The sequence below is a fragment of the Scyliorhinus torazame genome, chromosome 7 (genome assembly GCF_047496885.1).
Source record: "Scyliorhinus torazame isolate Kashiwa2021f chromosome 7, sScyTor2.1, whole genome shotgun sequence".
Taxonomy (NCBI): Eukaryota; Metazoa; Chordata; class Chondrichthyes; order Carcharhiniformes; family Scyliorhinidae; genus Scyliorhinus; species Scyliorhinus torazame.
Window position 1 is genome coordinate 114,484,324 of NC_092713.1, and position 288,358 is coordinate 114,772,681.

At 48.6% G+C, this 288,358-nt stretch overlaps 2 protein-coding genes and 1 pseudogene across 9 annotated transcripts in view; 1 reads left to right on the plus strand and 2 right to left on the minus strand.

Annotated features, from left to right (window-relative positions):
* The window catches only part of LOC140426478 (uncharacterized), an 86,748-nt gene extending 43,002 nt beyond the window's left edge, over window positions 1–43,746 (plus strand). For 3 of the 4 annotated variants that reach the window (XM_072511295.1, XM_072511297.1, XM_072511296.1), the window contains 9 exons: window positions 7,293–7,382; window positions 11,714–11,878; window positions 13,861–14,017; window positions 17,720–17,814; window positions 20,383–20,553; window positions 27,228–27,353; window positions 33,591–33,669; window positions 38,159–38,270; window positions 43,420–43,746. In XM_072511295.1, coding sequence (XP_072367396.1) covers window positions 7,293–7,382; window positions 11,714–11,878; window positions 13,861–14,017; window positions 17,720–17,814; window positions 20,383–20,553; window positions 27,228–27,353; window positions 33,591–33,669; window positions 38,159–38,270; window positions 43,420–43,549 — 1,125 coding nt within the window. In that variant the 3' untranslated portion in view covers window positions 43,550–43,746. Of the gene's footprint in view, window positions 1–7,292; window positions 7,383–11,713; window positions 11,879–13,860; window positions 14,018–17,719; window positions 17,815–20,382; window positions 20,554–27,227; window positions 27,354–33,590; window positions 33,670–36,057; window positions 36,544–38,158; window positions 38,271–43,419 lie in introns of all 4 variants that reach the window. The other variant, XR_011948213.1, reaches the window with a different exon arrangement.
* A 1,432-nt stretch (window positions 43,747–45,178) lies between these two features.
* On the minus strand, window positions 45,179–235,797 carry lrp8 (low density lipoprotein receptor-related protein 8, apolipoprotein e receptor). 5 transcript variants are annotated; one of them, XM_072511291.1, is made up of 19 exons: window positions 235,568–235,797; window positions 235,015–235,134; window positions 140,562–140,684; window positions 125,035–125,157; window positions 122,873–123,244; window positions 118,929–119,051; window positions 118,707–118,829; window positions 116,039–116,158; window positions 115,763–115,888; window positions 112,434–112,605; window positions 101,037–101,264; window positions 100,827–100,945; window positions 98,850–98,989; window positions 95,940–96,081; window positions 95,294–95,446; window positions 89,247–89,459; window positions 88,177–88,245; window positions 49,246–49,418; window positions 45,179–48,341 (listed from the first exon to the last, which is right to left on the minus strand). In XM_072511291.1, the coding sequence occupies exons 1-19, from the start codon at window positions 235,617–235,619 to the stop codon at window positions 48,303–48,305; spliced, it is 2,730 nt and encodes a 909-aa protein (XP_072367392.1). In that variant the 5' UTR covers window positions 235,620–235,797; the 3' UTR covers window positions 45,179–48,302. The 5 variants fall into 5 exon arrangements, with proteins under 5 accessions (XP_072367392.1, XP_072367391.1, XP_072367393.1 ...); XM_072511290.1 differs by having other exon boundaries at window positions 140,562–140,687; XM_072511292.1 differs by lacking the exon at window positions 125,035–125,157.
* Window positions 192,647–194,107, minus strand: LOC140426479 (V-type proton ATPase subunit C 1-A pseudogene; annotated as a pseudogene).
* Window positions 235,798–288,358: the final 52,561 nt, after the last annotated feature.

Genomic DNA, 288,358 nt, shown 5'->3' on the forward strand with positions numbered 1-288,358 from the left:
GGACGAACCGATGGTTCTCCCGGATCGGGGACCACACCGAGGCTCCCATCTCACCCCTATGTCGTCTCCACTGCCCCCAGATCTTTAGCGTTGCCGCCACCACCGGACTCGTGGTGTACCTTGTCGGCGAGAGCGGCAGCGGTGCCGTCGCCAGCGCCCTCAGGCTTGTTCCTTTGCAGGACGCCATCTCCAACCTCTTCCACGCCACCCCCTCTCTCTCTCTCTCTATTACCCACTTACGGATCATCGCCACGTTGGCTGCCCAATAATAGCCACCCAGATTCGGCAATGCCAACCCTCCTCTGTCCCTACTACGCTCCAGAAACCCCCTCCTTACCCTCGGGGTCTTGTTTGCCCACACAAAACCCATGATGCTCCTACCTACCCGCTTAAAAAAGGCCTTGGTATTCATAATAGGAAGGCACTGGAACACAAAACGAAACCTCGGGAGGACCATCATTTTAATCGACTGTACCCTGCCCGCTAGCGAGAGTGGCAACACATCCCATCTTTTGAAGTCCTTCTCCATCTGCTCCACCAGCCGCGTCAAATTAAGTTTGTGCAGGCCCCCCCAGCTCCTAGCTATCTGGATCCCCAAGTATCGAAAGCTCCTTTCCGCCCTCCTCAATGGTAGGTCGTCTATCCCTCTTCCCTGGTCCCCTGGATGCACCACGAAGAGCTCACTTTTCCCTACATTGAGCTTATAGCCCGAGAATTCCCCAAACTCCCTTAGGATCCACATGACCTCCACCATCCCCTCCATTGGATCTGCCACATACAGCAACAGGTCGTCCGCATACAGCGACACCCGATGCTCCTTTCCCCCTCGAACCACCCCCCTCCATTTCCTGGACTCCCTTAATGCCATAGCCAAAGGCTCAATTGCTAATGCAAACAACAGGGGGGACAGGGGGCACCCCTGCCTCGTCCCTCGATACAGCCGAAAATACTCCGACCTCCGCCGATTCGTAGCCACACTCGCCACCGGGGCTCTATAAAGGAGCTTAACCCAACTGATAAACCCCTCCCCAAACCCAAACCTCCGCAACACTTCCCAGAGATACTCCCACTCCACCCGGTCAAAAGCCTTCTCCGCGTCCATAGCTGCCACTATCTCCGCCTCTCCCTCCACCGATGGCATCATAATCACGTTTAGGAGCCTCCGTACATTGGTGTTTAGCTGCCTGCCCTTTACAAATCCCGTCTGGTCCTCGTGAATCACCCCCGGGACACAGTCCTCAATTCTCATAGCCAGCATTTTTGCCAGCAACTTAGCATCCACATTGAGGAGCGAAATCGGCCTATACGACCCACATTGCAGTGGGTCCTTGTCCCGCTTCAGGATCAGAGAAATCAGCGCCCCAGACATTGTCGTGGCAGGGTCCCCCCTCCCTTGCCTCATTGAAAGTCCTCACTAGCAACGGGGCTAACAGGTCCGCATACTTCCTGTAAAACGCAACCGGGAACCCATCTGGCCCCGGGGCCTTCCCCGCCTGCATGTTCCCCAATCCTTTAACCAGCTCCTCCAACCCAATTGGCGCCCCCAAACCAGCCACCTCCTGCTCCTCCACCCTCGGGAACCTCAGTTGATCTAGAAATTGTCGCATCCCCTCTTCCCCCGCTGGGGGCTGAGATCTGTACGGCTCCTCATAAAAGTCCTTAAATGCCTCATTTACTTTTACCGCATTCCGCACCGTAGTTCCCCTGCTATCCTTGACTCCGCCTATTACCCTCACTGCCATCCTCTTACGGAGCTGATGTGCCAGCATCCGGCTCGCCGTCTCCCCATACTCGTACGTCACCCCCTGTGCTTTCCTCCACTGTGCCTCCGCTTTCCCTGTGGTCAACAGGTCGAATTCCGTCTGGAGGTTCCGTCAATCCCTAAGTAGTCCCTCCTCGGGGGCCTCTGCATATCTCCTGTCCACCCTTAGGATCTCCCCCACTAACCTCTCCCTTTCCCTGCCCTCTCTCTTCTCCCTGTGAGCCCTGATGGAGATTAACTCTCCCCTGACCACCGCCTTTAGCGCCTCCCATACTACCCCCACCTGCACCTCCCCGTTGTCGTTGGCCTCCAAATACCTTTCAATGCACCCCCGCACCCTCCCGCACACCTCCTCATCCGCCAGTAATCCCACATCCAGACGCCACAGCGGGCATTGGTCCCTCTCCTCCCCTAACTCCAGCTCCACCCAATGCGGGGCGTGGTCTGAGATGGCTATGGCCGAGTACTCCATTCCCTCCACTTTCGGGATCAGCGTCCTGCTCAAAACAAAAAAATCTATCCGGGAGTAGGCTCTGTGTATGTGAGAAAAAAAAGAAAATTCCCTGGCCAAGGGCCCAGCAAATCTCCACGGATCTACTCCCCCCATCTGGTCCATAAACCCCCTAAGCACCTTGGCCGCAGCCGGCCTCTTCCCCGTCTTGGATCTGGAGCGATCCCCCCCCCCCATTATCAAGCTTCCTGCCTCCAGATCCGGAATCCGCCCCAACATGCGCTTCATAAATCCAGCATCATCCCAGTTTGGGGCGTATACATTTACCAATACCACCCACGCCCCTTGCAACCTACCGCTCACCATCACGTATCGACCTCCATTGTCCACTACAATATTCTTGGCCTCAAACGACACCCGCTTCCCCACCAGTATTGCCACCCCTCTGTTCTTTGCATCCACCCCGAATGGAACACCTGTCCTACCCATCCCTTTCTTAACCTGACCTGGTCTGCCACCTTCAAATGTGTCTCCTGGAGCATGACCACGTCTGCCTTCAGTCCCTTTAAGTGCGCGAACACTCGGGCCCTCTTGACCGGCCCATTCAGGCCCCTCACATTCCAAGTTATCAGCCGGATTGGGGGGCTTCCCACCCACCCACCCCTGCCGACTAGCCATCTCCTTTTCCAGGCCAGTCCCGTGCCCGCACCTCCCACACTCTCCAGTCCCCCAGGCGGGGTCCCCCTCCCCCCCCCCCCCGCCCCCACCCTGACCACCTCTTCTGTTTCCAGTTCCCCATCGGCCAATGCAGCAGCAACCCTATTTCCCCCCCCCCCCCGCTAGATCCATATCTAGCTCTTTTGATCCCCCCATAACACTCACGTAAGTCAGCTGACTCCTGCTGACACCGGCCTCCCCCGCCGTCCCATTGACCCCCCCCCCGTGTGGGAATCCTCCCATCCCCTCCTCCCCAGCAATCAGTGTGCGCTCCTCCCCCCTCCCCCCCTCCGTCCTTCTCTAGCGCGGGAAAAAGCCCGCGCTTTCCTGAGCCGGCCCCGTCCCCTCTGGCACCGCTCCTATTGCGGCCTTATCCCAATTCCCCCTTCCCCGGGCCTCCCCACCCTCCAGCACCGGCGCCTACTCTCTCTCAGTCTCCCCATCAGATCTCTTCCCCCATCTCCATCCATCACCCAACCCGTGGAACATTCCCTACGCATAGTTAAAACCCTGTATACAACCGACATCCCCACCCCCCCCCACAACCACAAACCCTCAGTTTGAGTCCAACTTTTCAGTTTGTATTAAGGTCCAAGCCTCCTCAGGCGTTTCGATGTAGTGGTGTCGATCCTTAAATGTGACCCACAATCGCGCTGGCTGCAGCATTCCGAACCTCACCCCCTTTCGATGGAGCACTGCCTTGGCCCGATTAAAACCAGCTCTCTTCTTTGCCACCTCCGCGCTCCAGTCCTGGTAGATTCGGATCTCCGTATTCTCCCACCTGCTGCTCCGCTCTTTCTTGTCCCATCTCAAGACGCACTCTCTATCCACGAAACGGTGAAACCTCACCACCACCGCCCTTGGCGGCTCGTTGGCCTTGGGCCTCCTCACCCGGACCCGATGAGCCCCATCTAGCTCCAGAGGCCTCGGGAAAGCCCCCGCCCCCATCAGCGAGTTGAACATCGTGCTCACATACGCCCCGGCATCGGCCCCCTCCACACCTTCAGGGAGACCCAGAATCCGAAGATTCTTCCTCCTCGACCTGTTCTCCAGGTCCTCGAATCTTTCCGCCCACCTCTTGTGCAACGCCTCGTGCACCTCCACCTTCCCCGCCAGGCCCAAGATCGCATCCTCGTTCTCCGAGGCTTTTTCCCGCACCTCCTGGATCGCCGCCCCCTGGGCCTTCTGGGTCTCCACTAACCCCTCGATCGCCGTCAGCATTGGCGCCAGCACCTCTTTCTTCAGCTCCTCAAAGCAGCGCCTGAGAAACTCCTGTTGCTCCTGCACCCATGCCGCTTGATCTACGCCCACCGCCATCTTGTTTTTTCTCCCTCGCACTTTTCTCTGCTCCAAAAACGCTTTTTTGACCGCTCCACTCCTGGTCCAATCCATATACTATGGAGGGGGGACCTTGCTCACCTTCCCACACTGGAAGTCGGCGAAAAAAGTGCCATTGGGGCTCCTCTGGAGAGGCCAAAAGTCAATTTTAGCGGGAGCCGCCGAATGTGCGGCTTAGCTCCGCATCGCCGCAACCGGAAGTCCAAGTTGGAGAATTCCTGACGGCAAGATTCACTTGTGTTTTTTAAAATTGTGAAACCGGCATGGTGGCTGCAGAGGGAGAGAGAGGGGTAACGGAAAGTGTCCAACATCGCCATAGTTTGCTGACTGTTGTGCCGGGAAGCTTCTGTCCGGGGGGGAGTAGCGGGGTGTGGTCAGGAGGTGGGCTGTGGGATCGGGATGGATGAGCACCGAACACCATTCCCGCGGCCTGCAAGGCAGCCATGCAGCTGTGCATGCCGTTGACTGCCCAGTGTGAACTTAGGACCACAGGTCGTATGGATGCTGCCCCAGGTCACCCCCGAGGTACCCTCTGCCCCCAGCTGACCCATCAGTGGGATGGATGCGCTCCAGCACAACCAGTGCCATCGTGTTGGCTGGGATGGTGTGTGTGGGGAGTGAAGTGTGTATATGCGGCTGCAGCTGGTCAGGCTCATGAGTGTCAATCACGGACCAGGCGAATCCCGCAACGTTTTCCATTGGAATCGATTGTGTTCCACATGGCGCCAGTGCGAGACCCTCCACATTCACTGAATCGGTCCAGGTGCAGCACCGCTTTTGCTGTTGTGGAAGTCGGTGATTCCTGCCCGGCGTCAACGCTTAGTCTCAGGAACAGAGAATCCAGCCAGTGATGTTTTCTATAATCAAGCAGGCTATCAAAATTCATTCTATAACCTTACACCGGACGGATCCACTTAGCTGAGGTGTGTAAGGACAGCTTGTAGTCTCAATGCATCTTCAGGAGAAAACCTGGGCTGGGAGGAAGAGGAATTCAATATTGAAAACTCTAATAGTTTATGCTACTGACTGTGCCATTCCTATTCCTAGTTGAAGCAGTAGCTCATCTATTACATATATTAATATAAGGTGGGGATATGGATCAGTCAGCCAGAATGAGAATCTTCTGCTGTATCTACCCATTATTGATGAATGTATGGTAGCCTGGAACTCGAAAATCTTATCAAATTGTTTGTAGCGAACTTTAGGTTGAATGTGGCTGAACAGTTTGTTTCTATTGGGAGATGTAAAGAAAACCTAGTAAAATATGTGGAGCTGATACCCAACCCTGATCGTTGATTTAAATATCTTTAGATGTTGACATGTTCTCCAAAATATCTCCCAAACAACTAGAACAGCAGGGATCTCACATCCCCTTCTCTCCCTGCTTCAACCCAGCAAGGATAACATTTAAATTTCATCTATGACTTTATTCATGGCTGCAGTCATGAACAGTAATCATAGAAAGGCCTCGTGGACAAACCCAAACATACTTTCACTCAAAGACCCAATAAATCTTTTCCAACAACAGTCACTCGATTCTTCAGGAGTGGAAACTAATCCCCACCTCTCTTTGCCAAGGGCACTGAGGCCACTTGTGACCCTATTTGTGACCTGGTTAAGATCAGCTACCAATCCAGGGATTGAGCTTTCCCAGTGAATATGCTCATTGTCATGTTGGACAGTGCCTTAGTAATTAAGAGCGAGATTTTCCAGCCCTTCCTGTGGGCAGGATCTTCCGGTCCTGTTGAAGGTGACTCCAGTGGTGGGTTCCCCAGCTGTGGAGCGGGCAAGTCATGCAAAACGGTGAGAACTTCGGCAGGACCAAAAGATCCTACCGGCGGCCAATGGCGACGGGGTGGGGGGGCAGAAAATCCCGCCCCCCCCTATATATGTCTGTGAATATCAGGCCTTGTCTTTACATATTAACTAGCCTCACATTAAGAGGGGGAGGAGTCGGTGGGCGAACTAAAAGGAAAGTGGGAAGAAGAACTAGGGGAGGAGATAGAGGAGGGTATGTGGGCTGATGCCCTAAGCAGGGTAAATTCCTCTTCCTCATGCGCCAGGCTTAGCCTGATTCAATTTAAGGTGCTACATAGAGCACACATAACGGGAGCAAGATTGAGCAGGTTCTTTGGAGTGGAGGACAAATGTGGGAGGTGTGGCGGGAGCCCGGCAAACCACGCACATATGTTTTGGGCATGCCCGGCACTGGAAGGGTATTGGAAGGGAGTGACGGGAGTGATTTCGCGGGTGGTGAGGGCCCGGGTCAAACCAGGCTGGGGGTTAGCTCTATTTGGAGTTGCGGAAGAGTCGGGAGTGCAGGAGGCGAAAGAGGCCGACGTTGTGGCCTTTGCGTCCCTAGTAGCCCGGCGCAGGATCCTACTCATGTGGAAGGAGGCGAAACCCCCCGGACTGGAGGCCTGGGTAAATGATATGGCGGGGTTCATTAAACTGGAGCAGATAAAGTTTGCCCTGAGAGGATCGGCTCAAGGGTTCACCAGGCGGTGGCAGCCATTTCTCGACTACCTAGGGGAACGTTAGAGGGAAGACAGATGACCAGCAGCAGCAACCCAGGGGGAGGGGGGGGGGGGGGGAGGGGGGGTTTAGTTTAGGTCAAAGATAAAGGGGTTTTGTTACTTGTGTATTGTTTAAAATTTCTGTATTGTTATTGTTGCGTTTGCTTTGTAAGAGGGGAAAAATTGTTGTTTGGGAAAAAATTTTCAATAAAACATTTATAAAAAAAAAAAAAAAAAAAAAAAACTAGCCTCACATTTTGGGCAGTGCCCATGATTGTCTGAATTACATTGAATTGGGCTCACAGGGTGATCGTGATTTTGCGTGATGGTGGAAAGTAATCCATAACAGGAGGCTGACCTGCTGTCAGCCATTTTATATTGTCACCCAAAGTCAAAATCGTTCCAGTGATCCTTTCTTCTGTGCATTCTATTTGCGCCATAGCCTGAATAGTGATTCAATAAAGATTGTCGCCATCCTGACCTCATTCCAATATATTCTTCATCGCAGCCTTTAGGAGATGACATTACTTCTGACCCAATCTTTTGTGACAATTTGAAGAAGAAAAGTAATACCAACTTGGCTTTCGGATCACCAACGGTAAGTGACATTTTTTTCCATCCACACTTGTGCTATATTTCTACGGGCGGAGTCTTACCGCCCTGTCGCACTGCGGGCAGAGCTGGAAAATGCGGCTAGCCAATCAAAACTCCATTGACTTTGATGGGAACAGAAGATCCCGCTGATTGATGGGCCACAAAATTCCGCCCTTAGGAACGTTGGGTTGTAGGTTATTTCTGTTCATATTTTTCTAACTAAATACTAACTGGCCACAGGATAAGGTTTAGGGAACATTTGAGACTTGTCCAAGATGGACCGATGCTGGAGGCTCTCAGTTAAGCTGTTGGATGTGCTTCACTCTCTGCCGAGGTAAAATGGAGCTCACTGCCATGCTGGTAAATGTTGAGTTCATGAGATATTTGGTTTTCCTGCAAATTGGCAGGGGTCGCTAATAGCATTAAAATTAATTCAAATTTATTTAAATGAGCGTCACATCCTTTCTGGGCATGAATCCCATGATGTCGCCGGCGAGGGCGGGGAAAATCAGGAAACACGACTTCTCCGGCGAGAGTCGCATTTCCCGATTCTTGCCATATTCCCTGCCCGCACCACCGATCCTGTGGACAGTGAGTGCCGGCTGAAGATTGTGGGGCGGAATTCCCTGGTATTCGGCAGGTGGGCCGTGCCGGCACCAAAGAGTGGCGTGAACCACTCCGGCGTTGGGCTGCCAGGAAGGTGCAAAATCCTCCACACCTTCGGGGGCTAGGCCGGCGCTGGAGTGGTTGGCGCCGTGCCAACTGCTGCCGACGGGCCTCCGCCAGCCGGCGCGAGTTGGCACATGCGCAGGAGCGCCAGCGTGTTGCAGAACCGCTGGAGGGGGTTTCTTCTCCGCACTGGCCACGGCGGAGCTTTGTAGCGGCCGGCGCGGAGGGAAAGAGTGCCCCCGCGGCACAGGCCCACCCACAGATCGGTGGGCACCGATTGCGGGCCAGGCCACCGTGCCCCCCCCCCCCGGGGCCAGATCCCCCCGCACCCCCCCAAGGACTCCGCAGGCCGCCTGCAGACCCAGGTCCCGCCGGTACAAACCTTGTGTAATTTACGCCGGCGGGACAGGCCAAAAACGGGCGGCCGCTCGGCCCATCACGGAGTGGAGAATCGCCGGGGGGGGGGGGGCTGCTGCCGACGGTCACCGACCGGTGCGACGAGATTCCCGCCCCCGCCAAAAAACAGGTGTCGGAGAATTTGTCAGCCGGCAGCGGGGAGGGGTTTACGCCCCCCCCCACCCCTGGCGATTCTCCGTCCCGGCGGGGGGTCGGAGAATCCCACCCGTGGCCTCTGTTTCTCTCTCCACAGATGTTGCCACACACTGCTCAGTTTATCCAGCATTTTCCGTTTTTATTTCCGATTTCGAGCATCCGCAGTATTTTTCTTCTATAAACTCTCAACCCGCAGCAGAGTGTCCACGCCGTTGTAAATGTCGTCGCTTTTACGACTGCGTGAACGGGCCGCTCCCAGGACTAGTTTTGGCCCCTTCAGGGGGCCAGCACGGCGCTGGAGCGGTTCAAGCTGCTCCAGCTGCCGATCCCGGCGCGAACTGGGCGCCGCGGGATCCGCGCAGTGGCGCCAGTGCCAATGCACACATGCGCAGTGACTTCCATCAACGCACCGGCCCCGACGCAACATGGCGCAGGACTACAGTCCCCCAGCCAGACAGGCCGGCCCGTCGATTGGTGGGCACCGATCGCAGGCCAGGCCGCACTGGAGCCCCCCCCCCACAGGCCGCCACCCAATCCTTCCACGCTGAGTTCCCGCCGGCTCAGAGAAGGTGTGGACGGCGCCGGCAGGACTCAGCGTTTCCGCGACGGCCACTCGGCCCATCTGGGCCCGAGAATCGAAGAGTGGCCCACGACCGGCGCCGCGCCAACCACGCCGGCGCTGATTCCCCGCTCTGCCGAGAATGACGTGCCGGCGTTGGGGCGGCGTGGCCCGGTCGCGGGGATTCTCCGGCCCGGCCCAGGGCTAAGAGAATCCTGCCCCTTATTTCTTGATGTTTTACACATAATTTATATTCCTGTTAGCACATTGGCTGTCCTGTGCTTTCTTGAGAATAATAATATTTTTATTACTAGGTGACTCTATGGTGGATAGATGGAATTAAGATAATCAAAAAGGGAAGAGTTTGTTGGATCAAGTGACCTTTCCTGGTTCCATTTTTGTTTTGTTTTTTCTTTCATAAAGAAGTAACAAAACAATATCGCTAGAATGATGTTCTTAAGCGCACGTTACTTACGGTTGATGTCTAACTTCCCGCTGAAGTGTTGTAATAAGACCTCCAATTGTATCAAAGTACTTGGGGCTGCCGGCGGGATTCTCCATTACGCCGGCCGGTCAATGGAGTTTCCCATTGTGGGGCAGCCCCACGCCGTCGGGAACCCCCCGGGCGCCGGTATGACAGGGAATCAAGCCGGCGGAGAATCCCGGCCTAGGTCTCACTACTGCCTTCTCATTGGAACCAGGGATGGGTAATAACGGCTGACATTGCCATATCCTGAGGATCGCACTCTGGTGCCCATAATACGGCAAAATGATAGCAAGCTTATTCAAATATTATATTTGGAGCATATGATCATGGAAAGTACAGAACTGGAAAAACTTGCAAATCCCACTGGCCAAACCAAAAATCCCGCTGACCCTTAATAAGGTCTGTGGTAGTCGGTATTAGGGGTATTACAGTACCCAGGTTGATGCTGTAAGACCATTGGTGTGGTAGGTACCTGAGACAGCAATATCATTGGTGAAGCCTGCCTGCTGGTTCCGCCCAGTAAGGCGGAGTATAAGAGCCTGTGTCTCCCTAGCAGCGGCATTCTGTACCTGCGCTGCTGGGGAAACATCTAGTCCAATAAAGCCTTCAATTGTCTTCCAATCTCGCTTCTGGAGTTATTGATCGAGCATCAAATATCTGGCCACATTCCCCTAAAATTGTCCAAAACTGTGGCCAGGATTCTCCGACCCCACGTTGGGTCGGACAATCCCCGGGGGGGGGACGCGAGAATCGTGCCCCGCCGACCCAACGCCGGCTTACCGATTCTCAGGCGCCCGCGGGATCGCTGACGCGCCAGTCGGGGGCCGTTGAAAGTGGCCCCCCCGGTGATTCTCCGGGCCACGACGGGCCGAGTTCGGCTGAGTCCCGCTGGCGTGAGTTACTCGGGTCCCACACGGTGGGACCTGGAAGGTGTGGTCTGAGGGGGCCGTCCTGGAGGGAGGGCGGGGGGATCCGACCCCGGGAGGGGCCTCCACGGTGGCCTGGCCCGCGATCAGGGTCTACCGATCGGTGGGCAGGCTGGTTCCGTGGGGGCCTATGTTTCTCCGCGCCGGGCCCCTGTCGGGCTCCGCCATATTGCCCGGGGGCCGGCGCGGAGACGGGAACCCACGTTCATGCACGGAATCATGCCGGCCGTACCGCGCATGCGCGATCTCGCGCCAGCTGTTCCGCACCAGCTGGAGCTGCGGGGACCACTCCGGCGCCGACCTAGCCCCCTAGGAAGAGGAGCATTCCCCATTATCGGGGACCGTTGACGCAGGTTGGCGGCGCTTTTCACGCCGGCGTCAGAACTTGGCTGCGGGACTGGAGAATCTCGGCCCCTATGTCTCCTTGGGCGGGCATGTAGCTCATGTTTAATACCCTCTATGCAAAGTAGTAAAATTTAATCTCTCAGTGTACCTTCCCTCTTGAGCCAAAGCTATGAGCCCCGTTTGTGGAAATTAGGAGCACATTATCTCATCCTTTTACAAGCTTGGCTATTTGAATAATATTTCCACTGAAACTTCTCTCTTTTTTTTAAAGAGTGCCCAATTCTTTTTTTCCAATTAAGGGGCAATTTAGCGTGGCCAATCCACCTAGCCTGCACATCTTTGGTTTGTGGGGGGTGAAACCTATGCAGACAAGGAGAATGTGCAAACTCCACACGGAATGTGAGCCGGAATTGAACCTGGGTCCTCCGTGCTATGAGGCAGCGGTACTAACCACTGCACCACCGTACTCACTCAACTGTCTCTTGCCCAGAGTAAACAATCCTCAACAGTGCGATTGTATTTTTCTATACCACTTCCAAAGCCACGATAGCCTTTCTCTAGTAGTGATCAGGCTGGGACCGGTTTAGCTCACTTGACTAGCCAGCTGGTTTGTGATGCAAGGCAGCAGTGCAGGTTCAATTCCCACACCAGCTAAGGTTATTCATGAAGGCATGAGGTGTGGTGATTCTCATGTTAAACCACCACCAGCCAGCTCTCCTATGGTAATCAGGGACTGTGGTGACTTTACCTTGTTCAGCTTTCATGTACATTGTTCTCCTTGTTTATATCCTCTGCAGCCTGTGACTATGTATCCACCCACTGAAGCAGGTTTTCATGATGTGTCCGGCAATGTCTGGGTATGGACAGAAGATCATTTTAATGGGCTTCCAGGGTTTGATACCACATACCTGTACGATGACTTCTCCAGCCCCTGTTTTGATGGCAGGCATACAACAATTCTGGTACGTTTTATGCAGTACTTTTCCTGTAACCATGGGGTTTATTTTAATTCAACTCGTTCTGCAGAAACTGTGCAAGTGAGCAGTGAAAAACAGTCGGGTCGCTTAACTGCAAAATTAGATTTGCACCTGCTTTGCAGATAGATGCTTTTTCGTAAATGTGAAAACTGTGTGTGGTGAGGGTCTAGACTCCACATGGAAAACTTAGCCACCTCACCCCAGATTCTTCCCCAACAATCCCCACCCCATTCTGAAGTAATTAAATGTTGGGGAACCTCCGCAAGTCAATGGAACAGGCCCTGGCTCCCATACAGTTGGCGTTGGAGAAGACCAACGAAACGGTAAAAGTGCATGGCGCTGTGATATGAGGCATGGAGATGGTCCTTTCAAAGCATAGCAATCAGATTGCCTCTCTGGATGTGGAGATGTCTGATGGCTGAGGCGAATAAAGTGCTGAAGGCCAAAATGAATTATTTGGAGAATCGCTCAAGGAGGCAAAATATCCATGTTGTGGGGTTGCCAGAGGGGATGGGAGACCCAACTCCCACAGCATATTTCGCAAAGGTGGGTGGTGTAGGGTGGACTCACGTCCCCTCTCGAGTTGGGCCAAGCCCACCGGACACTCCGACAGAAGCCCTGTCCCAGTGAACTGCAATTGTGAAGTTTCACAGCTTCCAAGAAAAATAGTGGGTCCTGAGATGGACAAAGAAGCATTGCGACTCTCAGTAGGAAGGCCACGCCATCAAGCGTTATCAAGACGTCGGTCCGGTGCTGACAAAGAAGTTCCACGAGCCAAGTTCACAGCACAGTAATACTCATCATACCACATAGTACTGATCCTGAGAAATACGATGTTCTGTGACAGACATGTGCATTGGACGGAGTCTCTGCAAAAGCATAACTGTTGTGTTAAACAGCCAGCCAAAGACTGCTTTTTTTTTTGTTGTCAATATAAAGAAAGGACAGTATTGCAACATCGTCAGGGGGAGTAGTAGATGTATCGTTTTCAACAAGGCCAAAGCTGCCATATATAAAAATGGAGTCCGTTTTGGGGTGGTGTACCTGACGTAGCTAAGAGTGACATTTGAGGGGAAAGAATATTTTTTTTACGCCAGAGGAAGCAGATTCTTTTGTAAAAAAGCATGGACTGGTCACGGGTTGAAGAGTTCAGCCATTATGGAATTTTTGGATGGGTTACCCATCCCAGTGGTGGAGGGGGAAAGGTGGGAAGAGTTGGAATCCCCGTTGGACCCAGAGGAAATTTGGAAATGTATTGGGTTGAAGCAGACGGGTAAAACTCCTTTCTTTTTAAAATTTAGAATACCCAATTATTTTTCCAATTAAGGGGCAATTTAGCGTGGCAAATCCACCTGCCCTGCACATCTTTGGATTGTGGGGGTGAAACCCACACAGACACTGGGTGAATGTGCAAACTCCACACGGACAGTGACCCAGGGCCGGGATTTGAACCCTCAGCGCCGCAGTCCCAGTGCTAACCACTGCGCCACCATGCTGCTCGACGGGTAAAACTCCTGGCCCTGACAGTTTCATTGGCTGTGTTATCATTGGCTCAGATGTGAAACTCTTGCTTCTTAGCCAGAATGTTCAAACCCCACTTCAGAGACTTGAGCACATAATTCCAATTAACACTTGCAGTACTGAGGGAGAGCTGCACTGCTGACGTGCTGTCTTTTGGATGACTTTATGTGGATGTAAAATATTCCGCGCATCAATCAAACAACAGCAAGAGGGTTCCCCTGATGATCTGGCCAGTATTTATCCCTCAACGAACATCTCTAATTATCTGGCTTATATTTCATTGCTTTTTGTGGGATTTGCACAATTTGGCTGCCATATTTGGTGACACTCCAATAGTGGTTACACTTCATTGGCTGTGAAGTGTTTTGAGATGTATTGAGGTGGCTTTAAGAAAAGCAGCCTTCATGGTGGGATTGTTGACTTTGATTTTATTTCTGTCTGTACAGGGTGGTTCCTGGATCTCAACGGGAGATGAAGCATCGAGGTTTGCAAGGTTTTCCTTCAGGAGGCATTTTTTCCAACACTTGGGCTTCCGCCTGGCCAGAACATGTAACCTGGGGAAAACTCCAGTCAAAGAGCTGAATATTGAAACACTTGTTCCAGGTATGGGAGAAAGTGGTACAACTGGAACAGTTGGAATGAAAATGCCATCCAAACTGGAAAAGATCCCAAATCCAATTATTGTCTTCTACTGGGTATCAAAGAGCAGCAATAAAAATGGATTTGGAAATCCAAAAATATATATTTGGAGTAAAGATGATGGGAGCTGATTTGATTTTCTTTGGAAAAGAGGAAACATTAAGTTTAATGGCAGTTTTAAGGATTATGAAGATGATTTGTTAATTTGAAACAAAGGCAAAAAATGTTCAAAATACTCAGCACGTCAATCTGAATCAGTGCAGTGAACAAATGAGTTACGTTTCAGACATAAACTCTCTTTTTCAGATTGGGCATAAACTCCCCGGCGCAACTGAGGTGAGGGTGACGAGTACAAATTATCGATATATTATTTGTACGGTTTAACAAGGGATTTAGTATTGGTGCAGCCTTTAAATTTAGAAGTTCATAGCACAGGAGAAGCCAGCTTGTTCCATCACATCAATATTAGCTCTTTCATGGTGCAACTTCATTCTCATTCACTTCCCACAGCCTGGTTTATTCTTCTTTCAGAAGGTGTGTTGATCTCTGCAATAATCATTCCCTTTTAATACAATTCATGCTTCCACTGCTCTCCTCACTCTCTTAATGGCAATCCCTCATCACTGGTTCCACCATTGGTGAAATCTCTCCCAATTCACGGATCAAAACCCATCATCAATTCACAAGACTATATTGATCTTCATCTAGTCCCAAGATGTGCAAGTTAGGTGGATTGGATATGCTAAATCGCCCCTAGGTGGGGTTATGGGGATAGGGTGAGGGATTGGGCCTAGGTAGGGTGCTCTTTCAGGGAGTCAGTGCGGACTTGATGGGCCAAAAGGCCTCCTGCATTGGGGGGAGTCTATGATGATTCTAGGATTTATTCAAGTGATAACTGTTACAATTTCTCAAGCCTCTCATCATAACCTATAGCTTCCTGATGTTCTCCTAATGCCTACTGTTGTGAGAGCATTAAATTATATGTCCTGCTTGTAAACCCAAAATGCTGTTTTCCTTTTCCCCACACTATCTATCTACACTTGCAAGTTCAGGGATAATGGCCGGGATTCTCCGACCCTGCGCCGGGCCGGAGAATCCGCGGGGGGAGGCGCGAATCCCGGGGGGAGGCGCAAATCCCCCCCCCCCGACGCCGGCTGCCCTATTCTCCGGGGGCCACAGCGGCCCCCCCTCGGCGATCCTTCGGGCCCCAACATGCCAAGTGGCCGTCCAGTTTTGCCCAGTCCCGCTAGCTTGAATTACTCACCTTGCGCACGGCGTGATCTGGCAGATAAGTGTGCGGAGGCGGTCCTGGGGGGGGCGGGGGATCCGACCCCGGGGGAGCCCCCACGGTGGCCAGGCCCGCAATCGGGGCCTACTGACCCTGCGGGTGGGCTGGTTTCGTGGGGGCCTTCTTTCCTCCGCGCCGGACCCCTGCAGGGCTCCACTGGGGAGTTTATTGCCGGGGGGCCAGCGCAGAGAAGAGAACCCCTGTGCATGCGCGGAAATACACCGGCCAGTCCGTGCATGCACGAGATCACACCGGCTGTTCCGCACATGCACAAACTCGTGCCAGCCCTTTGGCGCCGGCTCCAGCGGCGTCAACCACTCCGCGTCAACCTAGCCCCCGAGAAATTGGAGAATTCCTCACTTTCGAGGGCTGTTGATGCTGGAAAACCGGTTGGCGCCAGTTTTTCCGCTGGCGTGGGGACATAGCCCCATTTTCAGAGAATCCCGCCCCAATGTATTTGAACCTCTAGGACACTGTCTGCTCAACCTTTAATGTCTGCCCATGGTGTGCATACTCCGATCACTTGTTCACCCTTCGAAACACATTACTCCTTCACCTGTGTCTTTCCTGAAGTCTTTTGAAGTTCATCGCGTTATTTTCTGTCATCAGCAGCTTTAGATTTTTTTGTTCCCTACGGTTCAAAATTGAGTCATCTTTATATTTCGAGAACAGAACTGGCTCCGGCATTAACCCCTTGGATGCATCACTTACAGTTAGTGATCAACTCCGCCACATCCATATATCCTAACCCTTTGTTTCTTATATTCTGAGCAATTCTTGATGCTTTAGAGTAACCATACTATTGCCTATTAATTAGGTATCAGTATAAATACTTGAAAATATTGCAGTCAGCTTCAACACTAGCTATTATTTCCTTGATGTTAAAAGGGGTCCAATCTCACCTCATGCATTTCTTTGATCTCACCCGGTTAGTTGCTAGGGAAAGGACACACCTTCTTCTTCAGTCTCTGAAAAGACACAGGGCAGGCGCCGATTTGACGTCAAATCGCAATTCTTCACCACCTCGACAGCGGCTTTCAGCGTCAATGTGTTCCAGAACGCACGTACAGTAAACACCCTTTGCATATCATTAGCGGGTCTGACCCAATATTTTCCGGGGCCTCCGTGATTCTCTGCCTCCAATGGGCTGATTTCCCGATGGCGCGGTTCACTTGTGCTTTTAAAAATCGTGAAACCAGCGTAGCGGCTGCTGAGGCAGAGAGAGGGGGTCTGGAAAGTGTCCAACATCGCCATAGTTTGCTGACAGTTGTGCAACTGGCTGGGGGGCTTCTGCCAGGGCCGGGGGGAGCGGGGGTGGCCAGGAGGTGGGCTGTGAGGTCGGGGTGGCCGGAAAGGCAGCGTGCGCCGCTGCAGCCCACTGTGAACTTAATGCCATGGATCGCATGGGTGTCCCCCCAGGTGCCCTCTGGCCCCAGCCGACCCATCAGCTGTATGGGTGTGCTCCAGCACAACCAATGCCATCTTGTTGGCTGGGATGGTGTGTTTGGGGAGTGAAGTGAAGTATATGCGGCTGCAGCTTGTCAGCCTCCCAAGTGACAACCATGTCCCAGCGAATCCCGCATCATTTTTCCACTCGGCACCGGTGCTAGCCCCTTAACAGTAGTTGAATCGGTCCAGGTCCGGCGCCAGTTTTGCTGTCATGAAGATCTGCGCCGGCGTCAATAATTAGTCTCAGAAACAGAATCCGCCAACAATCTCTCTGATGTAACGTTTCAATATCACCATTATAAACCCAGTGCATCGCATCACGTTCCCCTCCAGATTGTGAAATTGGTGATATGCTGGTGGAAATGAATGAATGCTTCTTTAACACTATCAACAACCCTGAAGAGGGCATAGGTTTCTGATTATTTTTGATTTAAACCCAAACTTTTTTTGTTGCAATGGATAGGCCACCTCAAGTAAATCATCATCTGGTGCATTACTATAGCATAACATGCCTGCAATGGTGAAGTAAATTTCGTGGTTTAAGCATTTAAAGCAGCATCACTGTTGTCTTAAAAGTATTTTACAGGAGGTTTAAGAAGTTGTATTTGACAATTTGAAATGTACGCACACTTGCAAAATGGTCGCTATCATCTGAGATCCCATAGCACCTAAGGCAATACAAGGAGGTTGTTGCATCATCCATTTCACCCTCTTGTCTGTGGAAACTAATAGTGTGTTGTTAGTACGGCTGAAATGTCCCTTTTAATTGCTTCAGAACTGGGCAGTTTGAGTAGCATTCAATACTGGATGACATTCAATGACAAGCGGAGGGACAGAATAAAAAGCAACTTTTAAGCTTTGCTTTGCAATTCTTTTGCCATTTTCTGCAGTAAAGAAATTTCCACTAAAGAGACATATGTTTTCACCAGATAACCCAATCACTGTCCCCAAGGAGTCTGTGCAACTGATCTCCGTTCCCAGTGCCAACACTCAGATGTACTATGAGACGGATGTTGCTGTGCAGGTAGGTGCTACACACCTCTCAGACCAGTACAGTGCCAGCCACTTAACAGATCGACAGGGCTTGATTCTCTGAAAGATACATTTTTCATGAGCTTTCTGTGAGATGAATGAAGTCTCTTGGTTCAAATATATTCTGAACTGTATTGGTTGAATGGAGAAACATCAAAAATGAAAGTCTGAGTGTAGCATTGCAGTACTCCACATGAATAATTGTAACGTTAAATCCCAAGTATAAAACATGAGGATATTCATATTTGGTCCGCATGCCTGGAATTGCTACTTTTGTTTTGTTTAATGAGCACTCCAGGCAAGACTCAAAATAATCATGTTATAAAACCGTAAATAATGTCATGCAAATATTCTACCTTTCTCTATTTCAGCATTTTTCTCTGATATTTCACTCCCCACTATAGTGACTGTTTTTCATAGCTGAGTTCAGTGACAGTTCATAGGCTATTGAACCATGGGGGAAAGAATATGGAGGATCGTACCAGAGACGAGCTGGATCCTCACTCAATAAATATACTTCAGGTTTAACAGGGTAGAGACCAGGGGCGAAATTCTCCCCCAACGGCGTGATGTCCGCCGACTGGCGCCAAAAACGGCGCCAATCAGACGGGCATCGTGCCGGCCCAAAGGTGTGGAATGCTCCGCATCTTTGGGGGCCGAGCCCCAACATTGAGGGGCTAGGCCGGCGCCGGAGGAATTTCCGCCCCTCCAGCTGGCGGAAATGGCGTTTGTTGCCCCGCCAGCTGGCGCGGAAATGCGGCGCATGCGCGGGAGTGTCAGCGGCCGCCGACAGTATCCCGTGCATGCGCAGTGGGGAGAGTCTCTTCCGCCTCCGCCATGGTAGAGGCCGTGGGGGAGGCGGAAGGGAAAGAGTGCCCCCACGGCACAGGCCTGCCTGCGGATCGGTGGGCCCCGATCACGGGCCAGGCCACCGTGGGGGCAGCCCCCGGGGTCGCCCCGCGCCCCCCCAAGACCCTGGAGCCCGCCCACGCCGCCTGGTCCCACCGGTAAATACCAGCTTTGATTTACGCCGGCGGGACAGGCAATTTCTGGGCGGGACTTCGGCCCATCCGGGCCGGAGAATTGAGCGGTGGGGTCCCGCCAACCGGCGTGGCCCAATTCCCGCCCCCACCCAATCTCCGGTACCGGAGACTTCGGCGGGGGCGGGATTCACGGCGGCCAACGGCCATTCTCCGACCCGGCGGGGGGTCGGAGAATGACGCCCCAGGAGTAGGAACCGTTGCAGACTTTTTGTCTCTCCAGCCCAAGGGCCTGGAATCTGTATCTCTATTACTGATCCAGCCATGATCAGCTAATCAACGCACACCAGAGAACAAAGTGCAGCCTTCCTGGTCAGTGTGGCTCAGGAACTGTTTATGTTCCCATCGAGCTCTCGAGTTTTTGTTTTAAATAGACGGCTGGAAGCGAAAGACAGCGGCCGGGATTCTCCGGTCCGCCAGCCGCGTTTTCCTGCGCGGCTGCCCTCGTTGGCAGCGGGATCCTCCATTCCAGCAGCCATCCAAAGGGATTTCCCATTGTGGCCACCCCACGTTAATGAGAAACTCGTGGGCATGGGCGCGCTGCCAGCGGAGTGGAAGATCCCGCCGACAGAGAATTCCGCTGAGCATTTGTTGCTCCAAGCTCTGGGGATCAAGTAATTAATACTTCAATGCTTTTGATTATGGTTCAGAGTCGCATTACATAATTAATGTCAAGGCAAAGCTACTTGAATGAAGGTTCTGTGGTAACCGATCCATCGGTGGATTAACATCAGACATGGACAAGCTTGGGCTTCCCTATGTGGCTCAATTCAATTAACATACCTTGTTCTGACGAACACGAAGCAGAAATGTTTTGCAGACTTTTTTTTTTCTGACTCCCAACTTGCTCATTTGCCCCTAGTATTTGAACGCTTTCCCAAAGAAAATGTTTTCCTCAGATCAATATTGTCAATTCCCATCAAAATCTTATAATCCAATTGGGTCATCTAAAAGTTCCTTAGTTTTAAAAATAAACAAACTTGACTTTTTGAACCTGTTTTTTATAACTTCAACTTCTCATACCAGAATCATCCAGTCAAAGCTTGATCTGATGAAGACTCGCCCAACAATAACCGAGAATGACATGTATTCCGATCACGTTAACTAATCTGTACCTCAACGATTGGGAAAAAGCAAAACAAATCCATACATCCTGTAACAATTCATCAAAATGACAGCAAAGACCAGTTTACTATCTGGCTCCACTATCAACTCCACTATATTTCTATTGGATAATGGATTTCATAACACAAAACCCACTTGCCTAATTTGATGCAAATTACAGTAAATTTGCAGTCTCAGTTATGACACCTAAGAAATTACAATTAAGAATTGCGATCAAGCAGAAAGATATAACCCTAGTTGTGAAATTCGCATGGACAGGGATCATTAGATGTACTCCAGTTAGAGGAAGGAGATTGAAACTTGAGTTTACTGCCTTCATCTGTTTCCAAAAATCCTTGTGTTCTTTTTCTCGCGTGTCATGGTAATATTCTTGCTATACTGTATGATTTACTCAGGATCAGCTGGAGTTGGAGTACGGGGACCTGAGCAAAACTGGTTACTGCAGCCAATTGTTTGGAGTGTGCAAGCAGGCGATCGAGAAGGAGCAGCTCACTGGGAGCACAGGGCTTGTTCTGGGCAGTGGAACTGGCCTCACGTCCTTCATGTTAACCCAGTTGTTGTGCAAGGTGATATTTTAAATGATCATGCATATTAACAATCCAAATTATTTTATTCCTGTTATATTGCTAGAGGTGCAAGCTGTGACCGTTCTCCAGACAGTCGCAGCATCGCAGCCGAATCAGGTCCTGAACTTTCAGTTTACTGCAGGAGTGGGAGCCTTTACTGGCTTTGCTCATCCTTTCTCAGCATTGGCTCTTTACCAGCAGCATTTGTTTTAGTCCCATCCCACTCTCCCGCAGACATTCTGGCGCAGTGTCTATGTTGGCAGCTAATCTTGCTCACCTTCTTCGATTCCAACCCAAACCTCCCAGTCCTGTCCCAGTGGTGTCGACCAGTGGAGCAGCTCTCACTTTCCCTCTCTGCATCTCCCGCCGTGGTGTCTGCTCACTTGCGAATAAGGCCCTTGCTATCCATGAACATTTTGAGGCTGATTGGGTCCACATCGTAGTCTTGATGGAAACCTGGCTGGGGGGTGATGGCAGCTTCCCCCGAAATGAAGCCTTCCCAGCTGCCTTTACCTTCCACCACTTGCCCTAACAGGCCTGCGCAGTGCTGGAAGGACTTTGTCACTAGGTCACATCTTGGCCTGACACCCTACTCCTCTGGCACTTCCTCCTACTTTGAGCACCATCTTTACATGTCGCCACCTCCATCTGCTCCCATGCCGACCCCTCCCCCACTACCCACTTCCTAATCATGGCTATATTAGCCGCCCAGTAGTAATTGCAGAGGTTCGGCAGCGCCAACCCACCCTCCCCCCGCTCCAGCAACACTTTCTTCACTCGCGGAGTTTTACTCGTCCACACAAAGCCCAAAATAATCTTGTTCACCCGCTTGAAAAAGGCCTTAGGGATGAAGATGGTGATGCACTGAAAGACAAACAGAAATCTGGAGAGGACTGTCATTTGCACAGTCTGTACCCTCCCCGCCAGTGATAGCGGGAGCATGTCCCATCTCTTAAAGTCCCCTTCCATTTGTTCTACAAGCCGGGATAGGTTTAATTTGTGCAGTGCCTCCCATTTCCGGGCCACCTGGATTACCAGATACCGAAAGCTCTTCCCTACCATTCTAAGCGGCGGCTCTCCCAGCCTCTTCTCCTGTCCTCTTGCCTGGAACGCAAACATCTCGCTTTTCCCCATGTTCAATTTATACCCCCAAAATTTGACAAATTCCCCCAAGATTCGCATTACTTCCCCCATCCCCTCCAGCGGGTCTGAAATATACAAGAGCAGGTCATCTGCGTAGAGCGAGACCCGGTGCTCCATCCCCCCCCCCCGGAACCAGCCCTTTCCAGTTCCTAGAGGCTCTTAACGCCATGGCCAATGGCTCTATGGCCAGCCCAAACAGTAACGTGGAGAGGGGGCACCCTTGCCTCGTCCCTCGATGCAGTTTAAAATACCCCGACCTCAGCCAGTTCGTACGCACACTCGCTACTGGTGCCTGCTAGAGCAACCGCACCCAGTTAATGAAGCCCTCACCAAACCCAAACCTTCCAGTGCGTCCCACAGGTAATTCCACTCCACACGATCAAAAGCCTTCTCCGCATCCATCGCTACCACTACCTCCGCCTCCTCTCCTGAGGGCATCATAATAACATTTAGAAGCCTTCGAACATTGGCCTTGAGTTGCCTGCCCTTAACAAATCCCGTCTGGTCTTCCCCTATCACCCCCGGGACACAATCCTCTATCCTTGTGGCCAGTATCTTAGCCAGCAGTTTGGCATCCACATTCAGTAGAGAAATCGGCCTGTATGACCCGCATTGCTCCGGATCCTTCTCCCATTTCAGGATCAATGAAATCGAGGCCTGTGACATTGTTGGGGGGAGGACTCCCTTCTCTCTTGCTTTGTTAAATACCCTGACCAGCAGTGGGCTCAATATCTCTGAAAACGTCTAGGAGAATTCCACCGGGTAGCCGTCAGGCCCCGGGGCCTTGCCCGACTGCATGCCCTTCAACCCCTTGATTATTTCCTCTATCTCAATTGGGGCTCCCAGTCCCTCCACCAGGTCCTCCTCCACCCTCGGGAACCTCAACTGATCCAGAAACTGCCTCATCCCCTCCACCCCAGCCGGGGGTTCCGACTCATATGATTTACTATAAAAGTCCTTAAACACCTCGTTCACCCCCGTTGGGTCCAGGACAGTATTACCGTCTCTACTCTTTACTTTACCTATCTCCCTGGCCGCCTCTCTTTTCCTGAGCTGGTGCGCCAACATTCTGCTTGCCGTTCCCCGTACTCCTAGATCGCCCCCCTTGCCTTCCTCAACTGTTCCATTGAATTCCCTGTGGTCAACAGCCCAAACTCCACCTGTAACCTCCACCGCTCCCTCAGTAGCACCGCGTCCAGGGCCTCAGAGTATTTCCTGTCCACCTGGAGTATCTCCTCGACTAACCTGTCCCTCTCAGCCCGTTCCACCTTTTCTCTGTGGGCCCCTATCGAGATTAATTCCCCTCTGACTACTGCCTTCAAAGCTTCCCAGACCGTCGCAGCGGAGACCTCCCCCGTATCATTTGTTTCCAGGTAGTTCTGGATGGACTTGTTAACCCGCCCACAAACCGCCTCGTCCCCACATCCAGTCTTCACAGCGGGCGTTGCCCTCTCTCCACACTAACCCGTAGATCCACCCAGTGCGGGCCATGATCCGACACCGCAATAGCCGAATACTCAGTATCCACCACCTTCGGTATTAGCACCCTGCTCAGAACAAAAAAGTCGATGCGAGAGTATACCTTGTGGACATGTGTGAAAAAGGAAAACTCCTTCGTCCTCAGGCGTGCAAACCTCCATGGGTCTACTGCCCCCATCTGTCCATAAAACCCTTCAATTCCTTTGCCACAGCCGGCCTCCTTCCCGTCCTGGATTTTGACCGGTTCAATTCCGGATCATATGACTGTGTTGAAATCCCCTCCCATGATCAGGTTATGTGACTTTAAGTCTGGGATCTTACCTAAAACCCGCCTCATAAATTCCACGTTGTCCCAATTCGGAGCATTTATGTTCACAAGTACCACCCGCACCCCCTCCAGCTTCCCACTCACCATTATGTACCTACCCCCCTTGTCTGACACGATTCTCCCTGCCTCGAATGCCACTCGTTTGCTGATCAAAATCGCTACCCCCCTGGTCTTTGAGTCCAGTCCTGAGTGGAATATTTGGCTGACCTACCCCTTCCTCAATCTCGTCTGGTCTGTAACCTTTAGTTGTGTCTCTTGTAGCATTGCCACGTCCACCTTCAGCTCCCTCAAATGTGCGAACACGTGAGCCCTCTTGACTGACCCATTCAGTCCTCTCACATTCCATGTGATCAGCCTGGATGGGGGGCTTTCAACCCCCCCCCGCCAACTAGCCATCACTCTTTTTAGGCCAGCCTCGAGCTCGCGCCTTCCGCTTCTTCGAGTCCCCACTCGGGCAGTCGCCGTTCCCGACCTCCCATTTGTCCCCTAGTAACAGTTCCTCCCGTCAGCAAAGCAGCTTACACCCGCCCTAGCAACAACACTAGAAACCCAATCCCCCAAGTCAAGCTCCAGTTTAACACCCCCCCCCCCCCCACCCCCCACTGTGCTTCCAAGAGTAGCTGATCCATGCTGACTTGGTAGCCACTGGCACCAGGCAGTCTGTCTCCCTATTGTTCTCTCCTCTCTCTCCCCCCCCAACATGAATAAACATTTTAAAAGCATCACATCCCCCAGTAAACAAACATCAGAAAAAGAGTGAAGAAACAGTCACTTTAGAAAAATAGTAACCAAAAGGCAGAACCAAATTCAAAGCCCCCCCCTAACAAGGTCCCTGCAAGACAAAGCAACCTTTAACCATCCACACAGCCCATTATTTCATATAGAGCTACTTAAACCAATTTATATGCATGAGCAACCCTTAACCGTTCCATCAGACGTGGCCTCACTGCTCCCATCGTGTCAATCACAGATAGGGCCAACTCTAATCACTTCCGTGTATCACTCTCCATCTATATCCCTTTCCAATCTCAATTTCCTTTCCCTAGAAAAAACTATCCCCAATTCACTTTCAACTGCACTTTCAAACTCCAGACTGTCTCGCCTTTGATCCTCAGTTTGCTCTGTAATTTGTGCAACTACTGATTTCTCAACTGCATCCTCGTCTCTAGTTTTGAAGTCCTAGTCCTGAAAATCCTATTCCTCTCTCTCAGCCAGGCCTGGCCCACTGGTACAGCCCTCTTCTCTGCTCCCTTAAGTCAACGGGACTCCGATTTGAAACTATATGACAGCCGACTAGTTGAACCATTCATCACCAGATCTGATTGGACCACAGAAAGTACGGTCAGGCCTGGCTCGCACCAGCTAAAACTGCTCACTATTCTGGACCTTCCTGGAATGCAAAGATAACTCCCGGTTTATTTTCTCCACGGTAAACCACCTTCTTGAACCCCTATATTCCTCAAGCCTCACCAACGATAAGTGCAGGGGGGGGGGGGGGGGGGGAATCATGGCCTTCTTTGTCACTAAGATTGAGACTAACCAATCAGCTGCTTCTACGCATTTCCTTCCTTCCCCTAGCCCACTTGGGCCAAACTTCCTCGAACGTTTGCCAGTGTCCCAGCCCAGAATGTATATCTAGTTTCTCCACTACATCCCCTCATGCCTGCTTTGCACTCATCCTTTCCATGAGACCCACTTTTGGATTCCTCAATCCTAGTTTCTGAACTGCTGACCGTCTAACTTCCTTTCCTAGTCCCCACACTAGCTGACACTTGTTCATGGTCCTCTCTCATCAAGTTCTCTCCTTTGAATTTGATGTCACACCCACTTCTCAAAAAACCAACCCTTGACCCTTGTAAACTACCCATCTCCAACCCTCCCCCTGCATCTCAAAAATCTTTGTGTTGCCACCTTCCAAATTTGGAGGAGTCCCCTGCTTCAATCCCTCCAATCAGATTTCTGCCCACAAGGCTACTAAAACATCTCTTATCAAAGTCATAAGTGACTGCTACATAAGTTCATCCTTGTCCTTCTTGACCTGTCTGCAGCCTTTGATGCAGTTGACCACACCATTCTGCTCCATCGCCTCTCCACACTATCATCCAGTTGGGTGGGACTGTACTTTTTCTTATCTGTTTAATCATAGCAGAGTATCACTTATAATGACTCCTCTTCCCAGTCACACTGTTACCTCTGGTGTCCCCGAGGATCTATCTTTGCCCCTAATATTTCCTATCTACATGCTGTTTTTTGGTGACATCATCTGAAAGTACAGGGACAGTTTTCATATGTTTGCTGACAACACTCTGCCCTCACCACCATCTCTCTCTAGTTCTCAATTATTGCTAAACTTATCAGATTGCTTAGTCAATACCCAGCGCTATATCAGCAGAAGTTTTCACCAATCAATTACTTTTAAATGTTTCGGGTCTCACCCCAATGCTATTCCCTAGCTCATGATTCTATCCCTCAGTCTTATTGTCATTTAAAAAATTTATTTTAGAAGACCCAATTTTGTTATCAAATTAAGGGGCCAATTCACCTGCACATCTTTGGGTTGTGCGGGTGAGATCCACACAGGGGGGAATGTGCAAAAGCCACACAGACAGTGACCCGGGGCAGGGATCGAACCCGGATCCTCAGCGCCATGAGACAGCAGTGCTAACCACTAGGCCACCCTGCCGCCCTTTTATTGTCATATTTGACCTCAAGATGAGCATCCAACCACAAATCTGCCCAATCACCAAGATCGCCTGTTTCTATCTCCATAACATCGTGCAACTGCACCCTCACCTCAGTTCATCTGCTGCTGATGGGCTCATCCACTCTAAAGGTGACAATTATGGTGATTCCTGGCAAAACGTCCCATATTCTACCCTCTACGATTTTGAGGTCATTGAAAACTCTGCTGACCATACTGCTGACCATACTCATTCCCTTATCACCCTGTGCTTGCTGATCTGCATTCACTCCTGGTCAAGCATCGCCTCACATTTAAAATTCTTCTGCTTGTTTTCAAATCACCTCCATGGTCTTGCTTCTCCATACGTTGGTAATCTCATTCACCCCACAGCTTTCTGAAGTATCAGAAATCATCTAATTTTGGCTTCTTCAGCATCACAGATTTTAATCATTACACAATTGGTGGCTCTGTTTTCAGACACCTAGGCCCTAAACTCTGGAATTCTCTCCCTAAACCTCTTCACCTCTTTTTCCTCCATTTGGAAGCCCCATAACATCTACCTCCTTGACCAAGCGTTAAATGTGCTGTGTAAATACAAGTTGTTGTTGTCAATTCAAGATGCCAAGGCCAATTCTACTGACCCTACGCATAACCCTGTTAGGAACAGCTAACTATCGCAGGCCAGAGACTGAACCAAGGACTCCCCGCCCAGTATGTAAGGCTGAATATTGCATAAAGATGGGCAATTCCCTTTGAGACTTCTTGTGAGCTTTACTACTGTGATTATTAAATTGCAACGGCAAAAGCTTCCTCTCTTTAGTAGAATTAAAAATGTGCTTATAAAGAACATGCTTACAATTTTATTGAACACAAAGAAAGTCTTTCATACCCACTCCCCAATATGAGTGAAGGCCCACATAACTGACCATGACTCTACAGTAATTCAGAGCCTCCTCAACAGGATACATTGTTCAGAGCTGAATATCAGATAGCCAGCCATGTCATGCATTAACTAGATTGCTTTTTATTTTCTTTCACTAGGTGTTTGGGATAGACTACAGTGGAAGGTTCATTGAGACTGCACAGCAGCTAAAGTCTTCAGGACACCAAGGTTCTGAGATTAAGATTCCAGATTATTTGGACCGAGACAGGGTAGTGTTCAAACAGGTAAATGTTTTGAATCCTGCAAACACATGGGGCGGGATTCTCTAGGGCCGGGCCGGAGAAATGCCGCGACCGGCGTGAATCACGCCACGCCGCCCGACGCCGGGACGCGATTCTCCGCAGAGCGCCGAATCGGCGCCACTGGTGCCGCCATGGCCGACGCGGCGCTGGTCGAGCCCCCCCCCCCCCCGATTCTTGGCCCCTTGGCCCGCGACGGACAGAGTGGCCGTAACAGAAAACCGGAATCCCGTCGGCACCGTTTTAATCTGCTCTCAGCAGGAGGGACCTCAGCGTGGAAGGGTCCGGGGGCGGCCTGTGGGGGGAGAGGGAGGATTGACCCTGGGGGGAGGGGGGCTGTTGTGGCCTGGCCCGCGATTGGAGCCCACCGATCAGTGGGCCGGCCTCTCGGGCTGGGGGCCTCCTTTCTTCCACGCCAATCCCTTTAGCCCAACGCCACGTTGCGTCGGGGCCAGCGCGGAGATGGGAGCCACTGCGCATGAGCAGACCCCGCGGCGCTCAGTTGATGCTGGGATTATCAGCTGGAGCAGTGTGGGCCGCTCCAGTGCCATGCTGGCCCCCTGCAGGGCCAGAATTACTGATCCTGGGGCCATGTTAACGGTGTAGAGAAACGCGACAGCGTTTCCGACGGCGTCAACACTTAGCCTCAGGATCAGAGAATCCCGTCCATTTTTTTGTGTTTTTCTTCTTGATATAAATGTAGCATTCACTGAGCTTTTATGTTCGACATTTCAGAACATGTAAACACTCATCCCTTTCTTACCCCCACCTTCTACCTTCCCACTATGCTCTGAATCCACTCCCCCTCAGAAATGCATCTAATTGTTTTGTGATGACATTTCACAATGACCATTTCTTTGGTCTTCCCTTATAGCTTATTCCGCAACTCCATTCTATATTATTGTATATTATATAGATTTGTATAGAGTATTATGTATTACAGAGCATTACATATATTTTGTAGAGTATTGTAATGTTCCATTGATTCCGTACTCCAAGACATTTGTATTTAACATGACGGAGTAGCTATGAGAGTACATAGCAAGGAATTGAATGTGCGAATGTTCAATCTATGGGACAGACTCCCTCGGGAGATAATAGAAGCAGTTTGTATTGATTCAATCAAATGCAAATTAAATTGATTCCTTTCAGAAAAAAATATTTTGTGATATTGTACATGAATAATTTGAAACATGACATGGGAAACATAACATGCTGGGGTCGAAACTGTGACCCTATGGGTCCCAAAGTTTTCTACTACTGGAGGTTTTCCTCACATCAGGTCTATATCTGTGGTAGACTGATTGATAAAGATTGGTTGCCGTGATTAGTCAACAATTCCATTATAGACTTCCGGGTGCGGCTATGCTGAGCTAAGTCGCACGTTCGGCAGCTCCCGCCAGAAACTGACTTTTGGGCTCTTTTGAGGAGCCCCAACGGCAATTGTTCGACAGTTCCCAGCGTGGGAAGGCGACCGTACAGTTCCCCCGGCACTGTATGGATTGGACCAGGAGTGGAGCGGTCAAGAAAGTGATTTTAGTGCAGCGAAAAATGCGAGGGAGGAGAAGCAAGGTGGCGGCGGGTGGAGACCAGGCAGCGTGGGCGCTATGGTCGCAGGAGCAGCAGGAGTTCCTCAAACGCTGCTTTGCGGAGCTGAAGGCAGAACTGCTAAAGCCGATGAAGGCGTCGATCGACAAGCTGGTGGAGACCCAGAAGGCCCAAGGGGCGGCAATCCGGGAGGTGCGGCAAAAAGCCTCTGAGAACGAGGATGAGATCCTGGGCCTGGCGGTGAAGGTGGAGGCGCACGAGGCGCTGCACAAGAAGTGGCAAGAAAAATTTGAGGACATGGAGAAGCGGTCGAGGAGGAAGAATCTCCGGATTCTGGGTCTCCCGGAGGGAGTGGAGGGGTCTGACGCCGGGGCATATGTGGTCACGATGCTCGACGCGCTGATGGGCGCGGGAGCTTTCCCGACGCCCCTGGAGCTGGACGGGGCTCATCGAGTCCTGGCGAGGAGGCCCAAGGCTAACGAGCCGCCAAGGGCGGTAATGGAGCGTTCCACCGCTTTGTGGTCAGGGAGTGTGTCCTGAGATGGGCCAAAAAAGAACGGAGCAGAAGGTGGGAGAAAACAGAGATCCGAATATACCAGGACTGGAGTGCAGAGGTGGCCAAGAAGAGAGCCGGCTTCAACCGGGCTAAGGCGGTTCTACATCTGAAGGGGGTGAAGTTTCGGGATGCTGCAGCCAGCGTGATTATGGGTCACATTTCAGGATCGGTACCACTACTTTGAGACGCCGGAGGAGGCGTGGACCTTTATCCAAACTGAAAACTGCCCAGGGATGGGGAGGTAAGACAAGGCCACAAAAAGGGAGCTGCACCAGAAGGGGCGGGGCCGGCTTGGATGGAAAGCGCAGGCTTTTTCCCGCGCTACGGGAGGAAAGGGGCGGGGCCGGGTTGGGGGGGGGGCATTGCTGGAGAGGAGCACACACTAATTGCCAGGGGGAGGTGGAAGGACTCTCACACTGGGGGGTCGATGGAGTGGCGGGAGAGGCTGGGGTCAGTAGGAGTCAGCTGACTTACGGGAGTGCCATGGGGGGAGCAAAACAGCTAGAGGAGGATCTAGCTGGGAAGGGGGGGGGGGGGGGAACTGGGTTGCTGCTGCATTGGCCAAAGGGGAGCTGGAGCTAGGAGAGGGAGTCGGGGCGGGGGTCCGCCGCCTGGGGGAATGGAGGGTGCGGGAGGCGTGGGCACGTGGCTGGCCAATAAAGGGAGATGGCTAGTCGGCAGGGAGGGGGGGTGGGAAGCCCCCTGATCCGGCTGATAACTTGGAATGTGAGGGGCCTGAACGGGCCGGTCAAGAGGGCCCGGGTGTTCGCGCACCTAAAGGGACTGAAGGCAGGTGTGGCTATGCTCCAGGAGACACATTTGAAGGTGGCAGATCAGGTTAGGCTCAGAAAGGGGTGGGGAGGGCAGGTCTTTCACTTGGGGTTGGATGCGAAGAATAGAGGGGTGGCGATTCTGGTGGGGAAGCGGGTGTCGTTTGAGACGCTGAACGTTGTGGCAGATAATGGAGGTCGGTACGTGATGGTGAGTGCTAGGTTGCAGGGGGTGCGGGTGGTATTGGTGAACGTATGTGCCCCGAATTGGGATGATGCCGGATTTATGAAGCGCATGTTGAGTCGGATTCCGGATTTGGAGGCAGGGAGCCTGATAATAGGGGGGGACTTCAACACGGTGCTGGATCCAGCACTGGACCGGTCTAGGTCCAGGACGGGGAAGAGGCCGGCAGCGGCCAAGGTGCTTAGGGGGTTTATGGACCAGACGGGGGGGAGTGGATCCATGGAGGTTTGCCAGGCGGGTGGTCAGGGAATTTTCCTTTTTTTCCCACGTCCATAAAGCCTACTCCCGGATAGATTTTTTCATCGTGAGTAGGGAGCTAATCCCGAAAGTGGAGGGCACGGAATATTCGGCCATAGCCATCTCGGACCACACCCCGCATCGGGTGGAGCTGGAGTTGGGGGAGGAGAGGGACCAGCGGCCGCTGTGGCGCCTCGATGTGGGACTGCTGGCGGATGAGGAGGTGTGCGGGCGGGTGCGGGGGTGTATTGAAAGATACTTAGAGGCCAATGACAATGGGGAGGTGCCGGTGGGGGTAGTCTGGGAGGCGTTGAAGGCGGTGGTCAGGGGAGAGCTAATCTCCATTAGGGCCCATAGGGAGAAGAGAGAGGGAGAGACTTGTGGGGGATATATTAAGGATGGACAGGAGCTATGTAGAGGCCCCCGAGGAGGGACTACTTAGGGAGAGACGGAACCCCCAGACGGAATTCGGCTTGCTGACTACTGGAAAAGCAGAGGTGCAGTGGAGGAAAGCGCAGAGGGCGGCGTATGAGTATGGGGAGAAGGCGAGTCGGCTGCTGGCACATCAGCTTCGGAAGAGGGAGGCAGCGAGGGAGATTGGTGGAGTTAGGGATAAAGGGGGGAACACGGTGCGGAGTGCGGTGGGAATAAACGAGGCATTCAGGGACTTCTATGAGGAGCAGTGTAGGTCTGAGCCCCCGATGGGGGAGGGGGGGGGGGGGATGTGCCAATTTCTAGATCGGCTGAGGGTGGAGGAGGAGCAGGTGGTTGGGCTGGGGGGCACCAATTGGGCTGGAGGAGCTGGTTCAGGGACTAGGGAGCATGCAGGCAAGGAAGGCCCTGGGGCCGGATGGGTTCCCGGTGTAATTTTATCGGAAGTACGTGGACCTGCTGGGCCCGTTGCTAGTGAGGATTTTCAATGAGGCGAGGGAGGGGGGGACCTTGCCCCCGACAATGTCCAGGGCGCTGATCTCTTTGATCCTGAAGCGGGACAAGGACCCATTACAATGTGGATCGTACAGGCCGATCTCACTCCTCAATGTCGATGCGAAGTTGCTGGCGAATGTTCTGGCCACGAGAATTGAGGACTGTGTCGCGCGGTGATTCATGAGGACCAGACGGGCTTTGTGAAGGGTAGGTAGCTGAACACCAATATGCGGAGGCTCCTTAATGTAATTATGATGCCTTCGGTGGAGGGGGAAGCGGAGGTAGTGTCGCTGTATGCCAATGACCTATTATTGTATGTTGCGGACCCAGTGGAGGGGATGGCGGAGGTCATGCGGATCCTTAGGGAGTTTGGGGACTTTTCGGGGTATAAATTTAACGTGTGAGCTCTTTGTGGTGCACCCAGGAGATCAGCGAAGGGGGATAGACGAGCTTCCGCTGAAGAGGGCGGAAAGAAGCTTTCGGTACCTGGGGATCCTGGTAGCTAGGAGTTGGGGGGCCCTGCACAAGCTCAATTTGACGCGGTTGGTGGAGCAGATGGAGGAGGATTTTAAAAGATGGGATATGCTGCCACTCTCACTGGCGGGTAGGGTGCAGTCGGTTAAAATGACGGTCCTTCCGAGGTTTCTCTTTGTATTTCAGTGCCTTCCCATTCTGATCCCAAAGGCTTTTTTAAACGGGTAAGCAGGAGCATCATGGGATTTGTGTGGGCGAATAAGACCCCGAGGGTAAAAGGGTTTTCCTGGAGCGTAGCAGGGACAGAGGAGGGCTGGCGTTGCCGAATCTATGTGGCTACTACTGGGCAGCCAATGTGGCGATGATCCGTAAGTGGGTAATGGAAGGGGAGGGGGCGGCGTGGAAGAGGCTAGAGATGGCATCCTGTGTGGGTGCGAGTCTGAGGGCGCTGGTGACGGCGACTCTGAAGATTTGGGGGCAGTGGAGGCGTCATAGGGGTGAGGTGAGGGCCTCGGTTTGGTCCCCGATTCAAGAGAACCATCGGTTCGTCCCGGGAAGGATGGATGGGGGGTTTCTGAGCTGGCATCGGGCAGGGATTAAAAGAATGGGGGACCTGTTCATTGATGGGACGTTTGCGAGCCTAGGGGCGCTGGAGAAATTTGGGCTACCCCTGGGAAACGCTTTTAGGCATATGCAGGTGAGGGCATTTGTGAAGCGGCAGGTGAAGGAATTCCCGCTGCTTCCAGCACGCAGGATTCAGGACAGGGTGATCTCGGGGGTATGTGTTGGAGAAGGCTAGGTCTCGGCGATTTACCAGGAGCTGCGAGAAGAGGAAGAGACCTCGGTGGAGGAGTTAAAGGGCAAATGAGAGGAGGAGCTCGGGGAGGATCTGTGGGCTGATGCCCTGAGTAGGGTTAATTCTTCTTCTGAGGTGGCGTTTGGGTTAAGGTGGGGTGTTTCCCTATTTGTGTTTTTATTATATGGGGGGGTTATTGTAGTTTGGGGAAATTCTATGTATAATTCTTGCGGGTGGTGTTCTTATGTTCTTGTTTCTTTTTTTTGTAGGGGGGGGTTTGTTGAAAATTTGAATAAAGATATTTTTTTAAAACAAAACAATTCCATTATAGTTGTATCTTGCAACAACTCAGGCTGCAGCAAGCGAGATTTTGGTCTTTTTTGTCTGGCAATTCCCATGTTCAGCATTAGGCCTTCCTGGTTTGTGTGCTGCATTCACCCACTGAGCCAAATGGATGTTATTGGAAGCATGTCTCAAATTAGTAACTTATGTATAGGCACAAAAAGAAAATGAAGACATGCTGCTATCTTATTAAATTATCTCCAGAAAACAATGGAACAACTAGGAATGTCAATGAGCAGGATTCCCACTTCGGCTCCTTCATGAATTTTGAGAAAGTATTTTCCAAACCATTTGAACTAATTGCTTGTTTGTATGTTCAATTTTTTAGCTAACATGGATTCCTAATGAAGTTGGACATCACAGTTTTATACTTCTAGATTTCTTGGATCGCACCTTTAATCCCTCAGGTAAAAGTGCTGTATTTTAATTAATAAATGCCTTAAAGAAAGTAAAGGATTGACTATGCCATTGAACCATGCTAGTCTACTGAAGTTTGCCATTTGTTTTAATTGTTTGGGGGATTTTGTTTCTTTGGTAGAAAATAGTTGCCAAATTAAAAGTTATCCTCTGGAAAAAATGTTTTAATACACTAATCACTCCGATAGGTCCTGAAAGATCTTTTGCACAATTGAAGTGCTGTTACTGTCGTTAAATGGGGAATGTATTATGACTTTGTAGAGATGCTGTGTAGAGTTCAGCTGCAGTTGAGATACGGTGGAACGAGTTTCAATTACCTACAATTTATATCTCAGAAATCCGTTCTATAAATACACACGTGACATGTAATGTCAGGGTTCCTAATCTTTAAAGTAAATACCTTCAGGCTCTCTCTCCTCCTGCCCTGAAAATGCTGACAGGTATCTGCTAGAAAATAATTCCCACAAGATGAGGAAAAATATGTACTGCACTATTAGGTCTCTTCAATAGTTCTATATTAGTAAATCTATGAAACCCCAAAAAATATTTTGTACATATGTTGCTTAATAATTTGGAACAAAATCGATGCTATGCACAGCATTGTTTTCAGCTCGTAACAGTGCAGTGTAACTGCATCATTTTTCACATTTAATAAACACGGTGCAATGAATAACAAATCTATTTTGGAAGGACATTCAATGTCAATGCTGAATCCCCCACCATCAGCATCCTGGGGGTTACCATTGGCCAGAAACTGAAGTGGACTAGCCATATAAATACTGTGGCTACCAGAGAAGGTCAGAGGCTCAGATTCCAGCAGGCGGCCCCAGCCCTGTCCACTATCTGCAAGGCACCATCAGAAGTGTGGGTAGCATGACAGCATTGTGGTTATCACAGTTGCTTCACAGCTCCAGGGTCCCAAGTTCGATTCCCGGCTTGAGTCACTGTCTGCGCAGAGTCTGCACGTTCTCCCTGTGTCTGCGTGGGTTTCCTCAGGGTGCTCCGGTTTCCTCCCACAGTCCATAGTTGTGCAGGTTAGGTGGATTGGCCATGCTAAATTGCCCTTAGTGTCGAAAAAGATTGGGTTGGGTGGGGTTATGGGGATAGGTTGGAAGTGTGGGCTTAAGTGGGATGCTCTTTCCAAGGGCCGGTGCAGACCCGATGGGCCCAATGGCCTCCGTCTGCACTATGCGATGGAATACACTCCCCTTACCTGGAGGAGCGCAGCTCCAATACTGAAGAAACTCAACACCACCTAGGACAAAGTAGCCCCCTTGACTGGTATCCCTTCCACAAACAGGCTCCACTACCGACCAACAGTGGCAGCCTTGTGTACCATCTCCAAGGTGCATTGCAGGAATTCACCAAAGTTCTTTAGACAGCACCCTCCAAACTCACGACCATTACCATGTAGAAGGACAAGAGCAGCAGATACATGGGAACCCCATCACCTGGAAGTTCCACTCCAAGTCATTCACCATCCTGGTTTGGAAATATGTCACTATTGCTGGGTCAAAATCATGGACTTCCCTCCCTAAAAGCAGTTCAAGGAGGCAGCTCACCACCACCTTCTGAAGGGCCACCAGGGATGGGCAATAAATACTGGCCTAGCCAGCGAAGCCCACGTCCCGTCAATGAATGAAAAAGAGGTTTCTGATAAATACATTGTTTTCACAACCACAGCGAGGTTGCTTAAGGTTGTGGCGTCTAATGGTAGTGTAACCAACTGTCTTCAGGATAAGAGGGATAAGGAAGAAAACAGCAGATTTGGAGAAAGAAATTCATCTATGACACGTGTCTGTAGCTATAAAGACTACATCGCAATAATTTAAATTTGGATATTGAAGATGTAATAAATCTTGCTACAGACACATTAAGTCCATAGTTTTATCATTCTTTCCATTGTCAAGAAAAATAGGATTCAACAGCCAGTGCCAACCCTAACATCCACAATGTGGCCTCATGCTGGATTTTCCTGGTGTCAGGCAAAGTGTAGCTCCTGTGTCATCGTGCATCATTCAAGAAGTGTGCATGTGTGAACATTAGTGTGACTATAGGGCAATGCTCAGCTGCATTGGTTAAACATTGTGCCAGTACTCACAGTCTGGGATCACATGGGAAGAAGACAAAATATAGAATTTACTGAAGAGTCCACAAATGATAAAAGAAAATTGATCAGAAATGTAAATGAAAATTTATGAATAATGATGGAGATCACCTTCGGACTTTACCCAATATGTGTGAATTGAATTTATAAACATTTTGATTCAGTGATGGTTTCTTGTTGGAAAGCATGAGTTAGAATTGACGTTTTGTTCCTGTGGCATTCCAGCATTTGTCTTCACGTTTTTATTTCACATGTTCTTTACTTTTTACAGAACTAATCAATCATCCCCTCAACTCTCTCATAAACCAGTAATGCCATTTTGAGTTAGGCGTTTCTTCCCTGCAAGTCCCAACAGATTATTCTTCCCTGCAAGTCCCAAGAGGTTATTCTTCCCTGCAAGTCCCAACAGAGATTATTCTTCCCTGCAAATCCCAAGAGTATTCTTCCCTGCAAGTCCCAACAGAGATTATTCTTCCCTGCAAGTCCCAACAGAGATTATTCTTCCCTGCAAGTCCCAACAGAGGTTATTCTTCCCTGCAAGTCCCAACAGAGGTTATTCTTCCCTGCAAGTCCCAACAGAGGTTATTCTTCCCTGCAAGTCCCAACAGAGGTTATTCTTCCCTGCAAGTCCCAACAGAGGTTATTCTTCCCTGCAAGTCCCAACAGAGATCTTATCTTCCCTGCAAGTCCGTATTATTTAAAGCTTTGCTGTATTGTTTAATTGAGTCTTCAGAATGTAACCTACTTTACTGGGAAAGTAAGTGTTTTGACCTATGGTTTATTTATTGACCTATTTATTTATTCATTAATATATAATATTCAATATAAATATAAGTAATACATTTATTAAAGGGCTGGCTAATATAGGAAATATGAATTTACCATTCAAATGTCTCCAAGGATTAAGTCCAGTTGAGTAAATACTTACATTATAAAGATTAATTACTGTTTGGTATCTGACTCTACATTTAATTTAGTGATGTCTTGGTAATTGCAGGGTAAACAAGTATTAAACTTCTGCAGATTGCTTTACAACTGATGGTTAAAAGGCTTTTAAAAAAGCAAACAATTCAATTGTCTGTTGATGCAATATCTGTTTGGGAGGAAAACATCACACTTGCTTCCTCAAAATAGAAACCATCACTATGATACCATGAATTGGCAATATCCAAGAATCAAAGCCAGACATCAGCAAATATTAGAGGCATCTTAAGTAATAACAAGGGCACATTTGCTTGGACAATTGCTCATTTCCTATACTTGCCTTCCCCTTTAAGCTATTATGGTCAAGGAGTATTTGTGCTGGGTTGCAGAGTCTGTGGTGTAGAGTGCTTTCAATTAAAATGTTGTAAGTGTCATGGGCTACTGTCGTCACGAAAAGATGTTTGGCAAAGAAGGAAAAGGAAGGACAACAATTGACTAAAAGTGGGCACCATTTGTGCTGTCACTCTTTTTCAAAAAATGCTATGTTCCACTCTACTACGTTTTATGTCATCACATCATTTGGTTTTAAACAAATGAGAATATATTTGTCAAATGTTTTTTGTGAAGGTGGTGTCCCTTTAATCAGAAAAAGTAAATGTTTTTGTGTTGAACTTCTCCATCTGTGAAATGTGAATGGAGAATTATACTCACCGTCTACCATCTCCAATTGTGATAGTACAGAACCACACAATGTTCCTGAGGGAACTCCATGATATCAGAGGGGTCTCCATTATATCATAGAGGGAACTCCATGATGTCACAGTGAAATTCCATGATGTCACAGCAGAACACCATGATGTTGCAGGAGAACTCCATTATGTCACAGGCGAACTCTATTATGTCACTGGGGAATTCCGTGATGTCATGAGGGACCTCCATGATGTCACAGAGGAATTTCATGATGTCACAGGAGAATTCACAATGGGTGAATTTTAATTTAACTGAACCACCGGTGATAGCCTCGTGTTCCCTCCTTTGGGGAAGGCCTGCTGTACTCGTGGCAATAAGCGATTTTCATTTTCATTTCATTTAAGCGCCAACCAAGCCTTTCAATGGGCAGTGGCGCACCTTCCCCAGGATCAGGCAAGGAAGGCTTTAACAGAGTTTGGCAGGTAGAGATGGGAAATGTAATACCCATGTATTTTGAGATAATTGTGTGAGCTTTGAAATTTCCTGTTACTGTAGTCTTTAAAAACTTTTTATACAATATTTTTAAATCGGATCTGATCCTTTTGTTTTTCTTAATAATTAAATATAAATTTCCATTTTTTTCACCGAATAGTAACCTAACCGCTGTTACACAGATTAACAGAAGGCCTTGCGGCAGTGCACGGTGATGTTGAGTGCTGTTTATATTTTATTTAAAAGCCACTTTCTTTATCTGCCAGCTTGGCTAGTGCGCCTGTCACAAGTTGTACAAGCAAAAGGTTTGGTTGTCATCGCCTCAGAAAAGTGGAGCAGGAACAATCTAGATCAAAGATTTCAAGAACTCAGAAAGCAGTAAGTGAACTGGTCATTTCATGAAGACGTGTAATGGCCTTGATGAAAATGTGCAGAAGTGAACATTCACACTGAGAAGTGGGCAGTCTGCAAGGGGCAAGTGGAATTTTCTTTGTAACCTTCTCCCTTCCAGTATGACTCATGGTATGTGGTCTCAAAAGGTTAGGTGGACAGTGAAAAGGAATGGAAATGTTGCCTTGCCCTCCTCAATCTAGAGCCGTGTAGCTAATTATTGCTGCCCAACTGTAATCAGCTGACTCCGAGCATTATGAAATCTGGGTGTGTCCTGGGACGAAATTCTCCCCCAACGGCGGGATGTCCGCCGACTGGCGCCAAAGCCGGCGCCAATCAGCCGGGCATCGCGCCAGCCCAAAGGTGCGGAATGCTCCGCATCTTTGGGGCCTAGCCCCAACATTGAGGGGCTAGGCCGACGCCGGAGGGATTTCCGCCCCGCCAGCTGGTGCGGAAATGCGCCGCATGCGCGGGAGCGTCAGCGGCTGCTGTCAGTTTCCCGCGCATGCGCAGTGGGGAGAGTCTCTTCCGCCTCCGCCATGGTGGAGGCCGTGGCGGAGGCGGAAGGGAAAGAGTGCCCCCACGGCACAGGCCCGCCCGCGGATCGGTGGGCCCCGATCGCGGGCTAGGCCACCGTGGGGGCACCCCCCGGGGTCAGATCGCCCCGCGCCTCCCCCAGGACCCCGGAGCCCGCCCACGCCGCCTGGTCCCGCCGGTAAATACCAGGTTTGATTTACGTCGGCGGGACAGGCAATTTCTGGGCGGGACTTCGGCCCATCCGGGCCAGAGAATCCAGCGGGGGGTCCCGCCAACCGGCGGGGCCGGATTCCCGCCCCCGCCCAATCTCCGGGAGCGGAGACTTCGGCGGGGGCAGGATTCACGGCGGCCAACGGCCATTCTCCGACCCGGCGGGGGGGTCGGAGAATGATGCCCCTGGTCTGTGAGTACACTAGAGATTGGGATGGAGTGGGAACACTGGTTAATTCTCCCCTCTGCAGGCCAACTATAGTATTCCTACTACATTCCTGGCTGAAATAAACTGAGATCAAGTCTGAGAGCCCAGTGGTTTTATTTGGTTTGGTTCATGACTACATAATTTATATTAATAGAATCCCCACAGTGCAGAAGCAGTCCATTCAGCCCATCGAGTCTGCACCGACCCACTGAAAGAGCACTCCACCCAGGCCCACACTCCCACCCTAATCCTGAAAACCCTGTAACCCCACCTAACCTTTTGGACATTGCGAGGCAATTTAGTGTGGCCAATCCACCAACCTGCACATCTTTGGCTGCGGGAGGAAACCGGAGCACCCGGAAGAAACCCACAGAGACGGGGAGAACATACAAACTCCATACAGTCACCCAAGGCTGTAATTGAACCCGGGTCCCTGGCGCTGTGAGGCAGCAATGCTAGCAGTGCTATGGGCACCTTTATTTAAAAATATCGCAGACCAGTTTATCCAAAGTTATTTAACTGGAGCTCATGACTGCAGCTAGCCCATTAATGGGAAGTTCTAACCAATAATCCTGAAGGATGGAAGAAAATTCAAAGGGGCAATTTGCTATGAGAACAACAGGTGTAAGCCATTGAATGAATCTAGCTGAAAATTGTCTGACGTATTTGCTTCAATCAATCCACAGCAGAAAATAAGCTTTGAGATTTAACTTGCATGATTATAGTTTATTAGATTGCTGAAGTTGAGCTAAAATAGCCAAATCAAATTTGTAACTAAACACTGCACATTGACAAAATGAATTAACTGGCAGAATCATAAGATTGCACAGATAAATGAACTAACCATTTTATTAACAGCTCTACCATAACACAATTAGTACCACCATAAAATGAATCATTGAGTACATGAATCTGTTCAAATATAATCTTAAATATAGCATCATAACTGCATCATTGCATCAGTTGGGTGTTGATACCAAACAATTAAATGTTTTAAAGATGTGAGTCAGCAGGATCATTTTATGGTTATTTTTTCCTTGTATAGCTGACAAGCTTAACAGCTTTGAACAAATCCATGCAGATATGTTTGAAGTCTGTTTAAGTGTATGGCTGATGAGCTATCTACACTGATAATGTTACTCTTGGAATAACCATGTTGGTCATACTAGAATTGGATAGATCTGCCTCCTCTGCTCTTCTGGTACTTTTTCCTTCTGCTGTCATCATCTCTTCCTGGCAAATTTAAGCTGGCACTTTACAACACAAGTGTACTCACACTACCTTCTGTTCTTGGGAGTGTTAAATGCAAATAATGCGTTTTAATTGTTTCCAGTTCTGAATAAAGCTTGTTGGACTCATTATTAGCTTGGCAGAATGTTCAGCCTTATCTCGGTTTCTCAGCTCGAACTACTCTCCACTCTCTCCAGATCTTCCTCCTCAACCTTCTCATTTCGGTGACAGGCTGACAATCCTTTTCCAACATAATTTAATAAAGTAAAATCCCATTTCCCAGCCATTTTTGTGTCAAACCAACTATAATTACTCATTTTATTGCAAAGTATCACTGCAGATGTTAATCACCCTGAAAAGACAAATATCAAGAACTTAGAAGGAGCATTTTGGTTTATTGTTCAACAAAAAACATTTCTTGTGAACCACAAACTCCTTTTACTTTCCCACCACAAATAAGAAAAGTGAATGAGTCCCTCCTGGTCTCACATCTGGCCAAACTCACTCATTCTTGGTTTGGTGATAACAGTCCCATCTCGGGATCAAAGGGTTGTTGATTCAAGGCTGATTCCCAAGGTTTGACATAAACTAGGATGACTCTTTAGCACTGCATTGAAGTAGTAGTGCTGGACAGTCAGAAGTACCAACATCTGTATGAGATTTTACCTGTCCCCTCAAGTGCAACTAATAGATCTCAGGGCACTGTTTGAGACGGGCAGGGGAGTTCTCCCAGGGCTCTAGAAAATCTTCGTCCTTCATCGGACATCACTGAAACAGATTGTGGTCATTTTTCTCACTGGTATCTGTAGGAGCTTGTGCACCGATTAGCTATGAGCCATCACAGAATGTAAACGGTGCTATTTAATGTATTTTTTATATTTATATAAATACGGGGAGAATGAGGCTCTGTGGATAACCAGATCCTCAATATTGGCATGAGGGTGCAAAAATAAGACAAGGCTGTATCATTGGCAACCAATTTCAACCAGAAGTGCGAAAAAGGATGATCCATCTCGGACTCTTCCTGAGGTCCCACTGTCACAGAAGCCAGTCTCTATGTAATATCAAGAAATGGCTGAACACACTGGAGGTAGCAAAGGCTATGGTCCCTGACAATATCCCAGCAGTAATACTGAAGGCTTGTGTTTCAGGACTAGCCATGCTGCAAACCAAACTGTTCCGGTACAGCTACAATACTGGGAATTCCTCAGCAGAATGGAAAAGTGTCCACTTTTGCCCTGCCCACAAGCATCAGGACAAATCCATTCTGGCCAATTACCTCCCCATCAGTCTTTTCAATCATCAATAAAGTGATGGAAGGTGTCATTGCCACTGCTTATTCACTTATACTTGGTCACCGATGTTCAGTTTAGGTTTTGCTGGTTTCACTTAACTCCAGACTTCAATGCAGTCCAAGCATGAACAAAGCTGAATTTCAAAGGGGAGGTAAGAGTGACTGCCCTAAATGTCAAGGTAGCATTTGACTAGTGTGATATCAAGGAGCCCCCAAAAAGTCAGAGGGGAAATGTCCACTGGTTGGAATCATCTCGAGCACAAAATAAAATGTTGCCTTGTTGGAGTTCAACCATCGTAGTCCCGCAACTGTTGAATTCCTCATTGGAGTGTCCTCGGCCCAGCCCCCTCCAGCTGCTTCATTAATGGCCTTCCTTCTCATAGTGGGATGTGTCACCAATGAGGTGCACCATGTTCAATTCTAGTCAAAGTTCCTCAGGTACTGACACAGCCATGCCCACATGCAGCAATAACCTGGCTTGAGCTGGTTAGTGGTAAGTAACATTCATACTACAGAAGTGCCAAGCAATGGCTGTCTCCAAATAAGAGGCTAACAATTTACTCTGGATGTTTAATGGCATTACCTTCATTGAATTTCCCACCATCAACATCCTGAAGGTCATCATTCACTAGAAACTGTACCAGCTATATAAATACAATGGCTACAAGAACAGGTCAGAGGTTGGAACTTCTGCAGGGAGTAACTCAACCCTTTGCTCCCGAAAGCCATTCCACCACCTACAAAGCACAAGTCAGGAGTGCGATGGAATACTGTACACTTGCCTGGTTGTGCAGCTCCTGTACCGCTCGAGAAACTCAATACCTTCCAGGTTAAAGAAGCCCGTTTGATTGGCACCTCATCCACCACCTTAAGCATTCACTCCCTCCACCACAGTGGCAGCATTGAGTACCATGTACAAGATCTACTGCGGGAAATCACCAAGGGCTCCTTCAGCATCTGATACAAAACCTTTTAACCTATATAGTCTAGAAAAGGGTGGCAGGTGCATAGGAACACCACCACCTGCAAGATTCCATGCAAGTCACACCAGCCCGATGCAACTATATCACTTTTCCTACACTGTCACGAGGTCAAAATCCTGGAACTTCCTTCCTCACAGCATGTGGACGTTCCTACATCATATGAACATACGAATTAGAAGTAGGCCACTCGGCCCCTCGAGTCTGCTCTGCCAATCAATAAGATCATGGCTGGTCTGATTGTAACCTCAATACGGCACACCACCACCTTTTTCAGGCCAATTAGGGATGGGAAATAAATGCTGGACAAGCTTGAGACACCCACATCCCATGAATAAATCTAAAAAGCCCTACATTACTCCTCGCCTGGAAACCCAACAACCTAGATTTGCTGATCAGTCATTAACTGGGGGTTAGTTTAAAAATATTCTGTCTAAAGAGTGCTGCTTGAACTTCCCAAAATGCGTAACATCAACACTGTTAACACGGTTTAGCAGGATATTTAAAAACACAATTTTAAGGTGTTTTGCCCCACACTAGGGCGAACTGCCCGACAGTTGTAACTTGGCAATGTTCCCTGCTGCACAAATAATCAAAGGTCATGTGAAAGCAAAAGAAAATTAGAAAAAAGATTGAAATTGGAGCAGATCGGGTCTAAAATGTGTATTTCTCATATAGGTTGTCTTTTGTGGAACAAAAGGAAATCGAAAGCAGAGAAAAACAATGCAAGAGAGTTACTTTTGTGACCATTTGGAAACGATGGAATCCCATTGGCTCAGAATGCAAGGATGGCGATGGCAAAGATTAGGCGGTGTGTCTTCCCAGCAACTAGAGAAAAAAAGCTGTGTTCACTTCTAAACATTTAATATTACAAACAAAGTCGACAAGGAGTGATTATTGTAATCCCACTCGATTGCTGCAAGTGTATTGGCAGCTTGCATTGGCTGAGCTTCATTTATTAATCTTGCACAAAGATTTTGTGATTAAATAGACTCTCTGACCTTGCTGAACGTTTTCTTATTTTACTGACAGACGTTAGATCTCTCGGTGGGGATATAAAATCTTTCTATTGTCTCCAATTTTCATAAGCTACCCAACAACTCCAGCCCAATGATATTTCCAAGGTCGCTACCAGAAGATGTCTAAATGGAGATGATTCTGTCCCCTATTTTCAGTAACCAACTGAAAATAATAAATTCCTGACAGTCGATAGCTATTGGGTGAGTTTTCTCTGGACATAAAATAAATCCGTTGAGTTCAATCAATATATTTGCATCACTGACAGTCCCTGTATGAATTTTGCACACCAGTTATTTTCAACATTTCATTGATGAATATAGATTAATGGACATGCACAGCGAAAATGCATGTGTTTTTATCTATGAACTCAAACCTATTAAACCTAAGCAATACCAAAGTAATTTCTCTTGTCATCAATGCATTTTAGCAGGACAAGTGACATTGGTTTCTCATACAATAGATTTACTTTGAAATGTTTCACACTAGTTCCGAATCCTGGTTTAAGTCGTTCATGTGCGTTGCAAATCTGAAAGAGAATCACATCAAATGATCAAATAAAAATGTGCAGAAGGACCAATTTTAATGAAGTTTGGAAGGAACCGTTAAAGAAAAGAAACATATGCATTTATGATTACCAGGCATCTCAAACGCTTTACAACCAATGAAGTGTGATCGTTGTTGCAATGTAGAAAATTGACTAAACGACCAATCACATTAGCTGAAGATAAATCAGTAAATGCTGGAGACTTGTCAGAAAGAGAATCGTCAGCATCCCAAGTGGTGACTCTTCAGGACCACCAGAAAAGGAAGAAAAATACATGCATTTATATACCACCATTCACAACTTCAGCATGTCCCACGAAGTGTTACAGCCAATAAAGCAATGAAGAGAAGAGAAGAGCTTTCGGCAGGTAGGGTAAATCTTCGGGGTTGGACATTAAGGTAATTATGTACATTGGGCAGTAACATTAACCAGCGGGCACTGCCATCCAGATTGGAGGATAAACTCAATGGGTCTAAAAGTGTGAAACGAACCCACAGCTCAATATAACATTTTCAGTTCATGCTGCTGGAGTTAAAGCCAGCTGAAAACACGTGGATGTGTATTAGTCTGGTGTAAACAGCCTTGAACATGTCTCCGGTTATGAATCTTAAACAGTAAATGTGCCTCAACACAAGACTGGTCAGGTTCAAACAATGCTACTGCTACAAATGCGCATTCAAATTCAGCAAAGGGTGACTAAAATGTGTTACGATCAGGTGGGAGAGGGTGAACTGACTCCCTCTATTCCACCTTCTTGGTTAGTCACAACAAAGGTTTATGTTTCTTTTTTCTGGAGGATATGCCTTTTCCAAATTAGAATGGATTTAACTACTTAAGCTAACTATCTGGCAATAAGGAGCTAATCAAACAAGGTTTTCTGAGTCAAGGAAAGAGCAAATTTATTAACCACAAAATGCAAGGAAAATAATAAAAATGCGATGTCAAGCTTTCGGATCTCATACAGTCATTCAGCACCCACCCTCCCACGTCAGAAGGGGAGGGGAGTTAATGTGTGAAAGAATATCCAGTTAAGTGTCCTTTGATGGCCGATTTGGGTTAGCTGGTTTCTTGAATGTGGTCAGATGTAGAAGATGTAGGAGATCTTGGTATGCTGGTAGGTTTCTGGTAGAGTTGCCTTCTCGTACTGAGTTACACTTCTCCCAAAAGAAACCAGCCTTCAGTTTGCTTCCTCTGCTGAAGACTTTCTTGACACTGACAGGCTAGACATACTTGAAATACTTCACCCCTGGTGTATTTCAGGGAGGATTTGAGTGCGCCTGACTTTCAGCCGTTGTTTCAATATCCAATACTTTGCCTTTTATGTCCCTTCCTAGACCGTTACTAGCTTTGATGGGTGTCTGGATTATAAGAAACGCCTCGCTCTTCACACTCCCCTGAGGGTGATTTGTTTGTTTCTCATCTTCACCTTAGAATACGCCCTTGCACTTCTAAGCAGCTTGCTCGGTCTCAGTTCAGATTGCTGAATTTCCAGTCCGTCGAAAGTTGATATTTTTAAAAATGCAGGGGCATAGACATGTAACAAATTGGACTTGTCCTGGATAATAGCAAAGACATGTTGCACCCAGTAATCAGACATAATTGGGGTGGGGATAGGGGGACATGCCTCCTGTGCCCATTCGAGGACCCCCGCCAAAGGTGTCCTCTCCCACCCAGCCTGTCTATCTCAGAAGCACCCCCTCTTCCCCCACCCACTTAACCTTAACTCCAGCTCTTCATGGTTGATGGTTGGAGACTGGATATAGTCCCAGCAGTGGCCACAGTTCATGGATGGGGCAGGAAGTCCCCCCCCACCCCCTTACACCAATTAACAGCCTGATGTTAGGTGCATGCAGGCAACCCAATGGGGTAGGGGGGACTTTTTTGTTGAGGTTGGGTATTGGGGGAAGCGCAGAGACCCTACACACAAGAAATCCAGCCCACTATTGAAAACAAAACTATTATATTGTGAAGTGCAGACTGCAGAATAGTTAAAGCGATTGCCAATCAGAACATTGTTACCTAATCACAATTTGTTCATCTTACTGTCTCCCTAGTTTCCAATTGTAATGGTGTCTCTTGGTGCATTTTCGACACTCATTTCTCAGGAATAAATTTGCTTTTGAACTGAAGTTTCCAACCCACATCATCAATACCCCATGATGACAACCTTCCAGAGACTATATAGTAAAGTGAGAAATAACAGACAAATTCTTGCAAGGGTCACATGCTGGAAAGCTCAAATAAGCTACCTTTTCTAACCATACTCGCCAGCACAAATCCGGATTTGGGCCTCACGAGATTTAGCAGCCATTAGGCATTCTGCGTCCGTGGCTAACGCAGCCACTAAATTGCGGCCGTTAACTCGGGTTAACTCTCCAAAGATACTGCCAGATTGGTCGAAACAAATTATTTCACTACTCCCCAATTTAATATTGCCACAAAAAGGTTAAACACCTTCTTTCCAGGTTACTTCTTTAATTTTTTGAAACATTATTTACTAATTGCAAATTTTATACAAACACAAACCATAGAAATATGGTTTACAGTAAACCCACAGAAAAATGAAACAAACACAACCAGCTTCCCCAATCATTTACCCACACATCAAATTAATTACAAATAGGCAAATATGCAGGACAACTAAGTACCAAGTTTGAGAAACTTCCAGCTCATCTCTCATAAAAATATTCGATCAGGTTTAAAAATGAAAAAAAGAATTAAACATTTTTTTTAACATAATCTTATTCCATTATAAAACCTTTGGCTAATTTTAAGGAAATCAGTCTTTCAGTTGCACAAAAGGCAGAGTTTTTTTTCATTTGATTAGTGCTGCAGATCCAAAATGTATATTTTACACCACACTGACTCTCAACAGTTTCTTTTTTAAGTTTTCCCCTTCCCCGCAAGGTGCCCCCATCTCCTGAAGGTACTGAGGAATGGTACCACGAGCTTAAATGCAGACCTTATTACAGCTGGCACAGATTCTGCCCTCACATGACATCCTCAATTGCAATTTCCATTAGTTGTGAATTTAATAGTGATCAGGCGGATGAATTCTAGTCGATCTGCCGCCTCCCACAGAGTGGTCAATTTTATTGCTCCCAAGTCACTCGTGGGGCCTTCCAATCTCGGCAAGCTATAACATCAGGTCATTCCATTCCTCAATCAGCCTTCAGTACCACTACGTTCTTTCAAAAAAATTACATTTGTAAAATGAAGAATTCAGACAATAGCACATATCTACAAGAAGAAGAAAAAACAATGAAAAACTTTGAAAAGGAACAAGTAGAGGTCAGGCACTGTACAGCAAATACAGGGAGGAAGTCAAAACCTACTTAAGAATTGCTGGAGTCGTCACTGTATGGAAAATGCAAGAGGGGGTGAGCATCTGCTTAAACATATTCCCCAATTTTATAAATACATTCTCCTCTCATATAAACATATCTGCAAATAGGATTTCACTGTACAGAAAATGCAAAATGCATGAAAATATTTCCTACTTCCATTTCATATATACATAACCCAAGTTTATCCAGGAAATAAATCCATAAATAAATACCTATCTTTTCAACCCCCTGTAGTTTGTCATTTGGAGAGTTTCACCTAATTAAGCTTTCTGTTAAATATTAAACCGTGGCACACTCAGGTAAGTTTATTTACAAACTGTATAAATATAGCTTAGAAGAGGCTATGCTGACAAGTGTGACATCGCAATTATATACAAATGTAAAGAATTGAAGTTTAGCTCTTTCAATCAGTCATTTTCTTTTCTAAGAATAAGTACTGAGTACCATCTGTGCAAAAAAATCCTTTTTTTTAGTTTTGTATAAACTGTAAAACGTTTGGCTAATATAAAAATACACATCTTTTGGATGTTAGAAATTCTCCATCGGTTGACTGCATTTGTAGCAGTATATCCAGTCCTGGCCGTCAGAACAGCTGCACGATCGCAGTGGGGAGCCTACTCATCAAGTGGTTGTGAGGAACACAGCCCGCCTCAGGGTAATCCGTCGTCCTCCATACTGAGAGCAACACGCTGCAGATGAAAGAAAAAAAGTGTCATTTCTTTTTACAGGCAACTGAGGAAATTTAAAACCATGCTTAAAAGGGGGCCCAGCCTGATCCGAGATAGGAGCAGCATCATGAGTGGACATATGAACAGGGAGCCCCTTTGATCTTTGGTAAGATCATGGCTGATCTGATAGTAATCTCGAATCTGCATCCCACCTCCCCCGATAACCTATCCACCCCAGCCTTAGATATTCAAAAACTCTTCAACCACCAACTTCTCAGAGTTCCCAAAGACTCACGACACTCAGACAGATTTTCGCCTCATTTGTGTTTTAAATGGGCGACCCCTTATCTTTAAACAGAACATACTTAACTTAGTGTCGGCGCAAACAATTTGATGAGCAACGTTTTATTTATATATTTTATACAATGTAAATATTGCAAAAAAGCACATGAAGATAATGTAAGAGCTCCTTCACAAAGACCTTTTACGATCCACTGCCAATGGTGTCCAGGCATAAAAGAGAAAACCTGACCAACACCAAAATGTATTTGGTCATTTGTTAAATACCTTAACAGCGGATCTGGGACCTTGAGGCTCGCACAAAGTCAATCCAGGTACTTTTCACACTTCCTCCACCAACGATGAACAGTGGCAGCCATGTATACCATCTACAAGATGCGCTACAGGAACTCACCAAGATTCCTTAGACAACCCCTTCCAAACCCACCACCACTACCATCTAGAAGGACAAGAGCAGCAGATACCCACCACCTGCAGGTTCTCCTCCAAGTCATTTACCACCATACTGACTTGGAAATCCAACGCTGCTAAACACTGCTGGTTTGCACAAGGCAGGAATCAGTGATGTGACAAATCTGTTTCGGGCAATTCCTGACAGATGTTCAGCGGGAGAGAAAATACTTACAGCAGGGTACACATGGCCAATCTGCCCATTTCTCTCAATGTGAGTCTCCTCCACTTCCTCTTCTTCTGTAGTTTTCCTATAGACGGGATTATCAAAATTCATACTCTTTGTGTTCTTCTTTCTCCAGTTCCTCCAGATTAGGAAGCCACCCAGGCCGACCAAACCAATGATCACTTAAAGAAAGAGTTACAAAAGATACCAGTTCAGTGAACTCAGATAAACTATGGTGTGGAGATGCCGGCGTTGGACTGGGGTGAGCACAGTAAGAAGTCTTACAACACCAGGTTAAAGTCCAACAGGTTTGTTTCGATATCACTAACTTTCAGAGCGCTGCTCCTTCCTCAGGTGAATGAAGAGGTATGTTCCAGAAACATATATATAGACAAATTCAAAGATGCCAGATAAAGCTTGGAATGAGAGCATTAGCAGGTGATTAAATCTTTACAGATCCAGAGATGGGGTAACCCCAGGTTAAAGAGGTGTGAATTGTGTCAAGCCAGGATAGTTGGTAGGATTTCGCCGGCCAGATGGTGGGGGATGAATGTAATGCGACATGAATCCCAGGTCCCGGTTGAGGCCGCACTCATGTGTGCGGAACTTGGCTATAGGTTTCTACTCGGCGATTCTGAAGGCCGCCTTGGAGAACGCTTACCCGGAGATCAGAGGCTGAATGCCCTCGACTGCTGAAGTGTTCCCCGACTGGAAGGGAACATTCCTGCCTGGTGATTGTCGCGCGATGTCCGTTCATTCGTTGTCGCAGCGTCTGCATGGTCTTGCCAATGTACCACGCTTCGGGACATCCAATGGTTTGTTTGAGGTTGCGCGGTTGTTTGAAGGCAAGTAGTGGGGGTGTGGGGATGACCTTGGCAAGATGTTCATCTTCATCGATGACATGTTGAAGGCTGTGAAGAAGATGTCGTAGTTTCTCCGCTCCGGGAAAGTACTGGACAACGAAGGGTATTCTGTCGGTTGTGTCCCATGTTTGTCTCCTGAGGAGGTCGGCACAGTTTTTTGCTGTGGCGCGTTGGAACTGTCGATCGATGAGTCGAGCGCCATATCCCGTTCGTACGAGGGCATCTTTCAATGTCCGTAGATGTCTGTTACGCTCCTCCTCGTCTGAGCAGATCCTGTGTATACGGAGAGCTTGTCCATAGGGGATGGCTTCTTTAATGTGTTTAGGGTGGAAGCTGGAGAAGTGGAGCATCGTGAGGTTATCCGTGGGTTTGTGGTAAAGCGAAGTGCTGAGGTGACCGTCCTTGATGGAGACGAGTGTGTCCAAGAATGCAACTGATTTTGGAGAGTAGTCCATGGTGAGTCTGATGGTTGGATGGAACTTATTGATGTCATCGTGTAGTCGTTTCAGTGATTCTTCGCGGTGGGTCCAAAGGAAAAAAATGTCATTGATGTATCCGGTGTATAACGTTGGTTGAAGGTCCTGTGTGGTGAGTAGGTCTTGTTCAAACTTGTGCATGAAGATGTTGGCGTATTGGGGTGCGAATTTGGTCCCCATGGCTGTTCCGTGAGTCTGGATGAAGAACTTGTTGTCGAAGGCGAAGACGCTGTGATCCAGAATGAAGCGGATGAGTTGCAGAATTGCGTCTGGAGATTGGCAGTTGTCGGAGTTGAGTACTGAGGCTGTTGCAGCAATGCCATCGCCATGGGGAATGAGTGCCGAGACATCCATTGTGACGAGGAATGTTCCTGGTTCAACTGGTCCATGGGTGCTGAGTTTCTGTAGGAAGTCCGTTGTGTCGTGACAGAAGCTGGGCAACCTTGTATGATGGGTTTCAAGATGCCCTCGATGTAGCCAGAGAGGTTCGCACACAGGGTCCCATTGCCTGAAACGATAGGACGGCCTGGTGTGTTGGCCTTGTGTATTTTCGGGAGGCAGTAGAGATCTCCAATACGTGGGATGAGAGCACGTAGGGTGCTCTGAAGATCTGGATCCAAGGTCTTGATCAGTCTGTTAAGTTGGCGGATGTGTTCCTCGGTCGGATCTGCGGGTAACTGTCTGTAGTGTTCTTGGTTGTTGAGTTGTCGGTATACTTCTTTGCAGTAGTCCGTTCTGTTCAGTATGACAATGGCCCCTCCTTTGTCTGCTGGTTTGATGACGATGCTGCGGTTGGTCTTGAGAGCGCAGATGGCGTTGCGTTGTGCTTGGGTGATGTTCGGGGCTGTCTTGTGAATGCGACTGATGAATCTGGCATTGACGCGACTCCTGACGGCTTGAGCATACATGTCAAGTCTAGGGCAGCGGCCTTCCGGAGGGGTCCAATTCGACTCTTTCCTCTTCGGTTGCCGCACCGCAGATCTCTCGGTCTGCTGTTCCGGTTCATTGGTAGTCTGCTTGGGTTCGCTGTTGGCCTCTTGGGGTCTGTGGAAGAATTCCCGGAGCCTCATTCACCTGATGAATTCCTCCGTGTCTGCCGCGAGACTGATAGGGTCCATTTTGGTGGTGGTGCAGAAATTGAGCCCTCTGCTGAGGACTTCGATTTCGTCTGGTTGAAGGGTGTAGTCCGACAAGTTGACAATAGATTTCCCTGTATTGTTTTCCACTGTGGTACCGGGGGTGGCTTGGTTGCTGCTGGTGGTGATGCAGAGTTTCTCAAGCTTCCTGTTCTTGGTGTGCATATAGGTGGCATAGTATTGTTGTCTCATCTGTTTGGCGGTGTTCCGCAGCTGGTCTGCTGCATCCTGAGCGCAAGTTGAGAATATGGCCTCTATCTTGGTTCCCAGGTGTCTATATATGTTACTGGAACATACCTCTTCATTCAACTGAGGAAGGAGCAGAGCTCCGAAAGCTAGTGTTTGAAACAAGCCTGTTGGACTTTAACCTGGTGTAGTAAGACTTCTTACTGTGCTCACCCCAGTCCAACGCCGGCATCTCCACAGCAGAGATTAGTATGGGATTGATCAGCCAATGGTAATGCATCATGTGGAGGAAGAAAACGAAGCTCAGGTGTATAACTATCATCAGTACAAATGGCTGGTTCATTCTAACAACTTTGACTAACTCAAGGTTTAATCAATGATCAGTATGAGACACTATTTTTTCAATTCAATGCCATGGTTTGATCGAGGGTTAGGTTTCAGCTGCAATCAGGGAATGGGGGGGAGAATCCAACCATAATTGGACTTGAGGTTGAGGGAAGGAAAGAGAGCTCGGGACAAGGTAGGCCCCAGCAGAAATTCACACAGATGTAACTCAAGAATATCGCCTGTGGTCTCTTCCAGCCAGTCCCAGTAAATGCTTCCCACCTAGATTAAACTGTTGAATTCCAGAGGGTTTGGGACTCAATCCCACATTAATATCACAGTATACCACTATAACATCTCCAGGCTACAACTATTGAACTTAATGTAGACCCACCGGCCTGTGGCGGGAGCGTCAGCCGAGATCAAAGGCAGCAAAGATGAAATGATATCGGGAATTGGATCGGGCAGTGATGGAGGGCAAAATGGTGTCGGGCAGTGATAGCGTGAGGGCGAAATGGTGTCGGGCAGTGATGGAGTGAGAGCGAAATGGTGTCGGGCAGTGATGGACAGAGGGCAAAATGGTGTCAGGCAGTGATGGACAGAGGGCAAAATGGTGTCAGGCAGTGATGGAGTGAGGGCGAAATGGTGTCGGGCAGTGATGGAGTGAGAGCGAAATGGTGTCGGGCAGTGATGGACAGAGGGCAAAATGGTGTCAGGCAGTGATGGACAGTGGGCGAAATGGTGTCAGGCAGTGATGGAGTGAGGGCGAAATGGTGTCGGGTAGTGATGGAGAGAGGGCGAAATGGTGTCAGGCACTGATGGAGTGAGGGCGAAATGGTGTCGGGCAGTGATGGAGAGAGGGCGAAATGGTGTCGGGCAGTGATGGAGTGAGGGCGAATTGGTGTCGGGCAGTGATGGAGTGAGGGCGAAATGGTGGCGGGCAGTGATGGAGAGAGGGCGAAATGGTATCGGGTAGTGATGGAGTGAGAGCGAAATGGTGTCGGGCAGTGATGGAGTGAGGGCGAAATGGTGGCGGGCAGTGATGGAGTGAGAGCGAAATGGTATCGGGTAGTGATGGAGTGAGTGCGAAATGGTGTCGGGCAGTGATGGAGTGAGGGCGAAATGGTCCGGGCAGTGTTGGAGAGAGAGCGAAATGGTATCGGGTAGTGATGGAGTGAGAGCGAAATGGAGTTTGGCAGTGATGGAGAGAGAGCGAAATGGTGTCGGGCAGTGATGGAGTGAGAGCGAAATGGTGTCGGGCAGTGATGGACAGAGGGCAAAATGGTGTCGGGCAGTGATGGAGTGAGGGCGAAATGGTGTCGGGTAGTGATGGAGTGAGAGTGAAATGGTGTCGGGCAGTGACGGAGTGAGGGCAAAATGGTGTCGGGCAGTGATGGAGTGAGGGCGAAATGGTGTCGGGCAGTGATGGAGTGAGAGTGAAATGGTGTCGGGCAGTGATGGACAGAGGGCAAAATGGTGTCAGGCAGTGATGGAGTGAGGGCAAAATGGTGTCGGGCAGTGATGGAGTGAGAGCGAAATGGTGTCGGGCAGTGATGGACAGAGGGCAAAATGGTGTCGGGCAGTGATGGAGTGAGGGCGAAATGGTGTCGGGCAGTGATGGAGTGAGAGCGAAATGGTGTCGGGCAGTGATGGACAGAGGGCAAAATGGTGTCGGGCAGTGATGGACAGTGGGCGAAATGGTGTCAGGCAGTGATGGAGTGAGGGCGAAATGGTGTCGGGTAGTGATGGAGAGAGGGCGAAATGGTGTCAGGCAGTGATGGAGTGAGGGCGAAATGGTGTCGGGCAGTGATGGAGAGAGGGCAAAATGGTGTCGGGCAGTGATGGAGTGAGGGCGAAATGGTTTCGGGTAGTGACGGAGTGAGGGCAAAATGGTGTCGGATAGTGATGGAGAGAGAGCGAAATGGTATCGGGTAGTGATGGAGAGAGAGCGAAATGGTATCGGGTAGTGATGGAGTGAGAGCGAAATGGTGTTTGGCAGTGATGGAGTGAGGGCGAAATGGTGTCGGGTAGTGACGGAGTGAGGGCAAAATGGTGTCGGATAGTGATGTAGAGAGGGCGAAATGGTATCGGGCAGTGATGGAGAGCGAAATGGTATCGGGCAGTGATGGAGAGCGAAATGGTATCGGGCAGTGATGGAGAGAGGGCGAAATGGTGTCGGGTAGTGATGGAGTGAGGGCGAAATGGTATCGGGATGTGATGGAGAGCGAAATGGTATCGGGCAGTGATGGAGAGAGGGCGAAATGGTGTCGGGCAGTAATGGAGAGACAGCGAAATGGTATCGGGTAGTGATGGAGTGAGGGCGAAATGGTGTCGGGTAGTGATGGAGTGAGGGCGAAATGGTGTTTGGCAGTGATGGAGAGAGAGCGAAATGGTGTCGGGCAGTGATGGAGTGAGGGCGAAATGGTGTCGGGGAGTGACGGAGTGAGGGCGAAATGGTGTCGGATAGTGATGGAGAGAGGGCGAAATGGTATCGGGCAGTGATGGAGAGCGAAATGGTATCGAGCAGTGATGGAGAGAGGGCGAAATGGTGTCGGGTAGTGATGGACAGAGGGCAAAATGGTGTCGGGCAGTGATGGAGAGCGAAATGGTATCGGGCAGTGATGGAGAGAGGGCAAAATGGTGTTGGGTAGTGATGGAGTGAGGGCGAAATGGTGTCGGGCAGTGATGGAGAGAGAGTGAAATGGTATCGGGTAGTGATGGAGTGAGGGCGAAATGGTATCGGGTAGTGATGGAGAGAGGGCGAAATGGTGTCGGGCAGTGATGGAGAGAGGGCGAAATGGTATCGGGTAGTGATGGAGAGAGAGCGAAATGGTGCCGGGCAGTGATGGAGTGAGAACGAAATGGTGTCGCGTAGTGATGGAGTGAGGGCGAAATGGTATCGGGCAGTGCTGGAGAGAGGGCGAAATGGTATTGGGCAGTGATGGAGTGAGGGCGAAATGGTGTCGGGTAGTGATGGAGAGAGAGCGAAATGGTGTCGGGCAGTGATGGAGTGAGAGCGAAATGGTGTCGGGTAGTGATGGAGAGAGAGCGAAATGGTGTCGGGCAGTGATGGAGTGAGGGCGAAATGGTGTCGGGTAGTGATGGAGAGAGGGCGAAATGGTGTCGGGCAGTGATGAAGTGAGGGTGAAATGGTGTCGGGTAGTGATGGAGAGAGAGCGAAATGGTGTCGTGCAGTGATGGAGTGAGAGCCAAATGGTATTGGGTAGTGATGGAGTGAGGGTGAAATGGTATCGGGTAGTGATGGAGTGAGGGCGAAATGGTATCGGGTAGTGATGGAGAGAGGGCGAAATGGTGTCGGGCAGTGATGGAGAGAGGGCGAAATGGTATCGGGTAGTGATGGAGAGAGAGCGAAATGGTGCCGGGTAGTGATGGAGTGAGGGCGAAATGGTATCGGGTAGTGATGGAGAGAGGGCGAAATGGTGTCGGGCAGTGATGGAGAGAGGGCGAAATGGTATCGGGTAGTGATGGAGAGAGAGCGAAATGGTGCCGGGCAGTGATGGAGTGAGGGCGAAATGGTGTCGGGCAGTGATGGAGAGTGAGGGAAATGGTATTGGGTAGTGATGGAGTGAGGGCGAAATGGTGTCGGGCAGTGATGGAGTGAGAGCGAAATGGTGTCGGGCAGTGATGGACAGAGGGCAAAATGGTATCGGGTAGTGATGGAGAGAGAGCGAAATGTGCCGGGTAGTGATGGAGTGAGGGCGAAATGGTATCGGGTAGGGATGGAGAGAGGGCGAAATGATGTCGGGCAGTGATGGAGAGAGGGCAAAATGGAATCGGGTAGTGATGGAGAGAGAGCGAAATGGTGCCGGGCAGTGATGGAGTGAGAGCGAAATGGTGTCGGGCAGTGATGGAGAGTGAGCGAAATGGTATCGGGTAGTGATGGAGTGAGGGCGAAATGGTGTCGGGCAGTGTTGGAGTGAGGGCGAAATGGTGTCGGGCAGTGATGGAGTGAGGGCGAAATGGTATCGGGCAGCGATGGACAGAGGGCAAAATGGTGTCGGGCAGTGATGGACAGTGGGCGAAATGGTGTCGGGCAGTGTTGGAGTGAGGGCGAAATGGTGTCGGGCAGTGATGGAGTGAGGGTGAAATGGTGTCGGGCAGTGATGGAGTGAGAGCGAAATGGTGTCGGGCAGTGATGGACAGAGGGCAAAATGGTGTCGGGCAGTGATGGAGTGAGGGCGAAATGGTGTCGGGCAGTGATGGAGTGAGGGCAAAATGGTATCGGGCAGCGATGGAGAGAGGGCGAAATGGTGTCGGGCAGTAATGGAGAGAGGGCGAAATGGAGAGAGAGCGAAATGGTATCGGGTAGTGATGGAGTGAGGGCGAAATGGTGTCGGGCAGTGATGGAGAGAGAGCGAAATGGTGTCGGGCAGTGATGGAGTGAGGGTGAAATGGTATCGGGTAGTGATGGAGTGAGGGCGAAATGGTGTCGGGCAGTAATGGAGAGAGGGCGAAATGGTGTCGGGCAGTGATGGAGAGAGGGCGAAACTGTATCGTGTAGTGATGGAGAGAGAGCGAAATGATGCCGGGTAGTGATGGAGAGAGGGCAAAATGGTATCGGGTAGTGATGGAGTGAGAGCCAAATGGTTTCGGGTAGTGATGGAGAGAGGGCGAAATGGTATCGGGTGGTGATGGAGAGAGAGCGAAATGGTGTTTGGCAGTGATGGAGAGAGGGCGAAATGGTATCGGGCAGTGATGGAGAGAGGGAAAAATGGTATCGGGTAGTGATAGAGAGAGGGCGAAATGGCACCGGGCAGTGATGGAGAGAGGGCGAAATGGTGTCGGGCAGTGATGGAGAGAGGGCGAAATGGTGTCGGGCAGTGATGGACAGAGGGCGAAATGGTGTCGGGTAGTGATGGAGTGAGGGCGAAATGGTGCCGGGCAGTGATGGAGTGAGGGCGAAATGGTGTCGGGCAGTGATGGAGAGAGGGCGCAATGGTGTCGGGTAGTGATGGAGAGAGGGCGAAATGGTATCGGGTAATGATGGAGAGAGGGCGAAATGGTGTCGGGCAGTGATGGACAGAGGGCAAAATGGTGTCGGGCAGTGATGGACAGTGGGAGAAATGGTGTCGGGCAGTGATGGAGTGAGAGCGAAATGGTGTCGGGCAGTGATGGAGAGAGAGCGAAATGGTGTCAGGCAGTGATGGAGTGAGGGCGAAATGGTGTCGGGCAGTGATGTAGAGAGGGCGAAATGGTGTCGGACAGTGATGGAGTGAGGGCGAAATGGTGTCGGGCAGTGATGGAGTGAGGGCGAAATGGTGGCGGGCAGTGATGGAGAGAGGGCGATATGGTATCGGGTAGTGATGGAGTGAGGGCGAAATGGTATCGGGCAGTGATGGAGTGAGGGTGAAATGGTGCCGGGTAGTGATGGAGAGAGAGCGAAATGGTGTCGGGCAGTGATGGAGTGAGAGCGAAATGGTGTCGGGTAGTGATGGAGAGAGAGCGAAATGGTGTCGGGCAGTGATGGAGTGAGGGCGAAATGGTGTCGGGTAGTGATGGAGAGAGGGCGAAATGGTGTCGGGCAGTGATGGAGTGAGGGCGAAATGGTGTCGGGTAGTGATGGAGAGAGAGCGAAATGGTGTCGTGCAGTGATGGAGTGAGAGCCAAATGGTATTGGGTAGTGATGGAGTGAGGGTGAAATGGTATCGGGTAGTGATGGAGTGAGGGCGAAATGGTATCGGGTAGTGATGGAGAGAGGGCGAAATGGTGTCGGGCAGTGATGGAGAGAGGGCGAAATGGTATCGGGTAGTGATGGAGAGAGAGCGAAATGGTGCCGGGTAGTGATGGAGTGAGGGCGAAATGGTATCGGGTAGTGATGGAGAGAGGGCGAAATGGTGTCGGGCAGTGATGGAGAGAGGGCGAAATGGTATCGGGTAGTGATGGAGAGAGAGCGAAATGGTGCCGGGCAGTGATGGAGTGAGGGCGAAATGGTGTCGGGCAGTGATGGAGAGTGAGGGAAATGGTATTGGGTAGTGATGGAGTGAGGGCGAAATGGTGTCGGGCAGTGATGGAGTGAGAGCGAAATGGTGTCGGGCAGTGATGGACAGAGGGCAAAATGGTATCGGGTAGTGATGGAGAGAGAGCGAAATGTGCCGGGTAGTGATGGAGTGAGGGCGCAATGGTATCGGGTAGTGATGGAGAGAGGGCGAAATGATGTCGGGCAGTGATGGAGAGAGGGCAAAATGGTATCGGGTAGTGATGGAGAGAGAGCGAAATGGTGCCGGGCAGTGATGGAGTGAGAGCGAAATGGTGTCGGGCAGTGATGGAGAGTGAGCGAAATGGTATCGGGTAGTGATGGAGTGAGGGCGAAATGGTGTCGGGCAGTGTCGGAGTGAGGGCGAAATGGTGTCGGGCAGTGTTGGAGTGAGGGCGAAATGGTGTCGGGCAGTGATGGAGTGAGGGCGAAATGGTATCGGGCAGCGATGGACAGAGGGCAAAATGGTGTCGGGCAGTGATGGACAGTGGGCGAAATGGTGTCGGGCAGTGTTGGAGTGAGGGCGAAATGGTGTCGGGCAGTGATGGACAGAGGGCAAAATGGTGTCGGGCAGTGATGGAGTGAGAGCGAAATGGTGTCGGGCAGTGATGGACAGAGGGCAAAATGGTGTCGGGCAGTGATGGAGTGAGGGCGAAATGGTGTCGGGCAGTGATGGAGTGAGGGCGAAATGGTATCGGGCAGCGATGGAGAGAGGGCGAAATGGTGTCGGGCAGTAATGGAGAGAGGGCGAAATGGAGAGAGAGCGAAATGGTATCGGGTAGTGATGGAGTGAGGGCGAAATGGTGTCGGGCAGTGATGGAGAGAGAGCGAAATGGTGTCGGGCAGTGATGGAGTGAGGGTGAAATGGTATCGGGTAGTGATGGAGTGAGGGCGAAATGGTGTCGGGCAGTAATGGAGAGAGGGCGAAATGGTGTCGGGCAGTGATGGAGAGAGGGCGAAACTGTATCGTGTAGTGATGGAGAGAGAGCGAAATGATGCCGGGTAGTGATGGAGAGACGGCAAAATGGTATCGGGTAGTGATGGAGTGAGAGCCAAATGGTTTCGGGTAGTGATGGAGAGAGGGCGAAATGGTATCGGGTGGTGATGGAGAGAGAGCGAAATGGTGTTTGGCAGTGATGGAGAGAGGGCGAAATGGTATCGGGCAGTGATGGAGAGAGGGAAAAATGGTATCGGGTAGTGATAGAGAGAGGGCGAAATGGCACCGGGCAGTGATGGAGTGAGGGCGAAATGGTGTCGGGCAGTGATGGAGAGAGGGCGAAATGGTGTCGGGTAGTGATGGAGAGAGGGCGAAATGGTATCGGGTAATGATGGAGAGAGGGCGAAATGGTGTCGGGCAGTGATGGACAGAGGGCAAAATGGTGTCGGGCAGTGATGGACAGTGGGCGAAATGGTGTCGGGCAGTGATGGAGTGAGAGCGAAATGGTGTCGGGCAGTGATGGAGAGAGAGCGAAATGGTGTCAGGCAGTGATGGAGTGAGGGCGAAATGGTGTCGGGCAGTGATGTAGAGAGGGCGAAATGGTGTCGGACAGTGATGGAGTGAGGGCGAAATGGTGTCGGGCAGTGATGGAGTGAGGGTGAAATGGTGGCGGGCAGTGATGGAGAGAGGGCGATATGGTATCGGGTAGTGATGGAGTGAGGGCGAAATGGTATCGGGCAGTGATGGAGTGAGAGTGAAATGGTATCGGGCAGTGATGGAGTGAGGGCGAAATGGTGCCGGGCAGTAATGGAGTGAGGGCTAAATGGTATCGGGTAGTGATGGACAGAGGGCAAAATGGTGTCGGGCAGTGATGGAGTGAGGGCGAAATGGTATCGGGTAGTGATGGACAGAGGGCGAAATGGTGTCGGGCAGTGATGGAGTGAGGGCGAAATGGTATCGGGCAGTGATGGAGTGAGGGCGAAATGGTATCGGGCAGTGATGGAGTGAGAGCGAAATGGTATCGGGTAGTGATGGACAGAGGGCAAAATGGTGTCGGGCAGTGATGGAGTGAGGGCGAAATGGTGCCGGGCAGTAATGGAGTGAGGGCAAAATGGTGTTGGGCAGTGATGGAGTGAGGGCGAAATGGTATCGGGCAGTGATGGAGTGAGAGCGAAATGGTATCGGGTAGTGATGGACAGAGGGCAAAATGGTGTCGGGTAGTGATGGAGAGAGAGCGAAATGGTGTCGGGCAATGATGGAGTGAGGGCGAAATGGTGTCGGGTAGTGATGGAGAGAGGGCGAAATGGTGTCGGGCAGTGATGGAGTGAGGGCGAAATGGTGTCGGGTAGTGATGGAGAGAGAGCGAAATGGTGTCGTGCAGTGATTGAGTGAGAGCCAAATGGTATTGGGTAGTGATGGAGTGAGGGTGAAATGGTATCGGGTAGTGATGGAGTGAGGGCGAAATGGTATCGGGTAGTGATGGAGAGAGGGCGAAATGGTGTCGGGCAGTGATGGAGAGAGGGCGAAATGGTATCGGGTAGTGATGGAGAGAGAGCGAAATGGTGCCGGGTAGTGATGGAGTGAGGGCGAAATGGTATCGGGTAGTGATGGAGAGAGGGCGAAATGGTGTCGGGCAGTGATGGAGAGAGGGCGAAATGGTATCGGGTAGTGATGGAGAGAGAGCGAAATGGTGCCGGGCAGTGATGGAGTGAGGGCGAAATGCTGTCGGGCAGTGATGGAGAGTGAGGGAAATGGTATTGGGTAGTGATGGAGTGAGGGCGAAATGGTGTCGGGCAGTGATGGAGTGAGAGCGAAATGGTGTCGGGCAGTGATGGACAGAGGGCAAAATGGTATCGGGTAGTGATGGAGAGAGAGCGAAATGGTGCCGGGTAGTGATGGAGTGAGGGCGAAATGGTATCGGGTAGTGATGGAGAGAGGGCGAAATGATGTCGGGCAGTGATGGAGAGAGGGCGAAATGGTATCGGGTAGTGATGGAGAGAGAGCGAAATGGTGCCGGGCAGTGATGGAGTGAGAGCGAAATGGTGTCGGGCAGTGATGGAGAGTGAGCGAAATGGTATCGGGTAGTGATGGAGTGAGGGCGAAATGGTGTCGGGCAGTGATGGAGTGAGAGCGAAATGGTGTCGGGCAGTGATGGACAGAGGGCAAAATGGTGTCGGGCAGTGTTGGAGTGAGGGCGAAATGGTGTCGGGCAGTGTTGGAGTGAGGGCGAAATGGTTTCGGGCAGCGATGGACAGAGGGCAAAATGGTGTCGGGCAGTGATGGAGTGAGGGCGAAATGGTGTCGGGCAGTGATGGAGTGAGAGCGAAATGGTGTCGGGCAGTGATGGACAGAGGGCAAAATGGTGTCGGGCAGTGATGGAGTGAGGGCGAAATGGTGTCGGGCAGTGATGGAGTGAGAGCGAAATGGTGTTGGGTAGTGATGGAGTGAGAGCGAAATGGTGTCGGGCAGTGATGGAGAGAGGGCGAAATGGTGTCGGGCAGTGATGGAGAGAGGGCGAAATGGTGTCGGGCAGTGATGGAGTGAGAGCGAAATGGTGTCGGGCAGCGATGGACAGAGGGCAAAATGGTGTCGGGCAGTGATGGACAGTGGGCGAAATGGTGTCGGGCAGTGATGGAGTGAGAGCGAAATGGTGTCGGGCAGTGATGGAGAGAGAGCGAAATGGTGTCAGGCAGTGATGGAGTGAGGGCGAAATGGTGTCGGGCAGTGATGTAGAGAGGGCGAAATGGTGTCGGACAGTGATGGAGTGAGGGCGAAATGGTGTCGGGCAGTGATGGAGTGAGGGCGAAATGGTGACGGGCAGTGATGGAGAGAGGGCGAAATGGTATCGGGTAGTGATGGAGTGAGGACGAAATGGTATCGGGTAGTGATGGAGTGAGAGTGAAATGGTATCGGGCAGTGATGGAGTGAGGGCGAAATAGTGCCGGGCAGTAATGGAGTGAGGGCGAAATGGTATCGGGTAGTGATGGACAGAGGGCAAAATGGTGTCGGGCAGTGATGGAGTGAGGGCGAAATGGTATCGGGTAGTGATGGACAGAGGGCAAAATGGTGTCGGGCAGTGATGGAGTGAGAGCGAAATGGTATCGGGCAGTGATGGAGTGATGGCGAAATGGTGCCGGGCAGTAATGGAGTGAGAGCGAAATGGTATCGGGTAGTGATGGACAGAGGGCAAAATGGTGTCGGGCAGTGATGGAGTGAGGGCAAAATGGTATCGGGCAGTGATGGAGTGAGGGCGAAATGGTGCCGGGCAGTAATGGAGTGAGGAAATGGTGTTTGGCAGTGATGGAGTGAGGGAAAAATGGTGTCGGGCAGTGATGGAGAGAGAGCAAAATGGTGTCGGGCAGTGATGGAGTGAGGGCGAAATGGTGTCGGGTAGTGATGGAGTGAGGGCGAAATGGTGTCGGATAGTAATGGACAGAGGGCGAAATGGTATCGGGCAGTGATGGAGAGCGAAATGGTATCGGGCAGTGATGGAGTGAGGGCGAAATGGTGTCGGGTAGTGATGGAGAGAGAGCGAAATGGTGTCGGGCAGTGATGGAGTGAGAGTGAAATGGTGTCGGGTAGTGATGGAGAGAGAGCGAAATGGTGTCGGGCAATGATGGAGTGAGGGCGAAATGGTGTCGGGTAGTGATGGAGAGAGGGCGAAATGGTGTCGGGCAGTGATGGAGTGAGGGCGAAATGGTGTCGGGTAGTGATGGAGAGAGAGCGAAATGGTGTCGTGCAGTGATTGAGTGAGAGCCAAATGGTATTGGGTAGTGATGGAGTGAGGGTGAAATGGTATCGGGTAGTGATGGAGTGAGGGCGAAATGGTATCGGGTAGTGATGGAGAGAGGGCGAAATGGTGTCGGGCAGTGATGGAGAGAGGGCGAAATGGTATCGGGTAGTGATGGAGAGAGAGCGAAATGGTGCCGGGTAGTGATGGAGTGAGGGCGAAATGGTATCGGGTAGTGATGGAGAGAGGGCGAAATGGTGTCGGGCAGTGATGGAGAGAGGGCGAAATGGTATCGGGTAGTGATGGAGAGAGAGCGAAATGGTGCCGGGCAGTGATGGAGTGAGGGCGAAATGCTGTCGGGCAGTGATGGAGAGTGAGGGAAATGGTATTGGGTAGTGATGGAGTGAGGGCGAAATGGTGTCGGGCAGTGATGGAGTGAGAGCGAAATGGTGTCGGGCAGTGATGGACAGAGGGCAAAATGGTATCGGGTAGTGATGGAGAGAGAGCGAAATGGTGCCGGGTAGTGATGGAGTGAGGGCGAAATGGTATCGGGTAGTGATGGAGAGAGGGCGAAATGATGTCGGGCAGTGATGGAGAGAGGGCGAAATGGTATCGGGTAGTGATGGAGAGAGAGCGAAATGGTGCCGGGCAGTGATGGAGTGAGAGCGAAATGGTGTCGGGCAGTGATGGAGAGTGAGCGAAATGGTATCGGGTAGTGATGGAGTGAGGGCGAAATGGTGTCGGGCAGTGATGGAGTGAGAGCGAAATGGTGTCGGGCAGTGATGGACAGAGGGCAAAATGGTGTCGGGCAGTGTTGGAGTGAGGGCGAAATGGTGTCGGGCAGTGTTGGAGTGAGGGCGAAATGGTTTCGGGCAGCGATGGACAGAGGGCAAAATGGTGTCGGGCAGTGATGGAGTGAGGGCGAAATGGTGTCGGGCAGTGATGGAGTGAGAGCGAAATGGTGTCGGGCAGTGATGGACAGAGGGCAAAATGGTGTCGGGCAGTGATGGAGTGAGGGCGAAATGGTGTCGGGCAGTGATGGAGTGAGAGCGAAATGGTGTTGGGTAGTGATGGAGTGAGAGCGAAATGGTGTCGGGCAGTGATGGAGAGAGGGCGAAATGGTGTCGGGCAGTGATGGAGAGAGGGCGAAATGGTGTCGGGCAGTGATGGAGTGAGAGCGAAATGGTGTCGGGCAGCGATGGACAGAGGGCAAAATGGTGTCGGGCAGTGATGGACAGTGGGCGAAATGGTGTCGGGCAGTGATGGAGTGAGAGCGAAATGGTGTCGGGCAGTGATGGAGAGAGAGCGAAATGGTGTCAGGCAGTGATGGAGTGAGGGCGAAATGGTGTCGGGCAGTGATGTAGAGAGGGCGAAATGGTGTCGGACAGTGATGGAGTGAGGGCGAAATGGTGTCGGGCAGTGATGGAGTGAGGGCGAAATGGTGACGGGCAGTGATGGAGAGAGGGCGAAATGGTATCGGGTAGTGATGGAGTGAGGACGAAATGGTATCGGGTAGTGATGGAGTGAGAGTGAAATGGTATCGGGCAGTGATGGAGTGAGGGCGAAATAGTGCCGGGCAGTAATGGAGTGAGAGCGAAATGGTATCGGGCAGTGATGGAGTGATGGCGAAATGGTGCCGGGCAGTAATGGAGTGAGAGCGAAATGGTATCGGGTAGTGATGGACAGAGGGCAAAATGGTGTCGGGCAGTGATGGAGTGAGGGCAAAATGGTATCGGGCAGTGATGGAGTGAGGGCGAAATGGTGCCGGGCAGTAATGGAGTGAGGAAATGGTGTTTGGCAGTGATGGAGTGAGGGAAAAATGGTGTCGGGCAGTGATGGAGAGAGAGCAAAATGGTGTCGGGCAGTGATGGAGTGAGGGCGAAATGGTGTCGGGTAGTGATGGAGTGAGGGCGAAATGGTGTCGGATAGTAATGGACAGAGGGCGAAATGGTATCGGGCAGTGATGGAGAGCGAAATGGTATCGGGCAGTGATGGAGTGAGGGCGAAATGGTATCGGGTAGTGATGGAGAGAGAGCGAAGTGGTGCCGGGCAGTGATGGAGTGAGGGCGAAATGCTGTCGGGCAGTGGTGGAGAGTGAGGGAAATGGTATTGGGTAGTGATGGAGTGAGGGCGAAATGGTGTCGGGCAGTGATGGAGTGAGAGCGAAATGGTGTCGGGCAGTGATGGACAGAGGGCAAAATGGTATCGGGTAGTGATGGAGAGTGAGCGAAATGGTATCGGGTAGTGATGGAGTGAGGGCGAAATGGTGTCGGGCAGTGATGGAGTGAGAGCGAAATGGTGTCGGGCAGTGATGGACAGAGGGCAAAATGGTGTCGGGCAGTGTTGGAGTGAGGGCGAAATGGTGTCGGGCAGTGTTGGAGTGAGGGCGAAATGGTTTCGGGCAGCGATGGAGTGAGAGCGAAATGGTGTCGGGCAGTGATGGACAGAGGGCAAAATGGTGTCGGGCAGTGATGGAGTGAGGGCGAAATGGTGTCGGGCAGTGATGGAGTGAGAGCGAAATGGTGTCGGGTAGTGATGGAGTGAGAGCGAAATGGTGTCGTGCAGTGATGGAGAGAGGGCGAAATGGTGTCGGGCAGTGATGGAGAGAGGGCGAAATGGTGTCGGGCAGTGATGGAGTGAGAGCGAAATGGTGTCGGGCAGCGATGGACAGAGGGCAAAATGGTGTCGGGCAGTGATGGACAGTGGGCGAAATGGTGTCGGGCAGTGATGGAGTGAGAGCGAAATGGTGTCGGGCAGTGATGGAGAGAGAGCGAAATGGTGTCAGGCAGTGATGGAGTGAGGGCGAAATGGTGTCGGGCAGTGATGTAGAGAGGGCGAAATGGTGTCGGGCAGTGATGGAGTGAGGGCGAAATGGTGTCGGGCAGTGATGGAGTGAGGGCGAAATGGTGACGGGCAGTGATGGAGAGAGGGCGAAATGGTATCGGGTAGTGATGGAGTGAGGACGAAATGGTATCGGGCAGTGATGGAGTGAGAGTGAAATGGTATCGGGCAGTGATGGAGTGAGGGCGAAATAGTGCCGGGCAGTAATGGAGTGAGGGCGAAATGGTATCGGGTAGTGATGGACAGAGGGCAAAATGGTGTCGGGCAGTGATGGAGTGAGGGCGAAATGGTATCGGGTAGTGATGGACAGAGGGCAAAATGGTGTCGGGCAGTGATGGAGTGAGGGCGAAATGGTATCGGGCAGTGATGGAGTGAGAGCTAAATGGTATCGGGTCGTGATGGACAGAGGGCAAAATGGTGTCGGGCAGTGATGGAGTGAGGGCGAAATGGTATCGGGCAGTGATGGAGTGAGAGCGAAATGGTATCGGGCAGTGATGGAGTGAGGGCGAAATGGTGCCGGGCAGTAATGGAGTGAGAGCGAAATGGTATCGGGTAGTGATGGACAGAGGGCAAAATGGTGTCGGGCAGTGATGGAGTGAGGGCAAAATGGTATCGGGCAGTGATGGAGTGAGGGCGAAATGGTGCCGGGCAGTAATGGAGTGAGGAAATGGTGTTTGGCAGTGATGGAGTGAGGGAAAAATGGTGTCGGGCAGTGATGGAGAGAGAGCAAAATGGTGTCGGGCAGTGATGGAGTGAGGGCGAAATGGTGTCGGGTAGTGATGGAGTGAGGGCGAAATGGTGTCGGATAGTAATGGACAGAGGGCGAAATGGTATCGGGCAGTGATGGAGAGCGAAATGGTATCGGGCAGTGATGGAGAGAGGGCGAAATGGTGTCGGGTAGTGATGGAGAGAGGGCGAAATGGTATCGGGCAGTGATGGAGAGCGAAATGGTATCGGGCAGTGATGGAGAGAGGGCGAAATGGAGAGAGAGCGAAATGGTATCGGGGAGTGATGGAGTGAGGGCGAAATGGTGTCGGGCAGTGATGGAGAGAGAGCGAAATGGTGTCGGGCAGTGATGGAGTGAGGGTGAAATGGTATCGGGTAGTGATGGAGTGAGGGCGAAATGGTGTCGGGCAGTAATGGAGAGAGGGCGAAATGGTGTCGGGCAGTGATGGAGAGAGGGCGAAACTGTATCGTGTAGTGATGGAGAGAGAGCGAAATGATGCCGGGTAGTGATGGAGAGAGGGCAAAATGGTATCGGGTAGTGATGGAGTGAGAGCCAAATGGTTTCGGGTAGTGATGGAGAGAGGGCGAAATGGTATCGGGTGGTGATGGAGAGAGAGCGAAATGGTGTTTGGCAGTGATGGAGAGAGGGCGAAATGGTATCGGGCAGTGATGGAGAGAGGGAAAAATGGTATCGGGTAGTGATAGAGAGAGGGCGAAATGGCGCAGGGCAGTGATGGAGAGAGGGTGAAATGGTGTCGGGCAGTGATGGAGAGAGGGCGAAATGGTGTCGGGTAGTGATGGAGAGCGAACTGGTGTCGGGCAGTGATGGAGAGAGGGCGAAATGGTGTCGGGCAGTGATGGACAGAGGGCGAAATGGTGTCGGGTAGTGATGGAGTGAAGGCGAAATGGTGCCGGGCAGTGATGGAGTGAGGGCGAAATGGTGTCGGGCAGTGATGGAGAGAGGGCGAAATGGTGTCGGGCAGTGATGGAGAGAGGGCGAAATGGTATCGGGTAATGATGGAGAGAGGGCGAAATGGTATCGGGTAGTGATGGAGAGAGGGCAAAATGGTACCGGGCAGTGATGTAGAGAGGGCGAAATGGTATTGAGCAGTGATGGAGAGGGCGAAATGGTGTCGGGCAGTGATGGAGAGAGGGCGAAATGGTGTCAGGTAGTGATGGAGAGAGGGCGAAATGGTGCCGGGCAGTGATGGAGAGAGGGCGAAATGGTGTCGGGTAGTGATGGAGAGCGAACTGGTGTCGGGCAGTGATGGAGAGAGGGGGAAATGGTGTCGGGCAGTGATGGAGAGAGGGCGAAATGGTGTCGGGCAGTGATGGAGAGAGGGCGAAATGGTGTCGGGCAGTGATGGAGGGAGAGCGAAATTCTATCGGGCAGTGATGGAGTGAGGGCGAAATGGTGTCGGGTACTGATGGAGAGAGGGCAAAATGGTATCGGGCAGTGATGGAGAGAGGGCGAAATGGTATGGGGCAGTGAAGGAGAGGGCGAAATGGTGTCGGGCAGTGATGGAGAGTGGGTGAAATGGTGTCGGGCAGTGATGGAGAGAGGGCGAAATGGTATCGGGCAGTGATGGAGAGAGGGCGAAACGGTGTCGGGCAGTGATGGAGAGAGGGCGAAATGGTGGCAGGCAGTGATGGAGAGAGGGCAAAATGGTATCGGGCAGTGATGGAGAGAGGGCGAAATGGTATCGGGCAGTGATGGAGTGAGGGCGAAATGGTATCGGGCAGTGATGGAGAGAGGGAGAAATGGTATCGGGCAGTGATGGAGAGAGGGCAAAATGGTATCGGGCAGTGATGGAGAGAGGGCGAAAAAGTATCGGGCAGTGATGGAGTGAGGGCAAAATGGTGTCGGGCAGTGATGGAGAGAGAGCGAAATGGTGTCGGGCAGTGATGGAGAGAGGGCGAAATGGTACCGGGTAGTGATGGAGAGAGAGCGAAATGGTACCGGGTAGTGATGGAGAGAGGGCGAAATGGTACCGGGTAGTGATGGAGAGAGAGCGAAATAGTATCGGGCAGTGATGGAGAGAATGCGAAATGGTATCGGGCAGTGATGGAGAGCAAAATGTTGTCGGGCAGTGATGGAGAGCGAAATGGTATCGGACAGTGATGGAGTGAGAGCGAAATGGTATCGTGTAGTGATGGACAGAGGGCAAAATGGTGTCGGTCAGTGATGGAGTGAGGGCGAAATGGTATCGGGCAGTGATGGAGTGAGAGCGAAATGGTATCAGGCAGTGATGGAGTGAGGGCGAAATGGTGCCGGGCAGTAATGGAGTGAGAGCGAAATGGTATCGGGTAGTGATGGACAGAGGGCAAAATGGTGTCGGGCAGTGATGGAGTGAGGGCAAAATGGTATCGGGTAGTGATGGAGTGAGAGCGAAATGGTGCCGGGCAGTAATGGAGTGAGAGCGAAATGGTATCGGGTAGTGATGGACAGAGGGCAAAATGGTGTCGGGCAGTGATGGAGAGAGAGCGAAATGGTATCGGGTAGTGATGGAGTGAGGGCAAAATGGTGTCGGGTAGTGATGGAGTGAGGAAATGATGTTTGGCAGTGATGGAGTGAGGGAAAAATGGTGTCGGGCAGTGATGGAGAGAGAGCAAAATGATGTCGGGCAGTGATGGAGTGAGGGCGAAATGGTGTCGGGTAGTGATGGAGTGAGTGCGAAATGGTGTCGGATAGTAATGGACAGAGGGCGAAATGGTATCGGGCAGTGATGGAGAGCGAAATGGTATCGGGCAGTGATGGAGAGAGGGCGAAATGGTGTCGGGTAGTGATGGAGAGAGGGCGAAATGGTATCGGGCAGTGATGGAGAGCGAAATGGTATCGGGCAGTGATGGAGAGAGGGCGAAATGGAGAGAGAGCGAAATGGTATCGGGTAGTGATGGAGTGAGGGCGAAATGGTGTCGGGCAGTGATGGAGAGAGAGCGAAATGGTGTCGGGCAGTGATGGAGTGAGGGTGAAATGGTATCGGGTAGTGATGGAGTGAGGGCGAAATGGTGTCGGGCAGTAATGGAGAGAGGGCGAAATGGTGTCGGGCAGTGATGGAGAGAGGGCGAAACTGTATCGTGTAGTGATGGAGAGGGAGCGAAATGATGCCGGGTAGTGATGGAGAGAGGGCAAAATGGTATTGAGCAGTGATGGAGAGGGCGAAATGGTGTCGGGCAGTGATGGAGAGAGGGCGAAATGGTGTCAGGTAGTGATGGAGAGAGGGCGAAATGGTGCCGGGCAGTGATGGAGAGAGGGCGAAATGGTGTCGGGTAGTGATGGAGAGCGAACTGGTGTCGGGCAGTGATGGAGAGAGGGGGAAATGGTGTCGGGCAGTGATGGAGAGAGGGCGAAATGGTGTCGGGCAGTGATGGAGAGAGGGCGAAATGGTGTCGGGCAGTGATGGAGGGAGAGCGAAATTCTATCGGGCAGTGATGGAGTGAGGGCGAAATGGTGTCGGGTACTGATGGAGAGAGGGCAAAATGGTATCGGGCAGTGATGGAGAGAGGGCGAAATGGTATGGGGCAGTGAAGGAGAGGGCGAAATGGTGTCGGGCAGTGATGGAGAGTGGGTGAAATGGTGTCGGGCAGTGATGGAGAGAGGGCGAAATGGTATCGGGCAGTGATGGAGAGAGGGCGAAACGGTGTCGGGCAGTGATGGAGAGAGGGCGAAATGGTGGCAGGCAGTGATGGAGAGAGGGCAAAATGGTATCGGGCAGTGATGGAGAGAGGGCGAAATGGTATCGGGCAGTGATGGAGTGAGGGCGAAATGGTATCGGGCAGTGATGGAGAGAGGGAGAAATGGTATCGGGCAGTGATGGAGAGAGGGCAAAATGGTATCGGGCAGTGATGGAGAGAGGGCGAAAAAGTATCGGGCAGTGATGGAGTGAGGGCAAAATGGTGTCGGGCAGTGATGGAGAGAGAGCGAAATGGTGTCGGGCAGTGATGGAGAGAGGGCGAAATGGTACCGGGTAGTGATGGAGAGAGAGCGAAATGGTACCGGGTAGTGATGGAGAGAGGGCGAAATGGTACCGGGTAGTGATGGAGAGAGAGCGAAATAGTATCGGGCAGTGATGGAGAGAATGCGAAATGGTATCGGGCAGTGATGGAGAGCAAAATGTTGTCGGGCAGTGATGGAGAGCGAAATGGTATCGGACAGTGATGGAGTGAGAGCGAAATGGTATCGTGTAGTGATGGACAGAGGGCAAAATGGTGTCGGTCAGTGATGGAGTGAGGGCGAAATGGTATCGGGCAGTGATGGAGTGAGAGCGAAATGGTATCAGGCAGTGATGGAGTGAGGGCGAAATGGTGCCGGGCAGTAATGGAGTGAGAGCGAAATGGTATCGGGTAGTGATGGACAGAGGGCAAAATGGTGTCGGGCAGTGATGGAGTGAGGGCAAAATGGTATCGGGTAGTGATGGAGTGAGAGCGAAATGGTGCCGGGCAGTAATGGAGTGAGAGCGAAATGGTATCGGGTAGTGATGGACAGAGGGCAAAATGGTGTCGGGCAGTGATGGAGAGAGAGCGAAATGGTATCGGGTAGTGATGGAGTGAGGGCAAAATGGTGTCGGGTAGTGATGGAGTGAGGAAATGATGTTTGGCAGTGATGGAGTGAGGGAAAAATGGTGTCGGGCAGTGATGGAGAGAGAGCAAAATGATGTCGGGCAGTGATGGAGTGAGGGCGAAATGGTGTCGGGTAGTGATGGAGTGAGTGCGAAATGGTGTCGGATAGTAATGGACAGAGGGCGAAATGGTATCGGGCAGTGATGGAGAGCGAAATGGTATCGGGCAGTGATGGAGAGAGGGCGAAATGGTGTCGGGTAGTGATGGAGAGAGGGCGAAATGGTATCGGGCAGTGATGGAGAGCGAAATGGTATCGGGCAGTGATGGAGAGAGGGCGAAATGGAGAGAGAGCGAAATGGTATCGGGTAGTGATGGAGTGAGGGCGAAATGGTGTCGGGCAGTGATGGAGAGAGAGCGAAATGGTGTCGGGCAGTGATGGAGTGAGGGTGAAATGGTATCGGGTAGTGATGGAGTGAGGGCGAAATGGTGTCGGGCAGTAATGGAGAGAGGGCGAAATGGTGTCGGGCAGTGATGGAGAGAGGGCGAAACTGTATCGTGTAGTGATGGAGAGGGAGCGAAATGATGCCGGGTAGTGATGGAGAGAGGGCAAAATGGTATCGGGTAGTGATGGAGTGAGAGCCAAATGGTTTCGGGTAGTGATGGAGAGAGGGCGAAATGGTATCGGGTGATGATGGAGAGAGAGCGAAATGGTGTTTGGCAGTGATGGAGAGAGGGCGAAATGGTATCGGGCAGTGATGGAGAGAGGGAAAAATGGTATCGTTTAGTGATAGAGAGAGGGCGAAATGGCGCCGGGCAGTGATGGAGAGAGGGCGAAATGGTGTCGGGCAGTGATGGAGAGAGGGCGAAATGGTGTAGGGTAGTGATGGAGAGCGAACTGGTGTCGGGCAGTGATGGAGAGAGGGCGAAATGGTGTCGGGCAGTGATGGACAGAGGGCGAAATGGTGTCGGGTAGTGATGGAGTGAGGGCGAAATGGTGCCGGGCAGTGATGGAGTGAGGGCGAAATGGTGTCGGGCAGTGATGGAGAGAGGGCGAAATGGTGTCGGGTAGTGATGGAGAGAGGGCGAATTGGTATCGGGTAATGATGGAGAGAGGGCGAAATGGTATCGGGTAGTGATGGAGAGAGGGCAAAATGGTACTGGGCAGTGATGTAGAGAGGGCGAAATGGTATTGAGCAGTGATGGAGAGGGCGAAATGGTGTCGGGCAGTGATGGAGAGAGGGCGAAATGGTGTCAGGTAGTGATGGAGAGAGGGCGAAATGGTGCCGGGCAGTGATGGAGAGAGGGCGAAATGGTGTCGGGTAGTGATGGAGAGCGAACTGGTGTCGGGCAGTGATGGAGAGAGGGCGAAATGGTGTCGGGCAGTGATGGAGAGAGGGCGAAATGGTGTCGGGCAGTGATGGAGAGAGGGCGAAATGGTGTCGGGTAGTGATGGAGAGAGAGCGAAATGGTGTCGGCCAGTGATGGTGAGAGAGCGAAATGGTGCCGGGCAGTGATGGAGAGAGGGCAAAATGGTATCGGGCAGTGATGGAGAGAGAGCGAAATGGTATCGGGTAGTGATGGAGTGAGGGCGAAATGGTGTCGGGTACTGATGGAGAGAGGGCAAAATGGTATCGGGCAGTGATGGAGAGAGGGCGAAATGGTATGGGGCAGTGATGGAGAGGGCGAAATGGTATCGGGCAGTGATGGAGAGTGGGTGAAATGGTGTCGGGCAGTGATGGAGAGAGGGCGAAATGGTATCGGGCAGTGATGGAGAGAGGGCGAAATGGCGCCGGGCAGTGATGGAGAGAGGGCGAAATGGTGTCGGGCAGTGATGGAGAGAGGGCGAAATGGTGTAGGGTAGTGATGGAGAGCGAACTGGTGTCGGGCAGTGATGGAGAGAGGGCGAAATGGTGTCGGGCAGTGATGGACAGAGGGCGAAATGGTGTCGGGTAGTGATGGAGTGAGGGCGAAATGGTGCCGGGCAGTGATGGAGTGAGGGCGAAATGGTGTCGGGCAGTGATGGAGAGTGAGTGAAATGGTGTTGGGCAGTGATGGAGAGAGAGCGAAATGGTGTCGGGTAGTGATGGAGTGAGGGCAAAATGGTATCGGGCAGTGATGGAGAGAGGGCGAAATGGTATGGGGCAGTGATGGAGAGGGCGAAATGGTGTCGGGCAGTGATGGAGAGTGGGTGAAATGGTGTCGGGCAGTGATGGAGAGAGGGCGAAATGGTATCGGGCAGTGATGGAGAGAGGGCGAAATGGTATCGGGCAGTGATGGAGAGAGGGCGAAACGGTGTCGGGCAGTGATGGAGAGAGGGCGAAATGGTGGCAGGCAGTGATGGAGAGAGGGCAAAATGGTATCGGGCAGTGATGGAGAGAGGGCGAAATGGTATCGGGCAGTGATGGAGTGAGGGCGAAATGGTATCGGGCAGTGATGGAGAGAGGGCGAAATGGTATCGGGCAGTGATGGAGAGAGGGCAAAATGGTATCGGGCAGTGATGGAGAGAGGGCGAAATGGTACCGGGTAGTGATGGAGAGAGAGCGAAATAGTATCGGGCAGTGATGGAGAGAATGCGAAATGGTATCGGGCAGTGATGGAGAGCAAAATGTTGTCGGGCAGCGATGGAGAGCGAAATGGTATCGGGCAGTGATGGAGAGAGGGCGAAATTGTGTCGGGTAGTGATGGAGAGAGAGCGAAATGGTGTCAGGTAGTGATGGAGAGAGAGCGAAATGGTACCGGGCAGTGATGGAGAGAAGGCGAAATGGTGTCGCGTAGTGATGGAGAGAGGGCAAAATGGTGTCGGGCAGTGATGGAGAGAGGGCGAAATGGTGTCGGGCAGTGATGGAGAGAGAGCGAAATGGTATCGGACAGTGATAGAGTGAGAGCGAAATGGTATCAGGCAGTGATGGAGAGAGGGCGAAATGGTGTCGGGCAGTGATGGAGAGAGGGCGAAATGGTGTCAGGTAGTGATGGAGAGAGGGCGAAATGGTACCGGGTAGTGATGGAGAGAGAGCGAAATGGTGTCGGGCAGTGATGGAGAGAGGGCGAAATGGTACCGGGTAGTGATGGAGAGAGGGCGAAATGGTACCGGGTAGTGATGGAGAGAGAGCGAAATGGTATCGCGCAGTGATGGAGAGAATGCGAAATGGTATCGGGCAGTGATGGAGAGCAAAATGTTGTCGGGCAGTGATGGAGAGAGGGCGAAATGGTGTCGGGCAGTGATGGAGAGAGGGCAAAATGGTATCGGGCAGTGATGGAGAGAGAGCAAAATGGTGTTGGGTAGTGATGGAGTGAGGGCGAAATGGTGCCGGGCAGTGATGGAGAGAGGGCGAAATGGTACCGGGTAGTGATGGAGAGAGAGCGAAATGGTGTCGGGCAGTGATGGAAAGAGGGCGAAATGGTATCGGGCAGTGATGGAGAGAATGCGAAATGGTATCGGGCAGTGATGGAGAGCGAAATGGTGTCGCGTAGTGATGGAGAGAGGGCAAAATGTTGTCGGGCAGTGATGGAGAGAGGGCGAAATGGTGTCGGGCAGTGATGGAGAGAGAGCGAAATGGTATCGGACAGTGATGGAGAGAGGGCGAAATGGTGTTGGGTAGTGATGGAGAGAGGGCGAAATGGTGCCGGGCAGTGATGGAGTGAGGGCGAAATGGTGTCGGGCAGTGATGGAGAGAGAGCGAAATGGCGTTGGGCAGTGATGGAGAGAGAGCGAAATGGTATCGGGTAGTGATGGAGTGAGGGCGAAATGGTGTCGGGTAGTGATGGAGAGAGGGCAAAATGGTATCGGGCAGTGATGGAGTGAGGGCGAAATGGTGCCGGGCAGTAATGGAGTGAGAGCGAAATGGTATCGGGTAGTGATGGACAGAGGGCAAAATGGTGTCGGGCAGTGATGGAGTGAGGGCAAAATGGTATCGGGCAGTGATGGAGTGAGGGCGAAATGGTGCCGGGCAGTAATGGAGTGAGGAAATGGTGTTTGGCAGTGATGGAGTGAGGGAAAAATGGTGTCGGGCAGTGATGGAGAGAGAGCAAAATGGTGTCGGGCAGTGATGGAGTGAGGGCGAAATGGTGTCGGGTAGTGATGGAGTGAGGGCGAAATGGTGTCGGATAGTAATGGACAGAGGGCGAAATGGTATCGGGCAGTGATGGAGAGCGAAATGGTATCGGGCAGTGATGGAGAGAGGGCGAAATGGTGTCGGGTAGTGATGGAGAGAGGGCGAAATGGTATCGGGCAGTGATGGAGAGCGAAATGGTATCGGGCAGTGATGGAGAGAGGGCGAAATGGAGAGAGAGCGAAATGGTATCGGGGAGTGATGGAGTGAGGGCGAAATGGTGTCGGGCAGTGATGGAGAGAGAGCGAAATGGTGTCGGGCAGTGATGGAGTGAGGGTGAAATGGTATCGGGTAGTGATGGAGTGAGGGCGAAATGGTGTCGGGCAGTAATGGAGAGAGGGCGAAATGGTGTCGGGCAGTGATGGAGAGAGGGCGAAACTGTATCGTGTAGTGATGGAGAGAGAGCGAAATGATGCCGGGTAGTGATGGAGAGAGGGCAAAATGGTATCGGGTAGTGATGGAGTGAGAGCCAAATGGTTTCGGGTAGTGATGGAGAGAGGGCGAAATGGTATCGGGTGGTGATGGAGAGAGAGCGAAATGGTGTTTGGCAGTGATGGAGAGAGGGCGAAATGGTATCGGGCAGTGATGGAGAGAGGGAAAAATGGTATCGGGTAGTGATAGAGAGAGGGCGAAATGGCGCAGGGCAGTGATGGAGAGAGGGTGAAATGGTGTCGGGCAGTGATGGAGAGAGGGCGAAATGGTGTCGGGTAGTGATGGAGAGCGAACTGGTGTCGGGCAGTGATGGAGAGAGGGCAAAATGGTGTCGGGCAGTGATGGACAGAGGGCGAAATGGTGTCGGGTAGTGATGGAGTGAAGGCGAAATGGTGCCGGGCAGTGATGGAGTGAGGGCGAAATGGTGTCGGGCAGTGATGGAGAGAGGGCGAAATGGTGTCGGGTAGTGATGGAGAGAGGGCGAAATGGTATCGGGTAATGATGGAGAGAGGGCGAAATGGTATCGGGTAGTGATGGAGAGAGGGCAAAATGGTACCGGGCAGTGATGTAGAGACGGCGAAATGGTATTGAGCAGTGATGGAGAGGGCGAAATGGTGTCGGGCAGTGATGGAGAGAGGGCGAAATGGTGTCAGGTAGTGATGGAGAGAGGGCGAAATGGTGCCGGGCAGTGATGGAGAGAGGGCGAAATGGTGTCGGGTAGTGATGGAGAGCGAACTGGTGTCGGGCAGTGATGGAGAGAGGGCGAAATGGTGTCGGGCAGTGATGGAGAGAGGGCGAAATGGTGTCGGGCAGTGATGGAGAGAGGGCGAAATGGTGTCGGGCAGTGATGGAGGGAGAGCGAAATTCTATCGGGCAGTGATGGAGTGAGGGCGAAATGGTGTCGGGTACTGATGGAGAGAGGGCAAAATGGTATCGGGCAGTGATGGAGAGAGGGCGAAATGGTATGGGGCAGTGATGGAGAGGGCGAAATGGTGTCGGGCAGTGATGGAGAGTGGGTGAAATGGTGTCGGGCAGTGATGGAGAGAGGGCGAAATGGTATCGGGCAGTGATGGAGAGAGGGCGAAACGGTGTCGGGCAGTGATGGAGAGAGGGCGAAATTGTGGCAGGCAGTGATGGAGAGAGGGCAAAATGGTATCGGGCAGTGATGGAGAGAGGGCGAAATGGTATCGGGCAGTGATGGAGTGAGGGCGAAATGGTATCGGGCAGTGATGGAGAGAGGGAGAAATGGTATCGGGCAGTGATGGAGAGAGGGCAAAATGGTATCGGGCAGTGATGGAGAGAGGGCGAAAAAGTATCGGGCAGTGATGGAGTGAGGGCAAAATGGTGTCGGGCAGTGATGGAGAGAGAGCGAAATGGTACCGGGTAGTGATGGAGAGAGGGCGAAATGGTACCGGGTAGTGATGGAGAGAGAGCGAAATAGTATCGGGCAGTGATGGAGAGAATGCGAAATGATATCGGGCAGTGATGGAGAGCAAAATGTTGTCGGGCAGTGATGGAGAGCGAAATGGTATCGGACAGTGATGGAGTGAGAGCGAAATGGTATCGTGTAGTGATGGACAGAGGGCAAAATGGTGTCGGTCAGTGATGGGGTGAGGGCGAAATGGTATCGGGCAGTGATGGAGTGAGAGCGAAATGGTATCGGGCAGTGATGGAGTGAGGGCGAAATGGTGCCGGGCAGTAATGGAGTGAGAGCGAAATGGTATCGGGTAGTGATGGACAGAGGGCAAAATGGTGTCGGGCAGTGATGGAGTGAGGGCAAAATGGTATCGGGCAGTGATAGAGTGAGAGCGAAATGGTATCGGGCAGTGATGGAGTGAGGGCGAAATGGTGCCGGGCAGTAATGGAGTGAGAGCGAAATGGTATCGGGTAGTGATGGACAGAGGGCAAAATGGTGTCGGGCAGTGATGGAGAGAGAGCGAAATGGTATCGGGTAGTGATGGAGTGAGGGCAAAATGGTGTCGGGTAGTGATGGAGTGAGGAAATGATGTTTGGCAGTGATGGAGTGAGGGAAAAATGGTGTCGGGCAGTGATGGAGAGAGAGCAAAATGATGTCGGGCAGTGATGGAGTGAGGGCGAAATGGTGTCGGGTAGTGATGGAGTGAGTGCGAAATGGTGTCGGATAGTAATGGACAGAGGGCGAAATGGTATCGGGCAGTGATGGAGAGCGAAATGGTATCGGGCAGTGATGGAGAGAGGGCGAAATGGTGTCGGGTAGTGATGGAGAGAGGGCGAAATGGTATCGGGCAGTGATGGAGAGCGAAATGGTATCGGGCAGTGATGGAGAGAGGGCGAAATGGAGAGAGAGCGAAATGGTATCGGGTAGTGATGGAGTGAGGGCGAAATGGTGTCGGGCAGTGATGGAGAGAGAGCGAAATGGTGTCGGGCAGTGATGGAGTGAGGGTGAAATGGTATCGGGTAGTGATGGAGTGAGGGCGAAATGGTGTCGGGCAGTAATGGAGAGAGGGCGAAATGGTGTCGGGCAGTGATGGAGAGAGGGCGAAACTGTATCGTGTAGTGATGGAGAGAGAGCGAAATGATGCCGGGTAGTGATGGAGAGAGGGCAAAATGGTATCGGGTAGTGATGGAGTGAGAGCCAAATGGTTTCGGGTAGTGATGGAGAGAGGGCGAAATGGTATCGGGTGATGATGGAGAGAGAGCGAAATGGTGTTTGGCAGTGATGGAGAGAGGGCGAAATGGTATCGGGCAGTGATGGAGAGAGGGAAAAATGGTATCGGGTAGTGATAGAGAGAGGGCGAAATGGCGCCGGGCAGTGATGGAGAGAGGGCGAAATGGTGTCGGGCAGTGATGGAGAGAGGGCGAAATGGTGTAGGGTAGTGATGGAGAGCGAACTGGTGTCGGGCAGTGATGGAGAGAGGGCGAAATGGTGTCGGGCAGTGATGGACAGAGGGCGAAATGGTGTCGGGTAGTGATGGAGTGAGGGCGAAATGGTGCCGGGCAGTGATGGAGTGAGGGCGAAATGGTGTCGGGCAGTGATGGAGAGAGGGCGAATTGGTATCGGGTAATGATGGAGAGAGGGCGAAATGGTATCGGGTAGTGATGGAGAGAGGGCAAAATGGTACTGGGCAGTGATGTAGAGAGGGCGAAATGGTATTGAGCAGTGATGGAGAGGGCGAAATGGTGTCGGGCAGTGATGGAGAGAGGGCGAAATGGTGTCAGGTAGTGATGGAGAGAGGGCGAAATGGTGCCGGGCAGTGATGGAGAGAGGGCGAAATGGTGTCGGGTAGTGATGGAGAGCGAACTGGTGTCGGGCAGTGATGGAGAGAGGGCGAAATGGTGTCGGGCAGTGATGGAGAGAGGGCGAAATGGTGTCGGGCAGTGATGGAGAGAGGGCGAAATGGTGTCGGGTAGTGATGGAGAGAGAGCGAAATGGTGTCGGCCAGTGATGGTGAGAGAGCGAAATGGTGCCGGGCAGTGATGGAGAGAGGGCAAAATGGTATCGGGCAGTGATGGAGAGAGGGCGAAATGGAGAGAGAGCGAAATGGTATCGGGGAGTGATGGAGTGAGGGCGAAATGGTGTCGGGCAGTGATGGAGAGAGAGCGAAATGGTGTCGGGCAGTGATGGAGTGAGGGTGAAATGGTATCGGGTAGTGATGGAGTGAGGGCGAAATGGTGTCGGGCAGTAATGGAGAGAGGGCGAAATGGTGTCGGGCAGTGATGGAGAGAGGGCGAAACTGTATCGTGTAGTGATGGAGAGAGAGCGAAATGATGCCGGGTAGTGATGGAGAGAGGGCAAAATGGTATCGGGTAGTGATGGAGTGAGAGCCAAATGGTTTCGGGTAGTGATGGAGAGAGGGCGAAATGGTATCGGGTGGTGATGGAGAGAGAGCGAAATGGTGTTTGGCAGTGATGGAGAGAGGGCGAAATGGTATCGGGCAGTGATGGAGAGAGGGAAAAATGGTATCGGGTAGTGATAGAGAGAGGGCGAAATGGCGCAGGGCAGTGATGGAGAGAGGGTGAAATGGTGTCGGGCAGTGATGGAGAGAGGGCGAAATGGTGTCGGGTAGTGATGGAGAGCGAACTGGTGTCGGGCAGTGATGGAGAGAGGGCAAAATGGTGTCGGGCAGTGATGGACAGAGGGCGAAATGGTGTCGGGTAGTGATGGAGTGAAGGCGAAATGGTGCCGGGCAGTGATGGAGTGAGGGCGAAATGGTGTCGGGCAGTGATGGAGAGAGGGCGAAATGGTGTCGGGTAGTGATGGAGAGAGGGCGAAATGGTATCGGGTAATGATGGAGAGAGGGCGAAATGGTATCGGGTAGTGATGGAGAGAGGGCAAAATGGTACCGGGCAGTGATGTAGAGACGGCGAAATGGTATTGAGCAGTGATGGAGAGGGCGAAATGGTGTCGGGCAGTGATGGAGAGAGGGCGAAATGGTGTCAGGTAGTGATGGAGAGAGGGCGAAATGGTGCCGGGCAGTGATGGAGAGAGGGCGAAATGGTGTCGGGTAGTGATGGAGAGCGAACTGGTGTCGGGCAGTGATGGAGAGAGGGCGAAATGGTGTCGGGCAGTGATGGAGAGAGGGCGAAATGGTGTCGGGCAGTGATGGAGAGAGGGCGAAATGGTGTCGGGCAGTGATGGAGGGAGAGCGAAATTCTATCGGGCAGTGATGGAGTGAGGGCGAAATGGTGTCGGGTACTGATGGAGAGAGGGCAAAATGGTATCGGGCAGTGATGGAGAGAGGGCGAAATGGTATGGGGCAGTGATGGAGAGGGCGAAATGGTGTCGGGCAGTGATGGAGAGTGGGTGAAATGGTGTCGGGCAGTGATGGAGAGAGGGCGAAATGGTATCGGGCAGTGATGGAGAGAGGGCGAAACGGTGTCGGGCAGTGATGGAGAGAGGGCGAAATTGTGGCAGGCAGTGATGGAGAGAGGGCAAAATGGTATCGGGCAGTGATGGAGAGAGGGCGAAATGGTATCGGGCAGTGATGGAGTGAGGGCGAAATGGTATCGGGCAGTGATGGAGAGAGGGAGAAATGGTATCGGGCAGTGATGGAGAGAGGGCAAAATGGTATCGGGCAGTGATGGAGAGAGGGCGAAAAAGTATCGGGCAGTGATGGAGTGAGGGCAAAATGGTGTCGGGCAGTGATGGAGAGAGAGCGAAATGGTACCGGGTAGTGATGGAGAGAGGGCGAAATGGTACCGGGTAGTGATGGAGAGAGAGCGAAATAGTATCGGGCAGTGATGGAGAGAATGCGAAATGATATCGGGCAGTGATGGAGAGCAAAATGTTGTCGGGCAGTGATGGAGAGCGAAATGGTATCGGACAGTGATGGAGTGAGAGCGAAATGGTATCGTGTAGTGATGGACAGAGGGCAAAATGGTGTCGGTCAGTGATGGGGTGAGGGCGAAATGGTATCGGGCAGTGATGGAGTGAGAGCGAAATGGTATCGGGCAGTGATGGAGTGAGGGCGAAATGGTGCCGGGCAGTAATGGAGTGAGAGCGAAATGGTATCGGGTAGTGATGGACAGAGGGCAAAATGGTGTCGGGCAGTGATGGAGTGAGGGCAAAATGGTATCGGGCAGTGATAGAGTGAGAGCGAAATGGTATCGGGCAGTGATGGAGTGAGGGCGAAATGGTGCCGGGCAGTAATGGAGTGAGAGCGAAATGGTATCGGGTAGTGATGGACAGAGGGCAAAATGGTGTCGGGCAGTGATGGAGAGAGAGCGAAATGGTATCGGGTAGTGATGGAGTGAGGGCAAAATGGTGTCGGGTAGTGATGGAGTGAGGAAATGATGTTTGGCAGTGATGGAGTGAGGGAAAAATGGTGTCGGGCAGTGATGGAGAGAGAGCAAAATGATGTCGGGCAGTGATGGAGTGAGGGCGAAATGGTGTCGGGTAGTGATGGAGTGAGTGCGAAATGGTGTCGGATAGTAATGGACAGAGGGCGAAATGGTATCGGGCAGTGATGGAGAGCGAAATGGTATCGGGCAGTGATGGAGAGAGGGCGAAATGGTGTCGGGTAGTGATGGAGAGAGGGCGAAATGGTATCGGGCAGTGATGGAGAGCGAAATGGTATCGGGCAGTGATGGAGAGAGGGCGAAATGGAGAGAGAGCGAAATGGTATCGGGTAGTGATGGAGTGAGGGCGAAATGGTGTCGGGCAGTGATGGAGAGAGAGCGAAATGGTGTCGGGCAGTGATGGAGTGAGGGTGAAATGGTATCGGGTAGTGATGGAGTGAGGGCGAAATGGTGTCGGGCAGTAATGGAGAGAGGGCGAAATGGTGTCGGGCAGTGATGGAGAGAGGGCGAAACTGTATCGTGTAGTGATGGAGAGAGAGCGAAATGATGCCGGGTAGTGATGGAGAGAGGGCAAAATGGTATCGGGTAGTGATGGAGTGAGAGCCAAATGGTTTCGGGTAGTGATGGAGAGAGGGCGAAATGGTATCGGGTGATGATGGAGAGAGAGCGAAATGGTGTTTGGCAGTGATGGAGAGAGGGCGAAATGGTATCGGGCAGTGATGGAGAGAGGGAAAAATGGTATCGGGTAGTGATAGAGAGAGGGCGAAATGGCGCCGGGCAGTGATGGAGAGAGGGCGAAATGGTGTCGGGCAGTGATGGAGAGAGGGCGAAATGGTGTAGGGTAGTGATGGAGAGCGAACTGGTGTCGGGCAGTGATGGAGAGAGGGCGAAATGGTGTCGGGCAGTGATGGACAGAGGGCGAAATGGTGTCGGGTAGTGATGGAGTGAGGGCGAAATGGTGCCGGGCAGTGATGGAGTGAGGGCGAAATGGTGTCGGGCAGTGATGGAGAGAGGGCGAATTGGTATCGGGTAATGATGGAGAGAGGGCGAAATGGTATCGGGTAGTGATGGAGAGAGGGCAAAATGGTACTGGGCAGTGATGTAGAGAGGGCGAAATGGTATTGAGCAGTGATGGAGAGGGCGAAATGGTGTCGGGCAGTGATGGAGAGAGGGCGAAATGGTGTCAGGTAGTGATGGAGAGAGGGCGAAATGGTGCCGGGCAGTGATGGAGAGAGGGCGAAATGGTGTCGGGTAGTGATGGAGAGCGAACTGGTGTCGGGCAGTGATGGAGAGAGGGCGAAATGGTGTCGGGCAGTGATGGAGAGAGGGCGAAATGGTGTCGGGCAGTGATGGAGAGAGGGCGAAATGGTGTCGGGTAGTGATGGAGAGAGAGCGAAATGGTGTCGGCCAGTGATGGTGAGAGAGCGAAATGGTGCCGGGCAGTGATGGAGAGAGGGCAAAATGGTATCGGGCAGTGATGGAGAGAGAGCGAAATGGTGTCGGCCAGTGATGGAGTGAGGGCGAAATGGCGTCGGGCAGTGATGGAGAGTGAGTGAAATGGTGTTGGGCAGTGATGGAGAGAGAGCGAAATGGTATCGGGTAGTGATGGAGTGAGGGCGAAATGGTGTCGGGTACTGATGGAGAGAGGGCAAAATGGTATCGGGCAGTGATGGAGAGAGGGCGAAATGGTATGGGGCAGTGATGGAGAGGGCGAAATGGTATCGGGCAGTGATGGAGAGTGGGTGAAATGGTGTCGGGCAGTGATGGAGAGAGGGCGAAATGGTATCGGGCAGTGATGGAGAGAGGGCGAAATGGCGCCGGGCAGTGATGGAGAGAGGGCGAAATGGTGTCGGGCAGTGATGGAGAGAGGGCGAAATGGTGTAGGGTAGTGATGGAGAGCGAACTGGTGTCGGGCAGTGATGGAGAGAGGGCGAAATGGTGTCGGGCAGTGATGGACAGAGGGCGAAATGGTGTCGGGTAGTGATGGAGTGAGGGCGAAATGGTGCCGGGCAGTGATGGAGTGAGGGCGAAATGGTGTCGGGCAGTGATGGAGAGTGAGTGAAATGGTGTTGGGCAGTGATGGAGAGAGAGCGAAATGGTGTCGGGTAGTGATGGAGTGAGGGCGAAATGGTGTCGGGTACTGATGGAGAGAGGGCAAAATGGTATCGGGCAGTGATGGAGAGAGGGCGAAATGGTATGGGGCAGTGATGGAGAGGGCGAAATGGTGTCGGGCAGTGATGGAGAGTGGGTGAAATGGTGTCGGGCAGTGATGGAGAGAGGGCGAAATGGTATCGGGCAGTGATGGAGAGAGGGCGAAACGGTGTCGGGCAGTGATGGAGAGAGGGCGAAATGGTGGCAGGCAGTGATGGAGAGAGGGCAAAATGGTATCGGGCAGTGATGGAGAGAGGGCGAAATGGTACCGGGTAGTGATGGAGAGAGAGCGAAATAGTATCGGGCAGTGATGGAGAGAATGCGAAATGGTATCGGGCAGTGATGGAGAGAAAAATGTTGTCGGGCAGCGATGGAGAGCGAAATGGTATCGGGCAGTGATGGAGAGAGGGCGAAATTGTGTCGGGTAGTGATGGAGAGAGAGCGAAATGGTGTCAGGTAGTGATGGAGAGAGAGCGAAATGGTGTCGGGCAGTGATGGAGAGAGGGCGAAATGGTACCGGGTAGTGATGGAGAGAGAGCGAAATGGTACCGGGCAGTGATGGAGAGAAGGCGAAATGGTGTCGCGTAGTGATGGAGAGAGGGCAAAATGGTGTCGGGCAGTGATGGAGAGAGGGCGAAATGGTGTCGGGCAGTGATGGAGAGAGAGCGAAATGGTATCGGACAGTGATAGAGTGAGAGCGAAATGGTATCAGGCAGTGATGGAGAGAGGGCGAAATGGTGTCGGGCAGTGATGGAGAGAGGGCGAAATGGTGTCAGGTAGTGATGGAGAGAGGGCGAAATGGTACCGGGTAGTGATGGAGAGAGAGCGAAATGGTGTCGGGCAGTGATGGAGAGAGGGCGAAATGGTACCGGGTAGTGATGGAGAGAGGGCGAAATGGTACCGGGTAGTGATGGAGAGAGAGCGAAATGGTATCGCGCAGTGATGGAGAGAATGCGAAATGGTATCGGGCAGTGATGGAGAGCAAAATGTTGTCGGGCAGTGATGGAGAGAGGGCGAAATGGTGTCGGGCAGTGATGGAGAGAGGGCAAAATGGTATCGGGCAGTGATGGAGAGAGAGCAAAATGGTGTTGGGTAGTGATGGAGTGAGGGCGAAATGGTGCCGGGCAGTGATGGAGAGAGGGCGAAATGGTACCGGGTAGTGATGGAGAGAGAGCGAAATGGTGTCGGGCAGTGATGGAAAGAGGGCGAAATGGTATCGGGCAGTGATGGAGAGAATGCGAAATGGTATCGGGCAGTGATGGAGAGCGAAATGGTGTCGCGTAGTGATGGAGAGAGGGCAAAATGTTGTCGGGCAGTGATGGAGAGAGGGCGAAATGGTGTCGGGCAGTGATGGAGAGAGAGCGAAATGGTATCGGACAGTGATGGAGAGAGGGCGAAATGGTGTTGGGTAGTGATGGAGAGAGGGCGAAATGGTGCCGGGCAGTGATGGAGTGAGGGCGAAATGGTGTCGGGCAGTGATGGAGAGAGAGCGAAATGGCGTTGGGCAGTGATGGAGAGAGAGCGAAATGGTATCGGGTAGTGATGGAGAGAGGGCGAAATGGTGCCGGGCAGTGATGGAGTGAGGGCGAAATGGTGTCGGGCAGTGATGGAGAGAGAGCGAAATGGCGTTGGGCAGTGATGGAGAGAGAGCGAAATTGTATCGGGTAGTGATGGAGTGAGGGCGAAATGGTGTCGGGTAGTGATGGAGAGAGGGCAAAATGGTATCGGGCAGTGATGGAGAGAGAGCAAAATGGTGTTGGGTAGTGATGGAGTGAGGGCGAAATGGTGCCGGGCAGTGATGGAGAGAGGGCGAAATGGTACCGGGTAGTGATGGAGAGAGAGCGAAATGGTGTCAGGCAGTGATGGAGAGAGGGCGAAATGGTACCGGGTAGTGATGGAGAGAGAGCGAAATGGTATCGGGCAGTGATGGAGAGAAGGCGAAATGGTATCGGGCAGTGATGGAGAGCGAAATGGTGTCGCGTAGTGATGGAGAGAGGGCAAAATGGTGTCGGGCAGTGATGGAGAGAGGGCGAAATGGTGTCGGGCAGTGATGGAGAGAGAGCAAAATGGTATCGGACAGTGATGGAGTGAGACCGAAATGGTATCAGGCAGTGATGGAGAGAGGGCGAAATGGTATCGGGCAGTGATGGAGAGAGAGCAAAATGGTGTTGGGTAGTGATGGAGTGAGGGCGAAATGGTGCCGGGCAGTGATGGAGAGAGGGCGAAATGGTACCGGGTAGTGATGGAGAGAGAGCGAAATGGTGGCAGGCAGTGATGGAGAGAGGGCGAAATGGTGGCAGGCAGTGATGGAGTGAGGGCGAAATGGTACCGGGTAGTGATGGAGAGAGAGCGAAATGGTACCGGGTAGTGATGGAGAGAGAGCGAAATGGTATCGGGCAGTGATGGAGAGAAGGCGAAATGGTATCGGGCAGTGATGGAGAGCGAAATGGTGTCGGGTAGTGATGGAGAGAGGGCGAAATGGTGTCGGGTAGTGATGGAGAGAGGGCGAAATGGTGTCGGGTAGTGATGGAGAGAGGGCGAAATGGTGTCGGGTAGTGATGGAGAGAGGGCGAAATGGTGTCGGGTAGTGATGGAGAGAGGGCAAAATGGTGTTGGGTAGTGATGGAGAGAGGGCGAAATGGTGTCGGATAGTGATGGAGAGAGAGCGAAATGGTGTCGGGTAGTGATGGAGAGAGGGCGAAATGGTGTCGGGTAGTGATGGAGAGAGGGCGAAATGGTATCGGGTAGTGATGGAGAGAGAGCGAAATGGTGTCGGGTAGTGATGGAGAGAGGGCGAAATGGTGTCGGGTAGTGATGGAGAGAGGGCGAAATGGTGTCGGGTAGTGATGGAGAGAGGGCGAAATGGTGTCGGGTAGTGATGGAGAGAGGGCGAAATGCTGTCAGGCAGTGATGGAGAGAGAGCGAAATGGTGTCGGGCAGTGATGGAGAGAGGGCGAAATGGTGTCGGGTAGTGATGGAGAGAGGGCGAAATGCTGTCAGGCAGTGATGGAGTGAGGGCGAAATGGTGTCGGGTAGTGATGGAGTGAGGGAGAAATGGTGTCGGGTATTGATGGAGAGAGGGCGAAATGCTGTCAGGCAGTGATGGAGAGAGGGCGAAATGGTGTCGGGTAGTGATGGAGAGATCTCAGGCCAGTAAATAGGTTCAGCCTAATCCAAACCCTCCCCTTTGCACTATTCTCGCTGAGCTAGTAGTCACAGTTATGTCATAGGTTGCACAGTTCAGTGTTTGAGGTACCATTTATAAACTCACAATCTATGTATGGGCATCTGATATCTGATGTCACTATCCTGTTGTAAGTTCAATATCGAATTTTCTGAACAACTGTACATGTTTGAACGCGGTCCCATATTGCAGTGACAACCCCAGAATCATGCCACAAATACGTATATCCAGAAATGTATCATTATCTCCACCACAAAAGTGACAGCTCACTGGAGGATGGTCCCCATCTTTACCAAATGCCATTTCAGATATCCTGTTACAATGCACTATGAAGTTATGAGACAAGGGTCTGAGGCCACAATTTCCCAAATAACCTTTACTTTCTGATAACGTTGCACACTCATAGTTCATCAGCAAAAAGTCAAAGATGGTGCAGACTTGCATAGAATTCCGAGTACAGGAACAAGCCATTTAGCCCAACTGGTCTGCAGCAGGGTTTAGCTCCTCATGAGCCCTCTCAACTGGGGCTGTTTAGCTCAGGGCTAACTCGCTGGCTTTGAAAGCAGACCAAGGCTGGCCAGCAGCACGGTTTATTCCCGTACCAGCCTCCCCGAACAGGCGCCGGAATGTGGTGACTAGGGGCTTTTCACAGTAACTTCATTTGAAACCTACTTGTGACAATAAGCGATTTTCATTTCATTTCATTCACCTTACTTCATCTAGCCCGATTAACATAACTTTCTATTCTTCCCCCATGTGCTTATCTAACTTGCCGCTAAATGCACCAATGCTATCCCCTAATTCCTTACTGGACTTGCTGTAATATTTATGGCCACAGTTTTGGAATCTCCCACATGTGGCAACATCTTCTCCGCATCTACACTAGTGAGTCACTCAGTGAGTCATAATGGTAAAGACCATGATTAGGTCACACCGCAGCCTCTCTACTCTCAGCCTTCTTAACCAACACCCAGTCATGAGGCAGAAAATCTGCCCTGGATCACAGGCAAGGGAATGCAGGCTGCTGATGATCCTTGGGCAGCTGCAGGAGTATTACTGAGCTGGCTGAAGGCATGGGTGGAATAATGCCTGGATGAAATCTATGTGAAATGCAGTCTTTGGGCTTTCATTCCCGAGTCCAGTTCTATATCTGGCCAGTAATTTCTTTTCCCTTTTTAAAATTTAGAGTATCCGATAATTATTTTTTCCAATTAAGGGGCAATTAAGGACAATCCACCTACCCTGCACATCTTTTGGGTTGTGGGAGTGAGACCCACGCAGACCCGGGGAGAATGTGCAAACTCCACACAGACAGTGACCTTGGGCCGGGGTCGAACCTGGGACCTTGGCGCGGTGAGACAGCAGTGCTAACCACTGGGCCACCGTGCTGCCCTGGTCAGGAGTAGTTGATGAGAACATCAGAAGTTCAAAATTGAAGGTGTTCCATTTCCCTGCAGTAACACAAGGATACATGCACAGGTATATTTAACATGGGCGGTGAGCATCACCTACCTATTGGAATGACAATTCCCACAATGGCATGAGTGGAACTCAGCTTCTTGCTGTCGCCCTGGTTATCTGCTGCAGAGAGGTAGAAAACCACAGTTATATTACGTGCAGGTGCTTGAATGCCAGACTGTTCTGCTGTGGAAAAACAGGGTAGTTTGAGCAGCAACAGAGACCAGGTCCAAGATGGAAGGAGAAGAGTAACTCGAGCTTCATTTCCTCAATATTGATGGGCATCTCACCTCAGCTTGATCTTTGAAAAACCGAGGTGAATGCTCATTCTGTACAGGTCTTTGAGCTTTATGTAAGAAATTCTAATGAAAAGTTAGACCTGAAATGTTACCTCTCTTTCTCTCCATTCAGACGCTGTCAGAGCTGCTGGATTCTTCCGGCATTTTCTGTATTCATTTCAGATTTCCAGCAGCCATATATTGCTTCCGGATTTTAACAGGTCAAATTGTTACGCTGTAGGAGGATTGAGGGAGGTTAAACTGCTCATGTTTTGAAGAGCCGAGGAACCAGAAGTCAAGTAAGGAGGGAGGCAGGGATGTTCCAGAGAATCCTTACAGTGTGGAAGGAGACCATTCGGCCCATTGAGCCTGCATCAACCCTCCGAAAGAGCACTCTACCTAGCCCCCCCCGCCCCGCCCTATCCCCATACGTATTGATCATGGTCAATCCACCTAATCTGCACATCTTTGGACAGTGTGAGGAAACCGGAGCACCTGGAGGAAACCCATGCAGACATGGGGAGAATATGCAAAGTTCACACAGGTGTAAACTCAAAGACATTGACTAGTGGAACATGACAGTGGGATAGAGAGGGGGGATAGGGAGAATGCTACCATCCCATGACACTGCAGCATCCAAGAACGGTAATGATGTTCCTACTCCAAGTGATGTTGGAAGATGAGGAGTTTAGGCCAAATGGAAGCGAATAGAATGGCACTCACACCAGCTCCTACTTACCCTCTCTGGGTTGCATGATGAAGGCTGGGAACGAGTGCACTACCTTTCCTGGTCAGTGAAGCAAATACTACAAGGAAACATAAGGAGTGTTGTCCTGCAAGACTTACATAACGGCGAGGAACTGTTACTGTGGATTAAATTGTCTGCATCGGTGGAGCCAGGGAAGAGCTGATGTGGACCTCCTGTGACGATGCCAGTCAGAACTGTTGTACCAGCTGTATTGGTTATATTAGCAGAAATCAGTGTACTGGAGATGTCTGCGTCAGGCATTGGAGTTGCGTTGTCACTGGTCACTGAGGGGACGGTAGGAATCTTTCCAGCTGTTACAAAAAAGACACAGAGACTATAACTGCAGCCTGACCAAAGAGTTTGAAGTGACCTAGCTCTAGAAGGCAGCAATTCCCCAGGATTCAGATAGAAAGGGTGGATTTGCAACAGAGGAGAATTATACAGTATGTATATCACAGAAAGAGGCGATTCAGACCAACTGGTCCATGTCAGTATTGATGCTCCACATGAGTCTCCTTCTACCACTCCATCTAACCTTATCTCCATTTATTCCGTCATTCCCCACGTGTAACTATCTTGCTTTCCTTTAAATTATCTATGTTATTCCTATGTTTTTCCCAATTTCTTTATTGGATTTATTAATAAGTTCATAAGATATAGGAGCAGAATTAGGCCATTTGGCCCATCGAGTGCTTCACCATTCGATCATGGCTGATCTCATCCTGGCCTTAACTCCACCGTCCTGCCCGCTCTCCATACCCCTTCAACCCATTACCAATTAAAAATCAGTTTAACTCTTCCTTAAATTTACCTACCGTCTCAGCATCCACTGCACTCTGGGATAGTGAATTACACAGAGTCACAACCCTCTGAGAGAAGTAGTTTCTCCTCAACTCTGTTTTAAATTTGTTATCTCTGATCCTAATGACCTCATTCTAGAATGCCCCATAAGAGGAAGCATCCGCTCCACATCTACTTTATCCATACCTTTTGATCTCCCCTCATTCTTCTAAACTCTAGAGAGCATAGGCCTAAACTATTCAATCTCTCTTCATATGACAAACCGCTTGATGCACGATCAATGACCACTAAAGCGAGGTTGTAGTCCAACTGAAGGCTTTAATAAGCTAGATGTTTCCCCCAGCAGCTCAGGTACAGAAAGAAAGCTGCTGGGGCGGCACGGGCTCTTATACCCCGCCTTGCAGGGCGGAGCTACCATACAGCTTGACCAATAGGAAACGTACAATATCTACCAATGGTGTTCCAGCATTACCAGATACCGTAATACCTCTACACAGACTACCACATTCACCCCCTGTCAAAAAAAAGAGTCCGGCGGGGGTGGTGGCTTGATATTACAACATGATAACGTGGTAGAAATTATAGTAATGGAGGTACCATAATACCTCCGTACAGCATTTTGTAACTATTTACAGATTCATAATTAACTATACACTTTAAAATGAAGCAATCAGTCGATCGGGGGCCCTGGTCGTCCTCTGTGATCGTCGAAGCTTCGGTGGCGACTCCGGTGAAGGCTCGGGCGTCTGTGACTCCGGGAGCGTGGCCTCGATCTCTGTGGCAGCTTCAACACCCCTAGACGGCGCTGGTGGGGAAAACGGTTGACCTGGGAAGGGAGCGTCTGCGGGGTGCGTCGGTGGGTGGGGGGGCCTAGACGGGGCCGGCGGACGGATCGATCCACCTGTAAGGTGCACTGGTCGGAGGGAGGGTGGGACTGGTGGCTGGGGTGTGCGTGGGGATCTGGCGGGCGCCAGGTCTCGTAGGGAGACCGTATCTTGTCGGGCGTCGGGGTACGCCACGTAGGTGTACTGGGGGTTAGCATGGAGAAGATGGACCCTCTCGACCAACGGGTCGGATTTGTGCACCCGCACTGGTTTTCGGAGCAGGATGGGTCCGGGAGCTGCCAGCCATGTCGGGAGCGAGGTCCCAGAGGAGGACTTCCTGGGGAAGACAAGGAGGAGTTTGGTTGTTCGTGGTAGAAAGCAGCGACTGGATGTACAAAGCAGCGAGCGGATGGAGTGGAGGGCATCCGGGAGGACATCCTGCCAGCGGGAGACTGGGAGATTCCTGGACTGTAGGGCCAGTAGGACGGTCTTCCAGACCGTTCCGTTCTCTCTCTCTACCTGTCCGTTACCCCGGGGGTTGTAACTGGTCGTCCTGCTCGAGGCGATGCCCTTGCTGAGCAGGAATTGACGCAGTTCGTCGCTCATAAAGGAGGACCCCCTATCACAATGCATGAAACGGGGAACCCGAACAGTGCAAAGATGCTATGGAGGGCCTTGTTGACGGTGGTTGCGGTCATGTCGGGGCAGGGGATGGCGAATGGGAACCGGGAGTACTCGTCAATCACGTTCAGGAAGTACGTGTTGTGGTCGGTGGAGGGGACGGGGGCCTTTGAAGTCCATGCTGAGGCGATCAAAGGGACAGGAAGCCTTTATCAGGTACGCTTTCTCTGGACGGTAGAAGTGCAGTTTGCACTCCGTGCAGATTTGGCAGTTCCTGGTGGCTGTCCTGACCTCCTCGATGGAGTAGGGCAGGTTGCAGGTCTTGATAAAGTGGAAAAAGCGAGTGACCCCCAGGTCACAGAGGTCCTCGTGGAGGGCTCGGAGGCGGTCCGCTTGTGGGTTGGCACATGCGCCGCGGGACAGGGCATCAGGAGGCTCGTTTAGCTTCCCGGGACGATACAAGATCTCGTAGTTGTACGTGGAGAGTTCGATCCTCCACCACAAGATCTTATCGTTTTTTGTCTTGCCCCGCTGTGCATTATCGAACGTGAAAGCAACCGACCGTTGGTCAGTGCGGAGAGTGAATCTCCTGCCGGCCGGGTAATGCCTCCAATGTCGCACAGCTTCTCCTATGGCCTGGGCCTCCTTTTCGACTGAGAAGTGGCGGATTTCGGAAGCATGGAGGGTACGTGAGAAGAAGGCCACGGGTCTGCCCGCTTGGTTGAGGGTAGCCGTCAGAGCTACGTCAGACGCGTCGCTCTCGATCTGGAAGGGGAGGGACTCTTCGATGGCGTGCATCGTGGCCTTTGCAATGTCTGCTTTGATGCGGCTGAAGGCCTGGCGGGCCTCTATCGACAGGGGAAAAACTGTGGATTGGATCAAGGAATGGGCCTTGTCCACATAGTTGGGGACCCACTGGGCATAGTAAGAGAAAAACCCTAGGCAGTGCTTCAGGGCCTTGGAGCAGTGAGGGAGGGGGAACGCCATAAGGGGGCGCATGCGTTCAGGGTCAGGGCCTATAACTCCATTTCACACTACGTAGCCGAGGATGGCTAGGCAGTCGGTGCTAAACACGCATTTATCCTTGTTATACGTAAGGTTAAGGATCTTTGCGGTCTGGAGGAATTTTCGGAGGTTGGTGTTGTGGTCCTGCTGGTCGTGGCCGCAGATGGTGACATTATCGAGATACGGGAATGTTGCCCGTAAACCGTACCGGTCAACCATTCGGTCCATCTCGTGCCGGAAGACTGAGACACCGTTGGTGACACCGAAGGGTACCCTTAAGACGTGATAGAGCCGCCCATCTGCCTCGAAGGCAGTGTATTTGCGGTCACTAGTGCAGATGGGGAGCTGGTGGTAGGCGGACTTAAGATCCACCGTGGAGAAGACCTTGTAATGCGCGATCCTGTTTACCAGGTCGGATATGCGGGGGAGAGGGTACACGTCCAACTGCGTAAACCTGTTGATGGTCTGACTGTAGTCGATGACCATCCTATGCTTCTCCCCGGTCTTTACCACTACTACTTGAGCCCTCCAGGGGCTGTTACTGGCTTCAATGACCTGTTCCCTCAGTAGCCTTTGGACCTCTGACCTAATAAAGATCCGGTCCTGGGCACTGTAGCGTCTGGTCCTGGTGGCGATGGGTTTACAATCCGGGGTGAGGTTCGCAAACAGGGAAGGCGGGTCGCCCTTAAGGGTCGCGAGGCCGCAGACAGTAAGGGGGGGTATAGGGCCGCCGAATTGGAAGGTCAGACTTTGAAGGTTATTTGAAGACGGAAATTTTTGAACTCCCTTCCCTGGACTGTGAGGTTTGCTACACAAAACCCCTTTATCTCCACTGAGTGGGAACCGGAGGCCAGTGAGATTTTTTGATTAACAGGGTGGATGAGGACGGAACAGCGCCTTACCGTGTCAGGGTGTATGAAGCTCTCCGTGCTCCCAGAGTCGATTAGGCAGGACGTCTTGTGCCTGTTGATGAATACGGTTGTCGTTGCGGTTGAGAGTGTTCGAGGCCGAGATTGATCCAGAGTCACCGAGGCCAATCTTAGTAGTTGAGAGTTCTGTTCGGGCAGTGTGTGGTCAGTCGAGCTGGGGTCCTGGGGGTTCATCCAAGATGGCGTCTCCCATTGGTTGCACATGGCCGGTGGAGCACAAAATGGCGGCGCCCATCCCTCCAACGTGGCCTCCGTGGAACAAGATGGCGGCGCCCGGGGTCCGCACGTGGCCCTGGGATATGGAGGTGGCGACTGCTGGCCGCACAGGGCCCATGGAGAAGTTTGTAGTTGCGGTCCGCATTCGCCGCTGTAGACCGCGGCCACCGCTCGGGCCTGACACCCCCCCACGAAATGGCCCTTTTTGCCGCATCCCTTGCAGGTGGATGCGCGGGCCGGGCAGGGCTGGCGAGGGTGCTTGGCCTGCCCACAAAAGTAGCAGCTGGGCCCTTCGGGGTTGCCAGGCCGCCTTGCAGCGCAGGCCTGTGGGGAAACGGGGAAAGTCTCGGGGTCGGCCGCGGCGGGGTTCCACGCTGCCATGGGGACATGCTGCGCGGTCGCAAACGTAGGCACGGGCGTTCCTGGAGGCCACGTCCAGGGAGTCTGCAAGGGCCCGTGCCTCCCTGAGACCCAGGGTGTCCTTCTCTCTAACAGGCGCTGGCGGATTTGTGACGAAAGCATACCTGCCACGAAAGCGTCCCGGACTAAGAGTTCCGTGTGTTCGCTCGCCGAAACTCATGGGCAGCCGCAGCTTCTTCCCAGCACCAGGACGCGGTAGAATTCCTCCAGCGATTCTCCAGGGGTTTGTCGCCTTGTTCCAAGCAAGTGCCGGGCGTAGACCTGGTTTACCGGGCGAATATAGTGTCCTTTTCGCAGCTCAATTGCTGCATCGAAGTCTTCCGCTTCCTTGATTAGGGTATAAATCTCCGGGCTCACCCTTGAGTGCAGGACGTGCAGTTTCTGCTCTCCCATGGGTGCATTTTTGGCTGTCTCGAGATACCCTTTAAAGCACGCCAGCCAGTGCTTAAAGATTGCCGCTGAGTTCGCCGTGTGGGGGCTAAGTGTGCAGACACTCCGGCTTGATTCGGAGCTCCATCCTTTCTTCTTAAAATTCTAGCTTACTAAATTGAAGCACGATCAATGACCACTAAAGCGAGGTTGTAGTCCAACTGAAGGCTTTAATAAGCTAGATGTTTCCCCCAGCAGCTCAGGTACAGAATGAGGGCTGCTGGGGTGGCACGGGTTCTTAAACCCCACCTATCAGGGCGGAGCTATTATACACTCTAGCCAATAGAAAGCATACAGTTTCCACCAATGGTGCTTTAGCCTATCAGGTACCGTAATACCTATAATACCACACTTATTAAATTGATGCATGATCAATGACCACTAAAGCGAGGCTGTAGTCCAACTGAAGGCTGTAATAAGCTAGATGTTTCCCCCAGCAGCTCAGGTACAGAAAGAAGGCTGCTGGGGCGGCATGGGATCTTATACCCCGCCTTGCAGGGCGGAGCTACCATACAGCTTGACCAATAGGAAACGTACAATATCTACCAATGATGTTCCAGCATTACCACCTACCGTAATACCTCTACACAGACTACCACACCCCTCATCTCTGGAATCAACCTAGTGAATCTCCTCTGAACTGCCTCTAATGCCACTACATCTTTCCTCAAATAATGACTTATGGCCCCTCGTTTTGGTCACCCCCAGAAGTGGAAATTTTTTATATGTATCTATCTTGTTCAACCCTGTCAAAATCTTAACGGTCGCTAACAGGTCACCCCTCAATCTTTTCTTTTCTAACAAAAAGTGGCCCAAGTCTGTGAAGAAATGCTGTCCTTGAAAACTTGGAAACAAATCCCTGAATCCATAAAAAAATCAGAACTGAAAAACCACACTTACTTCTGGAACACTTTCTCATGTCTTGACCAAGTTTCATGTCATCAGGACAGGCACATGTATATTTTGGAGAATGGAGGTTGATTTGGGGAGCCGACAAGCACAGGTACTGGCATCCTCCGTTTGGCGTAATACCATGTTCACAAAAGTTTACAACTATTTAAGAAAGGAAGAAACATTTCAGTTTCTGGACAAAAGTAAATAAAATGTTCAATAATTGAGGGGGGTGCCCAATCCATCACGCAAACCAGCCTCCCATCCATGGACTCCGTCTACAATTCCCGCTGACTCGGAAAGGCAGCCAGCATAATTAAGGACCCCACGCACCCCGGACATACTCTCTTCCACCTCCTTCCGTCAGGAAAAAGATACAAAAGTTTGAGATCACGTACCAATCGACTCAAGAAGAGAGTTTTGAATGGACCTACCTCGTATTAAGTTGCTCTTTTCTCTACACCTTGCTATAACTGTAACATTATATTCTGCAGTCTCTCCTTCCTTCCCTATGTACATATGTGTTGTTTGTACAGCATGCAAGAAACAATACTTTTCACTGTATACTAATACATGTGACAATAATAAATCAAATCAAAAAAATTTAAAAATAAATTTCAGGTTTAGACTTCAAGGAGATCCTGACAGGAATTACCTTGGGGCTGTTTTAGTTCATGGAGAATGACAATATCATGTAGATTGTACAGATTATTTGCGAGAGACGTCACATCTCTTCCACTCAGTCTGTTTGCACAGTAAATACTGTCGTGCTCAATGTCAGTCCAGTAAATCTTGTCCTGTAACAGCAAAATAAAATAATATGCCCTGTAACAGTTAAAGCAAGACTGTTGAGGTGTAAACTGAAAACACTGACGTTATGGTGTTAAATTGCTTCGATTGTTACTTTCTCTTCAGACTGAAAGGTCTACACTTCATAGACTTGCCAGGTACAATTAAAGTTCTGCTTTGAAACCTTGCAGCATACTTGTGATGCTGTGGTTGGCAATCACACCGCGTTAGCTTTCACTCACTATGTTTCAAGTGCAGCTCAAGTATGTAATTGGCCACAGTATCAGGGGTTTAAATTGTAATCTGGTCTATGTCTATCTTATATATGAAGTGTTGGCATTTCATATTCAGGAAACAATGCTTCTTTCCTTGTTTTGTTAATGTCAAAAACCAATGGTGTGACACCAAACTTGATTTAAATTTCATCGGTAAACGGTGCGTAGGAGGTGATCACAGAATTTCACTTCTACAAGCTTGTGATTTGGAATTAATGCATCCAAATCTACACTCTAACAGAGGCCTGCAAGGCAATAAGAGTACAAAGTAAAAAAAGAATACATTGGGGCACTCGCATCTCCTCAGGTACTGAAGCAGTTCATGTCCAAATGCAGAAGACCTGGACAATATCCAGGCTTGGGCTGACAAGTGGCAAGTAACAGGCAGTGACCATCTCCAACAAGAGAGAATCTAACCATCAATTACCAGTTAGCTCTGTTGCTTCACAGCGCCAGGCTCCCAGGTTCGATTTCTGCTTGGGTAACTATCTGTGCGGAGTCTGCACATTCTCCCCGTGTCTGCGTGGGTTTCTTCCGGGTGCTCCGGTTTCCTCCCACAAGTCCTGAAAGACGTGCTTATTAGGTGAATTGGACATTCCGAATTCTCCCTCAAGTGTACCCAAACAAGCGCCATAGTGTGGTGACTAGGGGATTTTCACAGTAACTTCATTGCAGTGTTAATGTAAGCCTACTTGTGACACTAATGAAGATTATTTATTATTTTAATTATTTTATCATCCCTTGATATTCAATGGCATTACCATCACTGAATCCCCCATTACATCATCCTGGGGGTTACCATTGATCAGAAACTGAACTGGACTAACCATATAAACTCTCAGGCTACAAGAGCTGATCAGAGAAAGGAATCCTGCAGCAAATAACTTCCCAAAGTCTGTCCACTATCTACAAGGCACAAGTCAAGAGTGTGATGGAATACTCTCCACTTGCCTGGCAGAGTGTAGCTCCAACAACAGTCAAGAAGCTCAACACCATCCAGGACACAGCTGCCTGCTTCATTGGCACCCCTTCCACAAACATTCACCCACTCCACCATCGACACACAGCAGCAGCAGTGTGTACCATCCATTAGATGCACTTCAGAAACTCACCCACAATCCTTAGACAGCATCTACCAAACCCACGATCACTACCATTTTGAAGGACAAGGGCAGCAGATACATAGGAACATCACCACCTGGAAGTTCCTCTCCAAGCCACACAACATCCTGACTTGGAAATATATCGCTGCGCGCTGCTCCTTCACTATCGCGGAGTTAAAATCCTGGAACTCCCTCCCTAACAGCACTGTGGCTGTACCCACACCTCACAGACTGCAGCGGTTCAAGCAGGCAGCTCATCATCACTTTCTCAAGGGAAACTAGGGATGGGCAATAAATGCTGGCCGAGCCGGTGCTGCCCACATGCCATAATAAAAACTAGGGGCAGGATTCTCTGGCAGCAGACGCCGAAATCGGGAAATGCGATTGGGCAGAGGATCGGTTGAGGGGCCAAAATCGTGGCTGGCACTGGGCGTCGCCAAAATTGCCATGCTCCAGTTCCTCGACAGCGGCATCAATTTGTTCTCCTCCGCACATACAAGAAATGCCACCTGCACATCATTAGCGGGCCTGACCCAGTATTCTCCAAGGTCTCCACGATAGTCCGCCTAGGCAGGAGGAATTATCGACGGCGAGTTTCACTTGTGGTTTTAAAAATCGGCAAACAAGTGCCGTGGCCGTTGAGGGAGAGAGAAGAGGTAGGACATGCAGAGGCACGAACGTGGGCTGCTGGACCTAACACTTGGTGTGGGGGGCTGTCATGGAAGTCCACTGATTGTGTTTTGGTGTCAGCACTTAGTCTCTGATACGGAGAATCCCACCCTAAATGTGCTTCACCTAATATCTATGTATTTACATAGTGTATTTATCGCATGTCCTATGTTTTTCATGTATTGAACAATCTGCCTGAACTGTACGCAGAACAATACTTTTTACTGTACCTCGGTACACGTGACAATAAATCTAAATCTAAAAAATGCCCTTCGGTTGGAGGATAGGAGGGATGGAGAATAAGGAAAGAAAGTGTGAATACCAAAGTTCCTCTTTCACATTGATGTTCATGTGCATCGCTTATAGATGTTGAAGGACAGATGGAGGAGGGCTGGACCGTGATGTTCTCTTCAGTCAAATATCCTGTGGAATAGTGGTCAAAAATGACTGTAGGCCCTTCAGGGAAGCAGCAATGGGAAGAAAAGATAAAGTGTGGAACCAGCTGAGCTCCATATCTTATTTCCAGTAGGATAAAATCTTCTTTACTCAATTACATAGGAACTGCTTAAACTGGGAATGTGCTTTAAACTCATTGTGGATTCGCAGACTTGGTAACATGGAAAGAAATATATGCCAAGCACACAAACTGCGATACTGAATTAAACTAAAAATGATCACTTTTGCAAATAGTCAGGCGCCAATGAAAACGCTCCCAGGTTCCAGCCTTACCTCAAAAACTGTGAGTGCTGAAGGGTGCCCCAAGTATTCTTCTGAGAATAATAATGTTTTCCTGTTCCCACCATTCAGATCAATGCTGGACAGCTCATGCAGTTTGGAGTCAACCCAGTAGAGGCGCTGGTTCAGTAAATCTGTAATCAGTACAAACCCTGGGTCACTGCAGGCTCCTCATCTCCTTCCAGCAGGAATAACATGCCCTTAGTCATATCAAAATCCAAAACTAAGACACAATGGATGGGGTTTTAACTGCTGGTGTTAATGTAAAATGGGAAATTCCAATCAACAGCTCATTATACATCCTGCCTGACTTTCCTTTTCACTAGGGCTTATCAATATGTCCCAAGGGTAGTCAGGCCAATGCCAATTTAGCCTAACTTAGACAAGTCTAAGAAACATTGCAAAGTATTCAAATATCAGGGAAGCAAGTAACAAATTAGGGAATTAGGAATAAGAGGAGGTCAGATGGATATTTTCCTTCACAATCATTTGGATGAATAATTTGCTTCGGCAATTCTGGACACGGAACGGATACCGCGAATCGGCAGGCAGGAGTATTCCCTTCCAGTCGGGGAACACTTCAGCAGTCAAGGACATTCAGCCTCCGAGCTTTGAGTAAACATTCTCCAAGGCGGCTTTCAAAACACACAACGCAGAATCACCGAGCAGAAACTGGAAGCCAAGTTCCGCACGCATGAGGACGGCCTCAACTGGGATCTCGGGTTCATGTCACATTACACCCCCACCATACTGCCCGGGTCTGCAGAATCCTACTAACTGTCCTGGCTTGAGACAATTCACACGTTGATTACCACTCACTCCACCCACACTATCTATTCCTGTAAAGATTTGTTTACCTGTAAAGACTCACATTCCAACCATTCTTCACATTCCAATCCGTAATTATCTTGCAATTTGGTCTTTCCTAGATATGCTGCGATTGTGAACCTGCATCCACTTCACCCAATGAAGGAGCAGCGCTCCAAAAGATTGTGATTTCAAATGAACCTGTTGGACTTTAACCTGGTGCTGTGAGACTTCTTACTATTTCAGAGGGTAGTTAAGGATCAACAATATTGCTATGGGTCTGGAATCACATGTAGGTCAGACCAAGTCAGGATGGCAGGTTTCATAGAATCATAGAATTTACAGTGCAGAAGGAGGCCATTCGGCCCATCGAGTCTGCACCAGCTCTTGGAAAGAGCACCCGACACAAGCCCACACCTCCATCCTATCCCCATAACCCAGTAACTCCACCCAACACTAAGGGCAGTTTTAGACACGAAGGGCAATTTAGCATGGCCAATCCACCTAACCTGCACATCTTTGGACTGTGGGAGGAAACCGGAGCACCCGGAGGAAATCCACGCACACATGGGGAGAACGTGCAGACTCCTCACAGACAGTGACGCAAGCCGGGAATCGAACCTGGGACCCTGGAGCTGTGAAGCAATTGTGCTAACCACCATGCTGCCCCTTCACTAAAAGACATTAATGAACCAGATGGCCTTCATGTCAATCAATGCACATCTTCCTGACAGTCACATTAAGAAAAGGATTAAGGCAGGAAAATATGCTCTGTTTTGTTTTGCTTCTCCAGCCTAAACTAATGGGTGGCATGGTGGGAAAAGTGGTTAGCACTGTTGCTTCACAGCGCCAGGGTTCCAGGTTTGAGTCCTGGCTTGGGTCACTGCCTATGCAGAGTCTGAACATTCTCCCAGTGTCTGCATGAGTTTCTTCCGGGTGCTCCGGTTTCCTCACACTAGTCCTGAAAGACGTGCTATTAGGTGAATTGGACATTTTGAATTCTCCCTCTGTGTACCCGGACAGGTGCCGGAGTGTGGCGACTAGGGAATTTTCACGGTAACTTCATTGCAGTGTTAATTTAAGTCTACTTGTGACAATAATAAAGATTATTATTATCAGCACCAATTTCACTAAACTTTAATACATTGCTGTGACATCACCTACCTAAAGTGATTCCATTTGGCCATTCAATATTGTCCGTGACGAGCGACTGACGATCAACTCCATTCAGCCCAGCTTTCTCGATCTTTGCAGGATTACCCCAATCAGACCAATACATGAACCTAATTAAACAGGACCAAAGGTTTGTGAATGACTAGTAAACAAACCACTATCCAAATCAAAAATACTGTGAAATGCTTGACGAGTACTTACCCTCGAACTGCGTCAAGCGAGATGGCTCTGGGCTTGTCGAGCTCAGTATTGATGAGAGTCTTTCTTTTGGATCCATCTGCAGTTGCCATGGAGATAGATCTGGTGCCAGAGTCCGTCCAGTATATATTCTTGTGAACCCAATCTATTGCTATGCCCTCAGGAGTTTGGAGATCAGACTTGATCAGGTGCACATGTTGGCTTGGATCGCTGGCTTTTTCCAAAGGAGCGCTGCAAAAAATAGGATTATAGTCCAATGTAACATTAGTATCCAAGTTAACCCAACCAAGAGTAACAATTGTGCCACATTTGCAAACCATTTCCAAATATGTAACCAACCAAGCTGAGCAATTAAAATATTCTAGATGTTTGAATTTTAAGTTTTGAGAAAAGGTTAAGAAAGGTGGCCTCAATTTCCAGGGAAAGGAAAGACTGAAGTTCCTGCTCCTGACTGTTATCTAGTAACCAATAAGAAACCCAGCTTTTAAAAAAAAAAAATTTTTTTAATTCTCCTTTTTCACATTTTCTTCCAAATTTACACCCACCAACAATAAACAATAATCAGTAACAAATATGTCAATTCCCATATCAATAACAACGATCCCATCCTCCCACCAAACCCCAAACATTAGTTGTTCACACAAACAAATGACAAAAAGGAAATAGGGATCACCCATAGTCGCCATTAACACACACAGCCCCCCTCCCCAAAACCCTCCCACCCACCCGCCTCAACTAATGTTCGATGTTATCCAGTTCTTGAAAGTGCATAATAAATAATGCCCATGAATTGTAGAAACTTAACCTTCTCAAGAGTCAAGAATTCCAACAGGTCCCCCCGCCACGCCAGGGCACAGGGTGGAGAGGTTGCCCTCCAACCTATCAGGGTCCGCCTTCGGGCAATCAACGAGGCGAAGGCTGCAACATCTGCTCCGCACCCGTTTCCAACCCTGGCTGGTCCGACACCCCGAATATGGCCTCCCGGGGGCCCGGGTCCAGTTTCACGTGCACCACTTTAGAAATTACCCTAAAACGCTCCTTCCAGTAATCCTCTAGCTTTGGACAGGACCAAAAGATATGAACGTGGTTAGCGCCACCCCCCCCCCCCCCCAACCCCGGCAATGTTCACACACATCTTCTACTCCTTCAAAGAATCGGCTCATCCTCGCCCTCGTGAGGTGTGCTCTGTATACCACCTTCAGCTATATCAGCCCCAACCTCGCGCACAAGGTGGAGTCATTCACTCTCTGGAGCACCTCACACCAGAACCCCTCCTCCATATCCTCTCCCAACTCTTCCTCCCACTTTGCTTTGATCTCTTCCAGTGGTGCCTTCTCCTCTTCCAAAATAGCTCCGTAAACCGCCGACACTACCCCCTTCTCCAGTCCCCCTGTCATCAGCATCTCCTCCAGCAATGTGGAGGCCGGCTCCACCGGGAAGCTCTGTATCTCCTTTCTGGCAAAATCTCGAACCTGCATGTATCTAAACCTTTCCCCCTGCTCCAGCCCATACTTCGCTTCCAGCTCCTTCAATCCTGCAAACCGACCCCTAAGAAACAAATATTTTAGTGTCTTAATCCCCTTCTCCTCCCATTTCCGAAAATTTCCATCCCACTTCCCTGGTTCAAATCTGTGGTTCTCCCGAATCGGCATTTCCCTTGACCCTGCCCCCAACCCGAAGTGTCCCCGGAGCTATCGGGAGCGGCGCTGTTGCTAGTGCCTTCAGCCCCGACCCCCTGCACAAACTCTCCTCCATTCTGACCCACTGAGAATCAATCCCTCTGACCCAGCTCTGCACCTTCTCCACATTCGCCGCCCAGTAGTAATACATCAGGTTCGGGAGACCCAAACCCCCTGCCTCCCTTCCCCTCTGTAGTAGCATCTTTCTCACTCTGGCCACTCTTCCCTCCCCATATGAACGAAGTAATCCTTCCTTCAATCTTTCTGAAAAAAGCCTTTGGCAGGAAAATCGGTAGGCATTGAAAAATAAACAGAAATCGCGGCAACACATTCATTTTACCCACCTGTACCCGACCCGCCAGTGACAGAGGGAGACCATCCCACCTTGCCAGATCAGCTTTCACTCTCCCCACCAAACTAGAAATGTTGTACCTGCAGAGCCCCACCCCCCCACTCCCGGGCAACCTGCACCCCCAGGTACCTAAAGTGAGTCCCTGCCCTACGGAATGGCAGTCCCCCCCACCCCTGCACCTACCCCCCGGCTGAGACACCACAAAATACTCACTCTTGCCTAGATTTATTTTGTACCCCAAGAAAGACCCAAACACTCGAAGCAGCTCCAATATTCCCCCTAGCGGGGCTGGTTTAGCACAGTGGGCTAAGACAGCTGGCTGGTAATGCAGAACATGACCAGCAGCGCGGGTTCAATTCCCGTTCCAGCCTCCCCGAACAGGCGCCGGAATGTGGCGACTAGGGGCTTTTCACAGTAACTTCATTGAAGCCTACTTGTGACAATAAGCGGTTATTATTATTGTTATTATCATTGACGCACTCGGTTCCGACACGTATAACAGCAAGTCATCGGCATACAAGGCCACCCTGTGCTCTATCCCCCTCCGCACTATTCCTTTCCATACCCCCGAACTTCTTAATGCGATGGCCAACGGCTCAATCGCGAGTGCAAACAGCAGGGGGGGACATAGGACATCCCTGCCTAGTCCCCCGGTGGAGAGAAAAGTATCTTGAGCTGATGTTGTTTGTGCGGACACTCGCCCTCGGCTCCTTATATAGCAGCTTTACCCAGTTCACAAATCTTGGTCCAATCCCAAACCGCTCCAGAACTGCCATCAAGTACCCCCATTCTACCCGGTCGAACGCCTTCTCAGCGTCCAATGCCACAACCACCACTGTTTCCTTCCCCTCCGCCGGTGCCATAACCATGTTCGATACCCTTCTAACGTTTGAAAAGAACTGCCTCCCTCTCACGAACCCCGTGTGATCCTCCCCTATCATCTTCGGGAGACACGCCTCCAGCCTACCCGCCAGTACATTAGCCAATACCTTTGCGTCCACATTTAGAAGTGATATGGGCCTATACGACCCACACTCCGTCGGATCATTATCTTTTTTTAGCAACAGGAAAATCGATGCCTGCCCCAAAGTTTGTGGCAACACCCACTTCCCTATCGCCTCTTCAAACATCCCCACCATCAGGGGTGCCAGCTTATCCTTGAATTTTTTATAATATTCCACCAAAAACCCATCCGGCCCTGCCACCTTCCCCGACTGCATCCTCCCAATCGCATCCTTTATCTCCTGCTCCAACTATCGCTCCTTCTAATGTAGCCCTGTCCCCCTCCCCTAACCTCAGGTACGCGAACCCATCTAGAAATTCCTGCATCTCCCGGTCTCCCCCAGGTGGCTCTGACCTGTACAACTCTTAAAACTCCTTAAAGACCTTGTTTGTTTTTTTTTATAAGTGTTTTTTATTGGGTTTTTGAACAAAGTATATTTACCGTTATGTACACAGGATAAGAAACATGTATATATATATATATATATATACACACACACACACATATATATAGAGAAGAGAAGGGCACACCCAAACATACCAGAGAAAGGAAAATAGTAAATAGTAAAAAAAAAAAACCAATAAAAAATAAAATCGGATAACTGGTAGGGTATTGTGCACCAGCTCAACAGCAGCAACTCTGGCAAAATTATTTACAACACATTAGTAGGCGACTGTTTGCGGGAGGGAGGGAGGGAGGGAGGAAGGTGGTGGAGACCGGGGAGGTAAATATACATTCAGGTGCCGGAGAGACAATTACAGTGGGCAATACTCGAATGGGTTTGGTGTTGTTGTCGCTTCTCCCGGACGGATCTCGCTGCTGTCTCGCGTTCACCGCCACTTCTGCCGTTCCTCCAGTCTTTCGTCTTCATTCTCCTCGTTCCCTACTCCTGGAGATGCCATGTTCGTTATTGCATACCGTGCCTTCCTTCCGGCTCTCATTTCCCTGCCTCCCCTCCCACCTCCCTGGTTCTCCTCTCTTGTTCCCGGTCTCTTCCCTCTCCCCTCCCCTCCCCCCGTGGTTCGCCTTTCTTTCCTCGTAGGTTTAGCTGTTTCTCTCTCCCCCCCCCCCACCTCCCGGTCTATCTCTCCCTTTCATGCTTTGGCTACTTACCCCTGATTCTTGGCTACCTGGCTATTCTTCCTCTTGTTCGTTGGCTTCAAACAGGTCCCGGAACAGTTGGGTGAATGGCTCCCACGTTCTGTGGAAGCCGTCGTCTGGCCCTCGGATGGCGAATTTGATTTTCTCCATTTGGAGAGATTCCGAGAGGTCGGACAGCCAGTCTGCAGCTTTGGGTGGTGCTGCTGACCGCCAGCCGAACAGGATTCTACAGCGGGCGATCAGGGAGGCAAAGGCAAGGGCGTCCGCCCTCCTCCCCAGGAATAGATCTGGCTGGTCTGATACCCTGAAGACCGTCACTTTCGGGCATGGCTCCACCCTCACCCCCACCACCTTGGACATTGCCTCGAAGAAGGTTGTCCAGTACTCCGCAGGTCTGGGGCAAGACCAGAACATGTGGGCATGGTTGGCCGGGCCTACTTGGCACCGTTCACATCTATCCTCCACCTCCAGGAAGAACCTACTCATGCGGGTTCTTGCTAAGTGGGCTCTATGTACCACTTTTAGCTGTGTCAGGCTGAGCCTTGCGCACGTGGAGGTGGAGCTGACCCTATGCAGTGCTTCGTTCCAGAGTCCCCAACCGATTTAAATCCCCAGGTCCTCCTCCCATTTCTTTCTTGTTGCATCCAGTACAGTGTCGGCCCTTTCTACCAGTCGGTCATACATGTCACTACAGTTTCCTTTGTCTAGTATGCTTGCATCCAGTAGTTCTTCCAGTTGTGTCCGTCGTGGCGGTTGTGGGTACGTCCTTGTCTCCTTTCGTAGGAAATTTTTTGAGCTGTAGATACCTTAGCTCGTTCCCCCTGGCTAGCTGGAGTTTCTCTGTCAGTTCGTCCAGTGTTGCGATCCTGCCGTCCGTGTATAGGTCCCTGACTGTCAGTGTCCCTCCGTCCTGTACCCACCTTTTGAAGGTGGCGTCAGTCAGCGCTGGCATGAACCTATGGTTGTTGCAGATGGGAGCTTTACCTGACATTCTGGTCAGGCCAAATTGCTGCCGTAGTTGGTTCCAGGATTGGAGGGTAGCTATCACCACCGGGCTGCTGGAATGCTTTTTGGGTGGGGATGGGAGTGCTGCCATGGCGAGGGCCCGGAGGGAGGTCCCCATGCAGGAGGCCTCTTCCGCGCGCACCCATTCGGCTTCTGGCTCCTTGATCCATCCCCTTATTCGCTCGGCCGTCGCCGGCCAGTGGTAGAATTGTAAGTTTGGGAGGGCTAGTCCTCCCCTGGATTTTGTTTTTTGTAGGACCTTCTTTGGGATCCTAGCATTTTTCTCCCCCCCCCCCCTATGAATGCCATGATTAGTTTGTCCAGCGCTTTGAAAAAGGCCTTGGGGATGTAGATCGGAATGGGTCTAAGTGGGAAGAGGTACCTGGGCAGCACGTTCATTTTGATCGTCTGGACTCTCCCCGCGAGGAAGAGTGGGAGTGTGTTCCATCTTTGCAGGTCCTTTTTTACTTCCTGCGTCAGACTGAGAAGGTTCCATTTGTGGATCCCTTTCCAGTCATGGGCTATTTGGATCCTCAGGTAGCGGAATTTGTGTCAGGCTTGTTTAAACGGCAGTCCCGTTAGTGCTCCTTGTGGGTGTACTGGGAAGATCTCGCTTTTGCTCATGTTGAGTTTGTAGCGCGAGAAGGCGCCAAACTCTTTCAGGAGCGCGATGATTCCGTCCATGCTGCTCTGTGGGTCCGAAATGTAGAGGAGCAGGTAATCTGCATAGAGTGAGACTCTGTGCTCTCTGCCTCCCCTTCGGATCCCCCTCCAGCTTTTGCTGCTCTGAGCGCGATTGCTAGTGGCTCGATCGCTAGAGCGAACAGCAGCGGGGACAGTGGGCATCCTTGTCTGGTGCCCCTGTGCAGCTAGAAGTATCGGGAGTTGGTGTTGTTGGTCCGTACGCTCGCCGTGGGAGTGTTGCATAGGAGCTTTACCCAGGAGGTGAACCCTGTTCCAGGCCCGAACTGCTCCAGTATCTCTATGAGGTATTTCCATTCGACTCTGTCGAAGGCCTTTTCTTAAAGACCTTGGTAATCAGATCCGGAGCCAAAACCAACTTCCCTGCCCTATCAAGAAACCCAGCTTTATGGGCATTTGGTGCGGATAAAATTGCACTAGTCCCAAAGGATCAACAAGTCTACCACTGGGCTTAGGCAGCTGGATTTGGCAATGTAGAGACCAAGGACTGGGTTCTCCCATAACTGGCCGGATGGCCCGACGCCGGCGCCAAGAGCGGCGCAAACCACTCCGGTGTCGGGCCGACCGGAAAGTGCGGAATCCTCCAGACTTGGGGGGCTAGGCCGGCGCAGGAGGGGTTGGCGCAGTGCCAACCGGCGCCAAAGGGCCGCTGCGAGTTGGTGCATGCGCAGACCGTCCGGTGTGTGTCCTGTGCATGCGCAGGGGGTTTCTTCTCCGCGCCAGCCATGCCGGAGCCCTACAGAGGCTGGCACGGAAGGAAAGAGTGCCCCCATGGCACAAGCCCGCCCGCAGATCGGTGGGCCCCGATCGCGGGCCAGGCCACTGTGGGGGCCGCTCCCCACCCCCCCTCCACTCCACCCCCCCTCCACTCCACCCCCCCTCCACTCCACCCCCCCTTCCACTCCACCCCCCCTTCCACTCCACCCCCCCTTCCACTCCACTCCACCCCCCCACCACCCCCCCTCCACTCCACTCCACCCGCCCCCCCCCCCCTCCACTCCACCCCCCCACGAGGATTCACCGATCCGGCCTACAAGCCAGGTCCCGCCGTGATGGACCATGTCCATTTCACGCCGGCCGGACTGGCCAGGCAACGACGGCCGCTCGGCAAATCGGGGCCCAGAGAATTGCCGGGGGGAGGGGGGGGGGGCGCTGATAGTGGTCCCCAACCAGCATGGCGTAAACCCCGCCCCCGCCCAAAAGCCGGCGCCGGCGGGGTGGGATTCGCGCTGACCCCTGGGGATTCTCCGACCCGGCAGGGGGTCGGAGAATCCCGCCCCAAGTGCTGGTTCATAGCTACTGAAGTCACCGTTCAATTTGGTTACACAATGTGTATAGAATACATGGTCATGATGAGGTTGTTGGCAGAGTTCAGAATAATTTGGGAACCACATGTTTTAGGGTCAGCGCAAGTTGGTGATCTCTTTCATTTTTAATATATATATAGGTGGACCAGAGGTGGAAATTAATCTTCTGGATAGTTCAGTTGCTTCACAGTTCCAGGTTCGATTCCCGGCTTGGGTCACTGTCTGTGGAGTCTGTACGATCTCCCCATGTCTGCGTGTGTTTCCTCCGGGTGCTCCAGTTTCCTCCCACAGTTGAAAGATGGGCAGGTCAGGTGGATTGGCCATGCTAAATTGCCCTTAGTGTCCAAAAAAGTTAGGTGGGGTTACTGGGTTACGGGGATAGGGTGGCGGTGTGGATCGGGTGCTCTTTCCAAGGGCTGGTGCAGATTTGATGGGCCAAATGGCCTCCTCCTGCACTGTAAATTTTATCATTCCATGTGCAGGTTAGGTGGATTGGCCACGCTAAATTGCTCCTTAATTGGAAAACAATAATTGGGTACTCTTAAGTTTATTAAAGAAAAAAAAAGAATAAATACTTGTAGCAAGCATTTCTTTATGTTTTATGTGTACCTTCATGATCAAGGAAGCAACCGAACATAACATTATTGGCCCAAAATGTTGTTGAAAACAGAGAAATATTGCCAAAAATTTTCAAGTTGCACTCATCAGGACAAACTCAAAAATTCAGTTTTTCTGTTCCCTGCAAGCTTACTTTCATGTTTCATCTTCCCCTTCTTTATCAATTCTTTGCTCCTCCTTTGATGAATTCCAAACTGCTCCCAATCCTCAGGTTTGTTGTTTTTCCTGGTCAATTTATATTCCTCTTCTTTCGATCGAATACTATGTCTAATTTCCCTTGGAAGCCATGGTTTGGCCATGTTTCCTGTTTTACTTTTGTGTCAGACAGGAATAAACAATTGTTGCAGTTCCCCATGCGCTCTTTTGAATGTTTGCCATTGCCTATCCACCGTCATTCCTTTTCGTAACATTTCCCAATTCACCATAGCCAACTCGCACCTTATACCACTGTAGTTTCCTTCATTAATATTCAGGACCCTAGTCTCAGAATTAACTACGACATTCTCCACCTTGATGAAATATTCTTCATATTATGGCTGCTCATCCCCAAGGGATCTTGCACAACTAGACTGCCAATGATTCCTTTCATATTACACAATTGCCAGTCTAGGATGCCGGTTCTCTCGTTTGTTCCTCGATGTATTGGTCCAGAAAACCATCCCGTATACACTCCAGGAATCCTCCTCTACGATATTGTAACTAATTATATTTGCCCAATCTATATGCAGATTAATTGCAGATAATAACCCATAATTACAGATGTTCCTTTATCACGTGCATCTCTAATTTCCTGCTTAATGCCATTCCCAACATCAACACGACAGTTTTGGGGGGGTCCAGATATAACCCCTGCATGTTTTTACTCCCTGGTGTTTCTCAGCTCTACCCATACAGATTCCACTGTGAGATTAATTTCCTCTTTAACCAGCAATGCAACTCCACCGCCTTTTTCTTTTTGTCTGTCCTTCCTAAATAGGAAATACCCCATGATATTTAATTCCCAACCGTGGTCACCCTGGAGCCAAGTCCCCATAATCCCAACTATATCTTATCCATTTACATCTATTGGTGAGATTAATTCATCCACTTTATTGCGAATGCTCCGTGCATTAAGGCACAAAACCTTAAGGCTTGTCTTTTTAACATTACTTGTCCCGTTCCCATTATTTTTTACTGTGACCCTGTTTGATTCTGGCCCTTGGTTTCTCTACCTATCACTTTTCTTACTTCCCTTTCTGTCTTTTGTTCTTGCCCGTGATTCCCCTTCCTCACGACGCCTTGCATAGGTTCCCATCCCCCTGCCTTTTTAGTTTAAACCCTCCCCAGTCACTCCAGCAAATACTCTCCCTTGGACATTAGTCTCGGTCCTGCCCAGATGTAACCCGTCCAGTTTGTGCAGGTTCCACTTCGCCCAGAACCAGTCCCAATGTCCCAAGAACCTGAAACCCTCACCCTCACACCATCTCTTCAGCCACGTATTCATCCAATCCTGCTATTTCTGTTCTGACTAGCATGTGTCACTGGCAGTAATTCTGAGATCACAAACCTTTGAGGTCCTACTTTTCAATGTTCTTCCTAACTCCCTATATTCTGCTTTTAAGACCTCATCCCTTTCTTTTAAACTATTTTGTTTGTTACAATGTATACCATGACCACTCACTGTTCATCCTCTCCCTTCTGTAGCTGCTCGGGACACCCTTGAGCCCAGCACTAAGAAGGCAACATAGCATCCTGGAGACTCATTTGCAGGCACTGAAACACCTTTCTACACCTCTTACAATTGAATCCCCTATAACTATTGAATTCCCACACTTTTTATCCTCTCCTGTGCAGTAGAGCTAACCATGGTGCAACAAATCCGGCTTTTGCTACTTTGCCCCCGAGAGATCATTCCCCCCAAAAGTATCCAAAACAGTATGTCTGTCATGCAAGGAATGCCGAGAGGCGATTCCTGCACTGCCTGCCTAGTCCTCTTGCTCTGCCTGGTGGTCACCCATTCCTTTCTTAACCTGTGGTGTAGCCACTATGTGTGCCATCCACGATACTCTTTGCCTCGTGGATGCTCCACAGTGTCCCGAGCCCCTGTCACTCGAGCTCCAAAACCTGGGGTTCCCGGAGTTGGAGAGACCTCCTGCACACACGGTGACCCCAGGCACTGGAAACATTCTTGGGTCTCCCACATAGAGCAGGAAGAGCACATCTTAGCTGAGCTCTCCTGCCATGACTTACCCCTTTAAATTAAACCTTTGGAAGATGCTTAATATGAAATAATATCAAGTACTCTAAGTCCCTTGTTACTACAGAATATAGCCCTTGCAACTATATAATCACAAAAAAAAACCTAAGCGATGTGCAGTAAATACTGACACAACCTCACCCATTACTTACCAATCAGCTCTCTCCCTTGTAGACTCAATAGCTGCAGCAGGGCAAGACCACACTCTGAGGATTTAAAAAGTTAAAAAGCAAAGAAAAAAAGCAAAACGCCCAATTTTCCCCTCTGCAATGAATTCCCATTGTGCTCCAAAATTTCCAATATCCACACTCACTCCAAATGTGCTCTCTCCCACTGCTTGTGTGCAAAACTCACTGACCGGCGCTACCAAGAGTCCCTTTCTTAAATTGAGCTAATGCGAGCTAAGATGACTCACACACCAGAAAAGCTACAATAATAATCAACATCTATTGAGTTCCTAATCAGGCTTCAGGTGATTGACAGTTAACTGTCACTCAGTCAGCTGAATCAGATACCTTATCAATCTTTTACAACCTTTTAAAAAATAAATTTAGAGTACCCAATTCATATTTTTTCCAATTAAGGGGCAATTTAGCGTGGCCAATCCACCTATCCTGCACATCTTTGGGTTGTGGGGCTGAAACCCACGCAAGCATGGGGAGAATGTGGAAACTCCACACGGACAGTGACCCAGAGCCGGGATCGAACCTGTCACCTCGGCACCGTGAGGCATCAGGGCTAACCCACTGTGCCACAGGGTTGCGCCCTTATCAACCTTTTAACTAGACTACTGAACTTGCAAAAATAAAAAAAATTCTAACAATCTCAATTTGCACCATAGGAGAGACTGGTTGGCAAAACGACTCCGATTGGCTGAGGGACTCCCATGGAGAAAGGAATGGGGAGCCTAGGCTCCCGGAATTCCCAGGCAATTTAGAAAAGGCACAAGTCATCAACACGCTACCCTTGTCTGTAGAGAACAGTACCTGCACTTATGGCGTGGCTCATTTGCGCTAGCTGGAGGCAATGTGCATTCAGAGACCCTTCCTTTGCAGACAAGGGTTATTCATGCCTTGTGTCTCTTTTCAATAGCCCAGGAGCTTGGGGAGCATATAGCCCCCTGTTGCTTTCTCCATGGAAGGTCTTGGCCAAGCAGAGTCCCAATAGCCAACCAATCAGCACCTTTTCATCCGTATAAACCGTTGTGATCATTTGAAATTTGGCATTCTTGTATTTGTCCTGATGAGTGAACAGTGAAAAGCTTCAGCAAAATGTCTCTTTTCAGCAATATTCAAGTTCTGTACTACCAAGTGACTATCCTAAAATATTTCAGAACATTGCTATTTTAAGTAACATATCTCAATGCTCTAATGAACGTTGTGCAGAGGGCCACTTACCTATAGATCTCTTTGTAGTATAGATCAATCCAATATATCCTATTAGCTTCAACATCTACATCTAGGGCCACCACATTCTTTAACGTAGACACAAGACGTGTGTACTCTTTCTTCATCAAATTAATCATCCTGATGTCATGACTATTGGTGAAAAGCACTGAGGGACCTTTACCTGTCAAAAAAATAAGAAAGCTGTTTTAGTAAATGAAATATACAACTGTTTAAAAGAATAAATGGACTCCATTCATGGTCAATGAAGGAAGAGGTTCTATTTCCTGTTGCTATGCAGGAGCTTGGAGCTTATACTTATTTTAGGCCCTTTCTTGTGCTGTACTGCTCCCTGCCATGTGCCACGACAGGCGTCACAAATATATTATGAAACAAAAAAGTCTGTTGGGCTCAAAGTTTATAGGCCTAGGAGAGAGCTGCAAAAGTTCAATCAAGTCCCAAGATGTGCAGGTTAGGTGGATTGGCCATGGTAAATTCTTTACTTTGCTCGTACCCTCAATAAATAAAGGTTGATAATCTTCCAGCTGGAATTCTGGATGACAAGATCTCCTTTGCTGCCGCCTTGTACGAGAAAGGTCTATTGACGACTGAATATCCATTGATGCCTAAGAGGGGCTCATCTTTTATTAGGAACTGGACCTTTTAAAATATTTCATATCCAGTTATAATCTATTACAAAGTTAGCATATTGTTCATCGTACAAAATACTTTAATATCAGGTTTATTTTCAAAGATGTGCAGGTTAGGTGGGGTTACGGGGATAGGGTGGGGGAGTGGGCCTCGCTAGGGTGCTCGTTCGGAAGGTCAGTGCTGACCCAATGGGCCAAATAGCCTTCTTCTGCGCTGTAGTGATTCCATTGTCAGGTGGATGTACCTTTAAGAAATGGGTGTTTATTAAATAGCTGCAGTAATGTCAGTGTGTGGATGGAGCTGGACTGTCTGTCTTTTTACTTTAGTTTTGAGCTGAAAAGCTGCTTTGTGGCTCTGTTTTTGGTTTCGTTTTGAGTTGGAGAGCTGTATTCAAAGCAGGCAGGTGTGTAAAATGATCTTTCTCTCTACAAGCTAAAGAATGTCTTCAGCTCATTGATGATTTCAAAGTTGTTATAACCTGCCTACTGATGATTGGCTGGGGACTAATGACTATCCCTCAATCCTATGGGAGTATGAACTTCCCCAATGAGGGGGGCGGAGAAACTCCTACTATAAATAAGCTGGCCAGTCCAGGAACCAGGAGGAAGGTAGCAAGGGAAGTTACTGCTACGTATATATTGTTATAGTAAATAAACGTTATTATTTTGTATCCTTAAAACTAGTGCTGGATTCTTCGGGGCCCTTACAAAAAAGTAATATCTGTTTTTGTAGAGAATTTAAACCTGCTGTCTTTGTTAAAAAAAGGGTTTAACATATGGGTGTTGTTAGGAAAGGTATTAAGGGTTACCTGTGGAGTATGTCTCTGTGGAGTTATGTGCGTTGGTGATTGATAAGATATTTACTGTGTGTTTATAAAATGTTAACTTGATTCATAGAATAAACATTGTTTTTGTTTTAAAACTACTTAAGGTCTCTGTTGCATAACACTTGGAGAGTGGACCCTTGTGCTCCCCATAACCAAAATCTATTAAAAGTCGTGGGTCAGGTGAACTCCATGGAGTTTTCTAAACCCTGGCCCATAACACTATGCAACTTGGAGAACCTGGTTTTTGGATGGGATTGGATTCAGAACTGTTTCTATCATTTGTTTTGGGCGAGTCAGAAGAGACTGAACTGTCTAAACTTTGAGTAGTCAATGGGTGGGGACTCAGGAAAAGTTGGAAAGAGCATGGATGCCTGTCCTTTTATACAAATGAACCCACTCCCAGGATTTTGAACGGTCAGGGGATAGATCAGCATGTAGAAAGCAGACTATTAATGGCATGAACATTTCATCTGCTGGCTGCAAATGGCTGAGTATAAGAAGTCAAATCCACTTTCTTCGACATATGGCACTAAACTGTCCTTTGCACAAATTATCAATTGGGGAAGCCATAAAGGATGCCTGTTATCATTGGTCCTGCATGCTTTGCTCCATATAAACTCCATGTTTAACCTAAATTCCACTTCCCACATTTCATCCTGCACTAAGTTCAAGATGCTTGACCTCTACTGGTTCCCCATTCCCGGTGCATGAACTCAAAACCCATGTCCCCATATACAAATCCCTCCACAACCACATGCACCCTATAATCTTCCCTTCCTTGTCTCCTTTGCAACAACCCTCTCCATGCTGGAGCTATTAGCTAACTTTGTTCAACGTCCTGGAATTCCCTCTCCTCTCTTCTCTCTCTCCTTCACAAATCTCAGCAAAGCTCCTGCTTTGATCAAACCTTTAGTCAAGTTCCCTGGCACAGCCTGGTGTCATTTTTTCATTTCATGAGCGAACATTTTAGCAAGTTAAAGGGCCCATTAAAAATGCAAATTGCTGTGGAAAATGAGGGTGATTGGGGAGACACAAGGCTGCAGATAGGGTGAAAGCACAAGCACATTTTTAGTAGAAGATGAAAAGGGCTCTGCTCCCAATGCAAAACAATAACTTGCTTTTGATCATCTAGTGTTCTAGACCTTCATTTCCAGTGGGCATACTAAATATACAATCAGTGAAGACTGATTTCACAAGTGTTCAATTCTGGAAATGAATGGACTCAGGGATGCAATCAATACAAAACAGGGTGTGACCATTAAAGCAATTCCAATTTATTGCCAATTCTAACTGCAGTACTAATTCTTGGAAACTAAGTGCCGCCACCTGGTGTGGGACGGAGCTGCATTTCCTGTTTCCATTTCTGGTCTCTGCTGATTTCATCCAGGAAAATGGGTGGGACGTTTCAATTGCCTTAAATGTCTTCTGAGCAAGGGAGATAAAAAAATAAGACAAAATAGCAAAACATTCACACTCTAGCTATTCAGGGATCCCTGTTGAAAAGTGCATTTCTGCCAACTTCACAGGATCAGGAACTGCACTAATGCTCAAACTACCGGCCAATAGATTAAGGATCATACACTGCCATGGATAGTACAATAGGAGACCTTGTGGCGGAGTGGTAGCGCCCCTATCGCTGAACCAAAAGCTCTGGGTTGGAATCCAACACCAGGACGTGTTGGCCACGGAAGAAGTGTTCAACATTCATAATTGGGCTGATAATCAGCTCAGAAATCCTTCCCCCCACTATTCCCCAAAGGGTAAAAACAGTACATAGATGCGAAGATACGCCAACAATTGATAGTACAATTTACCCAGTAGTAGTCACCTTTAAAGCAGCAGAAAAAAAAGCATACTGTCTTACCCACTGCTTTGCAAGTTTCAGTCATTGGATCCATCTCATAACCTTGGAAGCAATTGCACTTGTAGCCTCCTTTAATGTTGGTGCAGATCTGGCTGCACCGGTCCAGATCCTCACATTCATTGATGTCTGAAAGAAGCATTTGGACTAGTCAATAAATTCACTGAAATCTCTGTCACTTGTGCAACAGTATTGATTACTGAAACCAGTGTTACAAGACAGTCAACCTTTTGTTTAAAAGGATGACTGAAGCAAGGAGTTGCCTTGCATTTTAATTACCTCCACATGTCTTTGTGTCCAGCAGCTTGTAGCCAGCTGGGCATTCACATTCGTACCCAACCTTCAAGTCTCTACATGTATGGGAGCAGCCACCATTGTTGTTCAAGCACTCATTTAAACCTGGAACAGACACAAAGAAACAAAAGAAGTACATTTCTATCGGATCAATTACACCATTGCTCGAGTCAAATAACGAAACATCAGTTAGAAAAGCTCTAATGTTCTCAAAAACTACACCATGCTGCTGTCTGATTAAGCCCACGTACACTCCGGTCACAGTAGAATGTGACCAACAGGAGAAAAACATTGAATTTTAAATGGATGTGCAGCACAAGTTTTCAAACCACAACTTCCAAACCCTAAAAGAAACCCAAAGGGGTTTATAGGTTGTTACAGCTGAGCTCCCTTAAATATTTTAGTATCAAAAATAATTGGAAATATTTTCAGGTAGTGGTTTGATTGAATGACACATTATCAGGCGAACGTATTGAACAAGTTCCTGTCCTGAATTTTCCAGCTAGAATACAGTTCCACCAACACCAGGTAGTGCAATGATGTTGTGTACATGGATTTAAAGTCCCACATGGCAGATTTGTCAAGAAAGTGAAAGCCTATGGGACACAGGGCAATGTGGCAAACTGGATAAAAAGCTGGCTTCGTAACATGAAACAAAGGGTAATGGTCGATGGCTGTCCATGCAATTGGAAAGTTGTTTCAAGTGGTGTTCCATAGGGCTCAATGTTGGGACCCTTACTGTCTGTGTTACATATTAACGATTTGGACGTGAACGTGGGGAGCATGATTGGAAAATTTGCAGATGACACAAAGATTGGCTGAGTGGTAGACAGTGTAGAGGATAGTTATAATCATCAAAATGACATAGATGGATTGGTGGAGTGGGCAATAAAGTGCCAGATGGAATTTAACAGAAGTGTTAGGTCATGCATTTAGGGAGGTCAAACAGCTGTAGGGAGTACACAATAAATGGGAATATACTAAGGGGTAGATGAAGTGAGAGGTTTTGGCATACAGGCTTTTGAGAAAGCATATAGAATGCTCTACTTCATTGGCAAAGGTATAGAATATTAAAGTAAGGATATAATGTTAGAATTGTATAAAACACTGGTGAGGTCACAGCTGGAATATTGTGTGCAGTTCTGGTCGCCACATTACAGTAAAGATCAGGGCGAGAAAAGTGTGGCTACGAGGAGAGATTGGATAGGTTGGGGTTATTTTCCTTGGAACAAAGAAAGCTGAGGGGTGACACTGAGATGTACAAAATTATGAGGAGTAGAGATAGGGTGGACAGGATAAAATTGTTTCCCTTGGTGGATAATTCTAGAACCAGGGGTCATAGATTCAAGACAAGTGGCAAGTGTAGAGGGAACACGATGAAGAACTTTTTTTTACGAAGAGGGTAGTGGGAGTCTGGAATTCACTGCCCGAGTTGGTGGTGGAGGCAGAGACCCTTATCACTTTTAAAAGATACCTGGATCTGCATCTTGAATGCTATAAGCTACAGGGCTAAGGACCGGATGTAGGAAGGTGAGATTAGAAAGGGACCCGAGTGTCCTCGGACTGGCATGGACAAGATGGGCTGAATGGCCTCCTTCTGTAACCTTTCTATGATTTTAAGTCCAGTGCATCGTCCAGGTAACCATTCACAATATGAGAGTCTGGGCAGACTGTCAACCAGCAGCTTGACTGATGGAAGAAAAGGCTCTTCTGGTGCTGCAAGGTCCTGAAGTAAAGTGTGGTACAGTTCAGAGCCCACAATGGGCCCACAAAACAATCACATCTAATTGGTTAATGATTAAGAAACTACTGAAGGCTGGCATGAACTATTGCAGAGGATGCTTGGAGATCGAGGCTTGGCACATGCTGTTAGCTTAGTTTAGCATCAACTTTATTCTACAGAGCTCGTCTTCGACTGGACCTGGAATTGTGCAATGCCATGCCAGCTTTGGCTGCTCTCACCTCTGACTCAGAATGTTGTACCTTCAAGTTCCTTTCCAAGACTCGAGTACAAAGTCTAGACCTGCACCCCAGTGCAGTACTGAGAGAATACTGTTAAAGGTGCCATCTATTGGATGAAATGATAAAGCAAGGTGACCGCTGCCCTCTCGGGTAACATAAAAGTCCCACTGGCACTACTTTGAAGAAGAGCAGCAGAGTTCGCCCCAGTGTCCTGGCTAATACTTATCCCCCATGCCACACCTCACTGATCATTATCACATTGCTGTTTGCATTGTCACCTTGGTATTTGCAAATTAGCTGCCAGCATTTCTATATTGCAGCAGTGACTAGACTTCTAAAGTATTTCACTGGTTGTAAAGTGCTTTGGGATGTCATGATGTTGTGAAAAGTGTAAGTCACCTTTTTAAAATACTGACACCGGGTGCTTAATGGGTAGTGTTTGGTTTCCCCAGCACTAACACCCCTCACGTTGATGGGATCAAAATTCACAATAAAGGACAAAGGGGGGATCAAAAACAGAGTTATCTCTAGAGGAAGCCTCATTTCTGCAGGCATTAACACAGCCCTAACCTATCCATTTGGAATCATCCACAATCTCATTGAGGTTTTTGTTATAAAAATTACGTCAAGGAAAATACTTAGCATACATAATGACTGTAAAAAAACATTTGCCCCACTGGATCCACCTTACCACATTCTTTGAGTGGTTCATCCGACCAGTCCTTGCAGTCCCTGTGAGAGTCACACACTTTATCCAAATTGATACATTCTCCACTCCTGCACAGGAATTTGTGCAGTCCTTTGCAAGGGGTCACTATTAAGCATCAAGAAAAGTAATATTAGATCAACTCTTCCTCTCAAAAGGGCACTGACAACTTAATGTCTGACTCATCTCAAAACGATCAGCACAAACCATTCACGCAGTCCAGCTCGTCAATGTGGTCTGGACAGTCAAAGACTTGATTACATTGTTTGGATCCATGGATGCAGCTCCCATCACTACACTGGAACTGATCGGGTTGGCAAGTCACCATTGCTTTAAGAGAAGAAAATAGAAATGTACATTTATTTTTAAATTTTGTAAATTATTATACAGGAGGAAAAAATGAAGAGGTTTTTGATATTTAATATTGATTACGTGAAGGGAAAAAAAATTGTTGGATAATACCAGGGCACAGAGCCAAACTAGGGGCCAGAAATGCTAAGTATGTGACTTCCTGAGAGAATGCGAGGCTGGACATTTGTCTATAAGGCTATCAAAGTTTGAGCCGGTGACTCATGGACATCACAGACATTAATAGCATGGAAGGAGGCCATTCGGTCCATCGTGTCCGTGCCAGTCAACAAACAGCCATCCAACTCAATCCCTTGGTCCATAGCCTTGCCTGTTGCAGCAATTCAAGTGCATATCCAAGTACTTTCTAATTGCCATGAGGGTTTCTGCCTCTACCAGCCTTTCAACGAGATCCTCACCACCCTCGAGGTAAAAGGATTACCCCTCAAATCCCCTCTAAACCTCTTACCCTAAATCTATGCCCCCTGGTTATGAACCCCTCACCAAGAGCAATAGGTCTCTTCCAAACTCAGGGACACACTCTTTCATCTTGTTTGCCTACCCAAACACCAATGGAACCACAAAATAGTTAGCCCTGTTTGAAGATATCACATAGAATCAGAACTCAAATTTATGTGCCTCGTTACATTGTAGGCCTGAAAGATCAGCCAGCCATTACAGATGACTAGAAGTACCAGCTACAGTTCTGTGCATACCGCTCACCACAGCTTGCAAGCATCTGTTACAATTTCAGAGCAGCCATGATCTCACTGAATAACAGAATAAGTTTAAGGGGCTGAATGGTTTAGACCTAGTAATAAAATTAAACCCCTTCCCCCAAAAGGACCCTGTTGTCAGGTTTGTGGAGGTTGTACTGGGTGAGTCACAGTGTAGAGGTGGTGTGGAGAAAATTATAGAGCCAGAGGAAGAGCAAGAAAGTGATGACAGGATGACCATGTAGTTGCTACCAATATTGTCCTGTATTTTCAAACATTACAACAGTGAGATGTCTATGGTGACCAAGTCATGCTCCTTTTGCATGGCCAAGGGGATGAAATGCTAGCCTTGTGCAAGAATTCCTTGGTAGTCAGCAATTTGGCTAACAACATAGATTAACCCTACGCTGGCCTGAAAAGAACAAGGTAGAAAATTTGTGAGAAGTGCTGTCCTATGTTGTGGTTGGGTGTAGGTCTGCCTGCAGCAGATAAAGCAGCTGTGCAACTGTCTCCGTACTGAATCAGACTGAGATGATTAACCTCCAACAACCAGAACCATCTTCTCCGTGTTGTGAATGACTCTTGCAAGTGGAGTTTTCCCCGATTCCCATTGACTTGTTTCGCCAGGGCGCCTTAATGCCAAATGCTGTTTTGATGTTAAGGGCAGTTGCTCTCAACTTGCCTCTAGAGTTCAGCTCATTTGTCCATGTTTGGAACAAGACAAATTAATTGAGGAGCTGAATGACCATGGTGAAACCCAAACTGAGCGTCAGTGAGCAGGTTATTGCTAAGTAAGTGCCTCTTGATAGCATTGTCGCTGCTATCGTCTGTCACTCTACTGATGATCAAGAGTAGACTGATGGTATGCTAACTGACCAGGTTGGATCTGCCCTGCTTTGTGTGTACAGGACAATTTTCCACATTGTTGGGTAGATGCCATTGTTATAACTGTACTGAACAGCTTGGTTAGGGGTGCGGCAAGTTCCGAAGAACAAGTTCTCAGTACTATTGTAGGAATGTTGTCAGGGCCCATAGCATTTGCAGTATCCAGTGCCTTCATGGTGTGAATCGAATTGTCTGAAGTCCGACACTTGTGATTCTGGGGACCTCAGGAGGAGGCCAAGATTGGTCATCCACTTGACACTTCTGGCTGAAGCAAATTCTTTAGCCTGATCTTTTGCACAGATGTGCTGGGCTGCCCCATCATTGAGGATGTGGTACTTGTGGAGCCTTCTCCCCCATAAGTTGTTAAATTGTCCACCACCTTTCATGACAGGGTGCGGCAGGACTGCAGAGCTTCGATCTGATTTATTGGTTGTTAGATCGCTTACCTCTGTCTATTGCATGCCACTTTCGCTGTTTAGCATACAAGTTATCCTGTGTTGTAGCTACACCAGGTTGACACCTCATTTTTAGGTATGCTTGATGTCCTAGCATGCCCTCCTGCATTCTTCATTGAACCAGGATTGATCTCCCTGGCTTAATAGTAACAATAGAGTGGGGGATATGCCAGGCCATGAGGTTACGGATTGTGATTGAGTTAAGTTCTGCTGTTGATGGCCCACACAACCTCATGGATGCCCAAAATCCATCTCATTTACCACAGTGGTAGTATCACACAGCACAATGTGAAGGCAGGACTTCATCTCCACAAGGGCTGTGCGGTGGTTACTCCAGCAAATACCATTATGGACAGATGTACCTGCAGCTGATTGATTGAAGATTGAAGAGGATGAGGCAAAGTATGTTTTTCCCTCTTGTTGGTTCGCTTACCACCTGTCGCAGACCCAATCTAGCAGCTATGTCCTTCAGTACTCTGCCAGTTAAGTCAGTAGTGGTGCTGCCGAACCACTCTTGGTGATGACATTGAGGTGCCCACCCAGAGTCCATTCTGTGCCCTTGCCACCCTCAGCACATCTTTCAAGTGATGTTCAACATGGGGGAGTACTGAATCATCAGCTGATGGTGGATGGTATGTGGTAATCAGCAGATAGATTACTTGTCTATTCTGTCCTGATGCCATGAGACTTCATGAGGTCCAAAGTCAATGTTTCCTCGGGCAACTCCTTCCTGACTGTATAACACTGCTGCAACCTCTGCTGGGTCTGCCCTGTCAGTGCAGGGATGGTGATATTTGGGATATTTCCTGTAAACTATGATGCAATGAGAATGACTATGTCAGGCTGTTGATCCCCTGGTCTGAGAGACAGCTCTCCCAATTGAGCACAAGACCCCAGATGTTTTTTTTTACAAATTTAGAGTACCCAATTAATTTTTTCCAATTAAGGGGCAATTTAGTGGGGCCAATCCATCTACTCTGCACATCTTTTGGTTGTGGGGGCGAAACCCACGCAAACACTGGGAGAATGTGCAGACTCCACACAGACAGTGACCCAGAGCCGGGATCGAACCTTGGACCTCGGCGCCGTGAGGCAGCAGTGCTAACCACTGTGCCACCGTGCTGCCCAAGACCCCAGGTGTTAGTAAGGAGGACTTTGCACGGTCAACAGAACCGGGTTTGCCATTGCCAGTTCAGATGTGTTTGTTGATGCTGGGTGGTGTGAATTTTCTGTCTCAGTTTGACACAATTGAGTGGCCTGCTTGGCTATTTCGCGGGGTATTTAAGAGTCAACCACATTGCTGTGGGTGTGGAATTACAACTAAGCCAGTCCACTTAAGGACAGCAGATTTCTTTCCCTAAAGGGCATTAGTGAACCAGATGGACTTTTATAACAATCAACAATGTTTCATGGTCATCATTGGACTTTTAATTCTAGATTTATTAATCAAATTCAAATTCTACCATCTGTCACGGAGGATTTGAACCCGTGCCTGAGTCTGGATTACTAGTCCAGTGACACTATGCTACCACCTCCTTCTCAACTTGCTATATAAATGCAAGTTATTCTATTTTATTTTATTTTTCTTATCAAATGCTTCCTTCCTGAAAGCCTGGAATCCTTTCTGTGATTAGTTCTACAGATCACCAAAATTGGGAAACTCCCTTTCAATAGAAAAATGCACCTCAAGTTACATAAAAAGCTATCAGAACTATGAAGCATATGTTGCTAAACTCAGAAAACTTACGGCAGCCAGCTTCATCCGATTTGTCTTTGCAGTCTACGCCTCCATCACATTTCCAGTTCAGGTGGATGCACTCGCCATTGTCGCACTGAAACTCAGTTGCTAAGCAGGCGCTTGCTGGCACTGCCTTGTGGCCACAACTCGCCACACTCTCATCCGATCCATCGGTGCAGTCTGGGTCATTGTCACATGCCCACAACTCGGGGATACAGATTGAGTTATTGCACTGGAACTCATGGGATCCACAGGTGGGCGGATCACAGTGCTGCTCCTCGGTGCCATCCCCACAGTCATCATCACCATCGCACACAAACAACATGGCAATACATTTATCGTTGCCACATTGGAATTCATTGGGTGGGCATGTCTTCTGATCTGGGTGGGAGGGAGAAAAAGAGAGCAGGAGGGGCAGAAAAGAGAGTAAATGCATTGCTTATGTCTAGCATGCAACCATCTATCCAGAATTATGGCCCTCCCACCCCTCCACCTGCCCAACGTTCAAATTTCTCCTCTCCTCTTCTAAACACTGACTTGACGCTGGAATAAGGGTCCAACAGTCCCATGTTTCCTCCGGTATTCCCTCAGGTCTGCATTCAAGTTGAATCCTGGACTGGGAGCACTGGCAAGCTATTGATCTGTTGGGTCATTGAAGCCAAGCCTACTCATCTCCTCACTTAGGGTCTGCATGTGTAGCTTCTGGCAGGAATCCCTAGATAGTGATCAGTAGGGATCACCTTCCAAGATGATCTAAACCAGTTACTTCAGCCAACTGCTGTTCCACTGCCCGGGTCGGAGAATCGCCAGGGGCTGGCGTGAATCTCGCCCACGCCGTGTCCCGAATTCTCCGCTACCAGAGAGTCGGCGGGGGCGGGAATCACGCCGCACCGGTCGGCGGGCTCCCCCCGGCGATTCTCCGGCCCGCGATGGTCCGAAGTCCCGCCGCTGTCAACACTCGCCAGCCGGCGTGGATTGAACCACCTACCTTACCGGCGGGAGCAGACGGCGCGGGCGGGCTCAGTGGTCCTGTGGGGGGGCGCGGGGCGATCTGACCCCGGGGGGTGCCCCCACGGTGGCCTGGCCCGCGATCGGGGCCCACCGATCGGCGGGCCTGTGCCGTGGGGGCACTCTTTTTCTTCCGCCTTCGGCATGGTCTTCACTATGGCGGAGGCGGAAGAGACCCCCTCCAGTGCGCATGCGCGGGGATGCCGTGAGTGTCCGCTGACGCTCCCACGCATGCGTCGCCCGGCGAAGTCCCTTCGGCGCTGGCTGGTGTGGCGCCAAAGGCCTTTCCTGCCAGCCGGCAGGGCGGAAATCACTCCAGCGCGGGCCTAGCCCCTCAAGGTGAGGGCTTGGCCCCTAAAGGTGCAGAGAATTCCGGGGCGGCCCGACGCTGGAGTGGTTCCCGCCACTCCATTACGCCGGAACCCCCCACCCGCCAGGTAGGGGAGAATCCCAGCCCAGTTACAAATGAGCAATTACTCCTCAATTCTTAAAGTTGAATGATTTCTGATCAATTCTGGACATGCCTTTGAGAGGGGCAATAATGCCAGAGGGAGAAATTATGTTAGACTTGTAAAATAGCACTGCACATTCATTGGAAAAGCGATTTGTCAAAACCAATCAATTCTACAAATCGCTTTCTTACAGTGAATTGTTCAAAAACATCTTCTCCAAGGAACAACTCCACATCTGTCAGACTTCAGCAAAGTCAGTAAATATTTATCTGCAAAAAATGCAGGAACTCGAGGCACCATTTCCAAAATTTATTAAAAACATACTTTTCTCTTGGTGTTCTCCAGAAAAACACTGAATCTTGCTAGGTCAATATTTATACCTTTGCCAGCTGACCTCCTGTATCTTGTCCATCAAAGGGCATTCCAGCCAAAATTCATCCTGTTGGTACCAGACAGACAGACAGCAACAATGCTCACTCTCCAACTGGCATCACTGGGAGCAGGAACATCCTTAGCACAAGAGCCAGCTGAACTGCAATGCTCATTTCCTTGGATGGGCCACTCAGTACTACTCAAGATGGAACTTGGAGTCTTCCGGTCTGGATGGCCCAGTGCTCCACGCATGGCCGTTCAAATTGAGGAAACCAGATGGTAAGGGTTTTGGGCTACAGCCTCAGCCAAAATTCACAAGATGGTATTTCACACACTCACCAGCTGCACAATTCAGCTCGTCGGTTCCATTTTCACAGTCCTTCTCCCCATCGCACCGCCACGTCATTGGGATACATCTGTTACTGGCACAGCCAAAAGTGTCAGGTGGGCACATAAATTTATCTATACCACATGGGAAAGAAAAAGTCCTGAGTGCATTTGCTCTACAAGTGAGCAATTTTGCTGTTTAACGTTTTCAGTCTGGCTTCTTTTGGGCCTGCAGGACTGAGGAAACATTCTAAGGAGAGATTTTATATCGGTCTAAATTATTCTGTCCAGTAGCTGCATCACATGTAAATTGCTGCAAGTTATATTTCATTAAATGGGAGATCCTGAATGAAGGTTTAGGGGGCGCAATTCTCACATCGGGAGACGCCGGAGTGAAAACCGGAGTGTTCACTCCGGCGTCGGAGGCCGTTCCCAGCCCTCTATTCTCCCGCCCCCGCGGGGGGGGGCTAGGAGCGGTGCCACGTCATTTACGCGTGCCGCACCTTGGCGACGTGTAAAAGCGGCGCCGCGTAAATGACGCAACCGGCACCGCGTAAATTACGTCACCCGCGCATGCGCGATTGCCGTCCTCCCCGCAGATGGCGGAACGATCTTTCGGGGCAGCGGAGGAAAGGAGGTCCTCCTTCAGAGGCCGGCCCGCCGATCGGTGGGCACCGATCGTGGACCAGACCCCTTTTGAGCACCCCCCCCCGGTGCAGGAACCCCCTCGCCCCCCCCCCCCCCCCAGCGTTCCCGCGCTGTTCGCGCCGGCAGCGACCAGGTGTGGATGGCGCCGGCGGGAACCTGTCGTGTTGGGCAGGCCGCTCGGCCCATCCGGGTCGGAGAATCGGCGCTCGCCCATTACCAATGGCAAGCGCCGATTCTCCCAGCGGCCAGCCGTGATTCGCGCCGCGCTGGTTTGGGGCCCGGGGGGGGGGGGGGGGGGGGGGGGCGAATTCTTAAGGTCTATGGTACTGAGTAGCACAAAAGACCATGTATAGGAAGGCAGTGATTGACTGGAGATTTGGGGAGGAAGAGAGAGAGGTGTGTGGGTGGCGGTGCCAAGCTACAGATTTAAAAACCTTAACATTGCAGGAGCAAAGGAAAAAATGAGGGGTGTAAGAACTTCTCAGTTTTCAGAACTCAAAAAAGAATGAGTACGAGTAGGAGTGCTGATCCTCGATTTCAGCACTTTGAAGAGAAGGCCATCTTTGGGGGGGAATATGCTTTCCACTTTGTTCCCACTGCAGGCGGTTAAAGAAACACAAACTTTAGTAGTTGTTGTCTAGTCTTCCATAAATTCTGAGGCTGAACTGTTTGTTAAATATGTTTCTGCTTGGCCACTGACACTTAGCTAATACTACTAAAGTAACAATTTACCGAGAAAGTGCAATCCAAAGCTTTCTGGTATTATAGGTGGTTTAAACAGATAAATGGCAACAGGCACTTCATGCTGAAGGCCAAGTTCTTCCGTAGATTCCCATAGTGTACTTTGGCTTTATTTTTCATATGGCCTCTGGAAAAAAACTCTCAGGCTGCCTCAAGCCAATAATTTTAAACCAAAAAAAGGTGCAAGGGATCATCAGCATTAGGAAGATTGCTACCTGGAGAGGGATGGGGTAACGCTTTCCGATACGTTGGGCCTGATTTTATGCTTGTAGGTTTTGGGCGAGTTAAAATCTCGGCCATTGCCGTTTCCTCCCGATTCTGTTCGCACAATTCGAACAGCTCCCTGTTGTGTTATGCTGCTTCGGATAACACAGGCTACTACTTGATGCAGTCTTAACTAAAGGATGCTCCAGACTCTGAAATGAGTTCAATGTGTTTATTGAACTATTAACACAGTTCTCAAATGAGTTCGACTCTCTGCTAATCTAACTGTAGTAACTCAGTCTAACTGTACCAGATTGCTCTAAGCCACATGCTAGGGTGTGATGCTGCTGCTGATCAACCCTGTCTTACTCTCTAAGTGTCTGTCTGTGGAAGAGGCAGAGCCTGTGTGCCCTGTCCTTTCATATGGGTCGTGTCGTGCCCCCTTGTGGTAATGCCACCTCTGGGTGTCCTGATTACCCATTGGTTGTGTCCTGTTCTAATAACCCATTGGTTGTATGTCTGCGTGTCATGACATCTCTGGTGTTCCCTCTAGTGGTTATTTAGTTGTAGTGTATTTACATTAACCCCTTGTGTATATACAGTGATGCATATCACTACATCCCCCCCTTTTTCGTGTTACATATTTTCTGTACTTTGTTAAAGAAAATTGCACAGAACAGGTAGATAAATGATGACATGTACAAGTTGTGATGATATTGATGATTATACAATACCAATTAACTTATGAGTCCAAACTTTAGGAATTGGTATGGTCGAGTGCCTTGCTTGTTTTGTTGTTGAAGTGGTGATGTTGATGCTGTCATTTTCTTGTGAACGGCGTCAGTGTTCCTATGATCATGAGGTGTTCGAATGGTTGATTCACTTTGTTGTCTGATTTGGACTCTTTTTTTTTCTATGCTTGTGATAGCGATTCTGTATGTCATCTTTCCTGAAAGCTGGTTTGCTTGTTTGTAGTGGAGCAAACGTGAATCGGTGAGATTCGGTGTCATGCCATGGTATGTCTGCACTCTTGCCATTGTCTTGAGCTGTGCTGTCACATTGTCCTTCGTGTGCAGAGTTGTACCATGTCGTACAAGTCGTTGTTCTATTGTTGTTGTTTTTGTTGTTTGTCGTGCTTGTTGTTGCTGTTGTTGCCTTTATTATGCTTCTTGTTGTTGTTTTTATTGTTGTTCTTGTAGTTTTTGTTGTTGTGCTTATTGCACTCAATGACCGTTGCGTGTGGATAATTAGAGTAATTCTCAAAGTTACTTGTATCAGTGTCCTTTGTGGTATCTGATGCTTGAACGTTTCTTCTTGAGGATTGTGAGAATGACCTGATGTGGCATTAATCTTGGTGACATCACTCCTTTGTGGTTGATGTGATTCCTCTTTGATTCCTTGGTGCTCCTTTTCTGGAGTCTCTTCTGGTTCACTTGAATCATCTTTGGTTTCTTGATGTTCCTCGTCTGGAATCGAAATCTTCAAGATTTCAATTTCTTGTGGATAGGCTCGAGTGGATGAGGTTTTAATTGATGTGGTCTCACTGGACTCACGAGTAGTTTCACTTTAATTGTCGAGTGCCTCTGTACATACGAGCTGAGATCTGTCAGTCTTGCTGTGACATTGCACATCTTGTATGGGAATTGTGATGCCTTTGTCACTTGTCTCACATACAGTGGGTAGACCTGCAGTGTCTTCTGGTGGTTCAAATAATCTGGGTAGACTGTTATAGTCTTTTTGTTGTTCACGTGAGCGTGGTAGACTTGCATCATCTGCTGCTGGTTGCTCAGATAAGGTCGCTAGACCTTCATGGTCTTGTTCATGCAAGGACTGCGCTATGGAGTCTTGAGTTGCTTCCATTGTGGAGTCTGTCAATGAGCTCGCTGTGGAGGCTTGTATCGCTCTCTCTGTGGAGTCTGGCATTGTTCCCTGTGTGGAGTCGTGCAGTGGTCTCACTGTGGAGTCAATCTGTGCGCTCTCAATGGAGTCGTGCAGTGGTCTCGCTGTGGAGTCTGTCATCGCTTTCTGTGTGGAGTCGGGGACACTTCGTGGTGTGTGGACCACTCTTCGTGGTGCGTGGACCACTGGTTTGGCGTCAGGCCGCTCTCTGTGGGCTTAGTCTTCTTCTTGGGTATTTGACAGGTTGCTGTCATCCAATGTATCGACGATCTGCCATGGCATCATGGTATTGGATTAGTCTACCATGAGTAGAGTCGTGTTGAGCTTTGCAACCATGTTGCTGATGCAATGATCATCAAATCCGAAGAACTCATCCATGTCTGCGTAGTATTCTTCAATGAACAAATCACCTCTTTTTGTTTCGGATTTGTTATTGTGCTCTCCTCTTTGGGTGATGCTAACTGCTTGTTCCAGGGTGCGGCGGAGGTTATTTTCAACTGTTGGTAGAGGTTCAAGCATTATTCTGTCTTTCGGGGTGAAAGAATTGTGTTTTGTGGCTTTAAAACTCTTCTTTTTTATTTTTGGATATTTCCCCTTTAAGTGGGCGTGGTCTGGGGCCGCTGACGTCATAACGCTAGTGACATCATGCGTAGGGCTCCATTGCGCATGCCCACGCCGAGGTTCCTTTACTGTGCGTTCTTTTCACAACTGAGCATGCGCGGCTTCTCGCGCATGCGTAAAACACCGTTTTGCCAGTTCCAGTCTTCTAGGGAAATGCGCATGTGCGGACTGATCTGGATGGATATGCGCAAGATGGCTGCCAATCAAAACTGCCGTCTGCTTCTGTTGCAACTCTGCCTCGTGGTGAGTATTCGCGCCAGTTTTACCAATGTCTTTTGTATCTACCTCGCAGTGGCTGTCGAATTTGTCCAGGATGGTCTGGAATTTCGTCCTGTCCTGCCCGTCAGAGTATTTAAAGGAGTTGAAGATCTCTATTGCATGATCACCCGCAATGGTGAGTAGAAGAGCTATCTTCCGAGCATCGGTCGCGCCATTGTGGTCGGATGCTACCACGTATAGTTGAAATTTCTGCTTGAATGATCGCCAGTTGGCACTAAGATTGCCGGTGGCCCTGAGCTGATGAGGAGCCTGAATCTTGTCCATTGTGCCAGTATCCAGTAGCTGGTTGTCACGGATCTTGCTGAGTTGAACTAAGTAGATTGAACAGTCACTCCTGGTATCATGCTGCTTCGGATAACACAGGCTACTACTTGATGCAATCTTAACTAAAGGATGCTCCAGACTCTGAAATGAGTTCAACGTGTTTATTGAACTATTAACACAGTTCTCAAATGAGTTCGATTCTCTGCTAATCTAACTGTAGTAACTCAGTCTAACTGTACCAGCTTGCTCTATGCCACGTGCTAGGGTGTGATGCTGCTGCTGATCAACCTTGTCTTACGCTCTAGGTGTCTGTCTGTGGAAGAGGCAGAGCTTGTGTGCCCGGTCCTTTTATATGGGTCGTGTAGTGCCCCCTTGTGGTAATGCCACCTCTGGGTGTCCTGATTACCCATTGGTTGTGTCCTGTTCTAATGACCCATTGGTTGTATGTCTGCATGTCATGTCATCTCTGGTGTTCCCTCTCGTGGTTACTTAGTTGTAGTGTATTTACATTAACCCCTTGTATATATACAGTGATGTATATCACTACACTCCCTTTGAGAGAAACTGAGAGCCATCACTGAATGTAGAGAAAGCTTCCTCTTTGAGGAGGTTGGGGGGGGGGGGGGGGGTGGATAAAGGGATAGAGAGAGAAAGATAGCTCCCAGAGCCAAATGTGCACAAGATACCAATGTACAATACAGTACACTTGGGAACAATTTACAGTGCATACCGTCCTAGCATTATTTTATATCATTTAATTTAGACTGTTGAACAATTTCTTATGTGCTGCTCCCCTGCCTTTCTCTAAGGATTCTCCTAATCAGTGATTTTATTTTTCAGACAGCAGACAAGAAAGAGAAAAAAATAAATCAGGAAGCTGAGAAATGGAATTGCGTTACTCCCATCACTGAACCCTATCAGGTTATTTTATTCATGAACCTATTCAATGGAGAAAAAAAAGCAAACAAACTGCCTGATTTTTCGTAAGCTGGCAAATGATAAGTGTGGCCAGCACATTCATCACTGCGTTGCATTATCAAAGAAAATTAAATTGCTATCAAGTGTACAAATCCACTTAATTCTTTGCCAAGCTCTTAAAACACAGAGATTGAAAAAAGATGACTGCTAGGCACTGCTGGGCTTGCGGGCAGGATCACAAGATTGAGTGGAGATATTGATTGTTATTTGAGTTGACTGCACTCCACTGGGTGTATTTTAGAGCACACAACAGGAGCTGTAGATGAACAAGTTAGGTATAGAGAAACCTAGAAAAAGGAAACTTCCCCATGGCGCTCAAAAATCAACCCAAAGACCATCTGTTTCCAGAGCTATTTCCAAGCTGCTGGCTGGCACCCATGAAGCAGCAACTTCCTTCAGAGCCAGCCTTGTGCTAATGCAGTGCATTGCCATGAGGCAGATCAGCTTGGATTGGAAAGTCACCAATATAAAAAGGAACAGCAATGGAATCTATTCGCAAATAGAAGGGGGAAAAATAATCAAATGTGGCTCACAGGGAACCTCACCTGAAATGGTCATTTTGCTGTGCGTGTCTTAGCAGTGAGAAAGCTGCTCAACGTCACAACAGAGTCCAATCTGGCAGGTTAGATTGAGTTCAGAAGAACATAAGAAACAGGAGGATATGTAGCCCCTCACGACAGCTCCATCATTCAATAAGATCACGGCGAATCCACTTTCCAGCCTGAACACAAGAGTGAAGGGATTTGGATGGGTCCAAAACTCCTCTCATTCGCAGCCTTGAACATACTCAATGAATGAGCATCCACAGCTCACTGAAGTAGATAATTCCAGATGTTCACAACCCACTGAGTGAAGAGGTTATTCTTCACCTCAGTGGATAATAGCCAACCTCTTACCCGGAGAGTAGCACCTCCAGTTTTAGACTCTGGGGCAAGAGCATCTCAGCATCTGCCAAGTCTTATAGGTTTCAATGAGATCAGCTCTCACTCTTTTCAATACCAATATTGGCCCATTTTACTCGAGCTCTCCTCATATGTCAACCCTCTCATCTCAGGAATCAATCAATATCACGAACACTCATTGCACTTCCTCCAGGAAAGGTCTATCCTACCTTAAATAAGGGGGCTAGGATTTTCCAGCCCCGCCACTGGATAAGAATGGAGGATCCAGCTCCAGGTGTGGGTCTCAACAAAGTCCTGCACAGCTGCTGCACGACTTGCTTATTCTGGTACTCCAGACCCTTTGCAATGAAGGGTAATATACCATTTACCTTTCTAATTGCTCGCTGTACCTGCATGTTAACTTGGTGTTTTGTGAACAAGCAGATCCATATCCCTCAATGTTGAGAAACTATTTTAAAAACATTTTTGAACACTAACATTTTAAGATTCTATTATTCTATTCTTCCCAGCAGAGTGAATAATCTCGAATTTCTAGGAGCCATCTTGAAGTGATGAACTGAAAATGGCATTAACCTTTCCAAGACATATTGAACAGTTGGCTGATGGACTCTACTTCCATTACTAGGAGTTGGAGCTTGTTTTTTCTGACCATATGGCCTCAAGCCTTGACCTTCATTGTTGTGATTGAGTTTACTTTTCGTACCCGGCACAGATTGGACACTTTATTCAGTTGCAGTGGGGTTGTTTCAGTATCAGAGAGGTAGTGAACCTCCTGGTATCTGTGGCTAGCCTGGTTTAGCAGTTTAACCAGACACTAATGTTTTTACATCAGCATTGATGATCCCCATTTATTACTCTGTGTGGTGAAGGTGTTCCCACAGCGCCATGAGGGAGGGAATTACTAGACTTTGACCCAACAATGATGAAGTAATAAATTATGTAACTCCATGTGAGGACAGTATGTATGCCGTGGAACCTGCAAACCTGGAGGTGATGGTGGTCCCATTCTCCAGCTGCCCTTGTTCCTCCAGGGAGTCTGGAGTATGTGGGTTTAGGAGGTTTTGTGGAAGAACACAGGACTGGGCAAAGAAGCGAAAAAAGACTTGCTATCCTCTTTGTTTTGTCACACTCTGCATGCAAGCCCTAATCCCTGCAATATATTCATTCTTTAAATCAGAAAAGCTCCTTTGGAATAAATCCGTCTGTTTACCCAAGATTATTAGCCATTTCCCCCAATAATCCTTCTCTGAATTTCCTCAATGGGCTTTTCCTAATTGACTGAGCTTTCTGAGTGAACCATTGGCTTTGACCCTTCACATCCCACCAGTTTCCAAGTCATAGACGAAGAACTGGCTGCCCTGTCCCTGAATGACCAACCTGCCCTTTAGCTCCGTCCCTCTGCATGTGGCTGTGATAAGAAGCAGTCTATCCAGTGGCAACCTGAGAATTTGTAGCTGTTATATCGACCGTGCCGGGTGGACCAAGTTCAACATAGTCAAGAAACTCAAGTAGATTTGTCAAACATCCTTCCCCTTTCATAAAACCATGTTAGCTCTTTCTAATCACATTATGATTTGCTAAATGCCCTGTTACCACTTCCTTAGTAATGGATTCCAGTATTTGTAGTTTCCGTATTTTCCTTCCCTCCCTTTTTCCCTCCTTGCTGAATAGCAGTATTACATTTGCTAACCTTCCAATCCACTGGGCTGTTCCAGAAACTAGGGAATTCTGGAAGATCACAACTAGTGCATCCACTCTTGCTGCAGCCATTTCTTTTAGAATTCTCGGAAGTAGACCGTCAGGTCTTGGAGATTTACTGGCTTTCAGTTCAATTAATTTATCTAGTACATTTCATTATTTACTTTAAGTTCCTGACTCTCTTTTGACCCTGGATTCCCCATTATTTCGGATTTTAAAAAAAATGTCTGCTACTTTGAAGAGACATATAACATTTGTTTAATGCCTCTGCTATTTCCTTATTACCTATTATAACTTCTCTTGTCTCTATAAGAGAACCACATTTAGTTTTGCTACTCTCTGCTCTGGGATGCAGAGGGATCAGGGTGTCCTACTGCATGAATCACAAAAGTCTAGTATACAGGTATAGCAACTGATTAGGAAAGCTAATAGAATGTTGCCATTTGTTGCGAGAGGAATGGAGTGTAAAAGTAGGGAGGTTATGCTTCAGTGTACAGGGCATTGGTGAGGCCATATCTGGAGCACGGTGTACAGTACTGTTCTCCTTATTTAAGGGAGGATGTAAATGCATTGAAAGCAGTTCAGAGAAGGTTTACTAGACTATTACTTTGAATAAGAAGGTTGTCATATGAGAAAAAGTTGGACAGGTGAGGCTTGTATTTGCTAGAATTTGGAACAGTAACAGGCAACTTGATTGAAACATACAAGCATGAGGAAAACAAAAGGTCTTTTTAAGGGATTTATATTTGTATTGGTAAACATTAGATAGGTATAATTTTAAATGTGTTTAATTTAATGTTTCTGTGCTTGGGAGAGTAAATCCTATAGTTAGATTCATGGTGGACAAATGTGTTTGTATGTATGAGGACTGGTTAAGTCCCAAATGTGTTTCTATTGTACTTAGAGAGGGCTATGGTGTGAAGAATAAATAAAAGGCATAAGCATGGGGATGTTGCTTAGCAACTAGGGCCTTGCAAGATAGAGAAGCTTTAAGTTTTAGTGAGCTAATTTGATTGCAGTTGGAGGAAGGTAGTGAGAGAGAAGGTAGCTCTTACAGCTCTGCTAGAAACAATTGATTTAGAAGGCTAGAGAGGAAACCTTGGTAAAAGAAAAAAAGTGATACCATGGAGTAATGATTAAGAAAGCAAGTGCAGAGATCCGAACAGCAGCTCGTTAAGGAAACTAGAGAAATGAAGAGAAGCTTCCGAGATGTCTGAGGTTAAAGACAACTGTTCAGAAAAGACAGACCAAACTGAGAAGACCGAGACCAGAAAGACATCTGAAGTGATTTTCAGGTTTGAGGGATTTTACTACAACCTGTGGAATGAGAGCTGAAATAGCTATGGAAATCAGTGGCTCGGAGTTTGTGTAAAAGCAGTTAAGACAAAGGAATCCTAAAAGAGGGTGGTGTAAAATCCTTGCCTGTTTTCAATGTTAAAAGTGAAGTAGAAGCTTGGTTTAACATTTGTAAAACCTGGACTGGAATTTGGAAAGCCAACTGCTAAGGGAAAGCATACTTTTGGGAGAAGGTTTTAAAGTGGGTTTTTGGGAGTGGAGTTGGAAAACTCTCTCATCTGAGGAGAAATTCACAAACACCAACTTGAGTTTTCAGAGTGGAGCATGTATTTGACCAGTTATCTTGTGTGCTTAACTTTTTGTGTTCATGAGACTATTGTGGCTTAAGATGTACTTTGCAATCATGTTAATCTTTAAATCTGTGTGTATTTGTTAAGTTAAGGAGGAAGTAAAGGACTATTCTATTATAATTTAATTTTTCAATGTTTACTTTTTTTCCTGTTAAAAATAATTAGCGGTCCTGTGACTCTGTTCTTCCACGTTTTATACAATAAGTAAAAGTTATAGGGCGAGTGTCTCCGTTAGCTGACGGCGAAATCGGGAAAGGCAACTGGGTGGAGAATCGGTTCTGACGCCGAAATCACGGGCCGACTTGACGCCAAATCTCAATGCTCCAGCACCTCGACAGCGGCATCAATGCGTTCTGGAAGGCTCGTACAGTAGACACCGTTTGCATATCATTAGCGGGCCTGACCTGGTATTCGCCTGGGCCTCTGCAATTCTCCGTCTCCGATGGGCCGAGTTCCCGATGGAGTGGTTCACTTGGGCTTTTAAAAATCGTGAAACCGGCATGGCGGCTGCTGAGGGAGTGAGAGCGCTTACGGAAGGTATCCAACATCGCCATAGTTTGCTGGCCGTTGTGCCGTTGGCCAGGGAGGGGGGCGTCTGCCAGGGATTGGGGGAGTAGCGGTGGATGGCCAGGAGGTGGGCTGTGGGGTAGGGGTGGACGGGCACGGATCAACATTGCCGCAGCCAGCAAGGCAGTCATGCAGCTGCGCACGCCGCTAACAGCCCACTTTGAACCTAGCACCTCCGGTCACATAAGTGTCCCCTAAGGGCACCCGCCCTGGTGCCCTCTGGTCCCAGCCGACCCAACAGCTGTACGGGTGCACTTCACAACCAGTGCCATCTTGTTGGCTGCGATGAATGTGTGTGGGGAGTGTAATGTGTATATGCGGCTGTAGCTTGTTAGCCTCACGAGTGTCGATCATGGACCTAGCGAATCCTGCACCGTTTCTCATTGGAATGGATGGTGTTTCACACGGCACCGGTGCTAGCCCCTCAACGGTAGAGGAATTGGTCCAGGTGCGCGCAGGTTTTTCTGTGGTAAAAGTCCACGGATTCTGCTTTGGCGTCAACACTCAAATCTCAGAAACGGAGAGTCCCGCCAATGGTCTTTTGAGCCAGGGATCCATTCTGGGATCTTCCCGTCCAGTTCTAACATTAACTGGGTTCACAACACAAGATCCTGACGGGTCTTGATATGGTGAATGTGCACAGGATGTTTCCTCTTGTCGGAGAATCTGAAACTGTTTAAATATAAGATTTTGATCATTTAGAACAGAGATGAGGAGAATTCTTTCTCTCGAGTGTTTTTGGAGCTCTCTTCCTCAAAAGGCAGCTGAAGCAGTGACTTCAAATATTTTTAAGCCAGAGGTAGATAGATTCTTGACAAAAGTGGGGAATGGTTATTGGGATAGGTGAGAACGTGACGTTGAAGTTAATCAGATCAGCCATGATCTTCCTGAATGGTAGAACAGGCTCAAAGGGGCCGAGTGGCCTACTCCTGATGCTGCTTTTTATATACTTGATGTGGAAATGCCGGCGTTGGACTGGGGTGGGCACACTAAGAAGTCTTACAACACCAGGTTAAAGTCCAACGGGTTTGTTTCGAATCACTAGCTTTCGGAGCGCTGCTCCTTCATCAGGTGAATGAAGAGGTGGGTTCCACAAACACATATATAGACAAATTCAATGATGCAAGATGATACTTTGAATGTAACTCTTTGCAGGTAATTAAGTCTTTACAGGTCCAGATGGTGCAACTGTAGAGAGGGATAATCACAGGTTTTATATACTTGGAAAAGAGCCTACTATTTGATATTTATTACTAGTTCATTACCATATTTTCTTTTCTCCCCTATATCAATTTTTGGTCACCCTTTGCTGATATTTAAAGTTTCCCCAAACTTCAGGCTTACTACTCTTCTTGGCAATATTATAAGCTTTGTCTTTTAACCTATGTTTAACCTCTAGTTAGCTACAATGGACTTCTTTTCCCGTGGAGATTTTATTTCTCAGTGGAACGTCGACTTGTTGAGAATTGTCAAATATTTTGTTAAGTGCTCATCGCTATCCATCTGCTGTTGTACATTTTAATCTAGTCTCCCAATCTACCTCAAATCAATCCCGTTGCAATTGGTTTTAGTAAGTTCAATGCTCTAGTTTCAGACTTTCAAATGTCACTCCCAAACTCTATGTGAAATTCCATCATATTATGATCCCGAGTTTGTGCTGAGTTAGTGGAGCTCAAGCAGGGCAGCAGTAGGCAATACAATTAATCTCAGCACCCCTGTCCTTGGCAGAGATGGTAGGGCGCCTGCCCTCTGATCAATATCTAACTGCCACTCCTGGAAAGTACCAACATGGATCAGACCTGGATTAAACTTGGCTGTGACACTGAGTAGCTGATTCAGTGTCTATGTACACACAGGAAGAATGGACATTTTGGATGAGAGCAGCTGGTGTTCATGGAAAGATGAGTCAATGCCTTCAGGACAGGAGAAAACTGGAAGTTCCAAAAACCCAACTGAAGTTCCAGAACAAAAGGCAAACTAATACAGATGCTGGAAAACAAATACATTAATGTTGGGAATATTCAGCAGACCAGGCACTTGCCCCTCGACCCACCTCTATTGCCTGATCTGCTGAGTATTTCTCGCATTTTCTCCTTCAATTTCAGTTAAATGTTCTGTTGCTTTCAATGTACCCAGGCAATATTAAGAAATATATAGTTACTAATGAATTTCTTTGTCAGACTTTTGCAAGGAGGCAATGGGCACACAAATCAAAGCTACATTTGGTTTATTATTTAAATCACAGAGGCTCCTCATGGCATATCACAGCAAAGAGAGGCTCAACATCCCCCCCCCCCAAAGATTCAATGGAAAAGATTAGTCATGTTTTCCTTCCTGCAAACCATAAAGAGACCGCATGCGCTTGCTGGGACCACTAGCTTTTCTTCATTCAAGTGCTTTGGGTCTGGCTGGTACCATGCTGTGAAAACTGTCATTACATAGCAGTATTAGAAATGTGCTCACACAATTCTTTCCACTTCAATGCGAACAGGAGAGAAGTTACCCTCACACCAAATCTGTGGAGATTTTTGGCTCAAACTGTACTTTCTATTGTGGGGCACTGGTTCTTCAGGTTTATTTAGATTGGAAAATTGAAAACCTTGTTCTACTCTTAAAGAAAAGTGAAAGAGGAATGCTTGGAAATTAAATAACACTAGCCTAACAACTGTTGGTGGGAAATTACTACAATCTGTAATGAAAGGATAGAGTGGCTGAACACACTGAAAATTTCAGCTGATTCAAGTGAACCAGTATGAATTTCTAAAGGTATGGCCATGCCTGACAAATTGATTGAATTTATTTGAAGAGGTAACTAAAGTGTGGGCTTTGTTGGGACCTCAACTGTTCATTATATTTATTCATTACTTATATGATGGTATAGGAAGCCACAGATCCAATTTTGCCAACATTACAAAGTAAGGCGGCTTTGCAAGCAGTGAAAGCATAAAATTACAAAGCGGTATTAATAAATTAAGTGAGTGGGAAAAATTGTGGCAAATCCATTTCAATGCAGACAATGTGAGGACCTAAAAAAGGTAAGATTATTTTCCAAATAGTGAAAAGCTTGAAATGATGGAAATCCATAGAGGCCTGACCGTCCATGTACAAGATCATTAAAATATTGTGAACAGCCATAGAAAAGAAGCAAAAAAGGCTAATGGAATGTTGGTCTTTCTTTCTAGAGGACCTGAATACAAGGCAGTAGAGGTTATGCTACAGCTATACAAAACCCTGATAGTACAGTACTGAGAGAGCAGTTCTAAGCACCCCACCTTAAAAAGGATATGTTGGCCTTGGAAATGGTGAAGTGTAGATTTACCTGAATGATACCTGAACTCCCAACAGGAATTATGGGGCTCAAATTAAGATTGTACTTTCTCAAATTTCAACGGTTATTGCATAATTTGATATAGTTTTCAATGTATTAAGAAGAGTAGGTGGAGTAGAAACTGATTTGAGTCGTCAAGGATCAGGGGCATTGCCAAACAATAAGAGTAAGAGACAGACCTTTAAAGAATGAAGTTAGGAAACACTTCTACATACAATGAGTGAAATAAGTTTAAAACTTTCTTCTGTTGAGGGAAATTGATGCTAAATCAATTGTTAATTTTTGAGATTAATACATTTTGTTAACCAAAGGTATTGAGGGAAAGGGAGTAAATGAGGGGACATTAGTCTGCAGATTAGCCATGATCTCAATGAATGACAGAACAGGCTCAAGAGGATAAAAGGCCTACTCCTGTTCTTAGAACCAACAAAGTTTGGGTTCCCCTTGATAGTGTAGTCAAAATCCACAGAGCGTGATGTATGGAGGCAGAAAGACAAGGAAGGCCCCAGCTTCAATCCCTGATCTGTATGAAGTTAGCTGATCCCAGGGCAGCACTTAGACTTTGCGTTTGGTATATAGAGAAAAAATAAACACAGCCAGAGTTTGTATTCCTGATCACTGTCCAGTAACCACTGCAGCAGGACAGTGTGTGCATTTGTAAGGGCAGGAATGGTTCCAATTGTGACATGTTCACAGTTGATATTCCATAAATTAAGCGAAAAATGCCCACTTGAAGGGCGGCACGGTGGTGCAGTGGTTCGATCCCGGCCCCGGGTCACCGTCCGTGTGGAGTTTGCACATTCTGCCCGTGTCAGCATGAGTTTCACCCGCACAACCCAAAGGTGTGTAGGTTAGGTGGATTGACCACACTAAATTGCCCCTTAATTGGAAAAGAAATAATTGGGTACCTCTTAAATTTATTTTTAAATAATTTTTTTTTAAAAAAAGAAAAATGCCCACTTGGGTAGGATATATGGAACAGTGATGGTGATATCACAGCACAACACCACCCACTTACATTTATACAGCACCTTTCATGTAGTAAACATCACGGGGCACTTCATAGGGAAATTATCAGACAAAACTTGTCTCCGAGTCTCACAGTGACATAGATACTGACTTGTGCTTCGGTGAGTCAAAGGAGATGAACGGGAAATTGGAGGAAGAAGAATTTTCAAATTGGGCAGTTTTGATTATTTGCTGAATCTGTATAAGCTCCTAATCTAATTGTCAATGTATATGGCTATTCTGCCACTACAGCAATAAACACTTCTGCCGTAAATTATTATTATTCACTTGAATTTGATTAACCGGTTAGAATTCTGAAATAAACACACAATTTAGAATCATTCGGAACTCCCTCTTTGCAGCATCACAAAAGCTACCCACCAGCTTGTGCCCCCTTTCGTAACATCAGTGTGTGGAGTTTAAGGATGTCACAAGAGGGAATCCTTCAACTTCCCCACAAACTACTTCTAATCAATGGTTCCAAAGTGTTGAAGGCGTAGGTACCCAGATAACTCAATAACATATGTTCTATAGTGTAGGTTAGATGGCTTTTGTTTCGGTGCAACATCGTGGGCCGAAGGGCCTGTACTGCGCTGTATCGTTCTATGTTCTATGTTCTATGATGGGGCTATTCAGCAAACAGGTTCTCTGCAATAGTTTGAAGCTGCTCATTTAACTCAGTGCTTTGATACAGAACCTTCCCAGGTTATCTCAATGACCTTTCAGGATATTCTCTTTCTAACTATGGTTACTCACTGCACAACGCAGCTGCTTCATCTGATCCATCCGTGCACTCCTCTTCTCCATCACAACGCCAGCTCTCCATGATGCAGTCACCATTGTCACAGATAAATTCCGTTGCTGCACACGTTTTCTTGGCTGCTTGATAAACAGAATTTACATCATTTAGCGCGCAATAGGAAAAAACGTTTGATTACTGCTCAATTCAAGCACAGACAAATATTCCACGGCTTGTACCCTTCTCAACTAGGTGGGTACTATGTTTAAATATTCATTTGGGAGACTAGGGAGTGTTTTATCCCAATATTTGGGTATGAAGGGTATAATTTTTAAAGGGCTCCAACATAAAATAGATGGTCTGATAATCAACTGTGGTACTAACTGATTAAAAGGACACAAGAAAGTATGTTGCTTGTGGAATATTTTAGTCAACTATTGACTATTTCTATCTTTCTCAAATATTAACAACAATGATCTGGCCTTTACACCAATTGTCCTGTGTTTTTTGCCCCCTGTATTTAAGACCCCTAATAGACTATAAATTATTTTTCAGCCTAATAAATTGTTGTAATGAAACCCTATAGATTAGGTTCCCTCCCCCTTTTGGCCCTTTGTCTAACCCAAGGTAGCCAATTTATAGATGCTGATTGTTTTCTTTCTAGTCCTGAAGATGAGGCAAACTAGGTATACAATCAATATCGTCTGGATTACGAGCAGAACATGAGATCGATGGGTGTATTTGTATGTTTGAGCCCCAATTCCACAATTTCCCCAACAATATTGGCATAGTGGTTAGCATTGCTGGCTCACAGTCCCAGGGACCCAGGTTCAATTCGGCCTTGGGTGAATGTCTGTGTGGAGTTTGCATGTTCTCCCTGTGTCTGCGTGGATTTCCTCCCAGAGTCTAAAGATGTGCAGGTTAGGTGGATTGGCCATGATAAAATTGCCCCTTAGTGTCTGATGTGTAGGTTAGGTGGGGTTATGTGGTTAGGGTGGAGAAGTGAGCCCAGGAAGGGTGCTCCCTCAGAAAATTGGTGCAGACCCGATGGGCCAAATAGCCTCCTTCTACACTGGAAGAACTTTATGGGTGCAATCGAATGGCTGCTCCGCACCCGACTTGGGGCGTGATGCGGCCGGTAAATCTCACAAAGGGCCTCTCGTTTGATTTACCTGGCCTGCCACGCCTCACAAGATCTAACGGGATGTCGCGATCTGGATCCCGCCTTTTGGAAAATTTGCACATTAAAGTGAGCAGCTAGTCTCACTGCAATATGCATTAACCGGATCTACCGGAGACGTTGGAATCTAACCTCTTCGCCGAAGAGACCCCAGGCGAGCGCCGTTTAGCACTGGTCTCCACAAACGGGGATACATGTAGGAGGGTTGATCAGTAAGTTTGCGGATGATACGGAAATTGATGGGGTGGTAAATAGCAAGGAGGATAGCCTTAGATTACAGGAGGATATAGATGGCTGGTCAGATGGGCTCATCAGTGGCAAATGGAATTCAATCCAGATAAATGCGAGTTGATGCACTCAGGCAGAACAAACAAGACACGAGAATACACGATGAATGGCAGGACCCTGGAAAGCACCGAGGATCAGAGGGACCTTGGTGCGCATGTACACTGGTCCCTTAAGGTAGCAGAGCAGGTGGATACAGTGGTTAAGAAAGCATATCATATACTTGCCTTTATTAGCCGAGGTATAAAGTTTAAGAGCAGGGAGGTTATGCTGAAACTGTATAAACCATTGGTTAGGTCACAACGAGAGTATTGTGTGTAATTCTGGAATCCACATTATAGGAGGGATATGATAGCACTGGAAATGGTGCAGAGGAGATTTACCAGGATCTCCCAGCCTGGGCTGGGGAGATTTAGCCATGAAGAGAGGTTGGATAAACTGGGTTGTTTTCCTTGGAACAGTGGAGAATGAGGGAGGGGGGGGGGGCATGATTGAGATGTATAAAATTATGAAGAACATAGATAAAGTAGACAAGAAGAAACTTTTCCCCTTGTTGGAGAGATCAATGACCAGGGGGCATAGATTTGAGATAGGGGGCAAAAGGTTAGAGGGGATGTGAGGAAAAATGTTTTGACCCAGAGGGTAGTGGTAGCCTGGAATTTGCTGCCTGAAAGGGTGGTGGAGGCAGAGACCCTCCAAACATTTAAGTAGTATTGAGATGGGCACTTACAATGCCAAGGCATACAAGGTTATGGGCCAAATGCCAGAAAATGGGATTAGAATGGTTAGGTGGTTGTTTTTGACAGGCCCAGATGCGATAGGCCTAATCTGTGATGTAGACCTCTATGCCTTGGCGGAACAGCAATTTTGCGGGGCGGGGGGGGGGGGGGGGGGAAATCGCCCTGGGGATTTGTGGCCCCTGGGTGGCTGGGCTCTGGGCAGGATGGTTCCCTGGCACCCTTGATGCCACCCAGGCACTGCCTGTCATCTGGGTGCCATAGCAATTCCAGGATGGCACATTCAGGGTGCCCAGGTGGCCCTGCCAGCACCAAGGTGCCTGAGTGGCATTTTGCCCATGTCGGAGATCAGGCCCAGGGGCACCCTGCCCTTATTAGATAGGATGAGGGGGGACAGAGGGTCGCATGGGGGAGGGGGTCTCGAGATCAGGGCGCCATTTCTTGCACTGGCGAGAGGAGCTTCTCTACCACCCTTTCAGTCAGCTTCGGCGGGGCGTTCCTTGCTGAGCCCCCAAAATAAAAGAGTCCCGTTAAATAGCAGGGTCTTTCTCAGTGCTACGAGCGGGACACTGTTCCATTTCCATTAGATCATGCCCTATGATTCCATTACACATAAACAGGCGATTTAGTCCAGCTAGTATCCACCACTTAAGCTCCACATGAGTCCCATCCCACTTTACTGTGTCTCACCCTATCAGCATACACTTCTAATCCTTTCACCCTAATGTTCTTGGGCACAGTAAGAAGTCTCACAACACCAGTTGAAGTCCAACAGGTTCATTTGAAATCACAAGCTTTCGGAGCGCTGCTCCTTCATTCGGTGAAGTGGAGGCAGGTTCACGATCGCAGTATATATAGGAGAGACATAATTACAAGATAATCTGTAATTATCTTGCAATTAAGTCTCTCCTATATATACTGTGATTGTGAACCTGCCTCCACTTCACCCGATGAAGGAGCAGTACTTCTTCGGCGCCGGCCTAGCCCCTGAAGGTGCGGAGGATTCCGCACCTTTCGGGCGGCTCCTCGGCGCCGGTACGGCCCGTTCCGCCGGATAGCTGAGAATCCCGCCCTATATCTCTCACTTCAGGTGGAGTGAGCCTCCTATTGACAAATTGCAACTGCATGTTTATAGCAGTGGCTTAGGAACTGATACAAATGTTTTATGTCACCACAGTCCCAGAGGACAATAGGCGAAGTTGAGAAGGTGGAAGCTTCATGAATAACCTCAGCTCGTACAGGAATCGGCGTCCATCCGCATCACGAACCAGTCGTCAAGCCAACTGAACGAACCACAAATACAAAATCTGCTGCATGGAGGTAACAGGCGGCACAGTAGCACAGTAGTCATCACTGTTGCTCCACAGCGGCATGGTCCCGGGATCGTTTCCCAGCCTGGGTCCCTGTCTGTGCTGAGTCTACACATTCTCCCGGTGACTGCATGGGTTTCCTCCGGGTGCTCCGGTTCCTTCCCACAAGTCTCGAAAAGACATGCTTGTTCGGTGAATTGGACATTCTGAAGTGTTAATGTAAGCCTACCTGTGACACTAATAAAGATTATTATTAATATAAATGTTGAACACTATCAGAAACCAGGAAATAACATATTCCTCAAAGAATACCCTCACCCTTCATGGTAACCAAATGCTAGCTGACCCCGCCACCAGCTCCTAGTAACCAGGCCAACCAAGAGCCACCAGTTCCTCAATCAGGCCAACCATCAACTCCTCATAACCAGGCTAACTGCCAGCAATTAGCTCCTCCTCAATAGCTGGGAACTTACTGCAGATATTAACATATTAGCAGCCAGGGTCTTGGATTGACATCTCATCCAAAAGACAGTGCCTCAATCTCAACATCCCAAAATGTTCCACAGACAATGGAATGCAGTTCTCATTGCGATACCCTAGTAGTGCCAGCCTGGCAGTTTCACCTAGGTTCCAGCCTAGCACTGGCACTGCCAGGGTGCCAGGGCACTGCCAAGGTGGTGTTGGGTAGCACAGTTGTTAGCACTGTTGCTTCACAGCACCAGGGTCCCAGGTTCGATTCCCGTTTGAGTCACTGTCTGTGGGAAGTCTGCACGTTCTCCCCGTGTCTGCGTGCGTTTCCTCCGGGTGCTCCGGTTTCCTCCCACAAGTCATGAAAGACGTGCTTGTTAGGTGAATTGGATATTCTGAATTGTCCCTCTGTGTACGCAAACAGGTGCCTGAATGTGGCGAATAGGGAATTTTCACAGTACCTTCATTGCAGTGTTAATGTAAATCTACTTGTGACAATAATAATAAAGGTTATGAAAATTATTCAGCTACTCAACCGTGAAGGAAGATGGATGGAACAATGCTGACAGCTGGGAGTGTGCGGAAGCTATCAATCACAGCCTAGTAAAATCAATATCAAAGAGAAATGAATGAATAGCTTGCAGATCAAAGATCTCGGGGGCTTTAAACCCTGCTGACTGGTTTTCTCTTTCCAGGAATTGACAGGTGCTGCTTCCTGTGCCAGCAGGTGTATTGCCCAGGTGAGTGTTGAAGCACTGCCTCTGTTTGAACTGATCTCTCGTTTCTTGACAGGGTCTTTCTTCTTATTTAGGGGGTGGGGGGGAATGAGTTGCGCTGCAGGAGTAGGTGGCCAGCCGCTGGGCCTCGGTACCGGGCTATCTACTCAAAATGGCGGCCCTATATTAGGATTCCCAATCTCGCCATGCATAAATTTGCATTGTGAAGGATTGGGAATCGCCTCATGATTGCACCTGATCAGGTGCAATTCAGCTCCGGCAGGAAATAGTCTCCCAAAAAGAGAACGTCACCCAAACAGTATGTATCTTGGGGTCAACCAAAGCAAACCGAAAACATTTTGCCCCTAATTGTGACTTTAGGCTATGTCCGGTTGTGATTTACAGCTAGGGCGCTTGAACTGGAGACAGGCTGAAGTCGAGCATGCCCCTTGCTCGGCTGGGGCACACTGGGACACAGATGTGTCTCTGTAGCACTAATTTGAATGTGAGCTTTGGGCAGCTGAACAATTACCATCCTCTCATTTAGGGAATGGAACTGGTGTTTAATCTGCAAAAGTTCATGGGCTGGAAAAATACCCATTTCCAAAATTAGAATCCATTAAATGCATGCTCATTAATTGCTCCATTTCCAATTGCTTTTTTTTTGTGCACAATGATATTACTATATCGACAACATGATACAAATGGAGAATATCCACATCTCGAACCGTACACAAAGACTGAAGAAAGAGGGAGGGACATGGCCGAGGCCACAGGCACCTGAATCTACCATAACTGGTGCATATGTGGCGCAAGATAGCTGCACAGCCAATCGTGTTACTGAAGAGGAAGTGGTATAGACGGCAGTGGAGAGAATGAGGAGGTGGTGTAGGCAGTAATGAGGAAGAAGAGGTGGTTAAGGTGGTAATGGGGAGGAAGAGGTGTTGGTGTAGGCGCTAGTGAGGAAGAGGTGGTGGTGTCGGCGCTAGTGAGGGAGAGGTGGTGGTGTAGGCGGTAGAGGTGGTGGTGTACGCGGCAGTGAGGAAGAGGAGGAGGCGTAGGTGACAGTGAGAAAGAGGAGACGGCATAGGTGACAGTGAGGAAGAGGAGGAGGTGTAGGCGGCAGTGAGGAAGAGGAGGTGTAGGAGGCCGTGAGGAAGAGGAGATGTAGGAGGCCGTGAGGAAGAGGAGGTGGCAGTGAGGGAGAGTAGGTGGCAGTGAGGGAGTGTAGGTGGCAGTGAGGGAGAGTAGGTGGCAGTGAGGAAGAGTAGGCGGCAGTGAGGAAGAGGAGGTGGAGGTGCCCGTGAGGAAGAGTAGGTGGCAGTGAGGAAGGGGATGCTTCACCTGATGTCTATGTCCATGTATTTATCGTCGGTCCTGTTTTTCATGTATGGAACGATCTGCCTGTACTGTATGCAGAACAATACATTTCACCGTACCTAGGTACAAGTAACAATATAACCAAATCTTCAGCCTTTGCAAGGAGCCATCATGTCGGGCTCGGCGCGAGGGCGGAGAATGGGGCCTCAGACCCGTGATTGGGTCCGATGCCGGGATGCGATTCTCCGCGGACCGGAGAATCTCCGCCAGCCGCACGCGGTCGATGCGCCACCAGTCGGGGGCCATTGAAAGAGGCCCCTGAAGCAATTCTCCACGGTCGATATCCCGCCGAGAGCTCGGACTCGCGGCCGCGGTGGCCGTCCTGGTGGGCGGCGGGGATCAGACTCCGGGGGGGCCTCCACGACGGACAGGCCCGCGATTGGGGGCTACTGATTGGCGGGCGGGCAGGATCCGGGGGGGGGGCTATCTTCTTCCGCGCCAGCCTGCTGTGTGGCTCCACCACGTTGCGCGTGCTCGGCGTGAAAGCGGTCGCCGCGCGCATGGGCGGACCCGCAGCCGGAAATGCAGGGCCCCATATCGGCAGCAGGAGCTGCGCGGCGCATGCCAGGGCCCTATCTCTCCCGAAATCGGAGAATCATTCCAGACATTTTGAAAAAAGTCTGGAGTGATTCGCGCCTGTTTTCTGGCCGGCGTGGGGACATAGCCCCATTATTGGAGAATCCCAGCCATGGTGTCTGCTCTGGAACAGAGAGAGGCAAAGACAGAGAGATGGCCCAAGGTCTTTGTTTGTTGCCAGAATTGATCTATAATTTTCTTTGCTTTTAGAACGCCCCTAAGTCCAGATTCATTATCTGTGAAGTCCCGCATCAGGCATCTCTACTACTCCCTGGTGCTGTGAAAACACACGGGAAGATTGCAAAGTCGTGGCAGAAAGTGACACAGCTGACAAAAGGGATAATGAAGGAGGGGGGAGGGGCAGCAATATAGCACACGGTGGAGGTACTCGAGGAGCAAAACAATAAGCCGTATAATGTCCTGTGTATCCTTTCCCCTTCTCTCAAAGAAACCTGGGGTGGGAGAATGGTACTAATGATTTTCCAGCATTGTTGTTCAAAAGGCAACCCCATGGTCAAGCCACTCCAAAATGCTTCTGCAGCCTACACAGCCGTGGACCTCTACAACCCAACTCATGGCAACTTAATTAAACTTATTCTTTCATAAATTTAGAGTACCCAATTCAGTTTTTCCAATTAACGGTCAATTTAGCGTGTTCACTCCACCTACCCTGCACATCTTTGGGTTGTGGGGGCGAAACCCACGCAAACACGGGGAGAATGTGCAAACTCCACACGGACAGTGACCCAGAGCCGGGATCGAACCTGGGACCTCGGCGCCACCATGCTGCCCAACCTATTTAAACTTAAATGATTCTCATCATCTGAGGCTTAACTGCGTGTTTAACATGACAGCACTGACTGCAATTTGAACATCAAGAGATTGTGATTAGACACCATTTTTTTTTAAGGTCTGCAATAACTCACTGCCATTATTTCACTGACAGGTTTAATTGCTGGGAGAGTGGAGATCCTGGAGCAGCTATGGGCCACAGTCCACGACCAACAAAGTTGTAAAGCCCCTAGCTGTCAGCACCTGGGGCATTGAGCTGTTCCGGGGCCGGAATGTGCAAACTCCACACAGACAGTGGATCGGGATCGAACCCGGGTCCTCAGCGCCGTAGGCAGCGATGCTAACTGCACCACCCCTATACACTTTGACTTCATTCACTTTTACTCCAATAAGTTCGAAACCTAGCTCAGCCAGTGTCTTCACTGGATCTTCACACACAGCAGGGGTGTGGTGAAGCTCAACACTTCACCATGGGGTGGGGTCACTAACAGTAATATTATGGCATAAAGTTCAACCGGGAGCCAACCTGGAATTATGACTCCAACCACTAGACAATGAGCCTCCGCTCCAACAGCCTTAATTTCAACTCTATGGAGCACGCACACCTACTAGCCGGGAACAGTCGTTTCCAATCAGCCAAGGTCAGCTGCCCACTAACCGGGGGGGCCAACCGGTCTCCAACCTGCCAGGGGCTGCAGTGCTTGCTAGTCAGGGACCAATCGGTCTCCAACCTACATGGCAGCCAAACACGCTAACTGGGCATCAACTGGGATTCAACCGTCCTAAAGCACAGTTGTTACTGGTTCAGTTACCTTTTTTTCACTTCTAGAGAGGAGGGTGGTGGTGAGCTGCCTTCTTGAACCACTGCAATCAAGGTGTAGGTAAACCCACTGTGCTGTTAGGGAGGGAGTTGCAGGATTTTGACCCAGTGACAGTGAAGGAACGGTGATATATTCCTAAGTCAGGATGGTGAGTGGCTTAGGAGGGATCTTCCAGGTGGTGGTGTTTCCATGTGTTTGGTGACCTTGTCCTTCTCAATGGTAGCTGTCATGGGTTTGCTAAGTGCTGTCGAAGGAATCTTGGTGAGTTTCTGCAGTGCATCTTGTAGATGGTACACACCTCTACCATTGTACATCAGTGATGGAGGTGATGACTGTGGTGCCAATCAAGTGGGCTGCTTAATCCTGGATGGTGTCAAGCTGCTTGAGTGCTGTTGGATCTTCACCCATCTAGGGCAGTGGGGAGTACTCAATGACACTCCTGATTTGTAGCTTGTGGATAGGGCAGCACAGTAGCACAGTGTTAGCACAGTTGCTTCACAGCACCAGGTTCGATTCCCAGCTTGGGTTGCTGTCTGTGTGGAGTCTGCACGTTCTCAGGATTCCAGTCAGGCCTCCATCAGCATTGCATTAACGCGATGCAGAACAGTTGTAGGTCAACCTCTGTCAGGAGGGGGTGACCCACCCTGACAGGGCATGTTTCTACGTCATTTCATGCTGCCAGGAAACTGATTTTCCAGCTCCCACTGCCTTGTTCCCCGCCCGCTATTAAATCTGCCCAGGGACAAGGAGTCACATATTCCACCCTCCTTTCCTGCAATTCTAGCGACTGAAGTACACAAGTAGTAGATACAAGTTTATCTCTTCATATGCCTATGAAATTATACATATCCCCGACTGTCATTTAATACACCCATTTATTGCGGCATTAATTCCTCAATTGCAAAAGATGGCATTTTGTTTTCACGGCCACCTACATTCGATTAATCATAACACAATTCTAGGTTGGGGGGTTGGAACAGCAGTTTCATGTTATTAATTTGATGAACACACAGTAATGGTTTTGCTTCTGCAAAGCAGGCATAAACATAAACAGCTCACCAGATTCTGAGCTTTAGGAACACACGCCAAGACTCTCTGGGCCTGCCACAGCGGGTTTTCACGTGGCAGATATGGGGATCCATTTAAATGCACAGTGCCTTTGGCGGGACTGGAAGACCCCACCAACCGTAGGCGCCAGAAAGTCCCTCTCACTGTCAGTGCACTCAAACCAAAACCATGATTGAAAACATCTCATTTATAAATGATGCTTTGCAGAAGCCATTAATCGTCATCAACCGCATTAAAGAAATCTGCAAGAGATTCTGTACCTGAGCCAAAGCAGAGCTTACTGATCAGCAGGCCGCTGTTTAGCGCCAGTGTTCAAAGCCTGCCTTTTGATACGCAATCATTCTCCTACCTCCGGTTGCCAATCACTACCAGTCACAATGGAAACCAGTATTAGCATAAAAATGAGTCAGTGAAGAGATATCCGCTTCCAACCGCCATGGATAAACATGTTTATAGTTAAAGTTTTACAAAACAAATGGAGAGATGGAAAAATAAAAATTATGGAACTTCTTTTGGCATTTTAGTGCCACAAAATAATACCTACTACATTGTTGTGACGTTGTTACAGAGTTTTATGATTTTACTTTGTGAGGGAGCATATGCCATTAGATATTTTCCCTATAAAGTATTCACAGTATAGAAGTAACGCATGGTTAATGTTCTCCCAAGCCTTGGCTGGTTTGTTTGGTGCTGCTATTTAGTAATTTATATTACACGGTCTCTGCTGATTTGGTTGATCTCAGCCAGTAAGGACAAGTCACTTTGGCACGGAGGAAGGTGCTGGCTAGTGGTAATGTCACTGGCCTCACAATCCAGAAGCCCAGGTTAATGCTCTCTGGGTTCAAATCCCACTGCAGCATTTCAGTTAATAAATCTGGAATATAAAGCTGCACCTTAATGGTGGCCATTAAACTATCATCAATTGTTGTAAAAGCTACCTGGCTCACCAATTTCCTTGAGGGCCGACATGTGACTCCAGACCCACAACAAAGTCATTGCCTTGTTACTGCCCTCTGAAATAGCCTAGCAAACCATTCAGTTCAAGGCCATTAAAGATGGGGCAACAATTGTTGGCCGTGCCAGTGAATCCCAGATCCCATGAAAGAATAATAAATTCTGGGCGAGGGAAGCAAAAGTAAATCAAACATACGAGCGACAGTTCCTATTCCTCACTGGCATCCAACATTAGAAAATGAACGTGTGAGCCTCAGGCAGGGCTTTAATTCTTCTATAATTTCCATCCAGTCAAGTTTGTTACAAAAGCACAATGCCTTCAAAATGGCCATTTGGATTAGTTGCCAGAGTTTAGCCAACATCTACCAGACAGTTGTCAAGCGCGAGTCAGAACCTGCAGTGGAATAGCTTAAAAAGCAAACAGCAGTGGGATTATTGTACAAAAAGAGATCAGGAGTATTCTGCTATGCCCAGGCAACACAACAGCAACATCTTCACAAGTGCAGTATATGGTAATGGTGCATATCTAGCCGCTGAGTAACCTAGTGAGGAGAGGAATTGACGATTGTACAGTACAGAAAGATCATTAACTAGTATAATGACTCTCAAATTGCCCACCCATAGAATTCTCATGCAAAGGATGATAACAGGCCTGGGATATATAATGCAACAACAACGATATGCGTCCTTTTAGTACTTTTAATGACAGCCAAAAATGAATCACTGAGATGAGGGTTGGAAATCAAGCAATTACAACCCGTTACTGAGCACCTTCAATGGAGGGAATGTTGCTAACTTTGCCTTAGTTCAATTGCTCTGTTTTATCACCTTTGCTCTCGAGTCACCAGGTATCTTTATGATACCGCCACGAGGTTCAAGTCCGAGTAATGATCAATAATCCAATACACCGATTAGTAAATCAAAGCACATTTATTATACACAGTAATCACTAATCATGCACAAATTCTACGTTTAAGCTACTTCTACAACTAACAGGCCTATACTTAACTTGGAACTGGCCCACCAGGTCAGGGAAAGAAATGGCCTTTCGTTCGGGTTCTGAGCCTGCGGGATTCGAAGTTGGTACAGATTGGTAGCTAGGAGCACCTATCTCGTAGCGAGCGTTGAATTAAGACTTACGAGTTTGATGATCACTGGAGTCACTGCACCGGTCACGGTCAATGTTGGTTCGTTGTTGCTGGGTGACCCAGGCAGGCGAAGAGCGTGAAGTGGCGGAGAGGAAGAGAAGAGAGCGATTTGAACTTGGGGCTCAATTCTTATAGTCCCCAGGGGTTTCTCGCCTTTCGGGGCGGACCCTGTACCTGGTCCCAAGTGATTGGACTTTGTCCCAATCGCTTGGTTCAATTTTCTCCAATGCTGGAGCGGTTCCCTGATCGATATGCGGTCTGGAGGTGCTCGTTCACCTCCTTTTGTGTAGGCTCCTGCTGGCGCCGAAGAGTCTGGTTTGGCTTTGTGTGTCTAAATGTTGCTTATTGTTCCGGGGATTGCTCATTAGTATGCAGATGGCTGTTGTTTTGTTATGCTGATGGTTGCTGGTATCGATATTGCCTGGCCTTTCCAGAGGTAAATACACAGCCAACCTGCAGCTGCTGGTTTTTGTCTTGTTGGCTGACTTTCCCATCAGCCTTTGCCGTTCACCATTTTGAATCGAGAGTTGGCCATTTTAAGTGGCTACAGGAAGAAAAGCCACGAGCCATTTCAGAGGCGCAAGTCAAAGAAGGAGGAAGTGACAAACAAACACTCAGATAAAGAATTGGGTTTTAAGGAGAGTCTTAAATGGAAGAAAGGAAGGAGGTTTAGGGAGAGAAGCAATGATGGAAGTTGAGGCTGGGGAAGTCATACAAAAACAAAAAATAGTGCAGATGCTGGAAATACGTAGCAGGTCAGACAGCAACGTTGGAGACAAACAAAGTTAATATTTCAGGTGGAGTTAGCTTTTCATCTGATGAAAGGCCACCTTGACCTGAAACATTAATTTGGTCTCTCACCACAGATGCCACTAATGTGGTATTTTTGGTTTTATTGCTGGGGAGGTAATCAAAGGAGTGGTCATAGAACCATAGAATTTACAGTGCAGAAGGAGGCCATTCGGCCCATCGAGTTTGCACCGGCCCTTGGAAAGAGCCCACATGTCCACCCTGTCCCAGTAACCCCACATGTAACCTTTTCTTTTGGACACAAAGGGCAGTTTATCATGGCCAAACCACCTAACCTGCACATCTTTGGACTGTGGGAGGAAACCCACGCAGACACGGGGAGAACGTGCAGACTCCGCACAGACAGTGACCCAAGCCGGGAATCGAACCTGGGACCCTGGAGCTGTGAAGCAATTGTGCTAATCACTGTGCTACCCCGGTCAAGGAAGTTGATTTTGGAGGAAGCTTCTGAAGGAAGGGAGAGGATAACAAGATAGAGGAGTTCCTAGAAAAAGTTGCAGAAAGTGGATTTGAAACAGCTCATCATTGTGTACCCAAAGTTGCACTGGACCAAGTGGAGCATCACAAAGATCAAGGGTGGAACAAACATAATGTGAGGAGGAGCAAGGTCCAGGAGAGATTTGTACAGGAAGACATGGAATTTGCTACACTGGGGGATTTGTCATTGGCAAAGAAAATAGGAAAGTAAAATTTAATATGGAAATGCTCTACATATAGCATTAGATAATGATGCTAATGTTATTTTCAATTTTCTTTAAGAAATTGAACTCAGTCCTTTGCCAAGGAGATTAAATGTATTGATTGTACTATCCATGGTAGAGCAACAAGCTCTATCCTGTTTTTCCTGTTAATATCAGAGCAAGAGCCTTCTTTCACCAATTAGGACAGTAATTTATTTTTACCTCTTGGGAATTATTCGGTTTCACTGGATTAATACATTGGGGTTAAGTAATTTCATTCATTGTGATATTACTTTGAATCCGCTTCCCCACGCTCAATCCAGCTGTCAAGCAGAACTATGATTTGGTGTTGCCAACAAGGACAGTCAGAATCCCCTGTAAGTTGTAACCGGTCTAAGGGCAAGTCCTTTGCTTATTTCTCAACATCATGTAGCCTTGTGCTTTCCTCTTCAGCTGTTCATAGGCCTCCCATTTTCACTTTCAAGTTGCCTAATATCATCATTCTCTTTCTCTCTCTCGATCTACACTCCCCTAAATCTTGCTTCAATCACCTCCTTCAGCAAGCTCTGACTTTGTTGCCTTTTCTTGTTGATGCTCACTCATGATCTTCCCTCAATCTTCCACCATCCTGAGAACCTCCTCATTACTCTTCAGTTATCTCCAACTGATCCATTCCATTTCACAACTTTCTCATCTTTGAAGCAGATTGCTCCCCAAAAGATCCAGGTTTAAATCCAACCCAGACTGGGCTCCCCTTCGATAGCTCAGCTGGTAGAGTGGAGGGTTGCAGGGCTCTGTAAAATTGACATCCTTGGAAAGGTAGAAAGGATAGAGGGAAAAAGCAGGAGAAGGCCATTCGGCTCTTCAAGCCCACTCTGCCATTCATTATGATTATGGCTGATCATTCAACTCAATAGCCCAGTGTTCTTCAAAGTCGGGGGCACGACCCGCAGGTGGGTCGCGGGCAGGTGTCGGGTGGGTCGTGGAGCCCTTGTCCGCGCAAATTTCCGCGCAGCAGCCGGCTTTTCATAACGCCGGCTGCAAACGGCCGCGAACATGTTTAAAAGAAAATTTGCCCGCATTGCGCACGCGCGCACGATGACCGGCAATCGGGCACGCATGCGCAGTGCGGCCGCTATTTTTTTTAAACGGCTGCAGCTTTTTGTTTTGCAAGTTCTGTAGTGGTTTTTATTCATTTATTCATTTAATTTTTATTTTTTTCATTTAATTTTTTTTACAAGTTTTTTTTTACAAATTCGGGGGGGGGGGGGGCGGGTTTATTCATTTTTGTCATTTATTTTACTCATTTTATTTATTTTATTTTTTTACAAGTTCGGGGAAGGTTTTATTTGATAAAATTTTACAGGAAAAAAATTCAGAACTTTGGACAGATGGAGACTCCATACTTTCCGACACCAGAAGGCTTCACCTTCATCCAACAGGTTCCATTGGAGGAGCGTGTACAAGGGCCAAAGGGACCCAAAACCATTTGCTCCATTTTTGTCAGCAGCAAACAACGTAAGAGTCGCGCAGGTTGGCCGCGAAGGTTAGCCGGCGTGGGTAGCGAAGGTCGGACGGGTCGGGTCCCGAAGGTTGGCCGGTTGGTAAAAATGGGTCCCTGGAAAAACAGTTTGAAGAACACTGCAATAGCCTAATCCCGCTTTCTCCCATATCCTTTGATCCCTTTCGCCCTAAGTGCCATATCTAACTGCTTCTTAAAACCATACAATGTTTTGGCTTCAACTACTTCCTGTGGTAATGAATTCCACAGGCTCATTCTCTGGGTGAAGAAATTTCTCCTCATCTCTGTCCAAAATGGCCTTCCCCGAATCCTCAGACTGTGACCCCTGGTTCTGGACACCCCCACCATTGGGAACATCCTACATCAACCCTGACCAGTCCTGTTAGAATTTTATAGGTTTCTATGAGATCCCCCCTCATTCTTCTGAACTCAAGTGAATACAATCCTAACCGATTCAATCTCTCCTCGTACTTCAGTACTGCCATCCCACGATCAGTCTGGTAAACTTTGCTGCACTCCCTCTATAGCTAGACCATCCTTCCTCAGATAAAGGAGACCAAACCTGCACACAACATTCCAGGTGTGGTCTCACCAAGACCCTGTATAATTGCAGCAAGACATCCCTGCTCCTGTACTCGAATCCTCTCACAATGAAGGCCAGCATACCATTTGGTTTCTTTACTGTCTGCTGCACCTGCATGCTTACCTTCAGTGACTGGTGTATGAGGACACCCAGGTCTTATTGTACGTTCTCCTCTCCTAATTTGTGGCCATTCAAAAAATAGTCTGCCTTTTTGTTTTTGCTACCAAAGTGGATAACCTCGCATTTATCCACATTATACTGCATCTGCCATTCATTTTCCCACTCACTCAACTTGTCCAAATCACACTGAAGGATCTCTGCATCCTCCTCATAGCTCACCCTCCCATGCAACTTGGCGTAATCTGCAAATTTGGGGATATTACATTTTGTTCCCTCATCTAAATCATTAATATATATTATGAATAGCTGGGATCCCTGCGTACCCCACTGTCACCGCCTGTCAATTTAAAAAAAAAATGTTAATTCCTACTCTTTGTTTCCTGTCTGACAACCAATTTTCTATCCATCTCCATACACAACCCCCATCCCAAGCTTCAATTTTACACGCTAATCTTTTACGCGGGACTTTGTCAAAAGCCTTCTGAAAGTCCAAATACACCAAATCTATTGGCTCCCCTTCATCAATTCTACTAGTTACATCCTCAAAGAATTCCAGTAAATTTGTCAAGCATGACTTCCCCTTCATTAATCCATGCTGGAACTGTCTAATCCTGCCACTATTTTCTAAGTGCTCTGCCACAAAATCTTTGATAATAGATTCTAGAATTTTCCCCACTACTGACGTCAGGCTTACTGGTCTGTAATTCCCTGCTTTCTCGCGACCTCCCTTTTGAAATTGCGGAATTACATTCGCCACCCTCCAATCAATGAGGTCACTGGTTCAAATCTGGCTCGAAGGAAACTCCAACCCAGACTACATCGGCAGGCAGGGAAATTCCCATCACCACGAAGGAACCGACATCAAATGAGTTTGGGTCCATCTCGATTCAGTCCCTGGTGCGCACAGGGTTAAGTACTAAAGTATGGACAGTTTATTGGCAATCTCTGTCACTGAGGTTGGTTTTTATGGATGGTGTGATACTGGTGCAGTAGGATGTGTTTCCCAGGGGATGAGATTCAAATAGAAACTGGAGGGGGCTTCACCTTCACATGTTAGGTGAAGAGGGTCGAGGCAGCTTTTCTCTGTAGCTAGTTCATGTGGCACTTATCCAGGGAGAATAATCTTTTCAAACTGTACAGAAATTAGATATTTCCCACTCTCTGGTGCTAGTTTTCATGAGCAAAACTGTTGTATGTTTTGTTCGCTTTGCAGGAGACATTGACACATGAGTCAGATTGTAAACTCTATTAAACATCAGCCCTCTCTCAGCAGCTATGGGGCATGTCTTTTCCATGGGCTCCTTGATTCAAGTGTCATCTATTCCAGTTTTTTCTTGCCCCAAAGTTTGTGCCAGGACAATTTTCAGAAGCACTCAGTTACAAAATTACTCCTCCTCATTTTTTCTCTACTCTCCCGAGGTGCAGATCAACCTGGGCTGCAGTTCTATGGGAACCTCACACATACATAAATAATCTTTATTGCACAACATAAATAATCTTTATTGCACAAGTAGGCTTACATTCATTTGCCCACTCATTCAACTTGTCCAAATCACACAGAAGGATCTCTGCATCCTCCTCACAGCTCACCCTCCCACACAACTTGGCGTCATCTATAAATTTGGAGATATTAAATTTTGTTCCCTCATCTAAATCATTAATATATATTGTGAATAGTTGGGGTCTTAGCACCGATCCCTGCGAACCCCACTGTCACTGCCTGCCAATGAAGTTACTGTGAAAAACCCCTAGTCGCCTAATTCCGGCACCTGTTCGGGTACACGGAGGGTGAATTCAGAATGTCTAAATTACCTAACAAGCACGTCTTAACTAGTGGGAGGAAACCGGAGCACCCGAAGGAAACCCACGCAGACATGGGGAGAACGTGCAGACTCCACACAGACAGTGACCCAAGCCGGGAATCGAACTCGGGTCCCTGGAGCTGTGAAGCAACAGTGCTAACCACTGTCCTACTGTGCTGCACATGTGGCGGGCTATTTGATTGTGGAGGGATTACAGTTGTACTTGATATTGCGGATCAGCTGACTTTCAAAGCTAGGAATTTGCTAGTGGGTGTCAACGGATAAGGATAGAGAGCAAAGGGCACAGCTAATTTTGATCCCCCTCCTCCTTTACTATTGGGCACTGAAGACAACTGCAGGAACTCTTCCCACCTCATCACAGCCGCAACCAGTGGTCCCAGCAAAGACCATGAATCAAGATTGTGAATTGTGCTGCTCAGCACAACATGGTGCCACACCTGCCTGTACACAGATCCATTAGGGAGAATTCTACCTCCTCTATTTCATTCACAAATCCATAGTCCCAATAACACATTCACCTCTAAGTGTCAGTCACTTTTTACATCCCAAAGCTGAGAGTTACATTTACTTGGGGGAGGGGGGGGGGGATATTTTCAAAATAAAAGTCCATAGTGACAACAGCAATACCAGGCCATGACCTGCACCAATTTGTCCTGAACTTTGATTGATTGGTTGATTTGATTTATTGTCACATGTACCGAAGTACAGTGAAAAATATTTTTCTGCGGCCGAGGGAATGTACGCAGTACCTACATAGTAGACAAAAAGAATAATCAACAGAGTACATTGACAAATGATATATCGACAAACAGTGATCAGTTACAGTGTGGAACAAGGGGCCAAACAAAGCTAATACATGACCAAGTGCAGCATAGGGTGTCGTGAATAGTGTTCTTACAGGGAACAGATCAGTCCAAGGGGGAGTCATTAAGGGGTCTTGTAGCTGTGGGGACGAAGCTTGCAATGGCTAACTGAGCAATGAAGTCTTCCTGATGTGTCACTCCTGCACTGAGGCACAATTCTATCCTTTTCATCTACCCTAGAAAAGAGGATCAGAATCAGTGTCTAAATATACCCTTCCAAGTCAGGAAAATGGAATACAACTCTGGGACAAGTAGGCTCTTTCTAGAACTTGTTGCAATTGTTAGCATCCAATAAAGATCAGCAACAAAAAGTTGCTTCTCTGATCAAAGCCCACTGTTTTTGTATTTTTCACATCATGGCATCCAAATGTTTTGGGGTAAAGTTTCCCGAGCTCATCCCAGCTCTGCCATAACCGTATCCCGATTTCCTGGTCGTTCATAATGAGCTCTCAGAGGGATTTCTGCCTGCGGACAACAGCCTAAAGACAGATTCAGATAAGCTCAGTACGACTTGTTATCTACTGAAGGCCTCATCCAAGTCTGAGGTCATATGTAGGCAAAGCAACATGGAGAGCAAACCACCGCAAGGCCCTCTCCTGTAACCTGAATCTTTTGATACTATTTCCACAGCTACCCCTCATCTACTACCATGGCATTCCTGCCAGCCTTGGAGAGCAGCAAGAACAAATGGAAAGGAAACGATCCAGGACCTGAGCTCCTCCTCCTCCTCCTTTATTCTTTCGAATGCAGCAAGCAGGGAAGGGCAGGCAATGGCATCTCTGGCAGGGATGGGGGATTGTGGCAACAGTAGACTTCACTTGTCAAATTTTATCTTCCATCTTTCAGGCAGTATAGTGAAGAAAAATCATACCCAGATCTCTATTGAATTGCACTAACAGATTATTCCATAGATTTATCACTGAGAAACAAAGGGCGGGATTCTCCACTCCCGCGCCGAAGTGCCCACGCCGTTGTGAACGCTGTCGAGGTTCACGACGGCACGAAACGGCCCCTATCCCGACCGATTCAGGGCCCGATAATGGGCTAGGAGCGGGGCCGCGTCATTTACACACGCCAGGCCTTGTCGCCACGTAAAGGCGGCGCCGCATACATGACGCAGCCGGCGCAGCATAACTGGCGTCACCCGCACATGCGCGGGTTGGCCGGCACCAACCCGCGCATGCGCGGTTGCCGTCCACTCCGTGCCCGCCCCGCAAGAAGATGTCAGACGGATCTTGTGGGGCAGCGGAAGAAAGGAGGTCCTCCTTCAGAGAGGACGGCCCGACGATCGGTGGGCACCGATCGCGGGCCAGACCCCATTTGAGGCCCCCCCACCGGTGCGGGATCCCCCCTTCCCCCTCCCCCCCGCAAACCGCCCCACCAGCGTTCCCGCGCTGTTCCCGCCGGCAGCGACCAGGTGTGGGCGGCGCCGGGGGGAACCCACCGTTTTGGCCTGGCCGCTCGGCCCATCCGGGCCTGAGAATAGCAGGGGTGCCGGAGAAGCGCCATTTTGGGTGTCTCGAGCAATTCTCCGGCCTGCGCCGCGGGGAACTCGGCGGGGCCGTTCTCACCGCTTGGGAGAATCGCGGGAGACCGTCGGACCGACCGGCGTCGCGGGAATATTCGGCGACCCAGGCGATTCTCCCAACCGGCGCGGGAGTGGAGAATCCCGCCCAAAGTACTTCCTGAAATCAGTTTTAAGTTTACTTTCACTGATTTCCAGGTTTTCGGTCTATCCACATGCCAGAAACATTAAGACCTGTAGGTATGTCAAAATCCAATTTTTAACTAAAACATGGATTATATAATGACAATTCACCATTTTGTGATTGAAACACAAGAGGTTTGCACTTCAGTTTTTTTTAAATTAAGTGCTCCCAGATAGGCCAACACATTGGAATAAACTCAACACATTTGACTATTCCAAATTAATATTGAAACCCTGATGTGATAAGTGTTCATAGAATTAGCAAGAGCAGCCGAATGTGAGCAATATTATCTGCTATTATTTTGGGGGCTTTACACAAGGATTTTGTTTACTCTTTCCAATTCTCTTCCTTCCTTTACTGAATGGTCCTGAATCGTGCTTGGGCACAATATTCAAGTACCTGCTAAAGCTCAGCAAAGTGGTAATTCTTTATCTTTCAGCTGAGAGAGTGAGAGGGATGATGTGCACCACTTCACGGAATACCCACCAGTTGATATCCCAACATTTGCATTTTCTAGTAGTCACTGGTCAGGCATGAAATCCATGACTATTTTCACCCTCCCCCAGTACAGAGAGCCATCAGCTGACCCACACAGCCCAAGGTTTGAACAGTGACCCCCTTCTTGATCTGTTTAACTCAGAATCACTTCATTTGCCCAATGAACCATCCATCGGAGGAACTCTCTATTAACAGAAATTAAGAGTGATGTCAATGCATGGTAATCGTGTGGAACACCAATTCAATTTCAAATGTTTAATGCTATGCCTGTTCCCAAGCCATGCAACAATTTGGAGAAATAATGGTTCTTGAAGTTAAACCACCAAAAGTGTGTCGAGTGCCAGCGCGAAAGAGATTTTTCCTCAAGACGATGAACGGTCTTTTCAAGCTTTTATGATACAAAAAGTTATAATCTAATCCATGAAGGTCATGGATTAGATCCATGTTTTGTGCTCAGCTTGCTGATAATAAGATGCTGTTCTTGGCCTTGGATTGGAGACAGGGAGGGTATGGGGGGGGGCGGGGCAAAGAGTGTAAGAATCGACTCGATTCCTGCTGTCCAACGGAAATAATGTATGATAAAAGACAATTTGGGCAAAGTATCTGAAGACCACATCTTCTCGGAATTAGTGCCTTCATTTTTTTAAAGCTGATCATAAAATCACTACATGCCAAAACAAAACAGCAAAACACAGATCAGTCTTTGACATATTTTTCCCCTATTTCAAACTTTGAATTATTATGGATTAATTGTGGTCAAATAGCAGTTAAATCGAAGACTATAGAAAGCTGCACAAGTCACACGCTGAAAGCCATGCAATGTAGCATCAGACCAAGCTGAAACTTCTTGTTGTAAGGTCAGGTTCAAAAGATGTTTTTTAGATACATGTTATTGTATAACTCTGTATGGAGAGCTGCTACAAAACCCAGCTACACAGAGGCTTTCCAATTGCTCCTATGTTACCACGGCAACTGGAACATCAGCAGAATCCATTCCAACTGATGCTAACCTAATACATATTGCCAGTATGGGGCAGCTTAAAAGTCATCTAGAGTCCAGACAGGAAAGCAGTTAGAAGTTAACACTTTTTTTTTTTGGAAAAGTATAAAAGCCAATTGATCCAACAAATCTGTTCCTATTTGAGTGATCACAATTCCACTTCCCACCGTTTCCCGCAATCCATTCTCAGAACCATATCCAATTGTCTATTGAGCCCATTTTTATCATTAGCTGCAACGATCTCCACTAGTAACTGATTGCACTATTCTATTATCTGCGTAAAAATGTTCCACTTGACATTTCCTCTTACAGCAAACCATTTTATTTTCAAAACTTGGATATGCTTTAATTGTTCCTCCATAATATGTTTGGATCATTTTTATTAATTCCCTACATAACCCTGAAAAAGCCAGTTAATGTTTCCTCTTTCCAAAAACAAAACAAAACTTTAAATTTGCCCTATAGTACAAAAACTGGAAATAGGTAGTCTTGGTGATGGGAAGAGAATGCAGTTTATAATCCAGCTCATATTCAACAGGAGAAAAGTTGCAGCAACTTTTGTTAAGTCTGAATGAAAGCCTATGGAAGCTGAGGGAGCGGGGGTGGGGCAGGGGGACAGAGTCAATGTCAAGGAAACAAGCATTTGTGATGAATACCAAAAGACATTATTTTGTTCTTGCCAATATTAAATTGTAGGAAGTTGCAAGGTTTAATGATGAACATGCAGCCTGGCACTTTGATAATGTGCAAGGTGCTAAATAATTTCAATTTTTTGTTGTTGATAGCACCAAAGTGAAGTGGAAGAGAGTCGAGCTGCCGATTATGTCATTACGTGGTAGCATATAGCTGAGGGAGAGAAAGGACGAGTGCGGCACAGTAACACAGTGGTTAGCGCTGTTGCTTCACAGCCCCAGGGTCCCAGGTTCGATTCCCGTACTGGGTCACTGTCTGTGTGGAGTCTGCACGTTCTCCCCGTGTCTGTGTGGGTTTCCTCCGGGTGCTCCGGTTTCCTCCCAGAAGTCCCGAAAGACGTGCTTGTTAGGTGAATTGGACATTCTGAATTCTCCCTCTGTGTACCTGAACAGGTGCCTGAGTGTGGCGACGAGGGGATTTTCACAGTAACATCATTGTAGTGTTAATGTAAGCCTACTTGTGACAATAATAAAGATTATTATTATTAAGAGATGAAATGCTCGCGGTGAACTGGTTTCTTCTGAGTAGTTAAGAATGGAAAGCTCTGGAATTACCTCCCTATGCCTCTTCACCTCACTTTCTTCTACGGCACTTAAAACATACCTCTTCGACTAGGCTTTTAGTCATCTGACCTAATATCTCCTTGTGTAGCTCAGTGTCTTGCTTTGTTTGATAACATTCCTGGGAAGCACCTTGGAATGTTCTAACTCATTGTTGTTGGAAAAGTTCCACAAATTTGTGCAATGAGGTGGATCAGTGGAAGAGGGCAGTATAATCAATAATATTGGATGCTGCAGAAAGGTTGAGAATAAGGAGAGACTGGCGGACAAGGAGAGACTGGCGGACAAGGCCTGAACTACAAGGAGGCTGAATGACTGATGGGAGAGATTTGAACATAGTATTTCTAAAGATGGGTATGATGGTGAAAGGTAACACGTGGTCAAGGAGAGTGCATCTCAAACATTTTGGCCCAGTGTGGCCCCATTTGAATGCCCCAGACTCTGTGACCCAGGAGGGGATGGGGTGATAAATTCAGTTGCTGAGTGGAGTGGGTGAGGGGTGGGTTTAGCCCCTAAGGGGGGTAGAGAAGGTAAGAAGATCACTATGATGAGAATTGTTTGAACTGCAAGGTGTTTTTTCAAAAAACAAACAGAGCATTTGCGCCTTTTCGCAGGCATTTTTTTGCAGCAGTCATCAGACCTCAAAGGTCAATTCGTTAGGCCACATCCAAGTAGGAGGATTAGCCATTAGCCTTCAGTCTGAGCTCCACAGCAACCATTGTTGCATCGAGACCCCAAAATCTCATCTCGAGACCTCACTGGAGTTCTCAACCCACAGTTGGGGAAGCCCTGGTCTAGGACCTCAGAAAGGAAAGAGAGATTAGAGATGAGCAGGAGAAAGAAAAGGAAATTAAAGATGAGCAGCACAAAGAGAGAATGGGTGATTTCTGGGTGGAGTTACGAAACAATTTTGAATGGAGGATGGCCAGTTCCTAGAGGAAGGCACAACTAATAATGACACAATCATGGGAACCAAGAGTGGCAATTGAGTGATCAGGAGGGGGTGGGGAAGAGATCTAGGAATCAAGAGATGAAACTCAAAGAAAAACGGAGACAGCAAAGGGAGATTAGACAAAATGTTTGGGAGACTGTCGATTGTCCAGGCTGAAGGAGCAGAGAAAGAGATAGCAGTGGAGGTTGTTGCCCTGGTTTCAGTCCAAGACATTTGAGACAGGCTGAAGGGGACAAGGAAATGGCATTTGTGGAGGCAGTTACTGCGAAGGGGAGGAACCTATGGTTGTCATTTTCTTTCAAAATGTTTCTGAAATATAGAAATTCTGGCAAGGAAGAATGTATCAAGATAGTTTTGTCGACTGATGATTAGCTTAGCAGTGCACGAGCTACATTTAAGTTTGTGTCTTCCTGATCTAATAAAACACAGCTGGGGTGTGTTTTGGGGAAAACAGCTGAATCAGACAGTATCGTTTTCCTGAGAACAAGGTCAAAAGATGGAGACGAGAGAACTGTTGAATAGATTCACATCAGCAGATTACACAGAATTTGCAGGAGACACAGCCCGACATTAATGCCATTGTTTATGCTCCTCACAAGCCTCCTCCCATTCTATTTACCTCTGTACCTCTCACCCCATATCCCTCACATTCCTCCTTTATATATGCATGACGTCTCCCCTTAAATGTATCAAAAGTATTTGCTGCAGTCACTCCATGTGGCATCCCACTCCACATGCGTGTTCTGCCAGATGACACGGCGAAGGAGAAGGAAGCTGGAACAGTTGCGAGGGAAGTGGTGGGAAGTTTCTTCCGTGGGTGAATGGTGGGATAATAGGATGTGGGAGGGGAGGGAATTGTGAGCGGTACGGAAGACGAGAAAGTGGTCAGAAATGACCTGATCACTTGTCAGAATGTCACAGAATTCATAAGAGGATGAGGTCAAGATGATGGTTATGGTTAGAAGAATTTATATGAATGGTGAGATTACAGGAGATGAGAGTACAGAAGTTAGACAAGGAAGCTGAAAGAGTATAAAAAATGTCGCAGTACCTGGGGCCCATAGGCTGCTCTCCCCTTTAAGAGTGATGATTTAACCTGAGGGTCACCATACCTTAGGTGAGGGGCAAGATTGAGACGGCGGGGCTTTCAGGAATAACCTCAGCCGGTAGAGGGTTGAACTCGCGCGGTTGCCGTCGCTCCGCATCACGAACCAGTTGCCAGTCAACTGAGCTAACTGACCCCGAGAAGGAGTATAGGTGCTGGTTGAAGATACTGAGGATAAGGAGTTGTTCAATGCAAAAGCCAGTGAAAGATATTTCAATGAGTATGTTGGTGAATCAAAAACATGGTAAACAAAACAGTGGGAGGTACCAGTGGAGAAAGAGATAAAGGACTGGATTTTTCAGCTGTGCCCGTCGCAAGATCGCAATGGACGGGACAGGGACCATGTAAACATCGGTCAGGATTTTCTGGTGCCCGAGCGTGTGCGACCGAAAAGCCCGCCCAAAATGTCAAGGTGATTACATTACATGACGGTATTGGTGATTCTGATGGGATCAATTGGGGTGGGTGATAATCACTGTGGAGGTGGGATAGGTGAGTGGTCATTAGGAATGAAGAATAAAGCAGCTGAAGTTGCTGCTTAGAAAGTGCCAGCAGAAGTTAGGCATGGCTGAAGATAGGCTTGTTTAGCAGATATTTAGTTGAGGAAGGCTGGCTAGAGATAATGTAGGATGAGGAATGGTGAGAAGTGAGAGGAGCAGTTAAGGAAGCTTAGTGTTGTGTGGGGGAGGAAATAGAGGACATGGAGACAGCTGGGAAGTAGAGGTGGAAAAATAAGAGATAAGGAATTCTGGTCCAAAGCAGCAACTAAAATGCACATGCAAGAGAACACAGAAGGAAACCACACAGATACTGAAAACAGGTATACATGGTTTGCTTTTGGAAGCCACCTTTCCTCTTTTTACTTTTCTATTCCCCTGTAGGTGCCGACTCATATAGAAGTACAGTTGTTGTCGGAACTCTGCTGCTCTCTGTTATCTCCTTTGGTGAGTTAAGCAGAAAGTGTCTTTAGGTTTGACTGGGAGAGGTCCACATCATGGAGGAGTCTAATCTCGTCCTCAAATAGTCTTCACACTAGCTCAAATATTAAACAGGGATAGGAGAAGTACTCCAGTGATCTTATCTGACTTACAGACTCTTGATCACATTCTGGATCTATACCAGTCACCTCATCAGTGCTCCTCTTCTGACACAATACAACTTCAATAACTCAACTGCATTTTGTGTCCTCAGTGACCTCAGCACCACAGCTGTCGCTATGTCAAAGATGGCGCTTGTTCCGTTCAACCAATGGTTCCAATTGAGAAATGAGGAAATCCCCATAAGAAAACAACCATAACATTTATCATCAGGCCGAGTTACACCTTTCAACATGAAAAATGTTTGCACTATTTTATTTTTCATTTTGGGATCTGTTTTACAACTGTAGCCACATGCAGTCACCCCCATAGGGACAGATTGCCCCCAAAAATACTTCCCTACAATTAGGGGCAGCACGGTAGCATTGTGGATAGCACAATTGCTTCACAGCTCCAGGGTCCCAGGTTCGATTCCGGATTGGGTCACTGTCTGTGCGGAGTCTGCACATCCTCCCCGTGTGTACGTGGGTTTCCTCCGGGTGCTCCGGTTTCCTCCCACAGTCCAAAGATGTGCAGGTTAGGTGGATTGGCCATGATAAAGTGTCCTTAGTGTCCAAAATTGCCCTTAGTGTTGGGTGGCGTTACTGGGTTATAGGGTGAAGGTGTTGACCTTGGGTAGGGTGCTCTTTCCAAGAGCCGGTGCAGACTCGATGGGCTGAATGGCCTCCTCCTGCACTGTAAATTCTATGATAATCTATCTGAAAAGTTTATTCAGAGCTGTGTTTCAATTTAACTTTTATGATTGCTGCTTTTATTATATAAATACATTGTGGGTTACATTATTAAGATTAATTTGGACTTCTAGAGGCAACCATGGTCTGCTCGGTCGCACACAAGGTGGCCCTGCCTGGAGAGGTCAGTTTTGGTCCCTTTTACCCGATTAATGGGGATTTTGATGGCTAAAGTGTGAACAAAGTGAAATGTGATGGTTTCTCTCCTGGATTGGAATGTCTACGGGTATCAAACCCAGTTGTCACTGAGAGCCCTGGCACAGGAGTTGAGAAGACTCTTGGCACAGCACAAGTTGGGGAGATGGTGGAGAGGGAAGAGTCATCATCGGCGGTTATACTGCCAATGGAGCAATTTTTAAAAAAATTTTAAGTATCCAATTCTTTTTTTATTCCCGATTAAGGGGCAATTTAGCGTGCCCAATCCACCTTCCCTGCACATTTTTGGATGCGGGATGGGACCCACGCAGACACGCGGTGACTATGCAAACTCCACACAGACCAGGGCCCAGATCGAACCCAGGTCACTGCTCCACCATGCCGCCCTGCTGATGGAGCAATTGATGTGTTTTATTGAGGAATTTTGACAGCAACGAAAAGAGATGCAGGGAGACTGGTTGAGTGCAATTGAGGGGGCAGTAACATCTCCTCGCAGGATCCTGGATCGGGTACAGAAGCGCTTGAAGGCACAAGAAGCGATGATCCTGGAGTTGGAAAAGGTGCTGTCTGACCAGAATGACCAGGTTCTGTCATTGGAGGTGGAGATGGCGATCCTGGAGAATGTCTGTTAAGTGCTGCATGTGAGGCTGGATGACCAAGAGAATCAGTCTTGGCGGCAAAATCTTCGTATTGTGGGCCTGCCAGAGGGAGTGGAGGGAACTAGTGCTATGGTCTACATCGTAAAGATGTTTGCGAAGCTGGTGGAGGAGAAGGTCTTCGACAAGGCCCTGGAGGTGGACCGTGCCCAAAGGTCCTTGAAGGCAGAAGCCGAGGACTGGGGAGCCGCCGCAGGCGATGAATGTCGGAAACTCGTGCCAATGCACAAAGAAAAGATCTTGGGGCGGGCCAAGGCGAGTTGGGACTGCAGCTGAGAAGGCAATCGGATTCGGATCTACCAGGACATTGGTGCCGACCTGGCTAAGAGACAGGTGGCTTTAATAGGGATAAGGCAATGCTTTTTCGGCGCAAGGTTCAGTTTGGGGTGCTGTAACCGGCCAAACATTGGGTATCTTTGAGGGCCAGAATATTATTTATCAATGCCGGAGGAGGCAAATGACTTTGTTCAAGAGCACTGATTGAAGGATGGCGGAGTGAGTTTTGCACCGTCAGTATTTTTCGGAGAGATTTGTGCACTGCGTACCTTTTGTATCTTGTACCCTTTGTGATTGGTTATGGGTTTTTGAGGATGATTGATCGTTTTGTGAACGGGGGTGTCTTTGGTGCAATCTTTTCACTGTTATGGGTATGGGAAATTGAGGGGGGGGGAAATGGGGGTGGGTCGAGGAGGGGATGTGGTGGTGCAATGGAACTGGAGGTTGGAAGGCATAGGTAAGCAGAGTGGGGGCTGTGGTGGTTAGCTGAATTTAGGGGAGGACGAAGGAGTGGCCATTTGGGTGGGCCCAGTTCCGTGAGGGGTGAAGGTTTGGGTGGAGTCCGAGCTGGGTGATGATGGATTTTCTTAGTTGGGAGGGGGGGCAACAGAAGCCCCCGATGGTGAGGGTTAGAACATGGAATGTGTATGGGCTAAATGTCCAATTAAACAGTCCCGGGTGTTCGCGCACCTAAAGAGCATGAAGGCAGAGGTGAATTCCCTGCAGGAAACACATTTCTGGGTGAAGCGTCAGATGCAACTAAGGAAGGGTTGGGTGGGGCAAACGTTCCATTGGAGTTTGATTCGAAGTCGAGTGGGGTCACGATTTTGTTTAGCAAGAAGATGAGGGAGGTACGGGACGCAGGGGTTAGGTTTGTGATAGTGAGCGGGGTTTGAGGGGGGGGGGGGACACCGGTGGTGCTGGTGAATGTGAATGCGCCCAATTGGGACGATGTGGACTTTAGGGAGAAGTTGTTAAAAGTCTATCCCAGATTTGGATTCTCACCAATTGATCACGGGCAGCTTCTTGTGTACTGGAGTCAAGGATGGATAGACAGAGGCCAATAAATAGTTAGGCCAGAGATGGCGAGGGAGTTGGGCGTGTTCATGGACCAGATGGGGTTGGTGGACCCGTGGAGGTCTAGGCACCCGGGGGAGAGGGAATATTCCTTCTTCCCCCATGTCCACTGGGTTTACTCTCGTATCGATTTTTTTGTTGTGGGTAAGGTGGTTTTGACAGGGTTTGTGGGAGTGAATATGCTGGAATAGTGATCTCGGACCAAGTGCCAGATTATTTAGATGTTAGGTTTAGAACATAGAACATAACAGCGCAGTACAGGCCCTTTGGCCCTCGATGTTGCGCCGACCTGTGAAACCACTCTAAAGCCCATCTACACTATTCCCTTATCGTCCATATGTCTATCCAATGACCATTTGAATGCCCTTAGTGTTGGCGAGTCCACTATTGTTGCAGGCAGGGCATTCCACACCCTTACTACTCTCTGAGAAAAGGACCTATCTCTGACATCTGTCTTATATCTATCGCCCCTCAATTTAAAGCTATGTCCCCTCGTGCTAGACATCACCATCCGAGGAAAAAGGCTCTCACTGTCCACCCTATCCAATCCTCTGATCATCTTGTATGCCTCAATTAAGTCACCTCTTAACCTTCGTCTCTCTAACGAAAACAGCCTCAAGTCCCTCCGCCTTTCCTCATAAGATCTTCCCTCCATACCAGGCAACATTCTGGTAAATCTCCTCTGCACCCTTTCCAATGCTTCCACATCCTTCCTATAATGCGGCGACCAGAATTGCACGCAATACTCCAAATGCTGCCGCACCAGAGTTTTGTACAGCTGCAACATGACCTCATGGCTCCGAAACTCAATCCCGCTACCAATAAAAGCTAACACACCGTACGCCTTCTTAACAACCCTCTCAACCTGGGTGGCAACTTTCAGGGATCTATGTACATGGACACCGAGGTCTCTCTGCTCATCTACACTGCCAAGAATCTTACCATTAGCCCAGCACTTTGTCTTCCTGTTATTCCTTCCAAAATGAATCACCTCACACTTTTCGGCATTAAACTCCATTTGCCACCTCTCAGCCCAGCGCTGCAGCTTATCTATGTCCCTCTGTAACTTGTAACATCCTACCGCACTGTCCACAACTCCACCGACTTTAGTGTCATCTGCAAATTTACTCACTCAACCTTCTACGCCCTCCTCCAGGTCATTTATAGAAATGACAAACAGCAGTGGCCCCAAAACAGATTCTTGTGGTACACCACTAGTAACTGGACTCCAGTCTGAACATTTCCCATCAACCACCACCCTTTGTCTTCTTCCAGCTAGCCAATTTCTGATCCAAACTGCTAAATCACCCTGTATCCCATGCCTCCGTATTTTCTGCAGTAGCCTACCGTGGGGAACCTTAACAAACGCTTTACTGCAATCCATATACACCACATCAACTGCTTTACCCTCATCCACCTGTTTGGTTACCTTCTCAAAGAATTCAATAAGGTTTGTGAGGCATGACCTACCCTTCACAAAACCGTGTTGACTATCTCTAATCAAATTATTCCTTTCCAGATGATTATACATCCTATCTCTTATAAACCTTTCCAAGATTTTGCCCACAACAGAAGTAAGGCTCACTGGTCTATAGTTACCGGGGTTGTCTCTACTCCCCTTCTTGAACAAGGGGACAACATTTGCTATCCTCCAGTCTTCTGGCACTATTCCTGTAGACAAAGATGACTTAAAGATCAAAGTCAATGGCTCAGCAATCTCCTCCCTAGCTTCCCAGAGAATCCTAGGATAAATCCCATCCGGCCCAGGGGACTTATCTATTTTCACATTTCCAGAATTGCTAACACCTCCTCCTTATGAACCTCAAGCCCTTCTAGTCTAGTAGCCTGAATCTCAGTATTCTCCTCGACAACATTGTCTTTTTCCTGTGTGAATACTGACGAAAAATATTCATTTAGCACCTCTCCTATCTCCTCGGACTCCAAGCACAACTTCCCACTACTGTCCTTGACTGGCCCTACTCTTACCCTAGTCATTCATTTATTCCTGACATATCTATAGAAAGCTTTAGGGTTATCCTTGATCCTACCTGCCAAAGACTTTTCATGTCCCCTCCTGGCTCTTCTTAGCTCTCTCTTTAGGTCCTTCCTAGCTAACTTGTAACTCTCGAGCGCCCTAACTGAACCTTCATGTCTCATCTTTACATAAGCCTGTTTAGGTCGCAGAGCCTGGGGTAGAGGCTGGATTCGGCACTTTTGGCAAATAACGAGTTTTGTGACACTATGTTGATCTCAATCAAAACAGGGAGGACTCTGCAGCCGCGTTCTGGGAGTGATTGAAGGCTGCAGTTCGGGGGAAATTATTTTGTTTAAGGCCGATAGAGATAGGGTTGAGAGGGATGAGAGGTAGAAGTTGTTGGAAAGTATTTTAGATGTGGATTGGAGGTACCCGGTGGCCCTGACTATGGAGTTGCTGGCAGAAAGGAAGAGGCTGCAGGGGCAGTTTGATCTGTTGATAATGGGGAAGGCAGTGGGACAGCTACACCAGCTACGGGGGTGCAGTACGAGTATGGTGAGAAGGTGACTCCCCTGCTTGCCCATCAGTTGGGATGGCAGGCAGTGGCAAGGGAAATTGTTGGGGGGGTGGTGGTGTTGACGGAGCCAGAGAAAATTAATTAAGTTTTGAGGCCTTTTATCGAGGATTTTACAGGGCTGAAGCTAGGGGGGAGGAGGCAGATATGGGCTGGTGTTCCCAGAGGTGGAGGAGGGGAAGCAGCAGGCAGTGGAGGAGCCACTGGGGTTGCAGGAGGTAGTGGAGCGTGTTGATGTAATGCAGTCGGGAAGGCGCCAGGGGTCAGCGGCTTTCCGATGGAATTTTATAAACAGCTCTCGGCAGAGTTCCCCCCCCCCCCCCCCCCATCCTTTTGAGAATGTTTAACAAGGCGGGTGGAGAGGGGGTAGCTGCCGGATACGCTGGCGCAGGTGTCTATTTTGCTCATTCCAAAAGAGGACAAGAGCCCGATTGAGAGTGGATCTTATAGGCCTATCTCAGTATTGAACACTGGCGTGAAAGTGTTGGCTAAGTAATTATCGAGGATTTTGGAGGGGTGTGTGCCTGATGTGGTCTCAGCGGATCAGACGGGGTTCGTGAAGGGTCAGCAGCTCTCTAGTAATAGAAGGAGGCTATTGAACGGGTTAAGACCCCTTAGGCAGGCAAGGCGCCGAGTGTTAATAGGACCCTATGACCAAGAAGGAGGTGGGGAGGGGCGGGGGAGAGCTGGCGCTCCTTAACCAGCAGCATTCTTACTGCATGGCAAATGCCAAGAAGGTGGGACGATGTTGGGGGACGCGGGGGGTGAAATCGGATTGGATGCAGCTGGGGGAGGAATCTTGTGGGGGGGAGGGGGGGGTGGAGTTTGAGGGCTCTGCCGACAGCCCCATTGCCATTTTCCCCGGGGAAGTATTCGAGCAGCTCACTAGTGCAGTCTTCAGTTAGGGCCTGGAATCAGTTGAGGAAGCATTTTTCATTAGGGCATATGTCGATATTAGCCCCATTATGTGGACCATAGGTTTGCACAGGGGAGGGTGGACCAACGAAGGGATAGAGCGGGTTAGCGACCTGTTTGTTGACGGTAAGTTTGCGGGAAGTGCGAGAAAGGTTTAAGTTGCCGAGGGGAAGGGAGTTTAAACATTAGCAGGTGCACGATTTTGCGCGGCAGTAACTGCTCTCGTTTCCTCTGCTGCTGGATTATACGTTGTTGGAGAAATTGTTGGTAATTAATTTCAGCAGGAAAACTACCAGAAGAAATTGACTGTGAAGATAATGGGCGTGATTTTACAGCTGCGTCGCGCTAGATTGCGGATGAGGCCAAAATTGGGGACCGTTCCGGGAGCCGATCCATTCGCGATCTAACTGTCCCGCTCCCGTTGGCAAAATCAGGATCCCACTGTGCCGTGGCGATAAACCAATATCACCATTGAAAGCCAATCTCCATACAATTAACAGGAAAGACCCCCCATCTAACAGCCTCCTGTGATCTAACCACTTCCCCAGCTAGTGGTCACTTGGGCACAGATTACACGGTGGCGGAATGGCTGCTGTGGGGATCCGAGGAGGTGAGGAGCCATGGAGGGTCCCGGGTGGAAGACATCGCTGGTTGTCAGTCTCTTACCCTCTCCAATTCCTTACAGATATTACACGGGGTGGATGATATTTTGGACCCTGCGGAGGCTTCCCTCGGGATGCTGCTGGCAGGACAGGCGGCCGGATGTCGGGGAACCCAGTGGCAGAGGCTCGATGCGGCAGCCCATGTGCAGGGCCTTGCCCCACACCCTGAGGACCCGGCCGCACATCAGGCCAGAGGGGGAGGCCGACAATGGCCCAATGTGTACAGGCAACGCTGATCTTTCGAACAGATGACAGACATCGTGTACCGCAAGAGGCTCTGCATCAACAAGGGGATGGTGCGGCAGGCGTGGACAGCACTGCTGGACATGGGTGGGCCAGGTCACGTTACGTTGCTGGGTGTGGCCTGACACATGCTTGTCGGGGTGGGTGGGGGAGGCAACCCAACCGTGCGGTTCTGCGGGATCGGTTTAAGTGCTGTTCCCCCTTGTTGGCGGGGGGCTGGAAGGCGCAGTCCCGGTGAATCAGCAGCTGAGACCATCATTTGCAGCTGTGACGCCCGTGTGGCCCCGTTAAGTGGATTAATTAACATTTGATGCCAGTGGCAGCCTCGCCAGGTCAAGCGTCGGAAAGCTCGCAGCAGTTCCCGCTCACTATCACACTCTTTCCATTAAAACGCACCTAATGTTTTGAGGGGATGTGAAGCTCCTGCTGTAAAAAAACCAGTTACTTCAGGCACAAGTTTAGTGATCAATCTGTGACCTTAACAAAAAAAAGTAAATAATTTATCTACAGGAGATAAGAATAAATTCAATGTTGCATGACGTGGACAGAGGAAATGCACTAATGATGTATTACAATCCAGTACATTCTGTTCACTTGTTAACATGCTCTTCAGGGTCAACAAGGACCAGCAATTCTCAAGCGCCATCCCAGCCTTACTTCTGAATCTATTTAGAGGTGTTCAAAAGGAGGTCGAGTTTAAAAATGTCATTGATGAGAGCTTGCCAATCAGAGCTCCAATTAACATTTTCTTGGGGAGTGGATGGTGGAGTTACTCCCCACCCAATACACAGGTGGAAGGAAAATACAAAGGATCTTCAATTAATAAAAACTTTAATTTTCTGATCACCCGCCTGAAGCACGAGAGACCTGCAAATTTCAAACATATTTTACCACAGGACTATACTCTGCGAATTAGGATTTCTAAGTATTATAGATACAGTCTGATGTGCATCTGAGTGTCTTGCAATCTCCTGAAAACCACATTTTACAAGTGCATCCATGTGGCCAGCAGTGCAATGGCAACAGTTAAACAAATCCACTGCAAAAACAATCCCTCAAGGCCGATCGGAAATCAGCATAATACAGATGCCGGAAATCTGAAATAAAAGTAGGCAAGGCTGATTGAGAGTTACATCTTTCATTGGACATACTGCTCACTTGAATGAATGTTAAAAAAAAAAATCATGGATTTTTGTTCTGGAATGCAGACCCTGGGGTTAATGGTCATCTCACAAACTTTAAGTTGGACACGGGAATCAATGTAACGGTGTAGCCATCTGGTATGGCCACTTACAACCAGAAACAGAAAAACTCGCAAAGCCTAGCGGGTAAAATGGACAAAGCAAGGTTCAGGCAGGCTCAGAGCCTGAAATGATTATTTGCAAGTGAGGAATCCAGACAGTATCGAAACTCCGACCAATTAGCATTTTGATGGGGCGATTAGCATTTGATGGCCCATCTTCACCAAGACAAAGGACTGGTACTCGAGTGACCGGTACAGTCCCAGACATTTCGGCGCCACTCCCTGTTCAAGTGAAGCGTAAACAACGGGGTCAGTGACCGCTTGGGACACGCCCAGCCATCCAGGCACCCGCCCATTTATTGGTTAGGAATCGAACAGAGTGATCAGGGATCACCCAATTAGTGGGGTCCAAACTGAAGGACCGCCCAAAAGAGCGCGAAAACCCCCAAGTATAAGAAGAAGAGTTCGCCATATGTTCGTCCTCTCTTGGACCTGGCGCTCTGGCAACGTCCATCTCCAATTGCAGCACCACCAGAAGCAAGTTCAAGTTCAACGCCCACTACCAGCCGGATGAGCCCAGCTGAGCAGCAGTTCCTTCTCCAGACTCAATAGATCCAGAATCGAACAACGGTCACTGTTCCTCTGACCTAAGCCGGGTGCCTGAAGTTAAGTACAGGTTGTCATAGTTGATAGGTGTAGTTTAACTAGTAGTGTTTATGTTGCATGATAATTGTATGTGCAAGTAAAGTACCCTTGATCTTGAACTAACTAACTGGTGTTTGGTTCTTTGATCGATAGCCGGTTGAACCTTGTGGTGGTATCATTTGATACCTGGCGACTCTGAGCATTAGAATATAGATACCAAAAGAAAGAAGGGCAAACCCACTGATTGCCGTAGTTAGAGCAGAGCCACACAGGAAAAGAAAGGCAACAACGGTCCTATCAGACAAAGAACCATAGCGGAGACAACTTTTAAAAAAATAATAATCTTTATTGTCACAAGTAGGTTTACATTAACACTGCAATGAAGTTACGGTGAAAAGCCCCTAGTTGCCACATTCCGGTGCCTGTTCGGGTACACAGAGGGAAATTCAGAATGTCGCAATTCACCTAGCAAGCACATCTTTCCGGACTTGTGGAAGGAAACCGGAGCACCCGGAGGAAACCCAAGCAGACACGGATTTTTAAAAATAAATTTAGAGTTCCCAATTATTATTTTTTTCCAATTAAGGGGTAATTTAGCATGGCCAATCCACCTAACCTGCACATCTTTGGGTTGTGGGGGTGAAACCCATGCAGACATGGGGAGAATGTGCAAACTCCACACGGACAGTGACCCAGGGCCGGGATTCGAGCCCGGGTCCTCAGCACCACAGTCCCAGTGCTATCCACTGCGCCACATGCTGCCCATGCCAGTCAATTAAATAGTTACCACCACACCTTGGGTAGAAGACAGTCAAGAGGGGAACCAGCAAAGAGAAGAGCCTCAAACTCTGCTCTAACTCAACTTGGAGAGATAAAGCCGCAGAGCACAGAGCAGACGCTGCAATCCCCAGCCAGCACATCAGTGCACAAATAATGCTGGAACGAAGGAGCAGCCATCCATTGACAATAGCACATCACACAGCTGAACACAAAGGTGAGCTTACTATGAAGTCACACACTCACAATAGGAAGAGTTATCTTCCATCCCAGTGTGCACCACAGTGAGCTACACAAAGGACGAAGAGAATAAAAATACGATAGAGGTGAGCTCAGAGTTCATCCGGCCCATAAAGAGTGGGCTAAACCAACCGCCGTCTGACTACAATTGGGGAAATCGACATGGAGTGATTCAGTGCCAAATAATGGAAAAAGAGGAGGAAAGGATACTCGGATGCCAGAACAACCTCCGTTTCAATAAAGTTAATCGACAGTGACAGAGTGTACTACTCCTCCAACAGTAGTGAGAACAAGATATGGATGGGTTACAAGGCCTCCAAACCACTTAAGCAGATGAACTCAAGAGACTTGGGGGACCGAGAGGGTTGGGGTAGTAGTTTTGATTTAATACATGGGGTAAACTGAGATGTCAGGTAAATATGTTGGATAAAGACTTGGGGGAAAGTACAAGGGCTAACTTGGGGCTGAGTCCAGTACCATCCAAACAGTGGCCTAGACCTTGGGGTCAGCATAGTGTTGGGCTGACCTGTGTGTAGAAGCATGCATGGAGACAGTTCCTAGCTTGATCCTTTACTGTACCCATGTATATAGTTTCTAGTAGTTAAATAGTTAATATTGATTGTTGGGCTATGAAGACCTTAATAAAACCTACCAAACCACATATAACATCTTATAACAGACATTGTGTTTGTCAAAGCTATTGGTGGTTTTTGAGTGTGTTTGTCTCATATTTGGATTTTCAAAGTGTGCATGCACATTGTAAGGGTCCTTCCTGATGATTGCCTTACTTTCCCTTTCTTTATTTTATCATTTTTGATCCATGCATGTTTAATGACATGTATCTTTAAGCCAAACAGCAGAAAGAATGAGGACTTCAAGAAGCTGCAACATAGTATTTGATGCTGATTTTCAAACAGCAGACCTAGACTTCGAGTCTCCTGAGAGATGGGGGGGGGGGGTGGTGGAAGAGAGAGACTGTTCGATTGGATGGATGGTTGCCAATGAATGGCCACAAGGCCTATTCTGCCTGGTAACAGGCGGTGATTAGATCCTGCTTGTGTGGGATGATTTCCAGAGACCTAAGGAAAGCAGAGTTGAGACTTGGACATGCAGGAACAAGGACCTGCTCACTCTCTTCTCTCTCTCTCCAGAATAGCTACGAGTTGAAATATTCCTGAACGTACAGAGAACCTGAATGAATGAATCTACAGCAAAATCATTACAGGCAGCAAATAGAAACCTGGGGCGAAATTCTCCGGTATCGGCGCGATGTCCGCCGACTGGTGCCCAAAACGGCGCAAATCAGTCGGGCATCGCGCCGCCCCAAAGGTGCGGAATGCTCCGCATCTTTGGGGGCCGAGCCCCAACCTTAAGGGGCTAGGCCGGCGCCAGACGAATTTCCGCCCCGCCAGCTGGCGGAAAAGGCCTTTGGTGCCCCGCCAGCTGGCGCGGAAATGACATCTCCGGGCGGCGCATGCGCGGGAGCGTTAGCGGCCGCTGACAGCATTCCCGCGCATGCGCATTGGTGGGAGTCTCTTCCGCCTCCGCCATGGTGGAGACCGTGGCGGAGGCGGAAGGGAAAGAGTGCCCCCACGGCACAGGCCCACCCGCGGATCGGTGGGCCCCGATCGCGGGCCAGGCCACCGTGGGGGCAACCCCCCGGGGCCAGATCGCCCCGCGCCCCCCCCAGGACCCCGGAGCCCGCCCGCGCCGCCTTGTCCCGCCAGTAAGGTAGGTGGTTTAATCTACGCCGGTGGGACAGGCATTTTAGCGGCGGGACTTCGGCCCATCCGGGGGGTGGCCCGCCAACTGGCGCGGCGCGATTCCCGCCCCCGCCGAATAACCGGTGCCGGAGAATTCGGCAACCAGCGGGGGCGGGATTCACGCCAACCCCCGGCGATTCTCCGACCCGGCGGGGGGTTGGAGAATCTCATCCCAGGATCTGAAAGCTTACATTGTAGGAAAGTCTGCTTAAAGACAACCATCTGAAACAAAGATTATTTTTCCCTCCCCTCTGTGTTTGTCTATCTTGTGTGTGTGTGTGTATGAGAGGGTGGGGGCAAGTTAAAATGCGGGATTAGGAATTAGATAATAGTTAACCGTTGTATTTGCTGCATATTTCATTATCATTCTTGTTATAAATAAAAATAATTGTGTTTAAATTTACAAAGCTGGTGACCGCAATTATTGGGCAGCCAAGGACCAAAGATTTGGTGTATTTTTCTATGAATTATTGGTTAATTCAATTGTGTTATGACTCCGGATCAATGGTGGCTGCAATTGACCGCGTCCTAGCCCAGGGTGTCGCAACAGTGTAGGTGGAGGTTGGCTAACAGACAACAAAAAAAATAGTAATAATGAGTAATGTTAAGGATGATAGGGTGTGGCGAGTGTAGTTCCAGAAGGATCAGTGGAGACTTCAGCATGAAGATTCAAAGCTAGGTGTTAGAGGAAGGTTAAAGAAGCTGCAAAAGAGTTCAGTGATTGGGCTAGAAGATGAAGGGTGGACTATACTATCGGAAAGTGCAAAATAATCCACTGTGGAAGAACAGCAAAACAGATTTTTTTTAAAAACCAGGTTAGAGGATAGAAAATGTCCTTTTCAGTGGGGTTTGGTATCCTTGTGCACAAAGCATTAAAGTTAACAATCAGGAACGGCAAGCAATTTGGAACGCAAATGATATGTAAGTTTTTAAATACAGGGGCGTTGGTAGTATAAAACTTGCTGCAATTATATGGGGCTTTGAGAGACCACACCTAGAGTTCTGTGCATTGTTTCGGTACATCTACTTAAGAAAGGGTGTACTTGCTTTAGAGGGGGTGCAACAAAGGTTCACTGGGTTGATTCCTAGGATGGGAGGGCTTCCTTGAAAAGCGATTTGAGTAGAATGGGCTTACATCCTTTGAAGTTGATAATGAGTGGACATCTCATTGAAATGCATTCTTAGAGGGCTTGACAGGAAAGATGTTGAGGAGGAGTTTATCCTGGACAGAGTCTAGAACGAGGTGCTATAGTTGCAGAGTTAGGGGTCAGCCATTTAGGACAGAGGTATTTATTCGCTCAAAAAGGTTGTGAATGTTTGGAATTCTCTACCGGGAGGTGTATGAATGCTCAGTTGATGGGTATATTCACAACTGAGATTGATAGATTTTGGAGCACTAAGGGAATGAAGGGATATGGGGGATAAGGTGGGAAAGTGGACTGGCAGGCTTGAGGAGTCATGAGGCCAACACCTGCTCCTATTTCTTATGCATATTATAAATGAGTCAATGTATACTGGAGAGGTTACAATAGACAACAGGCACAAGGGAGGTTAAAATAAGCACAGCCAATGACACATTTCACCTATATCGTTACAAACCAGCAATAGCATTTAAAAGAGATTAAGGGGAAGATCCTCACTGTCCAACCACCTTGAATTCTTTTAAGTGCCAATCCAAGAGGACTGTGAGAAATCCTATGATAAGAAATTCCAACTCCCGACAGGCTTTCAGTAAAGTTCCAGATTAAAGGTGATCATTAAATTCAAAGTTGTGGGAATTTGAGGGAGGAATGAATGAGTCGCCTCAGAGCTGGCACCACCATTATTTTTAATTTATATCAATCACCTGGATATTTGAATTTAATGGCCAAAACCGCAGACAGCGCCAAACTGGAAGTGTAGTGAAATTCAGAACTGACAATGATTAAGTAAAAAGGCATAACAATGGCAATTAGATTTAATTCAGTCAAGTGTAAATAAAGGAAAATGGATGATATGTACTCCATAAAATATATGTTTAAATCATGAAAGATTAAATTGCAATAGACCTAGGATTCTTTGTAGACTCAATACTAAGCACTTTGATTAAAAAAGGGAGGAAGGGATAGTCTGAATAATTACAGACCATTCCGCCTAACCTTGGTAACAGGCAAGTTATTAACAATAAAAAGAGAGTATAAACAGTTATTTAGAACGGCAGGGATCAATCAAGGGCAGTCAGTACAGATTTGTTAATTGAACATTGTGTCTGACGAACTTGATTTGGAGATTGTTGACCTTGGGTAGGGTGCTCTTTCCAAGAGCCGGTGCAGACTCAATGGGCCGAATGGCCTACTTCTGCACTGTAAATTCTATGAAACTTTTGAGGAGATAGCAAGGAGGGTGGGTGAGAAGTGTCTTTGATGTAGTGGATTTTAGCAACGTTTTTGACAACGTCCCACATAGTAGACTGGTCATATAATTAAACGTTCATGGGATTCAAGTGAAAGTGACAAGTTAGATCTAAAATCAGCTCAGTACCAGGAAGCAGAAGGGTTGACTGGTAACCAGAAGGCTGGTTTCATTGAGGTTCTGCAGCTCTCAGTACTAGATTCTTTGCTTTTCATTGTATATAACAATAATTAAATATTCACAGACTCTCCTGATGGATGAGGTGAAACAAGAAAATACTTTCCTTTATTCGTTGAGGCCTTGAGTTTAAGAATAGGGAGGTTATGCTAAAAGACTAATTAGACTGCAACTAAAGTACTGCATGCAGCTCTGGTCATTGCCTAACAGGAAGGATATGATTACTTTAAAGAGGTTACAATAAGGTTTGGATTGGATTTGTTTATTGTCATTTGTACCGAGGTATAGTGAAAAGTATTTTTCTGTGAGCAGATCATTAAGTACATGGGAAGAAAAGAGAATAAAAGAAAATACATAACAGGGCAACACAACATATACAATGTAACTACATAAGCACTGGCATCGGATGAAGCATACAGGGTGTAGTGTTAATGAAATCAGTCCATAAGAGGGTCATTTAGGAGTGTGGTGACAGTGGGGAAGAAGCTGTTTTTGAGTCTGTTCGTGCGTGTTCTCAGACTTCTGTATCTCCTGCCCGATGGAAGAAGTTGGAAGAGTGAGTAAGCCGGGTGGGAGGGATCTTTGATTATACTGCCCGCTTTCCCCAGGCAGCGGGAGGTGTAGATGGAGTCAATGGATGAGAGGCAGGTTCGTTGTGATGGACTGGGCGGTGTTCACGACTCTCTGAAGTTTCTTGCGGTCCTGGGCCGAGCAGTTGCCATACCAGGCTGTGATGCAGCCCGATAGGATGCTTTCTATGGTGCATCTGTAAAAGTTGGGAAGAGTTAATGTGGAGATGCCGAATTTCCTTAGTTTCCTGAGGAAGTATAAGCGCTGTTATGCTTTCTTGGTGGTAGCGTCGACGTGGGTGGACCAGGACAGATTTTTGGAGATGTGCACCCCTAGGAATTTGAAACTGCTAACCATCTCCACCTCGGCCCCGTTGATGCTGAAAGGGGTGTGTACAGTACTTTGCTTCCTGAAGTCAAATACCAGCTCTTTAGTTTTGCTGGCATTGAGGGAGAGATTGGTGTCGCTGCACCGCTCCACTAGGTTCTCTATCTCCCTCCTGTATTCGGACTCATCGTTATTCGAGATCCGGCCCACTATGGTCGTATCGTCAGCAAACTTGTAGATGGAGTTGGAACCAAATTCTGCCACGCCATCGTGTGTGTACAGGGAGTAGAGTAGGGGGCTAAGTACGCAGCCTTGCGGGGCCCCGGTATTGAGGACTATTGTGGAGGAGGTGTTGGTCGAAGGATCTCCGAAGGTGTTGACAGGAATGGAGACTTTTAACTGTGAGGAGAGATTGAATAGGCTGGTATTGTTTTCTTTGGAACAGATAAGGCTGAGAAAAAGATTTAATGGAGGTGTATAAAATGAAGAGGGCTTGGATGCAATGTATAAGGAGAACTTACTTCCCTTAGCAGAGAGGTAAATAACCAGGGGCATAGATTTAAAGGGCGTCATTCTCCGACCCCCCGCCGGGTCGGAGAATGGCCGTTGGCCGCCGTGAATCCCACCCCCGCCCCCGCCGAAGTCTCCGCTCCCGGAGATTGGGCGGGGGCAGGAATCCGGCCGCGCCGGTTGGCGGGACCCCCCCGCTGGATTCTCCGGCCCGGATGGGCCGAAGTCCCGCCCAGGAATTGCCTGTCCCGCCGGCGTAAATCAAACCTGGGATTTACCGGCGGGACCAGGTGGCGTGGGCGGGCTCCGGGGTCCTGGGGGGGGGGGCGCGGGGCGATCTGACCCCAGGGGGTGCCCCCACGGTGGCCTGGCCCGCGATCGGGGGCCACCGATCCGCGGGCGGGCCTGTGCCGTGGGGGCACTCTTTCCCTTCCGCCTCCGCTACGGCCTCCACCATGGCGGAGGCGGAAGAGACTCTCCCCACTGCGCATGCGCGGGAAACTGACAGCGGCCGCTGATGCTCCCGCGCATGCGCCGCATTTCCGCGCCAGCTGGCGGGGCAACAAACGCCATTTCCGCCAGCTGGCGGGGCGGAAATCCCTCCGGCGTCGGCCTAGCCCCTCAATGTTGGGGCTAGGCCGCCAAAGATGCGGAGACTTCCGCACCTTTTTGCCGGCGCGATGCCCGTCTGATTGGCGCCGGCTTTGGCGCCAGTCGGCGGGCATCCCGCCGTTGGGGGAGAATTTCGCCCAAAGTATTTGGCAGAAGGATTAGAAGGGAGTTGAGGAGACCCTGAGGGTAGTCCAAGTCTGAAATTCACTGCCTGAAAAGGTGGTAAAGGGAGAAACTCCTGCTGTATTTAAAAAAAACACTTGGACATGTACTGGAGGTGCCATAACCTACCAGGCTATGGACCAAGAGGTGGAAGATGGGAATATGCCGGATAGCTCTCTTTCAGCATAATGGGCCAAATGGCTACCTTCTGTCTATTCACACAGTCAGGTTGAACAATGCAGCAGGGAACATTGTGGGTTGATGACTCTATTAACAACTGCTTTAATGTGACTTGACGGTAATCCAGCATCTGACTTTTAACACGTGTCCAAAAAATTAACTTGTGGAATCTGATTTGCTCACATGAACAGAAAAATCAGGAACATTTTACACATTTAACATATTGCAAACAAAAATAGCCAAATACCATTTCAATCTGTTGCCAGTGTGGAAAAATTGTTCCTTATTTTGAATATTTTGGGGATTTATTATGTAATTCTGTGAAGCAGGCTTGTGGCTGTAGTTGTGTGTCGGTATGGTGTGACTGATTTACTTAAGTTGGGGACTGGGTGTCCACAGAGCTGAGGACATCAAAAGAGTCTAGGTGTGAAATAAATATGGCCATGTTGAATTTTCTATTGGTAAATAAGCCATGAATGGAAATTTGCATTAGAGGGACAAGAAGGTTTGTTGTGTTCAGTTGCAAAATTTCAAAGGCAAGTAAAAGGAGTTTACAACTTGGAAAAGGTCATTAATAAATAAGGCAAAGTTATTAAATTTAAATTGACCCTGAAAGTGCTTGAAATAGGGAAAACATAAGACATAAAAGATTTAATGGCACGGTAGCACAGTGATTAGCGCTGTCACTTCACAGCGCCAGGGACCCGGGTTCGATTCCCAGCTTGGGTCACTGTCTGTGCAGACAGTGTTCTCCCCGTTTCTGCAGGTGCTCCGGTTTCCTCCCACAAGTCCCGAAAGACGGGCTTGTTAGGTGAATTGAACATTCTGAATTCTCCCTCCGTGTACCTGAACAGGCGCCAGAGTGTGGCGACTAGGGGATTTTCCACAGTAATTTCATTGCAGTTTTAATGTAAGTCTACGTGTAACACAAATAAGGATTATTATTTTTATTAGATTTTTATATTCTGGGAAAGATAAATCAAAGAAGGATAAGGACAATGGAATCAAGATCAAAGAGTAGGAAAAGTGCTTCAGGAAACGGTATGTTGGCAGCATGGTAGCATAGCGGTTAGCTCTGTTACTTCACAGCTCCAAGGTCCCAAGTTCGATTCCCGGCTTGGGTCACTGTCTGTGCAGAGTCTGCACATTCTCCCAGTGTCTGCGTGGGTTTCCTCCGGGTGCTCCGGTTTCCTCCCATGGCCCAAAGATGTGCAGGTTAGGTGGATTGGCCATGCCAAATTGACCTTAATGTCCAAAAAGGTTTGGAGGGGTTACTGGGTTAGGGTGGAGTTTTGGGCTCAAGTAGGGTGCTTTTTCCAAGGGCCGGTACAGACTCGATGGACCGAATGGCCTCCTCTGCACTGTAAATTCTATGATTCTATGAGAGATGCTAAGAGTTCAGGGGACTGGCTCCTGGAGTGCTGATCTGTGTTGGGGACAGAACTGTGTAGAAGCAAAGTGAGGAAGTTTCCAGGTAACCCAGAAAGAATCTGTTTTCCAGAAAGCAGTTTTAAATTAGCTATCCAGTGAAGTCAGAAATGGGTTGGGGCTGCAAACAGTAATCGGGGGCAGGATTCTCCGACCCCCCGCCAGGTCGGAGACTCGCCGGGGGCCAGCGTGAATCCCGCCCCTGCCGGCTACCAAATCCTCCGGCGCCAGGGATTTGGCGGGGGCGGGAATCGCGCCGCGCCGGTCGGCGGCCCCCCCCAGCAATTCTCCGGCCCGCAATGGGCCGAGTGGCTGCCCGTTTTCGGCCGGTCCCGCTGGCGTTTTTACGACAGCTACTTACCGGTGAGACCTGGCTGCGCGGGCGGCGGCAGGGGTCCTGGAGGGGACGGGGGGGATCTGGCCCCGGAAGGTGCCCCCACGGTGGCCTGGCCCACGATCGGGGCCCATCGATCCGCGGGTGGTCCTGTGCCGTGGTATCACTCTATTCCTCCGCATCGGCTGGTGTAAAAGTCCGCTATGGCTGACGTGGAGATGAACCCCCCCCCCGCGCATGCGCTGGGATGACTCCAGCACTGGCGCCAGCCGGTGGAGGCCCTTCGGCGCCGGTTGGCGTGGCGCCAAGCCCTTTCCACGCCGGCCGGCGGGGCGCAAACCACTCCGGCACTGGCCGAGCCCCTCGTCCGCACATTCGGGGCGGCCCGATGCCAGAGTGGTTCACGCCACTCCTCGGCGCCGGGACCGCCCGCCCCGCCGGGTAGGGGAGAATCCTGCCCCAGGTGTCTGAAGTTTGAAGCTCCACAGCAGACTGGAAGGGAGGAGTGAGGTATTGTGTAGGATTCTGCAGCCTCCCAATCACATGGTTTCTCAGCGGTGGAAGGAGGTGGCGTGCCGTTCGCTGGAGGTGGGATTCTCTGCTCCAGCCGCCGTCAATGGGAATATCCACTGAAACCCCCCCTAAGCTGCCGGGAAACCCACAGATGTGGATGCAGTGCTGGTGGGACCAAAGAATCCCACCACGAGCGAACGGCATGGGGATTCCGGCCATTATGTGGTATTCCTCACTAAGTGAATGTAGCTTTGTCTTGGGGTATTGTTACTGGATTTTATAGATTAAATATCTATAATGGACTGTTGCCTAAACAGGTGTTTATTTGCAAGTCAAACTAAGTAGGAAATCTTGTTGGGGGTATATTCTGCAAGACTAATTTTAACTGTGTAAATGTAGTATTGTACGTTTAAGTTTTCTTTTAATTTGTTAAATGTTTTAATTTATATTTAAAATCTCCAGAAGTGTTACTGGATTTGCGGCTTCTGACTTCAGTACACCTATTTTCTCATGGTAAAAAATACAAAAAGAAAAAAGTTATGACAGCTCACCATGTTGTTTTTTGGGATTTGGTTTGCGTGGCACTTATCACCTGCCAGATCATATAACTGGGGTCTAACATATGGAAACTTTGCAGCCCCAGTCCACCAGTTATGCTTATTCAGTGGCCAGAACTAAACAAAATCCAAGAGGGCAATGATTTTTATTTTTTTTAAATTCATAAATGCTGGTTTGGTTAGGCCAGCATTTATTGCCCATCCCTAGTTGCTCTTCAGAAGGTGGTGAGTTGCCTTCTTGAGCTGCTGCAGTCCTTAAGGTGTAGGTACACCCACTGTGCTGTTAGGGAGGGAGTTCCAGGATTTTGACCCAGCGACAGTGAAGGAACGGTGATTATATTTTCAAGTCAGGGTGATGAATGACTTGCAGGGGAATCTCCAGGTAGTGGGATTCCCAGGTATCTGCTGCTCTTGTCCTCCTAGATAGTAGTGGTCGTGGGTTTGGAAGTTGCGATCTAAGGAACCGTGGTGAGTTACTGCAGTGCACCTTGTAGATGGTACACACGGCTACCACTTTTTGTTGGTGGTGGAGGGTTTGAATATTTGTGGAAGGGGTAGCAATCAAGCGGGCTGCTTTGCCCTGGATGGCGTCGAGCCTCGAGTGTTATTTGAGCTGAACTCATCCAGGCAAGTGGAGAATATTACATTGCACTCCTGACTTGTGCTTTGTAGATGGTGGACAGGTTTTGGGGGGTCAGAAGGTGAGTTAATCGCTGTAGGATTCCTAGCCTTTGGCCTTCCCTGGTAGCCACAGTATTAATATGGCTAGTCTAGTTCAGTTTCTGATCAATGGAAACCTCCAGGATGTTGATTGTGGGGGATTCAGCTGGAATGTCAAGGGGCGGTGGTTAGATCCTCTCTTGTAGGAGATGGTCATTGCCTGGAACTTGTGGGGCACAAATGTAACTTGCCACTTGTCAGCCAAGCCTGGATATTGTCCAGGTCTTACTGCAATTCCCAACAGAATTACATATCACTGGTCATACTTCATGTGCATGACCAACTGTCTTCTGGCATATATTGCAATGTAAATAAAAGTTAATGAAGGATGAGTTGGGATTTTAGTTCTGTGCATGTGGTAACTCACATTGCCCAGCTGATTGCTGTGAGAAATGGCACACAACAATTGAGTTAGTGAATCATAGAAACTTACAACGTAGGAGCTGGTAGTTCAGCCAATCATACCTGTGCTTGTTCCAATATGCTCATGGTGTTGAAATCAAATCTACCTCTTCCTCAAACTCATTCTTTCCCAGAAACTCAAAACTCCAAAATTTCTTGTTGGATACATTTTTCGCAGTAAAATAAAATAACAAAGACCATGACAGAAAATTTGTACTGGAAGACATTATTAAAGGTTTTTTGACCAGCCCTCAATCCCACACCAATTTTCTTTGTTTGCGTCTAATATTGCTGAACCATTACATCATTTAATTGCCTTGCAGCTTTAGTGGTGCTAAGTGTGGTAAAATGGCCAACAACCTGAATTTTAGATCTGACATACAATTGGGCACTTTAAATTAAAACCACAGTCAGGGCCACACCTAGTCCAGGCGATGCACCCGAGGATGGACCTTGGGCGGGGGTTCCTGATGTCCTGTCGAGTTGCAATCGGGAAGGTTTCACGACCCCTGCCCAATGACCTCATTGGTAGAGGGCCAGAGAAGTTTCTGGAAGGGCACTGAGAGGGGATAAGGAGGGGGAATCCAGAGACCTCCCCAGTGAAGACTCAATGCAGAGGCAACAGAGAAGACTCAATGGTGGCAAACCAGAATACAGAAGGAATCAGAGTGCAAGACCGACCTTCATAGACTGAGGCCTTGAGACGACCGAGACTTGGATTGGATTCAGGATTGGACCCGCAGCTCGAATCTTACACATATTCTAGTTGGGATAATTTGAGGGAATAACTGTTTTATTGTGTTTGAAAATAAACTTGGGTTGAATTGTTAACTTGTGTCTGTCCTTTGTTCATCTCGCAAGTAAGGGCACTTGGATAAAATATTTGAATAATAATCTGGTTGAAGTGTGTACCATCTGCAGAAGCAAATGTGAAGTTCACACTTGCCTTGAAGACAATTTATGGCTGTGTCAAATTCCTGCCACTTGCTTGCCACTGTGAGCCATGTGGCCCACTCTGATAGCATTTGACAAAATATGCACTTCAGCAGAATGAAGTCAGTGTAGATTGTTTTTAGATACGAGTACAAATAGGCCACTGCTGAGTGAAATGCCCCATTTTCAAAATTACCTTTGGATAGCAAACGCGGGTAAATTTGGCCTTGCTAAATTGAATAAGTGAATTGCTCGGCAATTCCCAACTTCCTGCTCTCAGATATACCAAAAATACATTTTTCCTGGGAAGTTGTTCTAGGAAACAACATACAAAGGGTTTTCAAGAAACAATCATTTATTGTGCATTATCATCGAGTTTGTTTCAGGTCTCCTAACTAGAACAAGATTGCACCATTTACCCGAGCAGATTTGTTATGGAACCAACAAATCCACCATGCTATAGTGTCAACATACGATAAACCTTCGGGATCTGCTCAGCGCCTCCGAGCTTTATGCAATCATGTTTCTTTCCCTGAGGGAATACACACAACATTCCATTTGCTATCCTGTGAAGTTTACATAATATCCTTTGCTGCACACCTGAAATCTAGAAAATAAATATTAATTTTAGAAAGATGATCATCCATTCTCAGATCTATATTTTAATTATGAAATGGGAAGATTTGTCATTAATTTCAGTAAAAAGGTGTCCCAACAGTCCTTTCCTTTTTTATTTGATCTCAATCACACACCTATCTGCATTCTCAGCACATCCAATGGCCCATTCAGTCTCTAGGAATGTGCAGTTGGCTTAAACCCATACACACAGGGCAGTATTTTATACTCTTCCCATGTGGTGAGTTTAGAAGTGGGGTACCCTGCAACCTTCCTGCCCTTCCTGCCCCACTGCTAATTCAGGTCCTAAAGGGACAATTAATGAAGGGCCGCTTCCCACTGCCTTTGGTGTTAACCCAGTGGCGGACAGGCTGGTGACCATGCAGGGAACATGACATGCAAAGTTGTGTGGTGACGGATCGACGAAGACAGCATTGGAAGGTTGGGGGGGGGGGGGGGGGGGGGGGGCGGCTTGCACCATAATCCTGGGCTTCTGTTCACTTTGGCACCAGTCACTGAGCAAAGAGCTGCTGCCATCTGATTGGCCAACAGTTCCCAGTGGCCTATTAATTGCCTCATTGGGGAAGGCCTACTCAATTACAAGTCAAAGTCAAAAGGAGGCAACTTAAGTCACCTTTAAGCTCGCCAGTCGGTGATCAAGATCCCTGTTGACTCCATAAAATTCCACCCTTATTGTCGATTGCAATTCCATTTCTTTATTCCACAATTCTATTATCCTTTGTGTAAAAATTTTCTAATTGATCATCTTTCTTACTGATACCTGCCTCAGATTTAAAGCTTGCATCCCCTACTATTAGCCGAGCCAGTCAATAACATGCCTGGATCAGTTCTTTCAATTCTCTTCATAAACCTGAAAACATCAGTAATCTCACCTTTAAGTCTCCGCTTTTCCAAAGTCTCTAACTTCTTTCCATAATAATCTTTTATTTATTGTCACAAGTAGGCTTACATTAACACTGCAATGAAGTTACTGTAAAAAGCCCCAGGTCGCCACACTCCGGCGCCTGTTCAGGTACACAGAGGGAGAATTCAGAATGTCCAAATAACCTAACAGCGCGACTGGATTTTCCATCTCGCTGCGCAGTATTTCTGTTTCAGCACCCGGCAGGATGCTCTGTTACGCCGACTGGTCAATGGGGTTTCCCATTGTGGGGAAGCCCCACGCTGTCAGGAAACCCCCAGGTTGCCGGCAAAATGGTGCATCCCGCCGGCGGAGAATCCAGCCCCACGTCTTTCGGGACTTGTGGGAGGAAACCGGTGCACCCGGAGGAAATCCACGCAGCCAAGGGGAGAACGTGCAGACTCTGCACAGACAGCGACACAAGCCGGGAATCGAACCTGGGACCCTGCCGCTGTGAGGCAGCAGTGCTAGCCACTGTGCTTGAAATTACTTTAATTGTTCTGCATCCATCCAAGCGTAAAATTGCCATCAAATCAGTGGTGTCTTTTAGGCCGCAACATATTGCCCATTTGCAAACTACAAGAAAAATTATTTTAGTTAGTTCTCAGCCCAAGCTACACATTAGAGTTTAATATTGTTAAAGACTCCCTCCAATAAGATTATGTCCCAAGAGGTCATCCATTTAAAAACGTCCTGATCTCTACTTTAATGAAATGTTCTCAAGCTAATTAAGAGATATATCAAGCAATTAGTCCTCAGATTAATAGCCTATTGATTTAAAAGATTAAAATCTTTGATATCTGAAAAACCAGTTATGCTACAGAGTTCGCAGTGATGGGGAAATTGGAACCTATTTTAACATAGTGCAAATGAGTCGGTCTTGATTGAGTTAAATTTGGCCCAACATATGTGAAGCCACCAGAGTTTAGGTAAGTGATAAAACATTATTAATCACCATTCTTCTTATTAGAAAGCTGACCATCTCTCTGGGCTCTTTATTAACATTTATGGTTTGATTGCTTTCTGAACGGTGCTAAATGGAGAACCATAATACACACCACCTTTCCTTTGTTGGAGAGTGACACGAAGCTGGTGATCCAGCTCTACTTTACAACAAGACAAAGGAAAAATATCGCAGATGCTGGGGAACTTCAATAAGTTCTACTTTAATGAAATGTTCTCAAAATAATTAAGAGATATACTAAGCAATTAGTCCTCAGATTAATAGCCTATTGATTTAAAAGGTTCAAATCGGTTATCTCTGAAAAAACATTACGCTACAGAGTTTGCAGTGATGGGGAAGAAGGAATGAGAAACAGAACTAACATGCATCAGAAAATTAACTGCCTGGCATCAAGGTTCCTGTTTCTTTAAGGAATTAGGTACCACCTCCTAAAGCCACCAGCCAATTGGGGGGCCATTATTTCTTCAATCCCAGCAGTGCTAGCAGAGGGCAGTAGCCACTGCTGGTACTGAGGTGTGGGAGGCACTGGATCGTTGTTGAAGGGAGTGGGGCGTTTCCGAGGGTCAGTCCTTGACACTGGGGGGCCCTCGTGAGTAAAAGGATGCCGGGTCTGTGGGGCCTCACCCCCCCCCCCTCTCTGAGCTCACAAGGAGGTTGCAGAGTATAGTTGGCAGTCTACCTCAATGGCGTAGGGTATGCCTACTGCTCGTGAAGTATCAGCAGCAGGGAGAGACCTTTAATTGGAAACAGGCATGCTACCCATTGCCCTGATTTTCCGCGTCCACTTCAAAGCCCCATTAAATCCTGACCAACATTTCAGATTGTGACCTTTCATCGGAACTGTTCTGATGAAAGGTCATCTGAACAATTCTGATTATTGTTTGGTTACTGGGATAGAGGTCGGGATTTTCTGGTGCAATTTTCCCATCCTGCTTGCGATGATGCCTGCTGGTGTTGGGACCAGAAAACCCTGCCCATAATAAAAACAAAATACTGGGATGCTGGTAATCTGAAATAAAGCGCTGGGAAAACTCAGCAGGTCCAGCAATATCTGTGGAGAGAGAGAGAGAGAGAGAAAAACAAAAGTCCACATTTCATCTCCAATATGACACTTCTCCAGAACTCCTAAAATAGAAACAAAAACATTTCTGGAAAATCTCAGGTTTGTCCTGAAGTAAAAACGGAAATGCTGCAGGTCCGAAAAAGGGTGATAATGGACACGAAACGGCAACACAGTTTCTCTCCTCAGAGATGCTGCCAGACCGGAGTTTTTCCAACACTTACTGCTTTATTACTGTAATATAGGAATGCTACATCATCTTGCTACATGAATAAATGGGTGATTGCTGCCTTGCCATTCATTCGAGGTTGAAACATTTCTTGGGCATCTCTGGCTGCTGCATAAAATAAGGGCGAGGTCCCTTTAATAATCAAAAGAGACACAAAACTGCTGCTTTAGAAATCAGGGCGAGGTCCCTTTAATAATCAAAAGAGACACCCAACTGCTGCTTTAGAAATCAAAACATGTTTTTAAAACACTTTGGGGAAAACTGTGCAAACATTTAACAATTCAGCCGGAGAGAGGTGAGAGGAAGGTAGGATTAATGTTTCAGGTCGATGACCTTCCAGAAAAACACCGTGTTCAGCAAATTGAACAAAGCTAAATGTTTAAATAATTACAAACAGCCAGCCTGGTACCAGATTGATCTCAGCATGAATATTCACCAGTGCCACATGGTACAACTTGTAGCCAACAGGATGACAACGTCACTGACCATCAATGTCACAATCCTCATCTTCTGCACAAGGCCAATTGTCCTCAGGTTCAGACCATAATGTAAATAAAATGCTATGTTAAATAGCTGTTCCACGAGGGGGGGACACTGCACAACTGTCTGCTGCAAAGACGATGGGACCTTAAAGAGAAAACCACACTAAATGCTCTTTATTCTTCCTACAAACTCACTCCCACTCTCAAACTCCATCTTCTGAGGCCTCCAAACTTTGGAGTTCTTTTTTTATGGTTCCCATGGCTTTTACATTTATTCCATATTTTTGTCAGTGTGATAAATCATGAATGTATACAGTTTTTGCACATTCGAGTCATGTTTAAAACATCAGTACAGGCCCTGTACAGCACATTACACTTTTTCAATAAACACGATTGGTTACGACCAGTGACTATTTAAAATTCTGTGTATCAAACACAGGTAAATGGATGAAATGATACAAACTCTTTTGCACTATTAATATACAGTTGTAAACAAGGTCTTTCGGGAATATTGACAACCAATGCAGTTTACCACACAGCACTTCACAAATGGCTTTTTAAAAAACAAAATAATGCATTTGTTCATACATATAGATCCAGATTATTGCAGCACATAATTCAATGCCTGATTGGTAAAAAAAAGTACGTCGACACGTGTTTTCAAAGAAAACAGCAGCAGACAGATCACAGGACTGTACGTAATTGCAGGGTTGAGTAAGCAAACACCAGTTAACCCAGGCTTAAGGGAAATAAAGAGAGAAGCAGGCATCTGTCCAATACTACTGTAACCCATACTCTAAAAGCCAAGGTGGCTGGAGAAAACTGCATCCGCATCTATTTGAATTCAAGCAGGTTGCAGTCAATCTTATAATACACATATGGGTAGTATTCTTGCTGGTTTAGACTCAGACCATGGATGTCCATGGCTGCATCAATGATGGCAGCTGCACTGTTGTCCAGGTGTTTATATAGGTCATTAAGTATTTCCCGAAGCTTTTTCATCATCTTTTTGTTGGGTTGTAAAAGCATAGCTTGGAAGTTCACTGGCAAACCATACCTTAGAACAGACTCTACAAAAACCCGTAATGCTTTCACATGAATCCATGCAATGAAAGCTTCACTGAAGTTAACTTTCAACCATCGTACCAAGGGACCAAACTGTTTCTTTTTGTCAGTTGAGAGCAGAGTCATCTCTTCTTTATCTGCTTTCAGCTCCTCTTCATTATACTGGAAGTCCCAAACAATAAACTTGTTCTCCCTGGCCTTTCGTCGGAAGTCATCAACTGCCTTCCTGAATAATGTTACAGTGTACAAGCCACTATCCATATCATCACATATCAACTTGCTTGACCGTGGAACCACCATCTCTGCCAAAGTTTCATACATCTTTTCCCATTCCAGATAACCAGTTTTCGGCACAACGACCAAGAAAGTCGTAAGATATTCAGAGTCCATTACAAAGTCCTCCTTCTTCACAATATCAGCCAGGCTTTGTGTCATCAAACTTCCTACATTCTTCCTCTCTAAATTGTGCAAGTTCCCTTTCAGATTGTTGTATGCAAACGCTCTTGCTTTTAGATCATTGTCAATCTGTGATACTTGCTTTGTAATGATTTCAGAAATGTTTTTCAGAGACTATTTGATTGGATATTTTACCATGTCCCACTGAAACCTTGTGATATAGGTGACCAAGTCAACTCCACTGGCCAAAAGGTTCTCTTGTACTTTGTCCCTACTGTCTTCCAATACATCAGCCATGTACTGGGCCACCTTCTTCACCACACCCTCCACAAATGAGTCCAACTTGGCCAGCTCATCAGATAACCCCACCAAGACTTCTAAAGTTCCCACCTTCAAATCTGGAATTGCAAACTTGAAGTTGGTAGAGAGATGGTTGTTCCTTGTGGTTGTAGCATTTAATTTGTCCCATGTCTGTTGACATGTCTTTTCCCTAGAGGCTGATATTAACCAAAATTCTGTCATCCTCAGTAAGAAATCTCTTGAAGTAAACCAATATACGATTGAGGGGGAGTCAGGTCCGCTCCGCTCCTGGTGGCCGCTGCTCCTGTAACCATCCCGATCCTCCTCACATCGCTCGAGAGAGCAACTTTGGAGTTCTTAACCACACTAGCTTTCTCAATAAAATAATCCAAAAAGGGTCAAAGTAGAAAAGTCGAATCTATACTAGAGGACAGTACCAAACAGGATTTGAACCCTCACTCCCCACACAGTTTAAAAAAAAAAGAGTTTCCTGCACTGCCTTGATTACATACAACACGCTTCAGTTCTGGAAATGTTTACATTATATCATTCCGAGCAGTTTTGTAGCGTAGAAAGAGAATTACTAAAAGAATAGTCTTCTGTATTTTCGCCATGACGCCTGTTTCTAAACTCCTTTTGTATGTTCAATTTTCAAAGAGGAAAAGGTGAATTGGTCCAATTTCATTTTTAGCTGCCCTCAACTTTATGCTATTTCAATCAATTTATTGTCCAGAAATACATTTACTTTTGTATCCTTATTGAACACCAGGAATGGACTTTTGAACAGAGACAATATTGGAACACTCATCAACCTGATTCAAACTTGCAACAAACTCACATTTCTGAAATTTATTTTCTCCTTTCCAAGATACTTTCTCCCTCCCTTAAAACTACTGAATCCGCTGCACTGGCACAATTAATGGGTGATATATCTTCCAATACATTAGTCAGGCTTTGGGCCTAGGCAATGAATGTTGGCAGGGAATCTGACCACTGGGCAATCAACAAAGCGGAGCCTCCTTCTGCCCTCTCATTCACAGCTAAAGATGCTCTTGCCTTGGTTTCATTGGGAGCCTGTAGGAGAATCTCATTTGGTCCTCGTCAACGTCCAGTGCAGCAGCCTGGCTCGACGACCTGATGGAATTTTTACAAGTATTTAATGAGAGGATCGGCTGAAAGGTTCTACCTCAGGGGCGGGATTCTTCGCAATTGGCGCGATGTCCGCCGACCGGCGCCAAAAACGGCGTGAATCAGTCCGGCATGGCGTCACCCCAAAGGTGCGGAATTCTTCGCATCTTGAGAGGCCGAGCCCTCACCTCTGGGGCTAGGACCGCACCAGACTGATTTCTGCCCCGCCAGCTGGAAAAGCCTTTGGTGCCCCGCCAGCAGGCGCGGAAATGACTTTGCCGTGCAGCGATTCTCCGACCCGGTGGGGGCTGGCGTGAATCCCGCCCCCGCCGGTTGCCGAATTCTCCAGCACCGGATATTCGGCGGGGGTGGGAATCGTGCCGCACCGGTTGGCGGCCTCCCCCCGGCGATTCTCCGGCCCGCGATGGGCCGAAGTCCCGCTGCTGGAATGCCTGTCCCGCCGGCGAGAATCAAACCACCTCTCTTACCAGCGGGACAAGGCGGCGCGGGCGGGCTCCTGGGGGGGGGGCACGGGGCGATCTGGCCCCGGGGGGGGTGCCCCCACGGTGGCCTGGCCCGCGATCAGGGCCCACCGATCCATGGGCGGGCCTGTGCCGTGGGGGCACTCTTTTCCTTCCGCCTTCGCCGTGGTCTCCACTATGGCAGAGGCGGAAGAGACCCCCTCCACTGCACATACGCGGGGATGCCGTGAGCGGCCGCTGACGCTCCCGCGCATGCACTGCACGGCAAAGTAATGCCCCAGATGTCAGCCATTATTTCAGAGAGTTGGTCACCATCAGATGCTCGGGGAATGGGGATGCAGGGGGGCATTAGGGATTGGTTGTTGCTTCTTTTGGGTTTATGGGGGTGGGTGGATGAAAAGGTTGGAACACTGTTAACTATTGTACATAAATAATTGTATCGGTGTTATTCTGGAAAATTGTTAATATAATTATATATTTTTTTAACTGAAATGGGAATGGGTTGAGCGGCGGGGGATTTTTTTGTATACGGTATGAGTCTGGTTGAATATTTGTATGTTTCTATACTGAAAATTTGAATAATTAAAAAATAACATGGACAAGGAAATCTCCTGCTGATTACCACTTACCACTCGCATTCCCCCAAACCCTCAACTGGTGAATCAGTACTCCTCCCATGTTGAACAGCATTTGGAAGAAGCACTGAGAGTGGCACGGGTGCAGAATGAACTCTGGGTGGGGGATTTCAATATCTATCACCAAGTGCGACTAGCTAGCATCACTATTGTCTGAGCTGGCTGAATCCCAAAGGACATTTCTGCCAGACTGGGCCTGTGGCACATGGGGGGAGTTAACAATAAGGCTGACTTTGCCCTCACCAATCTACCTTTCGTAGATGTATCTGTCCATTACCGTACAGGTAGGGATGAACATTGCATCGTCCTTTGGAGAGGAAGGTCTTTTCTTCACACTGAAGGCACTGTCCATGTGGTAAATGGGACAAATTCAGAACAGATCCAGCAGACAAGATCCTGGAAAACACGAGTCATTTTCTATATTTTGGCAGCCTCCGCTTGATGAAGGTAGACAGCGATGACTACATTCATCATCGCCTCCAATGTACCAATTCAGCCTTCAGTTGACTGAGGAAAAGATTATTTGAGCACCGGGATCTCAAACCAGAGACTAAGGTCATGGTTTACCAGGCAGCAGTGGTCCTCGCACCCCAATATGCATCAGCGCCTTGGACAGCATATAGCAGGCACATCAAATCATTGGAGAAGTACCACCAGTGGTGCCTTCGCAAGGCTCTCCAAATCCAGTGACAAGAAAAGCACTCCACCAGCAGTGTCCTTTCCAAAGTCAAGTTGCCCAGCATGGAGGTGTTAATCACTCAATACCAGCTCCACTGGGACATGCCATCTGAACGCCAGATACCAGACTCCTGAAGCAACTACTTTACTTGCAACTCTGTCACAGCTGGAGATAATAATCTTTATTATTGTCACAAGTAGGCTTACATTAGCCCTGCAATGAAGTTAGGGAAATTCCCTATTTGCCACATTCCGCTCCTGTTCGGGTACACAGAGCGAGAATTCAGAATATCCAATTCACCTAACAGCATATCTATCGGGACTTGTGGGAGGAAACCGGAGCACCCGGAGAAAATCCACGCAGACACGGGAGAACGTGCAGACTCCGCACAGACAGTGACCCAAACGGGAATTGAACCTGGGGCCCTGGCGCTGTGAAGCACAGTGCTAACAACTGTGCTACCCAACCTTGGCAGTGCCCTGGCACCCTGGCAGTGGCAGTGCCAGGCTGGAACCCAGGTGACACTGCCAGGCTGGCACTACTACGGTGCTCAGGTGGCACCAGGAATACCAGGGCACCCTGCTCAAAGGGTATGCAGCTGGGGGGCCTCCGATCCCGAGGGTGACCCCCATGAGTGCCGTCCGTCTGGTTCCCATTTGTGGGGACCAATGCTGAAGGCGCTCACCTGAGGTGCCCGAGGAGATTCCCAGAAGGACCGTGGAAAATGTTTAGTGATGCCCTCAAAATATCCCTGACGAGATCAAGCATCCATCCCTCAAGAAATGAAACATCCTCGCTGACTCTTGGGAGTCCTTGGTTCATGAACAATCAAAATGGAGAAGGTTCGTTTTGGAAGGCACCAAACATATTGTGAGACTTCACCAGTAACACGCAGAAGCATGCGGCAGAGTCTGCAGACCGCACATGGGTCCTGAACTGGCTGCTAAGACCAATCAAACCAGAGTCATCCTCGATACCAAAGGATTACCTAACAAAGCAATTTATAACTGGGCATTCATCAGGCACTATGGGCCATCAGCAGCAGCTGAATCATATTCAGCCATAATCTGCAACCTTATGGCCTAACATATCCCGCATTCTACCTAACACATTCCTCATTCTACCATTAGACCAAGGAATTAATCATGGTTCAATGGGAAGAGTAGATGAGCTTGCCAGGAAATGTACACAAGCTACAGCACAAGACAACATGCATCCTAACAGGAGAAGAAACATGCTCCGTCAACCAACGACTGTGATCAAGGTTCTGCAGTCCTGCCCCAATTGGTTGTGAATATCTGTGGATAATTAAAACAATTAGCTGCTGGAGGTGATTCTAAAAACATCCCCATCCTCCATGACACAGGGAGAGGTGGTGGGCAGCATGGCAGTGCAAACAACAAGGCTGAAACATTTTTAACCACAGAACAATAGAAAGATTAAGGCCATGCAGCCCATCGCGATGATCAAAAAACAGAAAAGGGAAACTAGCCGCTGATTTTAATCCCACTTTCCAGCATTTGGTCTGTAGCCTTGCAAGGTTACAGCACTTCAGAGGCAGATCCACGTACCTTTTAAATGAGTTGAGCGTTTCAGCCTCAACACCGACTTAGGCAGCGGATTCCACACACCCACCACCCTCTGGGTGAAAATGCTTTTGCCTCCAATAAAACCACGTTAACTATCTCTGATCAATCCGTGCCGAAGTGACAGTTTATCATGTCTCTTGGAATTGTTTCCAATAATTCGCCCACCAGTGAAGTCAAACTGACCAGCCAGAAGTGCCGAGTGGATGATCCACCCCAGCCTCCTCTGGAGGTTCGCACCATCACAGATGCCAGTCTTCAGCTAGTTTAATTCACTGCATGTGGCACTGCAAAGGCTATTTCTCCTGACAAGATCCGACAGTAGTACTAAAGACTTATGCTCCTGAACTATCTGCACCCTTAGCCAAGTTGTTACAGTACAGCTATAATATTACCTGACATGGTGGAAATTAACCTTTCCACAAGAAGCAGGATAAATCGAACCTAGCCAATTACTACTTCATCAGTCTACTCTCGATCATCAGCAAAGTGATACAAGGTGTTGTTAACGGTGTGATCAAGCTGAATTTAATTACCAATAATCTTTCACCGATGATCAGTTTGGATTGCACTCGGACCATTCTGCTCCTGATCTCAATTTCAGTCTTGGTGCAAACGTGGATGGAGCTGAATTCCAAAGGCGAGGTGAGAGCACCTGCCCTTGAGATGAAGGCAGCATTTGACCAAATGGGGCATCGAAGAAACCAAGTAAAGCTGAAGTCATTGGGAATCAAGGGTAACGCTTTCCACTGGCTAGAGTCATACCTAGCACAAAGGAAGATGAAATAAAAATGAATTAACTACTGAAATATGCAGCAGGTCTGGCAGCATTTGAGGATGACCTTTTTCCCCTTTCCAGCTGCTGCCGACCTGAATAGTTCTAACATTTTCTGGTTTTACTTTAAACGTCCCAGCATTCGCAGTATTTTAGCTTCGTATTAGTGGCAAAGGAAAACTGTTGTGGTTGTTGGAAGCTAGACATCTCAGCCCGAAAACATCGCTGCAGGCGTACCTCTGTGTAGTGTCCTAGACCCAACCATCTTCAGCCACTTCATCAATGACATTCCCTTCAACGCAAGGTCAGAAGTGAGGTGTTTGCTGATGATTTCAGTGTTTAGTACACGTGTGCATATTTCTATGGCCAGGGCTCCAGCCAGATTTTCCTGCTAAGCTCCAAACACAGCAAAGACTAAAGACCAAGGGCTGGATTCTCCGATTTTGCGGCTATGTCCGGAGGAAGCATCTGGTCTTACGACCAAAAGGTCGGCGGCGACCCCGCACTGATATCCGCCCAGCGGGGCCTAGCAGCCGCTCCACGAAAACCCCCAGCTTTAACTGCAGATATGGACGCAGAATGGCTGGGTCCATGGCCGTACATGCAAACGGCGGCGGCTGTGCAAGGTGCCGGCCACGCGTAGACCCGGCCTGCCAGCTTGTGCCCCCTGTAACCTCCCTCACCACCCCCCATCAGTCCCCCAGCCCCCGCCATAGCCCCCCCACCCCGACTGTGGCGGCGCAGTCCGCAGCCGCCATGCGAGGTCCCCAGAAATTGAGAGGACACGTGACCGATGCCGTTGGGAAGTCAGCCCATCGGGGGGGGGGGCCTCAGGTGACGTCCTGAGGCCGTCCCATTGGCGTTGGCATATTCCTGGAGTACACCGTTTTTGAGGGGGCCGAGCATTTGAAAAATACACCCGGTTCAGGTGTAAAAACATATTCTCCAGCCAATCGCCAAATGTGATTTCGCCATCGGTAATCGGAGAATCCCACCCCAGGTTTTGTGACACTGATCTACTTCCCAATTTACCCAATTTCTATTTTCTTGGTGGGGTGAACCTTGGGCTTTTTAATTCTTCATTCTGGTTTCCTCAAAGCAAAAATGTTCCAATCAGTGCTTCATCTGGAAAATACTGGTACGCCGATATGATCATTTCTTTATTAAGAAATTGGTGGGCGCGATTCTCCACTCCCACGCCAGTTGGGCCGCCAACGTTTCCCGGGACGCCGGTCCGACGCCCTCCCACGATTCTCCCAAGTGGCGGGAACGGCCCGGTCGGGTTCCGCGGGCCGCAGAATCGCCGGAGACACCGAAAATGGCGATTCTCCGGCACCCCCGTTATTCTCAGGCCCGGATGGGCCGAGCGGCCAGGCCAAAACGGCGGGTTCCCCCCGGCGCCGTCCACACCTGGTCGCTGCAGTCGTGAGCGGTGCGTGAACGCTGGGGGCGGGGGGGGGGAGGGGGGATCCTGCACCGGGGGGTACCTCAGATGTGGGGTGGCCCGCGATCGGTGCCCACCGATCGTCGGGCCGTCCTCTCTGAAGGAGAACCTCCTTCCTTCCGCGGCCCCGCAACATCCGTCAGACATCTTCTTGCGGGGCAGACTTAGAGAGGACGGCAACCACGCATGCACGGGTTGGCACCGGCCAACCCGCGCATGCGCGGATGGCGCCCGTTATGCGGCGCCAGCTGCGTCATCTATGCGGCGCCGCTTTTACGCAGGCGACAAGGCCTGGCGCGTGTAGATGACGCGGTCCCGATCCTGGCCCATTGTCAGGGCCTGAATCGGTCGGGACCGGGGCCGTTCCGCGCCGTCGTGAACCTCGACGGCGTTCACGACGGCGCGGCCACTTCGGCGTGTGGGTGGAGAATCCTGCCCATGGTGAGGGGCCGGGTTTGCATTTTAAAACCTAGTAGAAAAACAGAAGACTGAAGGAGGTGAGCAGTTTTATAGTTTTTAGGTCCGACAAAATGAGTAAGAGTAGGAGACAATGCAATGAGTTTTGATTTCAACATAATGAAGGGACTAGGAAGGGACAATGATCATTGACGTTTTGGAGAAAATGCGGAAAGACAAAAGAAGGCTGAAAATGAAAAACAGGGTGAGGGAGAAAGAAAAACAGAGGGAAAATGGGAGAGCAAGAGAACTAATTGAGATATTCCATTAAGTCAGGAGTACCAGGCTCGATATTGATTCCTCATGGTATTAATAATCACATCTCAAAATGATTAATGGCAGGAGGAGGAAAAATCAGCACACAGCTAATCTTAACCTTAAATCACAACGCAATTGTAGAGAGCAAGTGATTTTACCTTTTTCTCCCAAGTCATATTATATAGAAAATGTTATCAAGCATTGAGACAGTCACATCTCAGTAACAAGCGGAAAGGAGGAGTTATCCTTCAAATATAATAGAAGAGAAGGAACATAACGGCTTCAATTTCCAATTGCTTGCTGGCTGCACAAGTAAGAATTCTGCCTTTTGTCTCCAACTTCCTGAGTTTCTGACAAGCAAATAACACTGGGGAAAAGAGACACTTACTGTTCTCAGTGAACAACCACAGCTGCAGTATACAAACTGATAGACCGTGACATCACTTTCAACTAATCACAAGTGATCTTTATACAAAAGTCTGTTGTCAAAATGTTTGTATAATTTATGAATCACTTCCATTACAGAGCAACTCCATCAATCTAAATGCATTGGGGACTCTTATCACAGATATCGCATCGACCACTTTAAAAACATTCCTCCAATTTTGCTGCCTGTTCTCCTCAGAGTTGTCACTTACTGGGGTACAGCTCCAAACTACTTTCCCGTTCATTAAGTGTAAGTAATTTCTGGGAATTCTGGCAGCCTATTCAACTGTGAAGAAGGCGTCTCACATCCTCATTTTAAATCCTGGAAAAATACATGTGTTTCAATTTTCTTTTTGTTTCCCAGAAAAAGATAGTTTTCTTTCCAGCCAGGCATCCTGGCTGATTTTCCCCTCTCCCAGTCCTGCACCTCATCCACTGAAATTATGGATAGAGCAGGATTTGAAACTGAGATTTTCTAACTCAAATGCCGGGTGTGGCTTGCCTGCTGTGTCGCCACCCAATCTGCCTCCCATTTTACAGAGGGTGGTGGAGGCACCTGGCGGACTACAACACTGGCATCTACCCCAGCAATGTAGAAAATTGTCCAGCTATGTCCTGCACACAATAAAGAGGACAAAACCAACCTGGCCAATTACCATCCCATCAGTCTACTCTCAATCACCAGCAAAGTGATGGAAGGCGTCATCAACAGTGCTATCAAGTGGCACGTACTCAGCAATAACCTGTTTGAGTGCCACCAAGGTCACTCAGCCCCTGACCTCATTATAGCCTTGGTTCAAACATGAGCTGAATTCCAGAGGTAAGGAGACAGTGACTGCCCTTGACATCAAGGCAGCAGTTCAGAGTATGGCATCAAGGAGCCCCAGCAAAACTGGAGTCAATGGGAATCGGGTGAAAACACTTCGCTGAATGGAGTCATGAGAGTTTAAAAACCTTTCTCGTTCACTAATTTAGGGAAGGAAATCTGTCGTCCTTACCTAGTCTGGCATACATGTGACTTCAGATCCACAGCAATGTGGTTGATTCTTAAGTGTCCGCAGGGATGGGCAATAAATGCTGGTCCAGCCAGCAATGCTCATATCCCCAAAGACATTCTGAAGCCATTGCGGTCGGGGGAGTTCGAGGTGTGGGAAGCTTTTTGGGGAAAACATATTAAAAATACTGACCCCCCCCCCCCCCCGAGAGAAAAATATTCTCCTAATCTCGGTTTTAAAGGGAGACCTCTTATTTTTGAACTGCGACCCCAAATTCTACTTTATCAAATGAGGAAATGCCCTATCACGTCTCCTCAGGTTCCTTTATGTTTCAATAAGATCACCTCCTGTTCTTCTGAACGTCAATGAGTATAGGCCCGAGTTGGGATGAGTCGAATGAACCATCTGTAAATTGTACAACTGCAGTAAACTTTCCTATTTTTATATTCCATTCCCCTTTCAGTAAACACTAACATTCGATTTGCCTTCGGAGTCATTTGCTGTACCTGTATACTTGTGTTATTCATGTACCACGATATCCAGATCCCTCTGTACCACCGACTCTGCAATCTCTCTCCACTTAAATAATATTCTGCTTTTCTGTTCTTCCTACATTTTCTATATTATACCCCATCTGCCAAATCTTTTCCCACACACTTAACCTATCGATGTGGACTCTTTACATCCTATTGACAACTTACTTTACTATCTATCATGATGTTTGTGGTGTTGGGTGCTCTGATGCACAGATGAACCAACACAGTTGTATTTGGTACAACTCTATTTTATTTTAACTTTTATATACAGTTCGTTCTGGATACTCTGCACGTTGTGTCTCCCTGAGTGTATAGTGCAACAGGTCTGTCCTTGTCCTGGTCTCCAGCTAATACTGGCCACCAGGTGTCGTGTTTGTCCTTTTATACTGTCCCTGTCCTTGTCTGTGATTGGTTGTGGTGTTGTGTGTTCTGATTTGTCTGTTGGTGTGTCTATCATGATGTGTGTGTTTGAATATCATGACATCCCCCCTTTTTACAAAGATATGTGCCTACTTGGTTATAAATATAATCTTGTCGTGTGTGCATCTAAGAGTGTGTGTGTGTGTTATTTACAGCATGTGCATACGACGTAACTATATACATGGGGCGATGTCGGGTGCGTCATGCTAATGAGGTTGTACCGTAACAAAACATGAATGCAAAAAAAACTTTGACTAGTCGTCCGGTCAATCGATATCTGGAACGATGAAACAACAACAGGTTATAATACAGCAGTGTTTAACGTTTAAACGTATGAACAGTGTTATAAGTCCAGTCTAATAGGTGTGCGACGACTTCGGGTTGACCGCCTCAAGGGTGGGTCAAGAACCACCGGCTGATGTGCAAGCCTGGCCACGGGTGGCGATGGAAGGGGCATGATCCGTGGCAGCTCCACAAAGTCATCCTTGGGAACCAGTGGAGGATCCGGCGTGTGTGCACGGTTCAGTTGCAAGCGTGGAAGGCGGTGCAAGGCTCGCCGATTGCGCCTACGCACCAATCCATCCGCCATGCATACCAGGAACGAGGTGGAGTCTTTTTTTCTTTTTATGTTTGTGGTTGTGCCGCTGGACGGCATCTTGTAGCCGATGGGTCGTTGCCATTGAAGAGGCACCATCACTAATATCATGCAAGGCGATGAATGTGCCAGATGTTGAAGTCGGCCGAGACCGTGCACGCTGGTTCCGGCCACATGCTGTGCTGGAAGGGCGACTCCGCAGAGGAACGTCGAAGCATGTCGCCTTGGAGAGAGAATTGCTGCTCGCATCAACGTCTGGCGATGGCGCGAATTGGTGTATCCGTCTTGGACCGCCGGTGCTGGCCGCCACTACCGACCCAGTGTGACTGCCACACGATCCATTCCCTGCCGCCGTGGCATCCGCCGTCACCCTGAGCGTGCCATCACCGAGGCCGCGACACCGCCCGTCCGGAGCAAGGTCTGGCGTACGCGAATCAGAGTCGGCGCTTGGCTGTTCCCCATCTGGAGTCCGGTCTGCCTTTCGTCGATGCTCCCCGTACGGAGTCACTGGAGGCAGCCGAGATTCCCTGAAGCTGCACTTCTGGAGTCGGAACATGCAGGAATGCACCGACCAGTGGAGAGGCTCGAGCCATCGAGGGTGGAAGCGGTGCGGCGCCACCGCAGTCGTCAGTGGTCCCACCGTGATCGTCGAGTGCCTCGGTACGCACTAGGCGAGGTCTGTCACCTTGCACCTTTTGCATGGGAAGTGGGATGCTGTCGTCACTCGTCTCACATCCCGTGGATAGATCCTCATTAGCAGCTTGCTGTTCACTAGGGTTGGGTAAATTGTCAGAGTTTTCATCTGGTGGTGCAAACCATGTCGGTGGACTGTCATTGTCTTGCCGTTGTCCTTCATTTGGGCTTTTCTTCTTTGGAATTTTAAATCTTCCCCCAGACATTGCAGAACCTTGTTTATTACCCTCAAATTCTCCCATATGTATGGCCTCGAATGTAGGATCCAATGTTTCTTTCGACATTGTACTATTTTCCAAAGAACATTCCGTTTCACTTTTCTTCTCAGGTACCTCATATGTATCTTTGTCTAATGTACATGCCTTCATAGTCTCTGGGTCTGATTTTGCTGGGACTGGCATAGTCACAGTCTCTCTTTTACTGTTCTCAATTGCCCACATTATACTCCCCAGACATAACTGCTTAATCTCTGGGGTTAGTGTGGTACAATGGATAATCGGGTCGACCTTACCTGCATCTTCACCATTAGTGGAAAGCACACTTGGTTCACTTGAAACTGCTGCGGGTTTTAAATTCGTTATCTGGCTACTCGATGTCGGTGTCCTCAGGATTCTTGCTCCAATGTTCTGCTCATTTATCAGTGGAGTGTGTATAGATTCAATGCAGTTAATGTTCCCCTCAAGGTTTGAAGAGTCATTACTGACTAACTGCAGGTCTTCGAAGTTGGGACTTTGCGGCGTTGTGTTGAAGGGAGACATTTGTCCCTGCTGTAGGTATGATTCAGGTTGTGTTATTTCCATTAACTGAGGATCAATGTCTTGTCCATTTTTTTTTTTCGTACTAAAACACTGGCAATTCTCAGTCTGCTCCTTGCAAGTTAAACATACAAGTAATTTCTTTAGCAAATCCTCAGCATCCTTCTGTGACCGTGCAGCATTATTAATCTCTGTTCGGCTATAATGATCCTGAAGGTCAGCGCATAAACCTTTTTCCTTCGGGCTTGGAGGAGGCGATTCCTTTGGCTTGTCTTCAGTTGGGCTTGAACAGTCATCAGCGCTGTGCCCTTCATTGTAGCATGAGAGACCGTCATGGTCATGCTGCTGTGCAGTGGAGCATGGTAGGCAGTTATAGCCTTCTTGCTGTTCACGTGAGCATGGCAGACTTGCATCGTCTGCCGCTGGTTGGTCAGGAGAGGTTGCTAGACCCTCATGGTCTTGTTCCTGCAAGGACTGCGCATCGGAGTCAAGCGTTTCTTCTATCGTGGAGGCTGTCCACGAGCTCTCTGTGGAGGCTTGTGACTCTGGAGTCACTTCTTGTTCATGCAAGGACTGCGCTCTGGAGTCTTGCATGTCTTCTTTCATAGAGTCGGGAACGCTGAGCGGGACGTGGACCATGCTCTGTGTGGCAGCAGGCCGCTCTCTGTGGGCTTGCACCGCTCCCTGTCTGTTAATTTCAGGCTGCGGCATCATCCTGCACTGATGAGTTGGGACGTCATATCTGCTGGGTTGAAGATCTTCAAATCCGAAAAATGAATCCGCATCTGCGCCGGATTCAATGTGAGGGTCGCCAATGTGCAACACGAAAGGTTCGTCCGAGTCGTAGTCGTCTAGGACCATGGAGCTGTCATTGGGCTCGCGAGGTCCAGAAAAAAATGTAAAGATCGGTATCGAAATATTTGAGGTCGGAATCATCGGCTTGTGCGTAGGTAACTGCTTGTTGCAGGGTTCTTCGGAGGTCAAATTCATCTCCTGGGTCAATTTGCGGCAATGTGCTGTCATTCCAGGTGAGGGAAGGTTGTTTTACAGCTTTAACAGATTTTTGTTTTTTGGATTTGGGACGTTTCCCTTTTAAATTGGATTTGGGACGTTTCCCCTTTAAATTGGTGCGGTCTGGGGCCTCTGACATCCTGACGCTCGGTATGTAGCACGTAGAAAGCGACCGCGCATGCGCAGAGTACTGCCGCTTTTCTTACCTTTACTTGCCGATTGGAGTGCGTTTTCCTCACAGTACTTGGCGAATTTGTCCAGGACTGCCTGGTAATCGTACCTTTGTTGCCTCCTGAAGAACCTGAACCTTGTGAAGATTCTTTTTGCTCTTGCACCGGCGATGGTGGGGAGAAATTCAATTTTTTCATTATCATCCAGGTCTTTAAGTTCAGCTGCCACCAGGAACAATTCAAACGCTTGCCGGAATCACCGCCAGTTTTCGCGGAGATCGCCGTGGCACTGGAACGGCTGCGGAACCGGGAGCCAATACATCTTGCCTGGGTACTGCTGGTTGTCTCTGTACACTGAGGTATGCCGGCAGGTATCGATCCACTCCTGTACCATGTGGTGTTGGGTGCTCTGATGCACAGATGAACCAACACAGTTGTATTTGGTACAACTCTATTTTATTTTAACTTCTATATACAGTTCGGTCTGGATACTCTGCACGTTGTGTCTCCCTGAGTGTATCGTGTAACAGGTCTGTCCTTGTCATGGTCTCCAGCTAATACTGGCCACCAGGTGTCGTGTTTGTCCTTTTATACTGTCCCTGTCCTTGTCTGTGATTGGTTGTGGTGTTGTGTGTTCTGATTTGTCTGTTGGTGTGTCTATCATGATGTGTGTGTTTGAATATCATGACAATGTTATCAGCAAATTTAGTGGTCCTTTCATCCACGTCATTGATATAGGTTGTAAACAGTTTGAGGCCCCAGCACGGATCCCTGTGGTACTTCACTGGTTACAGCTTACCAACTCGAAAAAAACATTTGCCCTACACTCTGCTTCCTGTTAGCTAACCAATCCTTCCATCCATGCTACTAAATTACCCCCTATAATGTGTGCTCTGATCTTGCATAGTAACCTTTCATGTGGCACCTTATCAAAAACCTTTTGGAAATCCAAGGACATGGCAGCTACAGGTTCCCCTTTATCCACCTTGTCTATTAATTCCTCACAGAACTCTAATAAACTAGTTAAATAGGATTTCCTTGACTTAAAACGATGTTGAGTCTGCCTACTTCCATTATGATTTTCTAAGTATACTGCCAAGGCAGTGCCCAAGCCGGGAATTGAGCCAGGGTCCCAGGATCGATTCCCGGCTTGGGTCACTGTCTGTGTGGAGCCTGCACATTCTCCCCGTGTCTGCGTGGGTTTCCTCCGGGTGCTCCGGTTTCCTCCCACAGGATCCAAAAGACGGGCTGTTAGGTCATTTGGACATTGTGAATTCTCCCTCAGTGTACCCGAACAGGCGCCGGAATGTGGCGACTAAGGGCTTTTCACAGTAACTTCATTGCAGTGTTAATATAAGCCTACTTGTAACAATTAACAGATTATTATTAATTTTATTAATAATGGATTCTAGCAATTTCCGTGACAGATGTTAGGCTACTGGCCTAGAGTTTCCTACTTCCTGTCTCCCTCTCGTAAATAAAGGTACTTCACTTGCCATTTTCCAATCTGTCATTCCAGAATCAAAGGAATTTTGGAAGACTATAACCAAAGCCTCTATTATCCCTGCAGTCACTTATTTTAAAACTCTACAATGAAGTCCATTAGGTTCTGGGGACTTGTCAATCTTTAGGTGTCATGATTTTCATAGCACCTTTTCCATGGTGATGGTTTTAAATTTCTCCCTCCCTTTTACCTCTTGATTTTCAAGTATCTTTGGGAAGTTTCCGAAGTCTTCGACAGTGAACATGGACACACAATACCTGTTCAACGGCTCCACCATTTCCTTGTTTTTTATTATTAATTTCCCAGGCTCTCTCTCCACACAAAGGGCAGGATTTCAAACATGCCTGCATTTCATAATGTATCATAATCTACACATATTTTTGGTGGTGTGCGACACGCACAACGAATTGGATTGAATGCCCCAAATTTGTGTTTTGTATACGGTCCACAAACAGGGTGACTATTATTCCACTTGTGCTGATTCAAACCAACTAAAAAGATCTGTATGCTAACCCAATTTGCCACCTAGCCCTTCCTTCACTCCCCTACCCTATGCCCTAGTCAGTCATTTCAGCATCAGTATGGGTTTATTTATTTTTAAGCAGCACAGGCTACCAGTTTAGACACATGGCTACAAATTATGCTAAAATAATAACTTCACCTGAGGGTGGCACAGTGGTTAGCACTACCCGCTCACAGCACCAGGGACCTGGGTTGAATTCCGACCTCGGTGACTGCGTGGAGTTTGCACCTTCACCACATATCTACGTGGGTTTTCTCCCATCGTCCAAAGATGTGCATGTTCGGTGGATTGACCATGCAAAATTGCTCCTAAGTATCCAAAGGTGATGTGGGATTACAGGGTTAGGGCAGGGGAATGGACCAAGATAAATAAGGTGCTCTTTTGGAATGTCAGTGCAGAGTCAATGGGCTGAATGGTCTCCTTCTGCACTGTATGGATTCTAGGATTCTACGTTTCAGTCACATCATGGTCAGCGTATTTTGTTAAATTCCAACATAGACCGTTACTCTCTTTGACACTGGGCGCGATTCTCTTCCAAAATTTCTAAGTTCATTTGTGGCAGTTTTTTCAGGGAGTTCCCCACCGGCGAGTTCCCCACCGGCGAGTTCCCACCGCTATTCAATGACACTTAGTCACTTTTTTGGGTCCTGGGGAGTTTCTCACCGGTTTAGCCCACACTTAGAATTTCTTTAGCGCTGGGGTGCTGAACTCGGCCGCCATGTTGAAAGAGTGCCCTGATCTCTAAGTGAGCTTGTGAATTATTTCAAGTAACTTCCCCACCACTGAGGTTAGACTGACTGGCCTATAATTACCCGGTCTATCCCTACCCCCCTTTTCGTAATAATGGGACATTTTCCTCTGGCACCTCATCTGTGGCCGGAGAAGATTTGAAAATGACTGCCAGTGCACCACATATCTCCTCCCTCACCTCCCTCAACAGCCTGGGATAAATCTCATCCAGGCCTGTGGATTTATCCACTTTTACGGATACTAAACCCGTTCGTACCTCCGCGCTCTCTATGTTAATTTCCTCTAATATTTCACAGTCCTCAATCTTAATGTCTGCGCCATCCTTTCTCATTGTAAAAGACCGACTCAAAGTATTCACTGAGGACTGTACACATATCTTCCAGGTGCCCACACACACACCTTACCTATAGGGTCCCTAACCAGCCCTACTCTTTCCCTAGTTATTTTCTTGCTCTTTATATATATATATATATATATTTTTTTTTTTAAACTTGATTTGGGATCCACTGCCAACAGACAAATTTAGCCCCGTGAAAGAAGCAAAGAGGCCAGATGTATTTAAGGAAGTAATTTGAGGGAGTGGGACCGGAATGACTGGACAGTCTGCCACCAACAGTGAAATGCATGGAGAGGCAATGCACAGAGGCTCAGAGTCAGGGGGCCAAGGAGTGGAAGGCTGGAGGAAGTTGTGAAAGTGAATGTGGATGAAGGGGAGGAATTTGAAGATTAGAATGACAGGGAGTCCTGGTAGAACAGGAGATGGACCAACGTGTTTTGGACAAGTTGGATTTTATGGAGGGTGTGAGAACGGAATAATGGCAAGGAGCACATTGGTGAAATCAAGTCTGGTGGTGACATGTTAAAGGCTTCAGCAGCATTGAGGGGTGGAGGTAGGAGAAGGAAATATGAAAGGTTTGACCACTGCGGAGGGGATAGGCAAAAAAAAAACTATCTAGACTTCGGTTGGAAAAAATCTGTCTCATTCTTGACATAATATCAGACATGCAGTCCCAACAGATTTTTTTTAAATTAAAAGGCTCAAAAGACTTGATGCTAACGACAATTACATCCACAAATGGGAGACTGAACTAGTTAAAACGTATCGTTCTATTCTGGGCATTGGAGATCTAAAAGCAGTCGGCTGCTATAATTGACTGGTTTCAGGGTCATTGATTTCTTGTTAAATCTACAAATGCAGGAATTAAATTACTCTGCTCCAGATGAAGGGTAACATTTTCCCTCATACTTCAGTATGATTAACGTTCCATGCCCATATTATTTAGGATTACCTCAATAGATATGGGGCAATATATAGAATAATTAATGCAGCTTATCGCATTGGACTCGATATTCATAAGAAAAGAAAGAACTTGACTTAAAGCAGCTGACATGGTAATTGATGCTAATCATTTAAGTTCTTGCACTTCTTGATCTCTGGAATAACAAGGAAGAATATCAAGTGATCTCGGGCCCAAATAGTCTGCCACTATAATCAGGTCTGCTGTATGTGACACACTGCAGCATTAGAGGGCTGAATTTGATCACCATATGATATTCTAAAATAACTGGGAATAGGAAAATCTGAGCTTCAGCCTGGGTCCCCCTGTGTGGCACCTCTGCTCCTTGAGCAAAGAATTTTGAAATAGTTGTTGGCTCTATGCATTTTGTCCTGTTAAACGCAGAAAACATCAACTAAAATGATTGCAGTCAAAATCTGTCATACGGTATGACACAAAGCTAGGTGCACCAGAATTGTCTTTGGTAAATTAATGATCTCAGCCAAGTACCATAAGAATAGTTACAGCTGAGTACTTGCATGTTCAGAAAATCAAAACAAGAGCCTTGAATCAGATTTCCTGCTATTGCGCCACCATAACTTCATCATAACTCCAATTCAACGACAAAGTCAGAGGAAATCCCTAGTCCTAACCCTAATATGTCAAACATAATTCCGGGTACAGATCAACACCTATCAAAACAGATGACCTGAAATGCTTCCCTTCCCATTTGCTTCGTTACCTCTGGTGTCTCCCAAGGGCCTATCCTTCATCTCCCCTCCTCCCACCCCAACTATTTCTCATCTAAGTGCTGCCCCTTGGCAACATCATCCAAAAACTGAGCATCAGTTTATAAATGTATCCTGACAACACCCAGCTCGATCATACATCCCCTCCAGTGTCTCACAACTGCCAGAACGTTTTTCTGGCATCTAGCACTGGATGAACAAAAAGTTCCTCCAATGAAACATCAAGAAGACGGAAACCATTGATTTTGGTCCGTTTCCCAGCTGCCACTCCATCAATCTCCCTGGCAGCTATCTGAAGTTGAACTGGACAGGTTGTAAACTTGGCATCATGTTTGATTGCAAAGGCAGCTTCGGACCACATATCCATGCTGTCTTAAATACCACCTATTTCCACCTACGTAAGATTGTCCAACTCTGTTCCTGCCTCAGAACATCTGCTGCTGTATCACTCATCCATGCCTTTGTTGCCTCTATTCCAACACACTCCGAACGCCCTACCCTCCCAAGGCTGGAGGTCCCTCAAAACGCCACTGGCTGCATTTCAACTCACAGCAAGTCCCATTCACCCATTACCCTCACAGGCTCCCAGCTAAGTAAAGCCTTATTTTAAAATTATCATCCTTATTTTCAAATCCCTCATGGCCCTTGCTAATTTTCCCTTCCCACTTTGCTGTAATTTCCTCCAGCCCTAAAATTCTCCAAATATCTACACTGCCATGAGCAAACCAAATTTTTATAATTTGTCCATCAGCGTCTGTGCCTTCCTTTGCCAAAATCTCAAGGTGTGGAATTCCCTTCCCAAACCGCTCCTCCCATCATACATCCTTTTTCTAAAAAAAATAATTTTTATTAAAGGTTTTCATAAAATATCAACAAAATGAGAAAGAAAAAAGAACCCAACAGGGTTAGGTACAAAACACAATCTAAAAAAGCAACCCCCCAAACCCCTCCCCCCCTGTACCTAAATAATAAATTAACATTAACACCCCGACTTAAGACAACAGGTGTATACACCCCCTCAGACCCTTCCAGTGTAAATAACATAAACAAAAATAAAGTAAACGCCCACCCCCCCACCCCCCCGAGCTACTGCTGCCATTGACCAATGTCTATCGTTCTGCCAGAAAGTCTAAGAACGGTTGCCACCGCCTAAAGAACCCTTGTACCGACCCTCTCAAGGTGAATTTCACCCTCTCCAATTTAATGAACCCTGCCATATTGCTGATCCAGGATTCCACACTTGGGGGCCTCGTATCTTTCCACTGAAGGAGAATCCTTCGCCCGGCTAACAGGGACGCAAAGGCCAGAATTTCGGCCTCTTTCGCCTCCTGCACTCCCGGCTCCTCTGCCACCCCAAATATTGCGAGCCCCCAGCCCGGTTTGACCCTAGATCCTACCACCCTCGACACCGTCCTCGCTATGCCCTTCCAAAATTCCTCCAGCGCTGGGCATGCCCAGAACATATGGGTGTGATTTGCTGGGCTCCCCGAGCACCTAACACACCTGTCCTCACCCCCAAAGAACCTGCTCATCCTTGTCCCGGTCATGGGTGCCCTGTGCAGCACCTTAAACTGTATGAGGCTGAGCCTCGCACATGAAGAGGAAGAATTCACCCTCCCTAGGGCATCTGCCCACGTCCCCTCTTCGATCTCCTCTCCCAACTCCTCCTCCCACTTACTTTTCAACGCCACCACCGAGGCCTCCTCCTCCTCCTGCATCACCTGGTAAGTTTCCGAGATCTTCCCCACTCCCACGCACCCCCCCACCCCCCCCCCCCCAAGAGCACCCTGTCCTGTACTGTGTGTGGCAGTAGCCGTGGGAATTCCACCACCTGCCGTCTGGCAAATGCCCTTACCTCTAAGTACCTGAAGGTGTTCCCCGGGGGGAGCCCGTACTTCTCCTCCAGCTCACGAACTTCCCGTCCACAAACAGGTCCCCCAACTTTCGTATGCCTGCCCTGTGCCACCCCGAAAACCCTCCACCTGTTCTTCCTGGGGCAAATCGGTGGTTCCCCCGTAATGGGGTCCACGCCGAGGCCCTAACTTCCCCCTTATGCCTCCTCCACTGCCCCCAAATTTTGAGGGCCGCCACCACCACCGGGCTCGTGGTATACCTCCTTGGAGGGAGCAGCAGCGGCGCCGTTGCCAGCGCCCCCAGACTCGTACCCACACAGGACGCCATCTCCAGCCTCTTCCATGCAGCCCCCTCCCCCTCCATCACCCACTTGCGCACCATTGTCGCATTGGCGGCCCAGTAGTACCCATCATACATCCTTAAAACCTATCTAATTGATCAAGCTTTTGGACATCTGCGTTATAATGTCCTTATGTACCTCAAGTGTCAATTTTATAACACTTGCATGAGCAGTTTTGAATGTTTTATTTTGGTAAAAGTGTATTTATTGCAGTTGTACGATGGTGACTGCAATCAGACCTCGTTGCAATGTTTGTGTGGTTTAGATTTATATATTTCTCTCTTATAGAGTGTGAAATATCATGACTGTGAATGAGTCCTTGCTCGTATGGTAATGTAGCACTGTCCAGGGATCAAACAGAAACCTCATTATTATAATTTATTTTATTTTTTATAAATTTAGAGTACCCAATTCTTTTTAACCCCAATTAAGGGGCAACCTAGCGTGGCCAATTGACATATCTTTTGGGTTGTGGGGGTGAGACCCATGCAGACACGGGGAGACTGTGCAAACTATTATCGAAACTTATAGCTCACTGAATGAACACCAGCCCCATCAGGTTCCCCTACTCTTTAGACTAGGGGTTTTCAACTGCAGGTTGCAACCCACGGTGTCGGAAGATTCAAGGAGCTAACAGTTATGGTGATCCCAAAAGAGGATTTTCTTCTCACTGCGCCCATCAGCCGCTAACAGCATTTAAATTGATTACTGCTGCATTATTAGCCATGCAGTCTTCCAACCACAAGGGGCAACAGTAAGCAGGTCAGCACGTACTACAAGTAAACCCAGTGCCAAGCGCCCTGTACATACGTGCTTTTGCCATGAAATCACAGAGGCGAGCGGCTTTCATTTTCCAGCATGGCAAGCAAGCGGACTGTGAACATGGATCCCTTTGTTACAAGAAAGAGATGACCAGAGACACAAATAGGCAGTGAACCTACTGCCCAGAATCTCACATCGGAATCTGCTGGAGAAAAATACTTTTCACTGTACCCAAGTACACGCGACAATAAACAAAGTAAGCTTAAAAGCTTCTTAGCTTCTAAGATTAATCTCAAACTTTATTGTCTAATGAAATACAGGGCACGCTTGCCTTTAACCAATTTTAAAATGATTCCAGATTGAGCAATATTTTTGATTAGTTGTAGATCAATGGACCAAATTTATCCAAGATTTAATACATATTAACAACATTTCAAGGAAAGACATTTAAAAAGTTTGGAGTTCTTGGATTCTGAATCCGTTATGCTTCTTTCTCCAACCTCCAAATCCAGTGAAACTGACAAGAGGTTTCATAGCTCAAATCAGCAACATGAGAAGTTTCATGTTCTGCTTATGTCCAAGAAATATAAACCCCATTAAGTGCCGCACATGCTACAGTTCAATTTTTCTGTTCATGACATAGTTTAGTAAACTTACCACCTGTGGAATACCCTAGTCACATGTTTAAGATGAAATCTGCTCCCCAGTATTTAAATCTTTACTTTTCACTCTGGGAAAAGGGGCAGTGGAACCACAATAAATATGGATGAGCTTGCAGTAGAAATCTTCACATTTAATATATGGTTACCCTTGGAACCAAACGTAATATTTAAAAACTGCAGCAGCACCCTATTCGCTGCACCAAAACTCCAGGTTCGAGTCTTACGTCGGGACTTGCTGGCCATAGAGGGAGCATTGGTAACACAGTTCAATGGGCTGATGATCAGCTCAAGTGCCCTTCCATTACTTCCCCCACTATTTTCCAAACGAGAAAATAAAAAATGTGGGTGTGCTTTTTCAGAGGATCGGTGAAGACTCGATGGGCTGAATGGTCTCCTTCTGCACTGTAGGGATCCAATGGATATATCCGCTTAACAAAAACTGAAAACCAGTAGTGTTGCTTATGGTGCATCAGAGGGTTTTAGAACAGGGAATGTCAGCAGCAAAAGGTGTGCTGACGAGGGGGCTGAGCATGACCACAAAAGTATTGTGTGGGAACTTAAGCGTAACATTTAAAATGATGCATGCTACATCTAATATATTTTGGATAGATAAAAATCCTTTCATTGTTCGAAATGGTGTCGGCATTGGTTCAGTGGTAGGGAGATGTTGGCATTGGACAAGTAACCCAGAGGCCCGGACTCATCCTCTGGGTACACAGGTTCAAATCCAACCATGACAGCTGGTGGAACATAAATTTAATTAATACATATGGTTCACTAATAACCTTTCGGGAAATGAGTCTGCCATCCTTACCCGGTCTGGCCATCACGTGACTCCAGATCCACCGTAATGTGGTTGGCTATTAACTGCCCTCTGAAATGGCCCAGCAACCTACTCAGTTCAAGGGCAATAGAGGATGGGTAACAAATGCTGGCTTTGCCAGCGATGTCCACATTCCATGAAAGATCATGGGTTCAAATCTGATCCAGATAATGAGTGTATATTTCAGGTCAGACTGCACTAACCTGCTTTCATTCTCAACTATCCAAATATAGCCAGAGAATCACCTGAAATGGCTTTTCAAAAAAAAAAATTTAGAGTGCCCAATTCTTTTTTTCCCAATTAAGGGGCAATTTAGCGTGGCCAACTCACCTAACCTGCACATCTTTGGATTATGGGGGTGAGACCCATGCAGACACGGGGAGAACGGGCAAACTACACACGAACAGTGACCCGGGGCCGGGATCGAACCTGGGTCCACAACGCCGTGAGACAGCAGTGCTAACCACTGCACATGCCACCCTTGAAATGGCTTCTTTACCCACTCCCACACTAACCTCTGGAGTCCCCCAAAGGTCTAACATTGGCCCCTTCCTTTTTCTCAACTGCATGCCATCCCTCAAGCTACATCCATGGGCTAAAAATACAGCACCCGTTTCTACATTATGTGAATGACGCCCAGCACCCACTCTCCCGAGACCTCCACATTCTCTAAATTGCCAGACTGCTTGTCCAACAGCCGAGAATGGATGGCCAGAAATTTCTTCAACTAAACATTTCAGTGCATATTACAAATCCTTTCGCCACTAATTCCATCCATCTCTCTGGTAAACCTCAATCTAAACCAAACCTTGGTGTCATATTTGACTGCGAAAGGAGCTTCCAGTCACATACGCACTTCAACAATACCACCTATTTCAACCTCTAACATCATCCGACACCATCCTGCCTTAGCTCACCTGCTGGTGAAATCCTCATCCATGTCTTGGTGACCTCTAGACTTACTTTTGTCCGAGTTGAAAGGTTGTGGGCTCAAGTCCGACTCTGGAATTTTCACACAAAAATGAAAGATGGCGCATTACGGAGTGCAGTGCCGCACGAATGCTGCTGCGTTGGAGGCTTCATATTTCAGATGAAAGTTTATCAAGACCCTATCTGGCAATTATCCCCAATGTCCGTCCTTCAATCAACATCACAAAAACAGATTATCATGGTCATTATTTTTGTGGGAGACTCCAAAAGCACTTTATTGTCTGTAAAGCGCGTCGGGATGTCAGGTGGTTATGGCAGATGCTACACAAAAGTGAAGTATTTCCTTTTCCAACATATTCTGAGGGGACCTCTCACGTTCAGCCTCCCAGAAACTTAATTTACACTCTACTACCAGTGTCACTTGCCCCAAAACCAGTCTCCTATCATCCCTGTGCTCGCTGACCTATACTGTCTCCCGGTTAAGCCGCATCTCCATCTTCTTTGTTTTTCAATACCCTCTATGGTCTCTCGACTCTCTCGATTTCTGTAATCACTTCCAGTGTCACAGATACACTCACTCCTCCACTCCTGGCCTCTTGAGAATGTCCAATATTCATTACTCCACACAAAACCCCACCTTCTCACTGGGCGTACGAAGCTAAAATCATGCTCGTCCCTCAGTATTTGTGCTGATTGAACCAACAGGCGCAAACAGTTCTGGATTAATGTCACGGTAAACCTTCATCAAATGATTAAAATTAACAATACAAACATTTAATGGCATTCATTCAACAAACCAAGACAGACTTAACAATTTATCAAAATGGAAAACAGTACTTTTACATAGAGTACGTTCGGCAATTGTATCTTTTCAGCATAATAAAGCAGTAGCTCAGTCTTGTTACTAGTTTATTAATATGCTGCAGGGAGTGGGGGGCAGAAGTTAAATTTCAATCCTTCTAAATTTTCCTGGGTAACTATTCTGCTAATCTCTGACATCGGTGTTTTGGAAGGTTCCAGATGCCCAACAGAAGTTGAAACTAACCAGGCAATTTCCATACAATGGGGATGTCTGAAGAGTCCCCCAGCTTCCAGCGTACAACCCTCCGGAGAACAGTGATCTGGGCCAATACATCTTTTTGCAATGCTTTTAACTCGTTAGATCAAACCGCTTCTACCATAAAAACCAGTGGCAGTCCTTATCACCTTCATATTTCACCCAATGTTGACTACAGCTCAAAATGCTCTCTCCTCCAAACATGCCCACGTGTCTAGAAGTGTGCTGTTTATGACATTCCACAGTTTAAGTAGAGGTCATTTGAAAATTTCACACCTTCACTGAACAATTTACTAAAATCCTAATGTTGCTCCTGAATTCCCCCATTTATAGAATGAGAAGGCCACAGCATTGATCCCCAATCTTTTTAGGTTAACTAATCTCGGACAGTTTCAATTTTTGTGAACTCCCCTTCCCGAAAAAATAATATTGCCCTTTGCCACAGTACTGTGTAGATACTGATATACCAGTGCTGTACTGCTTTAAATTTGTGGACATATCACATGTTCTTCTATTAATTCTAGTGTCCCAAGCTTACCTTGCAAGAGCAATTTCCTTTTTCATATCTACATCTATTTGGAAATCACAGAGGAAGAAGGGCGGAGGAATAATTGCTTGGGTCACGGTGTCGCAACATTGTAAACAAAAGTGAAGAAAAACCAGTTTAAAATTTCACTATCGCTACACGTACGTGGCCAGAACAAATATTCCTGCATTGCTTTAAATATTACCCTTCCGTGACCAGTAGGACCCATATCAATCAGTATACTCTAATGTCATGGCAGTAATCCATCACTGTACCAAATGTATTCAACCACAATTTTCTGTCCTTGATGGATTGACATTTGAATACATCCAGTCAGACAGTTTTCTGCAATCTGGGAATGCAGGTTCAAGATCTTATGTATTAGAGTATTGGAAAACAAAGCACCTCACTCCTGTTTAGGTTTGACAGGGCATTCATTAATCTGACAATTCCATAATTACTGCCTATGCTGCTCCACAGATGGTTCTATTTGACCAGAATGATAAGCAAACTCCAGAGATGTTCCCTCCGTCTCAAGCAAGCCAGTTTTGTTTGACAAACTTTACCAAAAAGAATACCTCTGTGCAAGGAGTAACCAAGACAATCTTTCAAACTTGGTTCTCCTGTGTTGAGTTAACTACACAACCTTCAGCCAATGAAAATATATGGAATTTGATGGTTCCACAATAATTTACAGGTACATCACAGAAAACTGCAAGATATGGACTGGGATTCTCCGACACTGCGCCGGGTCGGAGAATCCCCGGGGGGAGGCGCGAATCCCGCCCCGCCACCGGCTGCCCTATTCTTCAGCGCCGTTTGTCTGGGGCCGGCGGGATTCCCGCCAAGCCAGTCGGGGTCCGTTGACAGCGGCCCCCCAGCGATTCTCCGGGCCCCGATGGGCCGAGTGGCCATAAAGTTTTGGCCAGTCCCGCTGGCGTGAATTACTCACCTCACGCATGGCGGGACCAGGCAAGTAAGTGTGCGGGGGCGGTCCTGGGGGGTGCGCAGAGGGATCCGACCCCAGCGGGGGCCCCCACGGTGGCCTGGCCCGTGATCAGGACCTACCAATCTGCGGGAGGGCTGGTTCCGTGGGGGGCCTTCTTTCCTCCGCGCCGGGACCCTGTCGGGCTCCGCCATATTGCCAAGGGGCCGGCGCGAGAAGGGAACCCCCGCGCATGCGCGGAAATACGCCGGCCGGTCCGCACATGATCACGCCGGCCGCGCGAACTCGCGCCGGCCCTTCGCCGCTGGCTGGAGCGGAGCCAACCACTCCAGCGTCAACAGGTTGACGCCGGCTTGAGGACACAACCACATTTTCGGAGAATCCCGCCCATGAACTTTTCTCACAAGCCATCAAGTCACACAGAAAATGGTCAGTCCAAATTTGATACAGATCCCACCCAGCAAGTCTTCATACTGTATGCTTTGCACAATACATTCAAAGCTAAACTAGTAATAAATTAGGCAAAAGAAAGATAAATGACCTTCATGGAGCACATTATTCCTTTGTGTTTTGGGTCTAGCATAAGTGGATATTGCAGTTCATCACAGAGGTAAGCAAAGATTATTCCAAGTCTCAAAATGTTAAGTGGTCAGAAAAGTTAACGATTTTGGGCATGTACTGCTTAGAAATATTTTTGTTTTGCTACAAGTGATGGAGAAATATTGGGAAAGTCAATGAAACATGAAGATTGCTTTAATCGGTCTAGAGAAGGCTGTAACTGGGTGTGTAGGAAGGAATTCTGGATGTGTGCAAGAAGTTGTGGAGTCTCTACGAAGAATGTATAACCATTACAAGACATGCACAAGGAGTGCCAGACATGAGTAAGATGCAGTGAGGAGAGTTAAAGTCAAAATTAGATTGTACCAATAATCTGTACTGAACCTAGCCTTGGATATTCTAACTGAGCAAATGAGACAGGAAATTCCATGGTCAATAATGTTTGCACATGACATTGAACTATGTGGTGGGATGATAAGAACATGAGATTATCTGTGTGTGTGTAGGGGAGGGGGGTAGAAGAGAGAAAGTACAGGAAGACGAGGGGAGGAGAGGTGAAGATCAGTGGTTTTAAGTACCTGGGGTCAGCGATGGAAGTATGGAAATGGAAGTTAAGCAATGGATTAGCTCTGGTTCGAGCAATTGGACAAAGTGCAGTGGAGTGTTATGTAATAGAAAAATATCGATGATATTCAAAAGGAGGAATACACAAGACAGTTGTAAAACCAGGCTAGTTATAAATTGCAGAAACTGGGGCAACAAATGACTGGATACTAATTAGATGTGGAATCTGAGATGGGTGTGTGGAGTGATGAGAAAGGACAATATCAAGAACCAATACATCAGGGAGTCAGTGAGGGTTGTGGGAGCATCAAAGAAAGTGTGGTAAACCACTGTTACTGTATTGTATATATTGTTTGTTGTCTCTGCTGGCTCCACCTGTGGCTCCTCCCCTCAGGCTCTGTATAAAGGTGGCCAACCTCTGGCCCTGCCCCAGTTCTGGATCAGTTGCCAGCAGGTTCTCGTTTTGCTTATTAAAGTCACAGTTTTGTTCCACAACTCGTCTTTGTTATAATTGATGGCACATGAATTTAATAAGCTAAACGCTTGAGTGATGCATCACTCAAGCCTGATCGCCTGCAACTGGAGCCCCAAGCAGCCGACGCCACGGCGACATTCGAGCACTTGCTAAGCTGTTTCGAAGCTTACCACCGCCGCCGTCACCAACATCCACAAGTTTTGAGTCCTCAACGCCCGGGTAAGCCCGCAGGTTTTCCTCCTTATCAGGGACGCTGCCTCGTACGCGGAGGCGATAACGCTGCTGAAGGGGCAGTATGTAAAGGCAGTAAATGAGGTGTATGCTAGGCATCTCCTTGCCATGAGGCGTCAACGCCCCGGAGAATCGTAAGCCGAATTCCTGCGCGCCTTGCGGGTACTTGGCCGGAACTGTAGTTGTCAGGCGGTATCGGCTACCCAACACACGGAACTGCTGATCAGGGACGCCTATGTCGCTGGCATAAAATCTAACTACATCCGCCAGCGCCTGCGAGAAGGGGTACACTCGGCCTCCAAGAGACAGTGCAGCTCTCGAATTCACTGGAAGTGGCCTTCACCTCCGACCACGCAGCACCCTTGTGGACGTCGTGGGCGCCGCCATCACCCGACCCGGGTGCGTCACAAGCCTGTGCTACGCATCAATCCGCCAACTCCGGAGGCCCGAGATGTACCCCCAGAAGCACCCAGACAACGCTGCCCAGCACAGAGCGTGATCTGCAACGGGTGGGGAAAGAAGGGCCACTTCGCCAAAGTCTGCCGGACCCGACCTGTTCCTAAAGTTTCCAGACCCAGCAGCAGCAGCACTGCGTGTTACCTGTCGGGACTGCCCCATCTACCACGTCATCCGCCACGTGCGACCCGTGGGGGCTGCCATCTTTGACGCCACCCACCACGTGCGACCAGTGGGGGCCGCCATCTTCGACGACACCCGCGACCCGTGGGGACCACCATCTTGGAATCACCCTGATGCCTCCCAGAACCCCTGCTCACCAAGTCATACGCTGGCCTCCGCTACGCTGACCAGCCCACCCACCTTCCAAAGCTCGCCTCCATCACCCTCGACCAGTCTCGACCTCATCACCTCACTAAATCCATGATGGCCTTTCAGTACAGGGCGTAGAGTATGCTAATTTCAAGCTCTACTTCTTCCCTCATCTCTGTGCTGTCCTATTACTGGGTCTTGATTTTCAGTGCCACCTCCGAAGCCTTACCTTGAAGTTTGGTGGACCCCTGCCCCTCCCTCACTATCTGTAGCCTCGCGGCCCTGAAGGTCGCTCCCCCCTCGCTCTTCGCTAACCTCACCCCGGACTGTAAGCCCGTCGCCACTAGGAGCAGACGATACAGTGCCCGGGACTAGGCCTTTATTCGGTCACAGGTCCAGCGACTTATGCGGGAAGGGATCATTGAGGCCAGTACCAGCCCCTGGAGAGCTCAAGTGGTGGTCGTCAAGACTGGGGAGAAGCACCGGATGGTCATCGACTACAGTCAGACAATCAACCGGTACACGCAGCTTGATGCATACCCCCTCCCCTGCATATCTGATATGGTCAATCGGATTGCACAGTATCGAGTCTTCTCCACTGTCGACTTGAAGTCCACCAGCTCCCTATCCGCCCGGAGGACTGCCAATACACTGCCTTTGAGGCAGATGGCCGCCTCTACCACTTCCTCAGGGTCCCCTTTGGCGTCACCAATGGGGTCTCGGTCTTCAACGAGTGATGGACCAAATGGTTGACCAGTACGGGCCTGTATCTGGATAATGTCACCATCTGCGGCCATGACCAGCAGGACCATGACGCTAACCACCAACATTTCTTCCACACCGCTAAGCTCCTTAATATCAAAAATAATAAGGAGAAATGCGTTTTCTGCACAACCCGCTTAGCCATCCTTGGCTACGTGGTGGAAAATGGGGTCCTAGGGCCCGTCCCTGACCGCATGCGCCCCCTCCCCCACTTCCCCTCCCCCACTTCCCAAAGACCCGGAAGAGGTGCCTAGGGTTCTTCTCCTATTATGCCCAGTGGGTCCCCAATTATGCGGACAAGGCCCGCCCACTCATTAAATCTACCATTTTTCCCCTGACGGCTGAGGCCTGCCTGGCCTTCAACCGCATCAAGGCGGATGTTGCCAAAGCCGCAATGCACGCAGTAGACGAATCCATCCGTTCCAGGTGGAGAGCGATGCATCTGACTTTGCCCTGGCCGCTACCCACAACCAGGCAGGCAGGCCCCGTGGCTTTCTTCTCCCGTACCCTCCTGGCCTTCGAAATTCGACACTCCTCCGTCGAAAAGGAAGCCCAAGCCATTGTGGAAGCTGTGCGACATTGGAGGCATTACCTGGCCGGCAGGCGATTCACTCTCCTTACTGACCAACGGTCAGTTGCCTTCATGTTTAATAAACCACAGCGGGGCAAGATCAAGAATGACAAGATCCTGAGGTGGAGGATCGAACTCTCCACCTACAATTACGATATCTTGTATCGACCTGGGAAGCTCAATGAGCCCCCAGATGACCTGTCCCACGATAAATGTGCCAGCGCACAAGTAGACCGACTTTGGGCCCTCCACAATGACCTCGGTCACCCGTTTTTTTCATTTCGTCAAGGCACGCAACCTGCCTTACTCCATCGAGGAAGTCAGGACCATGACCAGGGACTGCCAGGTCTGCGCGGAGTGCAAACCACACTTCTATCGGCCAGGCAGGGCATACCTGGTAAAGGCTTCCCGCCCCTTAGCATCGACTTCAAGGGGCCCTCCACTCCACTGACCATAACGTGTACTGCCTCAACATTACTGACGAGTACTCACGTTTCCCTTTCGCCATCCCATGCCCTGACATGACCTCTGCCACCGTCATCAAGGTCCTGCACAGTCTCTTCACCTTATTCGGTTTCCCCACCTACACACATAGCGATCGGGGTTCGGGGTTCCTCTTTCATGAGTGACGAGTTGCATCAGTTCCTGCTTAACAAGGGCATCTCCTCAAGCAGGACGACCAGCTACAACCCCCGGGGAAACAGACAGGTGGAGAGGGAGAACACAACGTTCTGGAAGGCCGTACTTCTTGCCCTACGGTCTCGATGTCTCCCGCTGACAGGAGGTCCTTCCCAATGCGCTCCACTCCATCCGGTCGCTTCTGTGCACTGCCACCAATGAGATCCCTCATGGATGAATGTATGTCTTCCCCAGGAAGTCCACCTCAGGGGTCTTGCTCCCGTCCTGGCTGACAGTCCCAGGGCCCGTCCTCCTCCGGAAGCATGCGAGGAGTCATAAATCGGATCCCCTGATCGAAAGGGTTCTTCTCCTCCATGCCAACCCACAATATGCCTAAGTGGCACACCATGTCGAGCAGCAGGACACAGTCTCCCTTCGGGATTTGGCATCCGCAGGTTCCCCAGTGACCATCACCACCATCCCCGACCCTACACCGTCTCCCTCCACCACTACCCGGCTACTTCGGAATTTGGCACCCGCAGGCCCCCCAGCGACCATCACCACCAGCCCCGCCCCTACACTACCGCCCTCTCAACCGACTCAACAACTGGACGAAGACGACACGCTCTTGGACACGCAGGTCTTGACACCAGTGCCCACACCACAGCCAGGACTGAGGCGTTCACGGCGGAAGGTCAAAGCCCCCGACAGACTTGATCTTTAAGTCCACTTCACCCCCGCCAGACTCTTTTTTTTTTTAAACAGGGGTGAATGTGGTAAAACACTGTTACTGTATTATATATATTGTGGTAAACCACTGTTACTGTATTGTAGATATTGTTTGTTGTCTCTGCTGGCTCCGCCTGTGGCTCCTCCCCTCAGGCTCTGTATAAAGGTGGCCGACCTCTGGCCCTGCCCCAGTTCGGGATCAGTTGCCAGCAGGTTCTCATTTAGCTTATTGAAGCCACAGTTTTGTTCCACAACTTGTCTTTGTTATAATTGATGGCACATCAGAAAGTACTCGAGAAGCGAATGAAATTGTATGATTATCTGGAGCGAGGAGACAGGGGAAATGTGGTGAGGCAAGTGATGGAGATGACACTGCCAAAATGGAGGAGAAGTAGAAGTCCTAACACCAGATGGAAAGATGCAGTAGCATCAACCTGCATTCTGACAAGGGCAAAATAAAATGGGAGGAGGAGGAGGAATAAGAAGGAAGAGGAAATTAAGGATAGTAGTAGTAGGAGGAGGGGAAGAAGAACCACTTAGAAAACAGGTCCGCCTGTTTAAATTTGCAAGATTACAAGTGGAATTTACCATGCCTGGCCAGATAGATTTTGCACTGTGAAGAGGAGATGTGGACAAATAATAACTTGGGATATAAAAATGTCAGTGAGACCTTTTTCCACCCAGAGAGTATGTTACCAGGGAAGGCAGACAAGAGGCACTGTTTCTGATTACAAAGAATGAGGGATACTGCGAGGTAGGTAGGTCAGTGGGAATGATCAATCAGAAAAAAATTGACTTTTTAGGTGAAAGGTCTATTTCCTGATCCTACAACTGCCTATATGCGTTTCGAATGGTTAGAATACAAACTGCTTCTTCAAAATGGGAAAAATGTTCCGAGTAATTAGAATATGATTAAATATCATTTCCATTTAATATAAAAAGTATTTAATGAAAATGTAATCACCGAGTGCTATAAATAGGTGCAGGAAGAGAGGCCAACGATACGGTTTGTACCCTCATAACTCACTTATCATTTAAACTAGTTGAACAAGTGTGTTGCTGATTGCATCAAATGCTGTTCATGCCACGCAGAAAGTAATTATTTAGAAGACAGCATTTGTTTCAAAATCAGAAGGATCATATCGCAACTGATTTAAATATTGGAAATTTAAGACAGCTTCAATGCAGCCACAACAAGCTTGACACCATCCAGGTCAGGATCAACAACCCAGCCATGAGATTTAATATCCTATGCACCTCACCACCAGCATACTGTGGCTGTACTATGTATAATATTGTACAATGTATAATACAAGATGCACTATCCCATTTCATCAAACTTACTTCAACAACATCTCACAACCCCATGACAACTACACCAAAAGCCAAGAGCTGCAATATCATGGGAACACCATAATCTCCATTTTTTTCTCAGAGCTATTTACCACTCTGATTCGCACATATATTATCGTTCTTTCATCGTAGCTGGTTCAAAATCCTTTACTTCCCTTTCCGGCAACACTATGAAAAGCATTATGACCACAAGGAAGGCAGCCCACCACCACCATCTCAGAGTAACAGGGGATGGGCAATAGAAAACTTTGCCAACAACATCCATGTCTAAGACTAGAAAACATGCAGTGATGAACCAACCTTTTCACAGTAAACACTGAATAAGGCAACAACATTTTGTGCAAAAAAAGTGAAAAACAGTATTTCTTACATGTTAATCTATATTAATTTGGATATATTAAAGAGAGAAAAATAACTCCATTATTTTGGCTTTACTTTCTTTCTCTCCTGCACAAGAGACACAGAGCATGCTCACATCCAGTTCCAGGGAAGCCCTTGGAACCAGTAATCAGCCCTGATGTATAGACTAGACTGTTAATGCTGGTAGGCCATTCAATAATGGAAGACACAGTAGCCAAGCTCAATCTTGACTTCAATGTTTTGAAATCATGCTTTACATTTTTTAATTTTTTTAAAAAGTGTTTTGAATTTACTTTCTTGAAACCTCCCAGCTCAGTTTTTCTAAATGACCAAAGCCACAGTCCAATGATTTGGGATCACAGTCAAAGATGGTTGCACATTGCATCACTATACCTTCCACATTCCAAAACTAGTGAAGTAAGACAACCTGTTGGCAAAGCTGCACCAGGAACAATGGCCTTGAAAGAGATGAATGGGAGCCCTTGTCCATCCCATTAGCAAAACATCCAGACCAGTGATGGGCAACCTAGGCTAGTGAGTGGGCCGCATGAGTGGCCCTGCATCATCTCAGTGGGCTAAATTAAAACCGGGCTTGTTCACTAACCATGACCCCATGAATAAGATTAAATATATTTAATACATGCCGAATAAGAACATAAGAACTAGAAGCAGGAGTAGGCCATCTGGCCCCTCGAGCCTGCTCCACCATTCAATGAGATCATGGCTGATCTGTTGTGGACTCAGCTCCACTTTCCGGCCCGAACACCATAACTCTTAATCCCTTTATTCTTCAAAAAATTATCTTTATCTTAAAAACATTTAATGAAGGAGCCTCTACTGCTTCACTGGGCAAGGAATTCCATAGATTCACAACCCTTTGGGTGAAGACGTTCCTCCTAAACTCAGTCCTAAATCTACTTCCCCTTATTTTGAGGCTATGCCCCCTAGTTCTGCTTTCACCCGCCAGTGGAAACAACCTGCCCGCATCTATCCTATCTATTCCCTTCATAATTTTATATGTTTCTATAAGATCCCCTCTCATCCTTCTAAATTCCAACGAGTACAGTTCCAGTCTACTCAACCTCTCCTCGTAATCCAACTCTTTCAGCTCTGGGATTAACCTAGTGAATCTCCTCTGCACACCCTCCAGTGCCAGTACGTCCTTTCTCAAGTAAGGAGACCAAAACTGAACACAATACTCCAGGTGTGGCCTCACTAACACCTTATACAATTGCAGCATAACCTCCCTAGTCTTAAACTCCACCCCTCTAGCAATGAAGCACAGAATTTAATTTGCCTTCTTAATCACCTGTTGCACCTGTAAATCAATTTTTTGCGACTCATGCACTAGCACACCCAGGTCTCTCTGCATAGCAGCATGTTTTAATATTTTATCATTTAAATAATAATCCCTTTTGCTGTTATTCCTACCAAAATGGGTAACCTCACATTTGTCAACATTGTATTCCATCTGCCAAACCCTAGCCCATTCACTTAGCCTATCCAAATCCCTCTGCAGACTTCCAGTATCCTCTGTACTTTTTGCATAGCGTCGTCTGCAAACTTGGACACATTGCCCTTGGTCCCCAACTCCAAATCATCTATGTAATTGTGAACAGTTGTGGGCCCAACACTGATCCCTAAGGGACACCACTAGCTACTGATTGCCAACCAGAGAAACACCCATTAATCACCACTCTTTGCTTTCTATTAATTAACCAATCCTCTATCCATGCTACTACTTTACCGTTAATGCCATGCATCTTTATCTTATGCAGCAACCTTTTGTGTGGCACCTTGTCAAAGGCTTTCTGGAAATCCAGATATACCACATCCATTGGTTCCCCTTTATCTACCGCACTGGTAATGTCCTCAAAAAATTCCACTAAATTAGTTACGCACGACCTGCCCTTTATGAACCCATGCTGCGTCTGCCCAATGGGACAATTTCCATCCAGATGCCTCGCTATTTCTTCCTTGATGATAGATTCCAGCATCTTCTCTACTACCGAAGTTAAGCTCACTGGCCTATAATTACCCGCTTTCTGCCTACCTCCTTTTTTAAACAGTGGTGTCACGTTTGCTAATTTCCAATCCGCCGGGACCACCCCAGAGTCTAGTGAATTTTGGTAAATTATCACTAGTGCATTTGCAATTTCCCTAGCCATCTCTTTTAGCACTCTGGGATGCATTCCATCAGGGCCAGGAGACTTGTCTACCTTTAGCCCCATTAGCTTGCCCATCACTACCTCCTTGGTGATAACAATCCTCTCAAGGTCCTCACCTGGCATAGCCTCATTTCCATCAGTCACTGACATGCTATTTGTGTCTTCCACTGTGAAGACCGACCCAAAAAACCTATTCAGTTCCTCAGCCATTTCCTCATCTCCCATTATTAAATCTCCCTTCTCATCCTCTAAAGGACCAATATTTACCTTAGCCACTCTTTTTTGTTTTATATATCTGTAGAAACTTTTACTATCTGTTTTTATATTCTGAGCAAGTTTACTCTCATAATCTATCTTACTCTTCTTTATAGCTTTTTTAGTAGCTTTCTGCTGCCCCCTAAAGATTTCCCAGTCCTCTAGTCTCCCACTAATCTTTGCTACTTTGTATGCTTTTTCCTTCAATTTGATACTCTCCCTTATTTCCTTAGATATCCACGGTCGATTTTCCCTCTTTCTACCGTCCTTCCTTTTTGTTGGTATAAACCTTTGCTGAGCACTGTGAAAAATCGCTTGGAAGGTTCTCCACTGTTCCTCAACTGTTTCACCATAAAGTCTTTGTTCCCAGTCTACCTTAGCTAGTTCTTCTCTCATCCCATTGTAATCTCCTTTGTTTAAGCACAAAACACTAGTCTTTGATTTTACCTTCTCACCCTCCATCTGTATTTTAAATTCCACCATATTGTGATCGCTCCTTCCGAGAGGATCCCTAACTATGAGATCATTAATCAATCCTGTCTCATTACACAGGATCAGATCTAGGACCGCTTGTTCCCTCGTAGGTTCCATTACATACTATTCTAGGAAACTATCGCGGATACATTTTTAATGAATATTACATAATAAGTTATAAAAAATACTTAATCATTCACGCATTAATAGGAGTGTCATCAGCTTCAACTGGTAAAAACAAAATAAATATTTACACTTTGGATTCAGAGGGAGGGCATAGCTCTCACAGTCAATGTTGTGCGCAATCAACACGCACCTTACTTCTCTTGACCTTGCTTTACCTGTGTATCACTTCAGTTAAACCAGTAGGAAAAAGCTATGGGGATGGAAACCAGCAGAATGGGATGACTCTTGCTTGTGAGTAACAGTCAACAAAATATCTCGTGGGCCACATTCAAAACCCTAATGGACCCCATGAGGTGCCCGAGCCACAGGTTGCCCACCACTGATCCTGGCAATCACCTGGGTACTCATATACTTGGAGACAAACCATCAGACATAATCACATTGACAATGGGACTCCGGCTGAGAGAGGAATCCCCAGCCATGATCCAATCAATACACTAGCCATGATCAAATTTGGATCACTAGACAGTTGGAGCGAGAATGTCATGTGACCAACCAACTGCGAATGTTTAAGCACCTGTTTTCTCTGCAGAGGAGGACAAACAGCTGAGCCACTCAAGGTTAACACTCTCTAACCTTGTCTGTTGAATTGGATTATCCAGATGCTGCAGGTGGAGTTTTTAAAAACCAAGTGCTGCTGTCTCCAGAAGAACAGATACATCACCTGTCTACACCTTTAAACCGCCTCAATGCTGAAATCACCAGGACCATTGAGTGATGGCACAGGACCACCAACTTCGGCCTCAGGTCAACCAAGTCACCGCCTTCAAGAGCCATAGGCCCTTTCATTTTACTGGACTCTAGAACATTTAATCTATCCTCCCCATCCTGTAATCTACATGCGTGTGTGAACTTCGAGTGTGTGTGTATATGTGGAAGTCGTAGTATTTCTTTTATTACTTTTACTTAGACTGGATTAAGTTTAATAAAAACTGTTCTTTTTTTCTGTGTAAAAACTCAAGAAAACCTGTCTCATCATCTCTTCTGTAGTCACAACACAAACAGTTAAACATTTGTTCAATTAGCAAGTATATCAATTTTTATCTTATTAAAAACTGTTCAAACAAGGAGTGGAAAAAGGAAAGCCATTTGACCACTCCTACCTGATCAAATATTAATCTTTCACATATGCACATTTTCCATTAGGGATGACCAGGATTGGGATGCATCAGAATAACTGCAGCAATTGCAACATCTCATCGACCTGAACATTAAATGTTATGGCATTAACCCAGTAGGTCATAGTGAAAACACCACTGTACAATTAGAATCATAGAATCCCTACAGTGCAGGAGGCCATTCAGTCCATCGAGTCTGCGCCAACCTTTCGAATGAGCACTCTACCCATGTCCATCCCGCCCTATCCCCATAACCCCATAACCCAACCTGCACTTCTCTGGACACTAAGGGGCAATTTCTCATGGTCAATCCACCTAACCTGAACATCTTTGGACTGTTGAATCAGTTCCGTCTAAGTGATACCAGTACTTATCAGTCAACCTCGTAAACAAACGTTCCCATTTATGCAGCTTTTATCTCTTTATAGTGTGTATGAATCAAATAACGCAGTGGGTGGCAGAGCACAAATTTAATTTAATTGCATCAGGAATGCTGAAAATATGGTTCTTTTCACTCAGCTCCTCCAAATATCGATGGGAATGTAGATCAAGGTTGGCATAATGTTTAAAAACGATTGGTATCAATCAGAATCATACCATCTTCAAAAACAAATTTAAAATAGTCTTAGTTGAAGGAGTAGGAATGTGTGTTTGACAAATAGTAATAGCTAAAGATTAGAAAGGAATTTTTCATGACCCTCTGTAGAATGAGTTTAATTCCAGCAGCTTGATAGGAGGGGTAATATATAATTTTTAAAAACACACTTTGTTACCCTTCAAGGTGTGACTGGAGTCTCAAAGCTAGAGGTTTTGGATAAGAAATCCACATCCATTTCAAATTCCCCAGCCTCCATCCAAGTAGATTAGTTTCATTTTAATTTGTTACTTTTTTTTAAATTAACCTTTTAGTTCTTATAATAATTCTAACTCAGCTTTCCTTAACAAAATTCAATTTAGTTTGAATTCAAACAGAATTTTTAAATCAAGACGTCCAATAATGTGTTATGGTGGCTGTACCAAAGACAATGTAATTTCTGAAAGGGAAATTGGGTATGACCAATTTGAATTTGAGAGTGCAACTAGAAGGGTAGCTAAAGGGGAACTAGTGGATGTTATGATGTGCCATACAAAAGGTTATTACACAAGACAAGAGCTCATGGGCTTTAGAGTGATAGATGAGCAGAAATAGAGGATTGGTTAATGAGAGAAAGCAGAGAGTAGGGGTAAACAAGGCAATTTCAATTCGGCAGCTGGGACTAGTAGGTGGCACAAGGATCAGTGCTGGGCCCACTAACTAAATTCTATATTAATGACTTAGATGAAAAGACTGAGAGTATTAATCCAATTTTGTTGGTGATACAAAGCCAGGTGTAATAGAACATAGAACATTACAGCGCAGTACAGGCCCTTCGGCCCTCGATGTTGCGCCGACCTGTGAAACCACTCTAAAGCCCATCTACACTATTGATAGTCAGAGAAGAGGCTACAAAGCAATATGGACAGGCAAATTAGCAATAGGTGATAGATGGCATATAATGAGGGCAAGTGTGAGGTTATTCACTCAGGAAGAATTTTTAAAAATATTTTTGTTAAATGGAAAGAAACTTTCAAATGCTAATGTTGGGAGGGATTTGGCTATTCTTGTCAAGAAACACAAAATTAGCATGAAATTACAGCAAGCAATTAGGAAATCAAATGGCACGTTTGATTTTATTGCATGCAGTTTGGAATAAGAGTACAGGTATTTTTTTGCTACAACTTCACAGGCTTTGGTGAGACCAAACCTGGAATACTGTACAACATTTTGGTTTCTATTAAGGAATATATAATTACCTTGGAATAGTGCAGGAAAGGTTCACTGGATTGATTCTTGGATGAAAGGATTGTCCAAAGGTGAAAGGCTGAGGGGAATAGACCTAATTTCTCTGGACTTTAGAAGAATGAAGAGTGATCTCATTGAAACGTTTGTGATTCCGAGGGGATAGATAGGTGCTAAGACGTTGCGTGATTTGGCAGCAGAACCTTGAAACTAGGGGCCACAGTTTCCGGATAAGGGGTTGATTACTTAAAACTGAGAGGACGAGGAATTTCAGGGGTTGTAAATCATCATAATTCTCTACACTGGAAGGCGGTTGATGCTGCATCGTTGAGTATATTCAAGGTATATATTTTTGGACAGTAGGGTAATCAAGGAATATAAGGATTGAGTGGATAAATGGCACTAAGATAAGGGTGGAATTCTCCATTCCTGAGGTAAGTCCCGGCATCAACGGAGGGTCCGTGGTGTTTCACGACTGGAAAATCACGCGAATCCCACACCAATTCCGGTACCGGTGAGGGGCTAGCACTGGTGCCGTGTGAAGCACACATGGATCGTGCAGAAAACGGCCGGGGAAATCGCTGGATCCCGGGCCACGCATGCGCAGGCCTGACAAGCTGCTCCGGTTGCACCGGAAAACATGGTGCCGGTCATGCTGGACCGCTTACCCGACCCCGACAGCCTACCCCCTGACCACCGTCCACCACTTCCCCCAACCCTAGCAGAAGCCTCCCGGCCAGTGGCACGGATCCCGGCCAGGTGTGACGGTGCTGGATAATGTCCGCAGCCGGCACGCCAGGTTCCCGACCGCTGGGAGCACACATGGGCCACGCCGTCAGGAACTCGGCCCATCGGGGGCGAAGCATCGCAAACTGGCGCCTGCCCCGATTCCGGCGTCGGAAGCCATTCTCTACCCATCGCCGATCCTGGTTTAGGCTACAGAGAACTCCGCCCCATGTTTTAAAATGTAGGGTGGCACAGTAGTGAGCACTGCTGCCTCACAACACCCAGTACCTGGGCTCAATTCTGGTCTTGGGCGACAGTGTGGAGTTTGCACTTTCTCCAGTGTCTACATGGGTTTCCAACGAGTGCTCCAGTTTCCTCCATCCAAAGATGTGCAGATTAGGTGGAATGGCTATGTTAAATTGCCCAAAAGGTTAGATGGGGTTGTGGGGATAGGTGGGGGCATGGGCCTACGTAAGGTGCTTTTTCCAAGGGTCAGTGCAGACTCAATGGGCCTCCGCTGCACTGTAGGGATTCCATGATTTGTTATACTACAAGACTAGTAATAGAGAACGAGAGTTCAAATCGTGCATTGGCAGTTTGAGAATTTGCACTCAGTTTGGAAACATCAAGAAATGAAATTATAATATTCTTAAACTTGGACAGGCAGCTTTGAAATTGGTGTAAAATCTAGATTGATTCACTGAAAACCTTCAGTCCTTACCTAGTGCAGCCTACTTATGACTTCAGTCCTACAACAATGTAGTTGACTCTTAAAATGCCTCCTTAAGTGGCCCTGCAAGCAACTCTGCCGTATCAATGTTCAAAAAGATTAAATACAATGGAAAATGTGCTTAATGTTAATTTCGCTCACGCCAATCCTGTTTAGGATTGAGTAGGCAGTGAGGAAATTAAGATGTATCAGTATCTTATCATGCCGTGCTGTTACATTTCATTTTGTTTCCTCCCCCGCTCCCCAATCACATCAAACCACGCTGTTCCAAGTCTTGTGGACCCATTGTGAAAACACTCCTTGGTCTAGTCTTTACATGAACCTGCAGCTCCTCCGTGACTCAGCAAATGCTAACTGCGCTATTTCGAGCCACACACATTTCTCCAATCTCCTGCCAACACTCACTCTTCAATGAAAATGGGGACTGGTGGGGGTAAATATCCCGGCGTCTTTAGGGCAGAAGTGGAAGGGGGAGATGTTGGAAGAAAATTAACAAAATAGAAAAAAAATTGATGCCTTTTTTTCCGGAACATGCAACTCTCTTGTAACTTAAATAGTGCTGATCACTGTATTTAAATGTTGCACGAAATGTCGAATTGCTCACAATGTACTTCCTGCTCCTCCCTGGTTACTTTTGCTTGACTCTGCCTGCCCTCAAAATGAATGAAATGCACCTTTCGGGTGTGGATAAAAGGTGGGGGAGGGAGGTGTGTCTAAATTGAAATCATCCATTGGTAATTCGCGGACACGTGGACAAATCTGCTGTTCTGCAGCGAACCAACGAATGTGTCGTTTCAATTCCGATCGGAAGACCCACACGTTCCCATTCATTAAAAGAGCAAAGCAAAGCCGGCACAAAGCTGTCGTTGGAAGGGGAGGCTTGCTGGGTTCAGAGGGAAACGCTGGACTTTCTCCCCACACACACACAGATGTGTCCCAGAAACTAACAATGCTCTGCGCGCCCTGAAGCTCCAGGTCCCAAGTTTATTGTGTGAAGCGCTTGCTTTGCCATTTGGTGGTACTCACGGCAGCTTTCCTCGTCGCTGTTGTCGGCACAGTCATCCTCCCCATCGCAGTGCCAGAGTAAGGAGACGCACCGATCATTTCTGCATTGAAACTGACCCACGTCGCAGTGCAGCCGAGTACCTTCATGGCAGGGAAAGCCTGGTTAGCTTATTTTAAAATAAAGTCACACTATTGCAAAAAAAGGAGGGGGGGGGGGGGGGGTTGGGAACAGCAACTGCAGCAATGGAGAATTCCCCATGCAGTCACCTACCAACAGAATTGTCTCCTCGGCCACATATTCCAATATATCAGTCCATTATTATATATATACATTTTAAATTCACAGGAAATAGCATGTTCTGATATCAGAATCTGCAGCGGATGTTCTGAAAGCATTCTGGTAATGCACAAACCCCGCGTTCATAGCGTGTTTCCAAAGAAAATCAACCTTCCGCCTGCCGGCTCATTTCCCCCTCTCTTCCAAACACAGCCCCATCAACTGCAATGAAAAATTTGGACCACCGTCACTCATTACTAAAGAAATATAAAATGTGATTCTGAAATGGATACTGACCTTTAGTAATGTGCAAATTCAATAATAAAAACGTGACTGAATGGACCCACATTGTCCCTCTCGCTCATCCCCTTGATGCTGCAACCTCTCTCTCTAAATATCACTGTTCTCTGGAGGAGCCGAACTGGTTTGAATATTTCTAACAGCAGTTACTGACGTAAGTGAATTGGAAGGAGGAACCCGCAACCGCACAAGCCTCGACTAAAAGGAAGAGCATGTGTGAGGAAATAACCGGAATACCTAGCCTTTAAAACGGAGCGAGGATCTTCACTGATGGCTCTGTGTTGTGGCGACCCCAGGAGTGGCAAAGAGCTATATCCCCTGTGATCTGACCTCGCCGGGGGCGGGGGGTTGTGCCAGCGCTGCTAGAATTGACCTCAAAACTTCCGGAGCAAGGAGAATTAAAATGAGGCAGGGCCGTCACTTCTTGAGCAGTCCCTGCCTGCTGACAAGTGTTTGTGCCCATGATAAGTGACCCCTGCTCCGAGCCCTGATGTGATGCTTGCCACCTTCCTTCATACCTCTGCTGTTTCTTCAAGCTGCTGGACTCCCAGTCCACCTTTCCTTCTCCTTGAAAATGTGCTTGTGTTCATCCTGTTTCTGGGAAAGTATCTTTCCATGTCTCTTACTGACCATCTATCGGTGTTTTTTAAAAATAAAATTAGAGTACCCAATTATTTTTTTTCCAATTAAGCAGCAATTTAGCGTGGCCAATCCACCTACCCTGCACATCTTTGGGTTGTGGGGTGAAACTCACGCAGACACGGGAAAATGCGCAAACTCCACACGGACAGTGACCCAGTGCCGGGATTCAAAGCTGGGTCCTCAGTGGCGTAGTCCCAGTGCTAGCCACGTGCCACCCTCTATCGGTGTTTTTTTTTAATGTTCTGGATACTCATAAGTTCAAAAGATATAGGAGCAGAATTAGGCCATTCGGCCCATCAGGTCTGCTCTGTCATTCTATCATGGCTGACATGTTCCTCATCTGCAACCTACAATGTTACAGACCAAGAGCCAGATTGCAAATTCAGGCAGAGCATCTCCTCCCTAGAACACATGACCTAGGAGCAGGAGTCGGCAATTTAGCCTCCCGAGCCTAATACCCTCAATGTGATCATGGCTGATCCCATCCTGGCCTCAACTCCACCGCCCTGCCCGTTCTCCATAACCCTTCAACCCATTCCCAATTAAAAATCTGTCTAACCCCTCCTCAAATTTACTCACTGTCCCTGCATCCACCGCAATCTGGGGTAGCGAATTCCACACAACCCTTTGGAGAAGTAGTTTTTCCTCAAATCTGTTTTAAATTTGCTATCATTCTAAGATTATGACGTTTTAGAATGGCCCACAAGAGGAAGCATCAGCTCCACGTTGACTTTATCCAGACCTTTTAGCATCTTGTATATCTCAATTAGATCCCCCCTCATTCTTCTAAACTCCAGAGAGTATAGGCCTAAACTGTTCAATCTCTCTTCATACGACAAACCCCTCATCTCTTGAATTAATCCAGTGAGCCTCCTCTGAACTGCCTCCAATGCCACTGCATCTTTCCTCAAATAAGGGGACCAAAACTGTGCACAATACTCCAGGTGTGGTCTTACTAAGGCCTTATATAGATGCAACAACACTTCCTTACATTTTTACTTAATTCCTTTTGCTATAAATGCCAGCATTCTATTTGCTTTCCTTATTATCTGCTGCTCCCGCATGCTGGTTTTCTATGATTTATGCACAAGGACACCCAGATCCCTCTGCACTGGAACACCCCAAAGTCTCTCCCCATTTAGATAATAAGATGCCTTTCCATTTTTTCGACCAATATGCGTGACCTCACACTTAACCATGTTAAACTCCTGATGCTGAATGTTTTTTTTAAATGTTTTTATTCTCCATTTTCACATTTTCCTTCAAAATTTACACCCCACCCACAAACAGTAAACGGTAACAAATACAAAATCAATCCCCCTTAACAATACCAACGATCCCATCCTCCCACCATCCCAAACAACGGCCCACCTGTCAATATATGCATCCAATAAAACAATCCCTCCCATGGTGGCAACCAAAAAACATAGAAGAAAAAGAGGTCCGGGACCGCCCATGGTCACCATTGACCTATAGAGTCCACTCCCCCTCCACCCTCTACACTCAACGCCCTCCAACCTCTGAAAGAGTACCGTACATGATACCCAAGAGTTGTACCCCCCCCCCGCCCCGCCCCCGTCTCCAACTCCTCCCGTCCACTGCCTCTTGTAAAACTCCTCCCCCCAACCTCGGTTCCTTCCCCCCAACCTTCCACCCCGGCTAGACCACTCGGACCCTGTTCTGCCAGGCTCCGATGGCCGCAGCCCCTCCCCCCACCTCACTCCCGTTCACTGGCTGGCTTAAACCGGCCAGCGTGGAGGCCCCCGCCCGGGTCCCTTTCCCCCTTGCCCGGCCCAAGGAAAACCCAGAAATTCCCTTTTAGCACACAAACCCCGCATATCCACCTACACCCCAAAGAGCCCTCATTTCGAGTGAAAGTCCCTTGTCCAAATATATACAACATTGGCTCCTTTAGCCCATACACCCACACGCAGTGAAACAAAAATGAAGAAAATACAGTCATGAGGTTACATCGGCACATGGCCATTTCTCAATTTCTCAGTTCTGCCACAGTCCTTCTGCCTTCGCAAACTCCTCCGCTGCTTCCGCCGTTCCGAAATAAAAGTCCCTGAGCTTGTAAGTCACCCTCGGCTTTGCTGGATATACAATGCCGCACTGCACCTTGCTAATGTACAGTGCCCTCTTCACCCGGTTGAAGACAGCCCGCCTCCTCGCCAGCTCCACCGTAAAGTCCTGGTATACACGTATACCAGCTCCAGCCCACTGCACCACCTGCTCCTGCTTGGCCCAGCTCAGGACCTTCTCCTTCACACTGTACCTACGGAAGCACAGAGTCACTACCCTTGGCGGCTCACTTTGGTACAGGCCTCCACGACCAATGAGCCAAATCCAGTTAATATCGGGAGGGATCCTCCCCCTCCCCCAATAGTTTTCCCAGCATCGCGGCAAAATACTCAGTCGGCCTCGGTCCTTCAACTCCTTCGGGCAGCCCCACAATCCTCAAATTCTGTCGTCTGGATCTGTTTTCCAGGTCTTCCATTTTTCCTCGCAGATCCTTGTTAATGTCCATCACCTTCCGCAACTCCTTCCCCATCAAGGCAAGTTGATCACCGTGCTGCAATAACGTCTACTCCACTTCCTTCAGCGCTTCCCCTTGCTCTCGCACCTCCGCCACTGCGCTCGCCACCTCCGTCGTCACCGGAGAAATCGCCTCCTCCTACAACACACTCAAAACCTCCCTCATCTCCTTCCTCATTGTCTCCATGTATTTTGTAAACTGCCTTTCGAATTCCGCAGCCATCACCTTCGTTATTTCTTCAGCCGTAAGCAATGCGGCCTTCCCTGGTGCTCCAGCCTCCATTTTCCTTGGTGACCCCGCAGTGACCTTTCCCCTCCCCGACGGACCTTCAGCTATTTTCCTTACGGACGTTCTTTTGCTCACCCTCGACATTTTTCTTCACAGTGCCTTCACTCTGCCGCCTCTGTGCCTTCTCCCTGCTTTTGCCGCCTCCATGGACCCTGGGACCAGGCTTAAAGCCCCGAAAATGCCGTTCCCGAACGGGAGCCCTCCATTGTGCGGCCGCCTTCCGCCCGCCGTCACCGGAAGTCTGCACTCGACCAGTTAAGCGGAGAGTATTCCTTTCAGACTTCTGACATGCCTTGTAAATTGTGGAGGGGCTTAAGGAGGTGAGTTACTTGTTGCAGAATACCCTGCCGCCCTGATGCTGAATGTTAATTGTGAATGATCTCTTATCTTGAAAGCTCTGGCCTAATCCGTGATCCCAAGTATGGCATTAAAAGCAAAACACTGCAGATACTGGAAATCTGAAATGAAAACAGAAAATACTGGAAAAACTCAGCAGATCTGGCAGCATCTGTGGAGAAACAAAGCTAATGTTTTGAGTCCGTATGAAGAAGTTACGTAGACTGCAAATGTTAACTCTGGCAATCTCTCAGATCCTGCCAAATCTGCGGAATTTTCCCAGCACTTCCTATTTTTATCCCAGGCATGGTTTGAGGCTTGACCATTCTAGCTGGTGATATTGTTGTCTGTGTTACGCAGCTTTTGACCTTCCCTTTGAACACTTTGGTGAGTCTTCTCCAAAGGCTGTAAAGTTTCTGATCGAAAGATGCAATGTTGTTTGTGGCGCTTACGTTGAGCTTCATTGGAATTGTGTAGGAGGCTGAGGACAGAGGGTTCAGAGTGAGAGTGAAGTGCTCACAGTGCTGTCTGCTGTATATTGAGGTTACCAAATGCAGATTGAATGGTCATTTTGCAGAACATTTCCATTCAGACTACAAGCGTGACCCTGAGCTTCCAGTCGCCTTGTCATTTCTGGGCTCAATATTGGGTTCAACAATTTCATATCATGGCCTCTGCCCGGAGTTTGCACATTATCCCCATTTCTGCGTGGGTCTCACCCCCACACCCCAAAAGATGTGCAGGTTAGGTGGATTGGCCATGCTAAATTGCCCCTTAATTGGAAAACAATAATTGGGTACTCTAAATTTACTTTAAAAGAATCATAGCCTCTGCCCCTTTGTTTTGGAAGGCAGTAGCTGGAGATGATTCTGCTTTTCCCACTTACACCTCCTCTAGATGCCTTTTGTATCTTGACTTATCCCATTACCATCTCCTGTTGCCTTGCACCATCATCACTTTTATCCTTTAATCTCTCCTGCTATCTACCCTGTCACAGACTTGTCCTTTTGTTATTTCCTCCTGTACTTGTTTAAAACTTGTCACATCTCTAACGTTTTCCAACAACAGATCATCAACCTAAAATGTTAACTCTGTATTCCACACCAACGATGGTGCCTGACCTGCTGAGTATTCCCAACATTCCCTGTTTTTGGAAAGGGGTACACAGGCGCTTGCTCTGTTCACTTGCTCTGTCCCAAATGCCCAGTTCCTCTTGCTGCAAGGTATCAGCTTCTGGGCTCGCATACTCAGCAACGTGTTAAGCTTAAGGAAATATTACCAAGTCTAAATAACAGCAGGCATTAATAGTTTTGCTTCTGTTGTAAAATATGCCCCATTGTGGTTCCTTTTCCCATTTATATTGTCATGTGAGAGTACCTTTAAGAAATGAGTGTTTATTACTGCTGTGATGTCAGAGTGTGGGTGGAGCTGGGCTGTCTGTCTGCTTTTACTTTCGCATTGGGCTGTTTGCTACAAGGTGTGTTTTAGTTTCGTTTTGACAGCTGGATAGCTGCAGGCAAAGCAAGGAGCTGTATAAGGATATCTCTCTGCAAACTAAAGACTGTCTCAAGATCAATTGGGTGATTTCAAAGTGCTTACTGCTCTCAGTAGAGAATTTAAACCTGATTTTGCTGTTACAAAGGGTCTTTTGGACTTATGCATGTTGCAAGGAAAGACTAAAGGTTACTTATAGGATATTGTATTTGTGGGGATTTATTGGTGTTGATAGTTGTTTAGATGTTTACTGTGGGTTTATAAAGTGTTAACTGGTTTCATAAATAAACAGTGTTTTAATTTAAAAGTACTTTGACACTCTGTTGCACCACACCTGTAAAGTAGGCCCGGGTGCTCCCCATAACCAAAATGTATTTAAAGTTGTGGGTCAGGTGATCTCCATGATACACTTTGAGATTCGCTAAACCCTGGCCCATAACAATATGCAATGGCAAACATTCAAAAAACTGCAAAATTATTCATTCCTCTCTGGCCCAAAAGTAAAACGGGAAAGGTGACCAAACCATGGCTTACAGAGGAACGTAGATATAGTTTAGATCCAAGGAAGAGGCATGCAAATTGGCTGGAAAAAACAGCAAACCTGAGGACTGGGAGCAGTTTAGAATTCTGAAAGGAAGACAAAGGGACTGATTAAGAATGGGAAAATAGAGTATGAGGGTAAGCTTGCAGGGAACATAAAAACTGACTGTAAAAGCTTCTATAGTTATGTGAAGAGAAAAAGTTTGGTGAAGACAAATGTAGGTCCCTCACAGTCAGAAACAGGGGAGTGTATAATAGGGCACAAAAAATGGCTGACCAACTAAATATATACTTGGGCTCTGTCTTCACAAGGGAGGACACACACAGCGTACCAGAAATGTTGGAATACAGAGAGCTTAGTGAGAGGGAGGATCTGAAAGAAATCAATATTGTTAGGGAAGTGGTGATGGGATTGAAGGCTGATAAATCCCCAGGGCCTGATAATCTACATCCCAGAGTACTGAAGGAAGTGGCCCTAGAAATAGTGGATGCATTGGTGGTCATCTTCCAACATTCTACAGACCCTGGAACAGTTCCTACAGATTGGAGGGTAACTAATGTAACCCCACTATTTAAAAAGGGAGGTAGGGAGAAAACAGGGAATTACAGACCAGTCAGTCATACGTCGATAGTGGGAAAAACGGTAGAGTGCATTCTAAAAGATTTAAGAGCAGAGTATTTGGAAAACAGTGGCAGGATCGAACAGAGTCAGCATAGATTTAAGGAAATCATGTTTGACAAATCTACTGGAATTCTTTGAGGATGTTACAGGATGTCAGAAGACTGGAGGATAGCCAATGTTGTTCCTGTGTTTAGGAAGAGGAGTAGGGATAATCCAGGAAATTATAGGCCAGTGAGCCTTGCATCAGTGGTAGGAAAATTATTGGAGAAGATTCTTAGGGACAGGATTTATTTATATTTGGAAACAGATTAACTTATTGGCGGTAGGCAGCATGGTTTTGTGACGGGGAGGTCGTGTCTCACTAACTTGATCGAGTTTTTTGAGGAAGTGATGAAAATGATTGATGAAGGAAGGGCAGTGGATGTTGTCCACATGGACTTCAGTAAAGCTTTTGACAAGGTCCCTCATGGCAGACTGGTACAAAAGGTGAAGTCACACGGGATCAGAGGTGAGCTGGCAAGATGGATACAAAACTGGCTCAGTCATAGAAAGGAAGGCTGAATGGAAGGCTGTGACTAGTGGTGTTCTGCAGGGACCTTTGTTCGTAGTATATGTAAATGATTTGGAGGAAAATGGAGCTGTTCTGGTTAGTAAGTTTGTGGACGGCACAAAGATTGGTGGAGTTGAGGATAGTGAAGAGGATCGTCAGAGGATACAACAGGATATAGATCAGTTGCAGACTTGGGCGGAGAAATAGCAGATGGAGTTTAATCCGGACAAATGTGAGGTAATGCATTTTGGAATGTCTAATACAAGCGGGAATCATACAGTAAATGGAAGAATCCTTAGGAGTATTGACAGGCAGAGAGATCTGGACATACAGGCCCAAAGATCACTAAAAGCAGCAACACAGGTGGAGATGGTAGTCAAGAAGGCATACGGCATGCTTACCTTCATTGGCTGGGGCATTGAGTATAAGAATTGGCAAGTCATGTTGCAGCTGTACAGAACCTAAGTTAGTTCGGTATCTGGGGATCCAAATAGCCAGGAGTTGGGGGACCCTACATAAACTGAATCTGACGAGGTTGGTGGAGCAAATGGAGGAGGATTTCAAAAGATGGGACATGTTACCGCTCTCGCTGGTGGGTAGAGTGCAGTCGGTCAAAATGGTGGTCCTTCCGAGGTTTCTGTTTGTGTTTCAGTACCTTCCCATCGTGATCACTAAGGCCTTTTTTAAGAGAGTAGACAGGAGTATTATGGGGTTTGTGTGGGCGAATAAGACCCCGAGAGTAAGGAGAGGGTTCCTGGAACGCAGAGAAGGGTTGGCGCTGCCAAACCTGGGGAGCTGCTACTGGGCAGCAAATGTGGCGATGATCCGCAAGTGGGTTATGGAGGGAGAGGGGGCGGCATGGAAGAGGATGGAGATGGCGTCCTGTAAAGGAACGAGCCTGGGGGCGTTGGTGATGGCACCGCTGCCGCTCTCGCCGACAAAGTATACCACGAGCCCGGTGGTGGCGGCAACGCTAAGGATCTGGGGCCAGTGGAGATGGCACCGGGGTGCAATGGGAGCATCGATGTGGTCCCCGATCAGGGGTAACCACCGGTTTGTCCCGGGGAAGATGGACGGGGGGTTCCAGAGCTGACATCGGGCGGGGATTGGAAGAATGGGGGACCTGTTCATCGACGGGACGTTTGCGAGCCTAGAGGCACTGGAGGAGAAGTTTGAGTTAGCCCCGGGAAATGCCTTTAGATATATGCAGGTGAGGGCTTTTGTGAGGCGACAGGTGAGGGAATTCCCGTTGCTCCCGGCACAAGAAGGTCAAGATAGGGTGATCTCGGGTGTATGGGTCGGGGAGGGCAAAGTGTCATAAATACACCAGGAGTTGAAAGAAGAGGGGGAAGCGCTGGTAGAAGAGTTGAAGGGTAAATGGGAGGAGGAGCTGGGGGAGGAGATCGAGGAAGGTCTGTGGGCTGATGCCCTAGGTAGGGTTAATTCCTCCTCCTCGTGTGCCAGGCTCAGCCTGATACAATTCAAGGTGGTCCACAGAGCGCACTTGACGGGGGCGAGGTTGAGTAGGTTCTTTGGGGTAGAGGACAGATGTGGAAGGTGCTCAGGGAGCCCGGCGAACCATGTCCATATGTTTTGGTCATGCCCGGCACTGGAGGGGTTCTGGAGAGGAGTGGTGGGAGCAATATCTCAGGTGGTGAAAGTCCGGGTCAAGCCAAGCTGGGGGCTAGCAATATTTGGAGTAGTGGACGAACCGGGAGTGCAGGAGGTGAAAGAGGCCGGCATTCTGGCCTTTGCGTCCCTAGCAGCCCGGCGAAGGATCTTGCTAATGTGGAAGGAGGCGAAGCCCCCCAGCCTGGAGGCCTGGATAAATGATATGGCTGGGTTCATAAAGTTGGAGAGGATTAAGTTCGCCTTGAGAGGGTCTGCGCAGGGGTTCTACAGGCGGTGGCAACCATTCCTAGACTATCTCGCGGAGCGTTAGAGGAAGGTCGGTCAGCAGCAGCAGCAACCTTGGGGGGTGGGGGGGGGGGGTGGAGGGGACGTCCTGGGAGGGGGGAGGGGGGGGAAAGAGGGGACTGCCTGGGAGGGTGGATAAGCAAGAGATAACATGAAGGGTTGGGGAAACTGGCACGTACGGGTGAGGGCCAGTGTACAAAGCTGTGTAAATATATCATTTTGCCATGTATATATCTTGCTCTGCGCGATTTCTCGGTTTTTTTTGTTACGGGGGGGGGGGGGGGGGTTATTGTTTGTAAGGGAGAAAAATTGTGTTAAAAAACTTTAATAAATATATATATTTTTTAAAAGAACCTTAGTTAGGCCACACTTGGAGTATAGTGTTCAATTCTGGTCGCCACACTACCAGAAGGATGTGGAGGCTTTAGAGAGGGGGCAGAAGAGATTTACCAGAATGTTGCCTGGTATGGAGGGCATTAGCTATGAGGAGCGGTTGAATAAACCCAGTTTGTTCTCACTGGAACGATGGAGGTTGAGGGGCGACCTGATAGAGGTCTACAAAATTCTGAGGGGCATAGACAGAGTGGATAGTCAGAGGCTTTTCCCCAGGGTAGAGGGGTCAATTACTAGGGGGCATAGGTTTAAGGTGAGAGGGGCAAGGTTTAGAGTAGATGTACGAGGCAAGTTTTTTTACACAGAGGGTAGTGGGTGCCTGGAATTCGCTACCGGAGGAGGTGGTGGAAGCAGGGACATTTAAGGGGCATCTTGACAAATACATGAATAGGATGGGAATAGAGGGATACGGACCCAGGAAGGGTAGAAGATTATAGTTTAGTTGGGCAGCATGGTCGGCACAGGCTTGGAGGGCCGAAGGGCCTGTTCCTGTGCTGTACTTTTCTTTGTTTTTTGTTCTTTGATAGCATATTTGCAGTTTAGGAGAAACAAGTCTGGACGGTTCTGAGAGGTAATGGAGTAATGGCTACAATAAACTCAGTCACATGTCAACGGTAAACAGTACTATGTATGTTGAAAAGTCTCTTTGTAGGACTGAGTATTCTTTTTATTAAAAGACAAAATGTCTGTTAATGAATACATTGTAATTGGAGGAACCTAATTGAATCTGTGAAATAAGTCTGGCAAACAAGATTGTATTTACAAAAAAACAGGAAGAATGAGAGATGCTGCTGACTTTGCATTCATTTTTAGGTAGATATTGTTGTGATGGGATGGCAATAATTGTGCGGTAATTTTCGTTGCCAGGGAACAGATGCCAGTTGTGTTCATTTCTTTTCTGGCTCATGTAACAGATGGGGAGTGATTATTAGTAGCTTCTGCAAAGCTAATCAGATTCTGTATCCACAGAAAATAGGTTTTATTCTATTTTAATTTTCACTTCAACGTGCCACTCTCAGGATGCTAAGCAAAGGTTGGCCCTTTTTTTTCGGCAAAAATGCTACTTCATAAAATTTGGCTCCGTAATGCAGCTGGTGGCGTGCTAGAGTCCTGAAACTCCAGAAATGTCAGCTAAAACACTTCTGGCTCAAGATGCACGGTACATCTTGACTATAAGGGCAATGGTGCAGATGTGCCGGAAACTTGCAAAGTGGGCAGGTTGTGAGGTCAAACAGCCTCTAATACTGATTTAGCATCCAATGTACTATTGGGCCTCACAATGCCCTTGCTAATTAACTCATTGCTGAACAAACCCTCTTCAAAAGGATCACCATTCAACTTTCAGGTGAGGTGCTCTTGAGTGGGTGAAAGTCCTGTGTTCAGTGTTTATCGCAGGAGTTGACAGGAATGTTTCTATTCACAAGGAAATGTTCCTGGACTTTGTCAATGAGATCAGTGGAATTGGGAGGTCCTGCAAGAGAAAGCCTGCTTTCAATAACGGGAACCATAGTTGCAGCACCACTTGGCGAGGGCATGACTTGCAGAAGGGGCGGAGGCAGCAGAAAGGGGTATCAGTATGATGAGAGAGGAGGAGAGCTCTTAATTCCTTGGCCCGCATGTCAGAACTAGAGTCCTTACAAGCGGGAGAGATGGACATAGGGTGCTCTACAGGCGGTAGCCCTGCGCTAGCAATGGCCACCACTGGAGTTGGAGATGTGGCTTCAACATGGGCAGGCTCCTTATTTCTGAAATGGTTCAGGTGCATCCTCAGAACTTTCTCTTGGACCTTGACCTTGTAGGATACAGGCCACATTTTCTCCATTATTCCAGAGACTCAAATGGAGCCATCTCTGAAATTCCGTACTGAGACTGGGTCACCAGTCCTGAACACTCTCTCAGATCTTATGGCATTGTGATTTCTTTTTTGATTTTCCGGTTGGGACTCCACCCTCCCTGCCAAGTTTTGAAATAACATCAATAGTTCTGCCGGGGCGACTCCTGTTGTGGTATGGGGAATGGTCTTGTAATTAATACGAACCGTACCAACCTAGTCTCTGTAGATGCAGCCAGCTGCTTCTTTACACCATTCTTCTTTTTTAAAGATATTTTATTCCAAACACAAACAATAACAACACCACCACATTCCAGAAAAACAGAGTTAACAGTTTGTCCATTTTTCCCCTTTTGTTATCCCCAAGAAGAATCTCCTCATCCGAGCCTGAGTCATGTGTATCCTGTGCGCCACTTTAAATTGAATCAAGCCCATTCTAGCACAGGAGGAAGTTGAGTTCACTCACCGCATCACCTCACACCAGAACCCCCGTCTTATTTCCTTCCCTAACTCCCCAGCCTGCTCCATCTTTTCCACCAGCGCCTTACCCTGCTCTCCTAAACACCCGTATATGTCGCCAATTCTGCCCTGCCCCACCTCATCCGGGAGCAGCAACTTCTCCAGCAGCGTATACTCTGGTAATTGAGGGAAAGTCAGTAGCTCTTACATGCAAAGTCCCACACCTGCCAGTACCTAACCTCACTCCCCCTCGGTAACTCAAACTTCTCCCGCAGCTCATCCAACCCAGCAAATTTCCCCTTCGAGAACATATCTCTGATCCACTTCAACCCCTCTTCCTTCCACCACCTGTACATCCCATCTATCCCCTCCGGCTTAAACTTGTGGTTCCCATACAATGGCAACAGCACCAACATGTGGCCCAGCTTAAGGTGCCTCCTCAACTGATTCCAGATCTTAATAGTCGACTCCGATTACTTCATCGGAGTTGCGACAATGGGGCCATCACCAAAGCCCTCAAACTCAAGCCCCTACAGGACTCCTCCTCCAACCTGATCCACTCCGCCACACCCACCAATTCCTCACCTTCTCCACATTCGCTCCTCAATAGTAGTGCATTAGGTTCAGGAGTGCCAACCCTCCTCCCTGCCTCTGCCTTTGTAGCTGAGCCCCCTTCACCCTCGCCACCTTCGCCGCCCACCCAAAATCCGAGACCAGCGCCTCCAACATCTGAAAAATGGCCTGAGGAAGGAAAATCATGAAGGACTGAAAGACAAACGGGAACCTTGGCAGCCCGTTCATCTTAACCACCTGTGCACCCTCCCTGCCAACATCAAGTGCAACGTATCCCACGTTTCAATGTCCCCCTTAACCCCTTCCACTAACCCCGTCAAATTCTACCTATGCATTGTGGCCCACTCATGCGTTACCTGGATCCCCAGATACCTAAACTGCTTCCTTGCCACCTTAAATGGTAATGCCCCCAGGTTAGGCCCTTGCCCCGCTATTGTCATGATATTTAGATCAGCATATCATGGTGCAATTACACACACACTGATGGACATGCAGTAGGACCAACCAGCACACACACAACATCGCAGCCAATCACCAGTGAGAGCACACGCACTATAAAACAGGGGACACTACAGTTCCCGCTCATTCTAGCAGCAGCCAGCTCAGAGCACCGAGCTCAGAGCCTGCCACTCAGACATTCACCATGTGCTGAGTGCCTCACCCAGATAGTAATAGGACAGGGTCCATTAGCTGGTAATGCACATACCCAAGTTAGCAGTGTGTTGTTACAGTTGAGTAGTTAATAAAATTGAGTTACACCATCTCCAGCCGTGTTGGATCGTTTGTACACCAGAACACCCAACACGACAGCTATGTTCACCGGGAACACCTCACTCTTCCCTACTTTCAACTTATAGCCGGAAAACGCCCCAAATCTCTCCAACAAGCCCATAATTCTGCCCACAACGAGTCTGACACAAATATCAACAGGTCGTCCGCATACAATGACACCCGGTGCTCCCTACATCCCCTCACAAACCCTCGCCACTTGGCCGACGCCTGAAGGGTCATCGCCAGGGGCTCTATAGCTAATGTAAAGAAGAGTAACGATAGTAGGCATCCTTGCAACCCAAAATACCCCAAACTCGTCTCGTTCGTTCGAACTCTAGCCATGGGGGATGAGTACAACAATCGCACACAAGTCACAAACAGGTACCTCCACTCTACCCAGTCGAATGCCTTCTCCGTGACCATGGACACAATCACCTCTGGCTCCCATCTCCCTGACATTCAGCAACCTCCTAATGTTACTGGAGAGCTGCCTCCCCCTCACAAAACCCATTTGGTCCACCAAAACCACCTCCAGGACACACCCTCTAACCTACACGGCAACACCTTCGCCAAGGCTTTCACCTCTGTGTTGAGCAGAGAAATGGGCCTGTAGGGCCCACACTCCAGTGGGCCTTTTTCGGTATCAACTAAATCGACGCCTGTACTAACATAGCCGGCAGCTCCCCCATTTCCACCGCCTCATTAAACATACCGACCAGATGGGGGGCAAACTCCACTGCAAACTGCTTGTAAAACTCCGCTGGAAAGCCATTCGGCCCTGACTGCATCCTACTAATGCACTCCATTACCTCCCTTAATCCCAATGGCTTATCCAATGTCTGCCTCTGGAACTCCAACCCATCCAGAAACCATTCCATATCCTCCACCGCCCTCCTCCCCCCTGGCTCAACCCTATACAACCCCTCGTATAAAGCCCTAAACACCTCATTTATCCTTTCCAGGTCCATCACCACCTCCCCCTTACCGCCTTCACCTACAAAATTTCCCTGGATGCTGTCTGCGCCCCAACTGCTGGGCCAATATATGACTTGCCTTCTCCCCATACTCATACTGCACCCGCCTCGCCCTCCGCAACTGCCCCACCGCCTTGCCAGTTGTCAACCTATCAAATTGCCCCGCGACCTCTTCCTCTCTGCCAATATCTCCTTCGTGGGGGCCACCAAATATATCCTGCCCACCTCACCTATCTCAGCCAATAACCGTCGCTGCCCCTCCCTCCTCATCCTATCCCTGTGGACCTTGAACAAAATAATTTCCCACCACCTACAAGGCCACAGCAGCTGGTACCTCACCGTTCAGGTTAAGCTTCACATAGTTTTTAATTGCCACTTTCATCCTCCCACAAAACTCCTTATCAGCCAAAAGTCCCGAATCCAGCCTAAACCCCGGCCTCTGCACTTGTCCTGAACACAACCTCACATCTAACCGAAAGACATCCCGAAAGATGTGCTGCTAGGTAATTTGGACATTCTGAATTCTCCCTCGGTACCTGAACAGGCACCAGAGTGTGGCGATGAGGGGATTTTCACAGTAACTTCATTGCAGTGCTAATGTAAGCCTACTTGTGACACTAATAAATATTTTTATTATTATTATTAACCAGTACAGTGCATGGTCAGAGATCACAATCCTTGCATATTCCGCATCTACCATCCCCAACAGCACTGCCCGGCTCACCACGAAAAAAATCAATCCCAGAGTACACCTTATACATGTGCGAGAAGAAGGAGTACTCCCTTCCTCCCGGGTTCCCAAACCTCGACGGATCCACCATACCCATCCTTTCCATGAACCCTCCCAGCTCTTTCACCATTCTCTCCCATCCCATAGACTTGGGGCTCAACCTATCGAACCCAACCTTGGCTCCTTTACACAATTAAAATCCCCCCCATGATCAACTGGTGAGAGTCCAAGTCCGGAATCGCTTCCAGTAACCTCTCAACAAAATCAACATCATTCCAATTGGGGCACATACACATTTACCAACACTGGCGTCCCCTCTAACACCCCACTCACTACCACGTACCTCTCCCCCTGGGGCCCCACACTTCCCTAGCCCCAGTAATGCCCATTTTCTTGCTCAACAAAATGATCACCCTCATTGACTTTGAATCAAACCCCGAGTGAAACACTTGTCCCACCCATCCCTTCCTCAGCCTCATCTGATATTTCACACGAAGATGCATCTTCTGCAAGAAAATCACCTCCACTCTCCAGCTCTTCAGGTGTGCGAACACCCCGAGACCTCTTGACCAACTTATTCAGCCCGTGGTCATTCCTTGTCATGATTCTCACTGGAGGCTTAGTGTCCGCCATCACCACCCTTAGGCTCTACCTTACCCATTCCCACTTTAAACCCGGCCCATTCAAGATGGCCCTCCTCTTCACCCATGATCACCCCACTGCACTCCCATTCATTAGCATTACTTGCTCGCATGGTGACTCCTGCCCAAAGGTCCCCTCCAATATTCCCTCCTCCCCCCCACACATCCCCAAAAAGCCCCAACCATACAGCCCTTACAAAAACAAAATGTCAAAGAACACAAAAGACCGAAAAAGTAGGAAGGGGGGGAGCAATCGCCCCCCCCTTTACAAACCTACAACTTCTTAACTTCCCCCCACATTGGCAAACAAGAACAATAACAAAAACCCAACTTCCGCAGATCGAACCCCTCCCTCCCAAGTCACCATGCAGCTCTTCCCCAGCTTACGCTCCCTGATAAAGTTATTTGCCTCTCCCAGCATCCCAAAGTAATATTCCCGGCCATCATAGGTTACACAAAGTCTGGCAGGGTACAATATCCCAAATCAAATCTGTCGCCAGTATAGCACTGTCTTGGCCTTGTTGAACCCCGTTCACATCCTGGCTAACTCCGCTCCAATGTCCTGATAAATCTGGACTCGATTTCCCTCCCATTCACTGACCCGTTTTGCCATGGCCCACCTCATAATCCTCTCCTTGTCCAGAAACCTGTGCATCCACACAATTACTGCCCATGGCAGCTCCCCCGCTGTCGGCTTCTGCTTCAAGGACCTATGGGCCTGGTCCACCTCTGGAGCCTTGACCAACACCTCCTCCTCCACCAGCCTGGTCAAAGCCCTTGGACATTATTGGTGGCACTCGTTCCCTCCACTCCCTCTGGCAGACCCACAATCAGCAGATTTTGCCACCTGGACCTATTCCCCTGGTCCTCTACCTTCGTCCGCAGCGACTCGCACAGATCTACCGGGATCGTCACCTCTGCCTCCAAAGACACAATGCGGTCACTCTGGTCAGACACCAACTTCTCCACCTCCCGAATCATCGCACCCCTGTGTTTCGAGGCACTTTTCCACCCACTCCAGAGTCCCGCGAAGAGGTGCCACTGCCACCTCAATTGCCTTCGACTTGTCGCTCTGCATCTTCTTCCTTTGCTGCCGAAACTCCTCTTTAATGAAGCCTATCAATTGTTCCATCTGCAGCTTTCCCACCAATGATGACCCTTCCCCCTCCGCCATCTTTGTAATTGGAACTGCGCCACGAGTCTCCTCCAACTCTTTTGTTAGGTCTTTCACTGTTTTCAGCCGGGTCTGATAGCCCACAAGCAGGCCCATCCAGAGGAGAGCGTCTCCCCCTACACTCTCTGCTCCACCTTTCTGCCGAATCTACCCAAAACACAGTTGAAAAGGGCCCAAACCAACACCTTCAAGCATGAGGTGCCCTCCTTCATGCCATTCTTGAGGATCTGCACTACGCGCTCTACCAGTCCGTTGGACGATGGGTGATATGGCACCATCCTAATGTGTTTGATGCCATTTCATGAAGGTCTTGAACTCTCCATTAGTGAAGGCCGTGCCATTGATGGAGGCTATGTCCTTCTGGATGCCGTGTGTGCTAAAACTTTGTTGAAGTTCCTCGATGATGGTGTGGGAGGTTGTAGAAGCCATGTGATTTACCTCCATCCACTTGAAATGTGCCACCAAGATCAGGAACATAGACCCCAAGAAAGGCCCAGCGAAGTCTCTCTTTTGGGAAGCTTCCAGACAGGGGTCTCTCTTATGGGGGGGGGGGGGGTCTCTGGTGGGGATCTGTTTAATTAGGGGGTCTCTGGTGGGAGGGGCAGTGGGAGGGATCTTGTGGGGGTGGTGTGGGCAGCTCCTGCATTGTGGGGGAGAGGGTGGCCCTCCGATGGACTTTGGGGGTAACTCTCTTCAAGAATTACCCGCTTGGCCCACCATTGGATCCACAATGGTAGGGCCACGTTTGTCAAGCCCTGCACCAATTCTTGCCCATGTGATTCCTGGTCCAGAGGACCAGAGAATCACAAGGGCCCGGAGAATGTGGAGCTCAGCCCATTACTAGGATGCAAATGGGTCTGAATGACCCATTTTCAACTTCCCGCGTGAACCTCGATCCCGGGACCATCCAGGGACCAGAGCATCGGAAGGGCACCAATCCCATTTTCTGTCTGTCATTGGATTCTCCACCGCCCGCTGCTGGTAGCAGATTTCCCGATGCAGCGGAGAATGCAGCCTGGAATCTCTGATTATTCTTCAGTATCTCAGTGCTGCACTTGAAGTGTCAGCTTAGATTGTGTCCCAAAATCCTGGCATCGGACTCAAACTCACATCCGCCTGACTCAAAAGCATTGCATTACTACTGCGCCAAGACTGACAGCAGTTAAAATCCACACAGAGACACCCAATTATCAACTGATCGTAAATAAAACTTTAACCTTTGGCTGCCTGAACTCAAGAAACTACAATGTTCCTGGACCACTGTTGTTTTTCTTTCATGCTTACGCATTATTATGTTGAAAACATTAATTTTTAAATATATATATTTTTATTGGCTGTTTTCAGATTTTACAGAATAACAACTTGACATATAGTGCACCTGACATTTACTTCTTGTGACGTTTCTTATTTACAAATTTTTACATACATTCTCTCCATCCACCCTCACTCCACCCCATTGGTAGTCTGGTTCTTCCCTGGCACCCACCTCCGCTCTGGGTGTCATATTAATGTGCTCCTCTCCTCTCTCCTGCGGTTTTTGTTGTTGTCCTTGTGGGTTTGGAGTAGTGTTGGGTAGGGTTTGGAGCATGTTTCTCTCTGCGACTCCCTTGGATTTCCCCCCTCACCTCCTTTCCCCTTCCCCCTCTGCTCCTCTCCATTGTATGCGTTCTTATCTGCTCCCCTCCTGCCCCCCTCTTTCCCTAGTCACTGTTGGCTTCGAACAGGTCTTGGAACAGCCCCCCCCCCCCCCCCCCCCCCCCCCCGCTTTGTTTAAGGCCTCATCCGACCCTCGGATGGTGTATTTGATCTTCTCCAGGTGGGGAAATTCTGACATGTCTGCCAGCCAGTCTGCAGCTGTGGGTGGTGCTGCTGATTGCCTGCCGAGCAGGATTCTCTGGCATGCGATTAAGGAAGCAAAAGCAAGGGCACCAGCCCTCTTCCCCATATGTAGTTCTGGCTGGTCTGAAACCCTGAAGACTGCCACTCTTGGGCACGGCTCTACCCTCACCCCCACAACCTTGGACGTCACCTCGAAGAAGGCTGTCCAGAACCCGACAAGTCTGGGACAAGCCCAAAACATATGGATGTGGTTGGCTGGGCCGCCGTGGCACGTTTCGCATTTATCCTCCATCCCGGGAAGAAACTGTTCATTCGGGTTCTGGTTAGGTGAGCTCTGTGCACCACTTTAAATTGCATGAGGCTGAGCCTTGCGCAGGAGGAGATGGAGTTGTCCGTATTTAGAGCTTCACTCCAGAGTCCCCAACCCACTTCCATTCCGGTTTCGTCCTCCCATTTCTACCTAGCTCCATCCAGTGGTGTCCTTGCCCTTTCCAGCAATCGTCCACAGAGGTCCCCACTGTTCCCCCTCTCTTTACTGTCCGTATTTATTAGCTCTCCCTGTAAAGTGTCTCTCGGGGCCTCACAGTCTCCTTGTAAAGAAAGTGTTTGATTTGCAGGTGCCGGAGCTCCTGTCCTGTTGGTAGCTCCAGATCTTCTGTCAGTTCATCCAGGGTCGCGGGTCTGTCCCCTATGTAAAAGATCCTGACCTCTAGCGTCCCCCCCGTCCTGTCTCCATTTTTTGAAGGTGGCGTCGAGCACGGCTGGTGGGAATTTGTGGTTGCCACAGATGGGGGCCATGGAGGACAAATTGGTTAAACCAAAATGCTGCCTCTTTTGGTTTCATCATAGATTATCATAGAATTCACAGTGCAGAAGGAGGCCATTCGGCCCATCGAGTCTGCACCGGCTCCTGGAAAGAGCACCATACCCAAGGCCAACACCCCCCCTCTATCCCCATAACTCAGTAACCTCACCCAACACTAAGGGCAATTTTGGACACCAAGGGGAATTTATCATGGCCAATCCACCTAACCTGCACATCTTTGGACTGTGGGAGGAAACCGGAGCACCCGGAGGAAACCCACGCAGACACGGGGAGGATGTGCAGACTCCGCACAGACAGTGACCCAAGCCGGAATCGAACCTGGGACCCTGGAGCTGTGAAGCAATTGTGCTATCCACTATGCTACCCTGCTGCCCATAATGTCCTTAATGTGGCTGCCACCACTAGGCAGGATGTGTATTTTGTCGGAGGCAATGGGAGCGCTGCCGTGGTGAGGGCCCAGATGGTTGTTCCTTGCAGGAGGACTCCTACAGCCTCACCCATTCCATGTTTGGTTCTCGTATCCATCCCCTCACCCTCTCGGCTGTGGCTGCCTGGTGGTACTATTGCAGGTTCGGTAGACCAGGCCACTCATATTTTTCCTCCTTTGAAGTGTCTGCTTGGGCGCACGGTGGCACAGTGGTTAACACTGTTACTTCACAGCGCCAGGCACCAAGGTTCGATTCCCGGCTTGGGTCACTGTCTGTGTGGAGTCTGCACGTTCTCCCCATGTCTATGTGGGTTTCCTCCGGGTGCCCCGGTTTCCTCCCACAAGTCCCGAAAGATGTGCTTGTTGGGTGAATTGGACATTCAGAATTCTCCTTCAATGTACCCTAACAGGCGCCGGAGTGTGGTGTCCAGGAGATTTTCACAGTAACTTCATTGCAGTATTAATGTAACACTGTAAGATTATTATGACTTTTTAAAAAATATATTTTATTGAGCCATTTATATATATATATACACACATCAAACACAACCATTGAAAAAAGCAAGCAACCAGGGATGCAAATATTCAAAACAAATACCTAACACCCCACCATTCCGCCTCCCGCTCCCCAACTCCCCTACCTCCTTTATTACCCCCCGTCCCTGCACGGCTGACATCTCTTGACAAACCCCTCCACAGACCCTCTCAAGGTGAACTTTATCTTCTCCAGTCTGAGGAACTCTGCTAGGTCGCTCACCCAAACCCCGGTTTTGGGGGACCCGAGTCCCGCCATTCCAATAAGAATAGTCTCCGGGCTACCAGGGTGGCATAGGCCCAGACAACGGCCTCTCTCGCCCCCTGGACTTCCGGTTTCCTCAGATGTGTCCAAAGATGTGCGGATTAGGTGGATTGGTCATGCTAAAATTGCCCCATAATGTCCAAAGGTTAGGTGGGGTGGTGGGTTACAGGTTAGGGTGGAGGTGTGGGCTTAGGTAAGGTTAGGTTTGATGGGCCTTATAGCCTCCTTCTGCACTGTAAATTCTATGATTCTGGCAATCCAAATAGATCACGTCCACTGGTTCTCCTTTGTCTAACTTTCTTGTTACCGCCGCAAAGAGTTCGAACAGGTTTGTCAGGCATGACCTCCCCTTGATGAATCCGTGATTCAGTCCTATTTTATCATGCACTTCTAAGTAGTCCGCTATCTCATCCTTAATAATAGACTCTAAAATCTTACCAACGACCAGTCAGGCTAGCCGGCTTAGAATTTCCTGTCTTCTGCCTCCCTCCCTTCTTAAACAGTGGGGTTACATTAGCCACTTTCCAATCCTCTGGGACCCTTCCTGCCTCCAGTGATTCCTGAAAGATCACCACCAATGCCTCTACAATCTCCTCAGTAATCGTCTTCAGAACCCTGGGATGTAGTCCATCCGGGTCGGGTGATTTATCCACCTTCAGACCTTTCAGTTTCCCCAGCACCTTCTCCTTCGTGATGGCCACTGCACTCATGTCTGCCCCCTGGCTCTCTTAAAGTTCTGGTATGTCACTGTGTCTTCTGTTGTGTTTTGTGATCCCACCGTTGCATTGACATGCCCAGAACATCTGGTTGTGTAACTGGAACGATGATTTATTGGCAAACACGTGGAATGATAACTAACAGATTACTATACAGTTACTTGGAGCTACTCTAAGTGCGACTATCCTGTTGCACGTCCTACTACCAACTGGCGGGTCACTCCAGTCACGTGATGGATGTCTGACGTCACCTTCTGGCCGGAGGTCATACCGATAGTTCTGTACACAGATATACAACTATATACATTTATACAACTATATACATTTATACAACTATATACATTTATGTGTGCATGCATAACACCACATCCCCCTTCCTCTGGAGACATTTAAAAAACAAATTTACAGTACCCAATTATTTTTTCCCAATTAAGGGGCAATTTAGCGTGGCCAATTCATCTAACATGCACATCTTTGGGTTGTGGGGGTAAAACCCACGCAGACATAGGGAGAATGTGTAAACTCCACACAGACAATAACCCAGGGCCGGGATCGAACCCGGGTCCTCAGCGCCGTAGGCAGCAGTGCGAACCACTGCGCTAAGGAGGCATTAATATTTACAAACATGACAGTTCTTTAAACAACCTGATATGCATGATAACTTTAAACATATGCTGAACACATTTTGTTACAAATTCAGTCTGTCAGACTTGCAATGTAATCTGGTTGATCTCCTGAGTGATGGCTGAATCGGCGATCGTGTACCACCTTCATTTGTTGCTTGTATTACTGTTTGTTCCGTATTCACTGATGCAAATGCTTCTCTGATCACTGGCTCTGTTGGGTGGTCTGTGTTCTCTTCAAGGTTGGGATTAGACACCAGCTCTTCTGCTAGACTCAGCAGGAACGGCCGTTGCACTTTCAAGAGCGCTCTTCAATTCCTTCGCAGGACTGAACCATCCTCAGTCATCACCATAAACACTGTGGATCTGCCTGTTGCAAAACCTTTGCCAGTTTTATCCATCCATTTCTGTTGGCATCCTTGAGTCTGACAATGTCCCCTGGACGCAGTGGCTGGAGCTTCCTTGTGGGTCTATCACAGACCTCTTTCTGCCTCCTCTTTTGAAAAAAAACCAATTTCCGCACCAGTTGTCGATCTACATGGGGGCCGTCATGGAAGGCAGGGTCGTCTGTAGCTATTTGTTCATGAGCAGCTGTGCTGGCGACAGTCCATTGACGAGTGCTGCTGAATGATAGCTTGGAAGTAGCAAATAGCTATCTTCCTGTCTATCAATAGCCTTTTTTAGCAGCTGCTTTACAATGTGCACACCCTTTTCCACCTTCCCATTCGACTGGTGATATAGAGGACTAGAGGTGATGTGCCTAAAATCATAGTGACGGGCAAATTCAGTCCATTCATGATTTTTGAAACAAGGCCCATTGTCCGACATGACAATGGTTGGTATACCATGCCGGGCAGAAATCGCTTTGGCATGTTGTATGACACACTGAGCAGTCGAGTTCGCCAACTGTCCAACCTCTGGATAGTTTGAGAAGTATTCAATAACTAGAAGGTAGTCTCTCCCATTGAAGTGGAACAGATCCATGCCCAGTTTCTGCCACGGACTTGCGCTAATTTCACCCACATGCATCGGCTCTTTGCTTGCAGTGGAATTTCTGACACGTGTCACAGTGGTCTACCATGCCTGCAATGTCTTGGATGATGCCTGGCTAATAGATTGTATCCTTGGCCCTGCACTTGCACTTCTCTATGCCCAGGTGTCCTTCATGAAGTTTCTTAAGCATGAGTGGCCTCAAGGAATGCAGAATTACAAGCCTGTGCAGTCGCAGAAGAAGGCCATTTGCCTCCCTCAATTCTGACCGCAGATTGTAGTACCCCGAGCAGGAACCCTTGGACCATTCCTCTCGGAGACATTTGATTACCCTCTGTAGGACTACGTACTTGGCGTTTCTGCCTTTATTCGGCGTGACTTCTCATCGGAGACTGGAAGCGACTCAGCAAGGAGATTGACATGTAGTTGCACATCCTCATCAACCAGGTGTACATCCTTGATGCCCGTGGCTCAAGAAAGCGTATCAGTGATGGCAAGGTACTTGCCTGGTGTATAGATGACGTCAAAGTCATAGCGCTGGAGCTTCATCATTAAGTGGTGGAGCCTCGGGGACATTTGGCACAGATTTCTTTTCACAATGGATACAAGTGGCCTGTGGTCAGTCTCCACCAGAAACGTCGGCAGCCCGTATATACAATCATGGAATTTTTCCAAACCCGTGGCTGACCCAAGGCATTCTTTATCAATCTGCACATACCTGCGCTCTGTTTCAGACATCGCTCTCGGCGCGTATGCCACTGGCAGCCAGCTGTTATCTGCACTCTGCTGCAGTAATACCGCTCCGAGACCATCCTGGGACGCGAGGACTGGCGCTGTCATCGTTAGAATGGCCTTAATCTTTTTGTTACCCGGCTGCACACCTTGTGCCGAGAGCCTGTCCCCTAAAAAGGTGATTGTATCAACTCCGATGTGGCATTTTGTTTATTGAGCTTGAGGCCATTTTCTATTACCCATTGTTGGACTCGAAGAAGCCTTTCAACATGCTCCTCATGTGTGGATCCCCAGACTATGATATCATCGACGTAAATGTAATCCTTCCACTACGTGCTCCATAGCACGATGAAAAATTTCAGACACCAAAATAATGCCGAACGGCATTCTGAGGAAACAGTAGCACCCGAAGGGTGTATTAAACCTGCTCAGTCTGGTGCTCACTTTGTTCAGCTTGATCTGCCAGAAGCCTTGTGATGCATCCAACTTGCTGAAACATGTCGCTCCAGTCATCTTGCAGGCTATTTCTTCCCTCTTCGGGATTGGGTAGTGCTCCCTTTTGATGTTCAGGTTGAGGTCCTTGGGGTCCATGCATATCCTCAGATCACCATTCCTCTTTTTAACACACACCATGGAGTTAACCCAGTCGGTGGGTTCCGCTATGCACCTGATGACTCCTAGAGCTGCCATTCTGTGTAATTTGTCTTTCAGCTTGTCCTTCAGTGGAGCAGGCCCATGTCTCGGTGCGTGCACGACCGGCTTTGCATTCTCCTTCAGCTCGATGCAGTATGTAAAAGGCAGAGTGTCGAAGCCTTGAAGCACCTCCGGATAGTCCTTCATGATTAATTCAACGGATACCTGTCGGCGGGGTGCCATGCTTTCTGCAGCGTACACCCGCTTAATGAGCCCAAGCTCTTTGCACGCTTCTACTCCAATGAGTGATTCGCACTCGGCCTCCACTATGGAGAAAGTTAATAATGTTCCATACAACTGAACCCTCCCCCCCAACTATTTAGTTTAAAACCCTATCTACAGCCCTATTTATGCGGTTCGCCAGGACTCTGATTCCAGCTTGATTCAGGTGAAGGCCGTCCCTTCGGATCAGCTCCCTCCTTCCTCAGTACTGGCACCAATGACCCATGAATTCAAACCTATTTCTCTCACGCCAACCTTTGAGCCACGCATTTACCTCTTTAATCTGACTGACCCTTTGCCAATTAGCTCGTGGCTCAGGTAGTAATCCAGAGCTTATTATCTTTTTGGTTCTGTTTTTTAATTTAGCCCCTAGCTGCTCATATTGCTTCAGCAGAACCTCTGTTCTTGTTCTTCCTATGTTGTTGGTACCTACATGGACCATGACAACTGGATCTTTACCCTCCCACTCCAGGTTCCTCTGCAGCCCACATGAGATATCCCAAACCCGAGCACCAGGCACACAACACAACCTTCAGGATTCTCAATCCTGGTCACAGAAAACAATGTCTATGCCCCTAACTATACTATCCCCCAATTATGATTACATTTCTGTTCTCTCCACCCACTTGAACGGCTCTCTGTACCACAGTGCCGTGGTCAGTTTGCTCATCCTCCCTGCCCACACAGGAAGCAAGAATCTCAAACCTGTTGGACAAGATCAAGGGCCTGTCAGTTTGAAAATGAACCATTCACTTTCAGACTACCGTTACAACCTCTGTAGAGACAAATTACATTTAAAGAGATTCAAACTTCCAGTTGCCAGCTGAAAGAATGACACAGTGAAAATTCATATTTTAAAACTTTAACTGTAACAAATGGCTAAAAGTACTATCGACTAAACACTATTTTCTGTTCGTAGGCAACCAATAATTGAAACTACTGAGAGTGACATTCCCCAAGTATGCTCATCACTCATCAAACGCTCCATGGAATTAGTAAAATGTTCACAGTTGCTCCCAGCTTCCAGTGGATTCCAGTATCGTGGTTTCACCAAGTAGTAACCTTGAGTATCCATCTCCAGTCACTTTCCTCAGTTTTGGAGTGTTTCTTAAATCCTCCACCAGTCTATTCTGATGTTTCTTTTTCCCCCCTGGCCTCAGTTAAACAATCTAAGCTTTCCTTTGATCTCTAACAATCTCCCCAGGTTTACTGTCAGGCAGACTTCAGAACAAGTCACATGGCCATGTTAATTTACCCTAAATTTAAAGCTCCAATCCCAAAATATGATAATGTTATAAACCTCATAATTGTAACACAAGAGATTAATTGTAGCTAACATGCAATGGTGCATTTTATCTTACAGATTATGGTAGGGTTTATAAAAGGCAACAAATGTAATGTAGGAGTAGGCTGAAGAAGCTGCACCTGTTTGCAGGCCCTATCGATCTGATTTGTGAGCTTGAGAATGCTGCAAACAATCTACAGAGGTATTTAGATTTTCATTTGCTTTGCAGATTAGTGGAACAAAATTAGATCTTTGAGAAACATGAACAGCTGTCTCTATAATCACTGTATTAATGGCTGTGAAATCTGTGTAGCAATGTGAAGCGCCAATGACGGAATTGTCTGATGTTCGAACTGATGAAAAAACAGGTCTTTTGTTGGATGACAAGTGTTCCTCAAACAGATGGTTATGCCAGGAGACTTCCTGAACATGTCCCAGTTGAGACAGGAAGGAAAATAAATACATATCAATGTCAACCGGACTACTCTGCAAAAGTTATCATTTTTATTTTAAGTATGGACACGGCTTTCCATGACGAGCTGTGACTCAGAGCAGAGGAATTTCAAACTATTAGAGACTCAATATCTGTAAGGAGGTGCTAATGCTCTCTGTGACTGCTGAGGCGCCGGGGCATTGCAATTTGGTGTGCGTCCAATCAATCACCTTTCCCGATTTTGGTGCCAGCCCACGGAGAATCCCACCCAATGCAGAGGGACAGCGGGGTTGACGAGGATGCTGGACACTGACAGGGCCAAGGGTGTGGTGGGCAGAGTGCCAGGGCGAACGGCCAGGGGTGGGGATGGAGGAGGGGTAGGGAGACAGGCAGAGGCTGCAGTCCAGTCCGGGGCCACCATGTAGCCCGGTGGACCTGGTTGGGCACGGGGTTATGCACCTTGCTAACATGTCTCACTGTCATACCTTGCAGACAATGGACTTCGGAATCCAAACAGGAATGGTGGTCTTCATCCTAATCGCTGCCCTGGGGAATGCACTGAAGCTGTACGAGCTGGAGCTGCTCGTGGAGGACCCTGCAGCAGTGGAGCCTTCCCCAGAGGAACAGGAGGCAGCTGGTGAGGATGGAGAGCTGGCTGCCCAACAGGCCGAGGAGGAGGAGGTGCAAAGGAGGCGCCGCATGAGGCCTTGTGTGTACCGGCAGCTGCTGTCCTTCGAGGAACTGCCGGACCAGGCATGCCGTTGAAGACTCCGGCTGAGCAGAGAGACAGTGCGACATATTTGCCAGATCATGGCGCATCTGGCACAGCGGGGGAATGGGGGATGACACCCACTCCAGGTGGCCATCAAGGTGACAATCGCCCTGAATATCTACATAATGGAGTCCTTCCAGGCACCAAATGGGGCCTGTCTGGAATCTCACCGAGCTCGGTACACAGGTGCACTGCGCCATCATGGAGGCTCTATACATCCGATCGGCACAATGTAATCAAATTCAATGTGGAGCGAGCCCACCAGGATGCCTGGGCAGCGGGGTTCGCCGTCATTGCAGAGATGCGCCAGGTCCAGGAGGTGACCGACAAGGTGCATGCCCCCACAAGCACCAGCCCATGACAGGCCGGTCTTCACAAACCGAAAGGGGTTCCACTTGATGAACATGCAGCTGGTTTGTGACCATGCGATGCATATCATGCACGTCTGTGCCCGATACCTGGACAGTGTGCATGACCTCTTCATCCTGGCACACTCGACAGTTCCTGACCTCTTTGAAGTGCCTCCCTGGCTGGGGGGTTGGCTCCTTGGCAATGTGGGTCCTTGACAATGTCTGCTGAGGTCATGGCTGACGACGCCTATCCAGAGGCCACAGACCGACACCGAGATCCGCTACAACTACGCCCATGCAGCCACCGGGGGCATGATTGAGCGGTGCTTCGGCCTCCTGAAGATGCGGTTCAGGTACCTGGACCGCTCTGGAGGGGCCCTCCAGCATAGCACTGGAATGGTCTCCCACATTGTGGTTACCTGCTGCGTCCTCCACATCATCACACAGCAGAAGGGTGACATTCTGGAGGAGGGGGATGAACACCAGTCCTCGTCCGATGAGAAGGATGTGGAGAAGGGCAAGGATGGCAGGGCATGGGGCCCGGGCAGGCATGCGAGGCTGCATAACATATGCGGCAGTACCAACTCAATGCCTGCGGGTCGCTCTAATCACCTCCAGGTTCACCGACCAGGAGGCCTGGCCAGCGGCACAGACATCTCATACCATATCCTCCCACCTTCCCACAGCCGACCACCCGCACCGATGAACACCCTCCTTACACAAGCCCACCCCCCCTTAGCAACCCCCTCCGTGATACCTACCTGCCTCACTACAGGGTACCGACCCTGGGTTGACAATAACAGCGAGTTTGGTCCATACGATGAAGAATGATGACAACCCTCTCTGGGATGAGCTCTGGTGCTCCGCATCATAAGCCAAGTCTGACTCCTGCCCACGGGAGAACTTTCCACCATCCACCTAAGTGATCCCTGCATGTGAATTGGCCATTCCATCACGGTCCCATTGAACCATTGAATAACTGGGGTGGCGGAGGTGGGGACTGTGTGGGGATGGGAGGGGAGTGGGATGGGCTTTGGAGACTGGAGCACTGAGCGCTGAGTCAACTGCAGTCCGTCGGCCAAGCCCTCCCACAACACCTGCCCAACATCACCCCCCCCCACCGACTCTGCTCTCTGCACCCCCTCTGCGGCCAGCCCAGGGGAGCCCATCTCTCCTACCCGTCTGACAGAGGCAGATTGTAATGTTGTGCACAGGTGTTCAATATGAACAAATATGGACAGCTCTGTGTCTTAGCCCCTAACGTTATACTGTGCCCTGCACCCGAGCCAACTTAACTGGTGTCTCCTTTTCTGGCCTTACGGGCTACACCGAGGTGGATCCCCAGACAGTACATCAGGAGTGGAGACGGCCTGCTGTGACTCCCGCCCTGTGGCCTGGGTCCCCTTTGGCAGCCGTCTTCTGGCACGACTGGGCCTGGATGGGCCCGGCTGCTACTCGGGTGCCCCAGGTGGCATGGTGCTGCCCTGTTCTGCCCGCTGCCCACCAGATGCACCAGGGACAGGGGTGGGTGGAATCAAGGCATTGTATTGTTCCGGCACCTCCCCTGAGGAAGTCACTGGCACAGCCCCAGTACCTCCTTCTCCCTCAGGTAGTCTGATGGCCCCTGGGCCACTCTATGGGATGGGGCTGTGAGTCAAGCTAACCCCTGAGGCTCCCCCACCACCTGGCGCTGCCAGTCCTGGTGGCCCATGCCACCCCGACCAGGGACTCGATGCTTGCGGCCATGGAACTCAGGGAGTGGACCACCTCCCTCTGGGACTATTCCACATCACTGTGGCTATGGAACCGCCATCTGGGTCTGTGCCACATCAGCCAGTGACTGCGCCACCTTCCTCTGGGTCTGTGTCACGTCAGCCAGTGCCTGGCAATGCTGCTGACACCCTCAGTCATGGCCCGCTGTTACTGGGCCACGCTCTGGAGTGCCGCAGCAATATCCAGTGGAGCTAGCACATGGCTGCCTGTGATAGGGCAGCCCTGATCTGGGCCTCGGCCACCATCCTAGGCCTTGGACATCTTGACTCATGGCCAAAACCTTCACCCCCAAGGCCTCCACCTCTGCGGTGTTGACCTGGGTGGCATGCAGGGTCGGCACCACCTCCTGCTCCTGTCGGCAGTTGGACTCCTCCAACTGCACCTGTAGGCTCTGGATGGTTGCTGACAGCCCCTCATGTAGTCCCTGGCTCTGTGTCTGCATCTCCACTATAGATGGGACTGCCTTTTCCAGAAACCAGAAACCTGTCCAGACGGCAGCTAGTCCCTGGGGCCAGGCCGCCCTCCGACCGTCCGCCCCCTCGGGGGTTCCCACCTCCACTTGCTACACTGTGACGTGTGTGTGGTGCACCCCAGATAGTAACCCAGGAGCCTGTTCACTAAAGTGGCCAACTGAGGTGAGTGTCTCTGGGATCAGGTTAAAGTCCAACAGGTTTGTTTCAAATCACTAGCTTTCGGAGCACAGCTCCTTCCTCAGGTGAATGAAGAGGTGGTTCCAGAAATATATATATCGACAAAGTCAATGATGCAAGACGATACTTTGATTGTGAGTCTTTGCAGGTAATTAAGTCTTTACAGGTCTACCTCATACGCTGCAGGAAAGGATGTCCCGAAGCGTGGTACATTGGCGAGACCATGCAGACGCTGCGACAACGAATGAACGGACATCGCGCGACAATCGCCAGTCAGGAATGTTCCCTTCCAGTCGGGGAACACTTCAGCAGTCGAGGGCATTCAGCCTCTGATCTCCGGGTAAGCGTTCTCCAAGGCGGCCTTCAGGACGCGCAACAATGCAGAATCGCCGAGCAGAAACTTATAGCAAGTTCCGCACACATGAGTGCGGCATCAACCGGGACCTTGGATGCATGTCGCATTACATTCACCCCCACCATCTAGCCTGGGCTTGAGAAATCCCACCAACTGTCCTGGTTTGAGACAGTTCACAACTTTTTAACCTGTGATTATCCCTGTCTCCTGTTGCTCCGTTTGGACCTGTAAAGACTTAATTACCTGCAGACTCGCATTCAAAAAATCATCTTGCATCATTGGCTTTGTCTGTATATATATGTTTCTGGAATCCACCTCTTCATTCACCTGAGGAAGGAGCTGTGCTCTGAAACAAACATGTTGGACTTTAACCTGGTGCTGTAAGACTTCTTACTGTGCTCACCCCCGTCCAACGCCGGCATATCCACATCATGTCTCTGGGAATGTGGAGGGTGTTGGAGACAGCTATGACGGAGAGTCACAGTCTTCCCTGGACTGGTGCTTTGGGGTGTCGCTGGCTGCGGATCGAGGGCTTCTGTCGCTGTCCGTGTCCTCCTCTTCCTTGCTGCTCTCCTCCTGGGCTTGGGGTCTTGGGACACTAGAAGGGCCCGCAACATCGGCAGGTGATCCTGCAAGACGCAGGACAAGACGCATAATCCGACCGCGGGTTGGGGTGGTGGTGGAGGGGAACTGTGGGGGGGGGGGGGGGGGGGGGGGGGGGGCGCGTGGGAGGGGTGGTGGTGGGTGATACACGTGGCATGGGGAACTGCAACTCAGTGGGGTCTCACTTGCTCGCCTGATGCCAACCTCCGCCTTGGCGTCTGCCCGCTCCTCGGGCCCACTGATCAGGTCCAGGGCCCACTGTTCTGCTCCAGTGAGGGGCCGCGGTCCGGCGGTCCCCTTCCGGTTTTCTCTGCTTCCGGCGGTTGTGCGCCACCTTCTCCTGGGGGGAGGGGGTGGTGGAGAGAAAGAGACAGAAGACACAGTGTTAGACAATCAAACGCATGTAACAGGTGGCCTTCGTGGTCAGGGCACCCGGCCATAGCAGCCGGTATGGGTGTTGGCAGGTGGTGCAGGGTGGGGGTTTAGTTGCCCCCTGAGTAGGGTGGGGAGGTGGTGTGGGGGCTACGGGTGTGAGTTTAATGCCGGGGCACAGTGCTGCCTACTCACCGTGGATGCCTTGAGGAGATTGTACAGTTTTTTCCTGCACTGCTGGCCGGTCCTAGCAGTTTTGCCCACGTCGCTCACAGCCTTTCCATCTGCACCTAGGTCCAGTACACAGCAGCAGGTGGCAATCCCCTCCCCACCCCTGGGTCAGGGCACAAGCTCAATGCATTGTATGCTCGTTTCGAGCAGGAAGCCAACAAACCGATGTCACCTGCCCCAACAGCTTCGGACACACCCATACCTCTCGTCACAGCCTCAGAAGTTAAATCGGCCTTTCTGAAAGTGAACCCACAGAAAGCAACAGACCCTGACGGTGTCCCTGGTCGTGCACTCAGATCCTGTGTGGACCAGCTGGCAGGTGCATTCGCAGACCTCTTTAACCTCTCCCTACTCCATTTCAAGCTTCCCACCTGCTTCAAGAAGACCACTATCATGCCGGTGCCAAAGACGAACCAGGCAACGTGCCTCAACAACTACCGACCTGTGGCTCTGGCATCTATTGTTATGAAGTGCTTTGAGAGGTTAGTCATGAGACACATCAACGCCATACTCCCAGAATGCCTTGATCCACTGCAATTCACCTACTGCCACAACTGGTCCACAGCAGATGCTATCTCCCTGGCCCAACACTCATCCCTGGACCATCTCGACAACAAGGACACCTACATCGGACTCCTGTTCATTGACTACAGCTCTGCCTTCAACACCATAATCTCAGCCAAGTTCATATCGAAACTCCAAAACCTAGGATTCGGCTCCTCCCTCTGCAACTGGATCCTCGACTTCCTGACCCGTAGACCGCAATCAGTAAGGATAAGCAACGACACCTCCTCCACAGTACTGGGACCCCACAAGGCTGCATAGTTAGTCCCCTACTATACTCCCTATACACACACGACTATGTGGCAAAATGTGGCTCCAACTCCATCTACAAGTTTGCTGATGACACAACCGTAGTGGGTCAGATATTAGACAGCGATGAATCAGAGTACATGAGGGAGATAGAGAACTTTTTGACGTGGTGTAATGACAACAATCTCTCCCTCAACGTCAGCAAAACTAAAGAGCTAGTTATTGACTTCAGGAAGCGAAGAATAGTACCCACTCCCTGTCTATATCAGTGGTGCTGAGGTGGAGATGGTTAACATCTTCAAGTTCCTAGGTGTAAACATCACCAACAATCTGTCCTAGTCCACCTACATCGATGCTATGACTAAGAAAACGCAAAAGTGCTTTTACCTCCTCAGGAAATTAAGGAAATTCAACATGTCCACATTGACTCTTACCAATTTTTACAGATGCTCCATAGAAAGCATCCTATCTGGCTGCATCACAGCCTGGTATGGCAACTGCTCGTCCCAACAGTGTAAGAAACTACAGAGAGTCGTGAACACCGCCCAGTCCATCACATGAACCCGCCTCCCATCCATTGACTCTGTCTACACCTCCCGCTGCCTTGGGAAAGCGGGCAGCATAATCAAAGACCCCTCCCACCCTGTTTATTCTCTCTTCCAACCTCTTCCATTGGGCAGGAGATACAGAAGTCTGAGAACATGCACCAATAGATTCAAAAACATCTTCTTCCCCGCTGTTACCAGACTCCTGAATGGCTCTCTTATGGACTGAACTGATGTTTCGAAGCATCTTCTCCACAGTTGTGGCACTATATTCCATGTGTTGCCCCCGATGTTTATGTATTTACATTGTGTATTTATAGTATGTTCTCTGTATTCATATACGGAACGATCTGCCTGGACTATACGCAGAACAATACCTTTCACTGTACCTCACTGTACATGACAAGAAATAAATCAAATCAAATCAAATAAAGAATTACATCAATTCACTACCCTCTCAGGGAAGAAATTTCTCCTCACTTCTGTCTTAAATGGGTGACCATTTAATTTCAGATTATGCTCTCTGGTGCCAGACTCTCCCACAAGGGGAAACAACCTGAATACACAAATGGGATCCTAATGTCAGTTTTAGGATCCTTGTCCAAATATGGCAAGAAGACCATTATCATACTGGTGCTAAAGGAGAACCAGGCAATGTGCCTCAACGACTACCGATCGGTGGCTTTGACATCTATTATTATGAAGTGCTTCAAGAGGTTAGTCAGGAGACACAAGGAGGCAGGAAGTACAAACCTTTAGATAAAGGGGGAGAAAATTGCACCATACATGCTCCATTCAGTTTTTCCAGGTCTGCAGTGGCTGTACATACATGAACTCTTAAAAGTGGTAGTTGGAGGATGCACACAAATAGGTCAGTCAAATGTTTTTTCAGGTTTAAGAATGATCTTCTTGGCAGCACAGAAATTGTGCGTACCCCCCTCGACTGTGGCTCCGCCTTCTCCGGTTTGTCTGCCCAGTTTGGCCGGGCTTCAGAGCTGGCTGGTTTTACCAGTGGCCTGACCAATAAGCTGCATCGAGATGCCTGATTGGCACCCGCAGCTCACCACTTTATCATCTTTAGGTCTCTGTTGCAGAATTGAAGCCTGTTCCACGCAAGTATTTTAGTCACAGTGTTCAAAATGGGAGCAGAGCAGGTATGGTACCCCTGCACTACCGCTCTTTCCAGAATTCCCAACCTTAAAAATTATACTTTTACCAAATGAAGGACAGACACAGCCTGCAAAGCTGAAAGAAAAGTTGTCTTTGGACCTCCCCAGTCACCTACTTAAGAGCTTTCTTTTATTGTTTCATGGGATTTAGGCATCGCTGGCTCAGCCAGCATTTATTGGCCATTCCTCGTCAGCCTTCAGAAGGTGGTTGGCTGCCTTATTGAATCGCTGCAGTCCCTGAGGTGTAGGTACACCCACAGTGCTGTTAGGGAGCAGCACTCCCTCTCAATTCCAGGTAAGAACCTGGTTGTCAGGTGTGAGGCATTCTCGTTACTGCAGGTCTGGCCTGTTTCTCACGCCCGTATGGTGGCAATCGCCCAAGCCATTTTCCGTTTCATCTGGAATTCGAAAATTGATCAAGTTTTCAGGGACATGAGGCACAAACCTTTAGATAAGGGGGGAAAAAATGTGCCCAACGTCGCCCTAATCCTGATTCCCACCTCTTGTCCCATCAAGCTGTGCGTAGATCCTCAGTATGCAAACACCAAGTGTCACTACGTGGCGGTTCTACCTGTTCCCGGTGTTGCGAAGGATGGGTCTGGCCATGCTGCCACGGAACGCTCCAAGTAGTTGGACTGTGCCATACCCACCTGGCCCTCATGGCAAAATCACCTTTGTCCACAAGTGCTTCAGGCAGTGATCTGCATGTAATGCCTAGAGGCCCTGTGGGATAAGGAATGATGTTGGGGGTCTGGTCTGGTATTCTAACAATAGGGAACAAGGTCTTGATCTGATTTTACAACAGGTTCAAAAAGAAATAGACTTTGAACATTAAAACACAGTTGACGCGCCACCTCAGTTCATACATTTTTCAACAATAGAAACGTCACCAGAGGAGGAAGCAGCTATTTGGCTGAATTTGTCTGAATTAATGTAACTATCTACTCAAAAGGCACTTCACTCTTCATTCATTTCCCTACTCTTTCCCTATACAGTGCCTGATATTTTTTCTGAATTCCCTTTTAAAGGTTGTGATTGATTGAGTCATCATCAATGATCACCTGCTGTAATGCAATCTAGATCTGATTAACCTTTATCACAAACTTCCTGCTTGAAGTATTATAGTTATGTTCCGTTGTTACTGATTCACTGATCTGTGAAAATACGTTTTCTCTATTTACCAAATCCAAGTTTTGAATACAATTATTATTATTATTTTTTATAAATTTAGAGCACCCAATTCACTTTTTCCAATTACGGGGCAATTTAGCATAGCCAACTCTGGGTTGTTGGGGCAAAACCTACGCAAATATGGAGAGAATGTGCAAACTCCACACGGACAGTGACCCAGAGCTGGGATCGAACCTGGGACCTCGGCGCTGTGAGGCAGCAATGCTAACCACTCCACCACCGTGCTGCCCCTGAATACAATTATTCAATGACTTTTCTCTACCCCAATAAACAGTTCCTAAAAATATTTTTATTGGTTTCACATTTATTCATAACAACATTGCAAGAGACATCACATAACAATAAAGGGAAATCTATAAAATGGGTACACAAAAGAAAAATAAACAGGTAACAAGTAACATATATACAGATATGGGGCCGCTAATTTGGGCCCCGGGGATCGGTTTCCCCAATCGTATTGTAGTAATTGTGCACATGTTGCTTCCTGGTATTAAAACATACCATGTGCATATTTGGTGCCAACTGGGGTATCTTTCGTGTTGTAATTGTGGTCACTCTGGTGCATTTCTTCGCCCCTTGTCCCCTCTGGCCTGTTTGCCCTATGTTCTGATTTGTGACCTCCCCCTATCTCCCTATCCTCCCCCCCCCCCTCCTCCTCCTCTTATTGATTGTTGGTCACAAACAGGTTTTGGAATAGGTTGATGAATAGTTTCCACGTGTTTATCATAGATTATCATAGAATTTACAGTGCAGAAGGAGGCCATTTGGCCCATCGAGTCTGCACCGGCTCTTGGAAAGAGCACCCTACCCAAGGTCAACACCTCCACCCTTTCCCCATAACCCAGTAACCCCAGCCAACACTAAGGGCAATTTTGGACACTAAGGGCAATTTATCATGGCCAATCCACCTAACCTGCACATCTTTGGACTGTGGGAGGAAACCGGAGCACCCGGAGGAAACCCACGCACACACGGGGAGGATGTGCAGACTCCGCACAGACAGTGACCCAAGCCGGAATCGAACCTGGGACCCTGGAGCTATGAAGCAATTGTGCTATCCACAATGCTACCGTGTTGTGCAAGCCTGTTGCAGGCGATCAGGAAGGCAAAAGCTGGGGCGTCTGCCCCTCTCCCTGTAAAGAGTTCTGACTGTTCTGATACCCAGAAGACCGCCACAATTGGGCATGGCTCCACCCGCACCCCCACAACCTTGGACATGGCGCCGAAAAAGGCAGTCCAGTACCCAACAAGTCTGGCACATGACCAGTTTGTGTGGATGTGGTTGGCTGGGCCTGCCTGGCACCGTCGACATTTGTGTGCACAGTTTTTCTAAGCTCTCTGCTCGGAGTTTAGCTATATCCTTGTATTATGGTGTGCATCAATATTACAACTTTTCCATGGCTTCTATAATCTCACTGTGTTGGGAGGTCTTTTCTGCATAGTGTACTCTTGCTAGTGTACACATAGTGTACTCTAGCTAGTGTACACATAGTGTACTCATCCAACAGTACCTTGTGGTTTTAATTTGGAACCAGGAGAGGTACACCTCCTTCTCCTGGTTCTGCAATAAGGTAAGTTAAACTTAACTTTTGGGTGGCAGCCTCCAGTAGTTTGACTGCAGAGCAGCTGAAAAAACTGACTATGGATGCCCAGCACATGCTGCAGTCAATCACAATCCAATTTCTCAGAAGGCCCAATACAACATGGCGGCCATACACTTCAGAGGGTCCGATAGGGCAGGCCATACACTCCAGGGGGTCCAATATGGCAGGCCATACACCTCAAAGGGCCCAATCCAATATGGCAGGACATACACTTCAGAGGGCCCAATCCAATATGGCAGGACATACACTTCAGAGGGCCCAATCCAATATGGCAGGACATACACTTCAGAGGGCCCAATCCAGTATGGCAGGCCGTACACTTCAGAGGGCCCAATCCAATATGGCAGGACATACACTTCAGAGGGCCCAATCCAATATGGCAGGCCGTACACTTCAGAGGGCCCAATCCAATATGGCAGGACATACACTTCAGAGGGCCCAATCCAGTATGGCAGGACATACACTTCAGAGGGTCCAATTCAATATGGCAGGACATACACTTCAGAGGGCCCAATCCAATATGGCAGGCCATACACTTCAGAGGGCCCAATCCAATATGGCAGGACATACACTTCAGAGGGCCCAATCCAATATGGCAGGACGTACACTTCAGAGGGTCCAATCTGGAAGGCCGTACACTTCAGAGGGCCCAATCCAATATGGCAGGCCGTACACTTCAGAGGGCCCAATCCAATATGGCAGGACATACACTTCAGAGGGTCCAATACAATATGGCAGGCCGTACACTTCAGAGGGCCCAATCCAATATGGCAGGTCATACACTTCAGAGGGTCCAATACAATATGGCAGGCCGTACACTTCAGAAGGCCCAATCCAATATGGCAGGTCATACACTTCAGAGGGTCCAATATGGAAGGCCATACACTTCAGAGGGCCAATACAATATGGAAGGCCATACACTTCAGAGGGCCAATACAATATGGCAGGTCATACACTTCAGAGGGTCTAATTCAATACGGCAGGCCATACACTTCAGAGGGCTCAATACTATATGGCAGGACATACACTTCACAGGGTCCAAGAGAGGCCATACACTTCAGAGGGCCAATACAATATGGCAGGTCATACACTTCAGAGGGTCTAATTCAATACGGCAGGCCATACACTTCAGAGGGCTCAATACTATATGGCAGGACATACACTTCACAGGGTCCAAGAGGTTATGGCAGGCCGTACACTTCAGACTGCCCAATACAATAAGGCAGGCTATAGACTTCAGATTGCTCAATACAATAAGGCAAGCTATAGACTTCAGACCACCCTATACAATAAGGCAGGCTATAGACTTCAGACCACCCTATACAATAAGGCAGGCTATAGACTTCAGGTTGCCCAATACAATAAGGCAGGCTATATACTTCAGATTGCCCAATACAATAAGGCAGGCTATAGAATTCAGAGGGCCCAATACAATAAGGCAGGCTATAGACTTCAGAGGGCCATACAATAAGGCAGGCTATAGGCTTCAGATTGCCCAATATGTTATGAGCCAGGGGTTAGAGAACCCCAAAGTGTATGATGGAGTTCACCTGACCCACAACTTTTACTAGATTGTGGTATGGGGAGCACACGGCCCACACTACAGGTATGGTGCAGCAGAAATGGAAAAGTAATTTTTAAAGCAAAACAATGTTTATTCTATGAACACAAGTTAACCTTTTTAAAACAACCGTGAACATCTTAGCAACCATTAATTCAAATACAACCCCCAAAGAATACAACACTAAGTAATCCTTTAAGCTTTTCTTTTGGACACTAAGGGCATCCATAAGACTTAAAACACCGTTTACCAGAAGCAGATCAGGTTAAAGTCACTACTGTTATTAGTTTTAAATCACCAGGATCGATTTACAGTCTTTAGATTACAGAGAGAAATTCACACACCTTCTGGCTGTGACTGCAGCTATCCAGCTCTGAAAACAAAACTAAAACCCACCCTGCAGCAAACAGCCTAAAACAAAAGTAAAAAGCTGACAAACAGCCCAGCTCCACCCACTCTCTGACGTCACTGCAGTAATAAACACCCATTTATTTTTCTTTTTTAAATATGTTTATTCAAATTTTTCCAACAAAGTTTTTTAACAAACAATTTTTTAACCCCATAACAAAAAGAAGAAAGAACACAAACACCACAATCAAAAATAATAAACTCCTTATACGTTGGGTTTCTCCCTCATATATTAACCCCCCCCCCCATATGACATTCAAGAGTACCCTTGGGGAAACACCCCCACCCGCCTAAATACCCCCCCGAAAGAGACACCCCCCCTCCCACCCCCCCCCACCCGCCCAAATACCGCCCAGAAAGAGACCCCCCCCCCCCCCCCCGGGTTGTTGCTGCTGCTGACCTCCTCCTAGCGCTCCGCAAGATAGTCTAGGAACGGTTGCCACCACCTGAAGAACTCCTGCACAGACCCTCGTAAGGCAAACTTTATCCTCTCCAACTTAATGAACCCTGCCATGTCATTTATCCAGGCTTCCACACTGGGGGGCTTCGCGTCCTTCCATAATAGCAAGATCCTCCGCCGGGCTACCAGGGACGCAAAGGCCAGGATACCGGCCTCCTTCGCCTCCTGCACTCCCGGCTCGTCCGTTACCCCAAATAATGCCAACCCCCAACTCGGCTTGACCTGGACTTTCACCACCTTGGACATAGTCCTCGCAAGACCCCTCCAAAACCCCTCCAGTGTCGAGCACGACCAGAACTTGTGGACATGATTTGCCGGACTCCCCGAGCACCTCCCACATCTGTCCTCAATCCCAAAGAACCTACTCAGCCTCGCCCCTGTCATATGCGCTCTGTGAACAACCTTGAATTGTATTAGGCTGAGCCTGGCGCAAGAGGAGGAAGAATTAACCCTACTCAGGGCATCAGCCCACAGACCCTCATCTATCTCCTCCCCAAGCTCCTCCTCCCACTTGCCACCTCCTCCTCTTCTTTCATCTCTTGATAGATCGCCAAAACCTTGCCCTCTCCGACCCATACACCCAAAATCACCCTGTCCTGAATCCTCTGTGCCGGGAGAAACGGGAATCCCTCACCTGCCGCCTCACAAACGCCCTCACTTGCATATACCTGAACGCATTTCCCGGGGGTAACCCAAACTTCTCCTCCAGCGCCCCTAGGCTCGCAAACGTCCCGTCTATAAACAGGTCCCCCATTCTTCTGATCCCTGCCTGATGCCAGCTCCGAAACCCCCCACCCATCCTTCCCGGGACGAACCGATGGTTCTTCCGAATCGGGGACCAAACCGAGGCTCCCATCTCGCCCCTATGCCGTCTCCACTGCCCCCAGATCTTCAACGTTGCCGCCACCACCGGACCCGTGGTGTACCTTGTCGGCGAGAGCGGCAGCGGTGCCGTCACCAACGCCCTCAGGCTCGTGCCCCTGCAGGACGTCATCTCCAACCTCTTCCACGCCGCCCCCTCTCCCTCCATTACCCACTTACGGGTCATTGGCTGCCCAATAGTAGCCGCACAGATTCGGCAGCGCCAGCCCTCCCCTGTCTCTGCTACGCTCCAGAAACACCCTCTTTACCCTCAGGGTCTTATTTGCCCACACGAAACCCATGATGCTCCTACCTACCCGTTTAAAAATGGCCTTGGTGATCACAATGGGAAGGCACTGGAACACAAAGAGAAACCTCGGGAGGACCATCATTTTAACCGACTGTACCCTGCCCGCTAGCGAGAGTGGCAGCACATCCCATCTTTTGAAATCCTCGTCCATCTGCTCCACCAACCGCGTCAAATTGAGCTTGTGCAGGGCCCCCCAGCTCCCAGCCACCTGGATCCCCAAGTACCGAAAGTTCCTGTCCGCCCTCTTCAATGGTAGGTCATCTATCCCCCTTCCCTGATCCCCTGGATGCATCACAAAGAGCTCACTTTTTCCTACATTGAGCTTATAGCCCGAGAAGTCCCCAAACTCCCTTAGGATCCGCATGACCTCCACCATCCCCTCCACTGGATCCGCCACATACAGCAACAGGTCGTCCGCATACAGCGACACCCGATGTTCCTCTCTCCCTCGGACCAACCCCCTCCATTTCCTGGACTCCCTTAGTGCCATGGCCAAAGGCTCAATTGCCAATGTAAACAACAAGGGGGACAGGGGACACCCCTGCCTCGTTCCTCGGTACAGCCGAAAGTGCTCCGACCTCTGCCAATTCGTAGCCATACTCACCACCGGGGCTCGATATAGGAGCCTGACCCAACTGATAAACCCCTCCCCGAACCCAAACATCCGCAGCACTTCCCAAAGATACTCCCACTCCACCCGGTCGAAGGCCTTCTCCGCGTCCATAGCTGCCACTACCTCCGCCTCTCCCTCCACCGATGGCATCATAATCACGTTAAGGAGCCTCCGTACATTGGTGTTTAGCTGCCTGCCCTTTACAAATCCCGTCTGGTCCTCATGAATCACCCCAGGGACACAGTCCTCAATTCTCGTAGCCAGCACTTTTGCCAGCAACTTAGCATCCACATTGAGGAGCGAGATCGGTCTATACGACCCACATTGCAGCGGGTCCTTCTCCCGCTTCAGAATCAGCGAGATCAGCGCCCCGGACATTGTCGGGGGCAGGGTCCCCCCCCTCCCTTGCCTCATTGAAAGTTCTCACTAACAACGGGCCTAGCAGGTCCACATATTTCCTGTAAAACCTGACCGGGAACCCATCTGGCCCCGGGGCCTTCCCCGCCTGCATGTTCCCCAATCCTTTAGCCAGCTCCTCCAACCCAATTGGCGCCCCTAAACCAGCCACCTCCTGCTCCTCCACCCTCGGGAACCTCAGTTGATCCAAAAATCGTCGCATCCCCTCTTCCCCCGCTGGGGGCTCAGATCTGTACAGCTCCTCATAGAAGTCCTTAAATACCTCATTTACTCTCACCGCACTCCGCACCGTATTCCCCCTGCTATCCTTAACTCCACCTATCTCCCTCGCTGCCACCCTCTTACGGAGCTGGTGTGCCAGCATCCGGCTCGCCTTCTCCCCATACTCGTACGTCGCCCCCTGTGCTTTCCTCCACTGTGCCTCCGCTTTCCCTGTGGTCAACAGGTCAAACTCCATCTGGAGGCTTCGCCGCTCTCTAAGTAGTCCCTCCTCGGGGGCCTCTGCATATCTCCTGTCCACCCTTAAGATCTCCCCCACCAACCTCTCCCTCTGCCTGCCCTCTCTCTTCTCCCTGTGGGCCCTAATGGAGATTAACTCTCCCCTGACCACCGCCTTCAACGCCTCCCAGACTACCCCCACCTGCACCTCTCCGTTGTCATTGGCCTCCAAGTATCTCTCAATGCACCCCAGCAACCTCCCGCACACCTCCTCATCCGCCAGTAATCCCACATCAAGACGCCACAGCGGGCGCGGGTCCCTCTCCTCTCCTAACTCCAGCTCCACCCAGTGCGGTGCGTGGTCTGAGATGGCTATGGCCGAATACTCCGTTCCTTCTACTTTCGGGATTAGCGCCCTACTCAAAACAAAAAAATCTATCCGGGAGTAGGCTCTATGTACATGGGAAAAGAATGAGAATTCCCTGGCCAGGGGCCTAGCAAACCTCCACGGATCCACTCCCCCCATCTGGTCCATAAACCCCCTAAGCACCTTGGCCGCAGCCGGCCTCTTCCCCGTCTTGGATCTGGAGCGATCTAATGCTAAATCCAGCACCGTGTTGAATTTGCCACCCCATTATCAAGCTTCCTGCCTCCAGGTCCGGAATCCGACCCAGCATGCGTTTCATAAATTTGGCATCATCCCAGTTCGGGGCGTATACGTTTACCAGTACCACCCACAACCCCTGCAACCTACCGCTCACCATCACGTATCAACCCCCATTATCCACTACAATATTCTTGGCCTCAAACGACACGCGCTTCCCCACCAGTATTGCAACCCCTCTGTTCTTCGCATCCAGCCCCGAATGGAATATCTGTCCTACCCATCCCTTTCTCAACCTGACCTGGTCTGCCACATTCAAATGTGTCTCTTGAAGCATGACCACGTCTGCCTTCAGTCCCTTTAAGTGTGCGAACACTCGGGCCCTCTTAACCGGCCCATTCAGGCCCCTCACATTCCAAGTATTCAGCCGGATTTGGGGGATTCTCACCACCCCCCCCTGCCGACTAGCCATCTCCTTTTCTAGGCCAGTCACGTGCCCGCGCTTCCCGCACCCTCCAGTCCCCCATACGGCGGACCCCAGCCCCGACCACCTCACCTATTTCCAGTTACCCATTGGCCAATGCAGCAGCAACCCTATACCCACCCCCCTCCCCCCGTTAGATCCATATCTAGCTCTTTTGCTCCCCCCATAACACTCCCGTAAGTCAGCTGACTCCTGCTGACCCCGGCCTCTTCCGCCTTCCCATCGACCCCCCCAGCGTGAGAATTCCCCCTCCCCTCCTCCCTAGCAGTCAGTGTGCGCTCCTCCGACCCCCACCGCCGTCCTTCCCTAGCGCGGGAAAAAGCCCGCGCTTTCCTGAGCCGGCCCCGCCCCCTCAGACGCAGCTCCTTTTGCGGCCTTATCTCAATTCCCCCATCCCCGGGCCTCCCCTCCCTCCAACACCGGCGCCCATACTCTCCCACAGTCTCCCCATCAAATCCCTTCAGCAATCCCCATCCAACACCCAACCAAGGGAACATTCCCTACATGTAGTTAGAACCATATATACAGCAAACATCCCCCCCACAACAACAAACCCTCAGTTTGAGTCCAACTTTTCATCTGAAGCTCCAAGCCTCCTCAGGCGTTTCGAAATAGTGGTGCCGATCTTGGAATGTGACCCACAATCGCGCTGGCTGCAGCATACCGAACTTCACCCCCTTCCGATGGAGCACCGCCTTGGCCCGATTAAAGCCAGCTCTCTTCTTGGCCACCTCTACACTCCAGTCCTGGTAGATTCGCATCTCCGTGTTCTCCCACCTGCTGCTCCGCTCTTTCTTGGCCCATCTCAGGACACACTCTCTATCCATAAAGCGGTGAAACCTCACCACTACAGCCCTTGCCGGCCCGTTGGCCTTGGGTCTCCTTGCCAGGACCCGATGAGCCCCATCTAGCTCCAGGGGCCTCGGGGAAAGCTCCCGCGCCCATCAGCGAATTGAGCATCGTGCTCACAGATGCCCCGGTATCGGGCCCCTCAACTCCTTCAGGGAGACCCATAATCCGAAGATTCTTCCTTCTCGACCTATTCTCCAGGTCTTCAAATCTTTCCGCCCACCTCTTATGCAGCGCCTCGTGTGCCTCCACCTTCACCGCCAGGCCCAAGATCTCGTCCTCGTTCTCCGAGGCTTTCTGCCGAACCTCCCGGATCGCCGACCCCTGGGCCCTCTGGGTCTCCACTAGCTTCTCAATCGCCGCCTTCATTGGCGCCAGCATTTCGGTTTTCAGCTCCTCAAAGCAGCGTTTAAGAAACCCCTGCTGCTCCTGCGACCACTGCGCCCACGCTGCTTGGTCTCCACCCGCCGCCATCTTGCTTTTTTCTCCCTCTCACTTTTCGCTGCTCCAAGATCTCTTTTTTCACCGCTCCCCTCCTGGTCCAATCCATATAATGTCGGGGGGACCTTGCTGTCACCTTCCCACACTGGAAGCCGTCGAACAAGTGCCGTTGGGGCCCCTCTAGAGAGCCCAAACGTCCGTTCCCGGCGGGAGCTGCCGAACGTGCGACCTATTCAGGCATGGCCGCAACCGGAAGTTAAACACCCATTTCTTAAAGGTACTCTCACTACAGATATTAATATACACACCCATTTCTTAAAGGTACATTTCCGAAACACACATTCATAAACACTCATTTCTTAAAGGTACTCTCACATGACAAATACAATAAGGCAGGCTATAGACTTCAGAGGGCCATACAATAAGGCAGGCTACAGACTTCAGAGGGCCATACAATAAGGCAGGCTATAGACTTCAGACTGCCCAAGACAATAAGGCAGGCTATAGACCTCAGACTGCCCAATATAATAAGGCAGGCTAAAAGCAAATTACTGCGAATGCTGGAATCTGAAACAAAAGAGAAAATGCTGGAAAATCTCAGCAAGTCTGCCAGCATCTGTAGGGGGAGAAAAGAGCTAACGTTTCAAGTCCGATGACTCTTTGTCAAAGCTAACAGACAGAGAAAGTGGGAAATATTTATACTGTGGAGTGAGAATGAAAGATGAGTCATAGCCACAGAAACCCAGGGAAACCGGGTGCTAATGGCCACAGAAACCAAGGGGAAAGAGTGCTAATGGCAGTCCCCAGAGAGAACAAAAGACGTGAAAGGCCAAATAGCAGAAAAACTGACATCAGAGGATGTACTGTAGACGTGGGGGAGGGGAAGGGAGAAGCAAAGGGGAGAAAGGGTAAGGAAAGGTGGATAAGATGGGGGGGGGGGGTGGTTTAAATATACATTAAGAAAAACAAGAAAGAAAGAAATGGTAAACAACAGTTAAAATGAATTGGCATGAAAACAAATGGGTTGAGGTGGGGTAGAGCTAATCATCTGAAGTTGTTGAATTCGATGTTCAGGCCGGAGGGCTGTAGCGTGCCTAACTGGAAGATGAGATGTTGTTCATCCAGTTTGCATTGAGCTTCACTGGAACACTGTAGCAGGCCAAGGGCAGACATGTGGGCATGGGTGCAGGGTCTCTTGTTAAAATGGCAAGTAATGTGAAGGTCAGGTCCTGAATGCGCACAGACCGAAGATGCTCAGCAAAGCAATCACCCAGTCTGCGTTTTGTCTCTTCGATATAGAGGAGACCACATTGGGAGCACCGAATGTAATAGACCAAATTGGAAGAGATGCAAGTGAAACGCTGCTTAACCTGGAATGAGTGTTTTGGGCCTGGGATGTTAAGCATGGGAGAGGTAAAGGGGCAGGTGTTACACCTTCTGCGATTGCATGGGAAGGTGCCATAGGTGATGGGAGAGGAACTGGGTATGATGGAGGAGTGGACTAGATTAACCCGGAGGGAACGGTCTCTGCGGAATGCTGACAGAGGGAGTGATGGGAAGATGTGTTTGGTGGTGGCATCACGCTGGAGTTGGCGGAAATGGTGGAGGATTATGCTTTGCATACAGAGGCTGGTGGGATGAAATGTGAGAACGAGGGGGACTCTATCCTTGTTCTGGAAGGGAGGGGAGGGGGCAAGGGTAGTGGCGCGGGAGATAGACCGCACACTGTTGAGGGCTCTGTCAACAACTGTAGGTGGGAAATCACGGTTGAGGAAGAAGGAACACATTTTTGAAGCACCATTTTGGAACGTGGCATCATCGGAACAAATGCGACGGAGGCGAAGGAGTTGAGAGAAAGGGATGGAGTCCTTACAGGGTGTAGGGTGCGAAGAGCTGTAGTCCAGATAGCTGTGAGAGTCAGTGGGCTTGTAGTGGATATTAGTAAATATTGCTGGAGTAGGTAAAAGCGGGTTGTCCAGGGTTGGGAGACTATGAGGTTGGAAGCCGTAGGGAGAAGGCATCCGGAGGAAATGAGGTCGCTAACGGTGTTGGAGATAATGGCTTAATGTTCAGTGGTCTGGTCATGGTCCGGGGGAGGTAAGAGGAAGTATCTGAGAGTTGGCGCTCAGCCTCTGCGAGATCGAGGTCAGTGCGCCAGACGACAACAGCAACCCCCTTTGTCGGCAGGTTTGATGACAAAGTCGGGGTTAGACCTGACGGACTGAAGAGCAGAAAGTTCGGAAGGAGAGAGGTTGGAATGGGTGGGGGGGGGCAGTAAAATTAAGACGACCAATGTCCCGTCGACAATTCTCAATGAAAAGATCAAGGACAGGTAATTGCCCCAGCGGGCGGGGGAGGGGGGGGGGTCCACTTGGAGACAGCATGTTGGAGGCACATGAAAGGATCAGTGGAATGGGGGGCGGATTCTTGCCCAAAGAAGTGGGCACGGAGACGAAGGCGACCAAAGAAGAGTTCAACATCTTGTCGAGCCCGGAATTCATTGAGGTGCGGACTTCAGAGGGCCCAATGCAATAAAGCAGGCTATAGACTTCAGAGGGCCCAATACAATGAGGCAGGCTATAGACGTCAGACTGATCAATACAATAAGGCAGGCTATAGACTTCAGGCTGCCCAATACAATGAGGCAGGCTAGAGACTTTAGACCGCCCAATACAATGAGGCAGGCTATAGAGTTCAGACTGCCCAATACAATGAGGCAGGCTAGAGACTTTAGACCGCCCAATACAATGAGGCAGGCTAAAGACTTTAGACCGCCCAATACAATGAGGCAGGCTAAAGACTTTAGACCACCCAATACAATGAGGCAGGCTACAGACTTCAGACTGCCCAATACAATGAGGCAGGCTATAGACTTTAGACCACCCAATACAATGAAGCAGGCTATAGAGTTCAGACTGCCCAATACAATGAGGCAGGCTACAGACTTCAGACTGCCCAATACAATGAGGCAGGCTATAGAGTTCAGACTGCCCAATACAATGAGGCAGGCTATAGACTTTAGACCACCCAATACAATGAAGCAGGCTATAGAGTTCAGACTGCCCAATACAATGAGGCAGGCTACAGACTTCAGACTGCCCAATACAATGAGGCAGGCTAAAGACTTTAGACTGCCCAATACAATGAGACAGGCTAAAGACTTTAGACTGCCCAATACAATGAGGCAGGCTACAGACTTCAGACTGCCCAATACAATGAGGCAGGCTATAGAGTTCAGACTGCCCAATACAATGAGGCAGGCTATAGACTTTAGACTGCCCAATACAATGAGGCAGGCTATAGACTTTAGACCACCCAATACAATGAGGCAGGCTATAGAGTTCAGACTGCCCAATACAATAAGGCAGGCTATAGAGTTCAGACTGCCCAATACAATGAGACAGGCTACAGACTTTAGACTGCCCAATACAATGAGACAGGCTACAGACTTCAGACTGCCCAATACAATGAGACAGGCTATAGACTTTAGACCACCCAATACAATGAGGCAGGCTATAGAGTTCAGACTGCCCAATACAATGAGACAGGCTATAGACTTTAGACCACCCAATACAATGAGGCAGGCTAGAGACTTCAGACTGCCCAATACAATGAGACAGGCTATAGACTTTAGACCACCCAATACAATGAGGCAGGCTATAGACTTTAGACCACCCAATACAATAAGGCAGGCTATAGACATCAGACTGCCTAATACAATAAGGCAGGCTACAGACTTCAGACTGCCCAATACAATGAGACAGGCTATAGACTTTAGACCACCCAATACAATGAGGCAGGCTATAGACTTTAGACCACCCAATACAATAAGGCAGGCTATAGACATCAGACTGCCTAATACAATAAGGCAGGCTATAGAGTTCAGACTGCCCAATACAATGAGACAGGCTACAGACTTTAGACTGCCCAATACAATGAAGCAGGCTATAGAGTTCAGACTGCCCAATACAATGAGACAGGCTACAGACTTCAGACTGCCCAATACAATGAGACAGGCTATAGACTTTAGACCACCCAATACAATGAGGCAGGCTATAGAGTTCAGACTGCCCAATACAATGAGACAGGCTATAGACTTTAGACCACCCAATACAATGAGGCAGGCTAGAGACTTCAGACTGCCCAATACAATGAGACAGGCTACAGACTTCAGACTGCCCAATACAATGAGACAGGCTATAGACTTTAGACCACCCAATACAATGAGGCAGGCTATAGAGTTCAGACTGCCCAATACAATGAGACAGGCTATAGACTTTAGACCACCCAATACAATGAGGCAGGCTATAGACTTTAGACCACCCAATACAATAAGGCAGGCTATAGACATCAGACTGCCTAATACAATAAGGCAGGCTACAGACTTCAGACTGCCCAATACAATGAGGCAGGCTATAGACTTTAGACCACCCAATACAATGAGGCAGGCTAAAGACTTTAGACCACCCAATACAATAAGGCAGGCTATAGAGTTCAGACTGCCCAATACAATGAGGCAGGCTATAGACTTTAGACCACCCAATACAATGAGGCAGGCTATAGACTTTAGACCACCCAATACAATGAGGCAGGCTATAGACTTTAGACCACCCAATACAATAAGGCAGGCTATAGACATCAGACTGCCTAATACAATAAGGCAGGCTACAGACTTCAGACTGCCCAATACAATGAGGCAGGCTAAAGACTTTAGACTGCCCAATACAATGAGGCAGGCTATAGAGTTCAGACTGCCCAATACAATGAGGCAGGCTATAGACTTCTGGAGTAGAAGAATGTGTTCACGCTGCCCGCTTTATTGCCCTTTGTTAAATGGGTAGAGCACAATCCAATTCCTAGTGGTGATTTTTGATGATTTGGTTCAGAAATGCGAGCTCATCACAGACTTAGATTAAAAACTGGGTTCTTCTCATTTGCATAGATCTGCCTCGCTCCTGCAAGTGCATTTAATCATTGAAAAATCATACAATCATACAAAACCTCTGATTACAAGAAGGTTTCAGCAATGAAAAATAAAAATCAGCTGTGGAAGGAACAGATTTGATTTGATTTGATTTATTATTGTCACATGTATTGGTATACAGTGAAAAGTATTGTTTCTTGCATGCTGTACAAACAATGCACACCATACATAGGGAAGGAAGGAGAGACTGCAGAATATAATGTTACAGTTATAGCAAGGTGTGGAGAAAAAATCAACTTAATACGAGGTAGGTCCATTCAAAAGTCTGATGGCAGTAGGGAAGAAGCTGTTCTTGAGTCGATTGGTACGTGACCTCAAACTTTGGTATCTTTTTCCTGACGGAAGAAGGTGGAAGAGAGTATGTCCGGGGTGCGTGGGGTCCTTAATTATGCTGGCTGCCTTTCTGAGGCAGCGGGAATTATAGATAGAGCCTATATCTATTATAGATTATAATTATAGATAGATAGGGGAATTATAGATAGATGCAATCCGAACTTCAATATTAACATCTAAATGATGTTGTTACAGAATCCTAGATATTATAAAAGGAGGTAAAGCTTAAAGGTTGAAAATATATTTGATGCTTCCGGGTGCGGCGATGACCAGCTAGGTCGCACGTTTCGGCAGATCCCGGTGGAACGGACTTTTGGGCTCTTAATAAGAGCCCCAACGGCAATTTTAACGGCTAAAAGCACTGTGCGGTAAACCAGAAGGGAATCCCCCCTGGATACGGATGGAAAAAGAAGAGGAAAGTGGCCTGATTGCGGTGGATCCTTTAGAGCAGCAGCAAGGAAGGCAAGCAAAAACCAAGATGGCGTCGGAAGGTGGCAGTTTAATATGGGGCCCTGAACAACACGAGTTTTTGAAACGCTGCGTGGAAGAGCTTAAAAAGGAGATGTTGGCCCCGATATTACAGGCGATTGAAGGGCTAAAAGATGAGCAAAAGACCCAGGAGCGGGAGCTTCGGGTCGTGAAGGCAAAGGCTGCCGAGAACGAGGACGATACACAGGGCCTGGTGGCGAAGACGGAGATCCACGAGGCACACCATAAACGATGTGTGGAAAGGCTGGAGGTGCTGGAGAATAATGCGAGGAGGAAGAATTTAAGGATTCTTGGTCTTCCTGAAGGTGCAGAAGGGGCGGACGTCGGGGCATATGTGAGCACGATGCTGCACTCGTTAATGGGAGCGGAGGCCCCGACGGGTCCGTTGGAGGTGGAGGGAGCATACCGAGTGATGGTGCGAGGACCGAGAGCAGGAGAAATTCCCAGAGCCATAGTGGTGAGATTCCTCCATTTTAAGGGCAGAGAGATGGTCCTCAGATGGGCAAAGAAAACTCGGAGCAGTATGTGGGAGAACGCGGTGATCTGCGTATATCAAGACTGGAGTGCGGAGGTGGCGAGAAGGAGGGCGAGCTTTAATCGGGCCAAGGCGGTGCTTCATAAAAAGAAGATTAAATTTGGAATGCTGCAGCCGGCAAGACTGTGGGTCACATATCAAGGGAAGCACCACTACTTTGAAACGGCGGATGAGGCGTGGACATTTATTGTTGAAGAGAAATTGGAATAAGCGGGTTATTAAAAAAGAACGTTTGAGACTAAGTGGTGGGGCGAATATGGGGGGCGAAGAGGGGGGAAAAAGGGGGAGAGATGATTTTTATGTTGTTAATCCTGCGACCCGGTAACTTTTCTCTCTTACACAGGTTGTGGGGGAGGGAGGAAGGGAGGTGGAGGAGCTGGGGGCGTTGGCCATTGGGGGTGGGGCCAAAAGGGAAGCGCGGGCTTTGTTCCCGCGCTATGATAACTATGGCGGGAATAGGGAAGCAGGAAGGAGGGGGCGTCGCACGGTGCGAGCCGAGGTCACGGGGGGAAGCCGAGGTCGGCCAGAGTTTGCTGACTTCTGGGAGCAACATGGGGGGTGTAACTACGCTAGTGGGGGATCTAGCGAGGGGGGTGGGAGGGGGGATTTACTGGGTTGCTGCTGCTGGGGAGAAGGGGGAGCTGGTATGGGGTGGGGTGGGCGGGGCGGGAGGGCACCGCCTGGGGGAGACACAGCTGCGTGGGAACCGGGTGAGGAGCTGGATAAAAGGGGATGGCTAATCGACAAGGGGGGGGGGGGGGGGGTAAAGAGCCCCCAACCCGGCTGATCACGTGGAATGTGAGAGGGCTGAACGGGCCGATAAAGAGGGCACGGGTACTCGCACACCTTAAGAAACTTAAAGCAGATGTGGTTATGTTACAGGAGATGCATTTGAAACTGATAGACCAGGTTAGACTACGCAAAGGATGGGTGGGGCAGGTGTTTCATTCGGGGCGAGATGCGAAAAACAGGGGGGTGGCTATACTAGTGGGGAAGCGGGTAATGTTTGAGGCAAAGACCATAGTGGCGGAAAGTGGGGGCAGATACGTGATGGTGAGTGGCAAATTACAGGGGGAGGCGGTGGTCTTAGTGAACGTATATGCCCCGAACTGGGATGATGCCAACTTTATGAGGCGCATGTTAGGACGTATCCCGGACCGAGAGGTGGGAAAGTTGGTAATGGGTGGAGATTTTAACACGGTGCTGGAACCAGGGCTGGACAGATCGAGGTCCAGGACTGGAAGGAGGCCGGCAGCAGCCAAGGTGCTTAAAGACTTTATGGAGCAGATGGGAGGAGTAGACCCATGGAGATTTAGCAGACCTAGGAGTAAGGAGTTTTCGTTTTTCTCCTATGTCCACAAAGTCTCTTCGCGAATAGACCTTTTTGTTTTGCGAAGGGCGTTGATCCCGAAGGTGAGGGGGACGGAGTATACGGCCACAGCTATTTCGGATCACGCTCCACACTGGGTGGACTTGGAGATAGGGGAGGAAAAGGAACGGCGTCCACCCTGGAGAATGGACATGGGACTAATGGCGGATGAGGGTGTGTGTCTAAGGGTGAGGGGGTGTATTGAAAAGTACTTGGAACTCAATGATAATGGGGAGGTCCAGGTGGGAGTGGTCTGGGAGGCACTGAAGGCAGTGGTTAGAGGGGAGCTGATATCAATCAGGGCACATAAAGGAAAGCAGGAGAGTAGGGAACGGGAGCGGTTGCTGCAAGAACTTTTGAGGGTGGACAGGCAATATGCGGAGACACAGGTGGAGGGACTGTACAGGGAAAGGCAAAGGCTACACGTAGAATTTGATTTGCTGACAACGGGTACTGCAGAGGCACAGTGGAGGAAGGCACAGGGTGTACAGTACGAATATGGGGAGAAGGCGAGCAGGTTGCTGGCCCACCAATTGAGGAAAAGGGGAGCAGCGAGGGAAATAGGGGGAGTGAGGGATAAGGAGGGAGAGATGCAGCGGGGAGCGGAGAGAGTGAATGGAGTGTTCAAGGCATTCTATGAAAGATTATATGAAGCTCAGCCCCCGGATGGGAAGGAGAGAATTATGTGTTTTCTGGACCAGCTGGAATTTCCTAAGGTGGAGGAGCAGGAGAAGGTGGGACTGGGAGCATAGATCGAAATGGAGGAAGTAGTGAAAGGAATTAGGAGCATGCAGGCGGGGAAGGCCCCGGGACCGGATGGATTCCCAGTTGAATTTTACAGGAAATATGTGGACTTGCTCGCCCCGCTACTGATGAGAACCTTTAACGAGGCGAGGGAAAGGGGACAGCTGCCCCCGACTATGTCAGAGGCAACGATATCGCTTCTCCTAAAGAAGGAAAAAGACCCGCTGCAATGCGGGTCCTATAGGCCTATTTCCCTCCTGAACGTAGACGCTAAGATTCTGGCCAAGGTAATGGCAATGAGGATAGAGGATTGTGTCCTGGGTGTGGTCCATGAGGACCAAACTTGGTTTGTGAAGGGGAGACAGCTGAATACGAATATACGGAGGCTGCTAGGGGTAATA

What these genes read in the sequence shown, in the direction of transcription:
- lrp8 (XM_072511290.1), bottom strand. Translation starts at nt 235,619, where the DNA reads ATGTGGGTCCATTCAGTCACGTTTTTATTATTGAATTTGCACATTACT. An exon ending in CGAGCTGAATTGTGCAGCTG is followed by an intron (nt 123,245 to 125,034) that starts GTGAGTGTGTGA and finishes CCTCCCACCCAG; the next exon opens with ATCAGAAGACATGCCCACCC. An exon ending in TACTACAAAGAGATCTATAG is followed by an intron (nt 101,265 to 112,433) that starts GTAAGTGGCCCT and finishes TATTTTTTGCAG; the next exon opens with CGCTCCTTTGGAAAAAGCCA.